The 271,482-nt window shown below is 52.2% G+C and overlaps 12 protein-coding genes, 1 long non-coding RNA gene, 2 other non-coding genes and 2 pseudogenes across 22 annotated transcripts; 7 read left to right on the top strand and 10 right to left on the bottom strand.

The window, feature by feature from the left end:
* Positions 1 to 11,955: 11,955 nt before the first annotated feature.
* On the bottom strand, positions 11,956 to 12,037 carry TRNAS-GCU (transfer RNA serine (anticodon GCU)). The gene has a single exon. It is a non-coding gene; the product is annotated as a tRNA-Ser (tRNA).
* Positions 12,038 to 12,383: 346 nt separating this feature from the next.
* On the top strand, positions 12,384 to 14,688 carry B4GAT1 (beta-1,4-glucuronyltransferase 1). The gene is made up of 2 exons (XM_012757486.2): positions 12,384 to 13,572; positions 13,816 to 14,688. Exons 1-2 carry the CDS (start codon positions 12,517 to 12,519, stop codon positions 14,005 to 14,007), a joined length of 1,248 nt encoding a protein of 415 aa, XP_012612940.1. The 5' UTR covers positions 12,384 to 12,516; the 3' UTR covers positions 14,008 to 14,688.
* A 225-nt stretch (positions 14,689 to 14,913) lies between these two features.
* Positions 14,914 to 22,025, top strand: BRMS1 (BRMS1 transcriptional repressor and anoikis regulator). 4 transcript variants are annotated; one of them, XM_012757492.3, is made up of 10 exons: positions 14,916 to 15,068; positions 17,555 to 17,700; positions 17,827 to 17,917; positions 18,107 to 18,234; positions 18,393 to 18,472; positions 18,563 to 18,659; positions 19,162 to 19,254; positions 20,366 to 20,430; positions 21,130 to 21,169; positions 21,513 to 21,649. In XM_012757492.3, the coding sequence occupies exons 2-10, from the start codon at positions 17,562 to 17,564 to the stop codon at positions 21,518 to 21,520; spliced, it is 741 nt and encodes a 246-aa protein (XP_012612946.1). In that variant the 5' UTR covers positions 14,916 to 15,068; positions 17,555 to 17,561; the 3' UTR covers positions 21,521 to 21,649. The 4 variants fall into 4 exon arrangements, with proteins under 4 accessions (XP_075857760.1, XP_075857759.1, XP_075857761.1 ...); XM_076001644.1 differs by lacking the exon at positions 21,130 to 21,169 and having other exon boundaries at positions 14,915 to 15,068; positions 21,513 to 22,025; XM_076001646.1 differs by lacking the exon at positions 19,162 to 19,254 and having other exon boundaries at positions 14,915 to 15,068.
* Positions 22,026 to 22,087: 62 nt separating this feature from the next.
* Positions 22,088 to 29,148, top strand: RIN1 (Ras and Rab interactor 1). Its single transcript, XM_012757485.3, has 10 exons — positions 22,088 to 23,020; positions 23,150 to 23,330; positions 23,433 to 23,547; positions 23,633 to 23,705; positions 23,818 to 23,909; positions 24,064 to 24,801; positions 25,094 to 25,399; positions 25,709 to 25,840; positions 25,995 to 26,146; positions 27,005 to 29,148. Exons 1-10 carry the CDS (start codon positions 22,935 to 22,937, stop codon positions 27,476 to 27,478), a joined length of 2,349 nt encoding a protein of 782 aa, XP_012612939.1. The 5' UTR covers positions 22,088 to 22,934; the 3' UTR covers positions 27,479 to 29,148.
* Positions 29,149 to 38,060: 8,912 nt separating this feature from the next.
* CD248 (CD248 molecule) lies at positions 38,061 to 40,635 on the top strand. Its single transcript, XM_012757484.2, has one exon. It carries the CDS (start codon positions 38,076 to 38,078, stop codon positions 40,365 to 40,367), a length of 2,292 nt encoding a protein of 763 aa, XP_012612938.1. The 5' UTR covers positions 38,061 to 38,075; the 3' UTR covers positions 40,368 to 40,635.
* Positions 40,636 to 51,642: 11,007 nt separating this feature from the next.
* TMEM151A (transmembrane protein 151A) lies at positions 51,643 to 56,339 on the bottom strand. 3 transcript variants are annotated; one of them, XR_002223594.2, is made up of 4 exons: positions 55,558 to 55,942; positions 54,509 to 54,622; positions 54,179 to 54,290; positions 53,942 to 54,028 (listed from the first exon to the last, which is right to left on the bottom strand). XR_002223594.2 is itself a non-coding variant. In XM_012757482.3 (2 exons), the coding sequence occupies exons 1-2, from the start codon at positions 56,219 to 56,221 to the stop codon at positions 52,697 to 52,699; spliced, it is 1,404 nt and encodes a 467-aa protein (XP_012612936.1). In that variant the 5' UTR covers positions 56,222 to 56,339; the 3' UTR covers positions 51,643 to 52,696. The 3 variants fall into 3 exon arrangements, 1 of the variants encoding a protein (XP_012612936.1); XR_001152307.2 differs by having other exon boundaries at positions 55,582 to 55,942; XM_012757482.3 differs by lacking the exons at positions 54,179 to 54,290; positions 54,509 to 54,622; positions 55,558 to 55,942 and adding an exon at positions 56,150 to 56,339 and having other exon boundaries at positions 51,643 to 54,028.
* Positions 56,340 to 58,609: 2,270 nt separating this feature from the next.
* Positions 58,610 to 62,912, top strand: YIF1A (Yip1 interacting factor homolog A, membrane trafficking protein). The gene is made up of 8 exons (XM_012757480.2): positions 58,610 to 58,830; positions 59,542 to 59,753; positions 59,907 to 60,011; positions 60,139 to 60,217; positions 61,722 to 61,779; positions 61,938 to 62,093; positions 62,521 to 62,614; positions 62,710 to 62,912. Exons 1-8 carry the CDS (start codon positions 58,800 to 58,802, stop codon positions 62,854 to 62,856), a joined length of 882 nt encoding a protein of 293 aa, XP_012612934.1. The 5' UTR covers positions 58,610 to 58,799; the 3' UTR covers positions 62,857 to 62,912.
* A 124-nt stretch (positions 62,913 to 63,036) lies between these two features.
* CNIH2 (cornichon family AMPA receptor auxiliary protein 2) lies at positions 63,037 to 69,081 on the bottom strand. Its single transcript, XM_012757481.3, has 6 exons — positions 68,719 to 69,081; positions 65,079 to 65,147; positions 64,649 to 64,696; positions 64,305 to 64,417; positions 64,065 to 64,208; positions 63,037 to 63,887 (listed from the first exon to the last, which is right to left on the bottom strand). Exons 1-6 carry the CDS (start codon positions 68,797 to 68,799, stop codon positions 63,860 to 63,862), a joined length of 483 nt encoding a protein of 160 aa, XP_012612935.3. The 5' UTR covers positions 68,800 to 69,081; the 3' UTR covers positions 63,037 to 63,859.
* A 679-nt stretch (positions 69,082 to 69,760) lies between these two features.
* On the bottom strand, positions 69,761 to 77,172 carry RAB1B (RAB1B, member RAS oncogene family). The gene is made up of 6 exons (XM_012757478.2): positions 77,033 to 77,172; positions 75,025 to 75,097; positions 74,641 to 74,736; positions 74,433 to 74,528; positions 71,294 to 71,425; positions 69,761 to 71,202 (listed from the first exon to the last, which is right to left on the bottom strand). The coding sequence occupies exons 1-6, from the start codon at positions 77,044 to 77,046 to the stop codon at positions 71,008 to 71,010; spliced, it is 606 nt and encodes a 201-aa protein (XP_012612932.1). The 5' UTR covers positions 77,047 to 77,172; the 3' UTR covers positions 69,761 to 71,007.
* A 604-nt stretch (positions 77,173 to 77,776) lies between these two features.
* On the bottom strand, positions 77,777 to 87,673 carry KLC2 (kinesin light chain 2). Of its 2 annotated transcripts, none has more exons than XM_012757475.3 (16): positions 87,520 to 87,673; positions 86,718 to 86,992; positions 83,285 to 83,515; positions 83,128 to 83,197; positions 82,273 to 82,495; positions 81,543 to 81,630; positions 81,333 to 81,434; positions 81,064 to 81,237; positions 80,874 to 80,973; positions 80,280 to 80,329; positions 80,125 to 80,192; positions 79,664 to 79,772; positions 79,415 to 79,573; positions 79,215 to 79,339; positions 78,945 to 79,002; positions 77,777 to 78,613 (listed from the first exon to the last, which is right to left on the bottom strand). In XM_012757475.3, the coding sequence occupies exons 2-16, from the start codon at positions 86,943 to 86,945 to the stop codon at positions 78,530 to 78,532; spliced, it is 1,869 nt and encodes a 622-aa protein (XP_012612929.1). In that variant the 5' UTR covers positions 86,946 to 86,992; positions 87,520 to 87,673; the 3' UTR covers positions 77,777 to 78,529. The 2 variants fall into 2 exon arrangements, with proteins under 2 accessions (XP_012612929.1, XP_012612927.1); XM_012757473.3 differs by having other exon boundaries at positions 86,718 to 86,956.
* Positions 87,674 to 93,325: 5,652 nt separating this feature from the next.
* Positions 93,326 to 93,389, bottom strand: LOC142870788 (U7 small nuclear RNA). The gene has a single exon (XR_012919122.1). It is a non-coding gene; the product is annotated as a U7 small nuclear RNA (small nuclear RNA).
* Positions 93,390 to 94,803: 1,414 nt separating this feature from the next.
* On the bottom strand, positions 94,804 to 223,608 carry PACS1 (phosphofurin acidic cluster sorting protein 1). The gene is made up of 24 exons (XM_012757471.2): positions 223,129 to 223,608; positions 134,411 to 134,498; positions 124,038 to 124,127; positions 123,085 to 123,210; positions 119,126 to 119,270; positions 118,818 to 118,909; positions 118,659 to 118,739; positions 115,998 to 116,057; positions 115,084 to 115,244; positions 114,665 to 114,758; positions 109,565 to 109,645; positions 107,346 to 107,461; positions 107,077 to 107,212; positions 105,821 to 105,925; positions 105,152 to 105,258; positions 104,339 to 104,493; positions 104,090 to 104,200; positions 103,260 to 103,362; positions 102,782 to 102,824; positions 100,634 to 100,676; positions 100,264 to 100,399; positions 98,144 to 98,370; positions 96,221 to 96,340; positions 94,804 to 96,109 (listed from the first exon to the last, which is right to left on the bottom strand). Exons 1-24 carry the CDS (start codon positions 223,473 to 223,475, stop codon positions 95,994 to 95,996), a joined length of 2,883 nt encoding a protein of 960 aa, XP_012612925.1. The 5' UTR covers positions 223,476 to 223,608; the 3' UTR covers positions 94,804 to 95,993.
* Positions 138,233 to 140,543, bottom strand: LOC142870567 (large ribosomal subunit protein eL31-like; annotated as a pseudogene).
* LOC142870568 (uncharacterized) lies at positions 177,606 to 187,762 on the bottom strand. The gene is made up of 2 exons (XR_012918893.1): positions 187,696 to 187,762; positions 177,606 to 187,233 (listed from the first exon to the last, which is right to left on the bottom strand). It is a non-coding gene; the product is annotated as an uncharacterized LOC142870568 (long non-coding RNA).
* A 1,599-nt stretch (positions 223,609 to 225,207) lies between the features above and the next one.
* SF3B2 (splicing factor 3b subunit 2) lies at positions 225,208 to 240,310 on the bottom strand. 2 transcript variants are annotated; one of them, XM_012757682.3, is made up of 22 exons: positions 240,116 to 240,310; positions 239,912 to 239,958; positions 239,545 to 239,622; positions 238,542 to 238,781; positions 238,257 to 238,307; positions 237,018 to 237,135; positions 236,272 to 236,381; positions 235,823 to 235,919; positions 235,539 to 235,630; positions 234,686 to 234,901; positions 234,452 to 234,589; positions 234,194 to 234,274; positions 233,748 to 233,975; positions 232,911 to 233,060; positions 232,181 to 232,270; positions 231,961 to 232,068; positions 230,721 to 230,828; positions 230,294 to 230,436; positions 230,107 to 230,208; positions 226,047 to 226,146; positions 225,758 to 225,943; positions 225,208 to 225,436 (listed from the first exon to the last, which is right to left on the bottom strand). In XM_012757682.3, the coding sequence occupies exons 1-22, from the start codon at positions 240,246 to 240,248 to the stop codon at positions 225,365 to 225,367; spliced, it is 2,688 nt and encodes an 895-aa protein (XP_012613136.1). In that variant the 5' UTR covers positions 240,249 to 240,310; the 3' UTR covers positions 225,208 to 225,364. The 2 variants fall into 2 exon arrangements, with proteins under 2 accessions (XP_012613136.1, XP_012613138.1); XM_012757684.3 differs by lacking the exon at positions 238,257 to 238,307.
* Positions 240,311 to 243,443: 3,133 nt separating this feature from the next.
* On the top strand, positions 243,444 to 250,864 carry GAL3ST3 (galactose-3-O-sulfotransferase 3). Its single transcript, XM_012757726.2, has 3 exons — positions 243,444 to 243,673; positions 247,073 to 247,308; positions 249,119 to 250,864. Exons 2-3 carry the CDS (start codon positions 247,184 to 247,186, stop codon positions 250,287 to 250,289), a joined length of 1,296 nt encoding a protein of 431 aa, XP_012613180.1. The 5' UTR covers positions 243,444 to 243,673; positions 247,073 to 247,183; the 3' UTR covers positions 250,290 to 250,864.
* Positions 250,865 to 253,762: 2,898 nt separating this feature from the next.
* Positions 253,763 to 257,383, top strand: LOC105867393 (eukaryotic initiation factor 4A-I-like; annotated as a pseudogene).
* The last annotated feature ends 14,099 nt before the right edge of the window (positions 257,384 to 271,482 follow it).

Raw genomic sequence — 271,482 nt, 5'->3', positions numbered from 1 at the left:
ACATGGTATGGTTTCTATTTTTTTTAATTTCTTGAGATTTACTTTGTGTCCTAGGATATGGTCAATCTTAGAGAATGTCCCGTGAACTGATGAGAAGAACGTATATTCAGTGGATTTTGGGTAGAATGTTCTGTAAATGTCAGTGTTCTTATGATCCACATACGAAATTCCTCTTCTGTCATATTGGTTGCCTGGTTTTGGTTGGTGTCCGTTTCTAGGGGGCTGGTGCTCCTCTTTGGGGGTGTTTTTTCCATTTGGTTCTTCATATTTCCTGAGTTCTTTCGCTGATTTCTTCCCATGTCAATCAGTTGTTGTTTCTTTCCTTTAGGTTATTGTTTGGGTATTCACACACCTTGTTTAGTTTCTGAGGCGTTAGGTGGTGTCTGTGGGTGAGATTGGACCACTCCCTGTCAGTCAGACCCAATTGTTCTAGAGTTTTGTTTAAGTCCATTATTTCTTTATTAATTTTCTGTTTGGAGGATCTGTCTCGTGCCGTCAGTGGGGTGTTGAAATCTCCGGTGATTATGGAGTTGCTATTAATCCATTTGCTTAGCTCCAGTAAGGTTTGCTTTATGAATCTGGGTGCACCTAAGTTGGGTGCATATATATTTAAAATTGTTATCTCTTCTTGTTGAACTGTGCCCTTCACCATTATATAATGACCCTCTTTGTCTTTCACTACTTTTGTTGGTTTAAAAACTAAATCGTCTGAAATTAGAACTGCCACACCAGCCTTCTTTTGGCTTCTATTTGCTTGGAATATTGATCTCCACCCTTTTATTTTTAGTCTATATGCATCCTTGCAGGTTAGATGTGTTTCCTGAAGACAGCATATACTTGGCCTGTATTTTCTTATCCATTCAGCCAGCCTATGTTTCTTGAGTGGAGAGTTTAAGCCATTCACATTTATTGAGAGAACTGATAGGTAAGGTAGATTACTGATCATTCTGTTGGGTTGGATGTTGTTGCTATGATTTCTGTCTTGAGCCATTGTAATATCTGGCCTTTAATATCTTTGGGTTTTGGTTGTTTTTATATTCGTGGGTTATTATTATGATGCTCCGTGTGTAACGCTGTTTTAAGTACTTCTTGTAGGGCTGGTCTTGTCTTGGTGAATTCTCTGAGCCTTTGCTTGTCTGAGAATGTTTTTATTTCTCCTTCATATACGAAGCTTAGTTTTGCAGGGAATAATATTCTAGGCTGGGCATTGTTTTGTTTCAAAAGAGTGAGAATGGGGCCCCAGTCTCTCCTTGCTTGTAAAGTCTCATTAGAGAAGTCTGATGTTATTCGAATTGGCTTTCCCTTGTATGTTACTTGCTTCTTTTGTCTTACAGCTCTTAGAAGGGCCTCTTTAGTTGATACTTTGGTCAGTCTGATGACTGCATGTCGTGACGTCTTCCTGTTTGCATTGAATCTCCCAGGGGTCCTCTGAGCTTCTTGGACTTGTATATCAAGATTTTGAGCAAGGCCTGGGAAATTTTCCTCTATTATATCTTCAAACAGCTTGTCCAACCCTTGAGTGTTGTCTTATTCCCCTTCTGGTAACCCTATGACCCTCACATTAGGTTTCTTCACATAATCCCACAGCTCTTGTAGGCTTTGCTCTTTTCTCTTGTTTCTCTGCTCTATTTCTGTGACTGATTTATTTAATTGGAGGGTGTTATCTTCAAGCTCTGAGATCCTTTCTTCTGTTTGATCTACCCTGTTCTTGAGACTTTCCACTGTATTTTGTATTTCCTTGAATTGATTCTTCATTTCCAGGAGTTCGGTTAAACTTTTCTTCATTGTGTCTATTTCTTTTTCCATATCCTGGAGGCTTTTTGTGGTTTCTTTGTGTTGGTTATTGAGTTGTTGTTGCAGCTCCGTGAGTGTTCTTATGATCCACATACGAAATTCCTCTTCTGTCATATTGGTTGCCTGATTTTGGTTGGTGTCCGTTTCTAGGGGGCTGGTGCTCCTCTTTGGGGGTGTGTTTTCCGTTTGGTTCTTCATATTTCCTGAGTTCTTTCGCTGATTTCTTCCCATGTCAATCAGTTGTTGTTTCTTTCCTTTAGGTTATTGTTTGGGTATTCACACACCTTGTTTAGTTTCTGAGGCGTTAGGTGGTGTCTGTGGGTGAGATTGGACCACTCCTTGTCTATTGAGTCAGTGGGTGCCGTGGAAAGGCTGTGCAAGATGCCGTCCCTGTCAGTAGGTGGCGTTTGCTTGGAGGAACAAGCTATGCTGTTGATTTTGTGTCCTGTTATCAGCTCTTGTTCTGGGCGGAGCTGGGTTGGGTAAGCCTGCCCTCAGGCAGTTAGCAGGGGTCAAAGTTCTGTTCTCTGCTTCCAGGAAAAGCTGTCAGGGCGGGGCTGGAATGGTCCCGCTCAGCCAGAAAGTCTGGGTGTGGGTGTGGGGCTGTCTGAGACCCGCAGTCTGCAGCAGGCCTCGCTTCTTTCCACCCTCCCTACCTCCGCAGCTACTCCTGGGCCTCTGCCAGCAGGCCAAACCACAAGCCACCAGGCCTCCCCAGACTGTGATGCCGGCGGGGAGGTTCCCTGCACAGGAACGCCACCTGGGTTGGGCGCACGGCCTCCTCCTGGGAGGAGGGTTGCCCTCTAGGACGCCGATCCGCCCCTGGAGGCACACACACCTCAGTAGGCTGTTCACGTATAACCCTTCTGTGCCCCGGGCAATGCTAGACCTCGGTGCACGGGATCTGGTCTGCAGGTCCGACCTCTGGGTCCCAGAGTTCAAACTGTATCCCCACCAGGGAGAGGAGTTCGGGTCCCAATTCACCCACAGGGAGCCCAAGCTGGGTCTATGTCTCTCAGCTTCTGAGTCGGCACCGTTCTCCTGGGAACACCGTGCCAGCAGCACCTGGGAGAGCTGGCGGGTAGGGAGCTCACAGTCTGAGTTCCCCTGAGTCAGCTGTAGGGTCCCAAAAGGGAAGGTCCCGTTCCCTGGAGGTGCCTCTGGCTGGCGGCTGTATTGTCTCTCTGGGCAGCCGCGGGTAGGGTCGGCGGAGGGGAGGAGGAGGCAATATGGCGCCTGCCGCGCGGCTTGGGTCTGTGCACACGGAGGTGCCCGGAGGAAGTTGTGAACCTGGTGCCACGTCTGCTACAGGCTCACTGCTGGCTGGCGGCGACCGTCTCTGGACTGGTGTCCGCAGGTCTTTCCACCCGCTGGGGAGCCCACCAGCAGTCCCAAATGCAGGGGAGGGGAAACAGCAAATCCACCTACCCTTGCCGCTGGTCTCCGGGCTGCTCCGGTGGTCTCCGCCTCCAGTTCTCCTCCGCAGCCTCCTCCCGTGGAGTCTCCCGGGGTCTCAGGTACCCCTCCTTCTGGCCCTCGTCCGCTGTATGCTCGTCTTCTTGCTTCTTTGTTCTAATTTCTGCTAGAATCTGTCTTTTCTGCAGAGACACTCTGTCTGGCGGTGTTTCTCGTCCGCCATCTTGCTCCACCCTCCTCAACCAGTGTTTTCATTGCCGACATTGACTACCCCCACCCGCCCCGCCAAAGCCCAGCTGGGCCTGGGTCCCAGAGCTGCAGTCAGCCCGCATGTGTGCACTGCACTTTACAGTTTGCAAAGCTCTTCCACACCCACCCTCTCCCTGAAGCCTCAGTGAGGCCCTCGGTGGAAGGAACAGGGAGGGTGCTTCCCCCATCATACAGGTGAGGAAACCAAGGCCGGGGAGTGACTGAGTGACTGGTGCTGTTCCTGCCGCTTGCTTCCTTCTCCTTGAGGGCTCAGGGCAGGAGCCCGAAGCACTTACTCCGCCTTTTTTGCTCAGTTTGTCCTTCTGGCCCTGCTGCTGGGTCTCATGTCAACTCTATCCATTTGTACGACATGCTCACGGAGTCGGTTTCCAGAATGCTGTTGGCTCTGTTGGCCTCAGTGAGCTGGCTAGGCTGGAGTGGCGATGATTGTACCCATATGACAGATGTGATGACTAAGGCCCTGAGAGGGACAGGGATTGATGCCATCTCTGTGTGGGGCCCTCTGGGACACATAGTAGCTGGGAGGTGGGAGGAGGGGTACGGATTTGCAAGGAGCCCTGTGCCCCAGGGCAGAGCACTCGGCTGGCTGCACAACTACTGCTGTCCCCTCCGTCCGCCCCTGGACTCTCACCGGCATCCTCTGCCCCCCAAGGGCTGCTCCTCAGAAACCTGGCCTCAGAGAGGCTGTGGGCCGGGCAGGGCTTTGGCAACCCAGCCAATCCTACCGACCGACAGGGGAAGGGCCTGCCCCAGCACGTGCCCGTGCTACCCAGCCCAGCCTGGAGGGAAGCCAGGGTTCCCAGCCCACCTGCCTTCCTGCCTTCTGCAAACGTCCACTGAGCACCCGCTATCTCCTCGGTGCTGAGCCAGCACGGGCAGCTGCCCAGAAGCCAGAGGCTCTTTTGATATCAAAGAGAAAGAGGAGGCCTGCCGGCCTGCATTAGCTCCTAACGAGAGAGTCAGCCTGTCCATTAAAGCTTCGAAGCCAGGAGAGATTTCTCCTCTCTAGCTATGAAACTCCTAGATGGCATCTTCTTCTTCCAATATAAGGCTGTTTTGTGTCCATTGAAAATCTGTTGTTAGCCAGGCATGGTGGCTCACGCCTGTAATCCTCATACTTTGAGAGGCCAAGGCGGGAGGATCACTTGAGGCCAGGAGTTTGAGACCAGCCTGGGTAACAGAGTGAGAACTTGGCTTTACAAAAAATAAAATTAGCTGGGTGTGGGGGTGCACATCTGTACTACTACCTACTTGGGAGGCTGAGGTACGAGGATTGCTTGAGCCCAGGAGTTGGAGGCTGGGGTGAGGTATGATTGTGCATTTCACTCCAGCCTGGGCAGTGGAGAAAGATTCTGTTTAAAAAAAAAAAAAAAAATCTGTTGTTAGTGTAGCCACCTTCATCAATTACCTTAGCGAGATCTTCCGGATAACTTGCTGCAGCTTCTACATCAGCACTTGCTGCTGCACCATGCACTTTCATGTTATGGAGATGGCTTCTTTCCTTAGATCTCATGAACCAACCTCTGTTAGCTTCAGACTTTTCTTCTGCAGCTTCCTCACCTGTCTCAGCCCTCACAGAATTGAACAGAGTTAGGGCCTTGCTCTGGATTCGGCTTTGGCTTAAGGGAATGTCGTGGGTGGTTTGATTTTCTGTCCAGACCACTCAAACTTTCACCATATCAGCAATAAGTCTGCTTTGCTCTCTTGTCATTTGTGTGTTCGTTGGAGTAGCACTTTTAATTTCCTTCAGGAATTTTTCCTTTGCATTCACAACCTGGCTAACTTTTTGGCACAAGAGGCTGAGCTTTTGGCCTGTCTTGATTTTTGACATGCCTTCCTCACTAAGCTTAATCATTTCTAGCTTTTGATTTACAGTGAGAGATGTGTGAGTCTTCCTTTCACTCGAACACTGCGAAGCCACTGGAGGGTTATTACTTGGCCTAATTTCAACATCGCTGTGTCTCAGGGAATAGGGAGGTGTGAAAAGAGGGAAAACGATGGGAGAATGGCCAGTGGGTGGAGCAGTCAGAACACACACATTTATTGATTTAGTTTGCCGTCTTGCATGGGTATGGTTCATGGTGCCCCAGTTATTAATATAATAGTAACATTGAAGGTCACTGATCACAGATCACTGTAACAGATATAATAATAATGAAAAAGTTTGAAATACGGTGAGAATTACCAAAATGTGACACAGAGATTAAGTGAGCACGTGCCGTTGGAAACACGGCACCGACTGACCTGCTTCATGCAGGGTTGCCACAGACCTTCCATCTGTATAAAGTGCAATACCATGAGCTATGCCCATGTGCAGAAATGAAAAGGACCATAAGAGAATACTATGAACAACTACGCCAGCAAATTAGACGACATAGACAAACTCCTAGAAACGCACAGACTGACTCTAAACAGGAAATCTGAACATACTTATAACAAGTAATGAGGCCGGGCGCGGTGGCTCACGCCTGTAATCCTAGCTCTCTGGGAGGCCGAGGCGGGCGGATTGCTCTAGGTCAGGAGTTCGAAACCAGCCTGAGCAAGAGCGAGACCCCCGTCTCTACTATAAATAGAAAGAAATTAATTGGCCAACTGATATATATAAAAAATTAGCCGGGCATGGTGGCGCATGCCTGTAGTCCCAGCCACTTGGGAGGCTGAGGCAGCAGGATTGCTTGAGCCCAGGAGTTTGAGGTTGCTGTGAGCTAGGCTGACGCCACGGCACTCACTCTAGCCTGGACAACAAAGTGAGACTCTGTCTCAAAAAAAAAAAAAAAAAAAAAACAAACAAGTAATGAGATTAAATCAGTAATTAAAAGCCTCCCAACAAAGAGAAACTCAGGACCAGATGGCTTCACAGATCAATTCGGCCAATCATTTAAAGAAGAATTAACACTAATCCTTTTCAAACTCTTCCAAAAAACACAAGAGAAGGGAACACTTCCTAACTCATTCTATGTGATCTGATGCCAAAGGCGTCACAAGAAAACTACAGATCATATCCCTTATGAACACAGATGCAAAAATCCTCAGTAAAATGCTAGCAAACAGAACCCAGCAGCATATTAAAAGAATTATACACCATGACAAAGTGGGATTTACTCCAAAAATGCAACGTGGTGCAACACATGAAAATCAATGTAATATACCATATTTTTTTATTTCAGCATATTATGGGGGTATAAATGTTAAGGTTACGTATGTTGCCCATGCCCCCCTCGCCCCTTGAGTCAGAGCTTCAGTAACATACCATATTAACAGCATGAAGGGAAAGACACGTGATCATCTCAACATGCAAAAAGCATGTGACAAAGTCTAACATGCTTTCAAGATAAAATCACTGAACAAACAAGGAGTAGATGGGAAACTTCCTCAATCTGATAAAGGACACTTATGAAAAATCCACAAGTAATATTATACTCAATGGTGAAAGACTGAAAGCCTTTTCCTTAAGATTAGGAGCAAGACAAGGATGCTGCTCTCTCCACTTCATCTATTCAACATTGTGCTGGGAGTTATAGCCAGTGCAATTTGGCAAGAAAAAGAAATAAAAGGTAATCCAAGTTGGAATGGAAGAATAAAGCTATCCATATTCACAGATGTACAATATATACATATATAGAAAATCCTAAAGAATACACACAAGCACACAGAGACACACACAAAACCATTAAAGTTAATGAATTCAGCAAAGTTGCAGGATTCAAGGTTAACATGAAAAATTTTAATTGTATTTCTATACATTAGCAATGTACAACCTGAAAAGGAAATTAAGAAAACAACTCCATTTACAATGGGATCCAAATGAATACAATACCTAGGAACAAATTAACACAGTAAAAAAATTTGTACACTTAAAATTATGAGGCCGGGCGCGATGGCTCACGCCTGTCATCCTAGCACTCTTCTGGGAGGCTGAGGCAGGAGGATTGCTCGAGGTCAGGAGTTAGAAACCAGCCTGAGCAAGAGCTAGACCCCGTCTCTACTAGATAGAAAGAAAGTAATTGGCCAACTGATATATATAGAAAAAATTAGCCGGGCATGGTGGCGCATGCCTGTAGTCCCAGCTACTCGGGAGGCTGAGGCAGCAGGATCGCTTGAGCCCAGGAGTTTGAGGTTGCTGTGAGCTAGGCTGATGCCACGGCACTCACTCTAGCCTGGGCAACAAAGTGAGACTCTGTCTCAAAAAACAAAATTATAAAACACTGCTGAAATAAATTAAGGAAGACCTAAATAAACGAAAGGATATTCCACGTGCATGGATCGGAAGAAGTACATTGTTACGATGGTAATGCTACCAAAGTGATACACAGATTTAATGCAATCTCTATCAAACTTCCAAGGGCCTTTTTTGCAGAAATGGAAACTTCTATCCTCCAATTTATATGGAATTGCAAGCAACCCTAAATAGCCAAAACAATATTGAAAAAGAACATAGTTGGAGGACTCACACTTATCAACGTCAAAACTTACCTCACAGCTACAGTAATCAGGCCAGGGGTGGCTCACACCTGTAATCCCAGCAGTCTGGGAGACCGAGGCAGGAGGACCGCCGGAACTCAGGAGTTTGAGACCAGCCTGGGCAAGAGCAAGACCCTGTCTCTACTATAGCAGAATCCCAGCTACTCCAGAGCCTGGGGCAGGAGGATTTGTTGGGTTCAGACAGTAATTCAGTCCTTCCAATACTCGGAGGCAGGGGACTCCTTCCAGCTTGGAGGCTGCTCTGGGGGTTGGGAGCTACCAAAGCCAGGCCACAAAAGCCACATAGCATGGGGTAGCCGGGGAGAGTGACAGTACTCTGGGATGAGGGAGAAGGACATGAGGACTATGGACAGACCTCCTTTGAACAGCTGTTTGGAGAATTCAGGGTGGACAGTATTTGGCCTGGGTGGACATATGACAAGAGCTCAGGAAACTGTAGCCACTGGCCTTCGCCTTGGGACAAGTGAACGGTTAATAATAAATTGTCTTCAGCCTGGCCGGCTCACACCTGTAATCCTAGCACTCTGGGAGGCTGAGGTGGGCAGATATTTTGAGTTCAGGGGTTTGAGACCAGCCTGAGCAAGAGCAAGACCCCGTCTCTACCAAAAATTAGCCGGGCATGGTGATGCAGGCCTGTAGTCCCAGCTACTCGGGAGGCTGAGGCAGGAGGATCGCTTGAGCCCAGGAGTTTGAGGTTGCTGTGAGCTAGGCTGACGCCACAGCACTCTAGCCCGGGAAACAGAGTGAGACTCAGTCTCAATAAACATACAAACAAACAAACAAACTGTCTTCAGGCCTCAATCAAGCCTTCATCTGACTTGAGGCAGAAATCCACTGAGACTATAGCTGGGAGATACCACTTGTGAATGGCCCAGTCTGGGACCGAACCAATTCCGTCCTCGAGAGGTGGGTGGTGGTGGTCTAGACAGCAGAAACCAGCCCAGAAAGGGGGATGGGGTGGGATCTGCAGGGCCTGTGAGTCTGGGGTCCGGCTGGAGCTGTGGGAGGGAAGAGAGAAGAGCCCAGGGCCCTGAGTCAAAGAGCAGAGTCTTGTGGTTAATTTTAGCTAGGCCATAGTACTCAGATATTTGCTCGAACACCATTCTAGATGTCAACAAAGGTATTTTTTTTTTTTTGAGACAGAGTCTCACTCTGTTGCCCAGGCTAGAGTGAGTGCCATGGCGTCAGCCTAGCTCACAGCAACCTCAAACTCCTGGGCTCAAGCGATCCTCCTGCCTCAGCCTCCCGAGTAGCTGGGACAACAGGCATGCACCACCATGCCTGGCTAATTTTTTTCTATATATATTAGTTAGCCAATTAATTTCTTTCTATTTATAGTACAGACGGGGTCTCGCTCTTGCTCAGGCTGGTTTTGAACTCCTGACCTTGAGCGATCCTCCCGCCTCGGCCTCCCAGAGTGCCAGGATTACAGGCGTGAGCCCCCCGCGCCCAGCCAACAAAGGTATTTTTTAAATGAGATTGACATTGAAATCAGTAGACTTTGAGTAAAACAGATTTCCTTCCCTGAAAGAAAAAAACCAAAGTGTTATTTTCTCTCTACTCTCACACTCAATACACCACCTGGCAGTGCCCTGCCGTCTGGCCTGTAGTAAGGGCACTGGCAGATCCCTTGTTAGGGGCCGGGCGCGGTGGCTCACGCCTGTAATCCTAGCACTCTGGGAGGCCGAGGCGGGCGGATTGCTCAAGGTCAGGAGTTCAAAACCAGCCTGAGCGAGACCCCGTCTCTACCATAAAAATAGAAAGAAATTAATTGGCCAACTAATATATATATATAAAAATCAGCCGGGCATGGTGGCTTGTGCCTGTAGTCCCAGCTACTCGGGAGGCTGAGGCATGAGGATCGCTTGAGCCCAGGAGTTTGAGGTTGCTGTGAGCTAGGCTGACGCCACGGCACTCACTCTAGCCTAGGCAAGAAAGCGAGACTCTGTCTCAAAAAAAAAAAAAAAAAAGATCCCTTGTTAGTGGTTATGAACACTGGTCTTTGAGTCTCCCACGCCCCCTGTGTACAGCCAGGCCCCCTCCCTCCAGCCAGGTACCTCTGCCCACAGGAGCAGGCTTTTGGCCACCTTCTGGGCCTTCCATGTGGCTTTCCTTGATCTTCATATATCACCAAGGCCTGGTCATCACTTTACAATGTCCCTTTAGACCAGGGGCGCAGGGGGCATTTCATAAGCATCTTATCTATTCATTCAATAAACATGTATGTATTGACACCGATGTGTCATTGTGTGTGTGTGTGGGTTGGGGGAATTACAGGAAGTGACTGGGTGAATCTTATCCATCGAGGTGGTAAATGGGTATCTGGGTATCGTGTGAGCTCGGCAGATGAAACTCAAGCACTCAGAGGATGGGAGTGGCTAGTGAGAGGGTAAGGTTAGGACACTGGCAAAGAGAAGACTCTGCAAAGGGGGGCCACTCTGATGCTCTGGCCAATTGTCACCTTGTGAGAATGCAGGCCTGGTGCCACATCTTCCAGAATTTAAAACAGAAACTGGTCCTAGCACTCTGGGAGGCCAAGGGGGGAGTTCTCAAGGTCAGGAGTTCCAGACCAGCCTGAACAAGAGCAAGACTGAGGCCAGGCGCGGTGGCTCACGCCTGTAATCCTAGCAGTTTGGGAGGCCGAGGTGGGCAGATTGCTTGAGGTCAGGAGTTCGAAACCAGCCTGAGCAAGAGCGAGAGGCGTCTCTACTATAAATAGGAAGAAATTAATTGGCCAACTAAAATGATATATAGAAAAAATTAGCCAGGCATGGTGGCACATGTCTGTAGTCCCAGCTACTCGGGAGGCTGAGGCAGGAGGCTCGCCTGAGCCCAGGAGTTTGAGGTTGCTGTGAGCTAGGCTGACGCCACGGCACTCTGGCCTGGGCAACACAGTGAAACTCTGTCTCAAAAAAAAAAAAAAAAAAACCCAGAAACTGGAAATGTGGATTTCATATGAAATCTCCAGATTCACCAAAGTTAACTACTAATGTATTTAAATCGTTATTTTTAAACACTGAGCAGGTCAAAGAAAACCCACATGGTGGCAAATGTGGCTTCTGAGCCTCCAGTTTGCAAGGCATGTGCTCAAAGGATCTGCACTTGCCTTTCTCCTCTCTCTGGCAAAGGTCGCGGGTGAAAGCCGTCAAGGCCCCACCCCTGGAGCCTAACACAGCCCCTGGCAGGGAGCAGGTGCTCCACAGGGGCTACTGCACTGGCCGCCAAATAAAGGCTTTCTGGTCACTCTCCAACGCACCGACCTCGGCACCCTACTGCTTGTGGGACAACTGGGCAAACGCCTTATCCTGGCATCTGAGGCCCTCCCAGTCTGTCCCAAGGCGCCTTCCCGAGACTCAGAGCACTCTGCCCTATGGGGGCCTCCCTGACTCAGCTGGAAAGGTCGAATATATATTACATATACAGTAACTGACGGATAAACCGGCTCTAAGTGCCTTCCGTGGATGGTGGCCGGGGCTGGAATGTGGGAGGTTTATCTGTGTAAGGGTGCGTGTGTGCTGGGAGAACGCGCGTGGATACAAGGGCCTCGTCCTGGGAGAAGAGCTGGGGGCTGGGGGCATGATCAGTGGGCTGAATAGAGTGATAATTTAAATGATCGAACACCACTACCACTCCCCCCAAGTTCCACCGCTTCAGATAGGGACACGGACACCTCCAGTGGGGGCTTCTTTAATTCCTGCAGAAAATATACCGACCCCACCTTGGCACTGGCCAGCATCGCGGTTCCAGTATTTCAGGTGTCACTGACCCCAGGGCCCTCCCTCTTTCCAGGGAGAAAGAAAAGCAGACCTTGGGCCTCTGCCCAGAGGTTCAGATATACCTGGAGGATGAGCACGCGGGAGACGCAGGTTGGACAAACAGGAGCGAGCGCGCCCCGACTTGGACTGAATTCCATTTACACCCCAACTCCGCTGCTCCAGACAGGCAGAATGTGGAAAATTAAGAAGCCTTTCTTCCCTCCCTGTAAAACAGGACCGACGAGGATGGGATTCGAACCCACGCGTGCAAAGCACAATGGATTAGCAGTCCATCGCCTTAACCACTCGGCCACCTCGTCCCACGTTCAGCGGCTCTTTCCGCATTCCCCTATCTCTCATCCCCTCCGCACCTTCCGGGCCCCCGACCCGGCCCCAACGCCGACCTCCCGGGACTCAGCCGAGGGGGAACGGCGGGGAGAGGGCCGCTCTTTGAGTTCCTTTCGGCCCGCCTCGGCCGGAACCCGCGCCACGCTGCACCGAGCTGCCGCCGAGCCCCGCCACGGCTTCCCCTCCCTGCGCCGGGGCGCGCGCCGGCCCGCGGGACGCGCGTGTCCGGGGGTCGCGCGCCGGCCGGGAGGGCGGGGCGGCGTCCGCGGGGCGGGGCGGGCCGGTAGCTCCGCCCCTCGCGCGGCGCGGGCGGCGGGCGGGGCTGCGCGCGCTCGGCTCGCCTCGGCTGGCGTCGGCTGCGCTCGGAAGGCTGCGGTAAATCCGGGCTTGCGGCCGCCGGCGGAGGCTGTGGCCGGGCGGTCCCTGCCGCGCGCCCCGAGCCCCGAGAGCCATGCAGATGTCCTACGCCATCCGGTGCGCCTTCTACCAGCTGCTGCTGGCCGCGCTCATGCTGGTGGCGATGCTGCAGCTGCTCTACCTGTCGCTGCTGTCGGGACTGCACGGGCAGGAGGAGCAAGACCAGTATTTTGAGTTCTTCCCCCCGTCCCCGCGGTCCGTGGACCAGGTCAAAGCGCAGCTCCGCGCCGCGCTGGCCTCCGGAGGCGTCCTGGACGCCAGCGGCGATTACCGCGTCTACAGGGGCCTACTGAAGACCACCCTGGACCCCAACGATGTGATCCTGGCCACGCACGCCAGCGTGGACAACCTGCTGCATCTGTCGGGCCTGCTAGAGCGCTGGGAGGGCCCGCTGTCCGTGTCGGTGTTCGCGGCCACCAAGGAGGAGGCGCAGCTGGCCACGGTGCTGGCCTACGCGCTGAGCAGCCACTGCCCCGACATGCGCGCCAGGGTCGCCATGCATCTCGTGTGCCCCTCGCGTTATGAGGCCGCCGTGCCCGACCCCCGGGAGCCGGGGGAGTTTGCTCTGCTGCGGTCCTGCCAGGAAGTTTTTGACAAGCTAGCCAAGGTGGCCCAGCCCGGGATCAATTATGCGCTGGGCACCAATGTCTCCTACCCCAATAACTTGCTGAGGAATCTGGCTCGCGAGGGGGCCAACTATGCCCTGGTAATCGACGTGGACATGGTGCCCAGCGAGGGACTGTGGAGAGGCCTGCGGGAAATGCTGGATCAGAGCAACCAGTGGGGGGGGACGGCGCTGGTGGTGCCTGCCTTCGAGATCCGCCGAGCCCGCCGCATGCCCATGAGCAAGACGGAGTTGCTGCAGCTCTACCAGGTGGGCGAAGTGCGGCCCTTCTATTATGGGCTGTGCACGCCCTGCCAGGCACCCACCAACTATTCCCGCTGGGTCAACCTGCCAGAAGAAAGCCTGCTGAGGCCTGCCTACGTGGTGCCTTGGCAGGACCCCTGGGAGCCATTCTACGTGGCTGGAGGCAAGGTGCCCACCTTCGACGAGCGCTTTCGGCAGTACGGCTTCAATCGAATCAGCCAGGTGCCTATAAGGGAGAGGGCAAGGGGAAATGGGGAAGGAGGGGTGGTGGGGTCAGGGAGCTATGAGGAGCAGCCCCAGATGGAAAGGAGGCAGTGAAGCAGCAGGGATCATAGTTCAGGAGCTGGTTGGATGGTGTGCAAGATCCAGGATGCCTCCCGAGAGGTGAGGAGTGTGGCTTTAGGAAAGTCAGTCTCGGCCCTGCGAATGTCATCAAACTTTGCTGACCTGTCTTTCCCCCTACAGGCCTGTGAGCTGCATGTGGCAGGGTTTGATTTCGAGGTGCTGAATGAAGGTTTCCTGGTTCATAAGGGCTTCAAAGAAGCCTTGAAGTTCCATCCCCAGAAGGAGGCTGAAAATCAACACAATAAGATCCTTTACCGCCAGTTCAAACAGGAGTTGAAGGCCAAGTACCCCAAGTCTCCCCGACGCTGCTGAGCCCTTCCCTCCCCTAGTCTGAGAAGTCTCAGCCTCCTGGCTCCTCAGGCCGCCCCTCAGGCCTGACTGGGGTAAGAAATGTCACTCCACTTTACAGAGGTAGCTGTGGTGTTGAAACACTGGACTTGAATATGGGGTGCTGGGATCAAGTCCTAGCTTTACCACTAACTAGCTGTGTGGCCTTGAGCAAATCCCGTTACCTCTCTGAGCCTCGACTGCCGCCTGTAAAAAGAGAGGTGAGAATACCTACCTCACGGAACTGTTGGGAGGCTCAGATGAGATGCTGTATGTGAAAACATTCTGTAAGCTTCGTACAAATGTGAAGTATTATTAATATTACAGTATTATTATTGTTGTTATAATTGTTATTATTAACAATGCTTTGTGGGTGGGTAGGGGTTGTAGGAGAGCAAAATGTATGAATGGGATGGAGCTGAGAAGTCTGAGTACTTAAGGAAATGGGCTTTTTTGGAAAGAAATCCGATGAAGGCCTAGAATTTAGTTCTTAGCTCCTGGGCAGGAGCCTAAACTTCCTGGTTCTCTCGGGCCTCCCCCCTGGAGGGGCTGCGGAGGCGGGAAGGGTCTGCAGGCTCTGTGGGCCTGATTGCTGTACCTTCGCGCAGGCGGGGCTGGGCATTGCCTGCCGATGACGACGTGTAAATAAATGAGTGTTCACACCCACAGCTGGCTCCGTTACTCTCCTGAGCTGGGGGTGGGGAGGACGGGAGGGAGGTGGCCGCGGACCAAGGGGCGCAGGCTGCAAAGCAAGGAAAAAGCAACACTGGCCTTCCCCGCAGACAGAAGGCCTGTGTGCACGTCGGCCGGTTGCTATGGAGACCGGGCGCGGCATCCCAGCATGCCTCGGCCCCCAGCTGTCCAATTGTGAGCTCCCCGACGGGTGCCTCCTGATGACGCACACGGAAGCGCCGGCAGGCCCCGCCTCCCGCAGCAGAGGGACCTGCGCAGCTCTTCCGGGAGGCCGGCGGCGGCGGCCAGTACCGGGAGCCTCGGCCACCTCTCAGGGAGTGTCGGTGGGGAGGCCGGAGGCCCCACTGCCCGCGGTGCGTATCGCCAAGCCCGGCGCCTGGTTCGGCCTCTCCCGTCAGTTGCTCAGAGCTGGCACAATCCCCTCCTCTGGGGCCGAAGCGGAGACTTAACCGGCCTGACGCGTGCGGGGCCGCGGGGCCAGGGGCCCGAGGCCGGCCGCGGAGGAGCCCGCGATTCTCTGGCTCGCGCCGGTGCATTTGGGGGTGGAGCGGGGCGGAAGCTCCCGGAGCGGCTGGGTTGGCCTCTGCGAGAGTGGGGAGGGGTCTGCTCTCCCTGGGGGCCTGCCCGGGAGAAACCTACAGTCTGAAAAGATAAATCGCCTCTGTACAGCGCTTTACCGTGTGCTTTTCTATCTCTTACCCCTTGCGATCTTGACTACACTCGGAGCAAGAGTGATTATCCTTTTGCACCCAGGGTAAGGAGGAGAGGTCGTGACTGAATTTAACTCGCTCATAATGAGTCAGCTGCAGGGGAGAAAGGATTCTGCAAGAGATAGGACTTACACTGCGTCTGACGAAGTAAATATACATAACAGTGAAGAGGAATTGCAGATGTTGGGAACTGAAGCTTCAGAATGGGAAAGATGAAGCTGGTTTGGAGAACCCAGGTTTTCAGGTCAGGTTGAGATCATTGGTGAAATCACTGAGGAATGTGTCTAAACTCTCCCCTTGGCCATGCATTACACACAGCTTGGATGGGTGTCAGGAAAGTTTGCTACTACTTCAGGGACCTGGGGCTACCAAAAAATAAAAGCTATTTCCTGCCCTGCAGAAGTTTATTTTGTTAAATTTGTATTCACAAATCCTCCAGTCATCACCTGAGCCAGTACTGCGCTGGGTGAATAAGGTGGGTGTGCAGCCCCTGGCCTGGTGAGGCTCACAGACTGATTGGGGACAAACATGAGAATGAGCAAGTAGGAAATGTAAACAGAGAAGGCTTTCTGGAGAAAATGGCATCTGCATTGTTCTAAAGGACTACAAGGCAGTGGACAGAGAAGTTGGAAGAACATCACAGTGAAATAGAAGCCCCGGTAGGCAGAGAAATTATCTGCCTAGAGGATTGTTTAATCTTCCTCTTAGGTGAGCTCTTGGCAGCAGTTGGCACTATCACCAGTTTCCTTGAAATTCTTTCTTCATGACTGGGTTTTTCCTCCTCCTGTGCTGGGATCTCTTCATCTGCCACCTTTGGTGACCTTGGAAGTTGCATCATGGGCTTCTCACTGCACACATTCTGCCTTGCTGGTCACATGTCCTCTCCTATGGCATGAAGAACTTGCTATATGCTAATGATCAAATCTCTGCAGCCCAGATTTCTCTCTGAGGCTTAGACCCATATATCCCCAACCCTGTTCCTTCTCTGATTTCTGGATTTTTGCACATGCTACTCACTTTACCTGGAATGTTGCCTCTGTCACTCAGCTCACCCACCTGATCCATCTTCCTCTAGAAGCTGTCACTTCTGCAGCAAGCTCCAGGTCCCAGGTAGATAGATACCCCTGCCTTATCCCCTGGGTCTTCACTCTCCTCACACCAGAGTAACAGTCTGCTTCTTTGCTCTTTGAGGTCAAAGACTGTGTCTGTCTGTCACAGTTGTGCCCTGGAACCTACTGTAGTGTCTGACAGTACTTAGCCTATATTAGATGTTCAATAAATGCTAGATGAGTGAATGAAAAAAGGAATGCTTAACAGTGTTCAATGTTCAGTTCAATGTTGCTGAGAAGTCAATTGACAAGCACTGAAAAGTGTTGGCATTAGCCACAGGCAGTCATTGGTGAACTCTACAGGATCAGTTTCAGCTGAGATTGATGGGTACAGAAACAGATGGAACAAATGGGAGGTGAAAGTAGGACTAGCATGTGTGCATAAGGCCCTGAAAAGTGTAACTCTGAATTGGAAAACAGGGAGCAGTTAAGTGGAATGGGTGAGGCTTTGTGTTTCTGCTTCTTCTTAATAGTAGAAAATACCTGAGCACATCTAAAGTTTCATGGAAGGAGACTGCCAAGAGGGAGAAGTTGAAGACACAGAAAAGAGGGGAGCATTGATGACATGAGGTTGCAGAGGCAGCAGGAGGAGATGGGATTTAACCCAGAGCACAGTGAAAGAGGATTGCAGAGTGTTATCAGGAAGAGAAGCCAAGGGCGTTGTAGGCAGAAGGAACAGCACGAGCGGAGGGAGGGAGGTGAAAGGGCAAGAACCAGACATTAGATGGTGGGGGCAGGGAGCTGGACCAGAAGTTCAAGTCCAGTCTGCAAAGGACCTTGCAAGCCCCCATCAGAAATTTGGGCTAGGAATCTAAGCCTCGGCCAGTATTCCCAGGATTGGGACCACCACCAACGTCCAAGGGCAGGAGCATTTGCATAGCTTCCAGCCCAGGGTGTGGTGAGGCCAGTCACCTCCCTGGCTGTGTCCATCTGGGGTTGGGTTTGGTTCAACTCCCCACTTGGCCTCTTTCCCACTGAGCTGTGCGCAGTGGTGAGTGATGGCTCCACTCCTTCTCCCAGAGCCGAAATGCCCATCCAGCCTCCAAGCAAAGACACGGAAGAGATGGAAGCAGAGGGTGATTCAGCCACCGAGATGAATGGGGAGGAGGAAGAGAGTGAGGAGGAACGGAGCGGCAGCCAGACTGAGTCAGAGGAGGAGAGCTCAGGTGAGTCCCCGTGGACACACAAGCATGCACGCACACACACACACACACACACACACACACACGCACGCACGCAAGCACGCACTCCACTCCTCTCCAGAGCCAGCCCTGACTGGCCTCTTGTCCCAGAGATGGACGATGAGGACTATGAGCGGCGCCGCAGCGAGTGTGTCAGTGAGATGTTGGACCTGGAGAAGCAGTTCTCGGAGCTGAAGGAGAAGTGAGCATGGGGACACCTCGGACTGGGTCTTCGGGCACCTGGGGTGGGGAGGCAGCAGGCCTGATGCCCAGTGAGCAGGTGCCTAGTGCGGGGCCTGCTGTGGAGCAGGCGCTCTGTACGTGCTTGCCCAAGAGCGACAGATGAGCAAGTGGATGAGCACACGGTGCACGGCTACCTTTTACCTCCCAGGTTGTTCAGGGAACGACTGAGTCAGCTGCGGCTGCGGCTGGAGGAAGTGGGGGCTGAGAGAGCCCCCGAATATACAGAGCCTCTTGGGGGACTGCAGCGGAGCCTCAAGATTCGCATTCAGGTGGCAGGTCTGTGGGCTGGCCTGTGCCCTGTGCCCCTCCCAGAAGCCATGGCTTCCTGTCCCCTTCCTCTCTTGTCCCTGCCCTGCCTCACCCTGTTCTCCCAGAGCTCCTTTGTGGGCCCCCGAGGTCCCCAGCCAAGCAGGCCCTTCCCCCCTGCCCTGCAGGGATCTACAAGGGCTTCTGTCTGGATGTGATCAGGAATAAGTACGAGTGTGAGCTGCAGGGGGCCAAGCAGCACCTGGAGGTGAGCCCAGCTGGCTGGCAGCCTGGGGTGGGGCGAGGCCTGACGGCCCCACCCTGGCCTGCCTGGCTGAGCCACTGCCATGCCTTCCAGAGTGAGAAGCTGCTCCTCTATGACACACTGCAGGGGGAACTGCAGGAGCGGATCCAGAGACTGGAGGAGGACCGGCAGAGCCTGGACCTCAGCTCTGGTGAGCGCAAGCGCCCGGCCCTGCCAACGCCCACCCCTCTCTGGACCTCAGCTTCCCTCGCCACACAAGGGGAGAGTCCGGGGGCTGCTTCTTGGGGTCCCTGTGAAGACTGAGTGAGGCCTGGCACACGGTGGGGACTCAGGCAGGGTGGGTGCCCTTGCCCTCCTCTGCCCCGGCTCTCTTTCCAAAACGGTCAGCTTGGCATGCCCACGTCCCTTAGCCACAGTGCGCAGTACCTGTGTGAGGAGGCAGGGATTGTCATCATGCCACTGTCCACAGACAAATGAAGAAGCTGAGGCTCGCGGAAGTGCAGCGGCCTGTTTCCCAGGGTCGCACCGCTGTGCAGTCAGGACCTGAACGGCCCCAGCCCAGGGCTCTGTCCACTACCCTGCATGACAGGGCAGGGAGAGGAGGCCAGGCTGGCCCACGTAGGGGCAGAGGCTCCAGGGGAGGGAGCGTCCTGTGGGCCAGGCCCCGATCCTGACTGTGGGTCTGGACACAGAGTGGTGGGATGACAAACTGCACGCCAGAGGCAGCTCAAAGTCCTGGGACTCCCTGCCACCCAGCAAGAGGAAGAAGGCGCCTCTTGTTTCTGGTATCCTTTCACCCCAGGTGGCCTGAAACTGGGCAGGACATCAGGGTCAGCTCCAGACCTGGGGGAGGGTGTTGGAGGGATACACGAAGAACAGTCAGACTGGACTCATGGTGGTTTGGTGTCACGTGACCATGTCTGGGCAGATCCAGCTGTCAGCAATTTCCTGTAGGGTCCTGGGTCTCCCCTGGGCCAAATGGACCCTAGAGAAACAGAAATGTCACTTCAGTAACTCCCATAACTTCTTGGGTAAAGTTTGGCCTTTGAGCCGTTCTGTTTCCTGGCATTGCCCCAGCAGGTTCCAGGCACCCCCACCCCAGCGCCTTTGCTCACTTCCCCTCCTCCTGGGGGGGGGGGGATCCTGCCTGTCCCCACCTGGTCGGGGCCCATCTCCGTGAAGCCCCTCCCAGTCTCGCCCAGTGCCTGTGGCTTCACTCCCCAGGGCACCTGTGCCTTACCTGGGCCTGCCCAGTCCCAGCGGGGACTCCCTGCCTCTGCCCGCCTCAGGCAGGGGCCCCTTAGTCCAGGGCCTGCTGTGCCTGCATCGCTGGCTAGCCCAGCAGAGTTGAGTTCTATGTCCCCCGAGGGGACTCCCGCTGAGCCCGCATCAGTCACTATAGCTGTCTGGTGCCAGAGGGCGGGCCCAGGCAGGGAGGGACAAATCTGGAAGGCAGTGATTAGAGGAGCGAAAGGGACATGGGGACATGTAGACATCAGGTCGAGAGCTCAATTGGGAACGGGAGGGTCGTCTCAGGATGGAAAGGACCTGAATCTGCCATCAGATGGAGGAATGCGGGGACAGTTAATGATACAGGGGGACAGAATAGGGAAGGAGCAGGTTCCTGAGGGTGAGGATGGGCCCCAGCAGCCGACCTGAGGGAGGGAGGTGAGGTGGGGGCCCACTGTGGATGGGTGAAATGGGCCACGAGGGCCCCCCCAGACCAGGGGCCAAGAGGTAGGAGGTGGAACCCGAGTTGAAACCCGGTCCTCACTGTCCACTGCATCACCTCTCCCGAGGGTTGGTTGGGTAGCCCAGCCAGCCTTGGGCTCCCAGGCCATACCCTCGTCACCTGCCCCCTCCACCGGGCTTCCTGCTTCCTTGACCCTGTCACAGGCCCTTACATCGTGTACATGCTGCAGGAGATCGACATCCTGGAGGACTGGACAGCTATCAAAAAGGTAGGTCCGGCCAGGTACGGTGGCTCACGCCTGTAATCCTAGCCCTCTGGGAGGCCGAGGCGGGAGGATCACTTGAGCTCAGGAGTTCGAGACCAGCCTGAGCAAGAGCGAGAGCCCATCTCTACTAAAAAAAAAAAAAAAAAAAAAAGTAGAAAAATTAGCTGGGCGTGGTGGTGAGTGACTGTAGTCCCAGCTACTTGGGAGGCTGAGGCAAGAGGATCGCTTGAGCCCTGGAGTTTGAGGCTTCTGTGAGCTGTGATGACACCACAGCACTAGACCCAGGACGACAGAGCGAGACTCTGAAAATAAAAACAAAAAGGTGGTTCCACTGCTGCCATGTCCCCCCAACCCTACCTCAGGGTCCCCACCCAGATGGCAGGTCTAGTCCCTGCAGGCCTGGGCTTCCTGAGGACATGGGTACTTCTCCGCTCACCCCTTGCCCCCCACGTCTTCAGCCCGGGTTCCCTGGATTGCGGCAGCTCACGAGACCTCCTGCACGGGAAGCTGCCCTGGGGGGGGGGGTTGCTTTCAGCCCCTTGCTCCAGGGCAGGTTTTGATGGTTTGAGGGGGGGGGCAGGAAAGCAGCGTGGCGGCAGGGCACACGGGCGCTCTGCCTCGGGAGGGCGTGTGCTCCCCCGCCCCACAGAGGCTGGCATGGAGGAGGCAGCTCTCAGGGGGGCTTTCTTCTTGCCCACCCAGGCTAGGGCAGCTGTGTCCCCTCAGAAGAGAAAATCAGATGGTAAGAACCATGGCAGTCGTGCTGCCTCCCTCCCCCCCGCCCGGCCTCCAGGGAAGGAGCCCCGAGAGAGGCAGTGGCCATGCCGGAATCGGTGGCCCCACAAAGTTAGGACGTTCTAGGTTGGAGGGGGTTGAGGGAGTTTGGGGAGCAGGAACCAGGTGGGGATGGGAGGCTCCGGGGTGCCGAAGCCCATCGCCAGGACCCACGGGTGAGGCTGGGGAGCTGCCAGGAACCCTTTCGGGAGGCCGAGGCCACTCCCCTATGTCCCCACAAGAAGTGGCTGCCACCCTCCTGGTTCAGCTTCCTCTCACAGGTGACGGTTTCCCTTCCCACACACCCCCAGGACCATGACCCCACTGTTCACAGCCAGGGGGTCCCTCAGAGCAGCTGGCCCCAAACCCAGGATTCACATTTTCCTGCTGCGGAGAGGCCGACGGACACGCCCTCTGGTCTGCCTCGCCGGCCCTCCCCTGCCAGCCGGTGCTGGCATGCCTCCTGGAGGCCCGCACAGCTGTGGCCTGGAGCTGACCTGGCCAGGCGAGACCGTCACCCCACCTCCATCCCTGAGCAGCCCGCTACCTCCCCTCTGAAGATCACCCTCCTCAGTGCTCCCTGGCAAAGAAGATGTCCTATGCCACAGCAGCATCCGTCCCGCTGACCTTGGACCCTGGCTCCCCCACCACTGGGAGCTGGGCTCGCTGTGTGGAAACTCTGGGCCAGAAATATCTAGGGGGGGCCTGTGCATTCTGGCTGGCTGAGGTGAGCAGCCGGGCCCCCCGGTTTTCCCAGGGCAGTTCTCGGTATCTGCCTCCCAGATTTTGAGACTGCAATTAAAGCCTTTCCTGGGACTCTGGCATGCCCGTGTGTGTCTGATCTACCTTGCAAGGGATTCAGGCTCCTGGGGACTGCCTGACACGGGCAGACTCCGTTCTGGGGTCCTGCAGTCTGATGCCTCTTCTCCCTACCCAGCGGGGGGCCGGGTGCTCTGACTCGGTGTCAGGCTGGGGAAGGAGAGTCTGGGCGCTGGACTGCCTGGTGCTGGTGAGCGGAGTCTGCAGTGACATGTGGCGGGGAGGTGGTGCATGGTGCCTGGAGCCCGGGTCGTGTCTGCACCTGCCCCAGTTGCTCGGCAGACCGGAGAGGCAGCCTGGCAGTGCCTGTGCGTGGGAGGCAGCCGGCAGCAGCGCCATGTGCTGCCGACCTCGCAGCCAGACTCCCCCTGCCTAGCGCTGTCAGAACCACCCCCAGAACCTCAGTTAAGCAAAGGGGTTGGTTTCCATGGAGACATGGCATCTTTTCTCCATGGCAACGTGAAATCCCAAAACCCAGGTTAGGCTCAGGAATGAGTCATCTGTGACCAATAGGGGGTGCTCTCTCACAAGGCTGACCCCCGAGGCGTGGACAGATGAGCAACTGACCATAGACCCAGGGGTGAGGCTGGGGCCTGTGGGGATGGAGTCCAGCCCTGCTTAACCCCTTCCCGCCCACCAGTGTGACTTGAGGCCAGCAAGGCCCTGTGCGGAGGTAGCACCCCCACAGCTGGGGCCCTCAGAGTGGAGCCAGCAGGGAGGGGGTCCCTGCCCCTGAGGCCGGGCACGGAGCAGAGGCGGTACTGGCCAGGCAAGGTGGACACCCAAGAGTTAACTGGCGGGTGTGACAGGCGCACCGCCCTCAGGAAGTGTTACTCACCGGGAATGTGTGTGCCTGTGCCTTGGGGCTGGATTCTCTTCCTGAGTCCCAGCAGAAGCCGAAAGAGCTCCCAGCCATGGAAATCCCTGGGGAGCCCGGAGCTGGCCCTCGTGGAGCCCTGAGCAGGTCCAGCGTGGCTCCTGAGCACCTGGAGAGAGAAAAGTTAGTGAAGTTGGGAGGGCGGCAGGAGCTGCTCGGAGGGTCTATCCCCGCTCGGAGTGGGCAGCCCGGGACGGGGAGGAGTGGGCAGGGGTCCCAGCCCACTGCTCAGCGCCGGGTGTCCACACCCAGGCCAGCCCAGGACCCGCTGTACGACGTGCCCGATGCCAGCAGGGGGCAGGCAGACGGGCCCCAGCGGCCAGGGCGCGCCGTGAGCCTGCGGGAGCGCCTGCTGCTCACCCGGCCGGTGTGGCTGCAGCTGCGGGCCAACGCGGCGGCCGCACTGCACGTGCTGAGGACGGAGCCCCCGGGGGTGAGTCTGCCCCCTCCCCCGGGGACTGGCCAGCCAAGGGTGGGAGGGAGAGGGGTTGGACACAGAGGTCCTGAGCCTCCCGACCCGTCCGGCCCCTTGCAGACATTCCTGGTGAGGAAGTCGAACACCCGCCAGTGCCAGGCCCTGTGCGTGCGTCTGCCCGAGGCCAGCGGCCCCTCCTTCGTCTCCAGCCACTACATCCTGGAGAGCCCTGGCGGTGAGAGGGGCTGGCCTGGCGGGAAGGGGCTGGAAGCAGGGGGGAGTCCCCAGAGAGCCGCTACCTCACTTCCCACCTCTCAAAGGCGTCTCCTTGGAGGGCTCCGAGCTCGTGTTCCCGGACCTTGTCCAGCTCATCTGTGCCTATTGCCACACCCGGTGAGTCTGCCCACAGGCACCCGCTGTCCACAGGGCCTCGCTGCCTGTCCTCCCTGCCTCTGGGGCCCCAATGCCCCTCACTCCTGACTTTCTGCTCCCCCTCTGGCCTCAGGGACATCCTCCTCCTCCCACTCCAGCTCCCCTGCGCCATCCACCGGGCGGCCACCCACAAGGAGCTGGAGGCCATCTCCCATCTGGGCGTTGGTAAGGGCTCTCCCGCCACCCGCTGCTCAGACAGACAGGCTGAGGCCAAGAGAGGACGGGAAGGTGCAGGGCACCCAGCCCGAAGCCTGTGCCTGTCCTGGGTTGAGCCCCTACCCTGACCAGTCCCTGAGGCCGGCTGTTTTCTCTTCCCCAGAGTTCTGGAGCTCCTCCCTCAACACCAAGGCTCAGCAGGGCCCGTCCGAAGGCCCACTGCTGCCCCGGCTGAAGGCCCGGTCCCCTCAAGAGCTGGACCAGGGCACTGGAGCTGCCCTGTGCTTCTTCAACCCCCTGTTCCCAGGGGACCTGGGCCCCACCAAGCGGGAGAAATTCAAGAGGAGCCTCAAAGTGCGTGTGTCCACAGAGACCTCCAGCCCGCTGTCCCCACCCGCCGTGCCGCCTCCCCCGGTCCCAGTGCTGCCAGGGGCAGCCCCCAGCCAGACAGAAAGGCCACCCCCTCGCCAGCTGCTGCGGAGGGAGAGCTCGGTGGGGTACCGCGTGCCAGGGGGTGGTGGCCCGGGGCTCCCACCCCTGCCCTCCCTCCAGGAGGTGGACTGTGGCTCCCCCAGCAGCTCTGAGGAGGAGGGGGCGTCAGGGTCCTGGGGGAGCCCTGTAACCTCACCCCGCCTGAGCCGCCGGCGGCCACTGCTTCGGTCCATGAGCGCTGCCTTCTGCTCCCTGCTGGCGCCGGAGCGGCAGGTGGGCCGGGCAGCCGGGGCGCTGCTGCGGGACCGTCGCACGGCCGTGGGCCAGCTGGTGCAGGACCTACTGACCCAGGTGCGGGCGGGGCCCGAGTCCTGGGAGCTGCAGGGCATCCGCCAGGTGCTGAGCCGGGCCCGGGCCATGCTGAGTGCGGAGCTGGGCCCTGAGAAGCTGCTGCCGCCCGAGAGGCTGGGTGAGGCCCCAGCCGGCTCAGCCCCTGCCTCCAACCTAACCTCTTCTCCCCTTCCCTCCCATCCCCTCCACCGGTCCGGCCTCTCTGATTGTGTCACTGTTACAAACCCGCCCTATCTCACCTCCGTTGGAGTGAATTCCACGCCCTGCCTCTGTTCCCCGTGCTCCTGTCTCACCCAGCCTCCCCTGCCTCTCGGCCTCTCCTCCTGGCTCTGCCCCTTCTCCCTTCTCCCCTGGGCTCTGTCCCCCACCCCCACCCTGCACCCTGACCCCTGCCTGCCGCTCCTCTACAGAACACGTGCTGGAGAAGTCGCTGCACCGCTCTGTGCTCAAGCCCCTCCGGCCCATCCTGGCAGCGCGTCTGCAGCGCCGGCTTTCCTCGGACGGCTCCCTGGGCCGCCTGACCAAGGGCCTCTGCCTGGCCCGGGCCCAGGGCCCGGGAGCCTTCGGATCCCACCTGAGCCTGCCCTCCCCTGCGGAGACAGAGCAGGTGCGCCAGAAGCTGCTGCAGCTGCTCCGCGCCTACTCCCCCAGCGCCCAGGTCAAGCGGCTCCTGCAGGCCTGCAAGCTGCTCTACTCCGCCCTGAGGGCCCAGGAGGGTATGCCGTCCCCTCCAGCCCCTCCCCCTGCCCCGCCCCCGCTGAGCCAGCACCAGGCCCCCAGGGAGGGGTTCCCAGAGCCCTGAACAGCACAGCCTGGGAGGACAAGCCCACCCTCCCATCGCACAAATGGTAAACAGAGGCCCAGAGAGCAGAGCACAGGCCCCTCCACGAGTTTACTGTAGAGATCACATTGCCCGGGGCCCGGCGGGCAGAGGGGACAGGTCGCTGAGACAAGGATTGAGGATTGCACCCTGGCCCTGGGGCTCCAGAGGAGCCTGAAGCTTCCGCCTCACCATGTCCCCACAGGGGAGGGCGCAGGGGCTGACGAGTTCCTGCCGCTGCTGAGCCTTGTCTTGGCCCAGTGTGACCTTCCCGAGCTGCTGCTGGAGGCCGAGTACATGTCAGAGCTGCTGGAGCCGGCCCTGCTCACTGGAGAGGGTGAGGGACCCCCACACACCACCTCCCTGTCTGGGTGGGGGCTGGGGGGCTTGGCCGCTTGGCATCGGGCCCTGATAAGCATGGAAGGGGAGGGGGAGTGGGTCCCCAAGCTGCCAAGAAGAAGCCCAAGCTGCCTTCTGCCCTTGTGTCCCAGGCGGCTACTACCTGACCAGCCTCTCCGCCAGCCTGGCCCTGCTGAGCAGCCTGGCCCAGGCCCACGCGCTGCCCCTGAGCCCCTCGCAGGAGCTGCAGCGCTCCCTCAGCCTCTGGGAGCAGCGCCACCTGCCCGCCACCCACAGCTTCCAGGTAACAGGCCCTCCGCAGCGCCCTCCCCAGACTGGCCGGGCCCAGAGGGGCACTGGCAGCCTGCAGCACGGTCCCCTCCTTTGCCCAGTGAGGCCCAGCAAGGGGAAAGGGCTAGTCCTGCGTCACCCTGCGAGAGAAGCAGCCCCCCATCCTAAAGTCAGAGCCAGCCTTTCTGTGCCCAGTGCTGTAGGGGAGCAAATTGTCACAGGAGCTCAGAACAGGGACCTTAGAAGCCCCATTTTACAGACGAGGAAGCTGGGACATGACATGGGGAGGGGAAGGGCCAAATCCTGGCCTCTGGCCCCAGGCCAGGGCTCTGCCTCCCCGGGCTCTGGCTGCAGCCGAGCTCCCCTGCCCTCCCATCCGGGCTCTGCCTGGTTGTCCTCAGAGCCAGGCACCACTGCTGCCCTTCACCTTCCCAGCTACACTTGGCTAAGAGTCCACGCTCTGTAGCCAGATCCTGGGTTCCAGTCCTGGCACTACCACTGCTTGGTTGTGGGAGCTTGGGCCAGTTACTTAATGTCTTCGTGCCTTGATTTTCTCATCTGTAAAATGGGGCAATAGTACCTACCTCCTAGAGTTGGCGTGAGGATTAAATGCGTTAATGTAGGACGAGTGCTTAGGGCACAGAGTAAGCTCCATCTCAGCTTCGTCTTGGGCTCATGAGAGGCCTGCTGGGCCGTCCTTGCACCTGCAGCACCCACAAGCCCACCCCCTGGAGCTCACGAAGCTTTTGCCAGTTGGTTCCACCGCTTGGTCTACACCCTGCACCCTTGTCCCTGCACAGCATGCACTGGCCCCTTGGCTCTGGAGCCAGAGCATAGCAGGCTGAGTGTCTCTGTCTCTGCTCCGGCACAGCACCTCCTCCGAGTAGCCCACCAGGACCCCAGCACTGGCTGCACCTCCAAGACCCTGGCTGTTCCCCCAGGGGCCTCGATCGCCACCCTGAACCAGCTCTGTGCCACCAAGTTCCGAGTGACCCAGCCCGACACTTTCGGCCTCTTCCTATACAAGGAGCAGGGCTACCACCGCCTGCCCCCGGGAGCCCTGGCCCACAGGCTGCCCGCCACCGGCTACCTCGTCTACCGCCCGGCAGAGTGGCCTGACACCCAGGGGACTGCACCAGAGGAGGGCAGTGGGCAGCCAGAGGCAGGGGGCAGGGAGGAGGAGAAAGGGGGCTTGGAAGTCGGGGACGTTGGGGTCAAAGCCAGCCCCAGGGGCAGGGTGGGAGCGTCTGAGACAACTGCTGAGGGCCACGAGGACCAGGCCAGGGGAAGCCCTGCTCAGCCAGGGCAGCCAGAGGCTGAGGGAAGCCAGGCAGCCGCGGAGTAGCTAGCAGTAGCCGGAAGGGTCCTTTGGGTCAGGAGACTCTGAGCCTGCTGGGAAGGCCTCTCAGAGCCATCAGCCCAGCCCAGGTGTCCTTGGTCAGCAGCACGCCAGGCCCTCTCCTGTGTCTGCCTCCACCTCTGTCTGCTGCTCATCTCATGAGCCCACCTGCTGGGGGAGCGGCCACAGCGGAGGGGTTGGAATCATATTGGGATTGGGGGACCCCTGGATTATGTGCCCAAGGCCCCTTGCCTCTTTCTTCTCCCCCAGCTAGAGGCTAGCCAGCCGCAGCGGTGGGTGTGCCCAACTGGGGACAGATCCGGCTAATGACAGCCTCTGGTCATCCCGGCTCCTTTTGCACCTTCCCCATGGGCACAGCCCAGGCAGGGCTATGTCAAGCAGCTCCTAATGGGTTTGGCGCTTCCAGGCCCTGAAGGAGGATCCAGGGAGGCAGCAGGATGGCGGCAAAGGCTCAGGGCCAGCCCTGCCCTGGGCTCCCTGGAGCACCCTCAGCTGCAGGCCTCAGTGCTCTCACCTGTCCGGCGGGGCTACCACAGCTGCCCTGCCCCTCTCCTGGAAGTGGTCCGGGAGTCAAAGTGGATGATTTTGCTACAAAGCAGAGCCCAGACCAGGGGAGGAAGTGGGGCAGCTCCCTTCCAGGGATTTATTCCCCGCCACGCAGGGCTCTCACCTGGTGTTCTGCCAGTCAGTCCCAGGAAGGTTATTCCCTGGAGATCTGGTTCCGGGGAGAAAGCACCCGACTTCCAGTCTCTCCCTGAGAGCAGAAGTCCCCCCAGGCGCTCCGACATCCCAGGGGAGTTGGACAGGGGAGATGATGCCCCCAACAGGCAGATAAGCTTCCAAAGCGCAGAGTGGGGCTCAGAAACCCTTTCCTCTGCACTAAATGGCCCTGACAAAAGCTCTGCGGGGGACGGGGCATGGCTTGTTAGCTCCACTGAAGTTCAGGAAAGTGACTCCTGAGACATCACACAAGTCATGAGGGGTTACCCCAGCCAACCAGGGTGCCAGCTTCCAACTACACCCTCTATTCTCAGCCTGGACAAGTTAACCCTCAAGGCCAGGGCAACCCCAAGGGGCACCCAGGCCAGGCAGAAAATCTGAGCAAAGAAAATTGCTCCCCCACCAACCACGAGGGGGCGTGCGTGGCCCAGGAAGCTGCTAGCAGGGTGACCACTGAGGGACGAGGACAGTCCAAACGCCCAGCAGCACAGGTGGTCACTAGCCTTGCACTCCTGCAGCCATCAGGTAACCTGGGGACAGCACAGGGGCCGAGGCTGCTGGTCACCAGGTGTCCTGGAGCTGAGGGTTTGGGCGAGGCCAGCCTCTAAGGGACCACACCCCAGGAAGGAATCATTCCTGACAGAGGACCCGGCCAGTTTCAGAGACTGTCCCCTTGGGCGTTGAGTACAAAGGGACAGCAACCCACATGTCATACATGACAGTTGGGAGGTAGAGATTGCGGACACTGGCTTTCAGGTGATCCAGATACAGCCTGGGTGCGGGGTAGGCAGCCGGCACCCACTTCCACGCCCCTCCCCGCAGCCTCTCGCTGTGGGCCACTCTCCTGTCGTCCTCCCTCCCTGTGCCACCCGCCCCAGTGCCTTGTACAGTGCAGTGCTGAGCACCCCACAGGCGCTCAATAAATGTTGTCCACGGATTGGAGTTTGGTAACTAGGATGAGGGGCAGTGGGGCAGGAACCTGGGGAGGGACGGGAGGGCTGGGTTCTGGGAACCGAAAGCAGGATGTGTCAAGTTCAGTCCCAGAGAAAGGACCTGGAGCATCTGCAACCGGTGCTTCGAGAACCCCAGGGGCTGGATGTGGAGGTGAGAGAGGCTGGGGTCCCTGGCTCAGGCCTCTGCAAGCCCTGCCCTCCCTCCCTGCTCAGCCCCAAGCCCCAGCTCACTGGAGCCCTGCCGGCCCTGCCCACTGCCTGGGGCACTCGCTTTCTCTCCGCCAGAGATTTGGGCAGGTCAGGTCAGGGGGCTGCCAGGCCAAATCAGCAGGGCGGGCAAGGAGAGGCAGCCGAAGGCTGGTCTCATTATCCCCATATTACAGAAGAGGAAACTCAGGCTTGTTCAGGGAAAGTGGCTTGTAACGGGGCAGAGGGCTTGCACAGCCTCCAAAACAGGACTCACCTGTTAGTTCACTCAGCAGCAATCTATCGAGTGTCCCTTACGGACCAAGCACCCACAGCCACAGGGAAGCAGGTGGAATCCCACCGGCCTCACAGGTGATCTGGGCAGCAGCCAGAGCCCCCTGCGTCCTTACGGGAGAGGCAGCCAAGGCTCCTGGAGCTGATGTGCATTGCCCACCTTCGCCCAGCATCCACTGCCGCAGGGCAGGACCAACCCCTGACGTTTGGATGTGCTGAGTAGTGGCCAAGTCATTTCCTCGCTTGCAAAGCTTGCACTCAGCACGCCTAAGGTCACCGTGGTTTTGCGTGACATTATTTACTGTCCATCTCCCTCACCAGAATGCCAGAGCCAACTCTGCCTTGTTCCCAACTAAGTCTCGGGGCCTAGAACAAGGCCTGTGCCGGAACTGGCGCTCGGGGAAGATGTGTGCACAGATTGATTCCCGAGATCCAGCCTGTTCCTCCGCCTTCCCCGGGCACGGGCGGCGCGTTCTCCAGCGCTGCCACTAGGGGGCGAGCGCGCCCCATCCCCAGCCGCGCGCCCGTGCCCGCGCTAAGGCCGCCCGGAGGACCCACGGGACTCTGGCCACCCGGAGGACCCGCGGGCGTGGTGCTAGGAGGAAAGCAGTCCCGCAGCGGGGCCCTGGGACACCCTGCGAACGGGGGTCCCGCGAATGGGCGAGTGGGAGGGGCTGCCCATCCCTGGTTTAGCAGCGGGTGGCCAGGAGCCAGGGGCCTACGGATGGGATGGCCCAAGCTGGCGGGTGGAAGACAGTGACTGAGACTCACGCTCCAGCCTGACCCGCCTTCCACACAGCGTTAACACCCTGCCACGGCCTTGCGACCCATGCCCACACCCACAGCTTAACACCCAGTAACACTCTGACCCACATTCCCACACAGCGGGTGACACCCTGCCAGCCCCAGGCATGTACAACACCACCCCGGCAACCAGCGTTGGCATGCACAGCCTGACACCGTTAGCTGTTCACGCCCTGCAGGATGGGACACAGGGACACACAGGCACCCGTCCTCCAAGCCACACCCCAACACAGAGCAAACACCCACTCAGACATCCCTAGATCTGCAAACCCAGAAATGTTTCCTCAACACCCTCGCTCTCAGGTTCAGAGTGTGACTCCCTGACACGCATGTGGTGACAGGCTGGCATGACACACAGACACGTGTCACAAGGACCCCATGACACACTTAGACCTCCCTATGCAGAACTGCCACTGCCACCCCCAAATCCCCAGCAGGCACAGCACACGGTGTCCCCTCGCCCCCTGCGTGAGCACAGGAGGTTTGAACACACATGCACAGGCACGCGTGTGCGGCACGCCCGGACACAGACACACCTTGTGTGCTTTCAAATGAGCACGCAGCAGAGGTCTAAGACCCGCTCCCGACCGATCTCACTCCCAGCCCTGGCCTATCCCCGCACCCACCCCAGCCGGTGGGGGCCGTGAGCTGCTGAGAAGACCCCCAGGAGGGGTGTGGCGACCCCACTGGCCAGGCAGGAGGCAGAGGCAGGCAGGGTGGGCGGGGACGCTGAGCTCATCAGATTCCAGCCCTAGTGATTCACGGGGGAGCCGGGGAGGCTCCGGGAGGGGCGCTGGCCCAGAGGCTGGGGCATCAGGAGCCTGGGTGGGCTTTGACCAGGGGGCCTCGGGTCTGGGTCCAGAGCAAGCCTGAGTCTGGGGAGGGGGATTCTGAGGGGGTGGCCCAGCCTGAAGGTAGCTGCTGGGCAAGGCTCCCAGGAGGGCCCAGGACATGGAGCAGCAGGATGAGACAATCGCCTTCCTGACCGCCCCGCCCAGGGCCTGGGCCACTGACCCCACGCCTTCCCTCTCCCAGCTGCCGGCTGTCTTCAGCAGGGGTTAGGCCAAGGGTGAGGGCAGGGGTGGGGTGACCCTCATGGCCCATCTTGGCCCCTCAGGCCCTCGGGCAGACAGCCCAAGTGGACTCCAGAGGCCCCAGAGGGCTGGCCCGCCCGGCCCCTCAGAGCCGACAGGGTTACAGACTCGCACTGCCCTGCCAGGCGCGGCCTCTGCCAGAGCCCAGGACGCACGGGCTGTCCCCGAGCCAGAGATGTTTTCCTGCTGAGATCCAGCCCTCTGCTCCTGGCACCCCAGAGCCCCCGCCTCCCAGGCCAGGCGATGCTCGGAGGAGGTGGAGGCCACAGGCACCCAGTCCCAGCTGCGGGGTGACAGGAAGAAAGGATGAGGCTGGGGGCAGGGCCGGGGCACAGGAAGTGCCTTTCTTGGAACTCTGCACCAAAATAGCCCATTCTGTTCCTACTCTGGGTCTCAGTGTCCCATGGGGGAGGTCTATGTCACCAAGGAGACCCTCACCAGGGAGGGGCCTGAGCTGGCCTCCGTCTGGCTTTTTCTCGCAGCCCCTCCCACCCCCTCCACTCCCACCGCAGCCTCCGCTCCACTTTGAAGTCCTAACATAAATATCATGTCTGCTTGGGTTCCCTCCCCGGCCTGGTCGCAGCCCCCAGACCTGGCTCCCAACCCAGCCAGCCCTGGGGGCGCGGTGCTGGGGGGGGGGGAGGAGGTTGGCCTGGACCACCCAGGGGAGGTGGCAAGTCAGAGACCCCAAGACAGGGACAGGGGGACTCCGGAGACAGAGAAGAAGTGGGCAGAAACGGAGAGACAGACACCAGAAACCAATAAAGGGACAGTCCTGGGGCCATGAGAAGAGACACTACACGGGGAAGAGAGAGGAAGAGGGAGAGAGACCCTGCGGTGAGAGAGAGTGAGACAGAGAGATCCAGGCGCAAGGAGGCGGGAGGAGGGCGCTAGACAGGAAGAGAAGGTTCCAGAGCTGGGCTGGGGGAGGCTGAGACAGGGGTAGCAGGGACAAGGATGTGGTGGAAAGAGAAACCGCCCTGCCAACAGTGTGACCGACCGTCTGTCTTGCCTAGGACTGAAGGGGTCCCAGGACATGGGACCCAGTGTGGAGACCAAGGAAGTGCTCGGCACACTGGGATGGGGGCCCCAGAGTGCACCCCCACAGGCACCCCCTGCACAGATGAGGAGATTGTGTCGCTGAGAAGGGCTGTTTGTGCATGGAGGGGGGGACTTGGGCCCTTCTAGCTCTGACATGTGCTCCAGGACTCCCTTTCTTATGGGCAGATGTGGCCAGATGTTCAGGTCAGGTGTCTGCCAGGAGAGGGAACTGGGGTCCCAGCTGGGCCCAGGTTGGCCATCCGGGGGCGGCCGTATGCTTCTCCCTGCAGCTGTGGGCACAGGTGTGGAGTCGCAAGGACACCCCTCACCCAGCTGTGCACCCCCACAGCACTGCCAGGCCCGTGCAAGCACACGGCCGTGCACCCACAAACACACACCCGTCTCTCTCCGCGGCCAAGACACCGCCCACCCTCAGCACCCTCCAGCTGCCAGGACTCTTTACTCCCCGGGACCGGCCTGGTCTGCACAACAGCCCTTCTCCCTGGGGCCCCGTCCCCAAGCTTCTCTCTCCCACCCGTCCAGGCCCGGCACCACCGCCTCCCACTCCTGTAGGGCCGGCCCATCCGAAGCACACAGGGTGCGGCACCAACACGTGGGGCGGGGAGGAGGCTGGGATTGCTCCCCTCCCACTCCTGCCGGCGGTGGGACCTCTCCCACCTCCCCTCCGCTGGCTCCCACCCAAGACTAGGCGCCTCCCGCCCACCCGTTAGCCCTTCCTCCTGACAGCCCGAAGAAGGCTCGGGTAGTTTGGGAAGAATTTAGACATGGAGGGAGGTGGGGGGATGGGGACAGAGGGAAAAGGAGGAAAGGAGGTGATTTGTACACAAAGCAATGTGCTGGCTCAGCGGCCTGGCGTGCCAAGGCTCTCCAGGACGCCTGCCCGGGGGGCACCCCCCAATCGCACCGACCTCCCCACCCTGGCTGGTTCCACTAGGCCCTCTCAGGACCAGCCCTCTGCAGCTCACCCTCGCCCTCACCCCCACATGCTCACACCCTGCATCCCAAACCACCATCTGCCTCTCGCTTGTCCCAGTGGCTGCAAGACAAGGCTCCCTCGGGAGGAGTGCGCTTCTGTTCCCATGCTCCTCTGGAGGTGAGCTCGCCCACATGGGCCAGAATCAGAGCAGGGAACCCCAGCTTCCTGAGCCTCGATGTTGGCCTTGGGACCAGCAAAGAACACAGGCCGTGTGGTACCAGGAGAAGCATCACACTTGACCCCTGCCAGTGGCAGCCTGAGTTGTCCCTCCTGGGTTGTGCTCAGCCAGAACTGTGGAGTTCCATCCCGAGCCATTCATCATGGTGGCTGCCACCTGTGGGGGCCTCCCACTGAGTCCTGAGTCCCTGTGTCCAACTGGGCATCTCAGCATCTTCTCATCCACACACCCACCCACTTAGCCATCTATCCATCCATCCACTTATTTCTACATCCTTCCATCTATCCACCTGTCTATCCATCTACCCATCCTTCCACCTATCCACAAATCCATGCATCCATCCACACATCCCTCTATCTATCCATCCACACACCCATCCACTCATCTACTCATCCATCCACACATCATCCATCCACACATCTACACATCCTTCCATGCATCCATCCATCCACACACACATCCATCCACCCATCCATCCATCTACACATCCATTCATCCATCCATTCACACATCCATCCATCCATCCATCCATCCATCCATCCATCCATCCATCCACACATCCATGCATCCATCCATACATTCATCCATCCCCATATCCACTCACCTATCCTCCAAGCATTTATTGGATCAATTAGCATCTTCTTTGTGCTAGGCTCAAACAGACCAGCAGGATGAGTAAGACCCCAACCAGCCCCCTCTACAGCTCCACACGTGGATCCCTGATGCTGTGCCCACTGCATCCCCTATTCCACTTAGGGCAGAAGGTTCTTAGCCAGCCTCAATCCTACCCCCCCTAACCTGCAGGTGGCTGGTCAGTGCTAGGCACCCTCCCAAACTGGGCACCCAGGTGCATCTCCAAGCCACATTCTCTGTCCACCAAACCTTGCTGGAGACAGAGGTGCCCTCCTTCCCTCTCCATCCCCTAGTGTGGCCTGGGCGTCCCTCAGCTTGCAAGTAGCCCCAGCCAGTACCTCTGGAATTTAGCCTCTGACCCTCCTCCTCCTGCTTCACCTGCCTGTCCCCTCACCCCTCACCCCCACTGAGGGTCCTAACCTCTGATCTGACCCACCCACTTGCCAGACGGCCTGCAGCCGTCCCCTTAGACGCCCCCGCACTGGCCGTTGCCCGAGTCATGACTGGGCTCGCCACACCCTTGGACCAGGCTCAGGACCGCCCCTAAGGAGCCTCCAGAGGCTGCCTCCCCCAGCCCGGCCCGCCCTGCCGCCCCGGTGCTCCCGCCAGCTCCCTCCCCTTTCCCAGACTATTGCGACAGCCTCCTAACTGGTCCCTGGTCTCCGGTCCCCTCCACCCACCACACACCAGCAGTGGAGACCTCTCATCATGCCTCTCTTCCCTGTGGCCTCCACGATGGAGGCCCAGCCTTCTGGGGCAGCCTCAGCACCCTGCACTCCCTTCTGCTATGTTCTCCCCACTCCTCACTGTCCGCTCCATGTCCACCATGCCGGGCCCAGAGGGGTCCTCCGTGTTCTCCAAACACATCTTGAGCTCTGCCTAGACACATTTTGTCCAGGCTGTGCCTTCTCCAGGGTGTCTTCCTCCTATCTTTGTTTTTTGACACCAGGCCTAACCCTCAGACTCTGCTCAAATTCTGCCTCAGGGCGCTACAGCCAAAAGAGAACTGGTTAGGCTTGGAGGCATCTTTTGAAAAAAGCCAAACCAAACAAAGAGAGAACTGGGGTAAGAATCAGGAGACCCCGCCCTGCCACTGAGACTCCCTGTGCCTCAGTTTCCCTATCTGTAAAAAGGCTTGCTGATTGCCAGGGATCTTCCAGCTCTAGCACGGCAGCTCCCTCGGCAGGTTCTTCACTTATCTGAGCCTCATTCATTGAGCAAACCCTACTGAGCAGCATCCTTGGCCCGGGAGCTGTCTAGGCTCTGGGGATGGTTGCAGTAGGAACAAGACAGCAGCCTGGCCCTCCTGGGGCTCACAGTCTCCCAGGGCAGAAGTTCCCCACTGGGGCATTATTGCCCCCAGGAAACACGGCATTTGGCCATGTGTGGAGACAATTTTGATGGTCCCAACTGGAGGGGTGCTACTTACTGGCATCCAGGTAGAAGCCGGGAATGCTGCTAAACATCTCCCAGCCCAGTCCTTGCACGCCATCCTGCAGCCCTGCACAGCAAACACGCCACATTGAGCAGCCCTGGCCAGGGGCACTCAGGGCATAAGCAAATCCCCAAGTTATTATAGCAAGGACCAGGCTGGGGTGGATGGGACAGAGGGCGTTGAGGGGAAGAGGGTGAGTGAGTAGTTTGGGTCCAATAGACTTGGAGGCCGCGCCCAGGACTTTGGCCTCTCCCCTGCGTGAGCTGGGGGCCTTGGAGTGACTGGATCTGACTTAGGAAAGGATCCCTCTGGCTGGACGGAGAGGGCGACAGGGCCCAGGGCAGAGGCTGTCGGGGGAACCAGACAGGGCAGTGGCATGGGCCGGGTGGGCGGCAAAGGAGGTGTGGGGAAGGGGTCAGATTCTGGACCTGTTTGAAAGTGAAGCCAGCGGGGGGTTTGCGGGGAGACCGTGGGGTGTGGGCGAGAGAGGGGGCTCAGGCGTGAGCGAACAGCCCTGGGCCTGGGCCAGGGGAGGAATGAGCTGCCCCATGCTGGCTTTTCTTTCCTGAGAGGGGGATAATTCTGTGCTTCACAGGCACAGACCTTGTAAGAGGGAACTTCTGAGCATACAACAAACGCTTTGCAAGCCCTGGTCCTCAGGGGCACTGGCGGGGTGTACGGCCGCCCAGGCACTGAGGTGGCTGGCAAAACCTGCTCTGGTCTCCACCCCCACCCAGATTTGCTGAGAAGCTAGGGAACATCTGCCTTGGGTTTGGCAGCTGACAAAGCACATTTGCAAACACTGAGAGCTATGATACAATAGCCCTGCTGAGCTAAAAGGCCTGACTCATTACCCCATATTGCAGATAAGAAGAATGGAGGCCCAGAGAAGGCCAGTGACTTTCCTGCAGTCACACAGCAGATCAGTGGCAGAGTGAGAAGCTGGACCAGGACACTGACAGGCAGAACCCCTCCTCCACCTCCCTGTCCAGGCTCAAACTTCTGCTAAGAGTGCAGTGGGTGTGCACGGGTTAATCCACCAACCAGCTCCTCAGGGGCCAGCCTGGGTGAGAGGCTCAGTGCACCGGTCTCCAGAGGCCTCCAGGAGGGGCAGGAGGGAGACCCAAGCCAGGCCCACACAGCAGGCCCTGGGGGCAGGGAGGGCTCAACACATGTGAGGCCTATGTCCCATACACGTGTGTGTCACTGAGTGCCCCATGCCCATACATGGCTTTGCATCCTCCCCCACTCACCCTGAGTGCAGCCCAGCCCCCACCGGGCCCCTAACCCACGCACTCTGCCCTCCGCAGCAGGAGCCCAGAGAGGCATTTCCTGTTTGGGGTCCGCCCCTCCCCCTCTAAGCCCAGGTTCCCAGGGCCCCAGGCTGAGCGGGGTGAAGGGAGGGCAGCCCCCTGGCCCCCTCAGTCCCCAGCCCCCACATGACAGCTAGCCCAGCTGGAGCCAGACAGCTGGGGGCTGGGGAGGTCGAGGCAGGGGCTTAGGAAACAAATGAGAGGCTGAGCATGTCGGGCGGGTGATCTAGGTGGTCCCCATCGAGCCCTGCACGCAAAGGCGAGGGGAGTTCCTGGGCTAGGCCGTGTGCAGGGCCACGCCATCTTTGTACGTGCGCCCGAGGGGTTGGCATGTCAAACGTGTGTCCATGGGGCAGGGAGGGGTGTGCAGGCCCGCGTGGGTCTGCAGTGAGGCGAATGCAGGGACAGGGTGCCCAGGAGCGTGCTCTCCCACGGGGCGCGGGGAGAGGCGTGTGCGCACACGTGTGACGAGAAGGGACCCGGCCAGAGTACTTTCCTCACGTATGGCAAGCAGTTGGGCTGAGACAGCTCACGGGTGTGACGAGGTTGGTGTGTCCGGATTTGGGGCCGTGCGAGTCCCTGGGAAGCAACCTCGCCCCACAGCCCCAGCCCCACATGCACAGGGGTGTCGCCAGGGTGGGCTGGCCTGTGCAGGCCGGCGGTCTCCCTCCACGACTCCCAGCCCTGCGGGGCCTGGGGCGGCCCTTCGCTGCGCCCGCTCCCCTCCCCCACCCCCAGCGCCCCCCACCCCGCTGCTTCCTGCTCTGGTGGCCCCGGGGGAGCGGGAGCAGGGAGCTGGCAGCCGCCCCAGCCCACTCCTTACAAGGCCTGAGCCCGCCCGAGGCCCGCCTCCGGCCCGCCCGCCAGGGGCCCCGGTCCCTCCCCCTGTCAAGAGCAGCCGCTGGCCCAGGCCAGGCCAGTCGGGGGCGTCGCGATGCTGCTGCGCCTGCTGCTGGCCTGGGCGGCCACGGTGCCCACGCTGGGCCAGGACCCCCGGGCTGCAGAGCCCCGCGCTGCCTGCGGCCCGGACAGCTGCTACGCGCTTTTCCCTCGGCGCCGCACCTTCCTGGAGGCCTGGCGGGCCTGCCGGGAGCTGGGGGGCAACCTGGCCACTCCTCGGACCCCAGAGGAGGCCCGGCGCGTGGACAGCCTGCTGGGCGCCAGCCCGGCCAGCCAGCTGCTGTGGATCGGGCTGCAGCGGCAGCCCCGGCAATGCCAGCCGCAGCGCCCGCTGCGCGGCTTCACGTGGACCACGGGGGACCAGGACACAGCCTTCACCAACTGGGCCCAGCCTGCCACCGCAGGGCCCTGCCCGGCCCAGCGCTGTGTGGCCCTCGAGGCAGGTGGCGAGCACCGCTGGCTCGAGGGCTCGTGCACGCTGGTCGTCGACGGCTACCTGTGCCAGTTTGGCTTCGAGGGCGCCTGCCCGGCTCTGCCAGACGAGGCGGGCCAGGCCGGGCCGGCCGTGTACACCACGCCTTTCCACCTGGTGTCCACAGAGTTTGAGTGGCTGCCCTTCGGCTCGGTGGCCGCTGTGCAGTGCCAGGCCGGCAGGGGAGCCTCTCTGCTCTGCGTGGAGAAGCCTGAGGGCGGCGTGGGCTGGTCACGGGCCGGGCCCTTGTGCCCAGGGTCTGGCTGCAGCCCGGACAACGGGGGCTGCGAACACGAGTGTGTGGAGGAGGTGGATGGTCATGTGTCCTGCCGCTGCACCGAGGGCTTCCGGCTGGCGGCAGACGGGCGCAGTTGCGAGGACCCCTGCGCCCAGGCCCTGTGCGAGCAGCAGTGTGAGCCCGGCGGGCCACAAGGCTACACCTGCCACTGTCGCCTGGGTTTCCGGCCGGCTGAGGATGAGCCACACCGCTGTGTGGACACGGACGAGTGCCAGATCGCTGGGGTGTGCCAGCAGATGTGTGTCAACTATGTCGGTGGCTTCGAGTGCTACTGCAGCGAGGGGCACGAGCTGGAGGCTGATGGCATCAGCTGCAGCCCAGCAGGGGCCATGGGCGCCCGGGCTTCCCAGGACCTTAGAGACGAGCTGCTGGACGACGACGAGCTGCTGGATGACGGGGAGGAAGAGGAGGATGAAGATGGGGCCTGGGGGGCCTTCGATGGCGGCTGGACAGAAATGCCTGGGATCCTGTGGATGGAGCCTACGCGGCCACCTGACCTTGCCCTGGCCTACAGGCCCAGCTTCCCAGAGCGCGGGGGGCCGAAGATACCCTACCCCGGGCCCACCTGGCTGCCCCCACTCAGTGCCCCCAGGGTCCCCTACCACTCCTCAGTGCTCTCTGCCACCCGGCCCGTGGTGGTCTCTGCCACGCGCCCCACACCGCCCCCTGCCCACCAGCCTCCTATGGTCCCTGCCACGCACCCAGCCCTGCCCCCTGCCCGCCAGATCCCCACGATTGCAGCCAACTATCCAGATCTGCCCTCTGCCCGCCAGCCCCGAATTACCTCTGTCACTCGGCCAGCAAGGCCCCCTGCCCGCCAGCCTCCCGTTATCTCAACCAAACACCCTAAACTGTCCCCTGCCCAGCAGCCCTCCGTGTTCCCAGACACCCAGGCTGCTGGTGCCCAGACCACCACCCATTTGCCTCGAATCCCAGCCAACCGTACCCCCCTGGCCACCACCCCCAGTGCCCATGAACCCCCTCTGGCCCCAGACGACCCTGTTCTGAGAACCCAGGCCACCCAGCTTCCCATTTTCCCAACTGTCCAGCCCTCTCTGGCCAACTCCATGTCCCCAGTGTCCCCTGCCCATCATCAAGTCCCTGTGCCTACTGCCACGCAGCCTCCTGCCCTCCCCACTCCCCTGCCCTCTCAGAGCCCCACTAACCAGACCTCACCCATCAGCCCTACACATCCCCATTCCAAAGCCCCCCAAATCCCAAGGGAAGGTGGCCCCAGTCCCAAGTTGGCCCCGTGGCTGCCCTCAGTGGCCCCCACGGCAGCCCCAACGGCCCTGGGGGAGGCCAATGTGGGAGGCCGCAGCCGGAGGGATGACCGGTGGCTGCTGGTGGCACTCCTGGTGCCAACGTGCGTCTTCTTGGTGGTCCTGCTTGCACTGGGCATCGTGTACTGCACTCGCTGTGGCCCCCATGCGCCCAACAAGCGCGTCACTGACTGCTATCGCTGGGTCACCCACGCTGGGAGCAAGGGCCCAACGGAACCCATGCCCCCCAGGGGCAGCCTCACAGGAGTGCAGACCTGCAGAACCAGTGTGTGACGGGGCGCAGACCCCCCTGCGGGGTAGGGGGTAGGGGTGTGCGCTGGACACTTGGCCGAGGCTGCACGAGGGACCCACGGGGACGGCCCAGCTGGACAGAGGGCTTCCTGTCCCCAGGGCCCAGCCAGGCTTCTAAGTCAACCGCTAGTCTCGGCTCTTGGGAACTCTGTCCCTGGCCCAGCACTCCAGACAGAGGATACATCAAGGCCCCCAGGACCTCAGGGGGTGGGTGCCGGGGTCTTCTCCAATAAAGGAAGTGCCAACCTCACCCAAAGCTTCTGACCCCCACTGGTGCCTGAGGGGAGTCTGGGCGGACTCAGTGAAAGGAGGGGATCTTCCTTCAGTTTGTCTGGGCCCCCAAAGAGGTAAGGTAAGACCCCTTCAGGGAGGGCATGCTTCAGAGATGCTCAGGGAAGCAGCCCAGAGACTGTAGAGCCGTGCCCAAGGTGGCTCAGCAACCCCAGGAGTGGGAGGTTTGGCATGGGGAGAATTTTGTATTTGTTCCTCTTTTTACCAAAACTCCAAGAAGGTGGGGCTGAGTCTGGGGGAGGGTTGTGAAGTGAGGACTTTTACTGAACTGGAGCCAAGCAGGCACGTAGGGGTCAAGGTGGGCTCTGGGGCTGGTCGTTCTGGGTAGTGAAGGGGGCGGCGGGTGGGTTTCTCCTGACTTTGTTCTGGTATCTCCCTGCCCAGCCTCGCCGGCTGCACTGCAGTTGGGGGCTGGGCTCAGGGTCACTCAAGGGTGCTGCCACCCCTCTGGGTTGTATGTGCTCTTGGGGGTGATCCTCTTGCTCTGGGGAGGAGATAGGACTTAGAGCCTAGGAGGCTGGGACCGGGAGAGGCCGGGACCCAGGAGAGAAGTCACCACTCTCTGGGCAGCCTCAGGAGCAAGGCCTTCCCGTTTGGGGCCACGCTCTGCTCCTCCCGGGTGAGCGTTAGTGGGAGCAGGGCAGACGGCGCTGTGCAGACCCCAGCTATAGGGAGGGCTCGGCTGCTCAGGACCGAGGTGTCCGGGGAACTAGAGGTGGGGCTGGTCAAAGACCACAGCCCGGTGGGGGTGACCTCCCTCATCCAAGGCTCTCAGCCTCAGGGGGAGGGGCGGGCTTTGGGTGGGGGAGGCGCCAGTTCCCACCGCCTCTGTAATTTTTCAGTTGCAGCCTCTCTGGGGCCTCTAATTAGGACAGGGCATTGCGGCCGCGACCACCCGGGCAGGCGAGGAGGAGTGGCCGAGCGCCCCCTCCCCTCCCCGGAGCCCTATGCCACCCTCCGGCCCAGAGCGTGGGCACGGGTTGGAAGGTCCGGCTGCGCCCCAGGGAACCAGGAGAGGAGGGAGGGGGCTGGGGGCGAACCAGGGGGTCCCGGAGGAGGGACCGCTACGCACCGCCCCGTCCCCCGCTCTCACGTTCCCCTAACTCAAACCAGACGTCCCCGCCAGAGCCTGCCCAACTCTTAACCTCGAGGACGCCGTCGGGGAGGTTTGCTGGATGGGAGTGAGGGTCGCGGGACGGCCCAGACGCCTGGGTCTGGGAAGGAGGTGCGGGCGCCGCGAGGGGAGCCACGGGGCCGGCCCGGAGGGGAAGGTGTGGCCCGGCCCCAAGACCCCGAGCAGGGGATCCAGAGCGCGCCGAGGGCAGGAAGGAGTTAAATGCTGTGCAGTCGGAGGGGATGGGCGTGGGGAAGGGGGCCCAGAGCCGGCTCTTTGTCATCTGGTAATGAGCACCAGATGCGGAGCTGCGTGCGGGCCTAAACAGACGGCCTCCCAGGGCAGAGCCCCCGCCCGCGCCCGGCCCGGGCCCGCCCAGGCCGGAGCCGCGTCCCGGGCCCCGCCCCCGAGCCTCAGGCCCCGCCCCGCCCCGCCCCGCCCAGGCGCGGCGGAGGACGGTAGAGACCGGCCCCCTCGTCCCGGGCCCCGCCCCCGAGCCTCAGGCCCCGCCCCGCCCCGCCCAGGCGCGGCGGAGGACTGTAGAGACCGGCCCCCTCGACCCGGGCCCCGCCCCCGAGCCTCAGGCCCCGCCCCGCCCCGCCCAGGCGCGGCGGAGGACGGTAGAGAACGGCCCCCTCGTCCCGGGCCCCGCCCCCGAGCCTCAGGCCCCGCCCCCCCAGGCGCAGCGGAGGACGGTAGAGACCGGCCCCCGGCGTCCAAGGCCCCGCCCCCGAGCCTCAGGCCCCGCCCCTCCCAGGCGCGGCGGAGGACGGTAGAGAACGGCCCCCGCGTCCCGGGCCCCGCCCCCGAGCCTCAGGCCCCGCCCCTCCCAGGCGCGGCGGAGGACGGTAGAGACCGGCCCCCGCGTCCCGGGCCCCGCCCCCGAGCCTCAGGCCCCGCCCCTCCCAGGCGCGGCGGAGGACGGTAGAGAACCGCCCCGGCGGCCCGGTCCCCGCGGCCTAAGCCACGCCCACCACTGCCGCCAGATCCCCAGGAGCCCTTCTGAGGCCCCGCCCCAAAGCCACAGCCTCGCCCCTGCCAGCTCAGAGACTCCGCAGAGCCTCTGCCCGGGCCCCGCCCACCGATGCCATAAGCCCCGCCTCCGCCGCCTGGCTCGCGCGGACACTGGCCGCGCCGTCTGTCCCGCATCCCGGAGGCTTGAACTCCGCCCAGAGTTAACAAGTCCTCCTCGTGACATCACGGGCCCCGCCCAATGGAACCTCAAGCCGCGCCCCTCGCAGAGCTCGGACACACGCAGAGAGGTTAACTCGGTCTGGGCACCTACGAGCTCCTTCGTGGGGTGTGGAAAGTTCTTCTCGGCGCCCTGCAGGCCCCGCCCCCGGCCGCAAGCCCCGCCCAGTCCCCGCCCCTCAGCCCACGCACGGCTTCCGCGCCTCACCGGAGGCCAGGGCTCCCCTACCCCGAGCCCCTGCCGGGCCCCCAGCTAAAGACGCCCACAGGCCCCGCCCACGCACGAGTACAGCGCTAGCGGGGAACAAAATTCCAACTCTTCCCTCAGGCTCCGCCTTCTGCTCTATGTATAGCCCCGCCCACATTTAGGCTCCACCTCCCTGAGACGCAAGCCCCGCCCGCCCTGGCCTGCGTCCCCTACGGCCTTCAGGGTAGTCCCCCGAGCCCCACACCCCTGACCGGTGCCCCTGAACCTGGCCCCGCGCCCTCTCCTTCCCTACCTGCGGTTTCCGTCCCTCCGGGCTCCGGGCGGCGGGACCGCCCCGAGGCGGGGTGTCAGCGGGCCTTTGGCGCCACCTGGCTCCGGCACCGCGGACTCACAGCCACCGGGCGCCTTAGTGGGGCTCTTCCCCCAGAGCACACTAACCGCTCAGAAGATGGCAGATGTTTGTGTTCTTAAACATCTGCCGGCTCCCTCCCCCCGCTGGCAGGACAGCCCCGCAGGTGACCTGGGTCATGTTTGGAAGTCCGTCCCCAGGGGGGCTTCACACGGGCCCTCAAGCCAAGCCACCCTAGAGCCGAGGCGGCCCTGAAGCTCTCTGAGGGGGCTGGTCCGCCTCCCGCTGCCCGCCTCACGAATCCTGGTCTCAGGGACCAAGGCACAGCCTCCCGCCTAGGGGCCCAGAATTCCTAGGCCGGGCTCCCCTGTGGGGGCTCCACAGCGTGGACATCTCCCTAGGGTGTGTCTGCGGTGGGGCTGGGCTTGGTCTCCAAAGCCCCGTGTGGGGCCTGAAGGTCATGGTGTCTCGCAGGAGACCTCTCTCAGTGCTCTCGGCTACATCTGCAAATACTCGGCTCCTCACTGCCCCCCAGGAGCCTAGGAGACTCGCTAGGGGCTCGACAAAATGGATTTGAACGTTATTGGGACAGCCTGGCAGCTGCCCTTGAGGAGGCAGGGAACTAGCACCTACTAAGCGCCAGCCGGGCCCCTTCACTTCCTGCATCAGGGAGCCAGGGTCAACCTCCGGGCAATTCAGGCCCGGGCGGGTGGGGGCTCTGGTGCTCTAGCAGCTACAAATGGGGGTGGGGGTTGGCGCCACATCTAGTGAAAATAGTGGTGAATGCTTGAAGCGCTTAGTTGTCTTTACTTTACTTAGCTTTACTTGTCTTCACGCATTTAAGATTCATAACAACCCCCACGAAGGGCGTGCCATTCATATCCAATTTACAGAAGAGGAAGCCGAAGGCACTTGCCTGAGCCTGTTAGGCCACCTGTCTTAGTTGACCCAGTCAGTAGGTGGAGGTTTGAAGCCAGGCAGATCCTGTGCTCTTCACCCCTGCAGTGAATCCGGTCCACACGTGGCAGCCATGTCTCTGATCCCAAAATGCCCACATCCTGGGAAACTCACTTTTAGTGGTGAGGCTGCAAGACGTGGACTCTAAGAGAGGCTGGTGGCACTGGGATTGAGCAGGGAGGAGTGAAGCCTTCCTCCCCAGGGAGAGTTAGTTGTCCGTGGTTTTGGAGGGTGATGCTGATAATTAAGGCTTTTCCTGTGACCATGGGATCTGGACCGTGTTCCCAGGCCAGGTGCAGTTGTGGGCAGCTGCAGCCCGTGCTTCAGTGTGGTTTCAGTGGGTTCAGTGGGTTCTTTCTGGGAGGCCACCAGCACAGCGGTAAGAGCTGGCACTGCACTGACAGCCTCGTTTGGGTTCCAGCTCCACTGCTCACTGGCTGGGATCTGAGGCAGCTACCGTACCTGTTCTACCAACAAGAATCTGTCAGAGGCCGGGTGTGGTGGCTCACGCCTGTAATCCTAGCTCTCTGGGAGGCCGAGGCAGGTGGATTGCTCGAGGTCAGGAGTTCGAAACCAGCCTGAGCAAGAGCAAGACCCCGTCTCTACTATAAATAGAAAGAAATTAATTGGCCAACTAATATATACAAAAAATTAGCCGGGCATGGTGGCGAATGCCTGTAGTCCCAGCTACTTGGGAGGCTGAGGCAGGAAGATTGCTTGAGCCAGGAGTTTGAGGTTGCTGTGAGCTAGGCTGACGCCACGGCACTCACTCTAGCCTGGGCAACAAAGCGAGACTCTGTCTCAAAAAAAAAAAAAGAATCTGTCAGAGATGAGGAAGGACTCCATAGGAGGAGAGGCAAGGTTTCCTGCTGGAGGCCAACGGGGACCCACAGGGTGGCGCAGGCGGACGTGCTGCAAGGCATACTGTGTCAGCTGGCTCCGGGGAGCCTTGAAGACAGAGTCCAGAATCCGACCCTGGGAGAGCTGAACTGGCAGACACTGACTCCCAAGCCCACCTCATCCCTACCGCAGAGGTTCTGAACATTGTCCTTCACCTGTCCTGCGCAGGCAGTAATTTTTTTGTGACACCTGTAGGCCAAAAAATACCTAACAGTTCTAGCCTGTAATTCCAGCACTGTGGGAGGGTGAGGTGGAAGGATTCCTTGAGCCCAGAGGTTCCGGACCAGCCTGGGCAACATAGCAAGACCCTATCTCTAAAACAAATTTTTTTTTTTTTAAATTAGCCAGGCATGGTGGTGTGTACCTGTAGTCCTGGCTGCTCTGGAGGCTGAGGCAGGAGGATCGGTTGAGTTGGAGGCTGCAGTGAGCTATGATTGCACCACTGCACTCCAGCTTGGGTGACAGAGTGAGACCTTGTCTCCAAAAATAAATAAATAAATAGTTAGGTCCAAACAACATAAGTACATGTGTCCTAATACCAGCTGGGTATAAAGGAGCAGGCAACTTTTAAGTGGTAGTTTCTCCCACTGATAGGCAAATAATAAAAAACCAATTTCATTTTCTGCCCTCCTAGGTGCTCTACTGCAGGACTTGCTCACAGAGCACCTGCCTGGCACTATTTCCTGGTTCTTAACTTAGGACACTAAGTAGTCCTAAGTTATATGTATATGTGCATATACATATAGTATAGTATACGTGCTGCCGAAGCGAGCACACTTGGGACACTTTTGCACACACAGAGTTCCCACCTTGGTTCCTGACCAAAGTGTCATTACAAGTGGAGGACACCGGACCCCTCTGCACACTAAAATAATAAACGGTTCATTCATTTATCCAATATTTATTGAGACCCTACTATGCATCCAAAACTGCACTTTAGGGATCAAGGATTCAAAACTAACTAGATAGGAGAACAGCAAAAATACCCACGGTGAGACCACTTAGGGCACTGTCCAGGCAAGAGGAGAGGGTGACCTGAACTTAGGCAGAGACGGAGTTGGGATGGAGAAGATAGCCAAGTTGAGAAGTGGCTGGCAGGTAGATTTGCAAAAGACCCAGTAACCGGCTGAATGGAAAGAGAGGAAAGGACTGACGATGGCCTTGGGGTTTTGCTCATTTCCTGGGTGCCGCCACTCAGACTGGAGATGTGGGGGAACAGGCACTTTGGGGAGACAGATGATACTGTCGGTTTGGCATCTGTTGAGTTGGAGGTGTTTGGAGTCATCCAATGGACTGCTCAAGAAGGCACCTGTATCTGGAGCCTGCAACCGAGGTCAGGTGGGAGACCTGTCCCCTGCCGCTGGGACAGTCCCAGAAACCACCAGCGCCCCCACCTTAAGCATGGTGAGTCCTAACACCCCTCACCTGAGGTTTTCCGGTGTAGCTGGGGAAACAGCTATGGGTAGAGAGGGGGACTCTCTACCCATAACCACATCCACATCCACAGCGACTTCCCAAATGATCATGTATTCATTTCAGAAATTTTTCTTAGAGGTTTGAACTTGACCTTTATTAAGATAATTCAGTCTTTATATTTTTGCAGTCTCTTATCGCACATTGTTATTGTCTTTTACAACATATTTGCTTTTATAACACATAAATTGAAACCGTTCTCCTGAAAAAAGTCAGTATTTTTATTTTGGTCAGTTTCATTGTATAAGTGTTTTTTAAAAAGCAGTCAGAGAGAAAAAAATACATCTGGCTTTTGGAGTGTGACCAGGGGTTCCTGAGAACAAGCTGATTTTGGTCTCAGCTGATACTCTGGACAGAAACTCCTCCGTGGAGCAGACGCGGCGTAGCTGCGTGTGTCATGCGGCTATCCGTCTAGCCCATCGTTTTCCTTGGTTCCTGCTGAGTCTGATTTGTCAGAGCCCTTGCTGGCAGCCCACAGGGGCAGCAGCGCACCCTCTTGTCCTCACTCGGCGCCTGTCCGGCGCCTTTCGGCTCGAGGCCCTGTCCCCCTTGCCCCTTCCAGATACATCCCAGGCCACTTCAGCAGTGACTTCATGCTGACACGGGCCCGAGAGAACAGGTACGTCAGCTGCAGGTATGACATAAGAGGGAAGATGAAACTCGCAAAACATTCACAGGCCTGTCAGCTCGGGGAAGCTCTTGAGGCCTAGTGGTCAGATCCCAGATCAAAGGAGGAAATGGGAAACTTCATAGTTGGCTGGCTTGGGGGTGCAGCCTACACTCCTCTGGGTGCCCTGAGTTCTCAGGCCCACCCACCAAAGATCAGAAAAGCTCCATGTCGGCCAGGGCGCGGTGGCTCACGCTTGTAATCCTAGCACTCTGGGAGGCCGAGGCAGGCGGATTGCTCGAGGTCAGGAGTTCGAAACCAGCCTGAGCAAGAGCGAGACCCAGTCTCTACTAAAAATAGAAAGAAATGAATTGGACAACTAAAAATATATAGAAAAAATTAGCCGGGTGTGGTGGCGCATGCCTGTAGTCCCAGCTACTCTGGAGGCTGAGGCAGGAGGATCGCTTGAGCCCAGGAGTCTGAGGTTGCTGTGCTCTAGGCTGACGCCACGGCACTCTAGCCCAGGTGACATAGTGAGACTCTGTCTCAAAAAAAGAAAAGAAAAGAAAAGAAAAGCTCCATGTCAAGCACAGCTGAGCTTCCTTTGGCTGGTCAAGGCCACGGTGTGAGCAGTGCTGCTACTCGGCCCTGAGGATCTGCTAACCCCACGGAGGCAGAGGTGTCTGTAGGAGCTCAGGAACCATTCACTGAACACATATCGACGGGACATCTAGCGTGTCCCAGGCACTGTGCCGGGCGCTGGCTGCCGGTGAAGTGTGTGTGTGTGTGTGTGTAATATGGTGTGCCCATTTGTCGTGTGTGCTCATGATGTTGATAGCTACATTTATGGAGCACTTCCTGTGTCTGAGACTAAGCGTGGCCGCATGGTGCCTTATTTAACCCTTATGACAGCCCTCTTTGGTAAGGAGGTTCTATGGTCATCTCCCATTTTGCAGATGAGAAGACTGTGGCAGAGAGAGAGAGACTAAATGACTCGCCCAGGGCCACTAAGGTCGTAGTGGCGGAGCCAGGACACTGTCTGACTCAAGAGTCTGCACCGGTGGCCATCTGCCTCCCGTGGCTTTAATTCTAATAGAAGAAACAGGTAACAAAGAAACTCATGCATACAGAAGTTTAAAAATCGCAACCTCTAGCCTGAAGTTGGAATACGGCGGAATACAGAGGGAGCTGAGTTTAGACGGGGACGGATGGCATTTGGTTTGTCTGCCGGGCTGGCCTCACCTGCGGTCGCTCCTGAGGTTACGGGCACCTGTGGCTTGACTGCAGCTGGAGTGTCTAAGGGTGGCCTCCGTGCCACATCTGGAAGCCGAGGCCTCGGCTCTCCCTCACTTGGCCTCAAATCTGTCAGGCGTCTTCGTACCTGGCAGTCTCAGGGTTCCAAGAGGGCAAAGGTAGAAGCCAACGTCACTTCCCTCACAACAAGTCACAAAGCCAGCCCAGACTTAAAGAGCAGGGAAACGGAGTCCGCCTCTCGAGGAGAGGAGCTGCGAAGACTTGGTGGCTGTATTTAATCCACCCCAGGCCTGAGGGCCCCAGTGAATGACCCGAGCAGGTCTCTGCCTCCGGTAGGCCCACGCCTGACACGTCACCACCCTCCTCCCTTAAAGCAGCCTCGTAAGTAGGGTGGCGTTCGTTTCTGCAGACCACCCTAGAGGCATAGGTCAGACGGGTTAGGCATCGTGTTTGGCTCAGTGGTTGACTGCATTTTTGAAGACGGGCACCAATAAACATCTCCCATCCCACGTGCTATTCCTACAATGTGATGTTGACAAGCCTCCACGGAGCGGTGACCTCTTATGCTCCCTCCCCTTGAAGCTGGGTGGGCCCTCATAATAGCCTTGACCCATGGAAAGGGCACAAGCAGTGCTGTGTGGCTTTTGAGGCTAGATCAGAAAGGGCAATACAGCTTCCACCCTCTCGGTGCACTTGTCCTGGGAACCTAGCCACCACGCTATGAGGAAGCCCAAGCCCTGTGGAGACGCTCTGTGTGGCGTTCCCGCCAAAAGCGCCAGGTAGGCGCCCTGCCATCAGCCAGCATCCCCCGCCAGACACGGGCGTGAACACGCCTCCAGATGATTCCAGCCCCAGCTTTTGAGGCTTCCAGCAGAGGCCCTAGATGCCACAGAGCAGAGATAAGCCATTCTCATTGTGGCCTGTCTGAATTCTTGACCCACAGAAGCCAGGAGAGAGCATAACTTTTTATTGCTGTTTTAAGCCACTAAGGTTAGGATAATTTGTTATGCAGCAGTAGATAATTAATAAAGGTTGCTGGTAACAAAGACCAAAAAAGTGGCTTAAACAAACCATTAATAAAAGTTTCTGGCTGGGTGTGGTGGCTCACACCTGTAATCCTAGCACTCTGGGAGGCCGAGGTGGGAGGATCACTCAAGGTCAGGAGTTCAAGACCAGCCTGAGCAAAAGCAAGACTCCGTCTCTACTAAAAATAGGAAGAAATTAGCTGGACAACTAAAAAATATATACATAAAAAAATTAGCCGGGCATGGTGGCGAATACCTGTAGTCCCAGCTACTGGGGAGGCTGAGGCAGGAGGATCCCTTGAGCCCAGGAGTTTGAGGTTGCTGTGAGCTAGGCTGTTGGCACTCTAGCTGGGGCAACAGAGTGAGACTCTGTCTCAAAAAGAAAAAAAGTTTCTTTCTTTTGTCATTGGAGGCTGGAGTAGGCAACCCAGGGAGGATACGGAAGCTCATGTGGTGTCATCAGGAGCCCAGGATCTTTTACCTTGTTGCTCTGCCATTCTCTGCACATGGCTACAATTTTCCAGGTCTCCTCCTGATCCAAGATTGCTGCTGGAGTTCTAGCTGTCACACATGCTGAATGTAGGATGTAGCAGAGAGGACAAAAATGGCCTTCACCAATATGTTTCTATTTCATGGAACATTGTTGGAAATTCCTTCCAACACCTTCTGTTTATATCTCATATCCTAGAATTAAGAAATATAGTCACACCATATATGCAAGGAAGACTGGAAATGTTGCTCTTTAGGCTGGGCTCATTGCCATCTGCTGTAAAACTAGGATTCTGTTATTGAGAAAGGGAGGAAAATGGATGGTGGCCAGTGGGCAGTTGGTGGCTCGGGATTTAGGGCAGAATGATAGATAAGGGAAACTTCCCCACGGGGAGGAGCTAGAACCAGCACATTGGCCCCCTGCCCACTGTGGCCTTCTTGAATGTTTGGGCACCACGGGGCTTTCCACCTAAGTTGTTTCTGAAAAATGAATTGACTTCACTCCCAAAGAGGTGAGGTAGTGGGCAGGTGCACAGGGCAAGTTCTGGTCTCTGATGCCACCCTCCCCATGTGGCCAGCAAGCAGCTGGACTTGGCTGAATGGCCAGAAGGGGGCCCTGACCCTATCACTTCCCTGCTCGGGCACCTTCCATGCGCCAGTTTGCTCCATTTAATGACGGATTCTGGGGTTTGGCATGAATGGCTTCGCCTACTCTCCCCTGGCTCTTTGCTTCTGCCCCTCCCCATGTCTTGCTTCCCGCACTGCTGCCAGGCCCTTGTTCAGACAGCACCTGCTGCCTCAACACCCTCTGCCCTGGCTTTGCTTGGGAGATCCACCCGTTCTCAGCACAATTCTAGGGCCACCACTGGCCCTCATGGTGCCTTTGTGTGGATTAGAAAAAGGTGCCCTTTCTTCAGGTGGATGCAGCACAGCCGCACACGTGAAGATGCCACTTCCAGGAACCTTTCTGAGATTCTTCAGGGAGTGGGGCCTTGCTTTGCCCCTGTTGTTCCATCTTCAGACCCCACGCCAGCCTGCCCCGACTTGGGTCTGACTGTTTCTGATTTCGTGTCCTCCAGCTTGCTCAGTGCCCAGTCCTGCACAGACTGAAGTCAACAGCCACCAGGGGACCAACCGCCATCCCTTGGTCCTTTGCATGCCCAGAAGCAGAAAACAGAACCCCTGCTGAGCTGCGAGAGGGGCCACAGCGGACATGGCCTCCATTCGGGCTGCTCAGAGCAGTTCAAGCCTGAGGCTCAGAGGCCCCAGGCTGGGCAGGGAGGTCCCTTCTTCTCGGCTTACCCTGTTCCTGGGAACACTGGAGCGCAACTCCGGTCCCCTCCCAGAACCCATCATTGTGCCCCAGGCCAGTGCCACACTCAGGAATGCACTGAGAAGAGCCTCCACGTCACACCTTTATTTAACTTGTGTCCTCTTTGCCTCTCCCTCCCCCACCGGCCCCTCTCAGGGCCGCTCAGTTGGAAGGGAAGGGACTCCTGTCTCCTCCCTGGGGAGGGAGCAGCATTCCCTGGGCAGGGGCCTCCATGGGGGAGCAAGGGCATCGTCCAAGAGGCTGCGAACGAGGCTGAGCCCTCAGATACCCTGTGGCCCTGGGCCCCTATGACCATCGGGAAGGTGAGGAGCTGGGAAGTCTGTGCCGTGATGAGGGGACAAGCCCAGGGTGTGTGTGTGCCTGACAGGCAGACACGGACTTCGGAAGGCAGGAGCAGAGACGGGGGAAGTGGGGGCCATGGTGGGGTCTTAAGAAGGCACCCCAGGTTGCAGGGAAGTGGGACTCGGGGGTGCAGCAGGCACCGGGAGTTACAGTGGGCATGGGCGTGGGGCAGAGCCAGGCTCCCAGGGCGGGGCCAGATCGGGTGCTGGCCCTGAGCAGAGGTGGAGGGTGGGCAGGAAGGGCTCTGTCTGGGGAGCAGGATGGAAACTTTGGGTGGTAGTGGGGCCAAGGCCGCGGTGCCACCATAGCCAGCTCTCAGACTCAGGGAGGCCAGCCCAGCTGGGCGTGGCCCAAACCACCAATTTGTGCTTCTAGGTTGCTTGAGGGCTCCAATGCCGCCTCAGCCTGGGCAGGGAAGAGGCTGTGGGCAGCCCTCTGCTGCAGGCAGCAGCTGTCTCCAGGACTCCTCCCCATTCCAGGCTTTCTGGAAGCTTCCTTCCCTGCCCAGTGTGAGAGGCCCCCAAGCTAGATCACCTGCCATCACAGGGGGTGGAACGTGTTGGGGGGGAAGCCATGCTGGGGACGGTTCAGAGATTCAACTTGGGTGGTGTCCATTCCCCCCAAAATGACCACAGGTCACTGCATTTTAGTCTATTTAGGGCCCCCGCCCGCACCCTCTGTGTGGCTGGTCTGTTTTCCCTCCTGTTTTGGGCAATTGCTCAGGCATCTAACCTTGTGCTGGCGTGGCCAGGAGGGGCCACTCCGGGGCGGCAGGCTCTCAGAGCACACCCTGCCCATCCCCCTGACAGCCGCTGTCCCCATGGACAATGAGCACCGGGAAGTAAAGGGCGTCCTCGTAGCAGGGCGGGCTCTCCAGGGGCTCCGTGTCCTCCCCGCGGCGCCCCAGCGGCCCCCCGCTCAGGCTGCGGAAGACCCCCGGCGTGGCGCGGCCGCCGGCTCCGAGCGAGAGGCGGCTGCGGCTGAAGGGCAGGCGGGGCCCGCTGGGCCGGGCGGGCGGCAGCGAGTTGCTGCTGACGGAGCGGCGGCAGCGCTGGCAGCCGCGGAGGTAGGCGCCCGCGCCCGCGCCCATGACCACGGCCTCCGAGTAGCTGGGCACCAGCTGCCGGTTGGAGCAGATGTGCCACTCGAGCTCGGTGAAGTCCACCGTGGCCACGCGGGAGAGCGGGGGCCCGCTGGGCGCGGCGCCCGGAGGGGGCGAGCTGGCGCCGAAGAGCTTCTCCACCTGGTAGTGCACGTGCGCGGTGCCGTAGGCGGCCACCACGCGCAGCGGCCAGGACAGCGTGGCGGCCGACACGAGCCAGAAGACCCAGGCGCGGGCGTACCAGGGCGGGCTGCGGGGGTCGGCGAAGACCATGAGCGACTCGCGGAAGTCCACGTCCTTCAGGTGCATGCCCTCGCGGGCCTCCAGGTAGTCGTCCAGGCCCTCGTTGGCGCCGAAGAAGCGCGCCCTCTGCGTGAGGTACGAGGCCTCGGCCTCGGCGCTGCCGAAGCTGAAGCACTTGGTGAAGCGCAGCCGCGTGGCCGCGTGCTCGGCCAGGCCCACGAGCTCCTTGGAGACGTCGCGGACGCCGTGCGCCGAGTAGTCGAACTCGCCGCGCGCCGTGCGGCTGTCGGCCCTCTCGTGGTAGACCTGCGTGGTGGTGTAGGCGTCGCCGTTGCGGTAGCGCGTGATCTGGCGCGTCCGCCGCACGTAGTGGTAGCTGGTGGCCTTCCACCAGACGCAGGGCGGCGCCTGCTGCAGCCGGCGGATCAGGGCGAGCACGGTGTTGGCGTCAGTGCGCGGCGCCTGGCAGGACCGCACGTGACAGTGCCAGCACTCAGCCAGGTAGAGGAGGTAGAGGAGGGAGACGAAGGCCAGCGGGATGTATAGGTAGCCATCGGAGCAGGGGCTGGCCGGGTAGGTGGGTGGCGGGCCCCCGGCCCCGCGGGCCAAGGCTGCCTCTGGCCCCAGGACCAGCCGAGGCACGGTGGCCAGGCGACACCAGGCCACCACAGCCCCACAGGCGTGGATGAGCAGCGTGAGGAGCAGGCACTTCCAGTGCGACTCGCGGCACAGGGAGCTTCCCAGGGACTGTTTCAGGGGCCGCTGCTGCAGGTGGGCAGAGAGAAGGGAGGCGTGTGTCAGGACGGGCCCATCAGTCATGCCTGCCACTTGGTTTAACCCCAGTGAAGAAGGTGATGCCATGAGCCCCACTTTGCAGAAGAGGAAACTGAGGCTCTGAGCGACGGAGCCACTTACCCAGGCCTCACGTGTCTGGTTAAGTCACAGTGGCACTGCACCATTCGAACCCAGGCCTCTCCGCCCTAAGCCTGTCCTCCACTGTGCTCTGCTAGTGGTCAGCCAAGGGCACCTAGGACACAACAGACTCACCTCTGCCAGGAGAGGAAAGGACCCCCCCCATCCCCCCACTGGCTGTTGAGAAAACCAAGTTCTGGTCCTGGCTCTGCCCTCATTTGCTGTGTGACCTTGGCCACACCCCTACCCTCTCTGGGCCTTGATCCCTGGTCCTGGTGGTCTGGGAGGCTAGCGTGGCAGGGGTCTGAGGGGGGAACTGGTTCCATCACTCACTGTGTGGCTTGGGCAGGTCCCTCATCCTCTCTGGACCTCAGTTTCCTCATCTGCAAACTGGGGGTGCTGTGAGGACTCAACGAGATAACGTGTGTGAAGATCTCAGCACAGGGTCTGGCCGTGGGAATAAATATTGCTACGGTTACCCCGAGACTCCCTCTGGTCCCTTGTTCCAGTAGAGATGGCAAGAGACTTTCGGGAGAGGCTTTTAAGTCAGCAAGGCAGAGGGAGCGCTAGGAACGGGGGAGGTGTGAGTCTCAGGGTGGGGAGCACATGGAGGGCCGTCCTCCACTCCCCATCTGCGCGGGGGAAGGACACAGCTGCCGGGCAGCAGGGGCCACTCCCTGGCCCTGAGGGCTTGGCACACCCTCCCTGGCGGGGCTGCCAGCCTGGCCTCCTCGCCCCCAGGTGCCTATGGAGAGGGAAGAGGTGGGCAGGAAGTGGAGACAGCAGAGGTGGGTTAAGGAGCCATATCTCCCACCCCAGCCCCACCAGGCCTCAGAGGCCCAAGAGGACAGGGCCCGCCCCAGCTCAGCCCAGGGCAGCCTGCACCCCTGTCACCCACCACAGGTGCACACCACCACCCTGACCCTCGGGCCAGTCGGATGCACCCTCCCACTCGCCCACACCCAACACGTGTTCTTCACAGCCTGTTCATCCAGGAAGCACCAGTCTCTCACCTGTCCCCAGAGTACAAACCCCCACAGCCACAGCACCATAGACAAGGACAGACAGACAGACACACGCACATACACGTCACACACTGAAGCCCAGAGACACAGCAGACCTTCACACGACCATGGAGCACATCTCCTCACCCCCCACTGCAACCTGACACCCCCCCAATCCACGCGGGAGAGCCCCACCCGCGACAGGACGCACTCACACGCACACCTCTGGGTAACACCCAAGCCCAGGCGCCCGCCAGACCCTCATCTGACTACAGGGCACAGAGCTCCCACCGGAGGTGTAGGGACCGCACACACCCGATTCACACACCCACACCACACATACGCCAGCAGGCTGCCTGCACCCAAACACACACAGACCCACTCTCGCCGGCCTCCAGGTACCGTCCAGGCCCTGTCGCCCCAACACAGCACACGGGGCCCCACAGCGCTGCGGATCTTCCTGGCGGGGCTGAGGAGGGGCCGTCCGGGAGGTCCCAGCAGCAGAGTGGGCCCTCACTTGAGGGGAAGGCGCCTCCTCCCTCGTGCCGCCCTCCCCCAGGCCCTGCTACAGCTGCTGCATTGCAGGCACCACTCGGGCAGCGCGTGAGCCGCTGGGGCGGGCTGGGGGCCTGACCCCGTGGCCCTGAGGGTGGGGGCAGCATCCCCGCAGCGCTGCGGAATGGGAACGCCCGGGGGCCGGGCGCTGACGTCATAGGGCGGGCGAGGCCGGATAAGGGGGCGCCGGGGGGCGGAAGTCGCCCCCCACGTTCCTGCCCAGACGCCCGACCCCTAACCCCACGCGGGCCCCTAGGCCCCGGGACCCCCGGCGGGACGCAGGGCACCCGATGACGTCATTGGCCGCAGGGGCTCCGGGACTGCCCCCCTCAGCCCCTCTCCCGGGAGTCTCTCCTCCCTAGTCCCCCTCACGCCGCCCAGGCCCGCGTCCGGCCCCACCGCACAGCGCCGGTACCTCTTCCCGCAGCTCGCTGTCCGGGACGAGCGCGGGCACTTCTCCGCCGTCGCCGCCGCCGCCCTCGGGCATGGTGTCCTGGCTGCTTGGGCGGCCCCGGCCCGGGCCCGGGGCATGATAGGGGGAGCGCGCAGGGCTGCGGCGCGGCCCCGGGGGCGTCCGCTCGGCTCGGCGGCCACGGAGGGAGTGCGCGGAGCTCGAGCCCGAGCGCGGCGGCGGCGGCGGCGGCCGCGGTGCCCGGCGCCCCGCCCCCCGCTGACCCCGCCCCCACAGCGCCGGCGGCGCCGCCGGCAGCGCCTGGCACCGCGGCCCCCCCACCCCCGCCGCGAGAACAGGAGCCCCGACTGGGCGCCCGGACTCCCGGGCTCTCCGGCCGCGGCGCTCGCGACCTTGGGCTGGTCTTGCTCCCTGGTGAAGCAAGGAGGGTGAATCTGCAAGGTGGGTGGGCGCCCGCGGGGCCCCATGTCTAAGCGGTAGGCCCAGAGCTGAGCCCGCCCAGACCTCACCCCTAAAGCCCCGCTAGCTGGGGAAGAGGGCAATTACAGCACAGAAAGGCGTCATGAGTCGCATTGGCTGGGCAGAGGTGCTGGGCTCCTCGTAGGGCAGGCAGGCTGGAGGCCGGACACTGGGGCTCTCCCCTGCCCGCCCCCGCCCCGCCCCGGGCTGCGTGACCTTCGGCTGGCACGCTCCTCTCCCAACCTGTTTTCCCATCTGAGGAATGGGATAGAAGGAATGGGATAGAAAGGTTTTGGATCCAATTCACAAGCATTCACCATGCCGTGCAGGGGACGGACGGGGCTCTGTCCTGCATGGGATGACCCTTCCCAGGTACACAAGGCCCCAGTGTTGCTCCCTGGCTCGCAGGGCCCCTCGGATCTCACACTTGGGACGGAGGCTGGGCCTTGCCCCAAGCTGGACAGTCAGTGGGTGGCACATCAGGGGCTGCAGTGCTGGGTGGGTTCATTCGTGTTGTGTGTGTGTCTGCGCAAAGGGCAACTCAAACGCCATTCAGTTAAGCACATTTACCCATTTGAAGGAGAGGAACCGAGAGGTAGAGAAAGGAACTGACCGGTCCAAGGTTCAATCTGTTTGTTTATCATTTATTTGTTGGACTCGGATGTTCCATGCAAGTACTGTGCTTGGCACCGGGAGGACAGGGTAGGAGCAGAGAATGATACAGGCCCTCTCCTCATGGAACTTACATCCAGGGAAAATTGGGATAGAACCCAGCGTGTGGCCTCCCCACCCCACCCCGACACTACCCGCAAGGTCAGGCTTCTGTTCCTTTTGTCCCTCTGAGAAGCAGAGATAAACTGACTCTCAAAGGATAACTAGGCTTTGGACAAGTGGATATGAGGGCAAAGGGCTTCCCAGGGGTTGGGGGCCACTGGGCAAAGGCACTGCGATTGGACCACGTGGGCTGAGTTTGGAAAGCAGGAAGGTCACCTGGTGTAACTGGACACTAGGTAATTAGAGGCAGGTCGCAGAGGACCTGATTGTGCTCTCTGGAAAGTGGTGGCTGAAGGTCTGTAAGAGCGAGGCCCCTGAAGATTGTCCCCAGGGAGGGTGGGAGTGACCAGAACCTGGGTGGAGAGAAATGGATCCCCGGAACTGCGAGTGAGGCTTGGGAGCCTCATTTCGAGAAGACCACAGGACCCGCGATGACTCAGGGGTTTCGGCTGCAGCCTCAGAAAACGGATCAGCACACCTCCGCTCCCAAATCGGCAGGACCGTGGGAAAGCCGATGGGACAGGCCCTGCCCACCTATGCCACCCGATCTCTGGGCCTTCGGATCTTCTGGGGCCTTCGAACCTTAGATTTTCAGTGTGCACGCGCGCTCGCGGAGGAGCGTGCGGATCGAGACCCCAGGCCCTCGCAGCAGCAAGCCCCCGGGGGTCTCCAGGACGGAGACAGAGGCCAGAGCGCGTTTTCAGCACCGGCCGACGGACAGCACCGCGCGGAGAGGAGGAGCGGGAGGCGGGAGGAGGAGGAGTCAGCATCCTGGGGCGTGCCCGGCCGCGCCGCCGCCGCCCCGCCGGGCCTCCCGCCGGGACCGGGCTGCCGGGCTCCGCTCCAGGATTGGGAGGAGTGTGGGGCGCTGGGGAGGAAAGCGAGCGCAGACAGGGGGCGGCAGGGCCCCGAGGGCAGGGCCTGGTCCGAGCCCGGCCGCCCCATTCGCTCCCGGACGCCCGCCGCGGGCCGCCCCGCGCGTCTCCCGCTGTAGTCGTGGCAGGGTGCGCCAAGTGCCCCACCGCGCAGGCGCGGGAATAGTCCTCAACACCCGCCAGCCTTACCCCATCTATTGGCTGCTCCCACCGCGAACTAACAAGTCCCTTGTCCAATCCGAGAGTGCCTCGAGTCGCTCCGCCCATCCCTCGCCCGGATGTTGACTGCAGCCGAATCCGCTTTGGCGAGGGCGCGTCAGTAACCAATGGGGAGAGGAGAGGGGCGAGCCCGGGCCGCCGGAGAGCCAATGGCAGGCGGCGGGGGATGACGCTGCGGACATGGCGGCTGCAGTCCACCGGCCGGGGGACGTGTCGGGCCGCCGAGTAACTTCAGTGGGTGCCGCGGGAGCGGAGCAGCTTCCTTATTAGTGCTCGCACCCACCAGGCGGCGCAGCGGGCCCGCGGGGAGAGCGAGCGTCGCGGCCATGGCTTACCACTCGGGCTACGGCGCCCACGGTGCGTGGGGTGCGGGGCGGGCGGAGCGCGGCGGGGCCCTCCCGAGAGTCGGCGGCGCGGCCCGCTCGCTCTGAGGGACAGTGGCGCCGAGGGAGCGACCGCTGCCCGGGGCGGGGCGTCGCTCGGCCCCTGCCCGGGAGACTCTGCAGCGCGGCCCGGACTTCGCTCTCTCGGCCCAGTCCGGAGGTCGGGCGGTGGCGGCACAGCTGGGATCCCCGTGCGGGAGCCGGGCAGGAACGGGGTCCACCTCCAGAACTTCCTTTCTCCGCTAGACCCTGGTGGGGTCCCTGACCACTGTCCCGGGCCTCCGGGTAGCCAGCTGTTGCCTTTCTCATCTTTGCTTATGCAAGGGTGCCCCCTCAATTATCTTGGCAAACTTGCACTTGGCAAACTTGCACTCGCTCTCCTCTGCTCAATTCAGAGATCACTTCCCTTGATAACCCCCAGGAACCCCAGGTGGGCAATCAATTCTAGGCGCTGCCTTAGCTCTTCCTTTGCCTACACTTACCAAAGGATGTCTCGCAAAGATCCCTCATCAAAGTTCTTTCTGAATTAGCTACCCTTCACCCAGCCTGGGTTTCCCTCACTGATTGCTTGATGTCCCCAGGACATCAAGCAGGGCTGCCCAGCTAGGGTAAGGGCTGTGGTTTGGTATTCCTGTATGGTATGCTTGGTATCCTGTCACCTACTCTGATACTTCCAAACCCGCAGGCTCCAAGCACAGGGCCCGGGCAGCTCCGGACCCCCCTCCCCTCTTCGATGACACAAGCGGTGGTTATTCCAGCCAGCCCGGGGGATACCCAGCCCCAGGAGCAGATGTGGCCTTCAATGTCAACCACTTGCTTGGGGACCCAATGGCCAATGTGGCTATGGCCTATGGCAGCTCCATCGCATCCCATGGGAAGGACATGGTGCACAAGGAGGTGTGGCTTGCCCCCAGGGCAAGGGTGGCAGAATTCTTGGCTAGGGCTGGGGCATCATGGGACTCCGCCCAATTCCTCAGGGAAGGAGCACACAGAGGAGCACCCTGAGGCTCCGCTTTCGGCTTGCCCACAGCCTCCTCTCTCCCCTCCTAGCTGCACCGTTTTGTGTCTGTGAACAAACTCAAGTATTTTTTTGCTGTGGACACAGCCTATGTGGCCAAGAAGCTAGGGCTCCTGGTCTTCCCCTACACACACCAGGTGAGCTTCCTACCAGGTGAGCTGGGGGGCCTCCCTCATCCTGCTTCAGAGTCTGCTTCCAGACATCAAACCCCTTCTCTCCTGTTTTTTCATCTGCTCCTGACCTGGCTGCTGCTGCCACTGCCAGAACTGGGAAGTGCAGTACAGCCGTGATGTGCCTCTGCCTCCTCGGCAAGACCTCAACGCCCCCGACCTCTATATCCCCAGTGAGTCTCTGACTTGGGCTGGAGGACGTGGCGGGACTTGTGCCTTGAGGGATGAATGGGAAGGGAGAGGCTCAATTATTCAGCATCTGCTCTGGGTGCTTTTCAGGTGTGGCAGTTAGTTGCTAGACACCAGTTAGATGGTGCGGGGTGACCAATAAGGATCTTACTGAATGTGCCTTTGCTGTCCCCAGGACACCCGTTTGAGACCATCCTGCCTCTTGACTTGGACCATATCCTTCCCCAGCCAGGAGCCCTGGGTTTAGACTTGACTCTGTAACTTCCAGCTGTGGGACATTATGCTGGTTACTTGCACTCTTTAGTAAAGCAGGAATAATAACTGTCCCTATCTCAAAGGGTTGTCGTAGAGATGTAGTGAGGTGATGTTTGCTTAGCATAGCACCCGGCACATGGCAAGCATGTAGGAAACATTAGCTGTCATCATTATTATCACTCGTCTTCCAAGGCCTGCTCCGTCATCCCCTCCTCCAGGAAGCCTTTCCTGAGCCCCTGAGCAAGTGTTGGCTGCTTTCTGGGTTCCTGCACTGCCTGTCCATGTGGGCTGTGGCTGGCCCGCTCTGCAGCTGACTCCTCTGTCCTGTCGGCTATGCAGGCCCACAGTGGGTACTTAGGAGGGGCTTAGCGTGTCAAGGACAGGCCCTCCGAGGAGCTCCAGTGAAGGCAGCTGTCCCAGACATCCTGGCAGGATGAAGGTTCTTCAGTCCTTCATTCCACTTGTCCCTTGTAGCCACTGTGTAAGGCTGGTATTGGCATCCCCATTTTACATGTTGAAGCCAAGGCTCAGAGGGGACTTGCAGATCTTTGAGGCCACACAGCTTATAGGTGGTAGAGGTGTTCCTAACTCTGGACACTTTGGCCTCTGTGGTCACAGGTCACATCAGTTCTAGTGCGTCAAGGCAGGAAGAGGACAGGACTGGTGAGTTAAAACTGCTGTGAAAGCCTGGCTCCCACTGGCCCTGGGTTTTCGTGAAAACAGCTCAAAGTTAGACTTGGAGTTCTCTGCACCATCTAGGCAGCCAGAGTTGTAGCCAGTGCCAATGGCCAGACTTAGAATTGCTGGGTGAGGTGAGGTCATCTCCATGGCCCTGGTCACTAGGCACAGCCTGGGTTGTCCACTGAACCTGCATTTTGGTCCTGCAGTCTTACCAGGATCAGTTTAGTCCCTCAGTGAGATGAGCAGTGTCCTTGGCCTGTGATGTAGTTTCTGAGACACAGCAGAAAACTGGTGAGCTTCCTAGCACAGGGGTAGGGAAGGAGGTGGCTTGTGGTCCTGGGAGAATGATCAGGTGATGTTTCACAGGGGAGGGGCTGATCAGAGAAAGGCACCCAGGCAGGGTGCTGGGGAGCCGAATGTGGGGGTCAGGCTGTGTTGGGACATGCAGGGGAGGTGTATGGGGAGAAGGTGGGGGTGGTAGTGGCCTTGGATGCCCAGAGAAGGCTCTGGATGAGGAAGTCACTCTGATGGCGTCTCTCTGGCTCTTGGCAGCGATGGCCTTCATCACCTATGTGCTGCTGGCCGGGATGGCACTGGGCATTCAGAAAAGGTTGGTGCCAACCCCCGCTACTTCCCTACCCCCCCCCCCCCCCGCTCTTCTCCCTACCTCCCCAGGGGGCCTGTGCCAGGTCCCCTGCTGCCCCCAGTCTCCCACCCTCACCCCTGCCACAGGATGGCCGGCTCTGAACTGCGCTCGCCCTGGCACAGGTTCTCCCCCGAGGTGCTGGGCCTGTGTGCGAGCACAGCGCTGGTGTGGGTGGTGATGGAAGTGCTGGCCCTGCTCCTGGGCCTCTACCTGGCCACCGTGCGCAGTGACCTGAGTACCTTCCACCTGCTGGCCTACAGCGGCTACAAATATGTGGGGTGAGCACCTGTGGACTGGGGAGAGGTGGCCTGGGGAGGAGCCTGTGGCCTTGGGTCTAGACCTGCATAGCTCTAGCCTCGAGCTGTGACCCTCTTGAACCATGACCCTGGACGTGTCTCAGCACCCCGCGGCCTCTAGCCCTGCTCTGTTAGAGGAACCAGAAGTCTCCTGCAGACCTGGGTGCCATGCAGGAGGTTAGGGCTATGTTGAGACCCACCCTGGGAACATGGGGGAGAGATCTGGGTCTCAGATACAGGTCCTGGGGCTTAGGCCTGGGCCTTCCAGATCCTTTTTAGGTCTGGGTCCCTGTGGGGACAGATTGGGAGTGGGGTCTGGCTGGGTTGGGTCCTGGTGGGCAGGGCCAATCTCAGGCTTGGACCCTGAGGGGTCACTAACCCCCTCCTCCCCATGCCCCCCTGCCTCCAGAATGATCCTCAGCGTGCTCACGGGGCTGCTGTTCGGCAGCAATGGCTACTACGTGGTGCTGGCCTGGACTTCTTCTGCGCTCATGTACTTCATTGTGAGTCTGGGCTGCCCCTCCCGTCCCTGCACCTGGAGGCAGAGCTGGGACCAGTCTTCCTCTCCTGGCCCAGCTTCAGCTCTCCTTTCTTCCAGGTGCGCTCTCTGCGGACAGCAGCCCTGGGCTCTGACAGCATGGGCGGCTCAGGGCCCCGGCAGCGTCTCCAGCTCTACCTGACTCTGGGGGCTGCAGCCTTCCAGCCTCTCATCATATACTGGCTGACCTTCCACCTGGTCCGGTGACCCCTGGCCCCAGATGGCACCGATTTTTCCATACATTGAAGATTTGATTTCCTTGACTTTGTTTGACCCTTGTTCCTGGGGCCTGCGGGGAGGTGCAGACACCTCTGAGGCTTTGCGCTGCCCAGGGGACAGGCTTGGGGCTGTCTGGGAAGAGTGTGGATGCATGGACACCTTCCTGAGTTGGTCACCTTGACACTGCCTTGGAAGGCAGATGGAAGGCCATCAGCAGGCACAGCCAGGAAAGAGGATGGGCAGGCAGCAGCCTCTGGTCAGTCTGGCAGGGGCCTCTGGCTAGTGGGGTCGGATTCACTGTGCTAAGGCCTTTGTCCAGGCCTGTGCCCTGTACGGCCCCCTTGCTCCCATATCTTCGTCAACCTTTTCAGGAGCAGAACTGGGGCCCATGTGTTTGCAGTAGTTTATTCATATTTTGTCACAAATGGCTGGGGAGGGGGTGCCGGACTCCTCCAGGCAACATAGAAAATAGGTTCAAGAGACAGGGTGGGGTGAGGCTGGGGTGAGTGGAGATGGGGGCTGGAGAAAGAGCCTGGGGGAGGGAGGAGGGCAGACTAGGGGTGGGGTGGCCCCTGCTGAGCCTGCTCATTCTGGGTGTGGGTGCCCCCCACCTGCAGCGGGGGCCTCAGGGTGGGGGTGGAGGGAGCTGGCCCAGAATTTCCAGGGTCAAGCTCTGGCCCACGGCAGGGCCCAAGCTTCCCCCGAAATGGACAAGGCCAGAGGTCCCGCCCTTCCAGGACTGACTGCCATGCCGGTGGGCTGGCAGAGGAGCCCCTGCCCCTATTTAGAGCTCTGCTCAGCCCTGGTCCAAGGGGGAGGGCCCTGAAGGCGGGGGTGGGGGGTCCCCGCAGCAGCAGTTTGGGGGTTGGAGAGGCTGGGGGCACCAGTGCCCCCTCCTTCCCCAGGACTGAGGCCTCTGCGGCCAAGGGGCAGGGCTGGGGTGCACAGGCGTCCGGTCCGTTCTGGGCTCGCTCCCTGGCCGGCTTCCCCTTTAGAAACTCACCAACGTATAAACCATACTGTGGGAAAATGACACTGTGAGCCAAGTCCCAAGCAAACCCAGCCGGTGGCCGCCCACCCAGTCACAGCCTGGGTTGCCCTCAGTCCTCAAGGGCAAAGGGCAGGGACAAGGGCTTGGAAACATGACTCCTATAAGGTCCCTTCCCTGAGTTCTGACGCAGTGGGTGGGGCCTCACCTGTACAGGTAATAGAAGAAGGAGAGCAGGTAGAAGGCGAGTTTGCACCAGGACTCCTTCTGGCAGTAGTTGAGGATGTCAGCATTCATGATGGAGACCGCATCATACATGACCTCAGAGCCATCCGCAGGACGGTGGAAGTACCTGGGCAGACAGGGCTCTGAGCGCCCACTGCCGGGGCTCCCACCCCAGCCTGCCCCTGCTCCCCGCCGCAGCCTCCCAGGAAGCTGCTGGCCTCACCTCCAGAGGTGGTAGAAGAGGAGGGGGATGTTGAGGCCCAGGGTCACCCACTCTGCTGCACACAGAAACATCAGACAGAAGAGGCCGTGGATGGAGTATTCTGGGACCACCAGCTGGGGAAGTGAGGGCGAGAGGTCAGTGGCCTGGTGCCAAGGCAGACCCAAGCTTCAAGGGCACAGAGGGGCACTGGGCTTTGCAAGGTGCCTGCCCACCATGACCTCTGGGGACTAAAAGGCCTCCCTCCAAATGGCTGAGTGGATCAAACAGGCCCAGAGAGGAGGAAGGCCTGGCTCTGGGCCACAGGGAGTGGGGGCAGCGCGCCCGTCCCCAGCTCGGACACTGACCTTCCGCAGGAGGCAGCAGATGCGTTCGATGTTTTTTAAACGCTCGCGCTGTAGGGGAAGGAAAAGGCCGGGATGGGGGAGGCACAGGAGCTGGCACGGGGCGCCCCCCTCCGCCCTGCATGTGGCCGCCAGGGGGCACCAGAGGAGTCTCTGCGGCAGGGAAGCAGTCGCGCCGTCCCCATGGCGACCGTCACCATGGAGGGGCCTTCACCCGCGTCTCCACGACAACGGCCCAGAGCCTGGCAACCACTGCCCCGCGAGGAGGAACTGAAGCCCTGAGCCCGCGCCAGGTGTTTGCTGGGGGCGGGGACAGAGAGGAAGGGGCACGGTCACCACCCCCCGCCCCCCCTCCCCTTCCCGTGCGCCCCCGCCCCCCAGATGGAAAGACAGACAGACGAACACACCTCGGCACAGCACATGTATCACTTACTGCCCGCGCTGGGTTCCCCTGGTCAATGGGGTTCTTGAAGTCGGTCCGCAGCTCGTCAAAGGCTATGATCTGGGGGAAGGGCGTGTGCCCGTCAGGGTTGGGGTAGCAGCAGGAATTTATACAAGGGGACCAAGCTAGATGGGGCATGTTGCAAAGGTGGAGAAACTGAGGCCCAAGGAGGGGCAGGGCCTGGTCACACAACAGACTAGAATAGAACCCTAGTCCTGATCCTAAAGCAGGCCCATGTCCAGTGCTCACCCTTCCACAACATCCAGAGACCCGGCCGCCTCGGCCCTGTGCAGAGCACTGGATGCAGCCAGCCCCGGCCTGGGAGGAACCTGGGCTAGAGGGGAGGAGAACTCCAAGCTACATTCCAGGCGATCAGGACTGGGAGTACAGGGGGGACCCAGGGTGGGCGCCAGGCCCTGTGTGCAGGGTGATGGGGCTCAGGCTGGATTCCGAGTAGGCGTTTGTCTGGTGAACAATGGAGAAGAGCAGTCCAAGCAGCAGAAACAGCAGCTACAGAGGCACGGGGGGTTGAAAGAACAAGGAACATTCAGGAAGCTGTGGGGTTCCTGGGCTAGAGTGAGTGAGGACTGCAGGAAGAAAGGAGGGAATGGTGAGAGATGGTGGAGCGGTCAGCAGAGCCAGACACCGGTGCCCTGTGAGGCCAGCCCAGGAATTTGAACTTCAACACAAAAATAATGGGGAGCCATTGAGGGCAGAAAGCAGCAGAGTGGGGCGGCCAGGCTGATGTCTTAGGACTGGCAGGGCAGGAGGTAGGAGCCAGCTAACGGTCCTGGCTAAGACATCCACAGTGCTTCCGCTCCGCCTGCAGGCTTTCTGCTTATTAACTCCTTTAATGCTTGAGACAACCTAATGACATAGGCACTAGTACTATTTTCATTTCTGCTTTGCAGATGAGGAAGCTGAGACAGAGAGGTTAAGTGATTTGCCCAAGGCCACACAGCTAGTTAGTGGTTAGCCAAGATTCTCACCCAGTCTGACTCCAGGTTAAAATTTCTAACCACTCTGTCCTAGACCAGCGGGGCCTGCTGGAGTGTTGGGGGGGGTGCCGGTGGTCTGAGCGGGAAGAATGGCAGTGGAGATGAGGAGGCGAAGCTGGATCCTAGAGCTCTTTAGGAGCCGGACTCCAGAGGGCTCCAACGGAGGTGAGGTGAAGGCAGAGGGGCCCAAGGTGCCTTCGGGTGTTGGGATGTCTGGCGATGGCAGTGTCCTCACAGGTGGGGAACTGTCGAGGGGAGCAGGTGTTTGAGAGGATGATGGGACGAATCTAGGGGAGCTAGCAGGTGACTTGGGGGAGGTAGGCTGGCAGACGGGCCTGCTAGGGTCCCCCCTCAGCTCCAGCCCTAGCATGAGGCAGCAGGCCCACCACCCCCAAGCATCCCAGACCCCAGACAGCTCAGAGGGAAAGAACATGGGCTTCCTGGAGGGGGCTGGGACCATCTGGAACCCCCCAGCTCGCCACTGACTCTGGGCAGCCGCCCGCCTGACAGGCACTGCAACAGGGTCCAGCAGGGAGAGGAAGGGTGCCGTCTGTCTGCCCCAGAGCTGGCACCGCCAGCAGGTGGCGGGTGTCGCGCCTCCCACCCCCCAGGCTGCCTGGCGCTGAGTCAGCCCCCTGGAACAAACAATCCCCCACGGTGACAGCTGACACGCGTCACTCACCACCAGGGTTGCCTAGCAACCACTGGGGCCTGGGCTCAGGGTCTGGAGTGGGATCTGAGGTCCTGCCCTGGAAGATTCTAGTTCTTATCAGCTTTGGATTGAGGGCCACACCTCCTATCCCCTAGGAGGCCTCAATCTGGGCACTTTACCAATGAGGAGACAAGACTGAGGACAAATGACTTGCTAAGATCACCCAGCTAAGCGGCTGTGCAAACATAGGGCCTCACACAGTAGGTGCCGATGAATATCTGTTGAATGGACAGAGGCCTTACTCAAAGCTTGGGCCTTTCCCCCAGCCTGGGCGCTCCACAAGGGCAAAGTCTGAGTCTTACTCATCCTTGACTCCCTCAAAGCCACCCAGCGCCTGGTCCTCAAGAAGCATCAGTGCAGCGCGCTGGGTGGAAAACTGCTCTGAGAACCCCGAGGCCAAGGACCCCCACAGGGGATGTGGGAGGCCCCTGGCTGGGGAGGGACCAAAAAGGGGCTTCTTGAATTCCAGGATCCTTTCTCCTTTGAGCCTGTTAGCTGTTTCCCAGCCTGTGGCCCCCAATTCCCTCTAGTCCTTAGGACCCTAGCCCTCCTGTCCCTAGCCCCCATGATTGTCCAAGGCCCTGGGGACGGGACAGGAGGCTCAGAGAGATTAAGATGGGCCCAGGGCATGGAGGGAGGGTAAGAGAAACAGAGTGGGGGGAAGGGAGGAAGAAAAGCAACTGAGAGGCCCAGAGAGGAAGACAGAGAGAGGAGCAAGGCCAGGGTGCGACAGGGCTGGAGCTGTGGGGTGCCTGTGGGGCGCACTCCTCACATAGTAGGGGTGCAGTGAGGGTATATGACTCCTGATGTCCAAGGGACAGGCAGCAGGGGCGGCAAAGGGAGTGAGGGAGAACCATGGAGCCGGCAGCAGGTCCCAGGAAGAGAAAGAGGAAATGGGGAGACCAGGAAAGAGGCAGGTGAGGCCCTGGGAGGAAGGGGGGACTGGAATGCGAGAGAAACTAGAGAGGGTAAGAGGACCCCCCAAAGGGGGCGACGGCCAGGGAGGTGTGAGCCAGCAGGGGCTGAGCCGGGCAGGCTGCTACAGACAGAGACCTGGAGGGCAGCGAGCGAGCGGGTGGCGGGAGGAGAGAGGGCAGTAAAGGGAGGCCAGGGCCCCCAGTAATGAGCTGGAGGCTGGTTGACAGCTCTGTAGTGAGGGGAAGGGAGCCAGGCAGAGGAGGCCCTTGAGAAACGGAAGCCTCTGGGGAAGTGATATGATCCGATATGGAGAGAAATGGACATTTGAAGAGGCAGGTGTGAGGCTGGGCCAGGTTGGGGGACACACCAAGGGGGATGCCAGACAAAGGGGAAAGTGCAGCCAGAATAGGAGGGATGCTGGAAAGTCAGGAGCAAACCTGGGGGGCTGGAAGCCTGGGCAAGAGGAGCAGGGAGACAGAGCCAGTGGTGGGGGCCAGGTAGGTCTCTGGGGGCTGCTTGATCAGGGAGGGGGCTGGGAAGAGAAAGGGTTAATGGGCTCTGAGATACGTGGGTCCTGTAAACAGATGCAGTTGCCATAGCAACCGGCTCCATCTCAAGGCTGGAAAAACCCACAAAGGTGGGGGGGGGCAGCAGACAGACAAACTGCCCCACAGACAAACGGGGGCGGCTGGATGGGAGGGCACTTAGAAGGTAAAGGAACAAAAATTCCAGATTTTGCCCCCACCCCAGGCTGGATGGGGCAGAGGAGGGGGGTCAGGGGCCGACTGACACACACACAAGCAGGCGGGGGCGGCGGAGGAAGGGGGGCCGGGAAGGAAGCCGACCATGGGGGGTGCTAATGGGGGCGAACAGAAGCCGAGCATGGAGGATAACGGAGCGGAGGCTCCAAGTTTCCCTAGAGCGCTGAGCCCACCGCCCCAGCCCCTCCCGCTCCGTGCGCCCCCTACCCCCGCCCCCAGCCCCAGCCCCAGCCCGGCCTTACGTGCCAGATGACAAAGAAGATGAGGGAGGCGCACAGCACCAGGGTGAGCATGTAGCAGAACGCGGCGAAGGTGAACGCCATGGCCCCGGCGCCGGGCGGCGGCCCGGGGGGCGCCAGCGCGGGGCCCGGGCGCAAGGGGACGCCCCCCGGCCCGCGCTTAGGGCCGGCCGGGCATGGCCCGCGGGGCTCCGGGGACGCGGGCGGCGCGGCCGGGACCGGGGCCGCGGGGCCGTGGGGGACGCGGGGCGCGGGCCGGTGGGCTCGGGGGGCGCGTCCGCTGCCGGCTGCCCGGGCCGCGATCGCTCATCCTGCGATCCCTCGCCCGCGGCTCCCTCGCTCTCCAGCCCGCGAAGCCGGCGGGGCGGAGCCGGGGGCGGGGCCGCCGTGCGAGCGGCCTCGGGCGGGGCCAGGTCTCCGCGCGCCCCTCCGCCCGCGCGCCCGGCCGCCGCCCCCCGCCCGGCGAGCCCGTGGCCACGCACCCTCGGGGACACGCTGACACGGCCCCGCAGCCCCGCCCCCACTCCGCTCCACACAACCCACCGCAGTCACACTCGGCCACGCGGACGGGCACACGCCCCCACCCTCACACACCGCGTCGCCCTCCCCACAACGGCCCGCACTGCACTACGAGGCCTTCAGTGGGAGCACTTGTCACTGTCCCAGAGGGCAGAAACTCGTGGCAGGAAGCCGGAGCGAAGCAGGGACAGGAGGCTGAACCGGGGGTTTGGAGGGTGCGGGCCAGGTGCGCCCGGCTCCGGCTCCTGCCCGACTCCACATCTTGGCCGTGTGCCTGCGTGGGTGTTGGCAGCGGCTCACCAGGTACTCGCTGATGGCCGCCTGCGACGCTCCCTGACAGAACGGTGCTGGGCCCTTGGGGACAGACCACAAAAGCACAAGCAGGCAGCTCTCCTAGCCCCAGGAAATGGGTCAAGGGCTCTCACCAGCGACCCCAGGACCCAAGGCATCCCACCAAGGCCTGGGGCCTAGTTCCATCCTGCACCCCAAGGCTGGGCTCAGCCCACAGACCACGCTCAGCCACAACTTCCTTGCAAAAACCCTCGGCTCACCCGAGGGCCAGTGGAAATTTATTGATTTTTATTTTGTCCTTTTCCATCTTTTCCCCAAGTGGCTTTTCCTTGCAAAATGCCTGACATGACACCAGAGGGGAACCTGGGAATGAAGGATGCCCCAAGGGGCAGCCCAGGGACTTAAATACAAGTTGGAGGGCAGGTGGGACAGGCAAGAGACAGCACAAGGGACATGGCTTCTTAGGTAGAGACCAAAAATGTGTTTTTCTGCAGGAAGCAGCTGTGCCAGAGGGCAGGGGGCTAGGATCCTGGGTGGGAAGGGGGTAAGCAGAGGTCCCCCAACCCTGGGTTGAACCCACATTCCCCAGAGAAGTAGCGGCAGGGGCTGAGGATCTGCCCTACTAGGCTCCAAGGGCTGGGAGGGGGAATAAGCCAGATGTGCTGCCTCGGGGAGGGAGAGGTGCTGGCAGAGTGAGGGTTAAGGCTGGTGCCTGGCCTCGGCACGGTGGGCCTTCCGCATGGTGGGCCTTCCGCCTCTGCCTGCCGTGGGGACAAAGGGGCACGGTGGGCAGGCAGTACACAGGCCTGGCTCTGGCAGGGCAGGGGGCGGCAGGAGCAGGCTCCCTCTGGGCTCAAGACACAGGCCCAGCAAGGCTGCCCGCCCACCTGCCCTCGATGTGCTCAGATCCCACCGCAGCTGGACGGCTCGAGCTGGGAGTGTAGGAGGGGTGGGAGGGGAGGCAGTGGGAGGGGGAAAGGGTGGGCTGCTGAGCCCCTGTGACCCCCACACCCATCCTGAGGTCCGGCCCAGAACCCTGGATCCCAGGTCCTGGCCCCAGCCCCTGACTGCAGCCAGGGGCGGCAGAGGGCAGGAAGGCTCTCAGCTTTAGGGAAGTAGGGAGGGAAGGGAGAAGGGAAGGAGAGAAACCCAGTGCAGCATACATGGGGGCTGGGGGAGACAGACGGAGGAGCCCTCGTTCCAAAGAAAAGTATGTGGTGGGGAGTCTTTAAAGTTACCTAGAGGCAGCAGCAGAGCAAGCCCCACCCTAGCCACAGGTCCTGGGTGTCTTCCCTGGGGGGCCCTGACAGAATCAGGGCTCAGGGCAGCAGGCAGATGGGCCAGAGGGAGATGGGGAGCCCAGGACACCCCAAAGCCACAGACTCAAATGCCCCAGGAGAGGGAGTGGGAGGCACCTCCTGCCCCCTCCAGGGGCATCATCTGGAGAAGATGCCCCCTCCTGTCCCACTCCACATGCCCCTTCTAGCAACAGCCACCACCAGCGGGCTTTACAGGGGTGCTGTCGATCTTGAGGTTGGGCCGTTCACCCCCTGAGGCTGCCCCAGGCCCCATCCGCTTTTTGATCTCGGCAGCCATAGTCATGAACGCCTGCTCGACATTGGTAGCGTTCTTGGCACTTGTCTCCAGGAAGGGGATGCCCAGAGAGTCTGCGAACTCCTGACAAGGGGAGAGGAGAGAAGAAGAGGGGAGACGGTGAGGGGCAGCAGGCCCCAGGCCCCCTAGGCAGCCTGGCCCAGGCCCCGCTCACCTTGGCCGTGGTGTTGTCCACCACCTTCTTGGTGGTGAGGTCACTCTTGTTGCCCACCAAGAGTTTGTTGACATTCTCGCTGGCGTAGCGGTCAATCTCCTGCAGCCACTGCTTCACGTTGGCGTAGGACTCCTAGAGCGGACCAGGGTCAAAAGTTATTTTCTTCCTAACTCCCACCTCCACCCAAGGCCTGGAGAACAGGGGCTTCTTTGAGGGGAAGTGAGCTGCCTGGGGCCCCTGAGAGAGGCAGGGTTCAGGGGTGTGGAGGAAACCGTCTCCTCCAGGACTAGCGTTCCTTCCTCACCTCCTCCGTCTGGACCTCAAAAGCCAGGCCCAGCACAGCCCCAGCTGCCTGCCAGCAGCCCTGACACTTCCACAGCAGCTCAGGCCTAAGGGCCAGCCAGCTCTGCTCCCTGCAGCTGTCTCTCCCTGAGCCACCTACAGGCTTAACCGCATGTGGGGCTGGCATCAGAAGGGCCAGAGGGGAGACAGGAACAGAGTAATGGGTCCACGAGAATCTCAAAGTTCCCACAAGCGCCTTAAAATCCCTCTAAGGTCTGAAGCCTTGGAACCCAGTGGGAGGTGGAGAGCCCTTTCACAGGCCTTGGCCTACGAGGGAGACAGGTCTCCTGAGAGCAGAGCCTACCTTCACCCTACTTTCGGCACCAACAGTCTAATCACTCGGCCCCACTTCCTCCCACCCCCAGACAAGTGACAGAACTTTTAGGAAAGTACTGAAGCTAGAGCCACTTTTCATTCTTAGCAGCCAGATGATACCATACTAGGCTCAAACTTACACCTCTTGCCCTGTCCCAAGCTAGGCCCCCTGCTGGGTGCTGGGGACAAAGAAGGGAATCATGGCTGGGCCCTGCCCTAAGGCATTCAGGGGACACTGGAGGAACCAAGCAGGGCACATACGGCAAGACAGGATAGAAGGCGGAGGCTGGGGAGCCCCAGGACCATCTCTGTCTCAAGGGGCTGACCTGCAAGCTGACCTAAGCCTGCAGGTAGGAACTGGCCTTGTGCAGGACAGGTGCCAGCTGAGGGGACAGTGCATGCCAGGTCACAGGAAGGGAGTGGCACGTTGCTGGGCTGCAGACCCTCAGGGAAGGCAAGGGAGCAGGTGGGCCAGAGCACACAGGGCCTTAGCCTGGCAGGAAGCAGCTATGCCAGAGGCCAGGGTGCTAGGATCCTGGGTGGGACAGAGGTTTTCTTAGGGAGGATCACACCTATGGTCTGGAAAGACAGTCCCAGCAGGAATGTGGAGACCAGGTCAGACCAGCAAGATGGAGGCCAAGTGGGAGGTAATAGGAATAATCAGGGAAACAGAGGATGTGCCCTGAGCCAGGGAAGCACACGGGACCTAGCGTCAGACCATCCTCAGCTAAGCCCTTGCTCAGCCATTTACTGTGTCACCTTAGGCATGTCACTTGACCTCTCCGAGCCTCAGTTTCCTCATTTCTATAAAGCAGTACCTCCTGGCAGGGCTGCTGTGAGCACGAGAGAATGAATATAGGCCTGTCTCATAACAAGTGCTTAATTAGCAAGAGCTGCTATTATCCTCATCACTGCTATTATCATGAGGGGACAGATTCAAGAGATGATGGGGAGAGAAAGAACCTTGAGACTGACTGGATGGGGGAGGAAGAGTTTTCTGGTCAGGCTGACAGGGACCCTGCTACAAAGATGGGGGTGCAGGCACCAGTTTGGGGAGAGACAGTGAGGCCAGCGCTGGATAACTGAGAACTGCAGATGGTCCAGAGCTCGGGAGAGGCTGCCTGAGGACAGGAAAGGGCCAGGAGCCCTGGGTCCCAATGCTGGCTTTGCCCTTCCTGAGATGAGGGGCAAGTTACTGAACAGCTTCCTCATCCGGAGAACACGAGCCTACCGTTTAGTTCGCCAGGTAAGACTGTGAGGATGAGAATTAACACAGACACAATGTAGCAGCACAGACAGGGACATAGGGAGTGAGTCCACAGTGACAGCTGTTTGGATGCTGGAATCACAGAATGTAAGATAGAAGCCAAAGCATGAAAGTGACCAGAACCGTGCAAGGGGTGTAAGGAAGACACTTGGGGCAGAGTCAGCAGGCACAAAATAAGGGGCTGTGAGGGGCAGTACAGGATGAACCGGTGAAAGGACATTGCGAAGACAGAATCGAAGGCAGCAGGAGGTTGGGAGCTGGGGATAGTAAACTTTTCATGGAGAGAAAAGAGAATGGAGTTAAAAGCCACAAGAGGTCACTCAGGGCAAGGGCTGAAATGAGGTCACTGGATTGGCAGTCAGGAGAGCCCTGTTGACCTCTGTCTGGGTGGCACACAGCTCATCCACAGCCTGTGCAGAGCTGGGGGGTGGCGGCATGGTGAGCTGGAGCCAGCCGCCCCTCAGACAGGGACTCCTCCCGGCCCAGGGCTGATGTAAGGTTCTCCACGTCCCCAGAGCCTGGCCCCTGTTAAGCAACAAGGTTTGGGAGAAAAAGCAAAGCAGGTGGAACCCGCAGACTAGGCTTTCTGCCTCCACCACCGAACTAGCTAGGGGACCCTCAGCAAGTCACCTCACCGTCCTGAACCCAATTCCTCATCCGTAAGAGAGAGAGGTAACACAGGCCTCTTAGGAGCATCAAAAGGCAACTTGAAGGCTGTGACAGGTTCTATAAACTATAAGGTTTGAGGGGAGCATTTCTGGATGTTGCTGTCACTTGCTGCCAGTGACATGTGACTAAAGCTGCTGCAGGAGACACAGGGCTGCTAGACCTCTGCTCATGTTGGGCGCAGCGCTCAGGGCTCCCTCCCTTCCTGTCTAAGGCCCTCTAATTGTCGCCCCAGTGTCTTCACACAGGAAGCCACGGCCTAGCACAGCAGCCAAACAGCTGACTAAACCCCCACAACACACAGGTGCCTGGAAGGTTGACAATAAGGTGACAAGACTGGCGGGGAGGTGTGAGGCCTGGTTCTGCCAAGATCCTTAGCAGATCTAATGGACCTCCAAGGATCCAGTTCTGTGCGTTTCTATCCCTGCGAGATAAGGCCAAAGCCTCCTTTCCAGGAAGCTCAGGAAAGACAGGGCCCGACATGGCCGGCAGCAGGAGTCAAAGGCCTCAGGCTGAGTAGGCAAAGCTGAGGACAGCGTCCACGAGTACCTGGTCAGTGACGTCATACACCACGATGATGCCATGAGCCCCCCGGTAGTAGCTGGAAGTGATGGTCCGGAACCGCTCCTGACCAGCCGTGTCCCACTGTAAGACAGCAGGCAGACGGGCAGGTCAGTCCTGGGCTCCACGTCCAGAGCCCCTTCCCTCTCAAGGCAGATGCCTTTCTAACAGGGGTTTTGGGAAGAGTGACACTCACAATCTGAAGTTTGATGGTTTTGCCATCCAGCTCAATGGTTCGGATCTTGAAGTCCACCCCGATGGTGCTAATGTAGCTCTCTGTGTACGTGTCATCCTGGAAGGTCACGGGCCAGTGAAATGGCCTGAGTGAATGAGCCCAAGGCCCATTATGACAGCCTCCCTCCAGCTCCCTGTCCCAGCCGGGCTCCTCACTGCCAAGCCCCAGTTCTCAGTAGCCCACTTGCCAGCCCTACACCTCTGTTCAGTCAGATGTGTTGCTGGCAGGTCCTGCAACTTCATCCTTGGTTCCCAGGCCTTGCAACTACCGTGCTCTGTGTTGCCCCTTTCCCCCCAGCTGCCAGCCAGGACCCCGGACGGATGGTATGGGAGGCTTCTTACTCACAGCAAACCGCAGGAGCAGGCATGACTTGCCCACGCCCGAGTCACCAATCAAAAGCAGCTTAAACAGGTAGTCACTGGAGAAAGAGGAGCAGAAGGCATGAAGGCAGGAGCCCACTAGCATCATCCTGGGGTCACAATTACAGCGTCCCCCCACACCATGAGGCATGCCTCAGTTTGGAGCACCATGGTGCTCACCAGATCCTCACCCAGGTCCTGGGTCGGGGAGGGCTGACCCCTCACCCATAGCACAGCTGGCTCAAAGGGCTTTCAGCTTGCCAAATCTGAAGTCCCACTTTATGAAGAAAGAAACCAAGGCACAGAGACATGACCTGCCACGTGATGAAGCTGGGAATCCTACCCTGACTCCTGATAGATTCCATGGGTCTGTCCGGGATGGGCTATTTAGACAACCCCCACTGCACACCCTCTGGTGTGCCTGGCACGGCAGGGGAGGCCCCAGGAGTGGAAAGCAGGGCCCAGTCCCGGACCTATTAAGTGAAAAAGCTACATAAAGAGGCTCCTAGGAAGCCACCCAGAAGATGTGGTCAACAAGTGGCAGTGATAATCACATTTAATATTTACTGTGTTCCAGCCGGGCGTGGCAGCTCACGCCTGTAATCCTAGCTCTCTGGGAGGCTGAGGCGGGAAGATTGCTCAAGGTCAGGAGTTCAAAACCAGCCTGAGCAAGAGCGAGACCCCGTCTCCACTAAAAGTAGAAAGAAATTAATTTGCTAACTAAAAATATATAGAAAAAATTAGCAGGGCATAGTGGTGCATGCCTGTAGTCCCAGCTACTCGGGAGGCTGAGGCAGAAGGATTGCTTGAGCCCAGTAGTTTGAGGTTGCTGTGAGCTAGGCTGACGCCATGGGACTCTAGCCTGGGCAACAGAGTGAGACACTCTGTCTCAAAAAAAAAAAAAAATCTACTGAGTTCCTACTTGTGACGAAGTACTCCCAATGCATTTCATTTAATCCTTACAACAGTCCTATGAAGTGAGGGTTGTTATTCCCAACTAATGGGGAAACCACAGGTCAGGGAAGAGAAGTGACTTGCCCAGAGACAACTTTAAGACCAAGCCTGTCAGACTCCAAAGACTCTGTGAGAGCCTGCTGACTCCCTCCTTTGTCCCCTTCTGATCCAGCTCAGACCTTCCCCTTCCCCAAGGAAACCTGAGGCCTGGATCTGGAGGAGAAAAAGGAAGTGGCTGAAGAGGAAGAAGCTAACTGATACTTGGGGAAAACTGCAAGCCCAGGGCACGAGATGTGGGCCACCTACCCGCAGGGGGAGTAACCAAGAAGTGAGGAAAGTTTGAGGACCAAAGAATCCCACTGGAAGGCGGAAAGCAAATTCCACGTTCACGTGAACTTCATCGGCAGTGTGACAGCGAAGGTTAGTGTGTGTGACGCTGGCACTGGGGCCTGAGCAAAGGTGAGAGCGGGAAAGGACAGAACGCCAGGGTGACAGGACGGCGAGACCCAGGCAAGGGGCAGGAGGCAGCCCTGGAGGGGAGGACCTGCAGGAGATGTGACCCAAGCGTTGCTTCAGCTCAACCCCAAAAACCAGGCTCCTGGAGGAAGGTAAGGGCAGATGGACTCACGGACCCACCTAAAGGGCCCAAGTCTGAACCCAAGAACAGAAACTATCCTGACAGGCTCCAAAACGCCGGACCGTGGTCAAACAGCAGGTGGGGAAACTGAGGCCCGGGGTGACTGGAGCTGCAGGGTCACCTAACCGACAAGGCCTTGTGGGGCCAGTGCCTTGGGGTCCAAATGCTATCCCTCGGGGTCGCAGTGTCCGAGCCTCGGGTGCGAGGAGTCGGGGTGTCTAGCCAGGGTCCTAGAGACCCCGGGGGGAGGGGCAGGACCCGGATGTGAGGGGGGGCAGCGGAAGAGGGACCCGGATGTGGGGGCGCCGCGCAGCCCTGATCCGGGCCAAACAACCCCGGTAAGAGTACAGCCCCGTACTCGGGATCGAGGCTGCGCCGCACGGCGCGGGCGGGGCTCACTCACTATTCGGGGTTCATGGCGGCGGCGGCGGCCCGCTCGGTCGCTCCCAGTCGGCTCTGCTCCGCCTCCCGTTCCAAGATGGTGGCCGCTCCGCCCCAGAGGCCCCGCCCGCGGCGCGCAGGCGCAAACGACTTGGACTGGTGCCTCGTCGCACTGCTTCTCGGGACTTGTAGTCTCTCCCTCGCCGCCCAACTCACCCCGCTGCGCAGGCGCACCCCGGAGGTACGCCTCGCCCCTCACCGCCAGCGCAGTGCCTTCTGGGGCTTGTAGTTTGCTCCCCAGACGGCCCAGGCTCCAGGACCGCGCTGGGGCGGGCGGCGCTTCAGTGTGACGGAGGCGATCATCTTTCCCCGCCCAGCTTGCGAGCATTAAACCAGAGGTGGGTGCCAGTAACAGGCTAGCAAAAGTCCTTATCAAGGGTTCTTCGTGTGCTGGGCACTCTTAACTCATCCGAGCAGGATGTTATCACCCACGTTCTGAAGATGAAAACATGGAGTCTCGGGAAACTCGCTGGAGGCACCGCACTGGGCAAGGAGCAGACACGCCCGCGCTCTCTAGCACCCGGGAGCGAAGGTTTGGGGAGAAATCCTGAGCCTGTGGAGCCCCGAACAACTGCGGGGCAGGGGCCGTGTCCGGGCTCCGGCTGCACGGGACAGGGCGCGAGCGACACGCACGCACACCCCACTCCCGCTCCCCCCATCCAGACACGCCGGGGGTCCCCGACCTCCGCCTCAAAACGAGCCCGGCTCAGATTCAAACCGTCTTTATTTCTACAGCAACATCTGAAAATAAAGAGTGACCGCCTCGGCCCTGTCCGGGGGCAGCCCCCCTGCCGCGGGCGGCCCCTCGAGGAAGCGGGGAGGCAGCTCGGCCCGGGCCGGCGGGAGAGGCCCTTGGTTCTGCGGCCGTGGTGGAGTGGGGCTCGTCCCTCAGAGGCCAGGAAGAGCGCGAAAAGGCCCAGGGAACCCTTTGGGGAAGCGTCGCTGCGGGGACGCGGAGACTATGGGATACCACCGCGTGGAATGGGGTGATTAAGGCCTGGGCGGTACCGCAGAGAAGGGGTGAGGGAGCCCGGGCAGTACGTGGACTGGAGGGAGGGGCGCGGCCAATAACTTATTTCTCTATATACAGAAGCAACGGCCGGGTGGGGTGGGGAGAGGGCAGGACGCTGAAGGGGCAGCAGGTGCTTAGTGTTCTTGGCTCTGGGGTCTGGGCTGGTGGGCCACTGAATATCTTGGAGACTCTGGCCAGCTCCTCCTGCCGGCCAGGACCTAGGGGAGAGGGGGCCCGGCTGGAAGGAATAAATAAGGGACAGAGCTAAGCAGGCTGACCCAGCCTCCGTGGTTCAGGCTGAGATGACAAGGGAGGAGGTTACCCTGAGATTGAACAGAAAAGACAGGGGCCTTGGGGAAGACAGGCAGGACAAGCAGTGGGCCCATGCGGAGGGCTGGGGTGGGGGCACGCCGGGCGGAGGCTCTGGCAACTGGCTTTCCCTTCGGATTAGCCCACGAGGGAGCTTCGTCGGGAGAGGTCCATGGAGCTGGAGCTGAGAGTGCGGCTGTCAGAGAGACCTGGGCCTCCAGGCTGCGGGCAGAGGGGGCAGGTGGCTCAGCCTCGTGCTGGCGCTAGTCTGTGCTTCCCAAGCCCTCAGGGCAGAAGCAGGTCTGACCCCAGGCCACAGCCTGGTGCTCTGGCACTCCTGCCAACCTCCACGCTATTGTTGGCACTGGCTGCTTTCATGTCCACCCAGGGCAGGGGATGGGTTCCCCCCAGCTGTCTCCCTGCTGTTCAGCCCAAACTAGGCCTGGATGGAGACAGGAACTGTTGCTGGATGAACACATGCTTGGGAAGCTCGGCGGGAACACACGTGGGCCTGGCCTCAGCTGCCCAGTGCCCAGAGCCTGCCCACCCCTACCTGGACCGGCTCTTCCACACTCTTGTTCAGGAAGTTGAGAGAACTGGCCCGCTTCATCCTGAGGGAAAAGGATGGCCAGGATTTGCCCAAGGTGGAACAGGGGGAGGACGGGGGAAGGGGTCAGGCTGGGGTGGGAGTGGATGTGGTGGGTGGTGGAGCCTGAGAGGGATGGGAGGTCACCCTGGATCTGGGGCAGGGGCTCATCTGGGGTTGCTGGATGGTTCTTGAGAGGCTAACCCTGGTGAGGGCCTCAGTGGGGCAGGGGCTTACCTGGGGTTGGGGGGCTCTTGGGGGCCACCCCCCTGCAGCTTCTTCACCAGCATCTCACTGCTGCGCCTCAGGGCGTCCCGGAGCTTCCCAAAGGAACCGCTGCGCCGCAACAAGCCGCTGCCATCCTGGGGGTGGACAGGCTTGTCTCTAGGCCACATTGGCCACACAGCCTCCCAGCCCACCCTAGCCCCTAGACTCACCCCGCTCCACTCGGCTGCAGGCCCTGCCTCCTCCAGGTCAGACTCAGCCCGAGGCCCGGCACCCCCAGCCATGTCCCGGCTGCCATGGCGGTCGCCCCGCCCGCCACTGCCGTCTTTCAGCAGCTCCACCACCTTTGTCTGGCTTGCAGGGTCCAGGCCCTGAGAGAGGGGCAGGGGCATCAGGCCCTGACTGCAACACACGTGAGCCACACAAGGTCCCTGCCACCTGCCTCCTGCCTGGAGTCCTACCTGCTTCCGGTTGCGACTAGCACAGTCTTCCAGCGTGTGCGCAGCTTCCAGCTTGCCCTGGCGCCGGTACAAGGCCCCCAAGCTGCGCAGGGTGGTGTTGACTGTAGGGCTGCAGACAGGACAGTCTCACACTCCATGCTCCCCCAGACCTGGGGCCCACCCTGGCCCCGACTAGGCCGTGAGGAACCATCCCGCCAACCAGAACCTAGCCCCTCCAATGTGTCAAGTCCTGTGCTAGGCCCGCCTGTCCTGGGGAAAATCATCCCAGGGCCACCAGGACTAAAATCTAGGAGACCCAGGAGCAAGAGAATTAGGCTGTCCCAGTGCAGGGAGCCTTCTTGGGGCAGGTGGCTTGTGACCCAGGCCTTGAGAGATAAGCTGGCAGAGGAGAGATGTGTCTGCAGAGAGAGTGGAGTGTGGAGCCTGGGAGGTGCCCGGCCACCTGCTCTTGCCGCCCTCACCTGTCTACTTTACAGGCCTTGTACCAGCTGCCGTATTCCCCATAGGGGGCACTGTCCCGACGCTTGTCCTGGGGAAAGAATGGTGGGATGTGGGAGGAGGCCCTTTGCTCTGTGCGTGCCCCTCCCCCATCAGGACACCGGCCCCACGGAGCTACCTTGCTCTCCTCCCGTTCCTCTGCATGCATCCAGATGGGCTTGTTGTCCCCTGGCAGAAGAAAGGGGATGGTCACCAGGCTGCCAAATAGGCCTCCTGACTGGGCTGCACATAGGACTGGGGAGGGGGACCAGGGTTGCACTTCTTTGAATGAATAAGAAACAGACCCAAAACATTGCTGACCTCCCCTGGACACAGGTGAGCACCGCACAGGCTGCAGTGCGGGACTTGTGACTGAGGCGGGGGGCGGGGAAGGACAGACCCTTCCACACCTCAGGCCACAGCGAGGCATGCATGCTAGGCCTGAGTGATGGGCCAGTCTCCGGGGATCCAGGGGGAGACGTGGCCAGGCCCTCCAGGCGAGCAGGAGTTCCCAGTAGCAAAGGGGGAAGCCCTTGGGCCCAGAGCATGGGGTAGATAAAAGTATGTGTGGCACAGGCAGGCCAGGGAGGCTGTGTGGGTCGGTGTGTGCTCACGTGTGCCATCGTGAGCACAAGCCTGGCCAGAGGGCCCGCCCAGCTGCATTGGTCCTGGGTGCTGACAGCAGAGTGGCCCCTGCTGCATGCCCCGCGACATGTGGCCGCCATGGACTCACCATTGACAGAGCCAAATTCCTTCTCGTGAGCTCGGGTGAGGATCTCCTTGTACAGGGTCTCTGCATCCTGGTACTTGCCCTGCTTCAGGTAGCACGAAGCCTGGAGAGGCAGGTCCCAGAGGGTGAGCCGGAGGTGGGGAGGTGAGCCTCTTCCTCTCCCACCCCCTTCCCATCTTCCAGCCCCAGGCACCAGGTTGTTCTTGGTCTTGGCCACGTTGGGGTCATCAGGCCCGAGGCGCGTGGCGTAGATCTCCAGTGCGCGCCGGTAGTAGTGCTCCACCTCCTCCGCTTTGCCCTGGTTCTGGCACAGCAAGGCCAGGTTGCTGAGCTGCTTGGCCACATCTGGGTGAAACCTGCCTAGGACCTGGGATGAAAGAGGGAGCCAGAGGCTGGGTTCAGGGCTGTCTGGGGCCCCCACCTGCCCAGCGTCCCTGCCTGCCCAGCGCCCCAGGCTCCCACCTTCTCCCGGATCTCCAGCGCCCGCTTGCACAGCGGCTCGGCCTCCTTGTACTTGCCGCGCTTGCCGTACAGGACCGCCAGGTTGTTCAGTGTCGCGGCCACCTGAGGGGCAGAGGATGGAAGGTCCTGACCCAGGCCCCGCTGGGCAGGGAGCTCTGGGCCCTGAGAGCTGCAGGGGGTAGAAGGTAGCCCCCACCCACCCGCACTCACGGCCGGGTGGTCTTTCCCCAGTGTCTTCTCCCGGATGGCCAGGGCATCATTGAGCAGGTGGGCAGCCTCCTTGTACTTGTTCTGGTCCCTGTGAGCAGGTGGGAGCATGGTCAAGGTTATCCTCCAGCCTGGCGCCCTACCCCAGTGGCCTTCAATCCCCGTGGTCACTCCTGTATTCACTGGGGAGTGGGCATGATGGAGTGTGAGCCAGAGTACGGGGAGACCTGCTCAGCCCCTGGCCTCCAGGGGCTCACCGCTGGCTGGGACATGTGGTGCTGGGGTCCCATCTACCACCCACACCTAGTGCTCCTGGGCCCCATACAACTTTCCTGCCACATGCCTTGCCCTCTAGTCCCCCGGCCTTTGCTCATGCTGGCTTTCTGCCACAGGAATCTTTCCAACCCCTTTGTGTTCTGGGCAGACTCACTTTTCACCAAAGCACGGACTCAAGCTTGGTGGCTGGAGAAACCACACCGACTCCCCAGGACCCCTGGAGTTCGCACCTGCGGCCCCCTCCCTGCTTCCATCCCAGCCTCTCTCCTGCACTCGACTCAGGTTTATTCCCATCTGTGGCCCAGTTCCACGCAGGCCCTTCTCTCCCTGCCACCCAACTGCCTGGTGCAGCCCAAGTCCTGGCCCACAGCAGACCCTGAGTCAGTGATCCAGGGCTGCGGCCTTCAAGAACGCAGGAGCTGCGCCCAGGGATGACGGTGGCCAGAGGAGCCCTCACCGATAGACCAGCGCCAGGATGTTGAGCATGGTGGCCACGTCAGGGTGGTCATGGCCCGATGTTTTCTCTAGATCCTCGAGTGCCTGCTTGCAGAGTGGCACGGCCACCTCATAGCGGCCCTGCGAGGCGTACTGAATCACCAGGTTGTGCAGGGTGCGGAGTCGTGCTGGGATTTCGTAGCCTCCGTGCTGAGCAGCCACGTCCCCTCCTCCAGGGCTGGGGGCTGCAGGCCAAGGGCAGGAGGTCAGATGTACCATGTGCCCGCTGGGCTGGGCTGCCACATGCCAGCTGTGCCTTTGACCCACCTGACATGTGGCCCTGGGCAAGTCACTAACCACTCTGCCTCAGTTCCCTCATTTATAGAGTGGGTCCAGTCACCCCATAGAAAGAGTGGGTGAGTCCCAGCGCAATGCTTCACGCTGTGTGTCACAGAGCACGTCCCTAACCTTGGAGCCTGCTTCCTCCTCTGCGGTGTGGAGGCCCGACGTGCTCAACCCTACGGGCTGGGAGCACCAGCCCCTGCTTGGCACGGTCCATGCATGCAGTTCCTGTCTCCCTAGGGGAGGCCCAGGGAGGAAGAGAAACTCCCAGGGCTCGCAGAGAAGCAGGACTGGAAGCCAGGCCTGGCAGCCCCAAAGCTCTCAACTGTGAAGTCTGCTCCTCACAGAGCTCACGGGGTGTGAGGAGCAGCACTTGAGACACGCCTGGAAGTTCCGACACGCGGGGAGGTTATGGTCACAACTGGGGCAGGAGGGAACATGGCAGCCACTGGGACGGTGGGGTCTCTGAGTCCCAAGGACCAAGAGTTCACACAAGCTTTCTTCCCCCCATTCCAGAACCGCTGTCCATCCGCACCTGGGCTCTGCTCATCGTCGTTGGGGAACAGGTCGTCCAGGGAGTCTTTGGGGACGTCCCCCTTCTCCTCCTGGTAAGGAAGACAAGATAAGCATGAGGGAAGGAGCTGCGGGTGTCAGTGGGCTGGGCGGCAGCGGCGGCCGAGGTGGGGGCTCACGCTGGGGGAGGCGCCGTCGTCCAGCTTGCGGATCTGGCTCATGAACAGCAGGTGCTGCTTCTCCTCCTCCAGCTGGGCCACGGCCTGCTCGCTGCGCTGCAGCTTCTGCTGCGTCCCCGCCAGCTCCTCACGCAGCCACTGGTTCTCCTGCACCAGGCGCCGCACCTGCGCCCGCAGCTTCTGCTTCTCTGACTCCACGGCCCCCAGGTGGCTCGACAGCGCCAGGATCACCTGTGCAGCCAGCCAGGGTAAGGCCCGAGCCCTGTCCACCCGCTAGCCTGCGACTCTGGCCTGGGCCTCTGGGGCCCCGTGAAGAGCCAGGCCTGGCCCTTCCTGGGAAGAGCTGCAGGCCTCGGGCCTTGACGTGCTCTCCTCCTCAAGGGAGACTCCCTCCAAGGCCACAAACAGACCACACAGTCCAAGGCCCAAACCCAGGAGGCTTGGAGGTCCCCGAGTCCTTCCTTCTGGGATCAGGAGGCCCCCAGAAGAGGGCTAGCAAGGGTGCTGTGCCTTCTCTGAGCTTCCAACTCTTCCTTTGTCTCTCCCTGGGGTTGCACTCAAGCTCCTGTTACCACAGCCACGAGACCATTGCTCCCTGCCCCCAGGCTAGCGCCTGACCAAAAAACCCTGATAGATGGCCGAAGGGCCACCAAAAGACCCCAATCCTACTTCTAATGAGGATCCATGGCACCCCCTGCCTTTCTGCAGCTCCAAGATAGAGAAGGGGCATGTGTCCCAAACCCCCAGACAATCTGGGGGACCACTGGACCAGGAAAGGGGCCTCAGCCTCAGCCCCTCACCAACCTATAGGACTCCAGGCTCTTCTTGCCTGGCGGCCTTGGCAGAGACCCCACCGTCCTTTCTCCATCCTTCATGGTCTAGGGTCATTTCTGCAGTGGTGCCTCCCCCAGAAGGGCAGCCGTACTCCACTGGGAGGGGCCCCTGCGTGGTCTTCCCTGCTACGGAGCAGCAACCGGCAGAGGACGCACCGCTCTTCCAGAGTCCAGGCCGTCTGGAGCCTGTGCTTTCTAGCTGGTTAGCAACACCTAAGGGACGGGTGTTTTCATAACCACTAACTTTAAAAAAATTCCCTAAACAGCGTGGCAGTATATATAGCAGATGGCATGATCCCTATTTTAAAGACTAGGAAACCAAGATCATACAACATGCCCAGGATTCACGGTGCCAGGCAGGAGCTCAGCCAAGATCCGAGGGGAACAAAACCTTTTCCTGTAGCGTCTCAACTCCTTGTACATCCAGCACCTCCTGGACATCTCCATCTGCACGTGGTCCTGGCGGCCCCAATTTCAGAGGCAGAGCCAGAACTCCTGTTCCACCCAGGCTCTCTCACCCCTTACCTTGCTTAAACCCCAAGCTGGGAGGGATGCACCCTCCTCTCTCCTCACTTCCCCAGGTCCTGCTGGCTCTACCTCCAGAACTGGTTCCTTCTCGTCACCCCAACAGCCACCCCTCAGTCCAAGTACCACCTCTCTTTTGAGTTCCAGCAATGGCTTCCTAACCAAGTGCTACCCGCTTCAATCCTTGACCCACTAAGGTTTATTCTCCATTTTATTTATTTATATATTTTTTTGAGACAGAGTCTCGCTTTGTTGCCCAGGCTAGAGTGAGTGCCGTGACGTCAGCCTAGCTCACAGCAACCTCAAACTCCTGGGCTCAAGCAATCCTCCTGCCTCAGCCTCCCGAGTAGCTGGGACTACAGGCATGCGCCACCATGCCCGGCTAATTTTTTCTATATATATATATTAGTTGGCCAATTAATTTCTTTTTATTTATAGTAGAGACGAGGTCTTGCTCTTGCTCAGGCTGGTTTCAAACTCCTGACGTCGAGCAATCCGCCCGCCTCGGCCTCCCAGAGTGCTAGGATTACAGGCGTGCGCCTGGCCTTATTCTCCATTTTAAAACTCAACCACAGGGAGTTTTAAAAACCTAAGTCAGGCTGGGGGCATGGCTCATGCCTGTGATCCTAGCACTCTGGGAGGCTGAGGCGGGCGGATTGTTTGAACTCAGGAGTTTGAGACCAGCCTGAGCAAGAGTGAGACTCCGTCTCTAGTAAAAATAGAAAGAAATTAGCTGGACAACTAAAAATATATAGAAAAAATTAGCCGGGCATGGTGGTGCATGCCTGTAGTCTTAGCTACTCGGGAGGCTGAGGCAGGAGGATCACTTGACCCCAGGAGTCTGAGGTTGCTGTGAGCTAGGCTGACGCCTTGGCACTCTAGCCCGGGCAACAGAGTGAGACTGTCTCAAAAAAAGAACACAACGAGCCGGGCGCAGTGGCTCACGCCTGTAATCCTAGCTCTCTGGGAGGCTGAGGCGGGGGGATTGCTCGAGGTCGGGAGTTCGAAACCAGCCTGAGCAAGAGCGAGACCCCGTCTCTACTATAAATAGAAAGAAACTAATTGGCCAACTAATATATATAAAAAAAAAAATTAGCCGGGCATGGTGGCTCATGCCTGTAGTCCCAGCTACTTGGGAGGCTGAGACAGAAGGATCGCTTGAGCCCAGGAGTTTGAGGTTGCTGTGAGCTAGGCTGACGCCATGGCACTCACTCTAGCCTAGGCAACAAAGCAAGACTCTGTCTCAAAAAAAAAAAAAAAAAAAAAGAACACAACAAAACCTAAGTCAGACTGTGTCCCCTGCCTGCTTAAAGCCCTCCAAAGGCTTTCTGATTTCCTGAGAATAAAACCCAAAGTGACAAGGCCACAGTCTGGCTCCTGGCTTCTCCACAAGCCTCTTCTGTCCCTCTCTCCTTCCCCATCAAGCTCCAGTCACACAGTTCTCTGAATTCCCCCACCACGAGCTCTTTCCTACCTCAGGACCTTTGCACATGCAGTGTCTTCCCCACTTCCCTTTCCTAGAGGCTGGTTCACTTTTCCCTTCAGGTTTTGGTTTGTCATTTCCTCAGAAAAGTCTTGCCTGCCCAACAGACAAGACTCCCTGCTATAAGCTATCACAAAATCTCCTTCTTTTCTTTGGCGAACTTATTATAATTTGTAACAATTATTTGCGTATGGGTGTTTCTGTCTCTTTTCCTACAGACTAGGGCAGGGATCTTATCTGTCTTGTTGGATGCTGTATCCCTCGCACCTAACATATTGCCTTGATAGCTTATCTGTTGATGAATGAATTGTGGGGGGACTGTAAAGGGGTCTCCCTAAGGATTTCCTTTCTGCTCTAAGCCACTCAGTCTCTGCTAGGTAGAGGGAGCCGGGAACAGTGTTCTGTGTGGGCGTGAGGGTGGTCAGGGTCTCCTGGGGCAGGGCCGGGTCTCCAAAGCGCATTCATCTCTTGCAAAGATATTTGCTGGGAACAGATGGTTCCCTGCTCAGATTCTGTTCCTACGCTCCGGGCTTCCTCTGGAAGGCTCCCTCCCTCCCGTGACCTCCCTCCCACAGCAGTGTCCCAGACCTACCTGGGCCTCCCCCAGCCCCAGCTCAATGGCCTCCAGGGAGCGGCGCAGGAGGACACAGCGCTCCTGCGAGCCAGGCTCTGCCTCGCCAGCCTCGTGCGTGACCAGAGGCGCCAGCAGGGCACGATGCTCCCCGCGCAGGGTCTCCAGGCCCTGGATGACGGCCTTGGTGCCCAGCACGATCTCGTCCTGGCTCAGCTTCTCCTCCCGCGGAAGCACCATCATGGCCATGGTCGTGCCGCCTGCGAAGGCGAGGGGGCGAGCAGCGGGCGCCGGGCCTGGGGCCGCACCGCCGCCCGCCCGGAGTAGGTAAACACGGCGGTCCCCGGGTGCCCGGTCCCCCGGGCGCAGCCCGCACCATGCCCGCACGCTCGGCCTGCAGGGGGCGCGCCCGGCTCGCCTCGGCCGGGGAGACGCAATGCGGTGCGGCCGGCGGGGCCGGACCCTGACTCGGCCGCAGCCACCAGCGCGGACCGGCTCGGCGGCCCAGTCTCGGGGCGTCCCCGGGCCCCCTAACGAGGGCCGGTGCGGGTCCCGGGCTCACTCCCGCGCCGCAGACCGCGGCGCCCCGGCAGCCCCTCCCCAACCGGCAGGCCGACGCGCGGCCCCTCCCCCGCGGCCGGCCGGCGCGGACCCTCGCCCCGAGGCCGGACCCGCGTCCGGGGCGTGCGGCCGTGCCCTCGCGCCCCCCCCGCGGGCGCCCGGTGCCCCCGCAGGCCGCGCCTCGACGCCCCTCCCCGGCCGGCCCGCAGCCCCACTCCCTCTCCGGCCCGACCCCTGCCCGGCCCGACCGGCCCGCGCCGACCTGCGCCCACGGCTCGGGCCCGGCTCCCGCTCCGGCTCCGGCTGCCGCCCGCCTCACCCGGACCCGCAGCCGAGAGCCGGTCCCGCCGCCTCCATCCCGCCGGCCTTCCCAGCAGCCCCCGCGCCGCCTTAAAGGTGAAGCCGCTACCGTGGCCGCGTCGGAGGGGGCGAAGCGCACGCTCGCGGCCCGCGGGCTGCCTTAAAGGAGCGCGCCCGCCGGCCGGCTCCGGGGGCGGGACCGGGCACGGGGCGGGGCGGGGCCGCGGGGCGCGTTCCCTGCCGCCGCCGCCTCCCACGCGCCTCCCGCCGGGATTGCCTCCGCCCGAGCAGCCCCGAGGCTGCGAGCCGAACGCACCGCGGGTGGCGGTCCCCCGAGCCCGGCAGGGGAAACTGAGGCGCAGGAGAGGCCCGGCCCGCTCTGAGTCCCAGCGAGGCAGTCCACACTGATCCGGGCAGTGGCCGCGTACCGAGGCTCGCTGTGTGCGGGCGCTTGGGCGCTACGTGCAACGACCTGGCGCTCACGGACACCGCGGAAGTGGGTGCATCGCAGGTCTGCCCCATCTGTCGTTAGAGGCGTGTCGCGCACTCCCTTCTGAGCGGCCCCGTCTGTCCCTGTGGGGGACTCACGGCACTCCTGGCTGCAAGGGAGAAAGCGGTGGCCGGGGGGCAGGCTGGCCTCTCCGAGACAGCGACTGGCGCCCTAAGGGTGCCCGCCACAGCAAATGCGGGTCACCAGAGGATCGAGACAAGCTGGGCCCCTTTGGTCTGCAGTCATGTCGTTCGGGTCAGATGGATGTCACCCCCTCAGGGAGGCCTTCCTTGATTCCTGGGCTTCCATCTATTGCAGCCCTGCAGTCCCTCCCCCGCACCCATGGCATTCTCTCCACTGCATTGGCCCTTGTAACATTTGTCTTGTTGGCTTGCTTTCTCTGCCCTGCAGTGCTGGCCAGCGCCTGCCTGTCTCCTCTCCCAGAGTAGCTTCTGGTGGGGTACACAGCAGCACCCAGGAAATGTTAGGGTTTTTTTGTTTTTAGAGACAGGGTCTCATGCTATCTCACAGGTCAGAGTGAGTGCTGTCATCATAGCTCAGTGCGGCCTCCAACACCTGGGCTTGAGCGATCCTCCTTGCCTCAGCCTCCCCAGTGGCTGGGACTACAGGCGTGTGCTAATTTTTTGATCTTTTGTAGAGACGGGGGGTCTCACCATGTTGCCCAGGCTGGTCTTGAACTCCTGGTCTCAAGTGATCCTCCCATGTTGGCCTCCTAAAATGCTGGGATTACAAACGTGAGCCACCACGCCTGGCCAGTAAATGTTAGTTTTTAAATTTATTTTTATTTATATTTATTTTTTTTTTTTGAGACAGAGTCTGTTGCCTGGGCTAAAGTGCCATGGCGTCAGCCTAGCTCACAGCAACCTCAAACTCCTGGGCTCAAGTGATCCTCCTGCTTCAGGCTCCCAAGGAGCTGGGACTACAGGCATGTACCACCATGGCCGGCTAATTTTTTTTCTATATATTTTTAGTCGGCCAATTAATTTCTTTCTATTTTTAGTAGAGGCGGAGTCTGGCTCTTGCTCAGGCTGGTCTCGAACTCCAGAACTTGAGCGATCCTCCCGCCTCGGCCTCCCAGAGTGCTAGGATTACAGCCGTGACCCACTGCGCCCGGCCAAATGTTACTTTTTTTAAAAAAGCAGAACACACCTGTTGGCCCTGCCAAGTCCCTCCAAAGCCCAGGTTAGGTCTGGCTCTCCGCAGCCCTGGCTTGGTGGCCACCGGGCACTGTTGCCACCATTTCTGGGTTGATGGCACTAGGTGGTCACCAGCAGATGACCGCCCCAGGGACAAAAGCTGCACTGCAAGGTCTGGTGCTGGCACCTCAAGGATCTCGGGCACTCCTCCTGGCTCAGGGTGGGTTCGGGCTAAGAAGTCGCCAGTTCAGCATGCTGGCGGGGGCCAGGGTCTCCTCAGCACTGTCTCTGACGGAGACACAGTCCAGCACCCTCAGCTCAAGCGCATCTGAGACAGGGAGCTTACTGCATTCCGATGGGAGACAACCTGGAGGTTGGAAAGTTTTCCCTTGTCCCCCAGAGCACCTCCCTACAGAGCTCACCCATAGCTGCGGCTCTGCCTTCAGGAAGAAGTCTGCTCGCCGTGCCAGCGAAGATGGCTGGAGACAGCAGTGGGCCCGCCCTGTCCTCCCTCTGCCTAGCCCTGCTGCGGTTTCCTGACCCTTCCCAAGCCCGACTTCTCCCTCCTGGGTGTAGTCTAGTGTGTCAGTACGGACCCTGCTCACAAGGCAGTGCTCAGCCCAGTGGCCTGGACAAGGAGTGAACTGCACAGATCACAGAGGGCCAGTGCTCCTAACGAGCATGCCACCTGTCCACCCATAAGGCCGAAAGTCGGGCTGCCACTGCAGTGCAGCTTGTGGGCAGCTAAGACCCTAGATCGTGTACATCTCAGTTACCTCTGGCTGGCTTCTTCTCAATCCTGTTTCTGCCAGTGACTTTTTCCCAGGTAGCTAATATTTTCATGTGGTGCAACATTTAAGAGGCCTGCAAACAAGTTTAAATGAAATGTACTTCTCCCCAACCGCTGTCCTTGGCTGTCCGGCTCGCTCCCCAGAGGCACCTGCTGTTCCCAGCGTCATTGCCGAGCTGTGTTGATCCCTGTCAACGTCAGCTCATCAGCTTTTCTCCAGGGCCCTGAAGGTTGGGGTCTTCCGCATTTGGGGTCTGTTGTCCTTCAGTCCTCCCATTGGCCCTACCTGCAGAGAGAAGCGCTGGCCGCAGTTTGGCGGGCCTGCCCCGGTGCACAGAGCCCGCTGGCCCACACTCCACGCCAATTTGCTAGCATGTGCTGGTCAAGGAATGGAAACGGCAGCGGGAGCCCGGGGCAGCTTTGTTCTCGATGGGGCTGGGTCCCAGACTCTCTCCGGGAAGAACTTCGTCAGAAGGCCGTCCCCTGGGAGACTGGGATTTGGTGGCGCCAGGGTGTGTCCTGGGTACCTTTTATGATTAGAAATCTCCAGCGGTGCCTGCAATGTGCAGCCTGGGTTTAAAGCCGCCGTTCTGACGTCTGTGTTTTACAGGAAAGAACCTGAGAGGTGGTGGGGGGCAGCTGGGCCCGGTGAGAGAGCAGGCTGCTAGTGACCACTGTGTCCTTGAACCTGAGGCCAGGTCATCGTGTCACAGTGCAAGGGAGATGGACTGATCACAGCAGTCAAGGCCGAGTTGCTTGTTCACACCCACTCGAAGCACAGTCCACGCAGCCTCCATGTATAGCCCGAGACAGGGTCTCCCAGAGGCCGGGAACCTGGTGCCCCACCCACCTCCATGTGTGTGCATGCATGTGCATGCATGTGTGTACTCATGTATGTGCATGTGCGCACATGTATGTGTGCATGTGTGCATGCACGTGTGTGTGTGCATGTGCATAAGTGTGTGCACGTGTGTGTGTGCAGGCCCACGTGCTGTGCAGGGATGAGCACATGTCCACTGCTCTGCTTTCTCTCCGTCTAATTAAGGAGCACATTTCTTTTACCACCTTTCCCCGGGTAAACAGAACATTTCTCAACTTCCCTTTATGACTCCTGCAGCTTCCGGCTTTGGCGGCTTCTGTGGTCTCTCTAGGCGGCTGCTGGCTCCTCCCTGAGTGCGGTGGAGGGACGCGTCCCCCGCAGGGCCTCGTGCTCTTATCTTGCTTTCAGCGCTTAACCTTGCGTGTGTTCAGCTTTTTCAGCCACTTGGCTTTTTATCTTGTCTCTGAGGCTCGTCCTTTGTGTCTCCCAAGGAAAGGGACAGTCACTTCTTCCTGCACTCCCCCCACGGCTGCTGGCCACGTGCCAGGCTGCTGAAGGCTTCTCAGTCACTGGAGAATAAAGGGACGGATCCGTGCCCAGCGGTGATTCACATCCTTATGGCAGTGGTCCCCAGTCTTTTTCGCACCAGGGACCGCTTCCATGGAAGACAGTTTTTCCACAGACGGGGGTGGGCGGTGGGCTCGATGGGGAGCGGCTGTAAATGCAGATGAAGAGTCACTCGCCTCACCTGCCGCTCACCTATGGCTGTGTCCCCACCCCATTCCTGAGCTCCATGGAAGACAATTTTGGCACGGATTGGGGGAGGGAAGCATGGTGGCAGAGCTCTGTGGCAGGTCCCTAACAGGCTACAGCCAGGGGTTGGGGACCACAGCCTTACCCCATTTTCTGCAGAGCTCAGCAGTGCCCCCACCCCCATCCCATGCCTGGGAAGTTGTTCTTGCTACTTCTAATGTTACTGTTTTCTCCTGAAAATCCCTCCCACTGTGGGCCTACCCCACCCCTTCGGATCCTCGGAAGCAGTCATCCCACTGAAATCTGCCGTCTTAAATTCTTCCTTTCCTTCGGCTGGCGTCCCTCCTGTTCTTTGAAGTGGTTGGGGGCACTTCCACCGAGGACGACATCCCACTCAAAATGTCAGCAGATTCTCCTGGAAGCACTCAAGATCGGAGGCTCCACAGAGACCACGTCCCCCTTCCCCTCCTGTCCCAAGGAGCCGGTTTGTTTCACCTTGGATGCCGATGGCGGTTGTTCTTTCTGCCACCGAGCTGCTGGAAGCTCCGGGGAGGCTCCTGTCCTGTCCTGGCGGCACATAGGACACCATACTTTTCTGCTGGCCTCATAGCCACGCCAGAGGGGCCCTGCCCTGCTCAGCGGCCAGGACGAGGGTCATACCCAGCTAGGTTCAGAGCCCAGTGTCTGCATTTGCCTGTGGTTTAGGTGAGGTCTGTTATTTCATCTGCTGGCTTCCTAGTAGCCACTTCGCTGGGTCATCCAGAGAACGGAATAAAACGGCGTGAAGTCTTAACGCTCTGCTGTGGACGTCGCAGACGCCCTTCCTCATCGCCCTCACCACCGAGCTCGGGGCTGCGCTGGGAGTGGAAGGTGGGGGACAGGGCGCGACACAGGGGCAGCCCTGCTTGCAGGTGGCTGGAGAGAAGACACGTCCAGAAGGAAAGCAGCCACAGCGAGGGAGCAAACAAAAACGTGTCTGAACACGACCAAGTGCTGTCCGGCGCGGACAGGAGGTGCCCACGTGGCCAGCACGAAGGGAGATCAGCCCCCTCACTTTGACCCAGGGTCAGCTCCACTGCCCGAGAAGGAGGCCCCAGTCCCATCTCCAGCCAGGTCACTCCCCCGAGTTCTAATTCAACCTCCTTACACTAAATCCATCCCACCCCCTCCTGTCCACATCTCCTGTGGGGGTGTCCTGACGCCTGCCTGTTCATGCCGGTCAGACTGCCTTGGTGTTTGACTTTTTAGTTTTTTGACACAGGGTCTCACTCTGTCGCCCAGGCTGGAGTGCAGTGGTGTCATCATAGCTCAGTGCAGCCTCCTACTCCTGGGCTCAAGCCATCCTCCTGCCTCGGCCTCCCGAGGAGCTGGGACTACCATGCCCGGCTTTTTTTTTTTTTTTTTTTTTTTTGAGACAGCATCTCACTTTATTGCCTGGGCTAGAGTGCAGTGGCATCAGCCTAGCTCACAGCAACCTCAAACTCCTGGGCTCAAGCGATCCTCCTGCCTCAGCCTCCCGAGTAGCTGGGACTACAGGCATGTGCCACCATGCCTGGCTAATTTTTTGTATATATTTTTAGTTGGCCAATTAATTTCTTTCTATTTTTAGTAGAGGTGGGGTCTCGCTCTTGCTCAGGCTGGTCTTGCACTCCTGAGCTTAAATGATCCTCCCGCCTCGGTCTCCCAGAGTGCTAGGATTACAGGTGTGAGCCACCTCGCCCAGCCTCAACCCCGTTTTCTTTTTTTTTTTTTCATGGGGGGGGCGTCTTCGGGTGAGGACAGGCAAACCTGCTAGACAAATTCTAAAGGAGCTGTAACACTTCTCAACCCCATCTTCTAAGCAGCCACCAAAACCTGTTAATTGGGCTCACTCATTCCTCTCCCACCCTTCTACCGCCCTTGGGCTGTGTCCTCATCACATCTTTTCCAAAGCGCTGCAACAGCTTTCAAACCCATCTGGTTTGCCAACCGGGTCTTGTTGCCTCCTGTCTGTTGTAGCAAAATGATCTTTCTAAATTCCACGGTCTCGCTTCCCTGCCTGAGACCCGTTGTCAGCGCCCCATTATCTCAGGATGCAGCCGCTGCCCTTGCTCTGGCAGAGCAGTGACAACAGGTGCCAGGTTTCTCCCGTCCCTCCCCTCCCGCCCTGCCCCACCCGTCAGCTGCGCCGAGGCCTGTGTGGTTTATGGTCCAGGCCGCGCTCTTGTATCCCTGGTTTTGACACATGCTGTTTCCTGTGCTCGGCACACCCATCCTGTCAGATGTCTCTAAGATGCTGCTCAGGTGTCATTTCCTTGGGGACATCTTCTTGGACACCTTTTCCCCCAGGCTGGAGTAGATGCCCCTTCTGCGTGCGCCCGTGCAGCCTGGCCTGCCGTGCGGCAGCGGCCTGTTTTCCTGTCTCCCAGGCCAGCCGTGTAGGTGAGGAGGACCCACCGCCTGTTCGTCCTGGCATCAGCACACCCAGGACAGGAACTCACTGTAGTAGGAACTTACTAGATCCCCAACGTAGGGGTGGTTGGGCGGGTGGGTCCTCCCAAGTGGGCCCTTGAGAGATGGCCCAAGTCAGCTGAGGTGGTTAGAAACCTAGAGTCTCCACAGCCCAGCTGTGTGCCGGGACAAGTGCCTAAACCCCACACTCATCTGTTCGCCCTGACCGAGGGTCTGCCGCGGGCGGAGTGCGGTGCTAGGGCTGCAGCTAGGAGCACGTCAGCCCAGCCTCCTGCGGCCTCCTGCGAATGTGCCGCACAGACGTTTGCTGGGCGACAGTGAACTCCGCGGGGGAGGGCTGAGATAGAGACCGGCGACGGGGCCCAGCCTGTGCGTCCCACCCCTCCCCTGGGACTCCGGGCTCCGCTGCCCTGCTTGACCACCCAGCTCCCGGGGGGCCTCAGGCCACTTCCCCTCTGCCCCGTGGCGACACTCACACCCTCTCGAGCGCACAGAGGTTCTGCTGGCCTCCCTGCTTGGGCTTTCTGGCCGCAGGGCCCCCCATCCCCCAGCAAGCCCTCAACCGGTCACTGCCCAGGAGCCGGGGCCTGAAGACGGCAGGTCCTGGGCACATGGGATTTCGGTGTGGGGATGGCGTCTGTTTCTGACCTCTGCCAGCCTCCTGCTGGGCGAGACCCCTCACGCCTGTGCCCCTCACTGAGAACGCGGGGCCTCCCCGGGGCGAGGCCGCGTCTGTTTGGGCACGGACGGCTCCGGGCGCAGTGAGGGCGCAGAAGCCCAAGGCGTCGGTAAGAAACCACCGGTTTATTGAATGAAAAACCCAACATCACCTCGGTCCCTCCTGCCCCGTCTCCTCTCCCTGGCCCAGGGGTGCTCTGGACAGCAGGGCTGGGCCCGGGGAGGGCTGAGGGCAGTCTGGGGAGGAGTGGAGAACAAGAAAAACACTTTCGAAATGAAGTTCTGTGCAAAAACTTCCGGGAAGGAGTGGGAGGGCGAGAGAAGCTCTGGCGGTGCTGGCGGCACGAGGACAGCCGCGCCCTCAGCCTCCCCTGCGCGGCAGTTGAGGCCAAGGTGGCTCAACCGAGGCAGGAGGGACAGGGAGGGGGAAGAACAGCAGGAGAGGCACACGGACGACAGGACTCGATGTGAAGAGGGAGAAGACGGGACAGGGCTGGGCCACGCAGTGTGCTGGTGGGGCTGGGGTCCGGGCTGGGGTGGGCAGGGGCGGCGGGGAGCGTCAGCCACGAGGGAGGAAGCCACAAAGACAGGGAGCGTCGCACAGAACCACCAAGAGACTGGCCGTGCAGAGAACTAAAATAACACTCAGGACACACGGACACCTGCCGGGGACCTGGAGGGTGGCAAGAGGTCGTGCACGGGGAAGACTGGGCGGCCTCTCCATCCCAGAAACACACGTGTCGCCACAGTAACAGGGTCCTGGGCTGAGGGCGCAGCCTCCCACCCGTGTGCAGTGGGGAGGGTCCCACAGGCTTGGGGTGTCCCCAGTGGAAGCCGTGGGGCAGGCGGGGAAGCCCGCAGGAGTGGGAAGTGGCCTGGGCCCCGCGTCAGGTGGCGGAGTGGGTGGCATCTGGCAGCGGCCGGAGGGCTGTGGGAGGACGGCTCTCCTGCCAAGGCCCAGGCTGCCAGGTCTCCTGTCCGCAGGAGGGAACTGGTGCCGCGAGGAAGAGGCTGGAACGGGGTGAGGAAGGCCTGGAGGACTCAGCTCCAGGGGCTATGGGCACCAGAAGGCAAAACCAAGACGCCCTCGGCATGGCGCAGGAGGGAGCGGGAGAGGCGGGTGGGGGCCGCACAGGGTGGCCTGGGCAGTGGCAGTGTCCTTCAGGCCTGGCCAGCAGAGAGGCAGGGCCCAGTGCCAGGGAAGGGGGTGCTTGACCTGGGCCTGCTGGCCTCCCCCTGCCCGCAGGCGGTGAGGCTGGTGGCAGTGCCAGGAGGGAGAGTGGCCAGGGCACAGGCCTCAGGTGGCCTTGCTGCCACTGAAGAGGCCCACTGGAAAGTGCTTGACGTGCGTGGGCCACTGGGCTGCCAGCTGGAAGAACTTGATGTCACTCCACTCGACCCCATCGATGGACACTAGGTGGCAGGGAGAGGAGAGTGACCAGGGCTGCTCGGCAATCTCCCAGGGCCCCTTGGGGAGGGCCACCGCCTCCCTGCCCGGGCCCCCTTCTCCCGCTCTCCCCGCACCTCTCAGCATGGTCTGCTGCTGCTTGGCAGAGCAGATGAGGCGGCTGATGCCCTCGATGACCTGGCTCTTGGAGTCCACCTCCTTTTCTCGGGGTTTCTTGCTCAGGAAGATGGTGGGGACTGGAAAGCAAGCGGGACCCGCCTGTCACAGCCCCTGGAGAAGCAGCCACCTTCTCCTCTCGTCCCGTGGCGGGGGTAACTGGCCAGAAGCCGTCTCTCCCCTGCACGGCCTGATTCCAGGTCGCGGGTCAGGAGCTTCTAGTTGCTGACCCAGTCCAGGCACTGGGCTGGACTGTGGCCTCGCTGCCTTCCTCTGTGCAGTGAGGACCTGGGGCCAGGTGGTCCCTCAGGTCCCTGCTGGCTGGAATGTCCCAGCAGCCTGCGGGGCAGGGGCTGGCCGCCCTGTCCCAGGTGTGCTCTGAGAGGGAGGGCAATGCAGCAGAGCTCGTGCTGACCCGGCCTGGGGGAGCTGGGGTGCTCCCCTCTCCACCCTGCTCAGCTGGTGGCAACCCCCTGCAAGTCTCCGTGCTCCGGTCCCTGGGTTTTGGCTGCGGGCCTCGCATGGACCCTGCCCGACTCTGGGGGCTCTGCAGAAATGGGCACAGCTGCTTCGGGAGCGCCTGCAGGAGGCGGATCTGGGGCCACGCCTGCGCCGCAGGTCCCCAGCTGGCACAACAGTGGCAGGTGCTGCCTCAGCGCTGGCCTTGCTACAGGATCCCTGCCTCGCTCTCCCAGAGCACAGGGTGCAGGGCCACCCTCTCGCCCAGAGACCGTACGCCCCTCGACTCTTAAAAGTAACTATGTGTGGCCGGGCGGGGTGGCTCATGCCTGTAATCCCAGCACTCTGGGAGGCTGAGGCAGGAGGATCGCTTGAACTCAGGAGTTCAAAACCAGCCTGAGCAAGAGGGAGAGCCCATCTCTACTATAAATAGAAACAAATTAGCCAAACAACTAAAAAAATAGAAAAAATTAGCTGGGCAAGGGGGCGCGTGCCTGTAGTTCCAGCTACTCGGGAGGCTGAGGCAGGAGGATTGCTTGAGCCCAGGAGTTTGAGGTTGCTGTGAGCTAGGCTGATGCCACGGCACTCTAGCCCGGCTAACACAGTGAGACTCTGTCTCAAAAAATAAAAAATAAAAAAAAATAGGCCAGGCGCAGTGGCTCACGCCTGTAATCCTAGCACTCTGGGAGGCCGAGGCAGGCGGATTGCTCAAGGTCAGGAGTTCGAAACCACCCTGAGCGAGACCCTGTCTCTACTAAAAATAGAAAGAAATTAATTGGCCAACTAAAAATATATATACAAAAAATGAACCGGGCATGGTGATGCATGCCTGTAGTCCCAGCTACTCGGGAGGCTGAGGCAGGAGGATTGCTTGAGCCCAGGAGCTTGAGGTTGCTGTGAGCTAGGCTGACGCCATGGCACTCACTCTAGCCTGGGCAACAAAGCGAGACTCTGTCTCCAAAATAAACAAATAAATAAAATAAAATAACAATAAAAAATAAATAAAAGTATGTGCTTTTGCTCGTGCAGCCTCTTTGGAGCGGTCCCCAAGGCTGGGGCAGATGCTCTGCTCCCCAGTGTCGGCGGGGGTGGGGGTGGTGGGGGTGGCATGGAGACGTCCCTGTCATATAATCCACCTTGGAGGGCAGTGGCCAGTGAGGCTCCTTTCACCACATGGCAGTAACTGCCTCGGCCCTGAGGCGCAGGTGCTCGGCACAGTGACCAATGGCCCACCGAGGCCTCAGTTCCCCGCATCACAGAGGGAATGGCCTTGTCCCCCCAGTGGGGGGTGGGACTGCCCCCTCCAGGCCCTCGGCTGCATCCCCATCCAGTGTCTCCCAGGAGCAGGGTCTGTCCCAGACCCTGAGAGAGGAGACAGGAGCCCTGCTGGCCCTGGACTTCCCTGGCCTCGGGGATGCGCTTACCTTTTTTGTTCTTCTCTTTGGTGACCACAGTCATGGCCATGGTGCCGGAAAGCTGAGCCTCCCCGCCATGGGGCAGGCGGGAGACCTGCACCGAGCGGAAGACACTCTTGAGGGTGTTCTTGGAGCTGGCGTCCCTCTTGTCACCTTCTCTCCTCCGCTCCCCGGGGTGGCCCAGCCAGTAGTCCACCTGGAGGCCGATCACGTCCCCGTACGGGCTGCTGGGGCTTCTGGGGCAGGGAGACAAAAGCGAGAGCTTGGCTCTGCCCCGGCTCCGAGTACTCAGCCCGACGGGGCAGGACGAAGGCCAGCCTCGGCCCTTGTAGGACGGAGAATCAGGCTGGCCTGAGGACAGAGCCACGAGGATGAGGGCACAGGACACGGAAAGGGAACCAAACAGAAACATCACAGGAGAATGAGGAACGCAGAGAAGGGAGAACATACTCTCGCACATGTATGTACATGCGTGCACACACATGTGCCCCACAAGCAAGGCCTGGCGAACGCCAAGTGGAGGGTCGGGGAGCAAGTGGGGCCGGCCTGCAGCTTCCCATATTTATGGCACTTTTAGCTCAGCCATGGTCTGACTCCCGGGCAGAAGGCTGCTGTGTCCTGAAAGGAGTATCAGACACAACAGGACACGGCAGGGAGCATCTCATTCTTCTCTTTCTGCCCCATTTCTGCGTTCTGCTAAGGAATGGCTTCAATCGGGAGGCAAAGGAGGTGGAGGTACCCGCGACCCCAAGGCCTCCCAGTCGCCGCGGGACGGAGACCTCCGGGTCCTGGGCATGGCACGGCCCTGTGGGGATCCCGCCTCCTCCCGCACTGTCCCTCCCAGCAAAGCAGCAGGCGCCATGGAGCGGGCCAAGAGGGCGGGTGGACGAGCGCCGAGGTCCAGCCTAGGCTGCCCTTGGCACTTCTGGAAAATTCCCTGGCCAGGGCCTCCCTCTCTGCTGCTATAGGAGAGAAAGAGGTGAAGGCAGAAGAAAGGGAAGTGGGAGTGAGCACAGCGGCTGTTCCTGCGGAAGGTTCTGGCCCTGCCCAGCTCTCCTCTGCGCAGGGCTCGTCCTGGGAGAGCACCCTCCCGCTCCCGGGCCTGGGCGCAATGTCACTCCCTGAACAGTGGACGTTTAGCTTCATCTAAGCTTTAGAGAGGCGGGATCCTGAAGACACGCCCCACCATCACAGCTCGCTCAGCAGTCTGAGTCTGGCTCACTGCACAGTCGCTGGGCACCGCCTGGCTTGGTGGCTGCTCAGGTCCCAGCTCCCGGCACGGGCAGGATACCCTGAGTGTCTAGCACTAACACATGTGTTCTTTTGTTTTTGTTTTTTGAAACAGAGTCTCGCTTTGTTGCCCAGGCTAGAGTGAGTGCCTTGGCGTCAGCCTTGCTCACAGCAACCTCAAACTCCTGGGCTCAAGCGATCCTCCTGCCTCAGCCTCCCGAGTAGCTGGGACTACAGGCATGCGCCACCATGCCCGGCTAATTTTTCCTCTATATTTGTAGTTGGCCAATGAATTTCTTTCTATGTTTAGTAGAGATGGGGTCTCGCTCTTGCTCAGGCTGGTCTTAAACTCCTGCACTACAAGTGATCCGCCCGCCTCAGCCTCCCAGAGTGCGAGGATTACAAGTGTGAGCCACCGCGCCCGGCACACGTGTGTTCTTACTTAAGCCACACGACAGTGCTGTGAGGTGGTCGTTTCACCTCTACTACACAGAAGAGAGAACTAAGTTGAGCAACTCGTCCAGGGACACGGCAGGCAGAAGACAGAGCCTCTGGAACCCAGCTGCGTCTTGTCCCCAGGCCCACACTCTTCCCTCCGCACAGGAAGTCCCACAGCCAGACCCCTGCATGGCGCTTCGCAGTTAAAAAGGGCCTCTCTGCCGACACTGTCTCATCTGAGCCTGCCGCTCCGCGAGACGGGGGACAGCGTCCTCTGCTTCGCTGTGCTGTTCATGGCTGGGCCGCTGGACCTCGTCCCTGAATTCTAGCTCCAGTGACCTCGCCCTGCTGCCACCTGCCACGCCCATATACTGTCCCTGGAATCAGTGGGGATGCCGGGCACTGACGGGGGGGCAGGGTGGAGGGGGCATGCAGGACAGGCAGGCGCGGCGGGGGCTTACCCCACTATGGCGAGGGCGCTGCTCATGGACGGGGAGGAGGGTGGGGTGGCCATGGCATCTCGGCTCAGCCCCGAGCTGGAGGGTGGCGACGTGGAGGGCACAGTAAGGCTGACCACAGGTGAATCGTCCCCGTCGCCTGGCCGGGGGACAAACACAGATAGCTGGAGGAAGCCATCCTGGCCTCCCTCCTTGGGCCTTGGCCCCTCCCCCAGCCACCACTTCAAGTGGGGCGAGGGTGCCCACGTCCTTCCTGCTCACATGCTGGTTTCCCCTAGGACATCCAGAGCCTCCAACTTCAGGCCCCCTGGACAGGAGAGAGGAGGGGGCAGGTACCGCCCCCACCCCAGGGAAGACACAGAGCCCAGCTCACCTGCGGTGGAGGGAGAGTCCTCAACCAGCCCCACCTTCACCACCTACACGGGGAGAGACACTCATTAAAGCCCCCAGAAGCAGGTGGCCAGAACCGCACCAATCACTACATATTGTTTTATTGCAGTCTTTAAAATCTTTGCAAGTCCAGAGCAGCCCGATCTCTAAGAGACGTGGGGAAAACAGAGCGAGACAAAAACGCAGTTCCAAACACGATGGGGGGCCTGAGCAGCTCTTCTCTGGGCTGAAGGTCCAGGGCCGGAGCCGTGTCAGTGCCCTGGGGACACCATGTGGGGAGGGGCCCGGGACCCCAGCTCCACCTGTGGGGACAGGAGCTCTCGTGGCAGGGGCTGTGCTACGTGCTAAGGGGTGACGCCAGCACTCCCCTCTCTGGCCTTCCTGGAATCATCCTACCGAATTGGGGTGGGGGTGGTCCTCAGGGATTTTCAAGTATCCGTAGAGAATTCTGGAAAGGACAGAGGGCGCCCTCCAGTGGCCAGAAAAGGACACAGCCAGAGAAAGATGATGTGACCATCCAGGCTGTGTCTGAAGTGCCTGGTGACATCTTGTGCCCTATCACCTGGCCCAGCCCCAGGCACAGGGGCAGCGGAGCCGAGCCGGGAGGCCAGAGGCCGGACTCGGAGGAGCTGGGACAGGTGCTGCCCGCAGGTGGTGCCCAGAGCTGCTGGGAGCACAAGGCCGCACTCCCGAGGTCTGCCCCAGTTCTCCACGCGACCTTACTTTGGTTTCCAGAGAAGAACAAATCAACACCCTGGGCCTCCTGGATACAATTCCCCTCTCCCTGCGCTTCCTCTGGCTCTGTGAGGCTGCCAGCTCCTTTGGTTTTCAAAGAATTTTTCTCTCTCTCAGCTGTGAGGCCAGCTTGAGCAGCAACCCACAGCAAAGTGAGAAGCACCAAACCGCCGGCCCAGCCTGTGGGCCGTGGTCCTGGGGGGGTAACGCAGCCATGGGGGCGGCCCCTGGACCCAGTGTCCCCGGCTCAGGCATCTCCCAAGACCACTGCAGACCGGCAGCACCTTGGCTGCGCAGAGACAGGGACGGCAAGGAGCTGGGCCCCTCACCTGCACACACACCTTCCCTCTAGAAGCTCTGACTGATCCTCAAAGAAGGACAGAAAAGACACAAGCTGGTTTGGAAGGGAAATTAGAAGGTCTTATGAATGGAAATCCGAGTTTTCAGTCCTGCTTCCACGGCATACTAACCCCAAGAGGTTCTTCCTTTCGCTTCCCCTTCCCTTTTTATTTTCAGAGACAGGGTGTGTTGCCCAGGCTGGAGTTCAGTGGTGTGATTGTAGCTCACTGCAGCCTGGAACTCCTGGGCCCAAGTGATCCTCCTGCCTCAGCCTCCTGAGTAGCTGGGACTGCAGGTACGTGCTACCATGCCCAGCTAATTTTTTCCCCACAGGGATAGGGTCTCTCCATGTTGTCCAGGCTGATCTTGAACTCCTGGCCTCAAGTGATCTTCCAGCCTCGGCCTCCTAAAGTGCTGGGATTATAGGCATGAGCCACCATGCCTGGTATTTTCCTTTATTTTCAAAATTAACTAGTATAGAGATTTTCCCCAACTAACCAGAAGGACGAGAAACCCTTCCTCTCAGTGGTCTATCTGACCCTGAAGACAGCAGTATCTATTTCTCAGACTTCTCTTCAAAATATCATCTTTCATTATTTCAAGGCAGTGCCCCCTTCCCTGGAGCCTGTGGAAGCTGAACTCGGACATCATGCCCTGGGCCAAGGCACCAAGTCCAGGGCCTGGTGCAACAAACAGGAGACACCAGGGATGACTCTGGGGATAGTCTGTGATCCAGAAAGGGAGGACAGACACCAAGAGGGGCAGCCCAGTACATGCCCCAGCCCAGGGCCCCTCCGCCTTGGCACTGCTGCCGTGTGGGGCCAGGTCATTCCCTGCACTGGGGACCATCCCGTGCACTGCAGGTGTATAGCAGCATCCCAGGCCCCGCCCTCAGCTGTGATAATCAGAAATGTCTCCAGACACTGCCAGGTAGCCCCTGGGGGGACTCCCACAACTGCTGTTCTAGATGAATCTTTTATTTTTGTGTGGGTGTCAGGGAGGATGGGAAGGCCGGGAGAATGGGTGGGGCACGGAGCAGAGGGCAATCAGTACTCACGCCAATGAAGGGAATGAACTTCTGGTAGGAGTCTTCATCAGGGCTGTTGGGAGACAGGAAAGCTCTGCAGTGAGCAGGTCGGACTGAGTGGGGTGCAGGGATGTAAGCACTTCCTGTTTTACTGCGGCTTCTAAGGAGCCCAGAACACTATACTTCGTCCCATCACATCTTGGGGTGGCATGAGGGTCTATTACTTGTGGTACACATGGAGCACACAAAATGGGGCAAAAGAGCTGACTGTGCAAACTACGCTTGCTGCTCCCGCATCTGAGCTCAGCCACCAGACAGGTGCTCTGCACTTGGTGCCTGCCCCTGCAGTGGGAGGCCGGGCAAGGAAGGAGTGCCAATGGGGGGTGGTAAAATCCCTCTCACCCTCTTGGGTTCCTATGAAGGGACATGGGGTAGGGTATGGAGAGGGAAAGTATGCAAATGCAGGGAAGACTCAATATTCCTGTGACCCCCCCAAAGCCAAGCTTACAACTTGTGCCTGCAGGTCAGCATGGCTTCAGCCACGGGGAGCTGGTGCGTCGCCGCCGCCCCGTTGACGTACTGCATCACCCGCCCCACCACGTCCAGTTGCTCTGCAGGAAAGCCAAGCAACAGCTGCCGTCGGTTTCAGCAGGCGACCCTGCAGACCCCCGGGGAGCGCCTCCTGAGACTCCACAGGACCCGGGGGGAAGGGGCTTGAGCTAAGGAAGGGCTGAGAGCCCTTTGGTTTTGAACCGAGGAGGCATGAACCCAAGGATGGGCCTCTCCCTCCGACCTCCACGTTTGCACTCCTCAAAGTCCTGCTCTTTCCTGGGCTAACCACGCCCTTCCTGTCATGCCCACTTGCTCCTGCCTGTGTTCATGGCCATCTGTCAACCCACAGGAGCCTTGCCCCACCGATCTCTGCCCAGCCCTTCGTCACAGCCTCGCCAGGCTGTCACTCCCCCTGCCTGGAGGAACTCGGCCTCATTCTGATCCTGCCACCTCTACCCGGCACTCAGGGAAACCCTGGCTGGGACAGTGCCTGTCATTTCTTAAGAGATTACTCGATAACTATGCTCTGCTTCTTGGATTTCATCCCTACAACTAGAGGTGTCCACTGCCCGCCCTGCACGTGGCCCTCCTCACTCCAGACGTGCAGAGGCTCAAAATGTCCAGAGCAGAAGGGCAGCGTTTAACAAGCCTCCGCTAACGGACACTTACCGGAAAAGCGAGTGCCTGGGAGGTGACAGTGCGGGAGAGCAGCACGACCCCCGGCTCCTCCCCCGCCGAGGCTGGCTCTGTGAACCTGGGGACAGCTGCCTGCCAAGGGGCCCCTACCTGACACTGGGGGCTCCGAGCGACTGAACAGATCTCTCCAGCCAGAGTCGAGGAAGGAGCTGCTGTATCTGCTGTCGACGGAGCCCAGGTATTTGGCCACTGGGTGAGAACCTGGTCAGTGGAAAACCAGAGACGGCGAATTGGTCCGGGGGTGAAGTAGGGTGCGGCCCACCCACCCCGTGCCCCGGGAGCAGGACCGGCTGGTGGGAGTGAGCCCCAACTAGGGCTCCCAGTGGCGGCGGGCCTTACCGAGGGGGATGATGAGGAAGCGCATGTAGCCCAGCCAGTCGGAGGTCTTGCTGGCCAGCGACTTGACGAAGAACCGGAGAATGGAGCTCAGGTAGCTCTGGCCCCCCACTGCGGCCACCTTCACCGGCCGGGGCATGGAAGAGTTGCAGTTGCAGCTGGGGAGGAATGGGAGCGTCACAGAACTTGGGGTCGCCAGGATCCTGCTCAGGGGGACCCCAAGGGCCGACTCTCCATGATCTCAACAACCCGCAGGGGAAGCAAAACAATACGCAAAATAAAACAGAATGACGTGGACAATAAGCCACAGTGCTTTTGCAATTAAGAGGAAATCCAGGATCACAGCCCAGCTGGTTGCCCAGGAAGGAGATGGAATAGCTAAGGCTGACGTGAATGCGGCAGCGCTACGCCCCGCCTAGGTGTGCGCCCTGTGACTCTGGAATTTGTAGCGGCCACGCGGGCAGGGGCCTCTGGCCCCTCTGAGAAGGCCCTAGGGGAACCCCAGCTCTAGACTGTCTAGCAGCACGTTGCACTTGGAAGGAAGGAAGGAAGGAGTAAAAGGTCCGTTTAAAACCCCAGGGTTCTCTCCTCCCTGTTGCAGGTTAAGAAGAAGATGAAGCAAGTCGAGGTCGAGGCAGAGAGCCGGGGGCAGGAGCTGCTGGGGCCGCCAGGGGCTCTCGAGTGCTACAGCCCATGCTGCGCCCCAACCACACACCCCACTGTGCTTTCTCAGTCTGATAAGGCCAGGGGGTCCTGTCCTCGCTTGGAAATCAGCAGGGTAGGGGGGAGGGCAGGAGAGGGGAGCGGTGCCCTTACTAGCGCTGGATCCGGGTGAGCAGGGCGGACAGCACGGCCTGGACCTCCACAGTGGAGCAGGTGCACACGACGGGCTTCCGCTGGTCCTGGAGCAGCTCAGCCACATACTGGGGTGGGGAGGGGAAGGGGAAGGGACGCAGGTGAGGGCACATTAGATCCCCCACGAGGACAAGCAAGGCCCAGGCTGAGCTGCAGGGCCCTTGTCCTCTGTAGCTCGGACTGAAGGTGGGCAAAGGTGGCCAGGTTTCCTGCTGCCACTCAGAGAGTAGGAGAGGTGACAGCTGACTGTCACAGGCGGGAAGGCTGAGGGGGTTTCTGACACTAGTGCTCTGGGGGTCCTGGCGCCAGCGTCTAACGGGTGGGAGCAGGCAGGGCTGCTTTGGTCCCACTGAGTCACCTCTGTGGGAACCCAGACCAACCCGGGCATGTTCCAGCACATGGAGCTTCTCAAAGTGCTCGGTCCCACTGTGCTGCCGTGGCCTGTGGCGCGCTGATGGCGCCAGGTGGGACTGCTCCTGCTCTCCCACATACAGGGATGCTGAAGTGTGGGAAAGTTAGTGGCTTCAGATCCCACAGGTTGCACAGTGACAGAAGTAGGACTGGAACCCGGGGCTCTGGGCTCAGTTTGGGGTGAAGGGGCCGAGGGGGGGTTGCGCTTCCTGCCCTCACCTGGCCCTGCCAGTCGGTGGTGTTCACCAGGATGACGTTTTCGGGGAGGGCTGCATCTGACACGAGGATCTGATTCAGCTGGTCATACACCACCTTTCTTGGAATCTGCAGGGACAAGTGTCTCCTGTCAGGCAGCCCCGGAAGCCCGGGGCTGGGGCTGGGGCCGGGCGTGTGGAGAAGCCCCGGAGCAGGGATGCTCGGAGAGAACCAGGGACGCGGACTCTGGAGGCGGCGCAGCCTCCCGCTGGCCGGACCGCGGCGGGGAGGGGAGGAGGAAGAAGGAGCGGACAGAGTCCTCAGAGGACATGCGAACACATGAGAACAAAGCCACGTGGTCATCCTGCCGGCCCAGGCGGCGGGAGGCGAGGCTGGTGGAGGAAGGAGGCGGCGGCAAGAGAGGCGGCCGGTGGCGCTGAGAGAGACAGAACCAGGGCAGCGGGGAGAGAAATAATGAGAGTGGCAGCAGCGCTGTGTGGGGACCTGCTGTCTGCGGGAACAAAAGGTATTTCAGGAATAGTGATTAACAGGAAGGACAATGCCTCACCCCAGGCACTAGGCTATTCTAGGCTCGGGCTCATTTTCAGCTGGGTAATAGCATCAAACTCGGGAGGCCACGCTGACACGCGCTTTCTCTTGACAATGTTTATCAGGGAAATGAACAGACTTCCTGCCTCAGTCCAGAACCGCAGCAGCCCAGGGAAGCCCCTGCCCCGAAGCTCTGTCGCCCCCGGCCTCCAAAGAGAACACGACTGCTGAGGCCCTGTTTCTTTTGACTTCTTTTCCAGCCACTCTCAGGAACTTCAATGGAAATACTTTAGTGCCATTAACTCATCAGCTTGAAATCACAGTCACTGCCCACAGATGCACTAACGAAAGGACTGGCACTCATGTTGGGGACATCCCCAGAGACCTGGTGGCTGCCTTCCTCCGGGACAACTGACTAACCACATGACCCCCAGACTGTCTGGTGGAGGCCGAGGAGGCACAGCCAACGAGAGAGACGGCAGGTGGGACAATGACAACGCCAGCACTCCCGGTTCCCTGCCCGCTCCCACAGGTCAGCTCGTTCCCCTGGCAGAAAATAGTAAACACAGGGCAGCTCTCTAATGCTGGTCTTTCTTCAAGACTTTTTATTTGGAGCATTTGGAAGTGACTCTCCTTTCCTCTCAACTAAGTGTCCAAAGAAGATGAGAAAGCAGAGCCTGCAGTCCGGGGAATCTCAGGGGGCCCTGGCCGTGCCGGGGGCCCAGAAGTACCTGCGTGCTGTGGCCCAGGTCCGGGGAGCGCTCGCTGTCAGAGCTGTTGGTCCTCTCACTCAGAGGCTTGGAGAGCTGCCGCTCCTTCAGGGGCGTGCTCCGCTTCTGCCGCGGCGTGTGCACCCCTTCCACCTTGCTGCCGGGGACGTGGAAAGGGTGGTCAAACAGCCCTCCGCCCCCAAGGCTGCTGCGGCCTTGCTCTCCCCAGGCCCAGAGCCACGCTAAGGACGGCCTCGGCTCGTCCCCTGCCTCCTTCCCAGCCACAGTACCTGGGGGAGGCCGAGCCCTGGAGATCCGTCTTGCTGGACTTCATGGGAGTTTTGACCTTCTCTGGCACAACCAGACTGGTGCTCACATCTCCGAACGTGTCCTGGTCAGTGGTTTCCTGCCACGGAGGATGGGGAGGAGCAGTGAGGTCACCGCTCACACAGCGACCTCCAGGAGCCTCCTTGGAGCCCCACCAGGCCCCTCACCACCGTGAGCACGCGGTTCATTCTTTCTCTGCACACCTGGGGTTCCAAACCTTCCTCAACCAGTGGGGGCTGCTACTGTTCAGTTTGAATGAGTGTGCCCTGCGTGCTGCCGGCCCGCCCTGCCCTCCACGTGCACGAGTGATCTGTCTACACACGTGCAGGAGCCGCCTCCAGGAGGGAAGGGGCCCACACCTGTGCATCTCCCCAGCTCCCGGCCTGGCCTCGTCAGGGTTGTGATCTGGGGACCAGGGAGGTCTGCAGCCACGCTCCTCACCTCAGCCAAAGCCACCCTGTGTTGACCTTGGAATCCTCCCTTCCTTCCTCACCCTCATGCTGACTCTCGGCTGCACCTCCCTGGCTCACTCACACCCACCCCCTCGTCCCATCTTTTGGGTTCAGGCCTTTGCCGTCCTCAGGTAACGTCTGACAATCTCCACAAGCCTCGCTGCCCGCTTCATGCCACCTGCCTGCTCAGGCCAGCTTGGCCTTCCTGGCACACAATGGCCACCAAGGGCCAGCACTATTCAAATGGCGTGAACAGCTCTGCACTGCTCGGAACAAGTCTCAGCTCCTCAGTGGGGCCTTGAGGCCCTCCAGGGCCTGGCCCCGGGCCACCTTCCTGTACTGCTGTCCCCCACATCTTCCCCAGGACCACCCTGCCCCAGTGCTCCCGCCTGCGTGCCTGCTCACCTGCCTCTCTGCCTCTGCCCTTGCTCTGCATTTTCACAGTGTTCCCTGAGGCTTAACACCCGCAAAGTAAGGGGCACAGATCTAAAGCAGGGAACTGGAGTTTGTGCACAAGTGTAGCCCTGGGTGACTGTTAACCTGTCAAGATGGAATATTCCAGCACTACCGAAGGGTCCCACAGGCCCTGTTCCACCCCCACAGGCACCGAGTGTTCTCACGCTGCCATCATGGTTAGTTTTGCCTGTTTGCGAATTTCACATAGATGGAATCCTACGGCACGAATTTTTGTGTGTGTTTGGCTTCTTCTGCTCAACATCAAGTCCCTGAGATTTGATCAATCACTGAAAGGTTTAATCAGAAAATGACACAACTGGAATTTCATTTTGGAAAGACCACGATAGTTGCCACATGTGGTGTGGACCACAGTGGGGCCTGAGTGGAATCTGGATTATTCAGACTGCCGTGACCTGTAAAAGGTAAGTCAGCACGGCAAATCCCAGACTCATCTTGAATCAAGCCTAACGTTCTGTTATACAAGAGACCTTTAAGGAGGAACCATTTACTACAGGAAACAAGCCTAGAATCATTCTCCTGGATCCCATTCAACCCTCAGCAGGTCTTACCGTGAGGCTCAACCCAGGTGGCATTCTAGAAAGTTCCCTGCTCCCTCCTGCCCAGTGCCCAGCTTCTGGTTCTAGGGATGTTCTGCGAGACCCGGCTCAGACGTGCCCTCCCCCAATACCTGCCCAGGCCAGGCCACCCGGTCTCACGCTGGGTGTGCACAGGGGCTTCCCTGGGCAGCTGCTGTGCTGCAGCTGCAGACGGCGCACTCGCCTTTGCCTCTCCGTGCCCAGCACGAGCGGGCACACAGGGAACGCTCGAGAGTCAACGTGTAATTAAACCGCGCATCCCGCCACGCGCCCTGGCAGCTCCAATGCCTCTTAGCGGAAGGAGTTGACCAGCAACCCCTTGGAGACTCAATGTGGCTGCCTGGCAACCGCAAGGACAACATGCGAGGAGGAGAGGATGGCTTTCCAGGGGAGACACTGGTCATCACCGCTTGGGAGCAAATGGGGGTGACAGTGAGAAATTATCCAAACTAGCATCGGACCCCTCTAAGTAAAGGGCAGAATGGGGACATTTCTGGTTTGCTAATATGGGGAAGGACCTGGTGTCCAGGGAGGTCACATTCCACGGGAAAGGTTTCAGGAGAAAGAGCCCAGGATGCACAGTTGCCCCCAGGCAGTTTGGAGGGTCACCCCCCCCTTATCTCTAAAGGGACAGATGCTGTTGGAAGCGGCAGAAACAGGAAACTGTGCCGTACATACCAGAGTGTCTGTCTCAGTCAAGCTGTCATCTTGGTTTTTAATCCAAGTAGACTTGACTTTTTCTAGAGCAGCCATTTCCATCTGCAAAAATGGTAATGATTAGTTATAACTGACACAAATAGCTACCACTGTGACTTGTTTTACCAGTTCCCCATGAAGCTTAACACACTTTCACTGAATCTTCAACCTCATAAAATCTTGAGGGCTTTTATTTTTTAAGGGGCATATTTTTTCGAAAATGAAGCTTGGGAGGGATCAGTTATTTTTGTAATCAGACTACACGGTGGGATGCAGAATCCAGAACTTCTACCTCCCATGAGACGTCATGGGAGGAGAAGCTCAAAGGTCGGATGGCTTTGCTGTTGGACCACAAAGCTCTGACCGTGAGCACAGTACACACCCTTGCCCAGGGGCACACGGGGCCGCCTCTGCTTGTCAGAGAGAAGGTTATGGTTTAGGGGTTTGATTTTGAGGCTAAGGACACTGACCACAGCCAATGCTTTTTGCTCGGTAGAAACATCCAGAAAACCCTCTGACAGGATATATTATGCAGAAAGACACCTGATGTTAAGCCATTTAGGTGTGAACTAATTCTCCATTTGTCCCCAACACTTCTTAGCATTTCTCATAAATATTAAAAATTCACTTTGCAGCCGGGCGTGGTGGCTCACGCCTGTAATCCTAGCACTTTGGGAGGCCGAGGCGGGCGGATTGCTTAAGGTCAGGAGTTCGAAACCAGCCTGAGTGAGACCCCGTCTCTACCAAAAATAGAAATAAATTAATTGACCAACTAAAATATATATATACAAAAAATTAGCCGGGCATGGTGGCGCATGCCTGTAGTCCCAGCTACTCGGGAGGCTGAGGCAGTAGGATCGCTGAGCCCCGGAGATTGAGGTTGCTGTGAGCTAGGCTGACGCCACGGCACTCACTCTAGCCTGGGCAACAAAGTGAGACTCTGTCTCAAAAAAAAAAAAAATTCACTTTGCAAATACAGACACATAATCAGATTTTCAAATTTGCTAACATTGCTTCTGGCTGTGCAGACACCAAGTCAAAGTCTCGAGCAGTGACTTGCTGCGGGGTTGTAGGTCTCGGATGTAGGGAAGGCACTGGCCTTGTACGTCTCTTGTTTCTTACAGGGAACCTCAGAAACCAGGAAACATGAAGGATGTCCCACTCGCCCCCAGTCACTCCAAGTCCCTTCTCTGAGTAAATCACATAATACTGAGAAACATCAGGCTGATGAGAGCAGAGGTCACTCGACAAACTAATGAGCAAAGATCACAAAAGCAGGCTCCCTGTGTCGCACCCTAGACCAGGATTTCTCCGCTCGGGCACTGCTGACGTTTCGGGCTGGATTATTCTGTGCTCTGCAGGATGCTTGGCAGCATCCCTGACCTCCTGAGCTCCTGACCTCTACGCACCGGGTACCAGGAGCAGACCGCCCATTTGTGACGACCAAGAACGTCTCCAGTCACTGCCAAACATCTCCTGGGAGGCGAAATCACCTAGTTGAGAACCACTGTGCTCAGCTGTCTGCAAGACGGACTCAACACGCTTCAGCCACACCCTACGATCCTCAGGTCTGCCGACCATCAGCTTGGCGTCGGCTCACCACCACACACAATGGGCTGCCTCCAGACCACAGCACGCGCTCATTTACACGTGTCTGCACAATTAGCCAACGTAAACAGAGTCTAGAATGATGAAAAAGCCCTGGCCAGACCTAAAAGTAAAGACAATTTCACTCAGTTTTGGATCTCAGTATTACAAACGAACTGAACATGTTTAGAAAGAATGAATTGGGGTGATGACACAGTTCTGCCAGGTTGTAAGGTGGCATGCCTTGTCGTCAAGCCCTGTGACAGCCACAGCATCAATTCTGTGGCAAAGCTGCACCATTTAATAAGATTTTACTCCCTCCAGCTTTATTAAGGCGTAACTGACAAATGGAAATCGTGTATATTGATGGTGTGAGACACGTTTTGCTACACGCGTGAAATGAACGGATGGCAGTCATTAACAATCTCCTGACGTATGTGTAACTGGATTGGGTCAGGGGGTGCCTGCTGGCCGTTTACCGACACTTTCACCTGTCCTGGGCGCTCATTCCTCCCAGAGACAACGTCCCGACTGCTCCGAGCGTCTGACCTGCTCTCACACACACCCTGGAACACCAGCAGTGCTCCGGCTTGCCTGCCTGCTTGGCAGCGGGGGCGGACGAGGCATCTCGAGGTTCCAGCAGCCTACAATGTGCCCACGGGCGATGCCAGCTGCTGAGCAGCGTGTGCACGTGCATGGGGGGAGGGCAAGAGTGGGCATTATTTAGGCTGTTATTGTTAGGAAGGACGGTCCCCAACACCATTATCACAACGCTACGGAAGCAGCGACCTTTAGCAGTCGCAGTCTTGGCTGAAAGTCTGCCTCTCGTGGCCACCCCACCCAAGCATCGTCAGGGCCTACTGCTAACAGCTAAGAAACAAATTATGTCGCTCCTGTGTGCTCCATTCTTGTGAAAACTCAACAACTGCAATAATTTGCATCAGCAGAAATTCCTTCTGGTTCTAGTGATAAACTGAATCTTCTAAAAATTTGAGGAACAAAAAGGAAGATTAAGAAAAATAACTAACAACGTTACGACATTAGGAAAGAAAGGACACCAACTGGCAGCAGTGTGTACACGTCTGCCCACGTATGTACGATCTCATGTTTTCTCCTAATCCATTCAGAAGTTCTCTGTTTAAGAGCAAGCCTCGTCCTGCTGCTCCCAAAGTGCCTTCATAGCAAAGGAGTCCAAAGTTTCACACCCACATCAAGACATATGGGCTCTTCAAAAAATAGCAGTATCAGCAGAAAACCAGTAAAGTGAGTCTGAAATCTGGCCAATGGAACCAGAATTTGAAGGAGTCACTAAAAAGACATCTAAGTCCTACCAATTTTAGGAGTCCAAAACTGAAATGGCATTAAGGAATTATAATAATAAAAGCAACAGCATTTATGGAGCGATGAGCAATGTTCCTCATGCAGTCAGTCAGTCAGTCAGTCAGTCAGTCAAGTACACATGTTGGAGGTTTGGAGGTTGGAGGTTTGACCTCCCATTGCATCTCCACGCTACCTAGTGAGGTGAGAGTTTTTTTTTTTTTTTTTTTTTAATTAGACACAGGGTCTTGTTCTGTCACCCAGGCTAGAGAGCAGTGGCATTATGACAGCTCACTGCAGCTTGGAACTCTTGGGCTCAAGCCATCCTCCTGCCTCAGCTTCCTAAGCAGCTAGGACTACAGGTGCATGTGCCACCATGCCCGGCTAATTTTTTATTTTTAGTAGAGGTGGGTCTCACTCTTGCTCAGGCTGGTCTTGCACTGCTGGGCTCAAGTAATTCTTGGCCTCCCAGAGTGCTGGGATTGCAGGCCCCATGCCCAGGCGAGCACGTGATTTGTACAAGTGCTTTGTGCATGAGGAAACCAAGGCTTGGTAACTTGCCTAAGAGCACACTCAGTGGAGTGATGGAGTCAAGATTCAAACTCAGAAACTCCACCCTGCCCCAGTGTGGGTTTTATCTACACAGGGGCCCTCAAGCCATCATATCCTAAAGACTGGCACTCCACCCGTTTCACCGCCACCTGGCCCCATGCCAACTCACTGCCTCACAGACAAGGCGCCTGAGGCTCAGAGCATCAAAGGGATTTTTTTCTCTAAACTTTGTAAACCACGTAACTGAGACTAAAGTAGAACCTACAGCCAAATTCCGTTAACCCAGAAATACCTTCACTAGTACAAAACAGTTCCTCTTACTGAATTCAGAGCAACGATCGCTAGTGTTTGTTGAACATAATATATTTTGTTACAGTGTTCTACTGTAGAACACCTGTTCTGTATCCTAGAACTCTGTGAAACGGCCCTCCCTCAGTCAGGTCCCAGGTTTCTTTCTAGAAGAGTTATCCCTTATGTTTAAAAGGGAATCTGGCTCTAGCAGCCAATGGTCTGCCCATGGGGACAGTGACGATGCAGCAGGCCACCTGAGGAAACGCAGCTCCAAGGCACACCCTAAGCATCAGCCCTGAAGTGAGGCCCCCTCGGTGGCAGGTCACCAGGAAGCAGGGCTGGACAAGCGCTGAGGGTCAGGATCTGCGGGAGGACACGGTGTGGGCCGCCGCCGCGTCCACCCACACATCCTCGCTGGCGAGGGAGGAGAGCCCCACCTGGCGGCTGCAGGCCGAAAGGCAGCCTGGACACCCCGGGAGAGTTTCTGGTTTCCAGCCCTTAGGACAGTGGGCACGCGCCCTTCCAGCCTCCTCACAGTCGCACCTGCAGCAGGGCGAGCTGTGTGTCCCACCAGTGAATACACAACTGTGGCTTCATCTGCTAGTGACGCAGGAAGCACGGGAGGACTCAAAGGATTCAGTGTCTCTGATCTTCAGACAGACACAGGGCTTTCAACGGCAAACCTTAAACTCTGCCCTGAAATCGCGCAAAACGCCCACTTGCCCTTAGTTGTCAGCGAAGGGAAAGCCTATGGTAAGTTCGGCGCCACCCTGGGAGCCGCTGCTGGGGAAAGGGACTTCCTACGGAGGGCAGAGTGTGGCCCAGGGAGCTACTGGGCTCTTGGCTGCGACAGCAAACAGCGCCTGTCTCCTCTTGCTCATCAGGCAAAACGGAAAGCTCTTGACGAAATTCTAAATTCTCTCAGGGCACCGCTCCCCTGTGAATCCTCTACCCTACGGAGCCTGCGCACTGTCTCCCAAACACATCTTGAAGGCTTCTCTGTGCCTTTGGAATTGCACGCCACTGGCCAAATACCACGGACTCCCAGCTACCACGCAGTAGACACGGAGGGAGGGACTATAATGTGCTGTGTTCTGGAAGAGGAGGTTCCATGCCACGGCGAGGACAGACCAAAAAGAACCCCCGACCAGACACAACGATGCCCTTAGAGAACTGAGCTCCTGGGTAGGACTGAGACGAAGAAACTGAGGTTGAAACAAGATGAGACCAGTTTTCTAAGGTCACAAAACAGGCCTTGGTCAGAGAGGCAGAGGGCCCAGGGTGCGAAGCCCCACCGGCAACGGCCCCCCGCCCACGGCCAGCGGCCTTGCTCACAGGGCTGGTGGTGTCCTTCCCGAGGCTGCCCTTGCTGTTGAGGCTGCCAATCTCTGTCTGGGAGCTGGACTGCGACATCCCCTCAAAGAAGGGCCTGTGGCGGAGAAGCACAGCCCGGTCAGTGGCCGCCATGGCGCAGCACAGCCGATCACGCAGGGAGAGCTGGGCGGAGCGGGTGCGCGGGAAGGATCGGCAGCCCGCGCTTTGGGAGCCCAGAAGAAGGACACGGTGGATGGAGGGTAGAGGAGCAGGGCATGGGCACAGGGACTTCCAGAGTCCCGCTGGGCTTCCGTCAGTGAGGGGAAGAAACAGTGATCTTTGCCCAGGGTCAGGAAGGATGGGGGCCAAGACTCCCCGGGGACAGAGGGCGAGTGAGGGAGGAGCTCGGGAAGGAGAGTGTCCGGGAAGCCCGGCCTCACTTGAGCTTGGGCTTGGGTGTGCTGAGGATGCTTTCCGTCTCCTCCATCTCAGGGCCACTGTCGCTGGGGTTGTACATCTCCAGGCTGTCGTACAGTTCGTCCAGGTCCTCCTCCACCTCTCGGATCTGCTCCCGGGACACGTGCTCCAGGCCGAAGCCCACCTGTAAGGGGGAAACAAAACCTCCGAATTTGGGTTGTCCCTATTAACAATTTTGGTAGCCGAGCAACTCTTTTCTCCTGGGCCAGACGGCAACCCACCTCCTTCACGATCCCCTGCAGGGACATGCTCATGGAGCAGTCCTAACGTGGCCCAGCCCTGAGGGCAGGGTGTGGGGAGGACCCCAGTCTCCCCTGACAGTCACACTACAGAGCCACACCAGGAAGGAGAGCTGAGTGCTCGTGGACCGCTCCAGGGAATGGCGTGTGGGCTGCTCTACCTCCCCCAGAGTCCACAGAAAGACAGCCTCTCTCAACTATTTCCGCCTTCACCCTTCTAGTCCACCGAGAAGCTGTGCAAACCGGTGCCGGGACTGCCAGAGCCCAGGGAGGAAAACGCTTCTCTGTCAACAGCCAATTCCTGGTTACTCGAGGGCGGACCAATGAGAACATTCTACTTCACAGGCTGTTGCTCACTGACGGTCCTCTTGGGACAGGAGAGAAAATTAAACAACTGGATTCGTTCCTGACACCCATGCCGGAGGCTTGGGTCTGACCATGGCTGGGTGTGACGCCGTCTCCAAATGCCTTCGCGCAAAGCCCTTTTCTCGCTCCCCTCACCCCCGGGGCTCTACCAGGCATGCAAGGGGGGCTGGGACACATAATCCCAGAATCGTGACTCCCAGTGGTACCCCAGGGACGATATGTGAAACTCAGGAGTTCTACTCACCATTAACCTTGGGAGTAAGGGGTCGTACCTCGTCTGAAACTTTAAACCGCTTCAGGAGGGCCACAAACTTCTGTTTGATGTTAGGTTGCTGTAGGGACAAATTGCACAATTGCTCTCAAACAACCTCTGCTTGTGGTCAATTCAAGTCAACAAATACTGCCGAGAGCGCACTCCTATGGACCGCGGGAGGACACAAAGAGGGGAAGACACGGTGTCTGCCCTTGGCACGTCAAGCCCACATGGGGAGACAGGCACGTGCCGACTAATCCCTGTGCAGTCCCAGAGCTCCAGACACTGCTGCGAGGAGGAGGCCCCTCTGCCCCCGGCCCTTGCCCCTCAGGAGTCCCTCCAGCCCACCCCCTTCTCTCGACCTCTAGCCCCGCAGCACCAACTGGGCATTCGCACGTGTGTGCACAGCACAGGCGTCTCAAACTGCACACCTCCAAGGTACTGACGTCCCCAACGCACACAAACACCCACGTCTCACCTGGGGGTTCCTCTCCCTCCCGTTCTCCCTACAGCCCCTGCTGGAGAACTCCTGCCCTTTCCCACCTGGAACCTGCTGCTCCATCCAGGCCCTTCTCCTCCCATCTCTGGGATCATGACAATGGCCTTCGACCGACACCCACCCCTGCCGGGCCCTTTCCAGTCTTGCTCCCTCCAGAGCTCACAGCAGTTGTTCAAAGGCAAATCTGATCATGCTACCTTCCGTCCCACTCAGAAGGCTACCGGACCCCGCTGCCTGGAGAACCAAGCTCGAAGGTCAGGCCAGTTTAAATGGCCTAGGCCCCACCATTTGCTGCTCAGGCTGCTCATAGTTCGTGGGAAAATGCCTGTCATTGTAATGGGCCATTATACATGGCAGCTTCTGCCTTGAATAAAAATCTTCCCCAAATCCACTTGGTGAAATTCTATCTTTGAAAAACAATCTTTGGGCATTTCCTCTGTGAAGCTGCCCTGGCAACTCCCCATCAGAGGCAGCGACCTTCTCCTGTGTCATTTATGTCCCTTATGCAAAGTGCCGTCTCATGGCACCTGTCCTACTGGACTGCGGCCCCTTGTTGAGATGTGTCAGTGTCACGAGACATTGTGTGCTCCTTGACTGCAAGGACCGGGCCTTACTTATCTCTGTCCCCAACTTCAGGCACAATGTTTAGCTTGTCGCCATATGTATTTCCAGCCTGAATGACAGACTCACCCTCTGGGAATGGAAACAACTAACCTGCAGGTGAAACTGCGGGGTCCCCACAGAAGGAGAAAGGGCGTGTGCAGTGGAGGAGAAAACTCGAGCTCACAGAGACAGAGAAGCACAAGACACACTTGGAGAAGAGCCAGGAGACCCTCGTGTCCAGACAACGTGCTCTCGGTGGCAGAGAAGAAGGCATGCGCACAGAAGAGGACTGAAGGGCGGTACTACGTCTCTGGAGATACAACTGGAAAGTGCTTGCAGCTTACAAAAGGCCTCTAGGGAGTGGGTATGAACAGGGGCACGGAACTCCAGCATACAGGGTGAGGCCTGGAGCAGACCTGTACAGAAGAGGTGACTTATAAAGCTCCCGGGGCACAGCGTGGGAAGCCAATTAGGCCACTTTCCGGTTACCGAGCAGGAAAAAGCACAACCTAGCAGAAGCGGCGGAGTACAGAGATCCTACAGTGGCTCCGTTGCCAGAGTGCAACGGAGGCAAAGTGTTTGGGGCTGGTGATGTGCCACAGCCCGGCTATTCCAGAGCACCAATTGAGGGTTAGAAACCCAAGGACAAGGAAACAGTCTTCAAGCCCTCTCCTCATTGATTTGATGGAGACATCACAGTCACAGTCTGGAGAATTTACCCTGAAGCCCAGTGACACACACCTCAGGGTGGCTGGAGTGAGGCCAGTGTGCGGCCACATTTCACCCTGGAAGGGTGGGGACCTGCTCTCAGGGGTGGGCCCCTGGGCCAGCTCTGTGCTGCAGGGGACGTGGAGCTACGAACCTTGCTTCTGAAAAGCTCCCAGCGCTTTGACCCTCCTATACTTGGGCCCAGGACTCCAGAATCAGTCCAAGTTCAGCTAGGAATTCACCTTTTTAGCTTTTCAGTCCAGGACCCTAATTTCACCAAAAGTAGCCAACTGCTGAGGAAATCTTATGGAGATAAAATCAAAGGCATTCGGTCTCCAAGGTTATGGGTCCATTAAGGCAGGAACTGTAGCTGACGGAACCAAACCCTATTGGGCCCAAGGTCACAGGAGCACCGAGTACCAGCCGGTTCTTTCTGGGTAAGTTTGACACATGATAAAAAAGGAGCAGTGACACCCCAGAGAGGAACGGCTTGACCTCTCTGCAGTGGACAGCGTGTAACTTGGAACGATGCCTTGGTTGGCTGGGAGGATGTCTGGGGTGTTCTGTGTCCTGAAGAACCAATTATCTGTCCCAAAACCTAAAACAAGGGGTCTCAACCTTTGTCCTGCCCTAGGATAACCTGAAGAACATACTGCGCTCCCGTCGGTAACTGTGGGTCCCTGGGACAGTGATTTCTAGCTTGGGGGGGGGCAGGAAGGGGGGGAACAGAAGGGTGCATCGGGATCCTGAAGCAGGGGGGCCACGAGCTGATGGATTCTCTAAGGCTCCATGCAGTTTGAACTTCTGCTCCCATCCTACCATCAAATTAAAAATCAGAGGTGACCTATGCCCGCGACCTTCGAGGCTCACCCTGGTGATGGCAGAGGTTGAGGTCAGTTTCCTCCTGGTCTTCTTTACCTTCCGCAGGTCCTCATCTTCGTAGAACAGGTCCTGAGTGGGAGGGGAGAGTGAGGAGGCCGGGAACCCAGGGGACGGACCCGACGCGCCACGCGGGGCTGTGGGAGTTACCTGTCCGTGCAGCGGGTCATCGCTGCCTTCCTGCTCTGAGGAGAAGCTCTCCTCCTCCTCCTCGGAGTAATTGTCGATGTCGGGAGAACGATCTGGAACAGACACCTCAGTGAGGTGACCTTGCCAGGGTCAGGGGGAGATCTGCTGGGCTGGGGCAGAGGGAGGAGGGCTGGCCACCTCCGTCTTTGGGGACCTCTAAGCTTCTCCTGCCTGAGGATGTCCCAGGCCCCGTCTCGCTCAGCTTTCCCAGGGCGGGGCTGGGGCTGGGGCTGGGGCTGGGCTGGTCCCGGACGCTGCACACGTCTTACCCGAGAGCTTGGATTTGATTCCCTCGTGGTCGATGGGCTGGCTGGACAGCGAGTAGATCTTTATTTCTGCCACGGGCACCGACACGTCCTTCACATTGCTGTGTAGGCCGAGCACCAGGGCGCCCTCGTTGGGGTGCTGCATCACCTGCGACCAGATGTCCTACTGTGGGGACGCCCACGCAGGAGCTGCCATTTTCTTTCTTTCTTTTTTTTTTTAATTAAGAAATGGGGTCTTGCTCTGTCACCCAGGCCAGAGTGAATGCTGTGACCATAGCTCACTGCAGCCTCAAACTCCTGGCTCAAGTGATCCTCCTTCTTCAGCCTCCTAGGAAGCTGGGACTACAGGGGCACCACCACATATAGCTAATTTAAAAAAATTTTTTTGTAGAGACAGAGCTGGTCTTACTGACAGAGCTGCCCAGGCTGCTCTCAAATTCCTGGCCTCAAGTGATACTCCCGCCTTGGCCTCCCCCGAAGTGCTTGGATCACAGGCGTGAGCCACCACATCCAGCCATGGCTGTTATTTTCATAAATTCAAGCGAACATGCAAGGCAATGGCGTTCTGTTAATACATTTTCTTTCTCCCTTCCAAATCCATGCCTATTGTCTTCCTGTTGACCTCAAGGTCTTATTGTGAAAGTATCTCTAGAAGCACCAGGTGCTGGCCAGGGCCATGTGCTTAAAGATGACAATCATGAGCAGAGATTGACACGATTGCTAATCTCTAGGACTACATGTTAGTTCAAGTCCTTCATGGAGAAACTAATTACTGAGGCCAGTGAGGCCAGCCCTACAGGTGGTGGTCACCTGTTTCTGTAATAAGCAAACAGAGCGCAGTCCACGGGGAACGGCAGAGCCGGACACAGCGGGGACGTGGGACGCAGGTGTGAACTCACTCCCCACCAGTCCCTCACTTGGATCCTGACCAGGACACGAGGAGGGGTTGGGACTAGCTCTCATTTCCTATTATGGGCACAACATTTTTCCTATTTAATTTTCCAAAGCGTGGAAACAATTTTTTCAAACTGATTTGTAGCTCCTTTCTTCTCCCCTTTGTCAGGGCTGGGAGGACCTGCCCAGCACATGGGAGAGCTGCGCAAATGAGCGAACGCATTGAGAGTGACGGGAGCCCCACTTCTGACTGCTCAAGGGTATTAGAAGTACGAAGGAGCAAAGCTGGAAAAGCCTTTGGTGTTGGATGGGGCTGGTCATCAGTGTGTGCTCACGGTCAGACGGACTAGATCTGGGAGCAGACGAGACGTGTGTGCACACGCGCACGCACAGACGCACTGCTTAGCTCTGCCTGCTGGGGGGACTGAGTGCTCCTGGGACCCAGATCTTGGTTTCTAAGTGCCATCCTCCACTAAAACGGACCAGGGCTCTCTGGAGAATCAGCTCATTCAGGGCTGGGTCAGGGGAAGTACAAGTGGAGCCTGGAATATTTTGTACCAGAAAGTAAAGAATTATGGAAGGAACAACGAGACTTATCAAAAAGGATGCAGAAGCCAGCTGGCAGGGACTGCCGCTGGCCAAACCCGAGACAATGCGAGCACAAAAATAAGAAATGGTGGCAGCAGATTAAACCCTGTCAGATCAAACAGGAATCCAAATGCCCACAACTGACGAGAATAAAAAAATGAACCAGTCCGTACATGGAGGGGACCAGAAAGCACTAACAGAAGCCAACCCATAAATGCAGAAGACATGGCAGGATCAGAAATTCACTGTTGGTTCAACATCAAAGTACAGTGGTAACCAATCCAGGCAGGAATCATTAACAGATGCTAAAACTATCGGGTAAAAATGTGAGAAGGAAAAAGACAGTTACCTAGTCACAAAACATCTCCCCATAAAATATTTTTTCATTAATAAGTACATAATGCTATGAATTAACTTTATAGTGGAAAACCTGGCAGATCCCATCTTAACCAAGTAATCAAAGTCAGTATCATCAGTAAAGGAACAAACTGACATCAAGTGCAGCCCAGGCTGCCCGGAGCACACAGCACACCTGCGGCAACGTGCCCAAAAAACGCAGGATGAATCTAATCTTCAAGCGACAACAGCAAAACCCAAACTGAGGAACTTTCAGTACAGTAACCAGGCTGGGCTCTTATTTTTTTTTTTTTTTTTTTTCTTTTTTTTTTTTGAGACAGAGTCTCACTCTGTTGCCCAGGCTAGAGTGAGTGCCCTGGCGTCAGCCTGGCTCACAGCAACCTCAATCTCCGGGGCTCAGCGATCCTACTGCCTCAGCCTCTCGAGTAGCTGGGACTACAGGCATGCACCACCATGCCCGGCTAATTTTTTGTATATATATTTTTAGTTGGTCAATTAATTTATTTCTATTTTTGGTAGAGACGGGGTCTCGCTCAGGCTGGTTTTGAACTCCTGACCTTGAGCAATCCGCCCGCCTCGGCCTCCCAAAGTGCTAGGATTACAGGCGTGAGCCACCACGCCCGGCACAAAGCCATTTCTCACTAGTCAGTCACTCCCTTTCTTATTCTAACTAGTGAATTAGTAAATTAATTAGTGAAGTCTTAACTGAGCACTGAGTAGGGGAAATACAGAGTTTAAAAGACTTAGTCTTTCTTTTTTTTTTTTTTTTGAGACAGAGTCTCACTCGGTTGCCCAGGTTGCCCAGCCTAAAGTGCTGTGGCGTCAGCCTAGCTCACAGCAACCTCAGACTCCTTGGCTCAAGCGATCCTCCTGACTCAGCCTCTCGAGTGGCTGGGAATATAGGCATGAGCCAACATGCCCGGCTAATTTTTTCTATATAGTTTTAGTTGGCCAATTAATTTCTTTCTATTATTAGTAGAGACAAAGTCTCACTCTAGCTCAGGCTGGTTTCGAACTCCCGACCTTGAAAGATCCTCCCGCCTCGGCCTCCCAGAGTGCTAGGATTATAGGCGTGAGCCACTGCGCCTGGCCAAAACTTAGTCTCTTTTTTTTTTTTTTTTTTTTTTTTTTTGAGACAGAGTCTCGCTTTGTTGTCCAGGCTAGAGTGAGTGCCTTGGCGTCAGCCTAGCTCACAGCAACCTCAAACTCCTGGGCTCGAGCGATCCTTCTGCCTCAGCCTCCTGAGTAGCTGGGACTACAGGCATGCCCAGGCTGGGCTCTTAAAAAAAAATGTCGAGGTCATGCAAGGGAAGGAAAACCCAGGCACTGTCGCAGATCAAAGAGGGCTAAACACACGTGACAGCTAAATGCAACATACAATCCCACATGAGAACGTGGGCCTATAAAGGGCATGACCCAGACGCTCGGCACATCTAGATGAGGACCGTGGGGCAGGTGGTCATCTTATGTCAGTGCTAATGTCCTGATCTTTGTGGCAGCATGGTGCTTAGATAGGACAGTGTTCTCATTTATTTAAAAAAGTTTTTGTTTTTTTTTAATTAGAGACAAGGTCTTGTTCTGTCACCCAGGCCAGAGGGCAGTGGCATGATCATAGCTCACTGCAGCGTTGGGGCTCAAACAAGCCTCTCGTCTCAGCCTCTCACACAGGTGGGACCACAGGTAAGTGCCACCATGCCCAGCCAAGAGTATTCTCATTTTAAGGAAATTAACATGGTGCGGTATTAATGTGTAATGGGCATCAGGCTTGCAACTTCTTCTCAGATGGGTCAGAAAAGGGAATAACGTGCATCAGCATCTACATACTGAAAGAGTAAGGCAAATATGGTAACAAGTTAACAACCGAAGAATTTGGGCAAATCTGGTATATGGGAATTCTTTATATTAGTCTTTTAACTTTTCCAAAAGTTTGAAATTCTATTTTTTTTAAAATTAAAGAAATCTTTCTCTGAGGGAGAGAGTACTTGATAAAAAGAGGTATATCCTGAATGTCTAATAAAATAATTAACTCGCAAAACAAACTTAAGCACCTGGCCGGCAGGCTGGGCTTACACGGCTGACCCAGTGTCTCACGGGCCAGCAGTTGGTGGCCACGCTCCGCTCACCTCTGCCATGTTGATGAGCCCCACAGCCAAGGTCTTGTAGCCCAAGATGGTCCGGTTCTTGTAGCGCTTTCTCCTTTGCAGCATGATCTGTAGCTTGTTGGCATCTCGCTTCAGGAAATGAGGGTACTGTGGGGAACAAAACAGAGTCAAGCATGGTCAGTAAGCAACCAGGTCCCTGGTGGGTTCTGGTCCTTCTAGAGCAGCGGTCCCCAACCTTTTTGGCACCAGGGACTGGTTTCATGGAAGACGGTTTTTCCACGGACCAGGGTGGGTGTGTGTGTCACGGGGAGGGGGAGGGGGAGGGTGGTGTTGAGCTCAGGAGGTGATGCGTGGCCTATTTCCTAACAGGCCACAGACTGGAACTGGGCCATGGCTTGGGGTTGGGGACTACAGTCCTAGAGGACAGTCTTTCTGTGCTTCCAGTTTTCCTGCCTATAAAAGGGGGAGTCGGGGTGTGAAGTTGGAGAAGCTGACTCTGCGTGCTTCCTGGCTTGCGTTCTATGGTTCTGGGGTACACATGTGTTCAGAAAACTGCCTCTTTCCTTGCTATTTGACCATGTGTTTTCTCCGCGTGTTTCAGTTGGGCTACTGGATTATGATGAAAGAGAGATGCTAGCAGGGCTAATAAGGGAAAGACAGAGATCACAACGTAGGGGTGAAATGAGACTGCAGACAGCGCACGCCACCAGGGTGCTGGGATTACTAAGGACAGGTGACAGCACAGCAGATGGCCAACAGCGTTACTAAGGCAGGGCAAGGATGAGCCCAACTGTGGCTGGTAGGGACTGTCTTGTCCTTCCTGGCCAGCCATCAACCTCTAGGTGACTTCTGTCTACTCCTGCCCAAGTTGGGCAATGGCTGCTCTGGGATAGGACAGTCTCTGGATTAGAGGGCTGCTTGGGGGCTATACTGGACGTGGCGTATTAGGGACCTGAGATTCAGCACAGTCTCACCTGGAGGGAGAAGGTTAACTGGAGCTCTGTTTCCACCAGTCCACTAGCTGGAAGGATGATCTCATTGGAACGAAGAATCCTTTTTGAACCCTGGAACCAAGAAAAAAAATCTGTCAAAGTTATGTCACCAAAAATCAGACCAAAAGAAGCACTATGTTTGCAAACTATTTCTAAACCTACACACGTTCTCCCACGTCCAAATATTTCGTCAGCCTTTGCTGTACTTATCTGAACCAAGCCACCAGCACAGGTGTGATTTGACTGCATTACGCTGTAGGGTTCAGAAAGGGTTTTCACAGAAAAATGATCTGTGTTTACAAGTGTTTCCCAGCCCTCCTGGGCGGGAGGCAGGCAGCGTCACCCCCAGGCGCATGTGACCTCCCCGCCTGCGTGACCTCCCTTTCTTGCTCTGACCCCAGCCGCGCGGCCTTACCCCTGGCCCTTTGCACGTGCTTTCCCTCTCCTCTTGGACGCAACTTGCCTTGCAGGTCTCAGCTTGCATGAGATTTTTCTCCCAGGAACCTTCCCTTTCCGCTCCCACTCTTCCAACCTGACACACGGGTCAGACACCCAGTTCCTGCCAGCTACTTCTCTCACTCACCAGGAGCTTTGAGAGACAGATGTGTCTTGTTTGCCAAGAATGCTGGTGCATCAGAGATGGTAAATAAATACTGTGGAATGAATTTGTCTAAAAAGCCACATAACTCATGCCCTACTTCCTTAAATTTCTTTAAAAGAAAAAAGTTTCTGCATGTGAATTAAAGTCAGAGATGCACATGGTTGGTGTGTCTGTTTTCCAAGGGAACACGTCCTGTGCCATTAAGCGGGAGCTGGAAGAAAGGACTTGCTCAGCCTCTCGGAGAGCGCGTCCGCTCCTCGCTGCCACGCGAGGCAGCAGCTTCCGAGGGCTCTGCCGGTCAGGCTGTTCCCATAACAGCATTGGGACAACCTCTCTCTCTCTCTCTCTCAGTGGAGTTTTCCAGAGGCTACCTTACGTGGGACTCACAAAACACTGAGTGCTGAAGCAGCTGGGGGAATCCAGCAGACACTAAAGAGAATTGCAAAAATATAAAATGATCCACTCTTTTGTTATTTTTGAAAATTCAGTTATTTTTTGTAAAGATTTGTGATTCTGTTAATATATAATAGGTTTATTATTATAACAATTGCTAGATATAATGCACATAAACAAAAGCTCCTTGGGGTCCATAGTAATTTTTGTGAGGGGATCCTAGGGCCAAAAGTTCGAGAACAGCTATTGTATTTAATTATCTCAACAACATGGTTTCTCAGAATGCTTCAGTCTCACAGGCAAACAGCTGGGCCGAGGCACACGGTCAGCCCTTCTGAATCCAGGGCTCCATCCTGCAAACCCCTGAGGCTCCGTGGCTTCGTGCTATAGACCCCCACTTGCAGACCCTCCGACCCGCGCTGAAACACGTAGGCTGCACGTGCGTGTGGCTCTGGTGTTACTGGAAACAGTGGCGGAAAAGAGCCGCACAACTGATATCTGTGAATAGACATTACAAGTACTCGGAAGGCTACTGGTTGATGATCAGGGCACATACATGCACGTACTTCTGAGAGCAAGTTATACCTGTATGCAGCACATCCGTGTAGAAAGAGTGTGCTTGACGTGAGTGTGGTATGTGCTGTGAGTTGTTTGGGATGGGAGTAGGTCACACAGGAGTAAATCTAGGGCCAAAACGGATCCGGGTAAGCGCGAATGGTAGTGCTCGCTGCTAATCATGGGTTGCATTATTAAACTCAGAAAACCGTAAGGGATAGATTGTTTTCTACAGAAGAAATCACAATATAATGAACACAAATAAATCTAGCTCTAAAAAATAAAGTTGGGCTAAACTATTCCTAAGCTGCAAAAAGAGAACAGCAGGAGGGTCTGAGGAATGTCAGTAAATATGTAAACAGCACTTTTTAAAAATTGAGGTTTGAATACAGTGCAGTGTCCAGATCTGAGGTCCCCGTGACGGGATGAGCACGAGCTGACAAACGCACACGTGGGACCCACGTCTATGTCGAGACACAGAGCCCTGGCGGTCCTCCCGGGCTCACGGCACCACTCTCGCAGGGGCAGGCCCTGTTCTCCTCTCTTTCCCTGCAGATGATTAGTTCTGCCTGCTCTAGAATGTCACATAAATGGAATCACGCAGTGTGTGCCACTCTGGTCGGGCTTCTTTTGCCAACAAGAGGTGTCTGAGGTTCAGACAGGTTGCTGTGTTTATCAGCAGTTCACTCCTTACTGCCGAGTCGAATTCTATCCTATGAATGTATGGGCTGAGCCTTCCTAATCTGAAAATCCGAAACACTCCAAAATTTGAAACTGATTGCACATGTGACACTGTAAGTGGAAAATTTCACACCTGACTTCATGTGACGGGCTGCAGTCAAAACTGTTTCATGAGCAAAATTATTAAAAACATTGTATAAAATTACCTTCAGGCTATGTATACAAGGTATATATGAAGCATAAATGAATTTCATGACTAGACTTGGGTCATACCCCCAAGATATCTCATTATATATATGCAAATATTCCAAAATCTAAAAATCTAAAACACTTCTGGTCCTAAGCATTTCAGATAAGGGACCCTCAACCTGCACCATACTTTTTTTTTTGAGACAGGGTCTCAATCTGTCATCTGGACTACAGTGCAGTGGCGTCATCATAGCGCCTGGGCTCAGGTGATCTTCCCGCCTCAGCCTTCCAAGTAGCTGGGACTACAGGTGCAGCACTAGCGTGCTTGGCTAAGTGTTATATTTTTAGTAGAGATGGAGTCTTGCTAAGGCTGGTCTTGAACTCCTGGCCTCAAGTGACCCTCCTGCCTCAGCCTGCCAAAGTGCTGGGATTACAGGCATGCGCCACACACCAGGCCTCGTTCCTGATTTTAGCTCGACTGCCTCGCTGTTCCTTAGCACCACTCTGGGCGTAAGTCTTCGTGGTTTTAACATCTGCTCCTTCTAACACCCTGGCCTCTAGGACCTCTCACTCCTCTCGTCCTCACACTCATCCCAGCCACTCACACACATTCATTCTCTCGACCTCCCCGCCGGCAACAATTACAGCCACTGCGTAACCTCGGTTTCGCGCACCCACTCTCCTGGCGACCACCTTTCCCCTTCCAGCTCATTCTCTCCAGTTCACAGCTGTGAGGATCCTTCCCAGCGCCGGGGCCTGCCGTCCACGGCCCCCACTGCTCCTCACGCCCCTGCAGCCCCTCTTCGCTCTCACCCGGCTTCAGTGCCCTGCCCTGCTTTCTGGTGCCCATTTGATAGATTACAACCTGACTATTTTTTTTTTTTTTTTTTTTTGAGACAGTCTCGCTTTGTTGCCCAGGCTAGAGTGAGTGCCGTGGCGTCAGCCCAGCTCACAGCAACCTCAAACTCCTGGGCTCAAGCAATCCTCCTGCCTCAGCCTCCCGAGTAGCTGGGACTACAGGCGTGCGCCACCATGCCCGGCTAATTTTTTCTATATATATTAGTTGGCCAGTTAATTTCTTTCTATTTATAGTAGAGACGGGTCTTGCTCTTGCTCAGGCTGGTTTCGAACTCCCGACCTCAAGCAATCCGCCCGCTTCAGCCTCCCAGAGTGCTAGGATTACAGGCGTACAACCTGACTGAACTCCTGCCGCACCAGCTGACCATGCCGAGAGAGAAACACAATCAGGCTACTGGTCTGCCGCTAAATTTATGACCCAAATTTTAAGTGGCCCCGAGCGCCAAGTGGTAACCAGGCTAGATGTTCCCACGTCTCTCACTTTCCCACTCTACTACCAGATGACAGTTTCATGCCTGCACCTTTCCCTGACATCTCCAACACCTCACCCCTTCTCTCACCTGTGCCAACAGCCAATTCCTGCCCCATGAGCAAACCGAACAGCTCCCAGGTCAACCCGATGGCTGGCCCCTCTCCCGGCCATGCCCCCGCGTCACGCTCGTGAGTGCCCCTGCTCCTAGCCAGAGTCAAGCACGCTACTTGGCGCTATCCCAGCCTTTCTCACCTACTCAAGACACTGCTCCAACCATTCTTTCCTCTTACAGAATCCACTTTCCTCCCCAATCTGGATCACTCTCATTAGCAAAATGCTATCACTTCTGTCATCTTCAAAAAACAAAACCGTCTCCTGGCTGGGCGGAGTGGCTCGCGCCTGGAACCCCAGTGCGTGGGGAGGCCCCGTCCTCGTCTGTGCACACACTCACCCTGCAGTCTTGGTCTGCAGCGTCCTGACGATTCCCCAAGCACGCCTCCACCCCAGACCTTTACCTGCACGCCAAACATCTCCTCTTGGAGGTTTAATAGGCATTTCAGACAGAACACGAGGAACCGAATTTTGGATCTTTCCTCCAAATCTGCTTCACCCACAGTCTTCCTATCCCACCAAACGGCAATTCGCCCTACCAGTTGCTCGAGACGACACTGGCGCCGCCCTCGTCTCTTGCCGATCGTTACCATGGCCTGTTAACTGTCTTCCCCATCCCTCCCTTTCCTACTCAGCAGCCAAAGTATCTTCTCATTCTCTTCTCCGAACCCTCCAATCCACACAGCACGAGAACCACAGACCTCGCCATTCTCTGCACACCCCCTGCCCTTCCCATCCCTCTCACGCCTGTCCACCCTCCTCTCTTCTTGATTCTGCCAGAGAAGCCAGACGTTCGTCTGCCAGGCTTCAAACCGCTCTGGCCTCTGCCTGGCAGGCTCTTCTTCCAGATACGAGCCCCGCTGGCCCCTCCACTTCCTCAGAGGCTTCGCATAAATCCAGCAGACCTGCCCTGTGCTGCAGATGCTCCATACCCTCCTCCACCCGGCACCCTCCGGCCTGTCACCGCGTCTGGCATCGATTTTCCCCACGAGGCACACCACCTCCAGCGGTAGCAGCCTCGCTGCCTGAGCTCTCACCACCCAAATATGTGCTAAAAATACTCGGAAACATTTCTATCCCAAATTCACTATCTGAATCACAAACTTGTTAAAAGGAACCTGCACGTGCAGGTAACAGGAAGTAAAGTGCTCTGCATCGGAGGGTCCTAGCTAGTTCCAGCTAGTTCCAATTCTTTCCAAACGTGCTACATCACTGTTGTTATTTCTCCTGCCCTGCCCCAAAGATCTGGCCATCGTGGGTCCCAGCATTTGCTTCTTCCAGGTGCCTGGGGCACCACCAACGGGGGGCCAATTTCAGAATCATGTCGGCACACTTCTGTACCGTTTGTCTGTAACAGTGTATCTTCACTTGCAGTGTAGAAGCAAAACAATTTATATCTAACACCATAGCATCACAGCACTATCCATTAGTGAGTACTGAAGTATTAAAATTTAGGTTACTAGTGTTTTAAATGCTTTTTATTTAAATTACAAATTCTTGGTGTAAAGAGAAAAAAATTCTTGGTGGATTGTCACATAAATATTTAAGAGTACTGTAGTGATGTTTGAGGAAATTGGTTGAAGTTTCTTTAATGTCTAAAAACACGCTGTAATTTTCCCCATTTAACTAGTGGAAGACAGGCCACTGCCATTCAACATATTTTCAAGAATGGACTAGATTTCAAGGAATGCCTGTGTATAACTTTCTTATTTATTTTGTTTGCTGTTTCTACGACAATAATTCTCAAATTTTTGGTCTCAGGACCCTTTTACATTCTTAAAAAATTATTAAGGATCCAAAATACTTTTTGTCTATATAGATAGATCTATCAATATTTACCATATTAATAATTAAAATAGATACTTAAAAATATTAATTCATTTAAAATTAACAATAAAAAAACCTATTATGTATTTACATACAAACATGTTTTTTATGAAAGACACATTTTCCAAAACAAAAATAGTTAAGAAGATTGTATAGTTTTTTTTTTTTTTTTTTTTTTGAGATAGAGTCTCACTCTGTTGCCTGGGCTAGAGTGCTGTGGTGTCAGCCTAGCTCACAGCAACCTCAAACTCCTAGGCTCAAGCAATCCTCCTGCCTCAGCCTCCCGAGTAGCTAAGACTACAGGCATGGACCACCATGCCTGGCTAATTTTTTTTTTCTATATATATTTTTAGTTGGTCAATTAATTTCTTTCTATTTTTAGTAGAGATGGGGTCTCGCTCAGGCTGGTCTCGAACTCCTGACCTTGAGCAATCCGCCCGCCTCAGCCTCCCAGAGTGCTAGGATTACAGGCTCGAACCACCGCGCCTAGCTGTATAGTTGTTTTTATAACAGCTTTACTGAGATGCCACACAATTCACTCATTTAAGGTGTCCGAGTAGATGGCTTTTAGTACATTCAGAGCTGGGCAACCGTCACCACAGCCGGTGTCGTAACATTCTCGTCACCTGTTTGTTTGGCTGTCCCCCTCCCTGGTCTGCCCATCGTCCACCCTGGCCCCTCACAATGCCAACTACTTTCTGGCTCCAGGCACCTGCCTGTTCTGGACATTGTACAGAAATGGAATCAGACGGCACATGGTCTTTTGGGTTTGGCTTCTTTGACTTGGCAGTGTGTATTCAAGGCTCACCCATGCTGTGGTGTGGATGTACTTCCTCCTTTTTTATTGCAAATAATAAGCCACTGTATGAATATACGTATTTTATTTATCCACTCATCAGTTATGACTTGGGTTGTTTTTCCTTTTTAGCTATTGTGAATAATGCTGCTATAAACTATATTTATGTGCTAGGTTTTGTGTGTTTTCATTTCTCTTGGGTATAATCTCAGGAGAATTGCTTGATCATATGGCATTAATAATTCTGCATTTAACCATTTAAGGGACTGCCAGACTGTCTTCTTATCTTTTATAGAGACAAGGTCTTGCTCTATTGCTCAGGCTGGAGTGTAGTGGCAAGATCAGAGCTCACTGCAGCCTCAAACTCCTGGGCTCACGTGATCCTCCCACCTCAGCCTCCTGAATAGCTGGAACTACCACACCTGGCTAATTTTTAATTTTTTTGTAGAGATAGGGTCTTGCTATGTTGCCCAGGCTAGTCTCAAATTCTTGGCCTCAAGCCATCCTTCCCCTCAGCCTCCTAAAGTGCTGGGATTACAGGTGTAAACCACACTGCCCAGCCTCTGCATCTCTTCTCTCTGTTTAAAATTATCTCAAAATAAAAAGTTAAAAGTAAAATCTAGGGCCGGGCACGGTGGCTCACGCCTGTAATCCTAGCACTCTGGGAGGCCGAGGCGGGCGGATTGCTTGAGGTCAGGAGTTCGAAACCAGCCTGAGCAAGAGTGAGACTCCATCTCTACTATAAATAGAAAGAAATTCATTGGCCAACTAATATATATAGAAAAATTAGCTGGCATGGTGGTGCATGCCTGTAGTCCCAGCTACTCGGGAGGCTGAAGCAGGAGGATCGCTTGAGCCCAGGAGTTTGAGGTTGCTGTGAACTAGGCTGATGCCACAGCCCTCACTCTAGCCTGGGCAACAAAGTGAGACTCTGTCTCAAAAAAAAATTAAATAAAAAAATAAAAATAAAAACGTAAAATCTAATCCATTGGTCTACTTTGTCCTTTGAATGGACCTTTTACCCAACATAATTTTGTAATCTCATGCACTGGTCATTTGGAAAATATTGGTTCATTTGGTTATATAAATTTTCAAATGTTACACATTTCATAATACAACATGAAAAACTCAAAATCATCAATATCGTTTCTGATCTCTTCAGAAGTCTTTAAGAACTGGGAAGCTGTTAAGCTTACAGTGACAGTATCAAGTTTTCCAAAATTCTAGTTTCCACTTAAAAGCTCAAATTTTATTTATCATTGGCAACAAATACCAAGTTGTTTTCCTTGATGTGACAGGCTCGCTTTGTTCATTTTCAAGAAGACACCTTGCACATACCGGAGACTGAGTAACCAGGTTGTCTGTAAGTCCTCCTTCCCAGTAAAAACAGTCAGCATCCCATGAGCACAGCAGTTGCTTCAGTTCACAGTCAGCTGCACAAGCGCTCGTCCTCGAGACCCTTGTCGCACCTGCTACGGTGCAGCCGTGCTTTGCGCACCCGTCCCATTTCGTCACACGCGATACTGAAAAGACGTGTACCCAACGGTTGAGATGTGATCACTCAACAGGTCTTACTGCTTCTTCGGGGACATTCTTGAGCGCAACTGGCTTGTTCTCTCTCACTTCATGCGTGTGGCAGCCGACACTACGGTGCCCACGGGTACGTGCCGGTAGCTGTGTGCTCAGGCGCTGTCAGCTTTAGCCCTGTTGCTCTTGTATCTTCCGTGCAAATGCCAACGCAGTGGAAAAGGCACATAATGCTGCGGTGTTATTATGAAAACAGTCGTGACTCCTGTGCCCCTGAAAGGGTCTGCGGGACTCGGGTCTGCGGACCTTACTTTGAACTGCTGCTCCACGAGAACGCAGGGCTCCAGAAAGGCTTGGTTCCCCTGCTTTGTTCACGGCTGTATCCCTGTGCCTAGAACGCTTGGCACCAAATGGAGCCAGTAAGTATTTATCATATGAATGAATAAATAAGTGACTGAATAAATGAATGTGATAACATCTGTAATTAGTTTCAGCTGCTTGGAAGTAGAGCAATAAAAAATTCAGGATATTTGTAGTTTTTTGGTATAATTAAAAAGTTCACGGAATGTTAAATATTTAATCAGGAAATAGAAGAAATTATTTCTCTTGGCAAAAGCATTTAACTGTAGGGCTGGCAAACGCAGCAGGGAACTTTCAAAACCACACCGACAGCGTCTGCACAGGCAAGCCACAGCCGTTAGCAAAGGCAACAATTCCTGAAAACACTGCCTATGACCTAGAAATGGGGGCAAAATCAGGAAAGGAGGACAACATACCAACAGCTGCCACTTCGTGTCACTGTCATTGTCCCACACTTGTTTCTTGTTTTTCCAACCCACAGTGTCCAGGGACAGTTCACATTTGGGAGGAATTATGTGCAAAAGGGAACAGGGAATTAGAAAGCAAGGTGGGACACACAGGAATTGATGAAGGGTAATTAAAACCGTTTAAGTTTTGAGGACTAAATTAAGATAATGTATTTATCCCAGAAAGAGACCTGAGGACCACGATGTATGATTCACACGGTGTGAGAGCTACCGATTCGGATTTTAATGGAGCCAGGATCAGTACAGTAACCTGCTGCATAGTAGGTGATCGAGGTCGTAAAACATACTGGTTGGCAGGGAGGTACCACAGAGCTCGCTACTTCTCAGGAAGTAAGAATTCGATGCATACACCACCCTTTAGCTGAAGCATCAGTCCTATTTAGCAACTGCAGAGGCACCTCCGAACCTCCCTCTGCTCCAGGAGTCAGCGCTAGGAAGGGTCTATCAGCCATGGAAGGTCTGGTAATGAGTTTATTAAACACACACATCACCTGCTCTATAGTTTCTGGTCCCAGTTCTGCCACTTGGCAATTAGCTGGCAAAAGGAAAATTCCTGAACGCTTTTATAGTTCAGTTTCTCCCTCCTCCTTTCCCCAGATCCATAAATACTTAGAGTACAAATGTTTGTAAAATATTTTGGGTCCCTTGAAAACACTGAGTTAGGTGGAAGGAGTTGTATGTGGGATTTACCCAGAAGATAAAGCATCCCAGTAAACTTTATTTATTTATTTTTTGAGACAGAGTCTCGCTTTCATTGCCCACACTAGAGTGAGTGCCGTGGCGTCAGCCTAGCTCACAGCAACCTCAAACTCCTGGGCTCAAGCGATCCTCCTGCCTCAGCCTCCCGAGTAGCTGGGACTACAGGCATGCACCACCATGCCCGGCTAGTTTTTTCTATATATGTCAGTTGGCCAATGAATTTCTTTCTATTTATAGTAGAGACGTGGTCTTGCTCTTGCTCAGGCTGGTTTCGAACTCCTGACCTTGAGTAATCCGCCCGCCTTGGCCTCCCAGAGTGCTAGGATTACAGGCATGAGCCACGGCCCCTGGCCCCAGTAAACTTAAAATTGCTGACTCTAAGATAACAATCTGTAAGTTTCTTCCGCCTGCTAGAAAACCTTCAAAATGCTTCCCAACGTCGGCATCCACATGGACCTAGAAGTCCTGAGAATGAGACGGAAACCAACACTAAACGCTGTGGTAACTGCTGAGTAGTTGACAAAACCCTCTGGCATCTGTACCACTCCATCCTCGTCCTCAGCCTGTCAGACAGGCAGGGCAGGAAGAACCATTTCTGTTCTTCACACGAGGAAGTAAGGTTTAAAAAAACTGAGTGTCTGAACTTAGAGGCAGAGCTGGGACTCAGTAGGTCCCATGAGCTCAACTGTCCTTCCACTGCTGCCCCTGGCCCTGCTGAGCGAAGGAAGACAGAGGTCCACAGAGGTTTGGACCCCGCTGACAGCAGGCAAATGTCACCAGCATCCTTGGACCCCGAACAAACAATCCTGTTCCACTCACCTGCAGCTTCACCGCAATGACCACCGAGTTCAGGTCTTTGTCCATTTCTTTCAGCATGACGAGCTTCTTCAGGGTCAAGCTGAACAGCCTAGAAAACCGTGGAGAAAGAACATTCTGTCAAATACGAGGCACTTACAGGTGCATTACTCCATGAACGTCCATGGATGCCCACGCATCTCAAGCTAAAAGCAACATGCTCTCACCCATGATAGGTGGGAGCAGTTTCTGAGCGGAGGAAGAGGAGCCCAAGGGAGGGGAATCGTCCTGTCCCTCGTCACACACCCAGCTGCACCTGACACACCTACACATGTCGATTTGTAGCAACCAGGGGAAATAGATGTTATTTGGCAGGAAATGGTTTAAATGATCACAAATTCGATTTCAGCTGAATTTTGCTCCAAGTATGCAGAAAATTTTCAGTGCCACAAATCAGGAAATTCCCCTTAAAGGAAAGTGACAGGATTGTCCCTCACTCTGGAGTCTCAGCAACTCTATCTGACTTGGGCTTCCCCTTCCAAGGTCAAGGCACTCAGGCAGGGCTACCCGGGACTTTCAGCAGGTACTGGGAAGGGAGACTCTAGGTGCCGCCTTTCTGCGCTGGCTCGAAGGGTCAAAATCTGGTTTTGTTTGTTTGTTTGTTTTCAACTCTGCACTGGGCAGAGTGCCGTAGCATCAGCCTAGCTTACAGCAACCTCAAATTCCTGGGCTCAAGTAATCCCGCCTCAGCCTCCCGAGTAGCTGGGACCACAGGCATGCGCCACCATGCCCGGCTAATTTTTTCTATATATTTTTAATTGGCCAATTAATTTCTTTCTATTTTTAGTAGAGACAGGGTCTCACTCTTGCTCAGGCTGGTCTCTAACTCATGAGCTCAAGTGATCCTCCTGCCTCGGCCTTCCAGAGTGCTGGGATTACAGGTGTGTGGCACTGCGCCCGACTGGTCAAAGTCTTTAAAAGGTTCTGTTCCTTGGAAAGTTCTGGAGAACCAGAAACACAAAGTTCTGGAGAACCAGAGACACACGAGGGATGTCGCTGACTGGAGTCAGGACAAGCCCTGAGAATCTGCGTGGAATTTATGCCTCTTCCCTCCTGGCGTCGCAGCCCTTGAGGACTTGCTTCCGGCCAGTCCTTCCCCTCATCGGAGCTCCAGCCACGATGACTTTATTCTAGGGCCTCGAGGAGCCATGCCGTCCCCCGTCCCTCTTCAGGCTACTGTTTCAGGCTGCAAGGCTCCCAGGGTCGCGTCCCTGGCTCGTAGCTAAGGCCTCCTCGCCTCCCAGTCCTGGATTACGTGCTTTTGCCAGGAGGGCTTCCCCCAGCCCTCGCCAAGCCTGTGATGCCCCCAGTTTCCTGCAAGCCCTCTGCAGTGTAACTTCCCGAGGACGGGCCACGCCCGCCCATCTCCCCAGTGCCCAGGCACTGGGCACAGTGGAGTCGCTCAGCAAATAGTTGTTAGGTGAAGCTTAACGATTTCCTAAAATGGCCTCTAGCTAAGACCAGATGAACAAAAATACATGAAGAAATTAATGTAATTCATTAAAAAAAGGAGGGCAAATCCAGATAACTGAATTCTGGCTTTGAATTCACCTTGGCCTCAGCACTTTCTAAGATCTGCGAACACAAATTTCTCTTTCCCTTTCCCTTCTCTAAGTCATAACCTAAGTCTACTAAAGCATATGAAAGCCCATCAGGTCTTTCCACATACGTTATTAATACTCCATCTAGACTCAAAAACGGGGCTCCGCATGTGTGTTGGCGGCCTCGGTTCTACCCGTACAGCCGAAGGCGGGTTGCAAGCAGAGCACCGACCCACCTAAAGCTGGTAAGTGACAGAACTGGATTCCAACTGTAGCCTCTTGTAGCAGAACAAATACCCCTCCCCAAAAGATGCCCACGTCCTAATCCCTAGAACCTGTAAATGTGTGTTAACTTTGGCAAAAGTCCCATGGCAAAAGGGTCTTTGCAGACGGGATTGAGTTCAGGGTCCCAGAGGGGGCGAGTGTCCTGCATTGCGTGGGTGGCCCCATGTAATCACAAGAGTGTAAGGGGGAGGCAGGGCGGCCAGGAACCCATTTTGGACTTGTGACCTGCAGAACTGCAAGATGATAACTGTATGTTGCTTTTAGTCTTTAGTTTGCCGCCACTTGCGGCGGCGGCAGTCAGATGCGGGTGCACTTCTCACCCAGGGCCGGGCTCTCTAAGGAAGTCAGATAAATTTCTCCCTGAACCCACGTTCACGCACAACGGATGGCAAGACTCCCAGACACAGTCCTGAGGCTGACATGGGCCAAGTCTGACGAGACGTTGTGACTGGAGGTGGCCCAATGATTAAAAAGCTGAGTTAGAGTTGGGGGCCCACCCTGGGTTTCTGCTACCCTGTGCTTCACGGCTGGGCACTTCCCAAGCGGTGAAAACGGAAGATCTCAGGCCTGAAGGGAAGGGTCCTTCTCTGATGACACTCCTGCTTTAACACACTGACTGTCACACTAGAAAAAATAAATTTGTCTTGGGGCCATGGTGTTTTATTATGAAAATAGAATAAAAACTTGAAAACAAAATGATTCTAATTTAATGAAAAACAAAATTTATTGACTTCTATAGGGTTTTGCCCAGGTTTTGCTTCATGAGGCCCTGGGCTTAAAACTAATGTGAATTAAATATAACTCACATGGCAGCTAATGTGTTAATCAGCTTTCCTACAGAGAATATAACTTTACACCGAAATCATAACGGCTGATCACTGCGAGTGCTGGTGAACATGTGTAGTGACCAGAACTCCCGCGTGTGCCTGGTGAGATGGGAAATGGCATAATTCCTCAAGAAAACTATTTGACAGTTTAGTAGAAGATGCTGTACGTGCATCTGCTCTTACACCCAGCTCCCAAGAGAAGCCCAGAGAAATGAAGGCCCAGACCACACAAAGACAGGCACAGGTATGTTCAAAGCTGCTCTGCTCATCATGGTCCTTTACTGCGAACAACTAAATGTCTACCGACAGGAGAGTGGACAAGATGTGGTACACAAGAGAGATCGCACTGCTGATGCACGTGAGTACACGGACGAATTCCAGAGACACTGTGGTGAGCCCGACAGCCAGACACAAAAGACTTCTCCCTGTACCACTCACGAGAAGTCCAAGAACAGACAAGACCCACCCACGGTGACAGGAGCCAGCACGGGAACCGGGGCAGGGGGAGACACTGATTGGGAAGGGACTGAGGGGAACCCTTTGGGGTAACCGGTGACACCCACGGTGGCCACATGGATGCACACACATGCAAAGTCCACAAAACTTTATATCCAAAACCCACGCACTGCCCAGTATGCAAACTACACATCAGTAAAAAGCACAAACCAGAATGAAGGCTGCAGAGCCGCGTTACTCTGTCACTTGTTTGTCAGCCCTATGACAAGCCAGGTGCTGCGCTGGTCACCTGTGATGCACAGCAAACACAGAAGACGACAACTCTTGTTCTGGAGTTCACACGCTAGCGAAAGGACACCGTCAGTAAGGGACAGACATAACAACTGAGTACAGTGCGCAGCAGGTTCGACCGTGTGCCGACAGGGCCAGGTGCCGCGGTGTGAGGTGCGGGAGGGGGGAGGGTGGTAACCTTAGGGGGGACGGCCAGGGCAGGCCTCCTTGAGAAGTTCCAGACAGAGGGAAGGAAGCGCAAAGACTTGGAGTGGCAGCACACCCGGAACATCGGGACAGCAAGGCCAGGGGAGCCGGGCGGACGCCCACGCCGGCCTTTGTAAACCAGAGGAAGGGTCTGGCTTTTGCTTTGACAAAAACAGGGAGGCACTGCCGTAACTGGGAGATACCTGATGGGCTTCACTTTTTACCAGGATTGATCTGTCCATTCTCTGGCTGTGCTACTGGAATAGGATGAAGGGACGCAGAGTGGGACGGGGAGAAGTGGAGGTTAGCAGGGGACTGCAGCGATTCGAGCACTGGACTGGGTGCTGGGAGGGCAGTGACAGTGAAGGTGGCAGAAATGGCTCGATTCTGGAAAGAGGGGGTTATCATTAACTGAGATGCTGAAAACTCTAGGCGGAGCAGCTGTGGGGAGTTCAAGATCAAGAGTTTAGTAACAGACAATTTAAATTTGAGATGCCCGTTAGACTTCTGCGCAGAGATGATGAGTTAGACACATGAGTCTGCCTCTGGGCTGAGACGTCAACGCAAAGTGTGGCGGAAAGGGGAAGTGAAAGCCGCGAGGCTGGACGAGATCACCCAGAGGGTGCGCACCCAGAGAGGGGCAGCAAGAACTGAGCGTAGGTACACACAGGCTTTAAAGACACAAAGGGGACAAGAGAGAACCAGCAAAGGGGGAGGAGCAGGGGAGCACACTGGGTGTGATATCCTGGAAGCCAAGGAAACAGCCGGCCGTGTCAAAGGCGTTGCCAGCTCCCGGTGCAGACTGAGAACCGATCAGTGTAGTGAGCAGCACGGAGTCACTGTGGCCCCGCACAAGAACGGCTTCCCTGGAGCAGCGAGAACGAAAGCCTAGATGGAACCGAGAGAGCATGGAGGGAAGGAACAGGAGGCAGCAAATACAGATAAATCTGTTCAATCCTGGATTTATTCCGATATCCTAAGGAGTAAAGTTCCTGTTCAAAAGAAATATAGCACAAGCTATATGTGTAATTTAAATGTTTCCTAGTAGCCATATTTTAAAAAAGAAAGGTAAAATTAATTTTAATAATGTATTTCATGTAACTCAGTATGTCCAAAGGATTATAAATAATATTTAAAAAATATATGTCAAAAGAATAATATACTTTGACCAAGTAGAGTTTTTTTTTTTTGGTTTTTTTTAGAGACAGAAAGAGTCTTGCTCTGTTGCCCAGCTGGAGTGCAGTGGTGTCATCACAGCTCACTATAACCTCAAACTCCTGGACTCAAGCGATCCTCCTGCCTCAGCCTCTCAAGTAGCTGGGACTGCCAACATGCGCTACCATGCTTGGCTAATTTTTCTATTTTCGGTAGAGACAGGGTCTCGCTCTTGCTCAGGCTGGTCTTGAACTCTTGAACTCCTGAACTCCAAGCGATCCTCCCATCTTGGCCTCTGTGAGTGTTGGGATTACTGGTGTGAGCCCCCTTGCCTGGCCCCAAGTGGGTTTTATCCCTGGAATGCAAGGTTGGTGTAACATTAGAAAAATGAATTAATTTACTACGTTAACATACTAAAAAAGAAAAAAATATGATCATTGCAATGGGTACAGAAAAATTGTTTGAAAAATCTCAATCCACTCCTGATAAAAACTCTTAGCAAACTAGGATAGAAAGAACTTGCTCAACCTGATAAAGGGCACTTATGAAAAACCTACAGCTTCCACCATCCTTAATGGTGAAAGACTGAATGCATTCCCTCCAAGATGGGGAAGCAAGGATGTCCACTCTCACCTCTATCATTCAATATTGTGATGAAAGGTCTAATTGGTGCAAGAAAAATAAATGGTATTCAGATTTTCTTTTTTGTTGTTGTTGTTGTTTTTAACTTTATTTGATATATTTGACAATCGGTGGTTAGATCTCATCCACATTGACTGTCTGTAGATTTTTGAAAGTGGTAACAGGTACATAGGTAACCAAAGTGAATCTTCATCCTCATTACGTTTTCTGGAAAACCGCACGCAGATCTGGTATGGGACATTCCTTATTCCTTTGGCCCAGACAGCTTTGTTGAGCCTGGTATCGATGCACACATCTGGAGTTCCCATCTCCTTCATAGCAAATTTCCGGATCTCTTCGCGTGCCCAAGGGGCACGCTTCTTGAAGCCCACTCCATGGATGCGCTTGCGAATGTTGATGGTGTATTCTCGGGTCACCACTTCGTTGATGGCAGAACGGCCCTCCTTCTTCTCGCCACCCTTCTCTGCGGGACCCATTCTGCCGGGCCCAAGTCGGACAGGAGGAGCGAGAGGGATTGTCCATATTTGTCTTTATTTTCAGACGACATGATCATCTATGCAGAAAATCTGAGGGAGGCTGGGCATGGTGGCTCAGGCCTGTAATCCTAGTACTCTGGGAGGCTGAGTTGGGAGGATCACTTGTAGTGCAGGAGTTTAAGACCAGCCTGAGTAAGAGTGAGACCCCATCATCTTTTAAAACTCTACTTGGGGCCGGGCGTGGTGGCTCACGCCTGTAGTAATCCTAACACTCTGGGAGGCCTAGGTGGACGGATTGCTCGAGGTCAGGAGTTTGAAACCAGCCTGAGCAAGAGCAAGACCCCGTCTCTACTATAAATAGAAAGAAATTAATTGGCCAACTAATATATATATATAGAAAAAATTAGCTGGGCATGGTGGCGCATGCCTGTAGTCCCAGCTACTCGGGAGGCTGAGGCAGTAGGATTGCTTGAGCCCAGGAGTTTGAGGTTGCTGTGAGCTAGGCTGATGCCACGGCACTCACTGTAGCCTGGGCAACAAAGCGAGACTCTGTCTCAAAAAAAAAAAAAAAAAAAAACTACTTGGAAATCTTAAACAAGCCCATCATAAAAAAACAAGAAAACACCAAATCATGGTCCCTTGATCTGATTTTACCCCTTCCATCTCTTGTTGGTAATCTTCAGCAACTCTGTCTTAGGTTTTTCATAAAGATACCAGTTCCTACTTAATCGCACTGTGACATGCAGTAACTGAGAGAATGTACAGCAGCACAGGCCGGCGTAGGGCAAGATGCAGCGGATGCTGCCTTGGAACCACAATCACCTTTCTCCGCTCACCGTCGCAGCCTGCCCACACTCTCCTTTCTTTGGGAGCAGATTCTTTTCAGTAAGAGCAGCGAGGCGATGGCAACTCTATTACTAACTAGGCAGGGAGCCCCTGGCTCGTACCTTCATTACGTGCACCCTGAGCCATTTTTTCTTGCACTTGATGGGCACACAAGCCCTTGCAGAGAAGAGCCTTGCTGCCACCAACAGGAAGAACAGAGAGTGACACTGTGGGGGTGTTCCCAGCCAGACTCCCATCCGCCTTTTATTGGACATCATCTCTGTACACAACTCTATGCTAGGAGCTGTGAGATGCAGGGAAAATGAGGTATAATCTTGCTTTTGAGCAATTCATAACCTAGTTGAGAGGATAAGAGTTAAGTATATCAAATAATTAGCTAACAAATGTGACAGTGCATAATTAAGTTCTAAATTATATAGAAGGAGATCATCGAATAACTGGGCTAAGGCTTCAGTGAGGATATATCTTTTGAGCACAAATTCTCTCAAGAAATTGCTTCATTTAGATCTCATTAGACTGAGTCTGAAAGAGTCAAGCGGTCTACCTAAAGAACTGGGTAGAAAACTGAACAAAAATATAATGACAAAAATCTTTTGAAATCTTTTAAATTATTCTAATTTGTACTTGACTGTAAGAAGAAGGAGAAACAGCCTTTAATGATATCTATTTTAGGTCATTAGATATGAAATGTCCAATTTCGAATCAAAGGGTAGTTTATTATATCTCAAACAGGAAGCAGTACAATTAATCAAAGTATGTGCCTAAACTATGGGCACAGTTTTGTCATTTGAATGGCAATTTGTTTACGCCAGCAGCAAAGAAGCCTGGAGAGAAAGTGGCAATGAAACTGCAAAAGGTATTTTCCACAGCTTGTTGAGAACTGAATATTTTTCTTTGTAAGAAGTGGTGCAAAGCCTGGAAGAAGTGGGAGTCAGTTGGTGCAAGGTCTAGACAGTGAATACGGTAGATAACAGAGAGTTTCCAAGCCCAGCTTCTGTGGTTTGAGCAGCGCTGTTTGTGTGGCATGTGGTGGAGCACTGTCTTGCAAGAGGATTGGCCTGTGTCTGTTAACTAATCTTGGCTGCTGAATCACAAGCATCATGTCCAGCTGGTTGCAGTAGCATCCTCTGTAATGGACTGATCAGGTTTCATGAAGCTGTAGTGGATAATACCAGCGCTGGACCACTCACTAGACACCATTAGCTTTTTTTGATGAATATTCGGTTTTAGACTCTGTTTTGGCACTTCATCTTTATCTACCCATTGTGCTGAATGCTTGCGATTGTCAAGAATATCCATTTTTCATCACATGTAACAATACAGTATAGAAATGGTTTGCCTTTATATCATGACAGCAAAGAAAGGCAAGCTTCGAGACAATTTCTCTTAATTCATGCAGAACCCATCTATCCAGCTTCTTTACCACGCTGGTTTCAAATGGCCCAGTATTATTGGGATAGTTACATCAAACCTTGCTGCTAACTCACATGTAGGTCAAGATGGATTTGCTTCTACTACAGCTTTCACCTCATCAACATCCACATTGGTCTCAGGTTGCCAACTTGGCTCATTTTCAAGATTAAACTCACCAGAACGGAACTTCTCAAACTATCAAAGTACTGTACATTAATTAGCCACGTCCTTCCCAAAAACTTTGTTGATGTTTTGAGCTGTCTACACTGCATTGGTTCCATGAGGGAACTCATATTTGAAAATAACATACATTTTTGACTTACCCATGGTTTCACAAAAATTGCTCTTAAAAATTTGAAAGATAATCACAAGCCACAATGTGCGTGTGAAAGACTGAGGATGTACCTTCACAATAAAAATAAAACAAGAGTGTCAAAGTGAAATGTCAGAGATATCAACTGTCAAACTTAGCACTTAAAGAAATCTGACATTTCCCAGTTAATAACCTAATACAATTGATCTTCAACCTGCATTTCACCGTTGTTTCAAATTTATTCCTATGCAAATCACAACTGGAAAGGCTCACCAAGAAAGAAGTGGTGAGGTTTGTATTTCCAGCCCCCTAACATCTCCTTTCTAATAGGATATCAACAAACAGTGAAGTGGCCACAATTTAGATAGAGAAAAGAGGAAGAAAGGAGAAACAAAGATCTGGATGAAATAAAAACTGAATAGTCAGATCCTGAATCAAAATGATAGTCCTTCTGTGACCAGAGTGGATAAATGCAGGAATAGAAGACACGTAACCTGGGTTATTCCTTTTTTTTTTTTTTTTTTTTGAGACACAGTCTCACTTTGTTGCCCAGGCTAGAGTGAGTGCAGTGGTGTCAGCCTAGCTCACAGCAACCTCAAACTCCTGGGCTCAAGCAATCCTCCTGCCTCAGCCTCCCAAGTAGCAGGGACTACAGGCATGCGCCACCATGCCCGGCTCATTTTTTTATTTTTGGATATATATTTTTAGTTGGCCAGTTCATTTCTATTTTTTAGTAGAGACGGGGCCTCGCTCAGGCTAGTTTTGAACTCCCAACCTTGAGCAATCTGCCCACCTCGGCCTCCCAGAGTGCTAGGATTGCAGTGGGTTATTCCTTTGTCCTACCAAGAAATGGCTGTGTCACATGAGCAAGTCACTTTTCTCTTTGTTCTTTAATCATAAGAAGGGAAGAATAAGCTCTTCCTCCTCCCTAAACAGCGTGTATCGGCACAAAGAGCAAACCAGTAAAAGGTTTGCTTTTTTTTATGTGAAAGGTTTTCTTTTGTGAGAGTAACTCTCCGTTTTGAAAACTGTTTCTATTTTACTAGGCACCTGTGGAAGTCTAGAGATTCAGTAACAATGATACGAACAGGTAAATTTCTGAGCAGTGTACTTTTGCCTGAATACATGTAGATAGGACACTTATTCATGAAATACATAATTTTGACTATCAAACAGTGAACTAAGACATTATTTTAAAATCAGTGACGCTGAAATTGTTCAAATGGGGGGACACCAGAGAATGAGAAAAAACTCAGACCCAAACAAAAACCAGAACCCAGGAACATGCTCAGGGATTTCTGGATACACTAGAGATATCCAGGAGCCATAGGATGTGACTTTCTGCGAAGCAGAGGGACATAAGGTTATAAGTAAACCCCTAATTTTTGGCTACTCAGCATGTTTATCTTTAGGGTATGAATGCCAATTAATACATGTTATCATATTAAGTTCAAAAGAAAAAAATAAATAATAGGAATGAAAGGAACAGGCTGGACAGAATTTAGAGGACCACAATTAATTGTTAAAGAAAATTATCCATGATTCAAATTAATTCCAAGCCAACTGAAGAGAGGGGTAAAGATTAAAGTCAATTAGAATCCCAGAATCCTGGAGCCTAAAGTACCACTTCCAGTTTACAGATGGAAACTGTAGCCCAAAGAGGTGAGATTCAACACACTTACTGCCACACTAGAAAAAAAATGTATTGCCTTGGGGCCATGGTGTTTTATTACAAAAATAGAATAAAAACTTCAAAAACAAAATGATCCTTTCTAATTTAATGAAAAATTTAATGGAAAACAAAATTTATTGACTTTTATTCATTTAATCCATATTTTTAGAATTAATTTGTCAATATTAATTATAACAATAAGAACATCAACAAATAAGATTTTCATGAACCAACTGCAGGGTTTTGCACAGGTTTTGCTTCACGAGGCCCCAGGCTCAAAACTAGCATGAGTTAAATACAACTCACATGACAGCTAATGTGTTAAATAAATAAAAACCACTTACATCAAGCAAGATACACTCCATCTGATTAGAATGGGTATATAGGCTACGCTGAACGTTATTTGAACCAAACAGAACACAAGTTTCCCCTGGCAAAAGCACTACTTAAGGGCTCCTAAAGAAATCTAAGAAAAGCAAACATTTAAATATTGTTTAAAAAAACCCAAAATATTGTTTAAAAGCAAACAAAATATTGTTAAAAAACAATATTTTAAATCGCAAACATTTCCCCCACATGTTAAATTACTGCTCAACCAGGCATGGTGGCATGTGCCTGCCATTCCAGATATTTGGAAGGCTGAGGTAGGAAGATCGTTTGAGCTCAGGAGTTTGAATCTGGCTTGGGCAACATAGTGAGACTCCGTATCTTAAAAAAAATTATTTCTCTAATAAAAATTAGGTAATGAGAATGGTTGATTTAACACTATAATGAGTACTTTAACAAAAAACATTTTATATGACTTCATGAGGTAGAACAAAACTTGAGTTATGGCCAAAAAATACTGGTTAGGTACTTAGAAAAGGAGAGCAAATGGCCAATAAAAATATAAAAGATGCTCAAACCCATTAGTACAAAGAAAATGCGAGTCCAGACCACTTTCACCAGACTGGCAACAATTATAGTCTGACACACCCAAGTGATGTGATCCAGTGATTATAGTAACTGTACACGGCTGATGGAAGGGTCCGGCCCCACTCGGTGAAGTGGGAGAACACACAGGGCAGGGGGTGTTCTCATTCTCTCCCAGGGGCTTCTCGCTATTGTCAACACTGTAACTGACTGAATGTCCAAGCAGGTAGGAGAATTCAGCTGTTTTCCATTAAGCTAGGACAGTAAAAAGATTTGGAAGAAACATACAACAGTGTTACATTTCCATTTTTCTGTTTTGCTTTGGCAAATGTTTTTTCATAAAAATGTTAATTTTTAATTATTTTTATTTTTATGGAATTAAGTAAACATTTAAAACATCTATTTTAATTTTAACACAGTAAATATTGACAAATATAATCCACCAGAAAACATACACAAGAATTTTTAGTACTACTCTTCGTAGAAAGCAAAAAACCAGGCCGGGCATGGTGGCTCACACCTGTAATCCCAGCACTCTGGGAGGCCGAGGCGGGCGGATTGCTCGAGGTCAGGAGTTCGAAATCAGCATGAGTGAGGCCCTGTCTCTACTAAAAATACAAAGAAATTAATTGACCAACTAAAAATATATATACAAAATATTAGCCGGGCATGGTGGCGCATGCCTTTAGTCCCAGCTACTCGGAAGGCTGAGGCAGGAGGATCACTTGAGCCCAGGAGATTGAGGTTGCTGTGAGCTAGACTGATGCCACGGCACTTACTCTAGCCTGGGTAACAAAGTGAGACTCTGTCTCAAAAAAAAAAAAAAAAAAAAATCAAAACTAAACAATGGTTTACACTGCGAACGTCTACCAGCACACACAGTAATGTAACGGAACACTACATGTGAGTGAAGAGGAATGAATTACAGCCATACGCAACAGTAAGAAAACAGAATACATTCAACATGGTTCCAGGTACTCAAAGTTCAACACACGCAACACTAACAATATGTTGTTTAGGAAGACGAACAAGAGAGCGATAAAAACAGAATTTAGGATAACAATTACCTCTAAGAAGAGAAAAGGATTAAAAAAAAAAGGTCACACAAGGAACTCCTAAAAATTAAATTATTTTTCTTAAATTGGGTGGTGGGTTCTTGAATGTTTGTTGTAATATGATTCTTTATGTCATTTATATACTATATATTCCTAGGTATCTACTCAATATTCAGTAAAACACTTGACATTTAATCACAACAAGTAGAGATGGTATTGGATCAGCTCTCTGGAGAAGACAGAGCAGCTCTAAATCCTAGAAACAGGGCCAGGGTTCCCGGACACACTAATCCACTACATGCTTCTTAAGCACCCACTATGGACTACTGCGCTAATTGTCGAGGGGCTACACAATACACAAAATTGTCCCTCTTAAAAAGCTTCTAAGGCCAGGCGCGGTGGCTCACGCCTGTAATCCTAGCACTCTGGGAGGCCGAGGCGGGCGGATTGCTCAAGGTCAGGAGTTCAAAACCAGCCTGAGCGAGACCCCGTCTCTACCATAAAAATAGAAAGAAATTAATTGGCCAACTAACATATATATAATATAAAAAAATCAGCCGGGCATGGTGGCTCGTGCCTGTAGTCCCAGCTACTCGGGAGGCTGAGGCAGCAGGATCGCTTGAGCCCAGGAGTTTGAGGTTGCTGTGAGCTAGGCTGACGCCACGGCACTCACTCTAGCCTAGGCAAGAAAGCGAGACTCTGTCTCAAAAAAAAAAAAAAAGCTTCTAGGAAGGAAGGTGGACTTCCGCTTAGTAGGACAGCGCAGCCGTGGCAGACCAGCACTCCCGCCAAGAGCTAGCGAAAATGCAGCTGAAACACAGGCATCGTCTATTTTAAGGCAGTAGAGAGCTTCCAGGCAACGAGAGCTGGAGGCGGCAAGAAACAGAATCTGGAAAAGGAAGCCGACTTCTGCAGCAAATCACAGATCCCACGGACGGGCAGGGGGCTGTGAATCTGTGATTTTTGTCCCTGGAGGGAAGGACACCAGCGGACGAGAGGCTCAAGCGCACTTCTAGTTTCTTATGAGGACACGAGGTGAGTCCTGAGGGTGCGAGAGACGGCAGATGCAAACCTAAGCAAAAGTCTTCTGAAGGGAAGTTTTGCTAGACAAAGGTTTTGGGGTCTGCCAGGGAGGGGGCCTATTAAAATAAGGAAATTCTGTTGGTCAGGAGACGCCGTGGCATCTCCACGTTCACAAGTCATGAACGTGGAGAATGCATCTGAAACTCACAGCGCTGACAAAGGGCCCAGGATTGAAAGAACTTCGATTGAGTAAGAAAAAGGCTGACAAAAGTGGGCAAAAGACATGAACAGACGTTTCCTGTTTCCAGAAGAGGAAACACTAATAGCTAATAAATATACAGAAATATGCTCAACCTCATTAGGAATCAGGGAAAATGCAAATTGAAATCAAAATACCATTTTACACCCACAGAACTGGCAAAGCTCAGTGCGAGGGAAGGCGCGGCGCGACGGGGACGCGCATGCTGCGGGTGGGAGGATCGGCTGGCACAGCCGCCCTGGGACACCGGGAGGCAGCACTTGGGAAGCGGGACATGTGTGGAGTCCACGGTCCAGCGACTCACTCACCAGCCCGGTGATGCTGGGCCAGCTACTCCATCCTCCCAAGCCTCCATGTCCTCAGCTGCAAAACGAGCACTGGAGTAACACCAACGCACAGGCTTGTTGTGAGGACTCGTATCTATACAAGTACACAAGCCCTGAGAACACCGCCTGGCCCCTAATAAGCTCCTCATGTACTAGATATTATTTCGTACTGTGCTCATCAGAACCCAAACGAACACCGTCAGACAGGCGGGTAAATAATCTTCAGTATATTCACACAATCAAATGCCGTCCAGCCGTGAAAATGAACAAACTAAGCTTATACTTCATTACGAATTAATCTCAAAATATAATATTGAGTGAAAAAAAACCCCAAGTTGCAGAAGACTACATACAGCATTTACTGTATCAAACTCAAAACCAAGCAAAGATAAACCATAATTTTGTAGGGACGTACAACAAGGTAGAACTATAAAGAGGAGGAGGAAACAACACACAGGTCTGAAGGACACAGAGGCAGGGATGGCCGTGGTGATGAGGGAGGTGTCAGGTGTGGGGTCGGAGGTGCAAGCGCAGGCTGGACTCTGTAGTGGAGACCTTTACCCCTTTGCCTTGCTTATGATGGAAAACCACCTAAGAATTGTAAACAGGGGAGGATATACTAACAAAACGATTTGTACAAGGTCGCTCAGCTGCTCGGTGAATGATGGACTGCAGAAGGGGAGGGTGGAAACGGGAAGACCAGTCAGGGGCCGTGGCCGAGGTCCTGGCGGGCAAGACAGGACGGTTTGGTCTGGAGCAGCAGCAGTGGAGACGGACAGGGTGCGGAGTCCAGGAACGCTGAGGTACACCTGACAGGTCTTGCTGGTGACAGACTAAACGCAGGGTCTGGGGAAATCAGAAGACTCAAAGATGTTTCTGGGCTTTCGGCTTGAGCAACAGGGTGGATGGGTGGTGGTACTGTTTAATGAGATGAAGGAGACTGCGGCAAGTTTTGGAGTGGACAGGGCAGAAATCTCAGGGATCTAAAGTTTGAGATCTCGTCGATATCCAAGAAGAGAATTAAAAGTGGGCAGCTGGCTCTGTAAGTCTGAGCTCGAGGGGAAGAGCAGACGAGAGATGCCGATTTAGGAGTCAAGGCACAAAGACATTTAAAGCAATGGGGCTGGCTGAGATCTTCCAGAGGAGAGTTCAAATAAAAAACAGAAAAGGCAACAGATGGAAGCTGGCCATCCCATGCACGGAAGTCTGGCAGAGGAGACCAGCAAAGGAGACCGAGGAGCTGCCAGGGAGGGAGGAAAACCAAAGGGCACGCCTTCACAAACGTAGAGAAGAAGAGCTTAAGGAGCTGTGTCAGATGCTTCCGGGAAGTGAGTGAGCCAAGGACAGGAAACTGATCCTTTGGGTGCTGGGTACACGTATAGCCGCAACTCAAACATTACAAAAGCGAGCCATGTAACCAAAAACGCTTGTACTCCTTAATATTTTGAAATTAAAAAGAGAGAATGAATAGACCCCAAAATAATCTTAAAAAACCTGATCCTGAAGTTGGCAAAACAGAGAATAAAGGTGACCACTTTTTTCAGTGGAGTACAAAAACCAAAAACTCAACTGAAGGCTCTTTCCTCCTTGGCAATATACACAGTTGCGGGTGAAGGTGAGGATGGAGAACAAGATTTCAAGCTGAAAAAAGAGCACCGCGGTATAGCAGAAGGAAGGTGACTTTGCACTTTAGCCTCTGTCCTGGTCAGTAACGAGTCTAACGGTTCACATTTCCAGCGTTTGGCTGCTCGCTAAGATATTGGGACCAAACAGTTTCGTCTAAGATCCCTCGTGGTTATCAGGGTCCCCTGTTAGGAGAGAAGTGAAGTTTTATCTGAGAATGTACAGAAGAGAGGTGACTGGGGACCTGAATGTAATAAGGCAAAAATACACAAGTTAAAAGATTTTTTAAAAAGGAACTCTAGTGTCACTCTAGAACTACATACGAGAAAAATGAAACAGCACCCAAGTACTGAGAATGGGTCAATTATAACCTACCATATCTTCATTCTAAGATCACTGTGTTCTTTTCGAAATCGCATAGTTGAGGTGATCTGTATCTCCTCAAAGGAGAGCAGGGTGACAAACTGGAAAACACGCATGGAAGAAATACATGGAGAAGATATTTTATTTATTTATTTTTTGAGACAGTCTCGCTTTGTTGCCCAGGCTAGAGTGAGTGCCATGGTGTCAGCCTAGCTCACAGCAACCTCAAACTCCTGGGCTCAAGCAATCCTCCTGCCTCAGCCTCCCGAGTAGCTGGGACTACAGGCATGCGCCACCACGCCCGGCTAATTTTTTCTATATATATTAGTTGGCCAATTAATTTCTTTCTATTTATAGTAGAGATGGAGTCTCACTCTTGCTCAGGCTGGTTTCGAACTCCTGACCTCGAGCAATCTGCCTGCCTCAGCCTCCCAGAGTGCTAGGATTATAGGCGCGAGCCACCGCGACCGGCCTTTGGAGGAAATCTTTAGCTCTGTGAAGTTCAAAAGAAGCGCAGTAACAGCAAGAGGTGAAAATATGAAGATCTCTGCTCTTTTCCCCAAATATGGAGCCATCGCTGCCATCTGGATACCACCACTTCCTGTGAACTGAAGAGCCCAGAAAGGAAACACCGAGTTGTCACTTCAGCTCCCTTCCCTTCTTACTCACGTTCACGCCGCCCTCTGGCCCTCCCCCGAACATTCAGCTTCAGACAGATTCCTAAGACGTTTAAACAAACAAAACAAGAAAACCGCACAATTTGGTTTCAAGATGTCATTCTCTACAAAGATAATTAACATTTAGAAAAGTAGGTCATATTGGGGGCTGGAACAACTTGCCATTTTACCTTTAAATGGTACATTGTACAGTATGTGTAACCACATGCTTTTCTTTTTTGTCCAGATATAATTCCATCTTTTCCTGCTCCTACCCATCCCACCCCACGGTAAGACTGTATTTGGCTCCAGAAACAAATAGCTGTACTCGGAAGGAAACAGAATAATCCTCAGGCATTCCTGATAATGGACTTCACAAAGAGGAAATACCATTGTCTTACTTTTGAAACCACAGCACTTCAATACAAATAAAATTTGATTCACGTCCTTTGATACGAATTCCTTTGATTCAGTCACAGACCTTCCACCTTGAAAAGAAGAACTCTGGGATACGAATGAGCACCTTTAAGTCCACTACGAGGACCCTAACACACCAAGTACAAATTTTAGACCTAAGATCTGAATAATCATCTAGCTTTGCTATATGAAAATAAACTAAGCATGGTCTCCAAGTAATTATAAATGATCAGATACTGGGAAAAGAAGAGCATCGGGTCAGACTCTACCACTAACTATTTTTAAGGAGAAACTGCAATCCACTTTTTTGATATTACTATGAAATAAAACTTATTGTATCATTTTTAGTTTTGTAGTTATTCATTCTCTAGTGGCCAATTTAATAGATATGCTTGTAAGTTTGCCCAATACACACACACACGCATGTGCACACTCTCACAGTCTTCGACTTTTCTGAGGGCTCCGAATAAAAAGGGTCATCATATTATACCCGGCAGGATTGTTTATACCTAAAATGGTATCTTTGACTTCCACTACCCCAGATTTGCTCCCTACAAAATCTGAAGATTCCTTACTTGGTTTTATACAATAGATACGCAAGTCTTACCAAATATATTTTTGGGTATGTGCATAAAATAATTTTCCCATTAACAACTTCAAATATGCCTTATTTTCACCTCCTAGGGCTACAATAAATCAGCACAAACTTGGTGATTTAAAACAACAGAAATTTATTCTTGGTTCTAGAGGCCAGAAGACCACAAGCAAGGTGTTGGCAGGGCTGCGTCCCCCTCTGAATGCTCTAAGGGGGATCCTGCCCTGCCTCTCTCAGCTCCCGGTGGCTGCTCACAACCCTGGCATGCTTGGCTTGGGTCAGTCTGTCTTCACACAGCCTTCTCCCTTGTTTCTGTCTGTCTCAGAACTCCCTCTAATTGTTAGATATAGGGTCTACCCCAAATCCAGGATGATCTCATCTACAAGGACCCTAGTTGCAAATAAGGTCGCATTCATAAGTATGAGGGGTTAGGAACAGAACATATCTTCTTGGGGACCACTATTCAACCCCGCAGGTCGATTAACACCCATCTGGCCGGGCTCCTAAAGTAATGTGTCTGCCTCTCATGGCACTCATCATACGCTTCCTAAAATCCAACTTGACGTGGGAAAAGCTGTTACTTACAGGGGGTCAATAATGAATCTCTTAATGCTACGAATGCTCACTCCCTTTTTTATTTTGCAGCCCAGAATAAGAGTTTTTCCATAGGAAAAGAATGTAGCCAATTGAATCTCTACTTTCTTATCTGGCTGAGATTTCAAATGGGAATTTATTCTTTGTCCCAATGGAATTAGATTAATAAGACCATTTTATTATTATTACCCACAACATAAATATTTCTATTCTCTCTCTTGTTCTCTTTTTTTTTTTTTCCTTTTTGGAGACAGAGTCTCACTCTGTTGCCCGGGCTAGAGTGCTGTGCCATCAGCCTAGCTCACAGCAACCTCAAACTCCTGGGCTCAAGCAATCCTCCTGCCTCAGCCTCCTGAGTAGCTGGGACTACAGGCATGCGCCACCATGCCTGGCTAATTTTTTTTTTCCATATTTTTAGTTGGCCAATTAATTTCTTTCTATTTTTAGCAGAGACAGGATCTCGCTCTTGATCAGGCTGGTTTCGAACTCCTGACCTTGAGTGATCCGCCGGCCTCGGCCTCCCAGAGTGCTAGGATTACAGGCGTGAGTCACCATGCCCAGCCACTCTCTCTCTCTCTTTTTTTTTGAGACAGAGTGAGATCTCACTCTGTTGCCCTGGCTGGAGTGCAGTGGTGTCATCATAGCTCACTGTAGCCTCAAACTCCTGGGCTTAAGTGATGATCCTCCTGCCTTAGCCTCCCAAGTAGCTGGGACTACAGGTGCACGCAACCACACCCAGCTAATTTTTCTTAGCTTTTTGTAGCAATGGGGTCTTGCTATGTTGCCCAGGCTGGTTTTGAACTTCCGGCCTCAAGCAATCCTCCCTCCTCATCCTCTCAAAGTGCTAGGATTACAGGTGTGAGCCATCACACCTGGCCAAAATTTCTTTAAATCCTGGCCATATGCACAGAGAGGAGAATAACAGCAGCAGCACACACATACAAGATTTAACCCTGTGTTGCACTATTCTAGTTGCTTTATCTCTATTAACTTACTTTATCATCACTCTGCGAGGGATACGATTACCTGCACCCTATAGATAAGCAAACCGAGAGAGATCAAGAGAGCTTAGTACACAGTGGGACTAGAGTATGAACCCTGGAGGGCAGGCTTCAGAGTCCGTGTTCTCAACCACCGTGCGAGCAAGACTGCCTCCGCAGTAATATGTCAAAAAGCTAATACTGTTTTATTAGTGGCGATTTTTGAAAAAGCTTTTCTAAGCTAGGTGCAGTGGCATGCTCCTGTAATCCCAGTTACTCGGGAGGCTGAGATAGGGGGATTGCTTGAGGCCAGGAGTTCAAGACCAGCCTGGGCAACATAGGGAGACCCTGACTCAAAAAAAATTTTTTTAATATGTGTTTTATTTTTTTTTTTTTTTGAGACAGAGTCTCGCTTTGTTGCCCAGGCTAGAGTGAGTGCCATGGCGTCAGCCTAGCTCACAGCAACCTCAAACTCCTGGGCTCAAGCAATCCTACTGCCTCAGCCTCCCGAGTAGCTGGGACTACAGGCATGCACCACCATGCCCGGCTAATTTTTTCTATATATATTAGTTGGCCAATTAATTTCTTTCTATTTATAGTAGAGACGGGGTCTCGCTCTTGCTCAGGCTGCTTTCGAACTCCTGACCTCGAGCAATCCGCCCACCTCGGCCTCCCAGAGAGCTAGGATTACAGGCGTGAGCCACCGCGCCCGGCCTAATATGTGTTTTATATTCCACATTTCCTACAATGATCGTGCATCAATTTTTTAATCAGAAAAATATTCTTTTAAATAGAAAAAAGTATCAATTTGTAGGGGTGTAACAATAATAATGGCAGGCCGGGCGCGGTGGCTCATACCTGTAATCCTAGCACTCTGGGAGGCTGAGACAGGTGGATTGCTTGAGGTCAGGAGTTTGAAACCAGCCTGAGCAAGAGTGAGACCCTGTCTCTACTATAAATAGAAAAAAATTAATTGGCCAACTAATATATATATAGAAAAAATTATCTGGGCATGGTGGCGCATGCCTGTAGTCCCAGCTACTCAGGAGGCTGAGGCAGGAGGATCGCTTGAGCCCAGGAGATTGAGGTTGCTGTGAGCTGGGCTGACGCCACTGGCACTCACTCTAGCCTGGGCAACAAAGTGAGACTCTGTCTCAAAAAACAAACAAACAATAATAATGGCAAGCATGTAACACTAATGAGCTAGACATTGTGTTGCTATATGCGATTTAAATACACTAATTTAATCCTCCAAGCAATTACAACTTTATTTTATAGATGAGGACTGACGTTCAGTGCTCAGTGTGTGCAGTAGCTTGCCAGAGGTCACACGGCTAGTGATGTCCTTAGCTAGGTCAGGCTGCTTAAATCAGACATGAAACTTCTGTGTCAAACTCCAGTCTGACGCTCTGCTAGGGTGTGCTAATGCCAAGAAAATACAGTGTATGTTTCACATCCCACAGCTCTAACCAGGTGAAAAGACCTTCCCTACCCGCTAACTCCCTGTGCCAATGTACTCATTATTTCCGGTCACCCCGAATCCCACGTCCTCCCCGATTCCTCACCACCAGGTAGGCCGCCTCCCCACTCTGAGGCCCACACTGCTTCTCTCCTTAAAGCACGCGCCCTCTTCTCCAGTCGCAGTCACCCCACACTACACGTGCTGACGCATCGGGACTGTGTCTCTCTCTTACTTGAATCCCTCCAACTCCCAGCAGTGGCTTCAAAGAAAATAGAAAATGTGTAGTTTATTTAATTAAACTGTAACCTTTACCATTCAACGTAAATATACTAACGGAAGAAAAAAAAACTGCTTCCCTACATTAAGCATAAAGAAATCTAAGTGTTTTCATCCTAACATACTTCTTAATTGGACAACACCAGCCCAGATTAGAGGGCATTTAAATTACCCCTTTCTAAACAGTGTCACAAATGCTGAATATTTTCTCCCTTTGGCACGGGATGAGCTGGGCATTTTGCCAAATCTTTTTCTAATTAGGTCCTGTGGTTAATTTCTAATCTGTTAGCATTTCCTTGAAACTGGTTAAATGTAAAGAGTTGGACTTTTCCCACTATTTAGTGAAAAGTGGGGTAATCTTCCATCCACATCATTCTCATAAGGCTGGACTCGTCAACATTAAACAACTGCCATCCTTCACTACCAGATTAGCACATACGACCCGCTAAACCGATGGGCGCTATTCCCTAAACTGAAAACTCTGCGGCAATCTTTTGGCAAGGCTACGTGGAAAGCAGGTACTCATGGCTCGCAAGTGGGAACGTGAGCTGGAGCACTCAGTTACGTGGGGCAATCTGGTAATGTCTATCCACCTTGAATGTGCATATGCTCTATTTTACAGATGTATGTTGTTTGTAATAGCATTAGATTGAAAAACCTAAAATATCCATCAATGATGGACAACCATGCAGCCGTAAAAAGAAACGAGGAAGATCTCTGTACTGATGTGAGAAGATCGCTAAGTGAAAACAGGTACGGAACAGTGTTTAGAATGGGGCACTTCTGTAAAAGCAGGAGGAAAAGGAGAGTATGTATTTACATTTGCCAGTATATGCACAGAGCAACTCTGGAGGATTGACAAACTAACAGTGATCACCAGAACAGGTGGGATGAGAGCTGGGAAAGCGCAGGACGGAGGTTGCGGGGACCCCATGGTGACAGTTGTGGGTGACAACTGTCTGAACCACACCCCAAGCGGTTCAGATTAGGAGGAAGAAAGACTCTAAGAAAGAAATTTCTGGAAGGGGAATTCTGTGTAATAAAAAGTCTAAATGAGAAGTTTAAAAAAACTTGAGGCTATCACAAAGGCATATTATTCTTCTGCCAACAAGAAAAAAATCCTGGTAGGAAAAAAAAAGCCATAAAAGAAATGATCAAAATCTGAGGCAAAGTAAAAAATGACATGATTTTAAGTAACTGATGAAATTTAGGGGAAAAAAAGCCATTTGATGATTATGCTAGGAACACTCTCCTTTTAATGACAAGATATAATGTCAGTATAGTTGGCCCTCCATATCCACAGTTCTGCATGTATAAATTCAACCCACCATGGATTGAAAATACTAAAAAATAAAAAAAAAAAAAACCTCCAGCCTGAGCAACAGCAAGACCCTGTCTCTACTAGAAAAATTAGAAAAAATTAGCCAGGGTGTGGTGGCGCACACCTGTAGTCCCAGCTACTCGGGAGGCTTGGAGGACTGCTGGAACCCAGGAGTTTGAGGCTATAGGGTGTGATGATCTCACTTGTGAACAGCCACCGTACTCCAGCCTAGGGCAACACAGTGAGACCTTGTCTCAAAAACAAAAACAACACAACACATGGGCGAGGTGTGGTGGCTTGTGCTTATAATCCCAGAAATCTGGGAGCCTGAGGCAGGGGTATTGCTTGAGGCCATGAGTTCAAGACCTGCCTGGGCAACAAAGCAAGACCCCATCTCTACACAAAAAATAAAAAACAAAATAGCCAGGCGTGGTGGCGTGCACCTGTAGTCCCAGGTGCTCAGGAAGCTAAAGCAGGTTCCTTGAGTGCAGGAATTGAGGTCGAAGTGAGCTACGATGGTGACACTGCACTCCAGCCTGGGTGACAGAGTGAGACCCTGCCTTTCTGAGTATGAGATACATTTTTCCTCTTTCTTTACATGTCTAGTAACTGTACAAAGAAAACTGGACATTGTAGGTAAGATGTTATAGCAACTCTGGATTCTACTGTGTTCTTCTGAGGATTTATTTTATTTTAGTAGGCAGTTAATTCGCCTACATTCAAACTGCAAATTGTCTCCCCTATTGTATGCAGCAACTGCTCTCTCTGATCAGTTCTTACAGCTTCCAGACGCTGCTTTTTAGCCTGGCTCCCTGGGGTCTTCCCATCCATGCGTAATGTGGCAGACAGCCAAGGACTTGGACAGAATATACTCAGATTTAGGTGCTCACACTCTATGGTTTTTATGATTTCCTCCTAATTTTCCAGTTGCTCCACAAATCTCAGAGTCTGTCCTCTGATACCTCAAACCACTGACTCTTCAGCTTTCTACTGCCTGAACCGTGCACAGTTTAGGATTGTACTCAGTGTCAAAAAGCATCAGACTCACAGATTTCATCTAGCATTGGTTGTGTATTAAGGGTAGATTCCTTTCTGGCCTCTGCCTGCTTTTTTTGTTTCTTTGGTTGGTTGGTTGGTTTTTATTTTTGTTTTTCTTTTGCTGGGCTCCCTGGGGTCTCCCCTATACATCTGGAGTGAGTTTAACAATCAACTAGGGATTTGGGCAGAGTTCTAACTCAGATGTTGGGCCTCACCCTTTCTGTAGTCCTCTCTTGCTTCCAGGATTTCCCCCCTGAAATTTCCAGCTGTTCTCACATCCCTGACCTCCTTTCTCTGGCACCTGTCACCTATAAGCCTGCAGTTTTCCACCGTCATTTCAGTCTACTGAGGCCATCATGGATTGGAGCATACCTTCTGGGGAAAAAAGCCACAAACTTGCAATTCTTGCTCCTTCCAATTACAGTTTATCAGCAGTCAACTCTCCCCCAGGTTTAATGGAGAGCTTTCAGATGCTTTTAGCTGTTTCTTATGCTTTGTCCAGATCTTCTAATTGTTACCTATGGGAAGGGTTTGAGCAATCACTTTGCTCTACCTCCCTTACTAGAAATTTCCTCTAAGTAAATTGATTTTTTGGATTTAAAAAATTAACAGTTTATTTTTAAAAGCATAGTGCTATATACAGGACATTTTAAAAAGCAATAAAAGTTTTAAAATCATGGACAAAAACACCTCAAGGGCAAATCCTAATTGTTTTAGAAATTTATTAGGCCAAACACTCAGAATGTTGCATGAAATAAAGTAATGCAGGTAGAAAGACTTGGGGTTGTTTTTTCTATTTGAATGAAAAGGAAACATAAAACATAGAACAAAAGAAAGAGTGGCTCAGTTAAAAACAGGAATTCTTTTCCTAGAAGCTTAATCCTTTTCCTGCCTAGAAGTCAGTAGAATTCAGTCTGTTCTACATTTAGTATCTGGAGGAGACAGGAGAAGCAGGGCTCTCTGTTTTGGTTTTATTTTGCTTTGTTTTGATAGTCTCATATCATTGCTTTGTTTTGATAGTCTCAATGGTTATTTTTTTTTGGGGGGGGGAGAAAAAAAGAACATATGTCAGTGGATCAAATAACTGTACTACAAATTACTATATTTGATTCCAATTGCTGTGTGAATTACTACTTTATATGTCTCTAGTAAAGTATAAATATTTACAGATGGTCTGCTATGTGCAAAGCACTATATGATAGAAAGAGATGGGATGTGGGAAAGAAACTGAACAGATATTAACAAGATCAGGTTTCCCCCCCCCCAAAGATTTTATAATGTATAATACTAAACAGACATGCAAAATGTGCACACACACATGCAAGCATGAATGCATACATGCACTAAAAAGGAATGCAGGAGGTGAACCAGATGTAGAAAGTTAAGTGCTGAGGCTGAGCGTGGTGGCTCACACCTGTAATACTAGCACTCTGGGAGGCTGAGGCAGGCAGATCACTCAAGGTCAGAAGTTTGAGACCAGCTTGAGTGAGATCCCGTCTCTACTAAAAATAGAAAACTAAAAATATATAGAAAAAAATCAGCCAGGCGTGGTGGCGCATGCCTACTTGGGAGGCTGAGGCAGGAAGATCACTTGAGCCCAGGAGTTTGAGGTTGCTGTGAGCTAAGCTGATACCAAGGCACTCTAGCCCAGGCAACAGAGTGAGACTCTGTCTCAAAAAAAAAAACCAAAAAAAAGTCTGAAGAAAAAATGTATATATGTGTGTGTACAAACCTTTGAGCATATACTTCTGTCATTCTCAATCTCTCCCTTTTTAACTAGATATTTAGCAACTTACATTAAGTGGACATCTTTCCATGTTAGAACATACAGACTGACTTTACTCTTTTTACTGATTATAGTATTTAGCTGAAATAAATATGACTACTAATCAGTCCCTTTCTGATGGACATTTGACTGGTTTATAATTTTTAGCAATTACAAACAGCTGTTGTGTTTCCATTATATAAATTCTTAGAACTAGAAGTGCTAAGTCAAAAGGATGAAATATTTAAATTTTTAATGGCTACTGCTCAACTAGCTTTCAAAAGAGTTATGTCAATCACACTCAACAAACTATAAGAGAGCCTCAGGTATTTTTTTTCTTTGCATCTTTTTGCATTTTGTGTCCATATATTTTATTTCTACATGTTTTAACTCCATAATACCTTGCTATTATTTTTGCTTTATACCATCAATTACCATTTAGAAAAATTAAAACATTAGATTTTATGTTTACCTACATGCTATTTTTAGCATTCTTTACTTCAAGTACATCCAAGTTTCTATCGTTATACCATTTTTCTTTTGCCAGAAGAATGCTCTTTACTACTTTGAGCTTCAGCTATTTGTATATATTGTCTTACATTTACTCACATATGTGGCAATTTTGGTGTTCATTTCTTCCTGTGGATTTAAACTAGTGTCCACTGGAAGAATTTTCTTTTCAGTCAAAAAGGACTTCTTTTAGTATTTCTTATAAGGTAGGTCTGCTAGCAACACATTCTCTCAGTCTTTCTTTATCTAAGAGTGTCTTTATTTTGCCTTCCTTCTTGAAAGATAGTTTTGCTAGATATAAAAATTTTGGTTGAGTTTTTCTTTCAGCACTTTGAATGTCATTCCATTGCCTTCTTCTCTACACTGTTTCTGCTGAGAAGTCAATCAAAATTCATATTGTTATCATAAAAAACTTGATGAGTTATCTTTGTCTTGCTGCTTTCAAGATATTCTAGACTAGGATATGCCTAGGTGCGGATCCCTTAGCATTTATCCTATTTAAGTTTCTCTTCTTAGCTCTGTAATGATTTTAATAAAATTTAGGAAGTTTTGGCCATCATTTCTTCATATTTCTTTTCTGTCTTTTCCTCTCCTCTCTTTCTAGGATTCCTATTGCATCTACATTGGTATATCTGATATTATCTCACAGATCTTTGAGGCTCTGTTCATTTTTTTCTTCCATTTTTTTTTCTCTCTGTTCTTCTGATTGGATTTTTTCTACTGATCTATTTTTAAGTTCACGATTCTTCTATATCTCAAATCTGCTGTTGAATTCTTATAGTGAATTTTTCATTTTAGTTACTGTATTTTTCATCTCCTGAATTTGCATTTGGTTCTGCTTACAGTTTCTATGTTTTATTGAGATTATTTATTGAGTCATTGTCATCATACTTTTCTTTAAATATTTAAACATAGTTTCCTTTATTCTTTGAACATATTTGCAATAGCTATGTTCAAGTCTTTGTTTGCTAAATCCAACATCTGGGCTCAATCAGAGAGAGATTCTATTGACTATTTCCTCTAAATATGATTCACTCTTTCCTGTTTCTTTGTCTCAAAATTTTTTGTTAAAAACTAGATGTCTCAGAGAATATATTGTAGCAACTCTGGATTATAATTTTTGCATGAGAGGAGCTCCAGTTGCACAATCAACATGCAAAATTTATTTAATTTTGCATGAGGGTTGTGGTTGTGCTTTTTATTTCTTTAGTAATCTGCCTTGACTAAATCTACAAAATTTGTCTTCTCTGTAGCATGTGGTCACTTGATATGTTTCTTTCTTTCTTTCTTTTTTTTTTTTTTTCCAATTTCTTCTCTTTTCAAGTTCTTTTTATTTTTAAGCCAGACTTGCTAGGAACTGTCCCTGTGTCTATACAGCTTAGTGATCAGCCAATAACTGGTTAAAGTGCTCATTCATCTTGAGCCTATGAGGCTTCCAACCTCTGCCCATGGAGGTCGAGGGTTAGGGAGCACAAAGTTCATGCAGTTTTCAGGTCTACCCCAACTTCTACTTTACGACGAGCCTCTTTCATATTCTGTACACATTCACGCAGCTTCCCAGCCAACCATAGATACATGGGGAGCCTGAGATCTCTCCAGTCTTACCTGCGTGTGTGCACAGACTTCTAAGTCAGCCAAGAATTTGTAAATAGTTCTTTAAATCCTTCCATGGCTGTCTCAATTCCAGTTAAGTTTTTGGCTAGTCTGCAGGTCTGTTGCTTGGCCCACCTGGGATAGCTCTCTCAGGCCACCAGAACTTCTGGTCTTATTCACTTGCCACTGAGATCATTACTTTTACTGTAAATACCACTGAACAAGGGCTTTTCACATTCTGCTCATCAAGTGAGCTTCCTCTTGCAGCCCAGCTGCTGGCTTTCACGGCCTGCCCTACCAGGTAGAACTATCTCACCAACAGAGGGGAGGGCATGGGAGTAACTCCAGGCAAGAATGTCAAAGACTCCCATGTTCTTACCTGAAATTCAGCAGTCTTCGTGGATAAAGGCTTCTCAATTTGTTGCTTGCATTATTTCTATTTCCAGTTCCCTGAAGTGGTTGTTTCTGACAATTTTGTCCAGTCTTACTGTTTTTTGGGGAAAGATTTGCTGATTTCCTCACTCTAACTACTAAAGTCCTGATTCTGTCCTTGGCTACTTTCAAATCCTCTCTTCCATTTGCAAGCACATCACCCTGTCACATGACATGAAACTACACCATAAGTCACATGTGTGATCATAAAGAAAAATGGACCTCCTTCGCGTCTGGTGTCTTCCCAAGCCATTACACGATGTACTTCTTGGTTTTCAGAGAGCAAAATATAACTTTTTAAAGATGGCTGTATAACTTCACCTGGTCTAAAAATAAACCAAACAAATACCTGTGTTTGCCTCAAGTCTTATCTAAGTATCAAGAGCAGGTTTTACTTTGATTCTTATAGAACAGAAAACTATTTGGCTATTTCTTGCTTTCCTTTCCTGAAGTCATGCGTTCTCTCTAAGCTGGCACCTAAAGTCACTGACAAGCTGCTGAAAGCTAGGTACCCAATCCCTAGTGAAGGCCCTGATACCCTTCTATGTTCATTTGTACAAATAACAAACTCAAGATTTATTTTCCTCTGTTTTAAACCACCTTTTTCACTCCCTTGACATGAGATAGTTTCCTTCTATTACAGAAATGGCCCATACTGCTGTACCGCACCCTACTAAAATTGCAAAATACTACCTGATAAGCTCTTACCACTCAGCAAACAGGTATTATTGTTACCATTAGGTAGTCTTTTCATTCCTTGATAAGGCCCCAACCCCAGAAAAAAGCTAAATGCAGCCAGTTATCAATAGCAGGCAAACAGGAATCAAAGTTCAAGAATGTCTGACTCTCAGCTCTACGAATGTGCACTTGACAAAATTAAAAGCATTTTTCAATATAGTTGCTATGGTGACACTGTAAGTTTGTGACAAAGCATTTATTCCACACAACCCACCCTAAATTAATTGCGATATCATTTATGAAACCTCTTGCAATGCTTTTTTCCCCTCACCAAAGTCTGCAACAGCAAACAGCTTCCCAAACTAAGTATTATATAATAAATCAGGCAAACATCATCCCATTCATTTTTTCCCTTGGGTTAGTGGTTCAACATGGTGGGCACGTGTGAAAGGGAGGAGCAATAGCTACACTAACAAGGACTCAGAAGCAACCAGATCCAGTGTAGCTGAGAACACATGGTGCATCGGCCAAAACCAGCCAAACGCAACCCCCTGCTCTGTATGCCCCACGCCTGCTCCAGAGCACCTTTCCAGCAAAAGCAAAGCTCACTACACTGCAGCCTCCAGCATGCTCGAAGAGGGAATGCTCCACCTGAGGAAGGTCAAAGTGCCACTGATGATGTCTTCCAAACAGCAAGAAGTTTTAAATAATCCAGACAAAGTCTCTTGACACCAGCCAGCAGTCCATTACAAGTAGAGTTACCTGATAAGGTGGGATTGATTACAAGAAGGTAATTCAATTGCAAGACTCTTGACAACACTATAATCTAATACCTCACAGCAGGGAAATCACTCTTTTTGTTTGGCATTTTCATTAACAGCATCACCTCACTGAAGTTTAAAAAGTAGCATCAGGAAAAATAGCCTCTTTCACAGTCCTTCCCGACAGACTGATCTGACCTATCTGTAAATAATGGAATTTCTATTCGAGCTATACAGCTAGAGTCAACCGAGGCTAAACTTCAGTTTGCGATTCATTTTGTTTTCCCAGCAATGGCATGCCAGATACAAATATCATTCATGGATTTGAGGTTTTTCAGTGAAGGTGGCTAAAATGTAAGGGGGCGGAATGTAAAAACCCGGACATCATCCAGAACGACCCAAGGCTCACAGGACTGCTCTCCTGGAAGAACGGGGTCAGAGGCAGCCTGTTCGAGCCCCCCCCCCCCCCTCTTTTTTCATAAGCCCCACTCCTGTTTGGCTTAATCAAGTTTACATCTGACAGCAATCATCTCTTTCCTCTTTTCTTATAAGATGCTGATTCTTAAGAAATGAACACATTTTACCTGTGTTATAGAAAAAAATATATTTTTAATCTGTTCAGTGTTAACATTATTAGGAATGAGAAAACACTTTCTAAACTCACCAAAGGAGAACTTAAAGATATAAAAATATTTAATTAAGCATATAAAAAGTTCAAGATAAATAAAATTTTGAGAGCTTATAAAATGTTCTTTATATATTCAGGCTATTAGCCCTTTATCAATGTGTAGCATGCAAATATTTTCTCTCATTCTGTAGGTTGTCTGTTTGCTCCATTGATTGTTTCCTTGGCTATGCAGAAACTTTTTAATTTGATTAGGTTCCATCTATTCATTTTTGTTATTGTTGTGATTATCATTAGGGTCTTCTTCGTAAATTCATAAATCCTAGGCTGGTATCTATGAGTTTTTCCATTTTCCCCAGGGTATGTTTTTGTGTGCTTTGTCAAAGATCAGGTGGCAATACGAGGATGGTTTTATATCTGGGTTCTCTGTTCTGATCCATTGGTTTATGTCTCTGTTCTTGGACCAGTACCACGCTGTTTTGGTTACTATAGCCTTATAATATAAATTGATGCCTTTCAATTTGTTCTTTTTGCTTAAGGTTGCTTTGGCTATACGAGGTCTTTTCTGGTTCCATATGGAGTGCAGAATTATTTCTTCTAGATCTGTGAAAAATGATGTTGGTATTTTAATGGGAATTGCACTAAATCTGTAAATCAATTTAGGTAGTATAGACATTTTAACAATGTTGATTCTGCTGATCCATGAGTACGTTTTTCCATTTGTTTACATCCTCTGCGATTCCTTCCTTAGTAATTCGTAGTTCTCCCTGTAGAGGTCTTTTATCTCCTTGGTTAAATAGTATATTCCTAGGTATTTTATTTTCTTTATTGCTGTCATGAAAGGTACCAAGTCTTTGATTTGATTCTCAGCTTGACTGTTGTTGGTGTATAGGAATGCTACTGATTTGTGTACAATGATTTTATAACCTAAGACTTTGTTGAATTTATTTATCAGTTTCAGGAGTCTCTTGGTAGAATCTTTGGGGTTTTCTAGATATAAGACCATATCATCAGCAAAGAGCAATAGTTTGACCTCTTCTTTCCCCGTCTGGATACCCTTGATTTCCTTCTCTTGCCTGGTTGCTCTGGCTAGGACTTCCAGTACTTTGTTGAACAGAAGTGGTGACAATAGGCACCCTTGTCTTACTCCAGTTCTAAGTGGGAGTGCTTTCCATTTTTCCTGTTCAGTATGATGTTGGCTGTGGGTTTGTTGTATTTTTATAATATTGAGGTATGTTTCATCTATGCCTATCTTGTTAAGTGTTCTTAAGGGTGCTGGATTTTGTCAAATGCTTTTTCTGTGTCTGTTGAGAATATCATATGGTCATTGTTTTTGCTTCTATTTATGTGGTGAATCACATTTATAGATTTGCTTATGGAGACCATTCTAAGTTAAGTATTGCAAGAATGTAAAAACAAATGTCACATGTACTCACTATTAAACTGGAACTAATATATCAACACTTATGTGCACATATAGAAAAACTCAACAGAAATCAAGCAGGAGTGGTTGGGTAAATTCACACCTGACGAGGACAATGCACACTATCTGGGTAATGGGCACACTTAACATTGACTCAAAGTGTACAAAAGCAATACATGTAACCAAAATGTTTGGACCCCCGTAATATTCTGGGGGAAAAATGGAATACTACTATTGAATAAAAGATAACAAAATGTGTAATGTACATAAAATATATGAATGTGAACTTATTCTTTGCAGCATTTTAATAGTAAGAGATTGGAAATAATCTAAAGTCCATCAGTTTATAAGTTTCTAGTTAAATTATGGTGGATCCATCCAATAAGTTACTATGAAGCTGTTGAAAGAAAACAGAAACCTCTTTATACAGAAATGTAGAAAGATTTCCAAGACTAATTGATGAATGAAAAAAAATCATCAAGCTACAGAATAATGTCCATAGTATATAAACATTCATATTTTTAAAAAGGTGAGGTAGAGATAATATATGCAGTTACATACAAATATATTCGCATTTGCTTATATATGCAAATTTAAAATATTTGGAATGATACACAAGAAGCTAAGAAAGTGCTTTACTGATTGTCAGGGTTGGGGGTGAGAGGGAAACTGGGAACTAAGGTGAGGACACTACTCACTGTGTATCTATTTGTATCTTTTGAGTTTTCTACCATGTAAATATATTGCTTACTCACAAGTTTCTTAAAATAAAAAGCATTCTACCTGGCAAGCATTCCTCTCTCAGTCATCCGTTGCAGCTACACAGTACAAGCAGTGTCTGAGTCTGGCTGTCTATGGTTCAGAATCTCCCATCAACTTTTTTCAGTAAGGTGGGCCATGCGAATACCCAGAATCTTTCCCTATGTGCTCAAGTAAAATCCACCAAGAACTTCTGCAAACATTCCTAACCAAAATGCTCTCATACTTTAGGAAAAAGTTCTTAACTGGAACTCAAATCTCCTTGTTTTTGTGGTCTGTAACTGTAGGCCCAAGGCCCCAGCATTACCTGAGAGCCTGGTAGAAATGTGGAATCCTGGATTCGCTGCAGACCTACTGAATCAGAATCTGCATTTTAACAAGATCCCCAGGAGATTTGTAGGCACATTAGAGTTTGAGAAGCACTTTCCTAGGGCACACTTTCAATTAAGGTTTTGACTACATAAAAGAGTAGGATTTTGGGCAAAAACAAGAGTCAGTACATGAGGGGAGAAGGTTGGTTCTGTCAAATTAAAGCAGGCTTTTCACCTATGGTCTGGTACCATTTGAGTAACCACTGGCAATATTTGGGGCTCAGCCTTTACTATCTCATGTGACTCATAAAAACTAAATGTAAATAGTGCCATGATGTTTTCAAGTTGTAAACATTGGTTTCACAAAACACTTTATTTAAGAAATTAATCTGGCCGGGCGCGGTGGCTCACGCCTGTAATCCTAGCACTCTGGGAGGCCGAGGCGGGTGGATTGCTCGAGGTCAAGAGTTCGAAACCAGCCTGAGCAAGAGTGAGACCCCGTCTCTACTATAAATAGAAAGAAATTAATTGGACAACTAATATATATATATATATATATAAATTAGCCGGGCATGGTGGCACATGCCTGTAGTCCCAGCTACTCGGGAGGCTGAGGCAGAAGGATCGCTTGAGCCCAGGAGTTTGAGGTTGCTGTGAGCTAGGCTGACGCCACGGCACTCACTATAGCCTGGGCAACAAGCGAGACTCTGTCTCAAAAAAAAAAAAAGGAAGCAATTAATCCTAAAGTCACAAGTTCTCTTTTTCACTGCTTCTCAAGCTTTGGTGTGCCCAATGATCACCTAGGAACTTGTTTAAAAATGTAGATAGCAAGACCTCACCTCTCAAGAGTAGGTCCATCAGTAGTGATCCTAACAATCCTAAGAAACAGGATATGAGGGCCAGGATTAGGATGAGGCAAGCAAGACACCCAGGGCACAAGATTTAAGGACGTGCCAACCCTGCATGAGCCTAAGAGTAAGTGCCTCCTTAAATGCTGCATCCAGGGAATCCCACTTGACTCGCCCTAGCCTTGGGCCCACAGACCAGCAGTAACAACAGGGTCTGGGACTTATTAGAAATGCAGAATCTGAGCCCAACCCCAGATCTACTGAATCAGAATTTGCATTTTAACAAGAGACTCAGATTATTACTACTCACATTAAAGTAGCAGAAACAATGAATAGAAAGGATGCCCAACCTTAGTGTTGCAACTGATACTAAAATGCTGAGTGTTTTCTAACACATGCTGCACTTCCAGTACAGGAAAGAGAGTGATGGCTCTCCAATGGAGTCCAAGGGACAGTGCTACACTGGCCAACGTCACCTTCACCCCTTTAGTCAATGGCCTGCAGGTGGCATAAAGGAGGGGCTGCTAACTCGAGAAGTAACAGGGACCATCCTGACAAGCTAGATGACAGGCTGAGCATTCAACATGGGATGTATATAAAAAGTTTTAAATTTAGGCTAAAAATTTCAATAATGAAGGTATAAGACGTATAGCAGTTTGCTTGGCAGCAAAACACATGAAAAATTCTAGGAATAGATCCAAAAGCATGTCATGAATTTAATATAATGGCATTTCAAATTGGTAGGAGAAAACAAATAATTCAATTAACAGTGTTGGCCTAACTGGGTAGCTAGCTGGAAAAAAATAAATTTGAATCCTTACCTCACATCTTATATCAAAATAAGTTCTAGATGGATCAAAGATTTAAACATACACAAAAACAAATCTATGTAAGTACTAAAATAAAATATGAGAATATTTTTTAAACAGCCTCAAGGAGGCAAGGCCTTTCTAAGTATGAATAAAATACAAAAGCATGAAGAAAATCCAGAGAGGCCAATAAAAAAAAAAGATTGATAAATTTTACTATGTTAAAGAAAATATTCTGCATGACAAATACCACTGTAAACAAAGCTTGAAGTCAAATGACAAACAGAGGAGAAATCTGCAAGTCACAGCCAACACATGGGGCTATTTTCAAAAACTCCCAAAATCAAGAGGGAAAAAAGCCCAACAGGCCGAGAGGAAAGTGGGCAAAGCCCAGCCTGCAGAGCTGGAGAAGCCAGAGCTGTCCCCCAACAGCTGATGGACACTCCCGTGAGACCGTCAAACCACAGACTCGTCATCTGTTGCTACACATGCTTGAATCAGGACTGGTGGTGGAAAGTCCCATGAGTTAAATTTCAGAACATGCAGACCTTTCTAACCATCAGGGCAGTCCCTAAAGGGGACGGGCCTCCTTAACAAGCGCCGAATTCTCGCTCAGTGGAAGCACGCGGGCAAGGCTAGATGACTGCCAACTCTTAGAGCGTGCCTGGGAGGGAAGACCAACAGACCGGAAGCTAAGCTGCGCGACTGCCGAGGGTGCTTGAACCTCGACAATCATGCAAGTCTATCCAGAGACTGCGCTGTTAGGAGGATGGAATTAACGATGTGCTCTCATAACTCCAAAGGACTGGAAACCATGGTGCTCACCACTCTGCACTTTTCAGTACAAGTGTGGTGATCTCTGGAGGGGGAAAGTGATATGAATGATATGCTGAATTATGACTCCTGTCACTCAGGTATATTTGGGGGTTCTTTGTGGTCATGGGGCTGGGCAGTCCTGTCCCTTCGCACTCCTCTCCTAGGCTCCCCAGACACTAAAAGCAAAGGCACAGTTTTGAAAGTGCGAACCGGGGCTGGAGGGCTGAGATGAGTTCCCAGTGGCGCGGCCCTTTGTTGTGAAGCGTGATCTGTGGGAGATACTTCCATATCCTACATAACTTATACTGCAGTGCAATTATGAGTTAAAAAGCACAGACGAATAAATAGCACGGGAATTCAACTTACAAACAGACTGTATTCCAGAAGCTACCCTGGAAGTCCCTGGCTACAGTTTGAAACAGCATTAACAGGAAAGCAGAAAGGAGGGGCTGGCGGCGGGCCCCCTCCTTTCACTAGATAAAAAAAGAAAAGGCTCACGAGACCAGGACCACCAAGGACAAAACTGCCAGGCCCGCTGAGAGGAACCACACCCAGATGTCCACCCAGATAAGAACGTTTGGGCTCCTGGATTCCGCAAATACCGCCAGCCCCTCCAATTTCTCAATGACCACCAAAGGCCGCCCAGCTCTTCCCGCCAAAAGTCCCCAGCTCGGCCCAAACAGTATAAAAGCCCACACCTCCTTCAAATGAAGGTGACTTCTGAGGCCCCCCTCCCTTGGGGCCCCAGAACCTCGCCCAGGAATGTATAATAAACCCATGTGGTTTGGCCCCCACTCTTTCTCTCTCTGTCTTTTCTTTTCGCCACCACCGAAAAACCTTACCGTTTCCAACAGTTTCCAAGTAGAAATACTGTTGGAACGGCAATAATTTATTAAGTAGAGTAAGGTGAAGAACTGTTTTATTTATCTTGAATTCTAAAGCTTAAGACAAAGCAAATGTAGATGGAGGGGGCAGAGGAGGCTCACACAAACCTGTGACGACTCTGAAGCGAACGCCTTGGCCTCAGGTGTCCCAAAGCTCTGAGTTAGCAACTAGTCTATTGCTGCATCTAATCTCTCTTCGGAACCTCTGGTGTCCTTTCTCCTTGGTATGGGCGTGCCACTAAATGCTTTTTAGCCATGACCGGGGAAAGCTTTTAGTTTAAAAGTATAATGAAAAGAATGAGTAGGGAGAAGAAAGAAGATATTTTTGAGGTAAGAGAGCAATCAATAAGAGAGGAAATTAGAAACCCAAAGAGAATATAAGAAGGATTATATCAAGCATAATTACCTAAAATTCAAGATAAAATAAAACTGAGCAAAGGCTGGGGAGGGAAGTAAATTCCCCATGAAGGTGGGGAGCAGAGGAAGAGGACACTGTGGCCAAGTCTCCACACAGGCCATTGGGGGGCACCATCGCTCAGGACAACGGCTGGTGCTGAGGCGCGGGGAGAGGGACCCAACGGACGGACGTCAGAGGCACAGGCTGCTCCCAAGTTGGGAGCACTGCACTAAACTACAGACCACTGGGGATGTGCTCCCACAGCCGGGTTCACAGAGAAACATACACCACACACACACACACACACACACACACACACACACACACACACACACACACAGTAGTGTTATCTGCCATCTACCCTGCCCTGGTGTCTCCAAATCAGCAATGGCAATGACACACAGTGTGTTTGGAATCCGGCAGGCCGGCAGGCCAGGAGAGGCCGAGGGGTGCCCCCACGGAGCTCCTACTGCTTCTGAAACCCAGCAGGCCTCCAGAAGGCTGAGGGTGACCACGCACGACGGGCTGGGGACCCAACGCCAGGTGTGGCGTGAGGGAAGTACGCAGATGGGGATTCAGGCTAGGGCAGAGAGAAACCTGGAACAGTGACAATTTGATATACACCTCAGGAACAAATATTTTTTAGGTATGTTAAGGCTAGTGTTTCCTATATCTGAAAGAGAATAAACATGGGGTGCATTACCACAGGCAACTGGAAAAGAAGAAAAGTTAGATGGCTTGTTCAGTGTGAAAAAGTGTGAACTTAACCAGGCCGAGCACCCATTTGTCTCGGTCCAGTTTTTTTCCATTAGACACTGATTTGCAATGAAGAAGAATGCATTGTTTTAAGGCACATTTATTATTGTTTAGAGACAGGGTCTCAATCTGTCGCCCAAGCTGGGCTCAACTGATGGCCCCACCTCAGCCTCCCAAGCAGCTGGGACTGCAGGTGAAATACTGCTGGCACAGCAGTGACTTATTAAGTAGGGTAAGGTGAAGAGCGCCACCAGGACCAGCTAATTTCTTTTAGAGATGGGGTCTCGCTTGTTGCCAGGCTTGTCTCAAACCCCGGGGCTTCAACGATCCTCCTACCTTGGCCTCCCAAAGTGCTGAGGCCTGAGCCACTGCACCTGGCCTTAAGGTATATTAACAGAAAGATCTGCCAAATCTCTCCTGAGCCTAGAGAGACAATACGTACAAGCAAATCTGTTCCTTCAGAAGCTATTTAGTGTGGCCTGCAGACTCAGCCCTGCAGGCAGGCAACACCCCCCCTACGACAACTCCTGCCCTGCATCACGTAGGAAACCATGGGCATTACTGGCTGTTCCAAGGACCCACAATGGGGTTAGCGAGATCCTTATCCCTGAGCATCAGTCCCCAGTGATGCCTCCAGCAGCCACGAGTGGGGCAGAAATGCGGAGAGCACACAAAAGGACAAGCAAAGGCAAAGCTGGGCTAGAGGGTCCAGGGCCCCACAGCGTGCTCCAGCAGCAGGGAGTGGCATCCTGGCTGTCACTTTCACCTGCTCCACCCCCAGAGCGAGAACAGACATTTATCTGCGCAGGTTCGAAAATACCAGCTTCCTATTTACATGACACTGCCGCACCAATAAACATAACCGGTGCCAGCAACCCTGACTGCACTTCAGACACGTGGCGCCCAGGAGTCGGCCTGCATTCTGCTGGCATCTGCTGCATTCTGGGAGGCGTTTTCATAAGTTATCTCGTCTATTGCTCACAAAACACCAAAATGGTATGTGTTGTCACCTCCCTTCTATAAAGGGAAAAAATTCACCTAGGGAAGACAGGTCTAAAAACCGGTCAGCGACAAAGCCAGATTCAAACCTAAAACCCTCTGAAATGACAGCTGCCTTCCTCGCACTGAGGAACAAGGAGCAGATCCTCTGTGTGGCAGCATATGGGCCACCGAGGACTCCCTCACCGCAGGGACGCAGCCTCTGCCACGGGCAGGGTGGGGCAGTGCTAACTGCCACCGTGCGTGCGCTAGAGCACTGCTGCAAACGCTAACGTGACTGCGCAGGAGACAGACCCGGTACTCCTGTCGCGAAGCTCGCTGTGAGGCTGGGGTGAGGCGGCGACGCAGGGAACAAATATTAATACAACAAACAAACCACATACCATCAGAGTAACAGTGACTCAGCTGAAATGAGACCTGGGCCCACAGGAAAGTGGGGCAAGGGTCCCTCTTCACACCATGTGACTATGGACAGCTACGCTGGGGTCAACCAGTGTTGAGAAATGAAGACAGGAATCAGCCAAGCGAATAGCCAGGGGAGAACGTTCCAGGTCAGGGAACTGCAAGCAAGTGCCCTGAGGAACAAACAGGCTCGAGACTACGCGGAGGACAGGCCTCTCTGGCTGCAGCGGAATAAGGGAGAGAATGAGAGAGGAGGCTGGACAGCTGCGCAGAGCCAGGCCGTGCTGGCCTTGAGGCACAGGCCGAGTGTCCGTTCTATTCTGGGGGCAACCGGGAACGTTCAGAGGTTTCTTTGCGAGCAGGAAAGTGACACTTGAGTTTGTACTGGGTTATTCTGGCTGCTCATGCGCTGGAGGAAGCCTGGAGGAAGCTTGGAGGGAGGCTGGTGGAAAGCCACTGCCACGGCCCAGAGGACAGATGACAGCGACTCGTCAAGGGAGTGGCTGGTGGGCGCAAAGGCCAAGGACAGACTCGAGGCATTTTCTCGCGTCAGAATGTACAGAACTTGCGATAACCGCATACAGAAGCATGAAAAAGAAAGCAGCAGAGATGACTCTTTTTGGGCTGAGCCATAGGGTGGACGGTGGTGCCACTCACAGTCGGCTCTATGTTTCTGTGGCTTCCCCATCCCTGGGTTCAACCAACCGCAGTGGAAAATATTCAGGGGGAAAGAAGGCTGGTTTATATGATGATCACGTGCAGACTGTTTTTCTTGTCATTACTCCCTAAACAACACAGCGTAACAGCTGTTTACACGGCACTGACACTGCATTAGGTGTTACACTAGAAGTCATCTGGAGATGATGTGAAGTACATGGGATTGCCTGTGTAGGTCATGTGCAGATACGACACCATTTTACGTCACGGATGTGAGCATCTGTGGATGTGGCTGTCCGTGGGTGGGGGGTGTCCTGGAACCAACCCCCCATGGATACTGAAGGATGACTTGACTTAGATGACTAAAACTGGAAGAGGAATAGGTTTTTTGGTTTTTTTTTTAAACGGGGAAGGGATAAATCAAAGAGACTTTTGAGCAGCGCTAAGTTTGAGTCGGCTCTCAGATATTCAGGGGGTGCTGTCGGGAGGCAGTGGGTACATAAAACCTAATCAGAAGAAAGATAATTTCTTAGTGCCTCGAGGATGGGAAAAGAGTTCTTAAGACAGACATCAAAAAGTGCAAATCTTTATAATACATGAAGAAAACAAAGGAAAAGTCTATATCGATACGAAGGATTTCTACTGGATAAAGGAAACAAATGAGCAGGTGGGGGCAGGAGAAGACACCTGCCATGTTTGTGACTCGTTCAGAAAACCTGCTGAGTCAGGTGTTTCTGCTTTCACGCCTCCTCCTTCCCTTCGGGGAGATACGGGAGTCCACACGCTATGATTCTGAGAGAAAGGGCCACACACTCTGCTCAGACGGGGAACCAGAGGGCCCGGTAGAGTGGCCTTCCTGTTCTCTTTGGCAGGACAAGTCCCTGCTTGACAAAAGCTGAGTAATTACCGAGTGAACAAGAATCAGTTAAATTAAAGAGACATAACCCCTTGACATTTAGGATGGGGAAGGAAAGAGCAGTAGTCACATCCTAACCTCCCCGGCACGCCACCTCGGAGATGCAGGGAAGGCAGAGTCGTTAGCTTGGCATCGGCCTCTCCTCCTCCCACCTGTGGGAAATGCTGGTCCCCTGCAGCCCAGCGGGCCCGGCTGGCTCCTCACTGCCCCAGAAATAGAAGTTAGAGTATGATACTGATGAGTTCAATAATCGCTCAGTGACAGACAAACATAGGCTCCAGAAGCACAGGCCTCTGCTTACAGACAACACAACCTCCAATGCAAAAGGATATGGTTTCTCCCTCATCCCTGCTCCCACCCAGGACAGCCACATATTAAATTAAGAATTCTCAAAATTCCCAATGGTGTCAAAAGCATTTAAAGTTGCTGGGTCAAAGATTCATTTTTGCAGCAGACAACCACAAAGGATTTCAGTGTTACATACAGTGTAAATGATTGCAAGAAATTCTAAATATGGATAGACCAGTAATTTAAATTCTTTTTCTAATGGCTAATGCTTTCTTTTCAGTTCAATATCTGATTGTAAGTCAGGTTCCAATTAAGGAAAGCAAGACCCAGTTTTCTGGTTCCACTGGGGTTTGCTCCTTCGGGGATTACCTGTCTTTCATGACTCTGCCATGACTAATACAAACGTGTTTCAAGACAAGGAAACACCTAGGAACTCTCACTCCTGGTTTGGTGTGTCCCTTGGCTGGCCACTGCTTCTGTCTCTAACAAAGATTACCATACACAGCTATGAAACCAATGCCGACAGAAACCAGAAAGAGAGCACAAGAAACAAAATCCCAGTGGTAGCTTTGAACACTCACACACACAGTGGACAACTGAAGCTAATACCTGAAAAGCACGCATTAAAGTTACCTGGATATTTCACGCAGGACTAATTTTCTTCAATTACTCAGATATCTAAACTATCCCAGTTTTCTACTTCATTTTGCCCACAGGCAAAGTTAGATATGAGGTAGAGTAAGACCCGAGGCAAAAGATACACATGGTAACTCTATTTGAATTTGTGACTAATGTATCCTTTCATTCACTTTGAATTTAATGTGACTTAGCTCTCTGACCCAGGAAAATCACTCTGAATCCAGAGCATCTTCATTAGAGGATGAAATAAAATTATTTCTAAGATCCCTTTAACTTACTTGGTTTATATATATTTTACCATAGGATCAAATTCCATTAAACATCATCAAACCAGTGGCTCAAAATACTTCAAATATTAGAATTTTATTACAGCAAATTATGTTAAAAACATAAATTTAATTGCAACAAGATTTGGTCTATGTATTAATGAAAAGATGCTGTATTGTAAAAAATAATTTGCTGTACACTAATGTTTATAAGCAGCATTATTCACAATAGACAAATGGTGGAAACCACCCGATGATCCTGGGGAGAGAGAGACACGGAAAGACACTGTTTCTCTTCCTCATCTGGATTTCCAGTGTCTGCCTAGGGCTCCGGGAGTGGCACAGAGTGCATGAGCCCACGGGGAGCCAGTGAGGAGGAGCCTGTGTGAAGATGTCCAATGCACGAGGAAATGAACTTGGGTCCTTGACGACTCTGGCCAGCTGCTCAGCTAACCGGCATCAGTCACCCTGCCCTGACTTCTGGTTGTCTGAAACAGCAAACGCCTGTGTGTTCAAGTCACTGAGTTGGCTTTTCTACTTCTCCAAGGAGAAAGTATTCTAACAGTAACATTTACTGACCTGAGAAGTTTCACACACCGTGAGACTTATGCAGCCAAGAAAGGCAGAGTTTGATCTTAGTCATTAAAATAGGCAAACTGAAGACAAGAATAATAAAAAAAGAAAAAAAAAAAAACGAAAAAAAAAAAAATAGGCAAACTGAAAGGCAAAACAAGATACACTATTCTTGTCATTAAAACACGGGAAAGGCTTTAGGGCAGATTAAAAAACAAGGTTACATGAAAAGTACCGTAAGTAGATCCACACATTTAGCAATTCAGTAAACAAACCTGGACCCAGAAGCTCTCCTGAATCAACCGATTATGCTTCATTTCAGAAATATTAATTAAAAGATGAGCCGGGCGCGGTGGCTCACGCCTGTAATCCTAGCACTCTGGGAGGCTGAGGTGGGTGGATTGCTCGAGGTCAGGAGTTCGAAACCAGCCTGAGCAAGAGCGAGACCCCGTCTCTACTATAAATAGAAAGAAATTAATTGGACAACTAATATATATAGAAAAAAATTAGCCGGGCATGGTGGCACATGCCTGTAGTCCCAGCTACTCGGGAGGCTGAGGCAGGAGGATCATTTGAGCCCAGGAGTTTGAGGTTGCTGTGAGCTAGGCTGACGCCACGGCACTCACTCTAGCCTGGGCAACAAAGCGAGACTCTGTCTCAAAAAAAAAAAAAAAAAAAAAAAAAAAGATGATGACTTGAAATATGGTTTTTATGTTCATAATGACTGTAACCACAGAAATGGTTATACCATCCCCATTTTATGAATGAAGAAACTGAAGCACAGAGAAGCTGAGTAACTTGCCCAAAGCGACTGTGTCCATGCAGTTTTCCGTACCCAGAACTCTTGCCTCTCTCTCTTCACGTAGCAAACTCCTACACATCCTTCAGGTTTCGGCTTAAACAAACATCAGTCACTTCCTTAGAAAAGGCTTCTTTAATGTGCTCAGACAAGGCCCAAAGCCCTTGCCACGCCCCACTGCCCTTCTGCTCCACAGCAGCACTTGGCACACTTGGGACTATTTAAATATTTGTCTTCCCCGCTAGAATGCACATCCCCGTCTTGTCTGCCACTAGATGGTGTTTCCAAAGCTGAGCAGACGACTGCCCTTAAGAGTCTCTCAGTCTGACAGACAGCAAGCATTTCTCAGAGAGACTGCAGGTTTTGTTCCAGACCACCACAATAAAGTGAGTCACATGAGCTTTTGGGTTTCCCAGCGCATATGGAAGTTACATTTACACTACACTGTAGTCTATTAGGTGTGCAATGGAATTATGTCTAAAGGAACAATGTACATACCTTAATTTTAAAATACTTTATGGCTAGAAAATGCTAACCATCTGAGCCTTTTGCAAGTCCTAATCTTTTTGCTGGTGGATAGTCTTGCCTCAATGTCGATGGCTACTGACTGATCACTGATCACAGACCACCAGAACAGATATAATAATAACGAAGGAGTTTGAAATATTGTGAGAATTACCAAAACGTGACACAGAGACATTTAGTGAGACATTGTGCCCTTGGAACAATGGTGCCGACAGACTTGCTCGATGCAGGGTTGCCACAAACCCCCATTCGTAAAAAAGGCAGTATCTGCAAAGCACAACAAAGTGAAGTGCAGCAAAATGGGGAGGTCTGCACATGGTGGGAAGCAGGGAGGGTCTGCATGGGGCCATGTGCAAACTCGGGGCCGCGGCGAGGGAGGACTGCACAGTATGCTCTTTGAACTGGGCTCTGAAGGGTAAGTTAGGAGAAAAGGTGAGGTGTTCTAGGCAGACAGCATAGGTATGTATACAGAGACGAAAGAGGCCATGAAAATTTAGGGGGCTACTACTACTTTAGAGGAGTTGGAGTTTGATATTGGGTAGCACAAAATGAAGCTTAAGAGATAGGACGATGCGGTTCTGTATCCAAAGAAAGCAATATGCTGCACAGACCTCTAAAATAATCTACCAACAGTGGAAATGATGGAAGAATTGACTGTATGTCGGGCACCAAGCTAAGCACTTCCCACAGATAATTTCATTTCATCTTCACAACAACCCTGAGTATTATTATTCCCACGAGGAACTAGAAGGTCAAGATCATAGACAGCCAGTAAGTAAATGGCAAAGACAGGCTTTGAACTGCAGCTGTTACATGACTCCAAAGCCTATGCTTTTAACCATAATCTAATCTAAATCTAGTTTACTATGATATGATCTTATATAGTTGCATACAATTCAAATAATTATGCTGATTCTACTAGAAAAGCTGGCTATTTAAAGGAACTCTGTATCTTTTCATTAAACAAATCATAAACACAGATATTTCATAAATTAAGTTGGCTTAAAATGAAGTATATAATTACTATTCAGTAGATGTTTATAAATGAGTATCAAAGGAGTATTATTCCAAGACAAAAAATGCAGTGTCCTGACTGATAGTTTAACATTGTCTCTAGAATGATGCTACCTCTAAACTATTAAAAATTATGCTAAGCAAACATAAGCAACTTCTCCATAGAAGTCTCATCAACACTAACCTTCCATAAGTCATCACAGTGTCTGCAGGGTGAGAGGGAACCTTCCTATGGAGAGCTGAAATTATTCATTAAATAACTCAGTTATTGAGAATGGGTAGAAAACAAAGAAGGTAGTTAATACAGAGGAAACACAGGACACATGAAATCTTTTTTCCACATTATCGTCTGCCTAAGTATAGTAAAATGAAGGCCTCTAGAAACTCAATTTGAGTTAAAACAAGAGCTAGAATTTACCTGTTAGAGAAGATCTTGGTTTAAAGTACTATTTAGGAATCCAGTTATCAGCAAAAATGCAAATGGTACTAAATCACAGTTGATGTGACTATTTTTGCCACTCATTAAAACAGACTACTGGGAGATTTTCTTCTTTCTCTCTCTCTCTCTCTCTCTCTCTCTCTCTCTCTCTCTCTCTCTCTCTCTCTCTCTCTCTCTTTTAAGAAATGGGGTCTCACTCTGTTGTCCTGGCTAGAGTGCAGTGGCACAATCATAGTCACCGCAGCCTAGAACTCCTGGGCTCAAGCGATCCTCCTGCCTCAGCCTCTGGAGTTGCTGGGACTACAGGCATGTGCTACCATGGTTGGCTAGTGCCAGGAGTTTTAAGAACATGATCTCATTTCATTCTTGCTCAAGGGACCCTCCTGCCTCAGTCTCCTGAGTAGCTGAGATGACAGGCATGTGCTACCACACCCAGCTATTTTTTTTTTTTTTTTTTCATAGAGATAGGGTCTCACTGTTGCCCAGGCTGGTCTCAAACTTCTCCCGCCTCAGCCTCCCAAAGTGCTGGGATTACAGGCATGAGCCACCACTCCCAGCCTCGTTTCATTCTTATAGCCACATTTTCACATGAGCTAACAAAGGCACAAAGCATTTAGATAAGTTTCTCACGGTCACCTGGGTAGGCAGTGAAAGAGCCGGGATTCACACCCAGTGCTCCTTCCACCATGTAGCGATGTCTCTACTGAGCTGAAAGGTGCCCAGAGATGACCTAGTGCACCCACCAATCAATCTCACAATCCAGGGAGACCTGCAGGGAGGCGAAAGGACGATTTTGATGTCCTTCAGATGGTTTACAGCCCACCAGGGAGTGGATCCCTCACTTCCTACTCTCTAGGCAAGCATATTCGGTAATTACTTTGACTCATACCAGATACCTTCTTTTTGAGAAATAGTAAATGTTCCCCATAACTAAATTCAAAGCAGATAAAACAGGAACAAGGCAAATACCTGTTTCTGTGCATTGAGGTGTGCATGCATTGCGCTTCAGTGGGAGATAGGAAAAGAGAAGTCTCAAACACTTCCTGTGTGCTGCTTGCAGCCAGCTAACAGGAGAAAACAGGGTTTCACGCATTCCTCCTGACAGCCATCGGTTTCCAGCCTGTCCTCCTGGTGTTTCAGGAGGGCATTCAAAGCACGAAAACAGGAGCCAGCAAACCTTTCCTGTAAGGGGCGATAAGGTCTCTGATGCAACTATTCAGCTCTACTGCGGGAGAGAGAAAGCAGCCACAGACCACACACAAATGCATGAACATGGCTGTGTTCCACTAAGGTTATGGACACAGAGATTTGAATTTCATATAATTTTCACATTATATGAAACTCTTTTGATCTTTTTCAACTACAGTACTTAGCAAGGTATGTTTTACAGGCTACACAAAAACAGGCAGTGGGCCAGAGAGACTGGTGAACCTGTATTAACCCTATTAGTGTGGCGGGCCGAAATTATCTTTTGCGTCTAGGGCGAAAAGCGCGGCTGGCTGATACATCTCATCTATGTAGGAGCCGATATATCGGCCTGCCACACTAAGAGGGTTAAACCAAGAAGGACCTCTCGGTCAAAAGAAAGGCAAGGAAAAGCAGTGAGCAGGTGGCTCTTTCCTTGACCTGTTCTGGTGCCACAGACCCAGGGAGGCTTCTTGGACCACCCTGCTCAGCTTAGGCGCCCTTCTTTAGCGTTCTCACTCGGTCCCATCTCTATCTTAGCACGTACCATAATATACTGTGATGAATAAGATACACAACTATTATGCACCCATAATAATTAAAAATTTTAAAAAATTAAAAAATACCATGCTGGATTATTCACTCGTCTGTCTCTCCCCAGTCATGAGGGCGAGCAATGCTTTTGTTGTTTCGTCTCCATATCCCTAGCTGACATGGATGCTCAAAAAAATATTTGGGAAAGGAGGGAAGGAAAATAAAAGAGGAATAAATTCAGAAATTCTTATCCTTATTCTGAAACTATGTATCAGCTCAAGGTCTTGACAGTGGTTCAATAATACACTCCTAGAAAGTTAAATCAGTGGTTCACTCACTTCTGGCATCTGTTATCAATTGTGTGCTCTTTATAGGCCATAAACACGCACCAACCCCGCAGTCTATATACTCTCAGTACTGACACCTTCCTCAAAGCCAGGCATCTGACCAACCTGTTCAGACTAACATAGATAATAATAATCTGGCCGGGCGTATCGTTCAAGGTCAGGAGTTCAAGACCAGCCTGAGCAAGAGCGAGACTCGTCTCTACTATGAATAGAAAGAAGGGCCAGGCGTGGTGGCTCACTCCTATTAATTGGCCAACTAATATATATAGAAAAAATCAGCCGGGCATGGTGGCGAATGCCTATAGTCCCAGCTACTCGGGAGGCTGAGGCAGAAGAATTGCTTGAGCCCAGGAGTTTGAGGTTGCTGTGAGCTAGGCTGACGCCACAGCACTCACTCTAGCCTGGGCAACAAAGCGAGACTCTGTCTCAAAAAAAAAGAAGTTAATTGGCCAACTAGAAAACATAGAAAAATTAGCCAGGCATGGTGGTGAGTAGTCCCAGCTATTCCTGAGTAGTCCCAGCTACTCGGGAGGCTGAGGCAGGAGGATCGCTTGAGCCCAGGAGTTTGAGGTTGCTGTGAGCTAGGCTGACGCCATGGCACTCTAGCCTGGGCAACAGAGTGAGACTCTGTCTCATAAAAAAAAAAAAAGAAAAAAGAATAATCCAAACATAAATTTAAAATGACCACAGAGTCTCCAAAAAGGCTTCGAGGTACCCTGGGATTCTGCAGAACACACATGGTAAAACTCTCCTACAACACTAACCTGTGAATGATAGTGAGACTTAAGAATTTTCTCTTTAAAAAAAAAGTGAATGTTGGCTTCGAATAATTTAAAGCCACAATTATCAGACATAATATGAAAATCTATGTGGAAAGTCTACCACACCATTATCACATAAAGCATAAAGGAGGCAAATCAGTATCTATTAATCCCACGTGGAGGGCTGGAGGGATGACCCTCCAATGCAGGGTCCCTTTGGCAGCCTGCAGAAGCCAGGCGACCCTTCACAGAACAATGCTTTTGAATGCATAAAGTTATGCATGGTTTTAAAAAGGAAACCAGCTGCAGTAATAATGAAGCCACATTACTACCCCTGAAACTTCCTGTCTTCTTTCCTTGCTTATTTTTTCTGCTCAGCATTTGTCACTAACACTTGCTGCATACCATCCTTCATATGTGTTATTTATATAGTATGTCTCCTCAGCCAGAATCTAAGTTCCATGAAGGCAGAGATGTTCATCTATTTTGTTTATTACTCTATTTCCCAAACTTAGAAAATGCTTGGTATATCACAGGTAAGTTATTGAGCAGATAAGCTCAATAAGTATTTGTTGAAGTATTAAATTAACTTTCTGTCTCCTAAGAGCTGTTCTCTAAGATGAATCAAAGGCAGTTCTACTGGGTTCTGTTATCCTTAAGATATTAAAAATATGCAATACTTCATATTTATAAACACCTTCTTGGTGGACACTGGAACCCTTTTGTAAACAGTCTCATTCATCCATAGTAAATTTAATATTGAATGACTGAGGGCAAAGAAATGATATGAGATAGAGCAGTCAAATGCCTCAACGTTAGTCAGTGAACAAAATCAATGAGGCAGGCCCTTGGATATTAACACTGCTCCTACATTTTATGCTTTGTACTGCCTTAAAGTACAGTCTCTCCCTCTTGAAGATATCTAATTGCACGATGACAATGAGACAGACGTATTCATAACAAATAGCTACACATTCCTTTGTGACAAGGTTCTAGGATTTCCAACTCTTTGTCAGGGCAATTCTTAAATAGAGGAAATGGTTTTCTTTTAAAATTCATCTTAATCACAATAAATTAAAAGGCTAACAAGAATTTAAACCCTCAGACTTGACAGGCTGCCCATATTGTTTGTCTAAGCGGAAGGAAGCTTAAAGCCAGGACAACTAAAACCACCAGAGAACATAGTAATTTCTGCCATCTGCACGCCTTCACACTTTGGTGTACTAACAAATTGAGAAGGGAAACCAGAAGCCAAAAAAGAGAAAGGGGAGGAGGGAAGGGGAGGCTGATACTAAGGTCAGTTAATATGAAAGAAAACAGGGTCTCAGGCTGTTTCCTAACTAAGCACGCAGTCAGCACCTAACAGGAAGGCATCGCTGGTCCTTCCTGGGTGGCTGAGACAGAGTCAGCCTGCTCCCTACTGCCACTGTTTGTCGAAAAACAGAGCTAAAGAAATGCACTTACGTCACGCACAGGTTTTTGAGAGATTCAAACATATCTTCCTGAAATATAACTTTCTAATTCTGCTTAAACATCAAAATTTTCCATATTTCTGCATCTGCATATAAACAGGGCAAGGAGATGTGAAGAAACAGGTTTTTGATTTTTAATATTTTGAGTGCTAATAAACCACCAGCAGCCTGGTAGAAAGACTCAATACAGGCTGGTAGAAAGTTCCACAGCAATGAACGTATTAACAGGATTTAAAGTTGAAAAACGAAGAGAGAAAAAACATTTTCACATATGTTTGGCTCCAGCTCCAACGGAAAATATTAACGTACAGCAACCACTATTAAGAAGGTAAAAACTGCCGGGCTTGGTGGTGTACGCCTGTAATCCTAGCACTCTGGGAGGCTGAGGCAGGCGGATTGCTCAAGGTCAGGAGTTCGAAACCAGCCTGAGCAAGAGCGAGACCCCATCTCTACTAAAAATAGAAAGAAATTAATTGGCCAACTAAAAATATATATACAAAAAATTAGCCAGGCATGGTGGTGCATGCCTGTAGGCCCAGCTACTCAGGAGGCTGAGGCAGCAGGATCACTTGAGCCCAGGAGTTTGAGGTTGCTGTGAGCTAGGCTGATGCCACGGCACTCACTCTAACCTGGGCAACAAAGTGAGACTCCATCTTAAAATAAATGAATGAATGAATAAATAAATGTAAAAACTGTTATAATTTTGTAACTACTTATAGTGCTGTTGGTTTATAATCACATCTAAAGAGAAACCCCACAAAAACAGAATTTATATTCTACTCTTTCTTCTAAAAAAATGTTTTCAAACAGTGTTGTTTCAACATTACAATATCAGTGAGGTACTTCCCACCCCAGTAAGTTGTATTAGGTTATTAAGTATGAAATGTCTGATGTCCTTAAGTACTAAGTTTGACAGTTGATATCGCTGACATTTCACTTTGACACTTCTTATTTTATTTTTACTGTGATGGTACATCCTCAGTCTTGCCAATGTACATTGTGGCTTGTGATTATCTGTTAAATTTTTTTTAGAGCAATTTTTGTGAAACCACAGATAAGTCAAAAACTTGTGTTATTTTTGAATATGAGTTCCCTCATGGAACCAATGCAGTACAGACAGCTCAAAACATCAACAAAGAGTTTGGGAAGGATGTGGCTAATGAACACACAGTATATCGATGGTTTGAGAAGTTCCATTATGGTGATTTTAATCTTGAAAATGAGCCACATGGGCAACCTGAGACCAAGTGGATAATGATGAGCTGAAAGCTGTAGTGGAAGTGAATCCATCTCAACCTACGTATGAATTAGCAGCAAGGTTTGATGTTACTATTCCAACAATATTGGACCATTTGAAACAAATCACCAAGGTAAAGAAGCTGGATAGGTAGCTGACGCATAAATTAGACAAGCCTCAGAAAAGAAGTCATCTCGAAGCTTGCCTTTCCTTGCTGTGACGACATGATGCCAAACCATTTCTATACTTGTGTTGCTACATGTGATGAAAAATGGATTCTTTCTGACAACCACAAGCATGAAGCACTATGGTTGGATAAAGATGAAGTGCCAAAACACAGTCCAAAACTGAATGTTCATCAAAAAAAGCTAATGGTGTCTGTTTGGTGGTTCAACACTGGTATTATCCACTACAGCTTCATAAAACCTGTCAAGAGATTACACCGGATGTCTACTGCAACCAATCGGATGAAATGATGAGGATGCTTATGATTAAGCAGTCAAAATTGGTTAACAGAGACAGGCCAATCCTCTTGCAAGACAACACTGGCCCACCTGTCCTACAAACAACGCTGCTCAAACTACAGAAGCTGGACTTGGAAACTCTCTGTCATCCACCACATTCTCCAGACCTCGCATCAACTGACTACCACTTCTTCCAGGCTTTGGACCACTTCTTGGGCGGAAAAATATTCAGTTCTCAACAAGCTATGGAAAACGCCTTTCGTGGTTTCATCGCCACTCATTCTCAGGCTGCTTTGCTGCTGGCATGAACGAGCTACCATTAAGACGACAAAACTGTGTCAACAATTTAGGCGCACACTTTGATTAATTGTACTGTTTCTAGTTTGAGATACAATAAACTACACTTTTGATTCGAAATCGGACATTTCATATTTAATGACCTATAAAAAGGTAGTATAAATAATTATATAACTGAATAAATAAGAAATGAAAAACTCTTAAAACACAAATTATTTATATTCGTCTAAATTCACTTTTTGACTATTGCAGTGAAAATTATGACTAAAAGTCCATTTAGTAGGATTAGTTAAATAAACTGTGTTTTCTACATTTTATGGAATACGTAATAAAACATTAAAAAGTACAAGATAGACCTATAAATACAGAAATGGAAAAATCCCCAAGACACACTGGTCTGTGAAAAGAGCAAGCTGAGGAACTCATAGAGGTTCTGTTTATGTAAAATGTGTGCATCTGCACATGGATTGTAAGTGAATGCTCAGGAAAAGATCTGGAAGGATCCCCGCCAAACTCCTAATAGGGTTTTTGTCTGGGGAGGGGGAGAAAAGCGAGGGAGCTTCAGGGGAATGGGCAAGTCATACCCTATATGTACGCCTTGAGTATTTTATGAGGGTGTATTCACATACCGCTGGTAAAATCAAGTATTGATAAAGGAAGAAAGGACTGGGTGATTCTGTGAACTAAAGAGAGGAAAAACAAAAGGTGGAAACTCGGCCTGACACTAAGTACATTAAGGTCAAAGCAAGAGTTTGATTATGAGACAACCTACCATCCACCACATCTCAACGCAATTTTGAGTTTGGCTACCACATTATCAAGAACAAGATAAATTGACATAAAGGATAAGATTTCCAAAGTGGTAAGTATGATCAAAGCACATAACTCATCTATCTGAAAGAACCGCGAGTTTAAAATGCACATTTCTTACATCTTCCTATCAAGCTAAACGTGCTGCAAACATTCTTTTTCTTACTCTATTATAAAATTGCCATACTTCTGCTGCAAGTACTTACTTTTTGATTCTGAAAACCAACTACCCTTGATGGCACGTTCCAATGGCGTGTCTGAAGGTAACCAACTACACGGCAATTAGAAAGATGCTTTGCCAACCAGAGACAGGGACGAGACACCCAAAGGATGCTGGCACCGATTCAGAAAAAGGAATGCAAGTGCATCTGTGATGAGCCAGAGGTAGCTAGGAGATTTTGAAATTAAAAGAAAAGTCACATGCTCAAGAAGTGGGTAGGTAAACAATTTAAAAGAAATCCAAACTGGACTGATTTTAACTGTACGTTTTGTTAAGCTTTGACAAACGTATACACCCTGTGTAATCACTACCATGTCTAAGATACAGAACGTTTCCATACCCTAAAAGTTTTCTAGTGTGCCACTCCAGTCAATCCCTCTCCCATTCGGGCTCCACTGAACCTCTGTTCTGTCACTATGGATTTTTTTTTTTTAAAGTTTAAAATAGCCTAACTAGTTGAAATGGGTGTCACTATGGATTAAATTTGTCTTTTTTAGAATTTCATATAAATGGAATCATAAGCATGTGCACTTTTGTGTAAGGCTTCCCTTCACTCAGCATAACGTTTTCAAGGGCCATCCACGCAGCCCCATGTACCGATACTTCATTCCTTTTTATGGCCAATTAATAGTGCATTGTACAGGCCACAATCTGTATATTCATTTATGTCCATTGACATTCGGGTTGTTTCCAGTTTTTGGTTATTATGGTTATTTTGGTTATTATAACAAATCTGCTATGAACATGCCAGGCACCAGAAGCCTTGATAATTTTCATTTCGTAAATCAGCACTGTCCGCATGCTCTCAGTCCACCACGCTAACCCTGACGCTGGCCCGTGCAGAATGGGAAAAGCAATCATTCAGCCAACAAATACAGCGTAAAGAGCTACTGGAGGCCCACTGTTCAGGCACCGGGGACACAGCAAAGAACAAGACAGACATGACCCCTCTCCTTGTCAAACTCACATTCTTTTGGGGGGGGGGGTCAGAAGCGGGGACAAACAAAAATAAATGAACAAGATCATTTCAGATAGTGTATGTAACAGGAAAAAAGGTAAAGGTGAAAAATACAAAAGTGACTAGAGGCGTGTGTCTAATTCGGCGTTCAGGGAAGGCCTATCTGAGCTGAGTGAAACCGGAATGACACAAAGGGGACAGCTTGGTAACCTTCTGAGATCAAAGTGTTCCAAGCAAAGCACTACAAGTGCAAAGGCCCCAAGGAGAGACCGGGCTTCTCCAATCCAAGCCGCAGGGAGGAGGCCGAGTGACAGAAACGGAGTGAGCAGGTGACGAGGCAGGCAGAGGCCCAGCCGAAGAGAATCTTGCAGCCACGGTGAGAAGTCTGGGTTTTATTGGAGGGTATTAAGTAGGAGAGTAAAACAATCGGATCTGCATTTCAAAGAATCCCTCTGCCAGCTGTGCAGAGAACTGACCGGGAGAGTGGACCAGGTCAGCGAGGCGGCTACTGCGCGGGGAGGAGAGCGGGGGTCCCTGGGCTGCAGGAAGAGCAGAGGAAACTCGGGAGGTGGGCAGCGTTTGGATTCCACAGTTCTTGCTGGCGGACCAGATGTGCTAGGTAGAAAAAAGAAGAATCTGGGATAATTCTTATGTTTTTGGTTTAGGTCCCCAGGTGGATAATGGTACCATTTACCAAGATAAGAAAAATCAGAGGCAAAATAGGTTTGGAGCTGTGGGGAGAACCAAGAGTACTGCCCTAGTCCAAACGCAGATGTCAAACAGGCACTTGAACATATGAGTTTGGAGTTACGAGGAAAAGTTAGTGCCAGTCATAAAATATTAGGTAATAACATCTGAAGCTAAGACGGGGATTATATAGACAATTTTGCTGCTAATTGTAGTAAAGTTGTGCGCCACATACAGATGTTTTGGTGAACAATGCAATGCCAACACCACAGTGGTCCCATAAGATTCTAATGGAGCTGCCCTACACAGGCGCACCTTTTTTATCCTTTATACCATATTTTTACTGTACCTTTCCTATGTTTAGATAGGTTTAGACACACACATACTCACTGCTGTGTTACCACTGCCTCCAGCATGCGGCATAGCGACTTGCTGTACAGGTTTGCAGCCCAGGAGCAGCAGGCCTGGCTGAGTAGCAGGCTGTGCCGTCTCCGACAGGTCTGTGCGAGTACACTCGATGACGTTCACAAGACAACACTGCGGAGCATCGCGTTTCTCAGAACATATTCCTGTGGTTCAGTGACGCGTGACTGTACGTAGCACACACCCCTATGGCAGTGCGCCAGGGTTACAGCACACAAACAGGTCCTTGACGCCAAGATCAATTTTACTTAGAGTTGGGAGGGAGTTGGTATGAAGGGGTGAAATTTATATTTGAACACACACAAAGAGTAAAATGCTGAATTTACACAATGTTTTAAGATTAAACAAGATTTCAAAGAAATTTTGTGTTGGTAGCACACAGTCTTTGGACTATACAAGACCCCAGTGATACATCTTCATCCATCTCTTGGAGCATTTCAGCAAAAGCGCTGCAGAGGCATCTGAACACACAACAATCAATGAGCAAATGTTTAATGTACAGCACCCTGCCAACAGCCACGGCGACTACAGAAAGATGGAGTTGTACAACGGTTAAGGACATGGACTAGCATACAGATTTCAGAGTCAAAAAGACTCAGGTTCAAACCCTACCTCTGCTGCGTATCAGCTGTGTTGGCAAAGACCCTCCCAGCTTCCTGCAGAGATTAAACATGAGAATGTACGTAATGCACTTGAGCACAGTCCCTGATTAAACACTAACCCGCAACATCTCTGTCTAGACTCTCACTATCTAATAAGATCTACGAGACATACATTTATAAAAGGATAATAAAGGCTGCATATTAAAAACGCTGAACACGGTTGGCGGGATTGGTCAGTGAAGCATTGACATTTGGGCTGAAGAAGACTAACCACATAGAAACAGGAAGGCTTTTAGCTTTTCTCTCTTTTTATTTTTATTTGAGGGGAAATAGTTTAAAAAAAGGAAGAAGATAAACCAATGTAGAGAAGAAGAGAATGTTTACTGAGAATTCTTGTCTGTCAGTTCTTTTTTTCAAAACAACTTCATTTAAATATCATTTACATGCCGTACAATTCATCCACTTGCAGTGTTCAAGTCGATCACCTTTAGCACGTTCCCCGAGTTGCACAACCGTCACCATGATCCATTTCAGAACATTTTTATCATCCCAAAGAGGAACGTCACACCCCTTAGCAGTCATTCTCCATTTCCCTTCAACCTCACCTGCCCCTGGCAACCGCCCACCCGCTTCCTGTCTCCATGGACTTGCTTATTCTGGACATTTCGTGCAAACAGATCACACACACGTGTCTGGCTGCTTTCACTCAAAGTAATGCTGCCACATGGTAGCACATCTCATCCTTTGCTCACTATGTGGATAGACGACGTTTTGTTTATCTGTCCATCAGACGGGGGACACTGGGGTTGCTTCCACTTTTTAGCTATCATGAATAATGCTGCCAGGAACATCCCCACACAAGTTTTTGTGTAGACACAGGCTTTCATTTCCCTTGGTATATACCTAGGAGTGGAATTGCTGGGTCCTACCTAGGGTAAACTCTGTTAAATCTTTTGAGGAACTGCCAGTTTGTTTCCCAAAGCAGCTGCCCACTTTACATTGCCCTCAGACGCTTGTTTTTGTCTGACTTTTTGATTAGCGTCAGCCTAGTGGGTGTGAAGTGGCATCTCACTGTGGTCTAGATTTGCATTTTCCTGAGGGCTAATGCCCTGGAGCAGCTTCTCCATGCCTGCTGGCCACCTGTGTGCAACTTCTACTCCTATCTCCCGGTTCACAAAAGCATGGGCCCTTGATCGCCTCACCAGATCCCCACAGGCAGCTCATCTGCACCTCAGCACGGCACCGTGAGGTTGGATTACCATCTCCATGCTACAGGTAAGGAAACATAGAAGTCACACGCCTCCATCAAGACGCACAGCGTCCGCCCGGTCTGGGCACCTCGACTGCACACGCGCCTCACGCCAGGCCCTGCAGAGCGTGACGGTGGCAGAGACGCCTCAAGGTCAGTGTGGGAAACAGCTGGGACGCCGCAGACAGCCGGGAAAGAGTGCTTTGAACTGAATCCCGAAGGCAGCTGGAGGCCACAGCTCTCAAGGTCCGCTCGCTTTAGTCAAATGATTTTTAAAGTTTAGAGAAACCAATTTCCCATTCAAGTTAATGGGAACTGTTCTGACACCAGTCTGTGAGCCAAATGCCCTAAACACGCTCAACAGTTAGTTACTGACTGACTGAACAGGGAAGGCACCCACAGATCACGCAGCGGTCCCCGACCTTATTGGCACCAGGGACCGGTTTCATGTAATACAATTTTTCCACAGAGGGGGTGGGAGGGCAGAGATGGGGGATGTGGCGGCAGGTTCCTAACAGGCCAGTGTCCTCTGCCTGGGGGTTGGGGACTGCAGACCTAGAGAACGTCTTATCAGTTAAATCAGCAGGGACTAACAAAGATGTCAGCAGTAGAAACTGCTAAAAACTGTAACAACAGAGCCAGGAGGTTTCAGATTATCATCTTTGTTTGCTTTAGATGAGGATCTTAATGTTGGAATGGATCCAGTTAACTCCAAGTATTCTGCCTCTAACATCTCTGGGCAACTGAAGTTACCAGCCCTTCTCACACTTTCAAATTGTTTAAGGATTTTTAAGTTTGCAATGAAGCATCTGGGAGAGAAGGTAACCGTGCAGAGGACAGACAGCAGATCAGAAGGGCAGAAAAAGAGGACACCAACCCTTTGTGTGCTCCTTGAAAGCACCGAATAGCTTCACGGGACAAACAGATACCAAAGCAAAATTAGAGTATTTACGTGGAATGACAGAAAGAAGTACTTAACGTCAATTAAGCTCATGCAGGTGTGGAGAGCGCGTGTATCTGTGGGAAAGCTAGTATTTACGTAGAATGAGAGAAGGAAGTGCTCAACATCAATTAAGTGTCCCGCAGGCACGGAGGGCTATGCATGTGTGGGAAAGTTCAAAGACTGAGGGCAGTTTCTGCCACCCCCTCCACCCAAGGAACTCTGGATAGATGTCTTTTCCACACCTTCTGTCCTCTCACTGTCCAATGCAAAAGAAACCACACTTGTTTCTTAACTGGTCAACCAAAGAATTTTGATGCATGTTCCAGAAGAGCCTTATCACCAGTCAGAAAAGTTGCGTTTCAATAAACAGTACAGGCGGGCATGGTGGCTCACGCCTGTAATCCTAGCACTCTGGAAGGATGAGGTGGGAGGAACGCTCAAGGTCAGGAGTCCGAAACCAGCCTGAGCAAGAGCGAGACCCCGTCTCTACTATAAATAGAAAGAAATTAATTGGCTAACTAAAAATATATAGAAAAAATTAGCCAGGCATGGTGGCGCATGCCTGTAGTCCCAGCTACTCAGGAGGCTGAGGCAGGAGGATTGCTTGAGGCCAGGAGTTTGAGGTTGCTGTGAGCTAGGCTGATGCCACAGCACTCTAGCTCGGGCAACAGAGCCAGACTCTGTCTAAAAAAATAAATAAATAATAAATAAACACTACAATTGCCTGAAGCAGGATTATCTTGCAACAGCTCCATGGTCTAATAAAGCAACCAGCAACAACACGTGGTTCCTGAGCACTAAAGATGAGGCTGGTGCGACCAAGGAACTATATTTGTAACTTTTCACTTAATTTTAATGAATTTAAATTTAAAAACTAACATGGTGGAAAATTCTAACATGTTGATTACATTTTTTTTTTTTTGAGACAGAGTCTCGCTTTGTTGCCCAGGCTAGAGTGAGTGGCGTGGCGTCAGCCTAGCTCACAGCAACCTCAAACTCCTGGGCTCAAGCAATCCTCCTGCCTCAGCCTCCCGAGTAGCTGGGACTATAGGCATGTGCCACCATGCCCGGCTAATTTTTTCTATATATATTAGTTGGCCAATTAATTTCTTTCTATTTATAGTAGAGACGGGGTCTCACTCTTGCTCAGGCTGGTTTCCAACTCCGGACCTTGAGCAATCCACCCGCCGCAGCCTCCCAGAGTGCTAGGATTACAGGCGTGAGCCACCACACCCGGCCTGTTGATTACATTTTGAAACAACAGTATTTAAGATATATTGAGTTAGATAAAATTATTCAAATTAATTTCAGCTGTTTCTTTTTCTTTTTTTAAATATGACCATTAGAAAATTTATTTGCCTCCACAAATATACTAAAATGCATGGAACTGCACGCTTCAAATGGGTAAACCGCATGGTATTCAAATTACATCTCAGTGAAGCTGTTTTTAAAAAGTGCACTGTAGCTCGCACTGTGTTTTTATTTGACAGCACTCTTCTAGGCTTTCCCCGTTTCTGAAGTCACAGTGAGTCAGTTACAGTAATAACAATGAGAAAGGAAGGAAAAAGGGAAAAGTCACATTTGCCTCCCGTCTGTACAATGGCCTTTCTGACAGACCCACCTACAGAGCAGAGCAGGTGCAACTGTACAGCTCCTGTACCTGTCACGCAGCTGTCGGAGTACTGGAAAGTAGTCCACGTGAGTAGGGAGACAGTGGGATGAGGAGATAAAAAATACACGTTAGCCCCGGGGGCTGTGTTCATGAGGACCAGGAAGCTTATGCGACAGCTACGTGAACACTCAGTAAGTGTCGATGGAAGGACAGATGAACAGACGGATGAATGAACAAGAAAACCTGGGACAGGCCGGGCGCTGTGGCTCACGCCTGTAATCCTAGCTCTTGGGAGGCCGAGGCGGGCGGATTGCTCAAGGTCAGGAGTTCAAAACCAGCCTGAGCAAGAGCGAGACCCCGTCTCTACTATAAATAGAAAGAAATCAATTGGCCAACTGATATATATATAAAAAAAAAAAAAGTTAGCCGGGCATGGTGGCACATGCCTGTAGTCCCAGCTACCAGGGAGGCTGAGGCAGAAGGATCGCTCGAGCCCAGGAGTTTGAGGTTGCTGTGAGCAAGGCTAACGCCACGGCACTCACTCTAGCCTGGGCAACAAAGCGAGACTCTGTCTCAAAAAAAAAAAAAAAAAAAAAAAAGAAAGAAAACCTGGGACAGAAAGACAAAAGGGAGGATAACGGGAAAAAAAAAACAAACAGATTTTTAAACTTTTTATAAAGCCTCCACTCCAGAATAATGAAAGCTACTGAAAATACATTGCATTTACACACCAGTAGGTCGCCTGTCTGGGAAGTTTACAACCCGAGGACAAGAGACATCGCAGACAAATGCCTGGGAAGGAACCTACAGAAAAAAGGAGGGTCACAGAGTACGTGTCAGACCTGCGTGTCTGTGCAGCGTGTGACGAAGTAACTGACATACTGATCAAGCTAGGTGGGCCCTGGAAGGGTGCTGGTGGTTTATCGAAGGGTCATGGGACAATAAGGCCTATAACAAGCGCTTTTGGATCATTTCAAAACCGCGCAGCGTCAGGGAGCCTGCGGCAGGAGGGCTGCTCCTCTACTGCCACGCCGGGAGAGAAATCGACTCTCATATCTGAGCACAGGCAGGAAACCAGATCAGTGCAGAGTGAACGGCCACTAAGACAACTTAATTTAACACTACATGTATCCCCCAGAGAAGAAAACAAAATGCTGCTTACTGTGTAAGGAATTCCCTGGAGCCGTAACTTATGGATCGCGTGACCGTTCACAAAGCCAGAGCGCCACAGGTGCCGCGGCGGTGGCGGCTCTCAGAGTGCTGCGCCCGCGGACAGGCCCCCTCATCACTTATGAATGCAAACAGCTTTCACATCGCACCAGGACTGCCTTTGCAGAAAGCGAGGAGATGAGCAGAGAGAACTCAAGGCTCGATTCAACCCAAGGAAGAGAAATGAGAAAATAGAATCAATTTTCTCTTCGTAATCAATAGAGTATTACTGCCGCCCAAGAGGAAGCCGCGGCGCTGGGTCGGCGGGGTTTACAGGGCAGGGAAGGCTCTTCATCCCGGCAGAGCGCCAAGCGGGAAGACGGGACGAATTACTCAAATCCATCTCAATCCTGAGAAGTTGGGAGACAGGATTTATAAGGGTAGTTTGACAGGCAAGCGATGAGGCAATTGGGTTTGTTAAGTGGGGCAAAATTCTAGGCGTGCAGAATCATCCTGTGCTGTTTCAGTCCCTGGCGTCGCAGTTCCAGTTGAGTTTCTTGGTCCAGGCCGCTGGTCCACTGGGTGGTTGGCCAGTCCACTGGAATGTGGGGCCTGGAAGGTACCTTAAAACTGCCCTCAGCTTTCAAAATGGGGGTATTATCTACGGAGAAAGTTAAGAACCTTTATGACCACCAGCTGCAGTCCGGAGTGGCACCAAGGCAAGCAAGCGGGGCCAGTTACTAATTATCACCGTGGCTTTCTGCTCGGCCTTCACCACAGTCCTCGTGGTGCACTGTTACTGACTTGTGAAAAAGGCAGGGGTCTCAATGTGACGAGAAAAGTCCTCAGTACCAAAACAACACAGCAGAATATGTGGAAGGCATAGGCTGGGGAGGGGCAGGAGCAGCCGCAGCTGAGGGACCAGAGCCAGGCGAAGACGAAGGAAGCGGGGCCAGGTGAGAGCGTGAGGAGACTGCCTCCTGGTCACCGTGTGCGTGGATGATGATGATCTGACTCACACTGTTGTTAAATTATGGGGACATTTACTGACATCCTCGACCTGCTCAAGGAAGCCTCCCTGACACACGCCTACATCCCCACGGTTCTCTTTCCCCGGTCGGCTGGTTTCCTCCGCTGCTGGTGGGCATGGGACACCCCCTGCACCTGGCACGGGGCTGGGCACACAGTTGGTTTTCAACAAATTTGAGTTATCAAACTGAATGAGGCCAAGCGCAGTGGCTCACACCTGTAATCCTAGCACTCTGGGAAGCCAAGGCAGGAGGACTGTTTGAGCCGAGGAGCCAGAAACCAGCCCGGGCAAGAGCGAGACACGTCTCTACTAAAAATTGTTTAAAATAATTAGCCAGGCATGGTGGCATATGCCAATAGTCCCAGCTACTTGGGAAGCCAAGGCAGGAGGACAACTTGAGCACAGGAGTTTGAGGTTGCAGTGAGCTATGATGATGCCACTGCACTCCAGCGTGGGCAACAGAATAAGACCCTGTCTCTTAAAAAAAAAAAAAAAAGTGAATGAAGGCCACACCACCTGTGTGAGATACCTCACCTGAAGCAAAGGTTATTTGTTCTAGTTGAAGAGATAACACTTGTTATGGACTCAACTGTGCCCCCATCCCATTCCTACCTCCAGTGAAGCCCTAATCCCCAGTGCAACTGCATTTGGAGATTGTGCCCATCTCAGGATCTCAGGCCCAGCGGATCCACCCCCAGTGCTCATCCGCCTTCCCGGGGCTGAGATTCAGTAGAACCTCCCATTTCTGATCAGTGTATTATTTGTGATCCACCAGAAGGTTACATTTCTGGACGTGGTGCAGAGGGGTAGAGAAGCAGGGAAAATTTATATACATTTAAAATCACTATTGAAAAGATGAGTAAGCAATAGTATTAAAGACTATTTTGGAGAGAAAACCCACCAAAAACTCACTGTCTTAAAACAATGATTTCATTTTCACATTATCTTCCAGGCTTTGTTCGTATTCATATGTATTCAGAAATGCAGAACATTTTGACCCATCATAAACATTTCCCCACACTTCTACAGTTCTCATAATTACTAGTTTTAAATGTTGCTTAATACTCCATTGTATGGGTGAGATAATTTTCTAAACTTTATTACGGGAAAATTATAATAACATTTATGTAATGGCATCATTGCCACCTACAAATATGTCACCTGTGTTCCCCCAAGCAGCTCCAAATGTGTATAACGCATAAAAGGAGCAAAAAGACCAAAGTATTTGCTTATTCAACAATTACTTACTGGATGCCTACAAAATGTCTAGCACTGATGTAGGCCATAGGGAGGGAAGTGAACAAAAGACACAAAACCCCTGACTTCAGGGAGCTCACACTCTAGTGGGGGAGAGAGACAATACACAAGATAAAACCAAGAAACAACCAAACAGACAGAAAAATTCTTGGACTTACTTTCTCAAGCTATAGAGTGAATGATAAAGACAGAGCAAAACAAAATCCAATGCTTTTGACTCCTAAATATCACAAAACCATGTCTGTTTCTAATGAATACATTCTACACAGTTCCCCCGACAGCACTAACCCAAGGCTTGGTTTCTTGCAGGTCAGGAGTTGGCATACTTTTTCTGTAAAAGACCAGACGGTAAATATTCTAGGCTTTACAGGTAACAGGGTCTCTGTTGCAACTACTCAGCCCTACCACTGCAGGGTGGAAGCAGGCACACACACGTCAATGAGGAAGTGTGCCTGTGTTCCAATAAAACTTTATTTACAAACACTGGCCGGGAGCAGATTTGGCCTGCAAGCCATAGTCTGTCAACCCTGTTCTGCATGGTTCAAAATACCCACTTAAACACCTTCACCTAGAAATAGAAGGAAGATACATGCTAACCTCAACTGGAAAATTCCACTAAGTTTACCTCCGCCATGACTCACATTAATATTTGTAATTTCCTTTCCATGCCCACAGCCCTAAGTCAGACTGTTACAACCTTTCACTTATACGCTTTCCCTGATTTTGCACATGCTGTTCCCTCAACTGACATTCCCTTTTTCCCATTTACTACCTACTAAAATTTTCTCTTCCTACAGTCTAGCTGAACTGACTATAAATCAGATAAAATTGAGGACTTATTGTTAATTATTTGAGGAACAATAATGGTATTGCAGTTATGTATTTTTAATAGTGCCCCTATCTTTTGTAGATACATGTTGAAATTGTTACAGAAGGAATGCTACAATTCCTCTCATCATCATCTTAAAAAAAAAAAATGCTATGATGTCCAGGACTGGCGTCAAAATAACTCCATGGTGGCAGTGGGGGCAGAGAATGGGGACACAGACAAAATAACACTGACCTGGAGCTCTTAATAAAGCTGGGTGATGAGTTCATATTTTTCTCTATTTTTATATAGTTTAAAATTTTTCCACAACAAAAAGGTGAAAACAAAAATTTCAGTTCAAATGCCAGATTCTACAGAGGAATTAATGCCCTCTCTTCCTGTCTCAACTCGGCAGGTACCCCTACTTATTGGTTATTTAGATCTGCTCTGTGTTGCAGTGAGCTCTCTTAAGGACAGGCCTGCCTCACACATCCTGGTGGCTTTCTCAGAGAACTTTATGCGTAATTGAGATCTGATGTTCCGACGAAGTTATTTGAAAAAAGACCAAACCAAACAGACGGGAGGGAAAAGGGATAACAGGAACACCTTCCACCCAGCTCCCCCTCTGATCAAGATTAAATGCTAAGGATGTATATCACTGCAACTGCACCATTTATAGAAAGCTCATGGGCCATCTTTAGCTGAGCTTCAATAATCCAACCTAAAAGTAGAAAAATAATAACCATTTCTCTCAATTTTCCTGAGCTGGTAGGCCATGGAGAGAATGAGATTTTTGTTCCTAAAAAGATGACATTATTCTCCACTACTGATTTCAAGGCCACCAGTATTTTTAAGGATAATAATAAACCCAATGGAAGCAGAGTGGTTTTCAGGGCTGGCCTAGTTCAAGAGTTCCAGTTGGAATCGCGTGTCCATCCTACTCATTCCTTATGCACCCATCACTTGGCTGTGCTACAAGTCTCCTCTCTCACATGAAAGAGCAAGGGAAAAAAATCCTTCAGCCAGTCAATGGTGCTAACTACCACACATAGCCTGGGTTAATTTGATTTGGAGAAGAGATCAAGAAATTTTAAATGTCTTAAGTGCCTCAGACAGACTAGCAAACTCACAGTGCCATATTTAGCAAAAGGTTCCCTTGGCCCACATTATATAAAATAAAAATAAAAACTCTGCTTCAGCCGGGCGCGGTGGCTCACGCCTGTAATCCTAGCACTTTGGGAGGCCGAGGCGGGCGGATCGCTCAAGGTCAGGAGTTCGAAACCAGCCTGAGCGAGACCCCGTCTCTACCAAAAATAGAAAGAAACTAATTGACCAACTAAAAATATATATACAAAAAATTAGCCGGGCATGGTGGCGCATGCCTGTAGTCCCAGCTACTCGGGAGGCTGAGGCAGTAGGATCGCTGAGCCCAGGAGATTGAGGTTGCTGTGAGCCAGGCTGACGCCACGGCACTCACTCTAGCCTGGGCAACAAAGTGAGACTCTGTCTCAAAAAAAAAAAAAAAAAAAAAAAAAAAAACTCTGCTTCTGAAAAACGGACAGCTTTTTAAAGAACAGAAGCTAATGCATTATGCGTAAATACACGACCCTGGTCTGGAATGAAGATGTCTCAGGCATTTTCTGGGTTTACTGCTAACGGCACATAGTGCTGAGCAAGACACAGGCCTCCCCCATGGGGCCACCTCTCTCGTAGCCTTGTCTGCCAGCTCCAGTCCTATCCTTGGACTCAAGCCCTGGTCCTGTGTCTTTAGTTGCTTGGTAATTTTAATACAGGCAAAAAAACACTCATTTCCCACTAAGACCAACCAGCACACCTCTCCACCACCGTATTTCCAATCCCCTCACTCTTCTGATGGCACATTGGCAGGTCTAAGACCCCAGGAATATCTAGTACTCCTCTCCCTCATGCCTGACTCTCACCCCTTCAAATCCTGTCCCTCTCTCTACTCCTACTCCGAGAGTCCAGTCTCTTATCCCTTCATGATCAAATAGCCAAATCAGAAAATAGAGTATGTGTGGCCAATAAAAAGAACAAAACCTCTTGACTTACAGGGATTTCTACAAGGTGTTCAGAAAGGTAAGATGAAAAAATCGTTTTAATAGGATTCCATTTTTTTTTTTTTTTTTTTGAGACAGAGTCTCACTTTGTTGCCTAGGCTAGAGTGAGTGCCGTGGCGTCAGCCTAGCTCACAGCAACCTCAAACTCCTGGGCTTGAGTGATCCTTCTGCCTCAGCCTCCCGAGTAGCTGGGACTACAGGCATGCACCACCATGCCCGGCTAATTTTATATATATATATCAGTTGGCCAATTAATTTCTTTCTATTTTATAGTAGAGACGGGGTCTCGCTCTTGTTCAGGCTGGTTTTGAACTCCTGACCTTGAGCAATCCGCCCGCCTCGGCCTCCCAAGAGCTAGGATTACAGGCGTCAGCCACAGCGCCCGGCCTAGGATTCCATTTTTTAAAACAATATCCCCAACACACTGTATGTATATGTATTTACATGTCCATACTATGGAGAAAAATATGGAAGGATGTAGGCACAAAAAGTGAAGAGAAAAGGGGGAAACCTAAAGAGCAAAACAATAGACTCTACTAAAATAAATATATACACGATCCCTTTTAGGCATCTATAGAAGCAGATATAGATCTACTTTAAAACTTTCAAACAAAAAGTTTTAAACTTTTGTTTAAAGGCTTTAAAACTTTTAAGCAAAATGAATTAAAAGTATTGAACAAGTCCAATGGTACCAATGAATCTTCCATCATTCAGAAAACAAAACGTTTTAAATTCTGTGCCAGTTTTAAAACATGTATACAAATTCTTTGACAGTTCTCTCATGAAAAGCTAAAAATAAATTATGCTCCCCCTGAATATGGCTGGCCTTAGTGACTGGCTTCTAACCGGCGGAATGCACTAGAAATGACACCATGTGATTTCCCAGGCTGGGTGAGAAAAAGTGATACGGCTTCCACCGGCTGCTCTTTCTTGTACAGCCCGCCTTTGGAACCCAGCCACCATGCTGTGAGGAAGCCAAACAGCCACATGCAAAGAAGCCACCTACGCGTGTTCCAGCCACAGCCCTCTCAGAAGTCCCAGCCAACAGCTGGCATCAGCTGGGGCCAGCCTGCAGATGATTCCAGCCCTCAGCCCCATCTTTGAGCCACCCCACCTAACTTTGAGGGGAGCAGAGAGAATATTGACCATCCTTGCTGAGCTCTGCCCAAAATGCAGTTTGTATGCAAAATATTGTTGTCCGTATCTTAAGCAAATAACTTTCCGAGTGGCTTTTATACACAACAGTAGATAATGGAACAAATACGACTTTAGGTTTTGCAGAGTAAACTGGATTGTTTCTCACTTCCCAACGCTGTTGTCTTAGGAGTCATTGCTAAGAAGTTTACCTAGTGCCCAGGGACATAGGGTGCTAGGGTGGAATCTGGGCAGTGCGTAGATACGGCAGAGAGAAGTCTGGGTAGTTAGAAGACCAGTTACAAAGAGCTTATAATGACAGTGTTATCAGGTTAAAAAAAAAAAAAAAAAGAGCAAGTAAGTAGGCATGCCAAGGACAGCGAAAGCCAGATGCCTCACTCTCGGAAAAGGTACTCACAAACTCGGAGAGGGGTAAGGCTGAGAGAACCCAGAGGTGTTAAACTGGAATTGAAGATGTCAGTTTGAATTCATGATTTTTTTAAAGATATATACAGAAATAGATATAGAGAGACATGCGTGCGTGTGTGTGTGTGGGGGGGTAAGTACAGTATATGCACTTATATTTTCTAGCTCTGTCTACACAGAGCACCAAGAAGCAATAACATCCCCGTAAGAATGAGTGCAACAAACTCTCAGATGTTGGGTTCTAAACACCACCCTCCTTGGAAAGGCCCAGGACTCCTTAGAGGAAGAGTCGATTCCAGAGCCAGGACAGAGAAAATCTAAGACGAACCTGGTACTCTTATTGTTCTAAAAACTCAGGAAGTGTTTAAAGAAGGATAAGGACATGTGAGGGAGCAGCAGCTTGAAGGACTCCCACTTTGGCGAGATCCAGAGTAATTTGAGTATCAGAATGAATAACAACGCTCAGAAATTACAGCCCATGGAACAGAACGTAAATCCATGAGTCCATGTGGGAAGGATGGAGAATGTCAAGTTTATCCCTATAATGGAAGGATTTACCCATTTACAAATGTAGAAGGAATAATGACAACAAAAAACCATCACCTGGCACCCACACAGTGGTGGCTGAGGGATGTCTGGTGAGGACAGCGTTCTGTCACGATCTCAAACTGTCTCCACACGAAACACTCATCAGTTACGAAGGGAAACACAATGACGTTACAGTGGAGAACCAACGCCTGGCCGACCGACGCAACCATGTGGTCTGGGTCAGTTAACACAGCCACCCCTTGACGCGATGTGCTGTGATTATTACAGCTTCACTTCCGTGACGTTTTGACCTGAGTCTGGTCATGAGGGAATGTCAAGGGCTCCCTCTTGCAGATCACCCTCCAGAACAGGAACTGGTGGAGAACGAGGATGACAAGAAAAGACCAAGGGATCATCCCCAGTTTGTAGGACAAGAAGAGACGTGACAACTACGTGCAACGCACGCTCCTCAGTGGGATCCTGGAAAAGAACAGGAGAGAGACCCGGCTGGGGCGGCCAGTGAGATGTGAGTGTGTCTACGGGTTGGACAGAGGAGTTTTATCTCTGCACGTCGCCCGACTTGGACATACAGTGGCTACTTGGCTATTTGCCTGTGACTGGTGGAAATGATCACTGAAATATTTAAGGACGACAGGGCATCACGTGCATAACCTGGCTTCAGATGGCTCAGAGAAAACTAATTTGGAGAGAGAACGAGCACGATCGAGTCAATGTATTATAGTAAAGCGGGAACAGCATGGGAAGTGGGGGAGGTGAGAGCGACGCGGAGGTGCCTCCGGCCACAGACGGAAGAAAACGATGTGCAGCACACACACCTCACGCCGCGCACCCACGCGGGTGTATCTGATAAACGACTCCATCCGCAATACATAAAGAGCTCCTATAAATATATTATAAAAAGACAAACAGGCCGGGCGCGCTGGCTCACGCCTGTAATCCCAGCACTCTGGGAGGCCGAGGTGGGCGGATTGCTCGAGGTCAGGAGTTTGAAACCAGCCTGAGCAAGAGCAAGACCCCGTCTCTAAAAAAATAAATAAATAAATAAAATAAAAAGACAAACATACTAATGTTTTAAATAGAAAAAAGACTTGAACAGATACTTCACAAAAGAAGATATCCAAATGGCCAAGCAGCAGGTACTCAACGTCATTAGTCATTAGGGAACCGGAAATTAAAGCCTCAAGGAATTATAATTGTATACCCATTAATGTGGCTAAACTTAAAAAGACTGATAAAACTAAATGTTGGTGGAGATATAGAGCAACGGGAACTTTTGTATATTGCTAGTATGAGTTATCTATTGTTGCATAACAACATCAGCACAAACTTAATAGAAGCTTAAAACAATGCATTATCATCTCGGTTTCTGCAGGTCCTCCGCACGGTTGCAAGCACGGTGTAGGCTGGACCACGGTCTTTGAAGCTTGAGTGGGATGGGATCTGCTTCCGAGCTCACGTGATGTTGGCCACATTCAGTTCCTTGTGGGCTGGTGGCCTGAGGGCCACGCCTGCTCGCTGGCTGTGGGTGTGCGCTGCCCTCTCCACAGGCAGCGCACAACGTGGCAAGCTGCTTCTCCAGAGCCAGCCAGGGAGACAGTCTACTCACAAGACAGGCATCACAGTCTGATGTAACATAACCATGTATGTCCTGTCACCTTTGCCATATTCTATTAGTAAGAAGCAAGTCACAGGTGCCATCCACACCCAAGGGGACGAGATTATACTAGGGCATAAATAATACCAGGAGACAGGAATCACAGGGCCACTTAGAATCTGTCTGCCACAGTTAGTGGGAATGTCAGCTGATACAACCACTTTTTAAAAACTGGCAGTTTCTTACAAAGTTAAAACTATAGGTTTATGTCTTACCTATAGTCAGGTTAACCATATACCTATGTAAATATATACCTAGGTATACCGGCTTACACTCTAAGACCCACAATTCCACACCATTCCACTCCTACATATTTGCCCACAAAGAAATGAAAATAGAAGTCCATAAAAGGACTAGTATAAGCTGGTCATGGTGGCTCAGCCTATAGTCCCAGCCACTCGGGAGGCTGAGGCAGGAGGATCGCTTGACCTGAGAAGTTTGAGGCTGCAGTGAGCTACAGTTGTCCCTTTGTACTCCAGCCTGGGTGACAACGTGAGACCCCGTCTTAAGAAAGATTTGTACAAGAATGCTTGTACAAACTCTATTCATAAAAGCCAAAAACTGTAAAAAACAACAACAACAACAAAAACCCTATGTCTATCAACAGGAGAACGGATAAGTTGTGGTATTTGTTTCAATGAAATACTACTAGGCAATAACAAAATATGAGCTACTAACACACACACCCCGACATGATGAATCTAGCGAACGAAAGGCAAAGAATCTAGCTAAAGAATGTATGCTGTACGGTTCCGTTTATGTGAAGTTTAAGGACAAAATGAACCCGAGGGGCTGGAAACCAGAACAGTAACTATGAGCAGTGGGGACTGACTGGAAGTGATAAATCAAGTATCTTGATTGGGGTATTGATTACATGAATGTATGTTTGTCAAAACTCATCAAACTATAAACCTAAGATCTGTGATTTTCACTGCATTTAAATTTCCCTCAATAAAAAAATGTTTATTTACGAACAGAAAACTAAGTGCAGCACAGAGTCAAGAGCACAGGTCACGGAGCTGGACTCCCAGGAGGCCAGCTCTGCTGTGCTTTCCTGGGCAAGTTACCTAACCTCTCTGTGCCTCCGCACCTACCTGACAAAGGAGTTAACAGACAGCAATTATGACAGGACCTGGAAAATATCATGTATTCCATTAATGTTATCTATTATTAAACCAAACTAAAAAGACAATTATTAATGCTAGGAAAAATAAAAAGTGGGCCAGGAAAGGAAACATCATAGTTTACTACATGGCTCAACAATGACTTGCCTTTCTATGGTGATAATACTAAAAGCTCTGAACAATAATCTAACCAAAATCATAATATTATTGGGGAAATGGGGGTGACGATGAAAAAGCCAACACTCTTCCACAGCTAGGATGCACCAGATGATGTCCAAAGATGGTCTTCTAAATAAGCCTTGTAGAACTACTCAACTTTCTAAAATGTAAGTATAACTTTGATTAAAAATAAAAATAACAATGAGAAAAAAATTATTGGAGTAAGTGGACTATCAAAAAATAAAACTCAGAGAGGAAAATAATCAAATGCTCAAACTTCAAATGAAACCAAAATGCAATTAGGAAGAGCATTTGTGTATAAGAAGCTGCATTCTAGATGTAACACTAATTATGGAGACTAAGGTTTATTGGGAGGAAAATCACAGTGAAATTCAGTATCTTATTAAGTATATTCCATATCGAAATTGCAAAACCAGTATCTTCTCCCTCACAACTTACCTTCCACAGTCTCGTCACCTTTTCTACTCACAAACAGGCCAAGAATTTCCCAATCCACTGGCTAAAAGGCCAAGATTATAGTGAATTAATATGAAAGAGAATTTAATTATAAAAATGTATCACCTACATTCATATGATACCTTTCACTGAGGAACATAAAACTGTTTAATGATTTTATCTTAATCCTCAAAGCATTTCTAAGCAGTGAGATACTTAAGGAAATGGAAAGTGAGTGGTTTGCCAACTTTTATTTACAAAACCAGAATTAAGACATATGAATCCCAACAGACTAGCACTCTGCTGCCTTCCTTTACATACACACACACTTTTAGAAAACAGATGCCACTTCCTATGGATAAGTTATAGCTATAGTGACCATGCACAAAAAACCCCCAAAGTGGGCAGATCCAAACTATTTAGAAGGTTTCATCTTGATAATTATGCCTAACGTCCCGGCAAAAAAGAAGTCAGCAAATTTGTGAATTTACACCAATGGCATTGCTTTTTCTTTCTTTTTTTTCTTTGAGACATTGTCTCACTCTGTCGCCTGGGCTGGAGTGCAGTGGCATCATCACAGCTCACAGCAACCTCAAACTCCTGGGCTTAGCCAATCCTTCTGCCTCAGCCTCCCGAGTAGCTGGGACTACAGGCGTGAGCCACCACGCCTGGCTAATTTCTTTTTACTTTTTATACAGCCACCGTGCCCAGCCACCACTGGCATTTCTACAGTACTGTAAGACTTACAAGCATTTATAAATTGTTTCATCTGTTCTTCCTAACAGCTCTGAGTAGTCAGCCAGACAGTTATTTTTATTTCTTTCCATTTTGATGAGAAGACTGAAGCTCAAAAGGTAACTGAGGCCAGGCGCAGTGGCTCATGCCTGTAATCCCAGCACTTTGGGGGCCAAAGTGGGAAGACTGTTTAAGGCCAGGAGTTCAAGACCAGCTTGAACAATGACAGTGACACCCCATCTCTATAAAAAATATAAAAATTAGCTGAGTGTGGTGGTGCATGCCTATAGTCCTGGCTACTCAGCAGGTTGAGGCAGGAGGATCACTTGAGCCCAGGAGTTCGAGGCTGCAGTGAGTTATGATTGCACCATTGCACTCTAGCCTAGGTGACAGAGCAAAACCCTGTCTTTAAAATGAAAAAAAAAAAAGAAGGTTACTGACCCCAAATTATGTAGTTTTTAATTGTTAAAGGAAAGATTTAATTTTTCTGGCTCCAAGACCAGAAGTCCATTCTCTGCGAAGGCCCATAAACAGGAGTCTATGAAGATTAACCATTTGCTAACTTTCAAAGTTACAGACGGTAACACTTGAAACTGCTGGCTTTTTTCAGGTCTTTTCCTAAAACAAACAAGCAAGCTAAATGTCATACATACTTGAGGACACTCAAGCACACTTACAATTATGGATGATAATAACTGTAATAAGGGCAAAATGTCTTTAATGCGTGAGTCTCAAGAGAGCGATGGCTGTGACAATGCCTCTAGGGTGCTTTCTGCATTGTCATAATGATTGAGAACTTCACTGACTTTCAGTGGCAGCAAAACCAAGAATGCCAGACATCCCACAACCCACAGCCATGGGAATCTTCAAGTCCTGCACAATGAAGAAATGACTAGCATCCCACCTAAGTGAAGCTGAAAACATTCTGCCCGGGGACAGAACCCCAAATTAATCTATAGATCTGATGCAATCCTAAATAAAATCTCTCCCCACAAAGAGTTTTTTTTTTTTTTTGAGACACAGTCTTGCTCTGTTGCCCGGGCTAGAGTGCCGTGGCGTTAGCCTAGCTCACAGGAACCTCAAACTCCTGGGCTCAAGCGATCCTTCTGCCTCAGCCTCCCAAGTAGCTGGACTACAGGCATGCGCCACCATGCCCAGCTAATTTTTTCTATATATTTTTAGTTGTCCAGCCAATTTCTTTCTATTTTTAGTAGAGATGGGATCTTGTAATTCCTCAAGCTGGTCTCCAACTGCTGACCTTGAGTGATCCTCCCACCTTGGCCTCCCTGGGTGCTGGGATTATAGGCATGAGCTACCGCGCCCAGCCCCCCCCCCACAAAGGGTTTTTAAGGAAACTAAAAAGTTATTTCTAAAGTTCTAAGGATATGCTAAGGACAAAAAGGTTATTTAAGCCAATTATGAAGAGGCACAGAACTGGAGGACGCATTCTACAAGAACAGGCCTGTTAGAAAGACACAGTAACTGAGATGGCAACGTCAGTGCAAGTATGTACGAACTGACCAACACACAGGAGAGAAAGTCTATCAAATGTACCATTGATGGGATTGATGACTGAGTGACAGTGCAGTAGAAAAGGATGACCTTGTAAATAAACAGCTCAGGGTTAACTGAATACCCACACGGAGGAAACACCTTAACTCACCTCGCATCCACACATAAGGACAGCAAACAGTAAAGCTTTCAGAAGACGGCACTAGAGGACATCTTCATGATCTTAAAGTAGGCAAGGGTTCTTAAAAGGGACATAAAAAGGCACCAAACATAAAGGTAAAAATTGATAAAATGAACTATATTAAGAATTTAAGAATTTCTGTTCATCAAGATACCATTAAACAGAGTAAAAAGGCAACCCACAGAGTATGAGAAGATATTGGGGAGAAAAAGAAAAGTAAATAAGAAACAGAGGGCCGGGCACGGTGGCTCACGCCTGTAATCCTAGCACTCTGGGAGGCCGAGGCGGGCAGATTGCTTGAGGTCAGGAGTTCGAAACCACCCTGAGCAAGAACGAGACCCCGTCTCTACTATAAATAGAAATAAAATTAATTGGCCAACTAATATATGTAGAAAAAAAAATTAGCCAGGCATGGTGGCACATGCCTATAGTCCCAGCTACTTGGGAGGCTGAGGCAGGAGGATTGCTTGAGCCCAGGAGTTTGAGGTTGCTGTGAGCTAGGCTGACGCCACGGCACTCACTCTAGCCTGGGCAACAAAGCGAGACTCTGTCTCAAAAAAAAAAAAAAAAAGAAAAGAAACAGAGATAACTCAATGTAAAATGGGCAACTGACCTTAACAGAGAACACACAATTCACAAAAGAGGATGCCAGAATGCCCAGCAATCATATGAAAAGGCACTCAATGTCATCAGGGAAATGCAAATTAAAACCGCAGGAGACCCCATTTTACCCCCACCCTTGTACTTTGCAAAGATTACTGTTGGCGGGTGTGTAGCACCAGGAGCTTTCCACTCTGTCCATATACCCCATGGTTACATACTCAACACTCCAGACTGCTGGTTATATACTCAAGACAAAGGAGTGCTTAGGTCTGCAACAGACATGTGTAGGAATGTTCACAGCAGCACTGCTCCTAAGAGCCCCAAACTGGAAATCTCCCACATGGCCATCATTGCAGAATGGTTACAGAAACTGCAATGCATTCCCATAACACAATACAGTACTGCACAGCAACAAGAATACATGAGCATGCAACATGTGGGTGAATCACATTAATATAATGTTGAGAAAAGTAGTTGGATACAAATGTACAAAATTAATGCAAAACTAATTTATGCTGTTAAGAGTCAGGATACCAGTTGTCTTTGGTAGAGAGGGAGGGGTGGTATGTAGGAGGGGCGTGGTAATCCTCTGGGTATTATTAATGCTGTTTTTTTGATGTGGGTGCTAGTCATGTATGTTCAGTTTGTAAAAATTCACTAAGCTGTACTTATTACACATGTACTCTTCTGAATGTACAAGACATTTCAGTAAAAAGGTTATTTTATTAAAATCGGGGACAAGGCCATGAAGTAGCCTGTGCACGTGAAGGGCCCTGACGTGTAAGCTTCATCGGTTTCTTACCAAATCTGCCTTTGGCCCTGCCAGACATATGTGTAAGTAAGAAGCAGTTTATCAGTATCTCAGATTTTACAGAAAAACAAAAGTATCTTTTTTTTTACCATTTAACATACACTGCATTTTCCAGGAACATAACAACTATATAGAGGAAAGACTGTACTTTGTTTTGTGTAGGAACCTCATTAAGATTTATTCATTTTATATATTTTTTACATTTTTGTAGAGACGGAGTCTCGTTTTTGTCGCCTAGGCTGGTCTTGAACTTTGGGCCTCAAGCAATCCTCCCACGTTGGCCTCCCAAAATGCTGGGATTACAGGCGTGAGCCACTGCACCTCACCTTTATTTCACCATTCCAGAAAATCATATCACTGATGGCATCACATCTTGTCTGAGTCACCCACACGACACACCTGTATCAGTCTCTATTTATAGGTGTCATATTCACAAAGATAAAGCCATGTTTACCTGCAAGCTCCTGGCGGCTATGGTTTCTAACATGCTGTGAGCATTTACATTTGTCTCCTGAGAATTTACATACAGAAGTACATATTTTATTACAAATAATGTTCCTTTTATTCTTCCTTTACATTAGTTAAGACACTGCAGAAATATCAGACAGAAAAGGGGCTATGGGGTTCGGAGAAGGTTGAGACTAGTTGTAAACTCAGTCCACTGTAAGAACTATAAAGAGAATTCTGATTGTGACCTTGGTAACTGTTCTTTTATGTTACTCACCTCATCCAAATCACATGTAACACACTTATCTAAAATGAAAGAAAAAAAGAGAGAGAGAGAGAGAGAAAGAAAGAAAAAGAAAAGAAAAAGGCAGCTGCCATTTTCAAGAGGCATTGCCCAAGTCCAGCCATCACTGACGTGGTCTAGACGTGGAGCACAGAACAGGGAAATGGGATTTCAAACTACAAGATCTAACTGAGTCCTTTTCCCTTTAAATCAGCAAGATCCAGTTTGGCATTTTTGAGCAAAGGGTTCCATTATTTTTCTGTTCTCTTTCAAAAATAGCTCCACCTTCAAGACTACACAAATTAGATCACTCTGTAGGACTCCTCCCCGCAGAGCAGCTCCCAGGAAGCCCAGACCGCTGTCTGCTGCAGCAAACCAATCATTTAAAAAAGAAAAAACCCGATATTTTCTACTTTTCAGTCTCACTGGGTGAGTGACAAAGAATATGGGCTACAGCTATTAATGGCTTCTGCAACAGATCTCCCTCTTCGAAACTGTCAAATAAACAGGGATCAGAGGCGACACCAGACCGCAAGTGACCAGGGACACCGAGGCTCAGCTGCTCCGATGCCGTCATCCCGGCCGAAGCGAAGAAAGGACTCACCTAGGTGTTTAACGCAATCAGCTGCCGGCCTCTGGATTATTCTCTCACCCAGCAAATTCCCAAGGAAATTTATTTCCAAGTAATTACTAATGACAAAAGTGGAAACAAGCTCCTTCAAGAGCTCTGTTACACAGATGCTGTTCTCACGGAGTCACTAAGATAAAGAGATGACAATAGCAATGATTTTAAAAGAAAAATAGAAAACTGACACGGAAGTTAAATGAAACGTTGGAGTCACCCTTGAATCCTTCTGTTCCGTGATACCTCAAATCCAATCCATAAGCAAATCCTTCAGGCTTGAAAATATGCCCAGAATCCACTTTCTCATCTCCACCACCCCACACTGGCCCAAGCGAACACCAGCTCCCGCCCCTCAAAGCCCCACAGCAGCCTGCAGACTGGACGCCCTGCTTCCAGCCGCCCTCCTCACAGACAACGCACAGGGGCCCACGGTTCTTTTGTGGTGGTGGGCGCCGTCACCAGCCTCTTCCCTGGCTCAAACCCCCAGTGGCTTCCTATCTCCCTCAAGGTCAAAGCCGCAGTGCTGCACAGGCCTGTAAGGTCTGCCCACTTTGCTTTTCTGCTTTTGTCTATTACTTTCTGCCTCATTCACGTGGCTCCAGCCACACTGGCCTCCCGGATGTTCCTGAACCTACCAGTACTTCTATTCCCTCCACTGGGGAGGCTCTTCCCGTACAATCCAGGGGGCTTTGCCTCCCGTGTGCTCCCCACAGCGTGCTCACCATCTCAGGTCCTCCTAGACATTCTCCTCCCTCCAACCACTCGTCCCCCTTTCCCACTGTACTCCTCCTGCCACCGGTCACCGACGCTGCATTTGCCCACTTGCTGGCGCACTGTCTGCTGCCCGCCCAGCCCCCAGCAGGCGGCTGCACCAGGCTGGGGTTTCTGTCCGCTTGTTCCCTGCCCTCCCTCGCACCTGCAGCAGCCACTGGCCTCTAATGTTTGCCCAGTGACGTTGGACTGAATGAGGAAGCTGAGCAAAGGGATGTAGGAGAAGGTACAGAGACTCACTGAACCCGCAAGGTGAGGTAAAGCCAAGAAATCAAATATTAACATCAAAGCATTTTTGGCATATGGTTTCAGAGAGCAATTTGCTGACTTTTCCCCTCCAGATATATTATAATATAGGAAGAAATACCTACATGACAAACAAAAAACAAATAGCCATAATCCTAAACGGTCGTTCTTCTATAGATGTTCTCTTCAACGGATTTAAACGAAAAGAGACGAAGCCTCGCCACACCTACACCCAGCATTTATTTATTGGTGAGGCCACCTTAGAACCAGACCCTTCTGGAACTTAATATATCACCTGGCCCCAGCCCAGAGCACACCAATCAAACCCCACGCCAAATCCTGGATGTAGGAGACCAGGGCCCACTTCCAGCCAAGTTTCCTTCCCCAGTGAGATGATACTTTCCCTTTTAGCCATGAAGAGAAAAATCAACCAGAGGGATTAATGGGCAATGTGTTATAATTACAGCCATCCCTTTTTATAAGTTTTTTTTTTTTTTAAAGGCAAGATAGAGGACTATCTACAATAAAAACAAAGTGATAATGATATTATGTGCATTTAATGAACAATTCTCCCCATTAAAGGCAAGGGCATAAACAATTCATTGCACATTTTGGTGGCAGAGAGGAAACACAATTAAATCCATTAATAGCCACAAGAGTTTTTTATGTTCCCAGAGGACCTTGGTTTCCAGAGCTGCTTATTCATTTTCATCCACAGCAAAATGAGGCATGTCATGTCTGCATGGGAGAGATGACAGAATGCTATGGAGGACTCTCCACACATTTAAATTTTGAGGAGACAGTTTTATTAAACAAGAGACTTAAGGTATATTACACTGCCACATCCCATTGTCTATGAGCTAGAAGTACCAAACAAAACTCTAATTGTGAAGGGTAAACGATGACTAATATAAATCAGGTCTACCACAGTACAAACATTACACCATCCTAGTCATAGTTTCACTGGCATTTTCCAAAGATGTGGTGGCAATGACATCCACGAATACAGATGCTCAAACATGTTACATACGTTTTGTTTTTCTTCATAACAAATCAATGAGGTGAACAACAACAACAAAAAAGGAATACCCATTTTAAAATACCAGGAAACGAAAGTAAGTTGACCAGACATCATCAGAACAAGTGTAACCAAGCCAATAGTGCTTTATTTGCTAATCTATAACACTCCGATCCAAATGCAAAAGTTGAGTTGCATCTCTAAACACATCTTCAAGAGGGTGTTTGGTTTCCTAAGATTTTAGAAGGTTAAATATCTCCCCTAAAATGCTAGCATCCCCCTTTCTCTGAAGCACAACCTAGACTAGGAGTTGAGCAAAAATGTTTCTTCCTGACCCCTAAACACCAGCTTTGAATTTCACTGGAACACTGCTGACTGCCCTTAGCCTGGTATTCAGAGCCACTCTCCCTCACCCCTTTCAGTTACCTGGTGCTTCAGCCTGTGACTCACTAGAAGCAACAAAGGAGAAAGAGGGCCTACTGACAGCAGAAAGGAAAAACAAAAACTAAACTAAAAAAACAAACACACACGCCGAAAAGCAGCTGTGCGTACACTGGTCTACATTCTGCATTAGGCTCTGAGGGTCTGGTTCATCATCACACTCCAGACTCAGGTAAAGGTTAATCTGTGTTCTAGACGTTCCCAAGGAAGAACCAGAAACAAATACATAAATTATAGATTTCCATACAAAATTGAAAAATAAAATCTTGGTGCTTATTAAAGGTAGAAATTAACATGCAAAGATCCAAAAGTTTCAGAAGAGGCCATTCTCCTATAAAAGTAGAATAAAGTTTTTCTACAGTATGAACATAAAAAGGAAAACTTTAGGAGAAAAATATCCACTACATTTAAATCCTCATTGTCCTCGGAGTTGCTTGGTTTTTACTGGTGATGAACGGCTAGCTGCAAACCGGTTTAGTTGCTCTTCTGGCTGCCAAACCAGAGCTAAAGGAGTCAGCAGGTAGAAAGGGGAAGCTGTCAAGTCAGGCTGGCTCTAAACAAAGTTGTGGTTTGCAGGCGGGGCCTGCACCGTCCCTTCCGTTCATGTAAGCGGGCAGGATGTAGAAACAGGATCCTGACCCAGCCACTGCTTAAGAACCAAAATATTTTGCTTTGACTTTCTAGCCTAAGAAGCTTGGGGTTTGGCAGGATCTTTGCCTAAGGTGAGTCTAAGACCTTGTGATGGTCTCGATGAGGAAATACGAACATCGCCCTAATTCTAGAAAGGAAGCACGTTTGTTTTGTTTTGCTTTGTTTTGAGAAGGGAAAGGGGAGACAGAGAAAGTAGGTTGTCAAGAAAGACAGCAACAGTAATAGCTAACATTTATTAAGTGCTTTCTGTGTGCCACATATGCAATTAACCTGTATTAATCGCATTTAATTTTCATGATAACCCTGTGAGGGGATAATTATTATGCCCATTTTACAGATGAGAAAATGGAAGCATTACAGAGGTTACATAACCTGCCCAAGGTAATTTAAATAGTAAATAGTAGAGTCAGGATTCAATCTGGGCAAACTGGCTCCAGAACCCAAGCTCGCAGCCACTGTGCTGTGCAGCCTCTCACCGCCTATGACCGCGACAGAGCCACGCTCTGTAACCCCCACAACAGAGAATAAGGCGGTAAGTATTACTTGTCAGCTATGAGAACCAGACAGGGCCTGGGGGACCAGGTTTAAACAGAGAAATAGCTCTTGTGTCAGACAATCACCAATCATCAGACAAATCCCAGCTCCACCCACCTGGGAACTGTGCAGTCTCACAAAAATGCCTTCCCCTGGCTGAGCCTCAGTTTCCCCTTCTGGGGATGGGGATCTCGGATCTCAGCACCGGCCTCCAATGGGAACACAGTAACTGCTCAGTTCCTCCGATTCCTTCATCCAGGATCAGCTCAACTGTCACCTCACCAGAACCCTCCCCTGCCCAAGACAGCCCTGCCCCAACACTCTATTTCAGTCCTGACAATGCTATCTGACCACTTATCACAGATCTAATTATGCATTCAGTTGTTCCTTACCTGTCTGCCCCACTAGAAAGTACTTCTAGGACAGAAGGAACTTCGTCAGTCTGTTGGCACACAGGACCACTCGGTAAATATCTATTGAATGGATGAGTTGTATATAACAGATATTCATTCAATAAACATTATAAACAAAGACACTATAGGAAAATCAGTGCAATTAACCTGACAAAGGTATTCACTGAGCACCTATAACTAAATAAATGAACAAGATTATTTCAGATGATGATCATAGCTGTGAAGCAGCTTTAAAAACTCCCGGACTGGACTGGGCAGGTGAGGACAGGCTTCCAAGGTGGCAAGTCAGCTGAGACATGAAGGATAGCAGCCAGGAGCCAGTCACAGTGATCCTGTGATCCCGGGAAAGAGACTCCCAGGTAGAGGGAACAGCAAGTGCAAAAGCCCTAAGGCAGGGCTGGGCCCAGCTTACCCAAGCCAAGCGAGCAAGGTGGAGAATGGCAGAAGGTGAAACCAAAGACTCGGGAAGGGGCCACATGGTAAAGTGTCTCCTAAGCCATGAAAAGGGGTTCTATTAAAAGTATGACGGAAAGCCATTTGCTAGTGTCTCTTATCACTGCCCGCTAGAATGTACACTTCCGGAGATCGAGGATTTTGTTTGTGGCACATAGAAGCTGGTCTGTAAGCATTAGCTGAATGCACAAATTGGAAGATTATGGAGAGGGGAGTGACGTGATCTGATTTTCATTTTGAAAACATCACTCTGGACTGCTGTTAGTGGTTTCCTTCTGGCAGAGACTGGGGTAGCAGGGAATGGGAAGAATTACCAACAGTTTACATGCAACGTGTTTGGGAGGCGCCACAAAACAGAGAAATGGGAGGGAAAAGCTGCTCCCTAAACCCTGAAGCCATTTGGTGGTTTCCAACTAGAGACAGGAAAAGGTTAGTGAGGAGGGATCAAATAAATGAGCACTGATGTCCTAAGCCTTTTGTGTGTTCAAAACTATTAAAAACAAACAAACAAACAAACAAACAAAAACTGCTACAAAGAATGTCTCACCTGTGAAAAGAGGAACAAAAGGAAACTCAGAGACAGGCAGACACGCACACATGCACACACACAGGTGCTGAAGAACAAATGCTGCCTGTGTCTAAGCACAATAACCAGTCTAAAGTGCCCCAGAGACAGCTGAGATGCCGCTTGTACCCAAGACGTGACCTGGCGGAAATCCTGCTCACAGTACGGTTTTGAGAGGCAGACTGTCATCTGGAGGAGTTACACAGCCCACCGAGAGAGGAACAGCTATTGCAGTAGGAAACAAGTTTTCAAACACCACTCCTGTCTACCTAGAACAGATCACTAAAACATATACAGAGTAAATCACCCACAGCGCAATGTCTAAGATGCGCACAGTGCTAAAAAATGTTTTTGCCAAAAGAACCTGTGAGTTCCACCTAGCGTAGGTCTATGTTTACAGAACTAGAAGTACTGGAAGTCCTGAGAGGATGAATGAAACCCAGGAGCTGACAAAGATCATTACTCACAAAGAGAAAAAAGGAAGAACAATATTCGAGGTTCAGAAAAACTGGTGAAGCTACAGCTACACTCAATTATTCTAACCTTTGGTGTATCTTTAAAATTTTACAGTCTGAACAAATCTGCACAAACATTAAATAAATAAACCTGTCATCATCGACATTCTTACCATCTATGCCTCACCACCTACCCCATCAGAAGAGAAGTAACGGTCTAGAACATTCTCCATTCACCATTTTTGCTACCAACAAAAATGAACACGCAACTCTAGAACCAAGAAAAGAAGGTGACGAGTGGAGTGAAACCTAAGTGTCCCACTTCCTCAGCCATTCATGTTCACGCACGTGTACTTTTTTACAGCTTTATTGCAAATAGAAAATTCATAAAGTTCACCCTTCTGAAGTGTACAATTCAGTAGCCTTTTGTATATTCATAGAATATGTTTTTTAAAACAACATTTATTAGTCTCTTCTGTACCACATGTTTATTATAGAAATTTTAGAAATCACTACAACAATTAACATCACACACAATTCTACCCATTTAAAAGCCATTTTAGAGTCAATGACTCTAGCCAGTTTTCCCAATAGATGCTGACTCACAGCTAAAACTATGGGAAACAAATGGCTGGGAGGCCCCGGGAGCGAACACCGACAGGAGGAAGAGGAGCAACCAGAGGTTACAATGTTTAAAGAGAAAATGACAGAAGAAAACTAATGGGCCCTTGAAATATCATGGAAAAAGGGCATTTTAAAATAATTTGGAAGAGGACAAAAGTATTCCATTTAATTAAATGCGTAAAGAGAAACCATAAATATTAACACTAGAAATGCCATACTTAGACAATTTTCTCTCTAAAACTGTGTTATCTAATAGAACTTTCTTTGGTCCTGGAAATGTTCTAAATCTGTCCTGTCCAATATGGAAGCCACCAGCCACATGTGACCAGTGTGACATGAGATGGGGCTAGTGCAACTGAGGAAATGAATTTAAATTTTACTTAACAAGGCCGGGCGCAGTGGCTCACACCTGTAATCCTAGCACTCTGGGAAGCCGAGGCAGGTGAATCGCTCAAGGTCGGGAGTTCAAAACCAGCCTGAGCAACAGCAAGACCCCGTCTCTACTAAAAATAGACAGACATTAATTGGCCAGCTAAAAATGTAGAGAAAAAATTAGCCGGGCATGGTGGCGCATGCCTGTAGTCCCAAGCTACTCGGGAGGCTGAGGCAGGAGGATTGCTTGAGCCCAGGAGTTTGAGGTTGCTGTGAGCTAGGCTGACGCCATGGATGGCACTCTAGCCCGGGCAATAGAGTGAGACTCTGTCTCAAAAATTTTTTTTTAATTAATTTAAATTTTTTTTTTATTTTTATTTTTTTTTTCCTGCCTCAGCCTCCCAAGTAGCTGGGACTACAGGCATGTGCCACCATGCCCGGCTAATTTTTTCTATATATATTAGTTGGCCAATTAATTTCTTTCTATTTTATAGTAGAGACGGGGTCTTGCTCTTGCTCAGGCTGGTTTCGAACTCCTGACCTTGAGCGATCCACCTGCCTCAGCCTCCCAGAGTGCTAGGATTACAGGCGTGAGCCGTGCCTGGCCTAATTTAAATTTAAGTAGCCACATGTGGCTAGCAGCTGCTGTATCAGACAGCTCGTGATAAAGCTGTCTCGTCATCTTAAGACATAATTGACTATCAATGAAATGTTTGACGAGACCATTTTCTGTAAGTTATGCAAGCTAAGTAACGTGTCATCATTTCATTCTCTTTTCCACGGTGCTTCCCAAGGTCAAGAGACCAGGCACAGGTCTCTCTACGTGGTGATCCCTGAGCTGTGACCAAAGCCATTCTCTGGTTTTTAATGAGGTAAAAGGGAACACAGGTCCAGTCGGTTTTCTCACCAATCACCCTTCGAATGTCCCTAGAGGAAACACTCCTACTGGTAGGGTTGGTGCCAAGGCCAACTCTAGAATCTTCAGAAGCTGTGCCATGTATTCTTCCAGCTAGGCCTACAGAAGGGAGGGTCCTGCCGGTGCTGGTCCATCTAGAACCGAACTGCCTAGCTCCACAGCCCTCTTCTTTCAGAGGTTCTACGGCCAACTCCAAACTGACTTTTCTCAAGAGCCCTCAACGCCACTTCAAGCCCCGCAATGGAAAGAAACCAACACCTGCAAATCATTCCCGCAGCACCTTAGATCCCCAAAGTGCTTCCAGAAAGAGACAACACCGATGAGAGCGGGGCCAACTCAAAATCTCACAGGACCCACCGAGCATGCCCCAATCTGCACCAACACCGGCAGGCCCAGGCCAGAACCGGACAAGCCTCCTGGACCAGGCGGGAACAGACGCCGCCGTCACACGAGCTCTGACAGAAACAAGGGCGACTTACTGGCTTGGCTAAGAAATTGGAAAACTAGTTTAAAAAGAAATCACATAACCGCTAATGTGTCCAAAAGATCTGTAAATCGATACATGTAAAATGGACTCTGTGAAAGTCATTCTCTTTCTAACTTAAGGAATCTGAGCTTCCACAGGGACGACAGATAATATTACCCTGATAGAGAGGTTATTCTATTACAACACAACGTGAAATTCGAATCTCCTAAGGTACAAACATGCTTTTAAGACTTTTAATGCTAGGGAAATAACAGAAATTTCAGTAGGTCTTTCTTCTTTGATCAATTACATTTACTTTATACCTATCATTTAAGAAGTACTTTCTCCTGTGGCTATGTAAGTCCTATTTTACATCTATTTCATGTATATCTCAGAATGCACAGTAAGTAAAAGTATTCCCAATCAACGGATGAAAAAAATAAGGCGTGAAAGTGTTTGTCCCAGTATACCATAAGAACACACAACGCTACATCCCGGCTTGCCCAGTGCTTTTGTGGTTACAGGGCAACTGCCCCCAAATGCTTTCATGAAAGCAACACTTCTGCCAGTTATGCCAGCTCAGCTAGGACCACCTCCTTTGGCTCCAACCCTTTTGTCCAATAAGGCTTAATCTCAGTACTCACTTAAAAAAAATGGTCGAAGGAGAAATGTGACTGATAACTGCTGAACTCCTTCCCTAAGTGCACATACAAAGATATGCAAACATACTTTGTAGTGAGAGACAAATGTGAACTGTGATAAGTTCGTGAGCAATATAGCACAGCACATTTCAGCTCTTAATAATCACTTTTAAACCACTAAGGAAATTTTGCATGCTTTTAAAATTTAATAATTTTTTCTGCCTCTCTTACAAAAAGAGAAAAGAATATCAGGGAAAACCACACCATACAAAGACTGTAGGGGAGGGATCAAGAGTGAGACTCTAAAACCCTTCCTTTTACACCAAGCAACATGCACCTGGTCCCTACCACCCCACACCACTGTCCACGTCGTATCGGACCACCGCAGAGGAAGTGCTACTCAGTGTAGCAGGAAAACAATGCCAACTTCTAAAGCTTGAATTTCATAAAGGGACCATAGAACTGCCTTCTTGTAACAGAATGCTAAAAGCCAACTGTATTTCACAGTGATTACTTCTGAGGGGCACAGGGATGGGCCTGGGGTACTTTTCCTCTACACTTTCCATCTTTCCATACTGCTCAAATTTCTAATCCTGGACATGTATTTTGTTTGAACAATTTAGTTACTTCATTTCATTTTTTTTTTTTTTCTTTTTTAGAGATGGGGTTTAGCTCAGTCACCCAGGTGGCAGTACAGTGGCACTGTCATAACTCACTGCAGCCTCAAACTCCTGGACTCCTGATCCTCCCACCTCAGTCTCCCAAGTAGCTGGGACTACAGGCATCTGCCACCATGCCTGCCTAATTTAAAAACTGTTTTTTACAGAGACAGTGTCTTGCTATATTTTCCAGCCTGGTCTCAAACTCTTGGCCTCAAGCAATTCTCCCACCTCAGTTTTCCAATAGCTGGGATACCAGCTTAATTTAGTCATTTTAAAACCAATTGTAGGCCGGGCGCTGTGGCTCACGCCTGTAATCCTAGCTCTTGGGAGGCCGAGGCGGGCGGATTGCTCAAGGTCAGGAGTTCAAAACCAGCCTGAGCAAGAGCGAGACCCCATCTCTACTATAAAATAGAAAGAAATTAATTGGCCAACTGATATATATAAAAAATTAGCCGGGCATGGTGGCGCATGCCTGTAGTCCCAGCTACTCGGGAGGCTGAGGCAGGAGGATCGCTTGAGCCCAGGAGTTTGAGGTTGCTGTGAGCTAGGCTGACGCCACGGCACTCACTCTAGCCTGGACAACAAAGTGAGACTCTGTCTCAAAAAAAAAAAAAAATAAAAAAAATAAAAAAAAAAAATAAAACCAATTGTAGGTATGCTATTAATCTATAAAAAGTTAAAAAAACTTATTATGGATTCTGAGAGAATTTAATAGATGTTAAATAAGAGCAGAGACATACCTGAGAAACAACTACAACGCTCATCTTTATTTAAATATTTAGGTCATTACATATGCAATGTCCAATCTTGAATCAAAAGTGCAGTTTATTATCTCTCAAACAAGATGAAGTACAATTAATCAAAGTATGCACCTAAACTATCAACAAAGTTTTGTCATCTTAACAGTAGCTTGTTTATGCCAGCAGGGAAGAAGCCTGGAGAGTAAGTGGTGATGAAGTCATGAAAGGTTTCCACAGCTTTTTGAGAACTGAATATTTTTCCTTGCAAGAAGTGGTCCAAAGCCTGGAAGAAGTGGCAGTCAGTTGGTGCAAGGTCTGGAGAATATGGTGGACGACAGAAAGTTTCCAAGTCCAGCTTCTGTAGTTTGAGAAGCGTTGTTTGTGCGATTTATTTGTGCCACTTGAGGTCAACCATTGTCTTGCAAGAGGATTGGCCTGTCTCCATTGACCAATCTCAGCTGCTTAATTGCAGGCAACCTCATCATTTCATCCAATTGGTTGCAGCAGACATCCGCTGCAATGGACTGACGAGGTTTCATGAAACTGTAGTGGATAATACCAATGCTGGACCACCAAACAGACACTATTAGCTTCTTTTGATGAATATTGGGTTTTGGACTGTGTTTTGCCACTTCATCTGCATCCAACCATTGTGTTGAATGCTTGCCACTGTCAAGAATAATCCCTTTTCCATCACACGTAACAATACAGTGTAGAAATGGTTGGCCTTTACGTCGTGACAGCAAAGAAAGGCAAGCTTCGAGATGACTTCTCTGATGCTCGTTTAATTCATGCAGAAACCATCTATTCAGCTTCTTTACCTTGCCGATTTGTTTCAAATGGTCCAATTTGTTGGAATAGTAACATCAAACCTTACTGCTAAGTCACACTTAGGTTGAGATGGATTCGCTTCCACCATAGCTCTCAGCTCATCATTATCCACCTTGGTCTCAGGTCACTCACGTGGCTCATTTTAAAGATTAAAATCACCAGAATGGAACTTCTCAAACCATCAATATATTGTGTGTTTATTAGCCACATCCTTCCCAAACACTTCGTTGATATTTTGAGCTGTCTGTATTGCACTGGTTCCACAAGGGAACTCATATTTGAAAATAACAAGAATGTTTTACTTATCCATGGTTTCACAAAATTTGCTCTAAAAAAAATTTGAAAGATAATCACAAGCCAAAATGTGTGTTTGAAAGACTGAGGATGTATCTTCGCAATAAAAATAAAACAAGAAGTATCAAAGTGAAATGTCAGAGATATCAACTGTCAAGCTTAGTACTTAAGGAAATCGGACGTTTTATACGTAATAACTTTGGCTAGCTAGTAAAGGAAACAGTATTTGTTTCAAAAGCAAATTATATTTCTATAGGCATCACAAAAAGATGCATGATGTTCCTAACACTCTACTGTTCAACCCCTTCCTCCCTGCACTAGGGAGAGACTGAATCCCATGACATTCTCACGCACACCAACTGTAGAGCCACAATCATGTTTATGCTTAAGTGCATTTATCTCATATGTCTGTGTTTCATTTGAAACAAGACAAGAATTTTACGCCTACACTCTACACAGAGTGCTGCACGTTGTCGATATATGTGAAACAACATGAACAAGTTCCCCCGGGAGACCTCAAATTAACGAGATGACTCTAATAACTGGAAGGGCCAAGAGCGGGTCACTTTCTCCCCACAGGGTATTATTTTCCATCCCACAGCATGCTCTAAAGAGCACAAGTGTTCCACGAGGAGATGGGAGGTACAAGGGTGATGGCTAGAAAACAAAGTCGGAGCAGGACAGCAGTCAGGCTCAAGGACTGGTCAGTAAACATGACACAACTGCACGCTCTCTGCACACGAAAACAAGCCAGCCTAAGCTTCTCACACCAAGTTACTGTAATAATTATTCATTTGATCAGGATGCCTGGCTGTTTCTTGGGCTAATAATTTATAACGTGGACTTTTCAGTGACCAAGAGATCTAGGGGAAGACCAAAAATTAACATCAATCAGTGATTTTATTTAACCCCTTCTGTTGTGGCTTCTTGCCAGTCTGCTCATGCTTTTTCAATCTAACAAGCTAGAAGGCAGCTTTCCAAACGTCACCAGTGAAACACAGGGACGGATGTGAAGGAATACGGTCAAGCAGGTATTACTAACACTGGACCCACACAGGAAGGCACACAATGCTTCTACGTTTGAAAGTGGATTCGAATACTTCAGCGATGGATGGGCCTCTATAGAAAAGAAAGAGAGGCCTGCTTAGGACTGAGAGAGCAACACCATCACGCACGGACTCTCACCTGAGTCTGGTGTGCCAGGGCTCAGGCCAAAGCAAACTAAATTAACACGGCTCCTGATTTCCCTAAAGGAAGGATAGAGGAAAAAGAAAGTGTAAATCAGCGAAGTGAATGCTGAATCACAAAGAGCATGAAGAGCAGAGGCAAGGGAAAAGCAACGCGGCACCACACAGTGGAATCCCAGGTCTGCACCCTGCTAGCGCAATCCCACCCCTACACACAAACACACCCTCAAGAAACTTTTGCACAAGAGCATGAGGAATCCTGGGAAAAAATACTTAAGCATTACTGTTGGTGTCAACAAACAGGAAACCACCTAAATGTTCATCAAGAGGAGAATTAGGATATATTCACCCACACAACAGAATACTATCCATTAGTGAAAGTACATAAACTAGAGCTACAACACTGATGGTTCTCACAAACTGAATGTTGAGTTTAAAAAAAAAACAAGTCACAGAACATATACCGTATGATAGGCATTTACAAAAACTTCAAGCGCATTGAGAACTACAAAGAATATTGTTTAGAGATGCACGTACTTAGTAAAACTACAATATTTTTTAAAAGACAAGGGAAATGATAAACACAAATTAAGAAGAGTATTTACCTGTGTATGGGGAGGAGGGGAGGCCCCGAGGGCTTCAGCAGAATTGGTAATACTGTTTATTAAGCTGAGTGAGATATAAAGATGTGCTTGTCATCATTTTTCATATCCTATCTAGGAGAAACATATATGAACTAACTAACATTTAGGGGGGGGAAAGGAACATAGAGTTGAGGGTGGAAGGCAGCAATACTCCCTGACTCACACATCCATCTGCCTGGCTGGGCTAACACAGAAAGGAGGGAGCCCAAGACTTCGAGGCAACACAATCAATTCAGTCTTGCAGTGACAAAAAGAACACCTCCAGGCACTTCTCTGGGCCTACTGGGTGAAACCAGCTCCAGAGGCTGTCTATTCAAGGGGCAAACTGTGGGACCCTGTGCACTGTGTCCAAACAGCTGGAGACAGACTGCCCTGCCAACACAGAAACAGGAAATATTCCCCAAACTCAGGCCTATTTTACCAATGGAAGAAAAGTCTCCAGATGGCTCCAACAGACAAGAGGAATGGATTGAATTTGGGAACAAGGCAGGAATTTCATAGAGTCCTGCAGGGCTGGGAGAATGTGTGACCAGTCTCCAGGCGGGGGAGGGGGTAAAAAATACACTTCGAGGGCACATTCAGTAGGGCTCAGAAACTATGGGCACAGAGTGAGTGCCGGACAGCTGTGGGCGACACGAAGTGGGAAAGGACATGTGTACGGAAAGCTAACTGGAAGCCCCGGGGTTACTGCCCGGTCTTTACCTGGAAGGGGTGACAATCCGAGTTTGGCACACGCCGAGTATATTGGGAAATAACGCCAAAACCATCTACACCACATCTGTGTGACATATGTGCAGCCCACGGGCGCCGGAGAGGCAGGAAGGAGAGTGACTTACTCGAGAAAACTGTGAGGAAGGCCAGGCTGGGCCAGACTCAGAGAGAGCCCCGGGCCCAGGCCAGAGGGACCCTCCCGCTCGGGCAGGGAAGGGGTGGTCCCGCCGGCCGAGGCGGGGCTGCGGGAGAGGCCCGGCGGGAGCCAGGCAGCCGCGGGGGGAGCCGGGCGGGGGCCGGCCCGGACGCGGGGGTGGGAGGCACCGCCCGCCGCTCACCTGGGCACGCAGCTGGACGAGCTCCGGTCCACCTCCCAGGTGGCGTACAGGTTCATCTGCACCGGGGCGGGGGTGCGGCCTGGCCCCGGGCCGCCGGGAGGCGCGGAGCCCGAGGCCACCGCTACGGCCACGGAGGTGGAGGTGGACGAGGACGAGGAGGAGGCGGCGGCCGCCGAGGTGGACGAGGACGACGAGGTGGCCTGGGCCAGCTTGGGGGGCGTCGGCTGCTGCGGCGGCTGTGGCGGCGGCGGCGGCTGCTGAGGGGACTGGGCGACCCCAGAGCCCCGCTGGCCGCTGCCGCCCCCGGCGCCTCCGGGGCCACCGCCCGCCCCTCCGCGCTCCGCCATGGCCCGGCCGGGAGTGGGGGGGCTTCGGCGACGGCGACGCCGGTCGGGCGCCCGGGCTTCCCGCGGCGGCGCGACTGCTCCCTCGGCCCGCCGCGCGAGGCCGGCTGCACGCACGCGCGGTCCGCGCCGCCGCCTGTTGCGGCCCCGCCGCGGCTGGGGGGCGTGTCCGGGGCGGGGCGGCCGGCGGGCGCGCGCGGCCCCACCCAGCGCCGGGGGGCGGGCCGGGCGCGCGCTCGCACGGGGTTGGGGGAACTGCGGCGCGCGCCCTCGCTCGCTCCCGCGGGGGGGGTCTGTGGCCGGCGCGCGCGCGGGCGCTGCCCTCGAGTCCCACGCCCCTCCCTCCCCCGCGACCCACGCGGCCGCCCCGCTGTTCCGGGGCGCGCCCGGCAGGGAGGGGGCTGCCGCGGGAGCGCGCCGCGGGCCCGCGCGGCACGGAGGGGGCCGGCCCGCTGCCCGCAGTGGGCGCCTGCGCCGAAGCCTGCTGACCCCGGCGGCTCCCGGGCGCTGGCGGCCAGACCCGGCGCCGACGCCACCGCGAAGCCTGCGATGCTGGGTTCCCGCCCGAGGGCCGGCTCAGGGACCTAGTCCAAAAGGCCCGCCCCGGGCGGGTTCTCAAGCTGAGCCCAGGCCGCCTGGAGCCAGGGCTTCTCCCTTTTCCGAGGCCCGCCTCCCCAAAACCTTCCTTACAGAGCCCCAAAGCGCTCCCTTGCTTCTGAATTCCTAAACTCTGTTCCTTCCCAGGCCTAGCCACGTCCTCCCGGGTCTCCCACGGAAACCACATTGAAGCCTCCAGCAGCACAAAAGCGGCACGTGACTTCTCTCCCCACTGTCAGCAAATGCCTATGGGATGCAGTGGCCAGTCTAGTCGGCAGGTCAGGGGGACTTCTCGGGACCAGGGGATTAGAAGCTGGAGAGAGGCTGGGCGCGGTGGCTCAGGCCTGTAATCCTAGCACTCTGGGAGGATTGCTTGAGGTCAGGAGTTCGAGACCAGCCTGAGCAAGAGCGAGACCCGGTCTCTACTAAAAATAGAAAGAAATTAGTCGGACATATAGAAAAAATTAGCTGGGCATGGTGGCGTATCCCTATAGTCCCAGCTACTTGGGAGGCTGAGGCAGTAGGATTGCTTGAGCCCAAGAGTTTGAGATTGCTGTGAGCTAGGCTGACGCCACAGCACTCTAGCCCGGGCAATAGACCGACTCTCAAAAAAAAAAAAAAAAACAAAACAAACAAAAAACCTGGAGAGAGTAAGTCCTCTCAACACCCCCATACACCGCAAAATCCTAGCGACTAGTGTTGCTGGAACCCACCACGGGTTCACATGTACTCAGACAACTTAGTTTTTGAGCTGTGCTCTCACAGGTAAGGCCTTGGACTTCTGGCCACAAGATCAATTAGGAAGGCCGACCTGGCCTACATCCCTAGCCCACTGCTACTTCCCCAGCCCAGCCGGGGCGCTAAGCTGGCTATTTTTACTCCCCAAGGACAAAGTCGTAAGGTCAAACCAAACCTAGAGATGCCTTCCCCAGAGCCTTCCTACCAAGGCGGGCAGGGGCAAACCACACACAATTTCAGCGTGGCTTTGGCTCCACCACCATTCCTGACTGCAGCATCTGATCCGGTACAGGCCTGTGGTCACTGGGGCAGCCCAGCGACTGCAGGAAGAGGCTATTTTAGTCCTTTTGCAGAAGAGGATAAAAGGAGATGAGGGAGGATCAGAAGTGCTACATATTCATCTCTTTCCTTGGAAACAGCTTTATTTACAAAACACATCTAAGATAACATGAAATGACAAGCTTTTGGGAAATGCAGGCGAGGTGGCTCTTGGGGACCCATGTGTGAAGCCCAGACATCCAAACGACCTAAAGGAGGGCCAGGTGTGTGACAGGGACCTAAAATTTGAACTCCTTGTATTTCTTGCTGCCCCCACGGCTGTCCTGGGGCTGAGCTTTCCGCTTCTTTTGCTAAAAGGGAGAAAGAGAAACAGGTTACAACAGGTTGAACAATCCCTTGAACCCCAAAACAAGAGTGGGCAGCCTGACATAGTCATAGAAGTATGTGGAGGAAGTGCTGAATCTGGATTTTCTACCTCCCTCTCCAACTGGGATGAGTACCTTCCCTCCCTGTGACTCAGTTTAACCATTCTTAAAGGCAGGGTTTCCAAGGCAGCAAGCACGGAGTCTACCGGCTCTCACCACCAGAGGGCACCACTCCGCTGGAAAGGCAGACCCTGCCCCAGGTACTCTCCAGGCCCAATCCCTGGAAGCACCCACAGAAGCACCCACCTTCTGTTTGGCAGCATGCTCCGCCACCATGTCGCTGAAGTCTTCCTTCTCCACTTGTGCCTGCTGCTCCCGCACGTGCTCCTCATACTTCTGGGTCATGGCCATGGGATCCAACTCCAACTCTTCAGGTGCCAGGGCCACTTCCACACCTTGCAGCTCAGGGGCCGGGCCCTTCCGGCTCATAACCTGGAAAGGAGGCCAGGGCCTTGTCAACTCCCAAGAGAGTCCCAGAAGCCCTAGCTTCTGCCCCCTTTCCTATCCCCCAAATCAGTGTCTTCCAAGTGCTCACCGTGGACATGTCATAAATGTGGGTTGATCCCATCATAGCTCCCCCAACGGTGGCTGTTCTCTTCTCTGGCAACACAGTGAACAGCTGAGGAGTCTCACTTCTGCAAAGGACAATGGGGTCAAGCCCAAAAAAGAAAGAGACAAAATGGTCTCCAGGAGGGGAAGCCAAAAACACAGGTGGAACCTCCACCCCGTTCCTTGGAGAGATTTAGTGATACCCAGGGGCACAGCCCCTGCAGTTCATGGAGGCCCATGAGAGAAAAGAATTGGGTCAGGGGGAGGAGGCACAGTGCTGATTCCAGGGGACAGAGGCTGGGAGGGATACAGACAGAGCTAAGGGGCCCCTTGAACCAAGTTAGGGGATCAGAGACCAGGACTGCTGCCTGCAACGAAAGGCTAATGGTCAGAGAGGCTGAAAATTTCCAAGAGAACTCTGGTACAGGAAGCTGGCAAGACAGAACAGGCTACAGCAGTTCCTGCCCAAAGCTGTGCCTGGAGTTCTAATGTATTAATACATGACCCAAACTCCAGCCCTTCCAATGGTGCAAGGGCCATCCCCTGCCAGTTTCACCAATTTCAGGGATTACACCGGGAACATGAGCAAATCTACCACTATATCCTCATCTCTACCTCTCCCACTGGAAGAGGTAACAATCTAGTCTCCCTACAGGAGCCACAGTGCATGCCTTAAAACAGCATTCAAATCTAGTCAGACCTTTGCTCAAAACCTTCTGAGAGGCCTGGCGCGGTGGCTCACGCCTGTAATCCTAGCACTCTGGGAGGCCGAGGCAGGCGGATTGCTTGAGGTCAGGAGTTTGAAACCAGCCTGAGCAAGAGCAAGACCCCGTCTCTACTATAAATAGAAAAAAATTAATTGGCCAACTAATAAATATATAGAAAAAATTAGCCAGGCAAGGTGGCACATGCCTGTAGTCCCAGCTACTCAGGAGGCTGAGGCAGCAAGATTGCTTGAGCCCAGGAGTTTGAGGTTGCTGTGAGCTAGGCTGACGCCATGGCATTCACTCTCTCTGTCTCAAAAAAAAAAAAAAAACCTTCTGAGGCTTCTGATTATCGTTTGAATAAAATCCAAGCTCCTTACCATGCAAGACCTAAAGAGTTCACAGTCTGGGCCTTTGCCCAGTCCCTCCTCACTATGTCCACAGTATGCTTCTTTTTCTTCCTTAAACATGCAAAGCTTGGCCGGGCGTGGTGGCTCACGCCTGTAATCCTAGCTCTCTGGGAGGCCGAGACGGGCGGATTGCTCAAGGTCAGGAGTTCGAAACCAGCCTGAGCAAGAGCGAGACCTCGTCTCTACTATAAATAGAAATAAATTAATTGGCCAACTAATATATATACAAAAAAATTAGCCGGGCATGGTGGCGCATGCCTGTAGTCCCAGCTACTCGGGAGGCTGAGGCAGGAGGATCGCTTGAGCCCAGGAGTTTGAGGTTGCTGTGAGCTAGGCTGACGCCACGGCACTCACTCTAGCCTGGGCAACAAGTGAGACTCTGTCTCAAAAAAAAAATAAAAAAAAAAATGCAAAGCTTGAGGCTTCTGAGAAGTCTCAACAGGAACCAAATTTATACCCTCCTGCCTGAAACAACCGAAAAAAGGGCAAAATATATGGAACAGTTGTTTTCAAGACATTAGACATAGGGCAACAAAAGACAGTGATTCCTGTAAGACAGGAAACACGTAAGGTGAGCCCTTCAGTTGCCCCAGCATCCTGCATTGAGAGTTTCTAAGCCACAGAACAAACACCACCCACCTAGAGCCCAGAGGACTCCAGAGTTAAGATGAAGCTGAAAGACCAGGGAGAGGAAGGCAGCTAAAATTTGTAGGACAGAATACTGGAGAATACAGCAGAGAGACAACTCAAGAGACCTACAGAGTGTCCTCCTCAAGTATTCAGGTGAGTACTGGGTAGCATATGCCTATGAGGAAACTACCAAGGCTGGGGAAAGAATCGCCCAAAAGGATTAGCAGTAACAGTACCTGCTACTCACTCAGCACTGGTAATAGTAATGATTCCCACTAGCCAGAATAAAAAACCTCATTCACAAGGCACTGGGTAGAGCTTACAGAAGAGCGTTGTGCCTATAACAAGGAGGACTAAGCATTGCTTCAGTCCCACCTGATGAACCCAAAAAGCAAGACTTGAAAGGATCAAATTATTTACAAATAACTGTCTCCCTGAACAAAGGTGAAGATGAACAGGAGTACAAAAATACCCTAGACCCATGAAAGTAAATTCCACAAAGCCTAGCATTCAATCAAAAATTATTGGGCATGGCCGGGCGCCATGGCACACGCCTATAATCCTAGCACTCTGGAAGGCTGAGAAGGATCACTTGAGGTCAGGAATATGAGACCAGCCTGAGCAAAAGGGAGACCCCGTCTCTACTAAAAATAGAAAAAATTAGCCCAGCGGGTTGGCATGCACCTGTAGTCTCAGCTACCCAGGAGGCTAAGGTAGGAGGATCGCTTGAGCCCAGTTTGAGATTGCAGTGAGCTATGATGGTGCCACTGCACTCCAGCCTGGGAAACAGAGTAAGACCGTCTCAAAAAAAAAAAGAAGAAGAAGAAGAGCTTCAGTGAGGAATATGACAACTTCAATCTACCCAACAGATGTGTAATTGGAGTTCCCAAAGGAGAGAAGAAAAAGAACAGACTAGAAAAAAATATTTGGAGAAATAATGGCCAAAAATTTTTAAAATGAATAAAACCTATAAAACCACAGATCCAAGATGCTCAACAAACCCCAATCAAAGAAACATTCAGAAAGCCACACCAAAGTACATCACAGTCAAATTGCTCAGAACCACCAATAAAGAGAAAATCTTAAAAACAGCCAGATAAAAATGACACATTATATACAAAGGAACAAAGGTAAGAATAACACATTTTTCATCAGAATCAATGCAAGAAACACACTAGAGCAACATCTTAAAAGTACTGAAAGGGAAAAATTAATTGTCAACCTGGAATCCTATACTCAGTAAAAATCTTTCAAAAATGAAGGTTAAATAAAGAACGTTTTAAGACTACAAAGGCTGAAAGAATTAAAAACCAGCAGACCCATACACCAAGAAATGTTAAAGGAAGCCCTTCAGGCAAAAGGAAAATGGTGCCAGATAGAAACCTGGATATACACAAAGAAATGAAGGAACTAAAAATGATAACTACATGGGTTCATATGTGATTGTTAGTTAACTCTCTCTAAAGATAACTGACCAGTTAAACAAAAATAACAACCATATAGTACAGGATTTATAACACATATAAAAGTAAAATACATGGCAATAGCACAAAGGTGGGAAGAAAGAAATGAAGTATACTGTTGTAGGACTCTTATTATTACCCAGAAGTGATTTTATTATCATGGGAAGTTAGATCACAATAAAAATGCATATATAAACCCAAAAGCAACCACTAAAATAACAAAACAAGGACTTACAGTTAATAAGCTGGCAAGGAAGATAAAATGGAATCATAAAGAAACATTCCATTAATTCAAAAGGTTAAAAAAAAAAAGCCAGGAAAAAGGGAACAAAGAACAGAATGGATAAAGAGGTCATTTCATGACAAAGGGATTAATTCATGAAGAAGACTTAACAATCCTGCATGTTAATGTACCTAAAAATAGAGCTTCAAAATGCATGAGTATAAGAAGCCGAGTGCCTCTGCCCCTGCTCAGGCTTACAGCTGCCCCTACCCCCAGGTCACCCCGTGGCCTGCTCTTCCCTAACATTCAGCTCTCAGCTGGAACACTACCTCCTCACTGAGGCCTTCCTGCCACTGCCTCCCTCTATGGCCCATTACCCAGTTGCCTCTGCTTCACGTCCTTATCCACACCTGAAATTACCTGGTTCTCTGATTACCTGTTTACCTCAACTGTCTTTTTCACTGTTGACTCCCCATTGCCTAGAGTAGTGTCTGGCAAAGAGTTGGTGTTTAATAATTGTTAAAGAAAGAGAAAAAAGGAGGGAAACTAAGCCAGCCAACCTAGAGGCTGAAGGGAAGTAAAAGTCCTCCCCTCTCGGCTGGTCTGGTTTTCTCACCCATCCATTGCCTCCTCAATCTTCTTCTTTCTCAGCTCAATGAGTTCAGGGGTCTCCATTCCAGCTGGGACTGATGAGAACCCTCCAGGAGTGATGAGGCCACTATAAAGAGATGAAAAAGTGCTGGAGTACAGAGAAAACCCCCCAAAATAGGCCATTTCAGAGAGGCAGACTCTGTTTCCCCCACCTGTCTGCAGGGGTAATAAAGCCTGTCTCATCTGGTTTGTCTTCATCGCTTTCCTCTTCTTCCTCTTCTTCTGAAGATTCTTCATCAGATGGCTCCAGTTCCCCCCAAGGGGTCCGATCAATCTCTTCTTCCTCAGTCTTGGTCTGAAAGAGATCACTCATTCATTCAACAAATGCTTATTAAGGACCTATCATGTGCAGACTTGTAAGCTGAAGGGATGTAAGAGTAAACACAGACAATAAGCCCTACTTACCTAGAGCTCACGCTCTAGTGGCGAGCTTGCACTAATATCTCAGGAGAATGTACGCCCATTTGCTGACTTTGAAATCTCAGAACACCCAGCTCCCTGATAATGAAGCTAGAAACCAACTACCTCTAACCTTCATGACATTAAGTAAAACCAAGCTTGCCAGTCCACATCCCATACCTGAAATTCAGCAGCATTGGTTCCAAACACGTCCCCATAGAGTGGTTTCCCAGTCTCATCTACTGGGGGTTTGCCCCAGCCACCAGCGTGGTACCCAAAGGAACAGCTCTGCAAGAGAAGGAACACGCATTGGTTCCACTCCTAGGCTCCAAAAGAAACATAGAAGCCCTAGAAAAAAGTCACACTCCAAAGTACAGAACACACACTTGGGAACTCTGGAAATTATGATTGCAGAATAGAATTAAATGTTAGAAAGCATTAGACAGCAAAATTAATAAGCAATTAAAATCTGGAGGCAACAGGATAGGGAGACAGGAAGCAGAAGTATGCTAATAACCTCATTTTTCATGGTAAAGTCTATGCTGTCTGAAACCAAAACATGTACTTTAAAAACATGACTCCAATTTCTTACTGATTTTTCCTAACTTTGGAAAGCTGGCTTGTGTAGAATCTATTTCTCTTAAAAGGCAGAAACTTTTATCTGAAGTTTAACAATACTACTTCTTCACTTTAATGATTTTATTATCTGTTAATTTAACTTAATGCTTTTTATCTAGAAATAAGAATAAATTTGATGCCATTGAGAGAAAATTATTTCTGTCTGTCCATGTATCTACCAGAGACATTTGGAAACAATATCTACCAAATGTTAAATTTCACTATTTCTGAGTGGTGAAACTGTGAGTGATTTGTTTTCCTCTTTGTACCTGTCAATTCTGATTGAATATCATGTCACTCTTTTAAAAAACAAGAACCATTACTGTTGACTGGGTGCAGTGGCTCATGCCTATAATCCTAGCATTCTGGGAGGCGGAGGCAGGAGGATCGCTCAAGGTCAGGAGTTTGAGCAAGAGCGAGACCCCGTCTTTACTAAAAAAAAATAAAATAAAAATAGAAAGAAATTATCTGGACAACTAAAAACATATAGAAAAAAAAAAATTAGCTGGGCATGGTGGCGCATGTCTGTAGTCCTCGGGAGGCTGAGGCAGAAGGATTGCCTGAGCCCAGGAGTTTGAGGTTGCTGTGAGCTAGGCTGACGCCATGGCACTCCAGCCCAGGCAACAGAGCCAGACTCTGTCTCAAAAAAAAAAAAGAAAAAAAAAAATAAAGAAAATACTATTTTTTTAAGAGAAATATAGTATACAAATATTATGTCAATAAAAATTTTGAAAAAGAAATAAGATCATCTTCCAGTTACACAGCAGAGGCAGCCAAGAATGAAGAGAAAGACAATGCTCACCTCAGGGATGGGCGAGTTCAGGCCGGGGATTTTCAGGTTGGGGTAGGACGGGGGTGGCCCATATCTCTGCATGGCAATCAGCCACGGGGGAGGGACCTTGTGGGCATTCTGCAGGAGAAAGGGAACAGGATACCGTCTGCCTAACCCTATCCCCGGCTCTCCCTTCCACCCCAATTGCCACCCTCTCCCCTGCTTCCCCAGCCAGCTGACTGCCACTCACTGGTCCTACTGGCATCCCCAAGGAAATCCTTAGCTCGTCAGACAAATCTCCTGGCTTCTTCTCCTTCAGTCGCGTCTCAAACTCCTTCCCCTGAGGAAAAGGCAGAGCGAGCTGTACTGTGGACACCAGGCACATGCTGGGAGCTCAATGGCAAAAGGACATGAGAACAAGGATGACAGTCCCTCTGCGCTGCCTGGCTCCCACTCCGCTGCTCACTGCTCTTTCCCAGGCCAACCCGGGGGCAGGAATAAAGGCCAGCGCTGAGGGGAAAGGCCAGACCCCCAGTGCTGTCACTGACGCAGCGTGAGAACATGGCCTGCTACGACTGGCTTTCTCACCTGTAAAATGAGGGCCTTTGGTAGGATGGTCTCCAGGATCCTTGCACCCCCAAAATCCCATGACATCATGGTGATTAATATTTCAACGATCAGAAAAAAATAAAAACTTTTCTCCCATACCCAATATTAAATGTTTCCTAAAAGCATCTGCCACTTGGCCCCTCATCCCTAATCCACTCACCACAAAGTATTATCAATTCAAAGACATGGTCTATATCACTCTTCCAAAAAAAGGACTTCACTTTAAAATCGCAAATTCCATCTCATCTGAGGGTAGTCATGGGCAATTCTAAGGCAGAGGAGCTGCTGTACCAGCTTCAAAAGCCCTTCTGACCAAGGGTTAGATTGTCATGCCCCACAGCCCAGCAGGCACCCCCAGACCCCTCCCGAACCTCATAGTATAGGTCCCCATGGATGGTCAGCTTTGGTTTGGTCTGCCACTTGAAGAAGGCATCATGCAGTTTCTGGTAGTCAATGTCAATCTTGCCCATCTTGGGCCGAACCTTCTCTCGCATTTTTGACTTCATGGTCTTCTGTTCTTCCTGTGGAGAATGGCAAGAGACATGCCTTAACAAGTTCTCACCAAGTTCACCTCATTAGAGAAATCTGGCTCCCAACTCCCAAAAGAGATCCAAGGAACCTCAATTCTCTCACTCTGAAAGTCATCAAAATCCTTCCTGCTCAAACTCCCCAAAATTACATAATCCATGCTGAACAGGATAGATTTTATAAAATCAGCCTCAGCTATGTATGTCAATAACTGTTTTTCAGGCCGGGCGCTGGAGACTCTGTCACAAAAAAAATAAAAATAAAAAAAAAAAACTATTTTTCAAACCATCTCATCAAGAGATGGATCTCATCAGTTGTCTCTGGAGAGGACTGGCTGACTAGAGTCTAACTGGAAGGCGGAGACTTCCCGGGTTCTTTTGTGACTGCCAAATTTTTGCACTACAGGCAAGTATTACTGTTCTAAGTACCTAATTAAAACCTTTACATTTAAGATGTTACACAACCACCATGAATCTCTAGCCACAAAGTACATCAGGGAAAGGAGTCACCAGGTGAGCTGGCAGAGGAAAGGCAGGGGAGGAAGAGAGGGGGAGGAAAACAAAAGGATAATGAGACAGTAAAAGTAGGTGGGTTTTGGGAACCAGGTTCCAATTCTGAAGGAGGCTGCTGTGAACAGCGGGGGTCCCCAAGGGCAGGTCTGAGCCCCAGCCAGACCCTACCTTTTCCTGCAGGGCCTCCCGCATCTCCTGGATGCCTGTACGTTTGATGAAGTCTGGCAGCTCGAACGGGGGCTTCTCAATACCCCGTTTACCCTGCAGGTACTTGCGCTTAAAACACCAGTGGCGTGGCACAGGCACGGAGTTCCGAGTGGCCTTGAGGTGAACCAAGAGCTTAGGGTCCTGTGCCGTCACATCATGCATCTCCACGACATCAGGCCGAGCCACCAGCTAGAAAACACAGAGCAACACGGCTCTAGAAAGCCCCAACTTCTCAGGTTTAAAGCTCTCCTTCTCTTCCTCAATAAACCCATGCCCGAATCACCCAAACCGCTCCAAGACCTCCTCGACACCTCCCAAAGCAAAGCCACTGTGGGGTTCCAGGGGCTCCTGATGGGGTCTCCCCGCCGGTCTCTATCCAGGGCCTGCCAGATGGTCTCGGGCCTCACCTGCTTGAGCTCAGCCACAGTGAAGCGATTCATCCGGCGCATCTTCTTCTTGGACAGCTTGGGGGCTTCTGGCTTCTTTTCCTAGAGCAGAACAGGCACCTCTTTTGAGCAAGACTGAGGCATGAATCAAACTACCCTGACCACCTCAAGACTAAGCCACCAAAGCCCCGCAAGACTTTGCCCCCACAGTCCCTCTCAGGATGAATCTTAGCCACCAGTGCCCAGAGCCCGTTCCCCACCACGAGGGCTGGGCCTGACCTGTTCATCATCACTGCTGTCATCGTCACTGTCCTTGTGCTCCTCCTCAAAGCCCTTCTTCTTGGGGGCTGCAGAATTCTCCAGTTTGTCAAGTTTCTCTGGCTCCTTCTCTTTCTCCTTCTTCACATCGTCAGTGAGCTGAGGAGGCAGACCACATGGGAACCCCAGCCCTGAAAGATGCCTCCTCTCTCACCCCGTCCCCGCCCCCTCCCTTCAGAGCGCCGTTCCTCGTACCTTGAAAGCCTCAAAGATCCTCTTGAAGAAGATGAAGTTGGGCTCGTAGATTTCAGGCTCTTCGGTCACATACTCGATCTCAACATCGGCAGCTGGGGAATCAGAGCCCCGGGACCGGGCTGAGTCTTTCTCTCGGTCCCCAGAGCTCTCAGATGACACCCCCCGCACCCGCTGGGGTTTTTTCTTCTTCTTTCGGTTCCGACGCTTCCGGTTTTTCTGTCGAGACAAGACACACCAGCTGGGTTGGAGAATCTAGGCGTCGTGCCTGCCTCCCAACCCCAAGCTCCTCACTCAATGTCCCCGACAGTCCAATGCCCGGACTCTTCCCCGTGAGGCAGTCTCGGGAAGGGGCCTCAGTCAGACTCCAAAGTTCTGTCCCTCTCAAGCTGTGTGCCTCTTAGAACCCCAGCTTTTTCAGGAGTAAAACGTAGGTGTGCACGGTACTCAGAATCCAAAGGGCAATTACATGAAAAACATCTCAAGATGTTTAGGACAGGAACTGGCACAAAACAGCAGCTGCTGCTCCCTAAACACTGACAGCTGGTGTTTAGCACCCAAGCCTTGTCTCCCGCATGCCTTCTAGAGACAGAGTGTCACTCTGTTGCCCAGGCTAGAGTGCCGTGACGTCAGCCTAGCTCACAGCAACCTCAAACTCCTGGGCTCAAGTGATCCTCCTGCCTCAGCTGGGACTACAGGCATGCGCCACCATGCCCGGCTAAATTTTTTTTTATATATTTTTAGTTGGCCAATTAATTTCTTTCTATTTTTAGTAGAGACGGGGTCTCGCTCTTGCTCAGGCTGGTTTCGAACTCCTGACCTCGAGCTATCCGCCTCGGCCTCCTAGAGTGCATACCTCTTTTTTGGATATGGACACTGTGTCCTCCTCAGTCTCTGATGCTGACTGGCCCAGGGATGAGCGAGTGTCTGTTTCCATTTCCTCTTCCTCTGTAAGGAAGGACGGTGGTGACCAGAGTCTCTTCTCGGTGCCACTGACCTGATACTCGGCCACATTAACCTACCTTTCCCGAAAGCCACTCTCTCTGTAAACCCTCCTCGGGGAAGGGGTGGAGGAGCGAGGACTCAGCCTCGGCCTGTCCAGGCTCTGCCGCGGCAGCCTCAGGACACCCCAGCACTCACCCTGCTGAGAGTTCATCTCCTCCTGGCGGCTCTCCTTCAGCTGCAGGATCTTCTCCAGGGCCTGGGGGATCTTGGGGCCCACAGAGGGGTCATCCATCTGCCAGAGACCGTCCAGTCAGAGGAGGGGAATCGCAGTGCCCTTTCCCTCTGATGTCCACCTCTCCTAGTAGAAAGGCTGCTGGCCAGGTGAGGAGCAGCACACAGTGGCTACGCCAGCTGGACTCAGGGAGGTCCGGCATCCCTCAGGGGGAACCCCAGAACTCTGCCCCAGAAATGTCTCCCCAGTCCCTCTGCCCTACCCTAAATATATTTTAACTAAGTAGGGCTTCTCCCTCCCCCCAAGAATTTAAGTCCCCCATCTTCACATAGAATCCTTCTCTAAAAATCCAGAAATAGCCCCAATCTGAACCACCAATCTCCTGTCCCTAGGAAGAAATCATCAGTCTCACCTCTCTGTTCTCCTCTCCAGGGGGTGGGGGGGGACCACGAGGCCGAGGAACAGGGGCTCCCATGGGCAAAACAGTGGGAGTGGGGCCCACTGGGCCCACTGGAGCAGCCACTGAGAGACGGGATAAAGACATACAACATCAGAAGAAGCAAAACAACTATCTAAAAAACCACCTCCCTTGCCGAAAGCCACCGTGATGGTTACTCTTCAGGGGAAGGGGTGAAGAGAAGGGAGCCTAGGAGGCTTTTGGGTTCCTGGTAATGTTTTGGGTCTTGGTCCAGGTACTGGTTACACATTGTGTTCCGTTTGTGAAAATTCACTGAACTGTACATTTACAACATGCACACTTTTTAAAATGTTATAGATAGTTAAAAAGGTTTTTAGGCTGGGTGCTATGGCTCAGGCCTGTAATCCCAGCACTTTGGAAAGCCAAGGTGGGAGGATCACTCGAGGCCAGGAGTTCAAGACCAGCTTGGGTAACACAGCCTCTACAAAAAAAATTAAAAACGAGCCAGGCATGGTGGCACCCGCCTGTATTCTCAGCTACTCGGGAGGTTGAGGCCAGATGATTGCTTGAGCCCAGGAATTTGAGGTTGGAGTAAGCTATGATGATGCCACTGTACTCCAGTCTGGGCAACAGAGAGAGACCATGTCTCAAAAAAAAAAAAAAAAAACCAGGCAGGGTTTTTTGTAAACTTTTAAGTCACCTTCCTTGCCCCTCCCCTTCCATTCCAGGGCCTCACTCACCTCGAGGACCCAAAGGAGTGCGCACACCCATCTGGCCCAAGTCTTGTGGGGGCCGAGGGACAGGGGTGCCCATCTTGGCAATCTCCTGCTGCCGTTCCTGCTCCAGTAACACGGCTGCCTGGGGGAGGGAAGTGGGAGTGAAAACAGCTTGAACACGCGTTTGGCAGGCAGCCCCTGGCAAATGCATTCTCTCGGCTGGGTTAATCGGCCCAAGGAGAATAATCAGAAACCACTCAGGTTCTGACGTTCCCTCCTTCCCCACACTCCCAAGCTGCAGATCCAAATGGAGCAGACCTCTCATCACAATGGAAAAGTCCTGGAACTAACGCCAAGGAAAACACTACCTTCTCTTTTCCAATGACAGCTTTCTTCCCCAGAAGATTAAATCATATAAAAGGACCTTTTGAGTTCTTTTCTTATACCTACCCCTCAACATCCAGCACATTCTGAGCACAGACAGCACTTCATACCTATTTCCATACTTGTTGCTTCTCATGCTTTCTTTCTAGTACTCCTGAGTAATCCACTGGGTAACAACTGATACAACACACCTCTGGGGCCAAACATCTCACATAACATCCCCAAACTTAAACTCATCATATTTTGTCTAACAACAATACAAATGACTAAATTAGCCCAGAGACTTCTTCAGGATACCTAGAATGATGTCGCGTAGGACTACCTGGCGTCAGCAAACATTCTGTGTGATGAGCCAGACAGTAAATATTTTAGGCTTTAGGGGTTGTTGTATGGATTGTCACATAGTCTTGGCTTGAGTTTTTTTTTTTTTTTCTTATAACCCTTTAAAAATATAAAAACCATTTTTAGTTCACAGGCCATACAAAAACGGGCCATAGGTCATAGTCCACCAATCAGGGGTGGGGAACCTGCAGCCTTAAGGCCACATGTGGCCTTCTAGATCTTTAAGTGCAGCCTTTTGACTGAATCCAAGTTTTACAGAACAAATCCTTTTATTAAAAGGGGTGCAGCAGAGAAAGATGAAGCTTTTCTTGCCTCCTTTGGTGCTTAAAAAAGAAATATCTTGAAATCAGAAGACTGTAGGTTTCCCACCCCTGCATGGGAGAAATAGAATTCTTTGAGAAACACTGAAACTTAGTGACGGATGAGTTAACCTATAAGAAAAACATGAATAGTGTACCTCATTTTGAGCACTAAGCATAATAAGTGATAGTCAATGAATTTGATGTTGAGGTCAAAGGTTACAGGGAGGGGCATTACCCGCTTCTGCTGCTCCAAAAGCTCATGTTCCTTCAGTGAATGATCTCCCTGCTAAGAAACAAAACAAAACCACAAAAAACAAGCTCAAACCAATGCCAATACCCCACTAGGCCATTCTGCCACAACTCTCGCTTCTTGAGATCCTCTTCTAGCCAAGGGCCTATGTTCTAGTCTCTAGTCCAGATCTTCCCAGAAGACTTGGCCCCAGGATCCAGCTCTCGCTGAGATTCCACTCCCCCTTTGGGGACCTAATGAGGCCCAGGCCCAGGTTTTTACCTGCCTTACCTGCTTGGCACGCTCCTCTTGCTGCATCAACAACGCCGCCTGCTGTTGTGCTAGCTTCAGCCGCTCCTCCTCTGACAGTCCCACAGGCTCACCCACACGGAGGGGAGGTGGGGGGCCCAAATTTGGGGGATGGGCCATAGGAAAGCCAAGGCCAAGGCCTGGTGGAGGTGGTGGAGGTGGCGGAGGAGGTTGCAGAGGGGGGAGTCCCATCGGTGGCGGTGGCATGGGAATGCCAGAAAGCTGTGGAGAGAATATGACCGTGAACTAGGAAGCATTTATCTATTCATTCCACAGACATTTGTTGGGGATCTACCATGAGCCAGGTGTTGGGATTCAAAGTCAAATGACACAAAGTCCTTGCTCCATATCAGAGAACACACTCCACAGCAGTATAAGAGAAGAGAATGTTAACTTTGGGGCACCAGCCAAATAAAGCTATTGACTGTCTCCCTAGAAAAATATGAACACATTTTGCATACAATCCCAGGAGACTGGAGGACACCTCTGAATGCCATCTAAGAACTCCCCAACCCACACACAGAGATCAATGAATCCCAGGTCATAGCCGCTGCTTTAGAAAAAAAGAATCAAATCCTGAATCAGAAAAAATATGGAAGTTGAGAGAACTTAAATAAATAGAAACCACTGTGCAGAGGAAATGCAAACCCCAAGGACTTATTAAATTAACGGAATATGAAATCAAATCAGGGAGCCCTCTATGTCTCCCTGAATGACACGGGAACTGTGACCTGGGAGGGCAAAGAAGAGAGTGATTGCTTTCGGGTGAGGGAGGATCAAATCAGGCTTCCAGATATTCAAGCTGAATCTTAAATGACAGGCAGAATTTGGGGAACAGACACTGAGAAGAAGACAAGTATCAGCACTGAAGAACCTCCAATTCTGTTCTTCCCTGTCCCATCTGCTAGTTATTACACATCCCAAGTACACTGCATGTGAGAGGAGGGGCTTGGAAGGGATCTTATAAAGCAGAACCACTCCCTACCTGTGCTGACATGGGAGGAGGGGCAGCTTTGTCCCCATCTTCCCCTCTCAAAATCGGCCGATTCAGCACGATGCCAGTCTGCAAAAGAGACAAGAGGACTCTAGGTCAGTCCCAAAGGAGCTCTTCCCCTAAGTTACATTCTCTCTCATTCATTCAACAAAATTTACCAGTGCATGTCTTGGACTGAGCGCTGGAGAAGCCCAAGATAGACAGAAATGATAACAATAAAGCTGGCAAGGGCAAGAACAAGAAAAAAATGGCAAGCCTCTGCTTGGTGTGCCGAGGGAAGAATGAAAATACAGGCGTGAGGGGTGCTGAAGGCCCACTAAAGAAGCCCGGTCTATCCTGACGTCCCGCCAACACTTACCTGGCGAGTGTAGCTCTGCAGCCGCTCCACCAGCTCCTCGCGACTCCCTGCGGAGCAAAGCTCAGGATCAGAGGGGCAAGCCGGACCAGCCAGGTCAGGGCCCAGCAGCCCGCCTCCGCCCCCTGCCCCCGGGTCTCCCGGGTAACCGGGCTCCGCTTCTCCCCAGGCCCACGCAGCCCCCTCCTGACGTCTCGTGCCCCTCACCCTGGATCGGAGCGCCGATCTCTGCCAACTTGGCCTGCAGCTCCTGGGCAGCCCAGGCGCCATAATGCCCAGGAGGTGGCGGCGGCGGCAGCTGCAATTCGGCTTTGGGAGGCTCGGGGATCTCGGTCGCCATCTTAGCCGCAGGAAGGCGCGCGCCCCGCCCGGAAGCCCCGGCCAGCCTCCGGGCCCACTTCCCGGAACTTCCGGCGGCGGCGTACGCCGCGTCGTCTCGATGGTTGGAAGGCGGTGCGCACCGAGGCCCGCCCCCAGCCGTCCGCGGGGAGACGGGATTCGCCACCGACGCGCTTTCTCTGACGGCCCCTCCGCGGCCCGGTCGCGTTCCCTTCCGGGAGCCCCTGCGGGTGCACCGCCGGGCTGCGGCACCCGGGCGCTGGCAGCCGGGCCGGGACAGCCGGTCCCGCCGGAGGGGGCGCTCTCGGCGGCTCACTGGCCGGCGCGCAGGCTCGGACTTCCGGCGCGACTCCCCGCCCGGCGAGGGAGGCCGGGGCCCGTGCGAGCCCCGAGGGACTCATCCCCCGGCGGCCGCGCGTTGCGGGCGCCAGGCGGGAGGTTGGAGCCGAAGCCTGTGGCAAAACAGTGTGCGATTGTCCTCCCGCGCACCCCGGCCCACGCATGGATGAATGGGCTGAAAGGGGATCGGAGCCGCGAGAGGAGCGGCCCGCCCGGGCTGAGCTCCAGCTGCCGACCGGGGGGAAGGGCGACACTAAAGCCCCTTTTTCCAAAGCCCAGGCCGGATCGAATGTGGTCTCCTTCGCTAAGCCTTCTCCCGCTTTCTTTTCCTTCCTTGCAGCTCCCATAATACATTCAAATCGCCATTCGTTGGGTCTTTCTTGCCCTTTCTCCCCTAGCTCCATCCGCAAAACGTGAGCAGGGACTTGATCTTTTTTGTCTCACAGCACCTGGCGCTCAAAAGGCGCCCAATAAATGATCACTGAAAAAAAGAAACTTTCTAGCGACAGGATTTGTGTCTCTCTCTTTTTTTTTTTTGTCTCAAAAATACGTCTGGACCTTTCTTTGCTCAGCCCCATCTGCTTACTGGCAGGGCCCACTCTGCCTCCCACTCCCCGATCCACTCCCTGTGGCCTTTGGGGCCAGAGGTGGCACTTACAGTTGATCCTTGCCTCCCCACCTCAGCCACTAGCCCTGCCCTCTGACTGACAGCCAAGCTCACTATGTGAGTTCCTGTGTGTGTGGGTGTTAGGGTGTTAGGGAGAGGGCACACTCAAGTGAAATTGTATCATTTCTTCCACACTCACACCCTTCAGATCTTTTCTCTAGCTAGCTTCTTGTCACCAACTGAAGTAGCTGGGAGCAAGGAAAAAAGAATGGGCCATCAGGCCAGGTGCAGTGGCTCACATTTGTAATACCAGCATTGTGGGAGGCCAAGGCTGGAGGATCACTTGAGACCAGCCCACATAACATATCGAGACCCCGTCTCTACAAAAAATGGGAAAATTAGCCAGGCATGGTGGCACATGCCCTAGTCCCAGCTACTCAGGAGGCTGAGGCAGGAGGTTCCTTTGAGCCCAGGAATTTGAGATTTGCTGTGAGCTATGATGACACCACTGCACTCTAGCCTGAGCTAGAATGAGACCTTGTCTCAAAAAAAAAAAAAAAAAGAATGGGGCAGAGAAGGGGAGGGGCAAAAACTTACCTGACAGGTACAATGAACACTATTTGGGTGATGGGCACACCTATAGCCATGACTCAAGCATTACAAAAGCAATCCATGTAACCAAAAATATTTGTACCCCCTTAATATTTTGGAAAAAAATAGGGCACCAGATCTAGGAAAGGTGAGGTATTTGAGCAGAAAGGACTGGGCCAGCAAAGGGTGGCTCACATCCTAGCACTGACTGGGAAGTTCTCTTCCTCCTACCGAAGCCTTGACCTTCCCCCCTTCCATCAACATCACTATCCCAGGCTCCTGCAGCTACTCTTGGAGGGGAAGCCAAACCCAGAAAGGACAGCACAGAAGAAAGAAGGGTGTTCTTCCCTCCTGCTTGTCAGCTGACTCAGGCAGACCCTTTCTAGCCCGAAGGAAGGCTCTTCTGCTTCCTGTACCTGGGACAGTGCAGAGCAGGTCACCTGAGGCTGGAGGCCCCAAGGTACAAGTAGGTGTGGGTTGGGGGGAGTGGGAGGGGTCTTTGAGGCAGAATAAACTAAGGGCTACGGGTGGGGCCTCATTTTATCACCACAGCCCTGGGAGACAGGCAGGGTACCCTCCTCCCCATTGCACAGAGGGGAAGATTGAGGGGCAAGGAGAAGATGACCTGCCTTAGGGGCCAAACTGGGGCCATGAGCATTTCCTTCTACTGAGAGTCCCATTCCCTTCCCTTCCTTAACAAGGACCCTTACAAAACACCTACCTATTGCCTGTGGGCCTAAAAAGCAGAGGCATCCGGCCCCTTCCAGTCCCAGCTTTGGGTGGCTGCCCCAGCTCTAGGATCCGTGACTTGTCAGGCCCAGAGTGAAGGAGAAAGCAGGGGTGCCACAGAACTAAATGTGGGGCTCTTGGTGTCTGGCAAGGCTTTGGGAGGTGCTTCCGCCCAGCTCCCAGGTGCTAGGGGCTAAGGACCAAGACAGGAGTTCACAAGGAGCCTTCAAGAGTATCACCTCTGCTGTCTGGGAACCGCTCCAAGAACAGCTTCCCATTTTAGAGCTGGAAGCAACAGGGCTCAGGGAGTTGACTCTTGACTCTGAGACTTAATAGCAGAACCAACATTGAACTTGGGTTCTCTTGCTTCCTGGTGCACGGTGCCTGGGCAAGGGTCCTTTCCAGTCTCACCAAAGCTCTGGTCACCAGTGAGTGGGTCTGGAGTCCTAGTGATGAGGAGTGGGTGAGCAGCAGGGGGTGGCCTTGGAGGATGTTGGGGACAGGCTGGAAGGGAATTGCATGCATGAGGGCAGATGGGACCAGACAAGGCTGGGGCTCCGCCCCTCTAGGGAGATGGACAGAGGAGGAGAGTTGGGAGGGAGGATGGGGGTGCCTGTAAGTGTACCCGTGTCTCTAATTCACCCAGGAAAAAGGCTCTACTAGCCGCAGGATGACCAGTGGGGCCCAGGAATACCCAGCAATGCCAGAATATCCAGACACCTTCCCGGCCTCAGTTTCCCCTTCTGTTGAGTGAGAGAAGGGAGCTGGCCACCTCAGCGTCAGACTCTGCAAGGCTGCCAGAGGAAGATGCTTGCTTCCGAAGCTACCACGGGGAGAGTGTTCACTGGCAGCAGCAAGCCAGGGAATCCCTCGCCCCTTCCCGCCTTCTTTCCCCTCCCTCTCCCCTGCTCCCCGCCTGGCCCCGCCCCTGCCCTGCCTCCAGTGTGCTACGGGGGGCAGGGGGCGGGCGGAGCGGGGAGAAGGGAGCCGAGAGAGCGGACGCCGCCACCTGATCCCATCCAGGCGCAGCGAGGAGCCGCCGGCACTTGGCGCGCAGGGCCTCCAGCGCCCTCGGACCAGGTGCAGATTCCGGGCGCTAGGGGCGAAGGGCAGCAGCGGCCACCCGCACCCGGGCTGGAGACAGAGCCCACGCGTGGGGAGTGAGTACTGCAGTGACCGGCCTGGGGCTGGGGGTGGACCACAGCGGGATGGGGGGCCGAGGGGGTGGGAGGGTGTCTTGGGGGCCTAGCGAGCACGAGGACGGGGGCGCGCTACCCCTGCGGAGCAGGAGAGGACCGGGTGGGAGGGCAAAGCCGGCCTATCCCCAAGGGTGACCAGATCCCGGTGGCTGGATCCCTGGGTGAGGTTGGGATGGAATCGAGGGAACGGGAGGTGGGGTGGGGGTGGGCAGTGGTGGGAGAGGAGGATGAAAGGAATTCGGAGGCAGGGATGATGCGGGGGTGGATGACAGGGAAGGGCTGGGGGTTGGGGGGACCTAGTGCTGGCTTGGAGGGGAGAGAGGAGGAAAAAGAGGGAGGTGGAAAGATATCTGCTCTCCCAGGCTTTTAATTTGCAGACCCCTCAGACCTGCATCCCTTCCTCTCAAGTGCCCTGGGTCAGCTGCCCTCCTCCCTGGGCTGTGGCACCCGGTGAGGTCGGAGTCTCTGGGTCATTGAGCGGCAGGTCTGAGCGGTCCAGGGCGCCCCTCCTCTGAGCACATCAGTGTCAGTCCAGAGCTCAGAGGGGACAGAAGAAAAAGGGCACATTTAGGAGAGGGTGGGCACCCCAGCCGTTTTCAAGGCTCCAGCCGGCTACACCATGTCTTCCTCATGTCTTTTTTGGTTCCCTGGAGAAAGGAGAGCAATTTGCAAAGCGGGGCAGCAGCCTGAGGTAGATTGTTCTGACTAAAATTAGCACTGACACTCCAATGAGGCTGGGCAGTCCGACCTGCCTGGGGGACCTGCGAGGGCTTCTCTCTGTGCAGAAGACATCGGGAAGAATGGGGAGCAGTTGGAAGCATCTGAGGGCAGGGGGCAGGGCCACTGCTCTAAAGCCTGGCCCCAGCAGCAAGGCCACTCACCCCACAGCAGCCTAAAGGTCACAGGGAAACCCAGCCCCAGGCAGCCCCTCCCCAGGTGCCACTGCCTTGACCCTGTCTCCAAAAGTGGCATCCCGGAGTGCACTTGCCAAGGGAAGGAAGGCCTCCTCCGGTGTCCAAGGTGTCCGAGCGGCACCTCTCTGAGGACCTGGAATGTTTAGCCTGGCCAGGCGCCCACCCAGAGCAGGCAGGGTTACTGCTTCCAAATACCTGAAGGTCTGTCATGGGGAAAAATGTGCATGCTCTAGGAGGGCAGCGTGAGCACAGTGCAGAGGGGAGGTGGAAAGGGCAGGCCGAGGAGGGCACGGAGGGTAGCAGGGTGCTCCTAGCTGTCCCAGAAAGAACTGGAACAGCTGAAGCTGCTTGGAAGTGGACCAGGCTGTGTATGGAGGTGATGAGCAGCCTGTTGTTGGTGCTAGACAAATAGAAACTGGAGCCCACCTCCAGGGGCTGGTGTCCCCAAGCAGGTCTTGGACTAGGGCCTGGCTGTCTCCCCAGAGCAAAGCCATGGAGGGGAGAGGGGAAAAGATCTGTAGTGGGGTACAGGGAAACCAGGCACCCCTGTCACTCTGTGTGGCCGGGGGAAGCTTCTCCCCAGGAGAGGTTGGCTGTAGTGACCCACAGGTTTGGCCTTCTTGGGTGACCCTGACTTCTCCAAGAAATTAGGTGGTTTCAGCAAGTTTAGCAGAGCTGGGAACTGACTCATCCCCTACTTTGTCCCCCTGGGAAACTTCCTTCTGGTCACCAAGTCCTCTAGGCAGGAGGAGTGACACAAAGGAAGAAGGTGTGTATCCTTAGAGAGCCAAGGGCTCTCACTCCCTCCCACAGGCTGCCCCAACCAGGCTGGGCCAGCGCTTCTGTCCCCAGCAATCCTTGAAAACACAGGAGGGCCCTAGGCTTCCTCCGCTATGCCCCTGGCTGCCCTCTGCGGCTGGACCCTTCACCCCTCGGCTCCAGGCGGATTAAGTCTGTCTGCAGGCTGGTGGAGGAAACCAGGCAGTACGGCCTAGAGAGAAGGGGAGGCACCACCAGGACATCTTTCCACCCAAACAGGTTTAAGTGTAATCCAGGATTAATGGGGGGGGGTCAAGAGGAGAGATTGGAAGCCAAGCCCAGGGCCCCAGGGGAAGGTAACAGTCAAAAGGGTTTTCACATTACCTCAACCCCCCTGGGACCCAGGTGTCCTAGTTCCAGTTCCATATACATGCACATGCCCGTAAGTGTCCGGTCCCCCCTCCCCGCCCTTTGGAGAGTGTGTGATATGTGATGGATGAAGTTGAACTTGAACCTGGAGACTGAGGCTCCTGAGACAGAGACCCCATCCTAGCCGAGGACAGACATCTCTGCTTAAGCGACTTCCCAGGGGCTGGGCCACCCTTAAGCCATGGCTGGAATCCAGCCTTTCTCCCGCCCTGGCTCCTGCTGCTCACCTGAGATGGAGGCTTACCTTATCCTGGAGATCCTCAGCGACAAGCAGGAGCCACTTCTTTACCCCTCCCCACCTGACCCAGTTCCTGTCCCAGGCTGCTGGCCCATTGCTTTGGCTGAGCACCTCAGCAGTCAGCTGACGGCCGCCTGGGTTTCAGGTGTCTGGGGATGGAATCCGGATAAAGTTCCAGGATTTCAATCCCCCTTTCCCTTGTGGATTTCTCACTCTTAGGCCCCCAGGGCAGGAGCCCACCTGCAAGGGTGTTAAGGCTAGAAGCATGCAAAACTGCCAGAGTCTAGGGCAGGGATGGGGAAATCAGTTCTCCATGGAAACAGCACACGTAGCATCTAAGGGCATGGACTCTGGAGCCAGAAAAAGCACGTATGAATCTTAGTTCTGCGCTACCAGCTGTGTAACCGGGAACAAGTGACATCATCTTTACGGGCTCAGATTCCTCATCTGTAAAGTGGGAACATGGGAATATGTAGTGAAGACCAAATGGGATTAAGTACGCGGCAGTGTAGCACTCAGAGTACGCCTGCAGTCCTGCTCTGGGACTGGAGGGGGTGAAGGCCTGGTCAGTGTTTCTGAGGAGCTCAGTCTCTCTGGGGTCAGGACAAACTCTTGGCCGAAGCAATCGGGCAGGGCGTCCTGGAGAGGGGGAAACCTCAAGCGGAGACTGCTGTGTTCTGAGCCAAGCCCTGGTGTCGAGGCCAATCTACTGGGGAAACAGATGACCACAAGACAACGAAGAGTTAGGGGCAGGCGGAGAGGCAGAGACAGGACTCAAGGGAGGGAGTGGCTACAAACCTGAAGGCCTGGCCACACCCCAGACCCTGTAATTCCACCCAAGACTCAGTTATCTGGAGCAGTGAGGAGATAGGTTCTTGGTAATGGGAGGGAGGAATCTGATCTGCCCTGGCCTCTCTGCTCACCCCTCCCGCTGGAGCTCGCCTGCGCAGCAGTCCTGCTGGGGCACGGAGCCCATCTCCTCTGCCCACTGCAAACCTGTCTGCCTCCTTCCCCTGCCAGGCTTCTCAGGAACACTGGCCCTGCTACCAGAGCCGCAGGAGCCCCCATGAGTGCCTGCAAAGGGAGTCCTGGATAGCGAGTCCCTGGCTTGTCCAGGGTGGACACTTCACCATGCCAGCCATCGTCCAGCGCCTGCAGCAGGCCACCAAGATGATTAGCCGAAGGAAAGTCCTGCTGCTGGTGCTGGGGTGCAGCACCGTGAGCCTCCTCGTCCACCAGGGGGCGCAGCTCAGCTGGTAAGGGGCGGGGCCTCGGCGAGGGGCGGGGCCCAGGGGAGGCGGTTCCTCCAGCAGCGATCCTTCCACCTGCCAGCAGAGCCTCCTACTGAGCTTTGCTCTTTCCTGCTACTCTGAAAGTGCTAGAGCCACACAGGGCAGGTCTTCACTGAAAGGCTGGGGTGACTTACTCAAAGTCGTAGTTAGGGTTAGCTGGGATTCAAATCCAGCCCGAATCCCACAGCACACAGCTGAGTGCCTCTCCAGTGGACTTCAAACAACTTCTCGCCACTTCTCTTGTGCTGGGTGAGGACACGGCCCCTCGCTTCTCTCAGACTCCCCATCTATAAGGTGGGACTGATGACATGTATGACCCAGCCAGTCACCTTGACACAGGAGACCACGTGGTATCTAACGGGAACCCTGACCCTGCTCCTGACTCACTGTGTGAACCCAACAAATCCTTGCACCTTTCAGGGCTTCCAAGTCCCCATTTTCCACACTGTCTGCCCCTGAGAATGGTGTGAATGGGCCCAGCCCCCCTCGCCAGATGATTTGCTGGTTTGAAATCCCAAACATCCTTGTTTCAAGAACAAGGAACAGAAACAAAAGCTTCGAGAGGGCTAAGATTTTTATCTGCTTTCATATACTATTGTATTTCTTGAGCCTAGAACAGTGGCTGGTACATAGTGGACAATCGAAATCTATTTATCAGATGAATGAATGAGGCTCCAGAGGCCTTAACAGAAACATAACAAATGGGTTGCCGCAAAGCCTGGTGCCACCCATCTACAAAGTGAGGAGCCAGTTAAAGAGTAAAAATGAGAAAGACAGAGAGCAAGAGGATTTGGTGACTGAGTTGTCTCCAGACTTCATGTAAGTGATTTTTCTCCTTCCAGTCCTCAGTTTCTACATTTGTAAAGCGGGATTCCTCAAGGATCTCCAGAGTCCTTTGTCCTTTTATTAAATAGTATCAATTTCTACATAAACAAACTTAGCAGCTGAAAACAACAAAACATTATGTCACAGTTTCTGTGGGTCAGGAATCCAGGTATGGTTTTACTGTGTCCCTCTGGATCAAGGCCTTTCATGGGGTTGCAACCAACGCGTCTGTTGGGGACGCAGTCTCATCTGAAGGCTTGATTGGAAGGGACCTGCTTCCAAGCTCAGTCATGTGGTTTTGGCAGGCTTCGGTTCTTCTAGCAGGCTGATGGACGGAGGGGCTAGTTCCTCCGGGGCTGTCGCCTCTGTGGTACCTCCCTATAGGGCTGCACACAATATGGCAGCTTGCTTCCCTCAGCGCGAGTTATCCTGGAGAGAGAGAGAGAGAGAGAGAGAGAGAGAGAGAGAGAGAGACAGAGACAGAGAGAGACAGAGAGAGACAGAGAGACAGAGAGAGAGAGAGACAGAGAGAGAGACAGAGAGAGAGAGAGACAGAGAGAGAGAGAGACAGAGAGAGAGAGACAGAGAGAGAGAGAGACAGAGAGAGAGAGACAGAGAGAGAGAGAGACAGAGAGAGAGAGAGACAGAGAGACAGAGACAGAGACACCAAGATAGAAGCCACAGTCTTTACGGTATAATCTCAGAAGTGACAGCCCATCATTCCTGTCCTCTTCTGTTCCAGTAAGCCCAGCTCATACTCAGGGGAGGGGAATACACAAGGGCATGACTACGAGGGGGCCAGCAGGGACCATGGGGTCGCCTGAGGCTCCCGACCACCGCCCTCTACTGTTCCAGGAGCAAAGCCCACGACGGGCGCTCCCGAGGAAGGGGCGGGGGGCGAGCAGCACCCGCCTCACCCGCTCCTCCCCGCACACCCCGGGCCCGGCAGGTACCCCAAGCTGTTCCCCCTGAGCTGCCCGCCTCTGCGGGACTCGCCGCTGCGCCCCAAGCACACGACCGTGGCCTTCCTGAAGACGCACAAGACGGCGGGCACGACGGTGCAGAACATCCTGTTCCGCTTCGCCGAGCGCCACAACCTGACGGTGGCCCTGCCGCACCCGAGCTGCGAGCACCAGTTCTGCTACCCGCGCAACTTCTCGGCGCACTTCGTGCACCCGGCCACGCGGCCGCCGCACGTGCTGGCCAGCCACCTGCGCTTCGACCGCGCCGAGCTCGCGCGCCTCATGCCGCCCGGCACGGTCTACGTCACCATCCTGCGCGAGCCGGCCGCCATGTTCGAGTCGCTCTTCAGCTACTACAACCAGTACTGCCCGGCCTTCCGGCGCGTGCCCAACGCGTCGCTCGCCGCCTTCCTGCGCGCGCCCGAGGCCTACTACCGCGCGGGCGAGCACTTCGCCATGTTCGCGCACAACACGCTGGCCTACGACCTGGGCGGCGACAACGAGCGCAGCCCGCGCGACGACGCCGCCTACCTGGCGCGCCTCATCCGCCAGGTGGAGGAGGTCTTCTCGCTCGTCATGATCGCCGAGTACTTCGACGAGTCGCTCGTGCTGCTGCGGCGCCTGCTGGCCTGGGACCTGGACGACGTGCTCTACGCCAAGCTCAACGCGCGCGCCGCCAGCTCGCGGCTGGCCGCCATCCCCGCGGCGCTGGCGCGGGCGGCGCGCGCCTGGAACGCGCTGGACGCCGGGCTCTACGACCACTTCAACGCCACCTTCTGGCGCCGCGTGGCGCGCGCCGGCCGCGCGTGCGTGGAGCGCGAGGCGCGCGAGCTGCGCGAGGCCCGCCAGCGCCTGCTGCGCCGCTGCTTCGGCGACGAGCCCGCGCTGCGGCCGGCCGCGCAGATCCGCACCAAGCAGCTGCAGCCCTGGCAGCCCAGCCGCAAGGTGGACATCATGGGCTACGACCTGCCCAGCGGCGCCGCCGGCCCGGCCACCGACGCCTGCCTCAAGCTGGCCATGCCCGAGGTGCAGTACTCCAACTACCTGCTGCGCAAGCAGAAGCGCCGCGGCGGCGCACGGGCCCGGCCCGAGCCGGTGCTGGACAACCCCCCGCCGCGGCCCATCCGAGCGCTGCCCCGCGGCCCCCAGGGCCCCTGAGCACCGCCGGCCTCCAGGAGCCCGGGGCCTGCCCCGCCCGCCCAGCAGTCGGCCTGGGGTTGCCTCCAGGCCCCGCCCCGCCAGGGCCCTATCTTTCCATGGGGCTTCAGCCACGTGCTGAACTTTGGGGTGCATCTCTCTATCTGAGCCCACCTCCCTATCGTGGGCCGAACCCCGTCTTCGGGGATGGCGCTGATAGGCTGGATCGAGCCCTGGGCCACCTTCGTCTTCCCAAGTGGTTGGTGACTTTGACAAAAGGCCTGAGGGCCGTCCAGAACCGCCCACCTTGCCTTCTTCTGAGGGCTGAGCCCCACACGTGTCTTTAGCAAGTGGGACAAGCCCAGGCCCCAGAGAGAGGCTGAGCCCTGAGGAGAGGCTGCTCTTCCTGTCCGCTGTGCCGGGCCCTTGCTCTCCTCCCAGGGCTGCAGAGGCCCCCGTACTTTGTCTTCCAGGTTCTACCCTCCCCACAGACCTAAGCTGCTCCCAGACTCCCAGAACCAAGAGTTCTTGGGTTGGGCTTTTTGTTTGGTTGGTTTTTCTTTTTCTTTTTTTTTTAATAAAACATCTTTAAAACATGCAAAGTTGTATGTCAGTCTTTGAAAGCCAGATTGCCCGTGTTTGCGGGTGAAGCAGCTGCCCAGGAGGAACTGTGGCTGTAGCCATGAGGATGGGACTTCCCTGCTGCCCCCCTTCCGCAAAGGCCTCGGGCCGTCCTCAACCCCTGGACTGACTGGCCTCCTCAGCACCGCTCACTTTCCAAGTCGTTCCTTTTCATTCATTCAGCAACATTTACTGACCGTCATGTCGATACCTTGGAGATACAAGTGAACAAGGCAGATGGGGCCTTTGTCTCATGGAGCTCATGGGGAGATGTTGCTAAACAAGGAAGGGCTGGAGGAGTCAGAACAAAACTGCACCTCCTTGGGCAGAGCAAGGCTGGTAGTCGGGTCATTTCAGGTAGGGAGGTGCTTAACTCAGAATTTTCCTCCCACTGTGAGTCATGACCACGGCTGCTGTCCTTCCTCTCAAGGAGGAGACAACTCTGACTCAGGTGAGGACCGGTCCCTCCCCCCAGTTTCCTTTAGTACAGCAAGATACCCAGCACTTTCAAATCGAACCTCCCTGAAGACCAGCAGAGGATAGGGACTTTTTCTGTCACTTTCTAAAGAGCTGCATTGACATACCTGGACAAGTAATAAAAGTAATAGCTATCATGGTCAACAATGTACCAGCCACTGTTTAAGGGCTTTACATATGTTAACTTATGAGATAGATGCCTTTTTCAGGGTGAAGAACTGAAGATTGAAGAGATTACGTAATGTCAGGGTCACACAGCCAGAAAGTGACCACCGGGCTTTGAACCCAGACAGTGTGGCTTCTGAGGCTGTGCTTGTAAGTCTGTGCATAGTGCCATCCAACTTAGAAAGATCACATGGCTGACTCCAGGGCCTTCTCCCAAAAAATGTAGAGACCCCCACAATGCTATCAGTTCCTGTTTTTCCTATTTTTCACAGAGACAACGTTGCTTGTTTGGACAGTGGAGATTGCAATGGGGACCTGCTTAGTTGGCAGATTGTGACACACACTCTGGCCTTGAAAGGGGGCTCTTTGCACAGCTCCCCACTTTTTACTAGAAGAGCTCTGGAAAAGGCGATAATTAGAATCACGCAAAGGCATAATTAGACTTCTGGCATTGAGCAGCAGTAAAGAACTGTACTAGGCTCAGATTCAGCTATCCAAAGCCAGGTGTCGTCTGGCTCCCAGGCCAAGAAGGTATCTACCACTCCCCTACCCCCAGCCCTAGCCTCTGACCCTACCTCTGCCAGGGACATCCTTCACTTTGCCCCGTGTCTGCCTGGAAAACTCAGACATGCCTTTATGATCTCCCTGGATAGGTGTCTTAGTCTTGTTTGTGTTGCTATAAAGGAAGACCAGAGGCTGGGTAATTAGAAAGAAAAAGGCTTATTTGGCTCACCATTCTGATGGCTAGAAAGTTCAAGACTGGGCATCTGCATCTGGCGAGGGCCTCGGGCTGCTTCCACTCATGGGGGAAGATGAAAGGCAGCCGGTGTGTGCAGAGATCACATGATGAGAGAGGACACAAACAAGGGACAGGCGGTGCCAGGCTCTTTTTAACATCCAGCTCTCAGGAGCTGAGTGAGAGCTCACTCACCCCGAAGGGAGGACATTAATCTATTCATGAGAGATCCATCCTTGTGACCCAGACACCTCCCATTAGCCCCCCCCCCAACACTTGGGATCAAATTTCAACATGAGGTTTGGAGGGACAAACATCCAAACCATAGCAACAGGCCTCTGCTGGCTTCCCGACCCTCAGGCAGGTGAGCCCCCCTTTATAAACCTCACCCCCCTTCAGCAGACATTACAACTGAGGACTTGGAAAAACCTGGATGCAGGGACTAACGGAATCACTGGGCACTAAGACAGGGTTTCTCTGTGTGCCGTGGGGGCAAGGGCAGGCCCTAAGGCCTAAGCAGGGGCTCTTTGGGCCAAACATCTCCATCCACAACCCAGGGGAACAAGCCCCAGCCCCCCTGGAACCCCATTCCCTGCAGAGAGGCTCCCCCCGCCAGCACACACGTGGTGCTGCCCGAGCTGTGCCTACTCTGCACCGTCCCAGAGCCTTGGCGGTGGCTGAAACATGGTCCCTGCCTCAAGGAGCTCACCCTAGGTCTTTCTCCACTCGTGGAGACTGACCTGTTCCACTTTCTCTGGAACATAATAGAAAAAAGAAAAAAAGGAGCTCACCCTAAGGTCTAGAGCAGCTGTGAGGCAGCAGCGTGGGCAACAACTCTCTGGGGACGACCTTGCCTAGTGATTAAGCACAGGAGCTCTGGAGTTCAAACTCTGGTTCTGCCGCCTACTGATTACATACTGTGAACTTAGCCTTTGAGCTCCACTTTCCTTAGCTGTGAAATAAACAGTTTCCTGGTGGCTTGGTGAACAATATTTCAGACAAGGCACCTCGCACAGTGCCTGGCCTATGGAAGTGCTCCCCAGGTGGCATCTCTGGTTTCCACAGAAGGGCTCCTCCTTCCTATTTTAGATGTTACAAGTTGGCACGTCTATTGCAAGAGTTTCCCAGCAGATGGAAGAAAGCATTTTGAGGAAGGAGCGGCTTTTCCCACTTTGCCCAAAGGGACAGTGTGGGCCACCAACACCCCCAGTTTTTATGAAAGTAGAAGGATGCAAAAAGTGTGGGGGGAGGGGACGGGAGGACGGAGTGTCAGGTCAGGAGAGACTCCCTGGAGGAGGGACAGCCCAGCTGGGAACGGGGATGGTGCTCCAGGCCGCGGGAGCAGCACATGCAGAGGTACGGAATGTGAGACAGTCGGGCTGCTTGTGAGACAGGGGGCGGGGCCATCTGGGTAAGGAGAAATACGCCCGTGTAGGGTTATCAAAGGCCTTGAATGTCATGCTTAGGGGTTCAGATTGGCTAGTTTCTAAGTGTCATGTCTGTGAGTCAAGATTCCAAATCCAGAGACAATGGCCCCCTGAGGGATGGAGCCCGAAGGCATCATCAAGCGTAACTGGAACGAGATTGTTGCCAGCTTTGATGACATGAACCTCTGGGGTCCCTCCTCCGTGGCATCTATGCCCGTGGTTTGAGACACCCCTTGCTATCCAACCGCGAGTGATTCGTCCTTGTATGGAGGGTGATGGTGTGACTGTTCAAGCACACTCTGGGACTGGGAAAACAGCCACGTTGGTGACATCCTTTCTGCGGCAGATTGAATTGGATCTTAAGGCCACCCGGGCCTTGGTTCTGGCACCCACTCCAGAGTTGGCTCAGTAGACGCAAAAGGCAGCCATGCCCCTAGGAGATTACACGTGGGTCTCCCGTCACGCCTGTGTTGGGGGCACCAATGTGCGTTCTGAGGTGCAGAAGCTGCAGGTGTGACATGCTTAACCAGAGACATCTGTCTCCCCGATACAGCAAGACATTTGCCTTGGGCGAAGCTGATGAAATGTGAAGCCATGCGTTGGATTCGAGGACTAGATCTGACATATTCCGAAAGCTTAACAGCAACACTTGGGTGGCTTTGCTGTCATCTACAATGCCATCTGCTGTGCTTGTGGTGACCAAGACGTTCATGAGGGACACTATTTGGACTTTTTTTTACCCAGAGACAAGTTCTCACTCTGTTGTCCTGCCTGGAATACAGTGGCGTCATCACAACTCACTGTAAACTCAAACTCCTGGGCTCAAGCGATCCTCCTGCCTCAGCCTCCCAAAGTGCTAGGACCATAGGCATGAGCCACCGTACCTGGCCAGATTCTTTTTTTTTTTTGAGACAGAGTCTCGCTTTGTTGCCCAGGCTAGAGTGAGTGCCGTGGCATCAGTCTAGCTCATAGCAACCTCAAACTCCTGGGCTCAAGCAATCCTGCTGCCTCAGCCTCCCGAGTAGCTGGGACTACAGGCATGTGCCACCATGCCTGGCTTATTTTTTCTATATATATTAGTTGGCCAATTAACTTATTTCTATATATAGTAGAGACGGGGTCTCGCTCTTGCTCAGGCTGGTTTCGAACTCCTGAGCTCAAGCAATCCACCCACCTCGGCCTCCCAGAGTGCTGGGATTACAGGCGTGAGCCACCGCGCCCAGCCTTGGCCAGATTCTTATCAAGAAGGAAGAGTTGACCCTGAAAGGTGTCTGCTAATTCTACATCGATGTGGAACGAGAGCAATGGAAGCTGGACACACTGTGTGACTCACGTGAAACCCTGACCATGGCCCAAGCAGTCATCTTCATCAGCACCTGCAGGAAGGCCGCCCGGCTCACTGAGAAGATGCTCACCTGAGACCGAACTGTCTCTGCCCTGCACGGAGGTGTGTGGACCAGAAGGAACAAGATGTGCTCGTGCGGGAGTCCTGTCCCGGCGCTAGCAGAGTCCGGATTGCCACCAGCCTGCTGGCCAGGGGCAGCGATGTGCAGCAGGTCTCTGTAGTCATCAGCTGCAACCTTGCCACCAACGGGGAAAGTGATGCCCACAGAATCGGTCGTGTGGACGTTCTGGTCGTGAGAGTATGGCTCTGAACCTGGTGACAGAAGAAGAGGACTCTTCACGACACTGAGACCTTCTTCAACGCCTCCCCCCACTGTGGAGATGCTCCTCGGTGTTGCGGAGCTCGTATGAGAGGGGCTGTCCTGCTCCCCGGCCCCAGCCCGGGTTCGATCCTGGGGTGTGAGAAGCAGCAGGAGGTGGGAGGGAAGGGAGCCAAAGGATGGATTCTTGCCACTGTTTTTCTTCTTTTCCTTGAGTGAACGTCTCTTTTTGAGACAAAGGAAGGAATCGTGAGCATTTAAGACATCCTTTTCTTTAGGGATAGGCTCTTGCCCCAGGTGCCATCTCTTCTCCCAGAAATCACTAATCCATTTCCCCAACCCAGTCACCTCCAGACCCCAAAGGCCCCCCCCAACCCCAGCCCAATTCCTCGGAAAGGAGCCAAGGGGCTACGATAGGTCACTCAACCTCATTTGCTGGACCAAACCTGGAGGGAGATCTGTCAGAATTGCTTTACAGTTCAGGTCATCTTGCACGGGACACTGGAGCAAGCGGAATGGGCCGAGATGAGCAGCAGGGGGCCGGGCTGTCCCCAGGGCAGCGGGGTCACTGCCTCAGCCCATCCGTAGCCCGTTCCTGGACAGCACTTTGCCGTGGCACTCCAGGTGGGGACCTCTGCTGTAGGTGATGGGAGTCACTGAGGTAGGCAGGAGAACGGCCTTTACGAGCAGCTGCAAGCGTGTGTAGGAGGCGGCCCATTAGTAAGAACAATGAGCTGCGCCTGGAGTCCCGGCTACTCGGGAGGCTGAGGCAGGAGGATCGCTTGAGCCCAGGAGTTGGAGGCTGCAGTGAGCTGGGATGATGCCACTGCGCTCTAGCCTGGGTGACAGAGTGAGACTCTGTCTGTAAATAAATAAAAGTGAAAAAATAAGAGCAATGATGCTAGCTAATATGTGTTGAGCACTTACCATATGCTAAGTGCTAGTCTCTCTGCTTCAGGTATTTTAACTTACTTGGTTGTCACAGCTGCCCTGTGAGGTGGGTGCCACTCTTGTCCGCCTCTTGTACAAGAGGAAACTGAGGCACAGGAAGCTGAAGTGCCCGGGAGAAGCCGGGCTAGGACAGAAGCGGGAGCACTCAGGCGCCGAAGCGCAATTCCTGCCATCGGAAGACGTGGCCTGGCACCCTCAAACACGCGTCCAGCAGCCCCTGCAGCCTCCTCATTAAGGAGCCCCCTGAGAGCGGGCCGGGCGGGAGGGAGGGCAGAGAGCCCAGCGCCGCAGGGCGGAGGCAAGGCAGGGCGCGGAGAGAGAAGCTGGCGGTCTGCCAGCACCACTGGGCAGCTTCCCAGGACGGCCGCGGGCGTGGACGGAAGCAAGGCAGGGGTGCCTGAGGACAGGGCAGACCCTCAGCCCCAGCCAGAGGAGGGCACGGGGAGGGAGGGGCAGGGAGCGTGGCAGCCCCTTTCTCAGCCTCATAGACCCTGGGTTACAGCCTCTGACCCAGCAGGGCTACGTGCATCTGAGGATCCCTCGGCCCGCCCTCTCCTCCCCAGGAGTCCTGCTGGCCCTGCTCCAGTGGGCGAAGGTCGGGACAGGAATGCCCCTCCACCCCCGCACCCTCCGCCCATCCCAAGCTCATGGCTTTTCACAACACCCAGGCAGCAGTGGGCGAAGGAGTCGGACTCTACTACCCCCTTACAAATGGGAAGACTGAGCCCTAGACAGGGGACGTGGCTTCCAGAGGTGGCCCAGGGCCACAGCAGGGCCCTGCAAGTGAGGACATCACGGTGAGCAGGGCCTGTGCGGACAGGATGCTGGGTCCTCTGACCCGACTTTGTCTCCAGCCCAGAGCTCCCGTCTGGGGCATCCCCCAGGTTCGCCAAAGCCGGTGTTCACAACCAAACATCCGATCCACCCACACCGGCTCCATCTCCAGTGCTCTCCGTTTCGGTGACGGTGCCCCCATTCAAGCAGACTGAACCACAAACCTTCGTGTCGCCTGATGGCTGCCTCACCTTCCCCCCGGCGCCACCTGTCATCACGCCTGTAGATCCTGACTCCTGAGTCATTCTGGCATCTACACACCTCTCTTTCCCTACATCTGCCTTAGTCTGACAGTTCTCCCTGGTTACATCAACAGCCCCTAATGGACCCGCCCGCCCCTCTGAGCTTGCAACAGCAGTTTCCACTCTGTATTCAGACGGAGCCTTCTTTAAGCAACCTGATCCCATCACCGCCCCGTTTGAAACCACCTGTCCCCGAGCCAGCCTTTTTACCAGGCCCACAAGGGCCGACCTCATCTGATCCCCCCAAACCTTCCCGCTGTACCATCGTCCCAGCCCATCACATCCCAGCCACCCTGGGTGGCACAGCATGCCCTGAATGCAGGCATGGCTCCTACTGGCTTTTTTTTTTTTTTTTTTTTGAGACAGAGTCTTACTCTGTTGTCCAGGCTAGAGTGCCGTGGCATCAGCCTCGCTCACAGCAACCTCAAACTCCTGGGCTCAGGCGATCCTCCTGCCTCAGCCTCCCAAGTAGCTGGGACTACGGGCATGCGCCACCATGCCCGGCTCATTTTTCCTATATATTTTTAGTTGGCCAATTAATTTCTTTCTATTTTTAGCAGATACGGGGATCTCACTCTTGCTCAGGCTGGTTTCGAACTCCTAAGCTCAAACGATCCTCCTGCCTTGGCCTCCCAGAGTGCTAGGATTACAGGCGTGAGCCACCACACCCAGCCTCCTACTGGTTTTCGAAAGCTGGATTTTGAAAGCCAGTTGTTGAACATAGCCATTATTAAAAATCAAATTAGGCCGGGCGCGGTGGCTCACGCCTATAATCCTAGCTCTCTGGGAGGCTGAGGCGGGAGGATTGCTCGAGGTCAGGAGTTCGAAACCAGCCTGAGCAAGAGCGAGACCCCGTCTCTACTATAAATGGAAAGAAATTAATTGGCCAACTAACATATATAGAAAAAATCAGCCGGGCATGGTGGCGCATGCCTGTAGTCCCAGCTACTTGGGAGGCGGAGGCAGGAGGATTGCTTGAGCCCAGGAGTTTGAGGTTGCTGTGAGCTAGGCTGACGCCACGGCACTCATTCTAGCCTGGGCAACAAATCGAGACTCTGTCTAAAAAAAAAAAAAAAAAAAAAAAAAAAAAAAAAAAAAAAATCAAATTATATAAAATTACAATTAAGTAGATTATATTGAGAATAAAGGCGATAAATACTTAAAATTCATCACTTCCTAATTAGTTTACGACATTTCTTTATCATTTATGCTCCTAAGGTTATCTGTGTCTACTGTGTGCGTCTGGTGGGACCCTAGACGACGGTTTTTGTGCTGTTTACCGCACACCTCTTCCCTCACAGTCATGTTACATCCATAGCCTGAAGTCAGCCAGGCTGGGACTGTCCACATGACAAATCAACAAACATTATGAATTAGAGGTTGGTTTACTGTTTTGTTGATTGTCTTGACCAGGGATCAGCGAACTATTAATATAAGCCAAAGCTGTCCGACCACCTGTTTTTGTAGATAAAGTTTTACTGGAGCACAGCGGCGTTCAGTCACTCCTCACTGCAGAAGAAGCGTTGAGTGGCTGCAAGGCAGACCTCGCGGCTCCCAAAGGCTAAAACATTGACCACTTCATGCACGAAGTTTGCGAACCCCTGCCCTGCACTTTAAGAAAACTACGGAGAAACTGTTAAGAATGCAGATTAAACTTAAAGTATGTCATGTCTGTAGCTGTTGCTTTGTGACTAGCACACAGAAAAGTAGGGGAAATAGTCTTCAATACTTGAAACTATTATCCTCGTCAACAAAGAAGTCATTCACATCACTGACAAATGAGTGAATTTTTTTTTTTTTTGAGACAGAGCTCGCTCTGTTGCCCAGGCTAGAGTGCCGTGGCATCATTGTAGCTCACAGCAACCTCTGACTCCTCGACTCTAGTGATCCTCCTGCCTCAGCCTCCCGAGTAGCTGGGACTCCAGACTTTTACAGTTTTATTATTCCTCATTAGATTATGGGTCATCTGGGTGGTTCTGCCAATGTCGACTGGGCTGTGCTCACGAAGGTGCGTGACCAGCTGGCCGCCCTGCCGCGGGCTGGCGAGGCCGGGAGGGCTCCGCTGAGATGGTTCAGCTGTGCTGTGTGTGGTCGCTCCGATCTTTAGCAGATGAGCCTGGGCTTGCCCTCATGGCCCAAGCAGGGGTCCAGAAGAGTTGGCTCTTTCCAAATGGGCAATCTCTCTTGAGACTTAGACTTGGAATTGGCACTTTGTCACTTCCGCCACATTTTATTTTTTTATTTTATTTTATTTTATTTTTTCTTGTTTAGGGCTGTAGATACAGATGAATACCGCCACATTTTAGTGGCCAGAGACGTTTACAAGGCCAGCTCAGATTCAAAGGGTGGGGATAGTTGTTGCAAAGTGACAGTGCAAGATGCGTGGTAGACAGAAGAAGGGAGGAAGAACCGGGGCTATGTTTATAGTCAATCTACCTATTGCCTCCCCTCTTTCCTTAAGCATGGGAACTACTCTTGACCCTGAGTTCACACAGTGCTGCTAAAAGCCAAAACAAAACCAAGCCTGCCATGAACACTTTGTGAAGATAAAGAATCTACCAAGGACTGGGCAAGGTGGCTCACGCCTGTAATCCTAGCACTCTGGGAGGCCGAGGCGGGAGAATCGCTCAAGGTCAGGAGTTCAAAACCAGCCTGAGCAAGAGTGAGACCCCCGTCTCTACTAAAAATAGAAAGAAATTAATTGGCCAACTAAAAATATATAGAAAAAATTAGCCAGGCATGGTGGCACATGTCTGTAGTCCCAGCTACTCAGGAGGCTGAGGCAGAAGATTGCTTGAGCCCAGGAGTTTGAGGTTGCCATGAGCTAGGCTGATGCCATGGCACTCACTTTAGCCTGGGCAACAAGCGAGACTCTGCCTCAAAAAAAAAAAAAGAAAAGAAAAGAAACTACCAAGGACATTGCTTTATTTACCTTTATGTGCAAAGGGACATGAAACATGGATGGAGCTCTAAGGTTCTCCTAGCAAAGAAAAATGACAGTTCACCTATCTTCTGACGTTACTGTATCAGCCAGGACTTGATGGGAGAAACAAAATTACTGGAGTATCAGCCAGGACTTGATGGGAGAAACAAAATTACTGGAGGTGATTATAAATGATAAAGAATGTATCATGGGGGATAATACAAAATTGTGAGAACTGGTTATTTAAAACTCCTGTATTAGGCTGGGAGTGGTGGCCCCCACCTATAATCCTACCACTTTGGGAGGCTAAGGCAAGAGGATCACTTCAGGCCAGGAGGTTGAGGTCCTAAAATAAAATTTAATAAATGAATAAAATAAAATAACATATAAAACCAAACAAAATACTGTTGTTCTCTTTATATGGTGCTGGAGCCTAAAGACAGCAGGCAGGCAGCTGGGATGGATGTGAGTTGGGACAGGCAAGAACAAACTAGAACCTGTGAGGATGAGCTAGAACCCACAGAATGGACCAGAGCCCACATCAGTCTCTCTTTAGAGACCCTACCTCTAAAACAAAACAAAACAAATGAAAAAAACCTCTTGAAGATGAAATAATGCTGCAAAATTGTTAACTTTATTAAAGAAAGACTAGCTTATTTGAAAGTGGTTTTATTTATTTATTTTTACTTTTTTAGAGACAGGGTCTTGCTCTGTTGCCCAGGCTGGAGTGCAGTGGTGTGATCATAGCTCACTGCAGCCTCGAACTCCTGGACTCAAGTGATCCTCCTGCCTTGGCTTCCCAAAGTGCTCCAACTGTGCAGGTTGAGACCACCAAAGCATTTCTGAAAACAGTGATGATGGCAGATACCTGTGTAGTTTTCTTCTTGATTTTAAGGAAAATGCCTCCAGCCACTTAAGATAGTTGGTATTGCTTATTTTAAAAATACTTAAAAAACGATATTGACTTTATTTCTATTCAGATATTTCTTAATAATTTTTTTTAACAATTTGTACCTGTCTGCTAAATTTTACTGCCCAACTTCCTGGAAATGAGTGAGTGATTCCAGCTTTTCTGACTTTCTGTGCTGCTGGGATGCTGAGTGCCCATACACTGGGAACCTCCATGGGGCCCTGGGACGCATCCTTCTTGGCCGTGCTGTGTCATTTCTCTACTGCCTGGCTGCTCTGGACCTGTGCGGATCACATTTAGAATTTTGCATGCATAGTCACATGAGAAAGGGGCTTCTAGCTGTTCCTCTCTGGCTCTGGCTTTCCTAGGCTTTAGCGCTGAGGCTAAGCACCTTATAAAATGACTTGGGAGCATCCCATGTGCACTGGTCTGTCAGCCCCAGGCGAGCCTATTTGACAAGACCACGTGGACCTCAGCTCTGATCAGCAGGGCCTGGCCCTCCCACGAGGGTGGTCTTTGGGTTGTCCTTTCTTTGTCTTCCATGTGGGCCAGTTTTGCCTGGTGTGAATTACAATAAAATTTTAAGGCTCACCCACGACTGGCTGACTAAATGGACCCCCTGGTGGCCAAAGGAATATTCTAAAACTAAATTGTCTGCCTGGAGGAGGGGGGGTCAGACAAGCCTCATCATGCCCCCCTCTCTTCTTGGGGACATCCTTTGTAACCATTAACAGGCCTAAGTGTATGCAAGACAAACCTGCAGATCCTCAATTTACACAACAAATCTATGTCAGGTGGCTCATCTCTGATAATCGCTCCTTATGTTACAACATTCCAAGCCTTTAGACAAAGCTTCAAGTCGTTAGGTAATTACAAGCCAAAGAATCTTTAAACTCACCTATAACCTGTAAGCCCCTGCCCTTCGGGATGGCCCACCTTTTCAGGCCAAACCAATGTATGCCTCCCGTGTATTGATTTATGACTTTACCTGTAACCCCTGTCTAAAACCCCTGTATAAAACCAAACTGTAGGCCGGGCGAGGTGGCTCACGCCTGTAATCCTAGCACTCTGGGAGGCTGAGGCGGGTGGATTGCTCAAGGTCAGGAGTTTGAAACCAGCCTGAGCAAGAGCGAGACCCCGTCTCTACTATAAATAGAAATAAATTAATTGGCCAACTAATATATATAGAAAAAATTAGCCGGGCATGGTGGCGCATGCCTGTAGTCCCAGCTACTCGGGAGGCTGAGGTAGCAGGATTGCTTAAGCCCAGGAGTTTGAGGTTGCTGTGAGCAAGGCTGATGCCACGGCACTCACTCTAGCCTGGGCAACAAAGCGAGACTCTGTCTCAAAAGAAAAAAACCAAAAAACCAAACTGTAACCTAACCACATCAAGTCCAAGCTCAAGGATTCTCAGGAGTTGCTCCGGGTCATGGTCCTCAAATTTGGCTCAGACTAAACTTCTTTCAAATATTTCAGAGTTTGGATTTTTCCGTCCACATCAGAAATCACCATTTTCTCAGTTTCCAAATGTAAGCAGCAGAAGCATTGGGGAGGGATTTCAGGGCTGGGGTCTAGAAGACATCGCTGCTGCCGGGCAGGACAGCCTGGGGGTCTCTGGCAGCCCAGGACATGGGACTGAGCAACCCCAAGCATGATGTCCCCTCAAGCTGGAGAGCTGGGCTCCTGGCAGGGCCTGGCCTGTGTGTCCTGCCTCCCGCCACGTGTGGAAGGACCGGACCTCACAGTTGCCAGGTTTCAGCGTTTGTCTTGTCATGCTCTAAGAGGAGAGACCACACTTCTCTAGAACCCGAGTTCCTTTATTATACTCATGACATCTACGGATAGAAGAATGCTCTGGTGAGACAAGCCTGGGGTGAGGATAGTAGTATAGTTATGGGATCCACTCACTCACTGGCCACTGTTCTCCCGACCCCATGAGTATTGTGGTCAGCTGCGGACACAGGAAACAGTTTCCCAGTCACAGGGGCTATGCAAAAAATTTCCAGTTCTTCCCGAGGCCGCCCAGCAGGGTCTCCTGGTTGTTGTGAATTGGCTGTCACTAATTCGTCCCCAGCTCCAGAGAGGGAGCCTCCAGGGATTTGTAGGGATGCCTAACCTCCAGAACGGACCCAAATAAAATATTTAATCCTTTCTGCCTGATAAGAAACCCAAAGTGCCAGTGAGGGCGTTCGATGGCTTTTCCACAGAAGGGTGATTCTCAAACACCAGAACAAGCCAGGAAGGAGCTCCCCCTGGAAGGGGAACGAAAAGCGCCGGGCGTTGTGTTGCCGGGGGGGAGGGACTTTGAAGACGGTAAACAAGAAGCACGACCCTCGCGGGTCTCGCGGCACTTCCGCTCCGCTCGGGCAGCGGCGGGTGGAGGACACCTGGGAACGTCCCCTCGCGAGCCCTCCCTCGCCCTCCCGGAGGCGGTCCGGGAACAACACGGAGGGGAGGCGCGAGGACACAAGAGGGCGCCACAACCCAGCGAACGATTACGGCGCCCACGTCAGGACGGAGACCGGAAGATAGCTTCCAACACAAAGTTCCGCCCCACGGTCCCTGATACTATGCTTCCAGACCGGCCCCCTATTCTCCGTCCAAGTGGGAGAAGCCTCCCCAAGACAAGACTCTCCTCTTTTTATTTATTTATTTTAAGAGGAAAGATAACCTAGACGCTCAAAAGGCCACAAAGCCTCCGGAGAGGCCGACGAATCCGGAGAAGGGAGCCCAAAATGCGCACCAGAGGCGTGTTTCTCAGTCCCAGGAACCGTTTCTCTGCTGCAAGCCAAGTTTCTAACAGCCATGGGTCGAAAACGTCCTGTCGACAGAGATGGCCCCAGAGGTGACCCCCTGTCTAAAAAGGACAAGGGGACACCCCTAAATCCGCCCCGCTGCTGAGAGGCTGACAAACCACAGGCTCAAGTGCCTAAAAAGGGCAATCCGAGATGAGCCCCCAGTTTTGTTACTGCTCAGTTGGGCCCTTTGCCCGCTGCCCAACAAAGCCCAATATACTGAGACAGCACGTGTTGGCGGAGAAAGAATTTTCATTCCACAAGGCACCAGGCGAGGACATGGAGTATTAATTATTTCTCAAATCCATCTCCTGAGAATTTGGGGGCTAAGATTTTTAAAGGTGGTTTGGCAAATAAAAAGCTAGGAACTTGGGTCTGCTGATTGGCTGGGGATGAACTTATAGAGTTGGGAAGCAGAAATTATCTTCTCACTTGGGAGATTTTCTGGGTAGGTGGGTCTCAAGGCTTGATGGATCCATTGCCCTGCGTGCCTACCGTCTAGTTGATGTCAGTGGGCCCTCCCCAGATGCAGAGTTTGAAAAATACCTCAAAGACCAGTCTTAGGCTTTATGATAGCAATGTTATCTACCAAAGCAGTTGGGGAAATCATAATTTTTTTGAGACAGTCTTGCTCGGTCACCTGGGCTAGAGTGCAGTGGTGTGATCATGATCACACCTGGGTTCAAGTGATCCTCCTGCCTCAGCCTCCCAAATAGCTCGGACTACAGGTGTGCACCACCATGCTCAGCTAATTTTTTCCACTTTTAGTAGAGATAGGGTCTCACTCTTGCTCAGGCTGGTCTGGAACTCCTGACCTCAAGAGATCCTCCCTCCTTGGCCTCCCAGAGTGCTAGGATTACAGGCATGAGCCACCATGCCCAGCTGGAAATCATAAATTTTGTACCTATTGGGGGATGTGTGCCATTAAGCAATAAGCAGTTACAGCAGTAAGGAAGTTAGGGGAAAATGGCTGGTTAACTTCTGGCTGTAACTATTGTGAGGGATCGAGACATTGCATACCTGCAAGGCCCACACCCCAGTAAAGCCGGGGTCGAGACACTGCACACCTGCAAGGCCCACACCCCAGTGAAGCCGGAACTAACATCCGGCTTCTGGAAACTGTTGCTTGCTTGCCATAAAAACCGTTGCTTGCTTGCTTGATTGCGCCAACTTTGCATTGTTCAGACCCCTATATAGTGGGGCTGCCAGCCAACCAATCATGTTAAAGGTCAATACATGATCCACGCGTGATCAGCCACTGCATAGCATATGCACCATAGGGATAAAAGACACGCTGCAACCCCGGTCGGGGTCCTTGCCTGCAAGAGTGACCACTGCGTTGGTGCTCTGGGGCTTAGACCCTGGCTAGCCAGAAAATAAACCTCCTCTTGTGTAATTACATCCTCGATGTCTCTGCTTTTCTGTCCGGTGGGGCTGTAAAAGGTCGGTCCCTAACACTATACTTTCGTAACAATCAGACTTTGATTATTATTTATACGTTATGGCTTTACATTATTTTAATATAGCCAGTTTCAGGACCAATATCTGGAGTTACTACATCTAATTTTCAACTAAAAATTATGAGACTTGCAAAGAAATAGGAAAGTATGATGCAACCCCCCCCAAAAAAAAAAAAAAAAGCAGGTGAGAGAAACAACGAAGGCAGCACTCACTCCAGGTCACTTTGTTGCACCCAGCCAGGTTCATTTACCTGCTGCCCAAGAGGAAGCCAATACCACAAGACAGCAGGGTTTACTGTAGAGATAGAGTTTTTAATTCCACATAGCGATAAGCAGGGAAACAGGTTGAATTTCTCAAATCCGCCTCCCCAAGGATTTGGGATACAAGGTTTTTAAAGACAGTTTGGTGTAGGCAATTGAATCTGCTAATTGGCTGGTTTGGGGGCAGAACCACAGAGTTGTAGAAATTGTCCTCTTTGCTGACCAGGTTCTTGGGTGGGGGTCTCAAGACCAGTTGAGTCAATTCCTCGCTATGGGCTATTGGTCTGGGTGGGTCAGCTGCCCCACTGCAATGCGGGACCTGGAAGATACCTCAGAAACTACCCCTAGGTTTCAAAAAGGTGATGCTTTCTACAGAGCAAGCTAAGAATCTTTATGACCACCAGCTGAGTGGCTCCAGAGTGGCGATTACAAGGAAGCAAACGGGGAAAGTGGCTAATTATTATTTTTAGCTAGGCCTGTGCCTTATTTTTAGCTTTTTAGCTACCACAGTTCTCACCTTGCACCCCTTTATCAATCTGTGAAGGCGATTTCACCTGAAGGTCATCAATTTACTGGACCCATCACTTGAGTTTTGGTAAGCGTTGGGGGGCTTGTCTCTGACGACACAGTCTTCTCCCTAGTCGGGTAGGGCAAAAACTAAGGAGACATCCATGGCTTTTTTTCTGCACTGGCTGCACTTTGCCAGTCTCAGACCTCTCCATCCTTGGAGGTTACCTCTGAGGCCCACGGGCCAGACTGGACCCTCTAGTGGCCCCCTGGCTGCTCCATAGCTCCCTCCAGTTCTAACCCCTTGCTGCAGCATGATCTTAAAATGCAAATCTGGTTGCCTTTCCTTTGCTTCAGCTCTCCATCTCCCTTCAGGCTGAAGCCAGACTCCAGTCTCTTCCCATCTTTCCTGGTCTGGTCTCTCCCAGCCTCTCCCAATTCCTCCTGAGCTGTGGTTAGTTCCCATGTGCAGATTCCTCATTTTCTTACAGCTTCTTTGTAAATATGCTGTTCTCTCAGATTAGGCCTCTCTTATCTTGTCTTCTGCTTGCTGACTCTTGCTAGCTACAGCTGAGTAACGTGGTACAAATCCTTTGGAGAACCAGTTTTGCCCTGTGTCTAAAGATCCTCAAAAATGCTCATATTCTAACGCGGCAGTTTGACTTCTACTAAGGAAACACTTCTTATCTGGAAGAGACATCATGCATAATGATGTTCACCCCAACAACTTGTATATCTGCACTTCTTATCAGTTAGACAACGATAGAAGTTAAAGTACAAATACGCATAAAGTAAATTCGGGCTGCACTGGGGTTGAGCATCTCTGCTGCATTCCTGCCCTGTTGGAGACTAAGACCCTCCACATTCCAACGACTTGTCCTGCGCACGGGCCTCGCCCCTGAAAATAGCCTAAAATGAAAATAGCACCCAGCCCTCCCGCCATAGTTCCCAGAAGAATGCATTCCATGACGTGCTTGCTCCAGGGCATGCTACCTGCAATTGTTCCCGACCCCCTGCCAGGTTGGGGTTGAGTGATCAATCACAAACAGCTTCTGATGCCATTGGGATGCTGATTGGGGCTGATTGGCCCACACACAAGCCTCATCATCCCCCCACTCTATTTTTCTGTTTCTACTTCCTTGTTTCTGTATATAAAACCTACTAAAAATCCAAGTAAAGTAGACCTTGACAACCCTTTGCTTGGTCTCGTTCCTTTCTCTCGCCCATCTCTTTCAGGCATGGTCCCCCTTGACCCCCACGAGTAACAGAAGGTCCCGCGGGCCGGGACACCTCCCCAGGACCCGACACTGCTGGCTCCCTGACCTTAGACCTCCAGAACTGTGAACAAACGCATTCCTGTTGTTTAAACCTCCTGATCTGGGGTGTTCTGTGAGGCAGCCTGAGCTGAGACACCTGCCCTGACATTTCCTCTGCTGGCAGCAAGGAGGGGCCGTCTGTGCAGAATCCTCGCACTTTTCCCATCCGAGCTTCGTCCTCCCACTCTGCTCAGTGACCCGGGAGATGGCACTCACGGCTCCCTTGTCCCCTGGCGTCGGCATGGGAGAACCTGGAGGGGTTTGGGGTGGAGGAAGAGAGGTCAGGGTGTCTGTTCCCCACCACCCTCCCTGCCTGGCCACAGCTGGCGATGGCTGTGTCCCACAACACAGTCCTGGCGTCCAGGAGCGGCTGTGGCCTCCCTGTCGGTGGCCTTGGGACGTGGCCATCTCTGTGCTTTCTGGGCTTCACCCATGGGCTCACAAATCGCCCCTCCATTAGTCTCCTCTGTTTTAATGGACCACGTATTTCCTGGCGGGACCCTGGTGGGGAAGTCTGCCTTCCCCGGTGCCATTCAGGTCCATTAGTCCAGTGGGTCTAGAAATCAGCTTGTCACTGTTTACCTCCGTCCTGCCAGCCTGCTTCACATCCATTTAGATAATGGGACGGAGAGGATTTTAAAAATAGCGAGGCCCGACTGCGTAGCTGCACCTCCACCCCCGTCGCTCCCGCCCGCGGTTCCCAAGCCTGGCTGCGATCACAGTCACCCAAGGAAAGAGCATTTCTCATGGGGAGCCCTCACCAGCCGCTGGTAGATATTTGAGGATAGTAAGGAATTTTCGATAATTTTCAGGTGTGATAATGAGTTTTTCTAAGAGTCCTTACTGTTTAGAGATGCATGCTGAACTACGTGTAAATTAACCCTTTGCACTCGCTTGCTTTTTTCTTGATTCCTTTATTCTACTCGGGATTTAATTTTTTAAATACCCCAGATTTTACAAAGCATGGCAGTAGAATAAAAAACTGGAGTTTCTTTTCATACAAATTTATTTATTTGGATTCTTTTTTTTTTTTTTTTTTTTTGAGACAGAGTCTCACTTTGTTGTCCAGGCTAGAGTGAGTGCCGTGGCGTCAGCCTAGCTCACAGCAACCTCACACTCCTGGGCTCAAGCGATCCTCCTGCCTCAGCCTCCCAAGTAGCTGGGACTACAGGCATGCGCCACCATGCCCGGCTAATTTTTTATATACATATCAGTTGGCCAATTAATTTCTTTCTATTTATAGTAGAGACGGGGTCTCGCTCTTGCTCAGGCTGGTTTTGAACTCCTGACCTTGAGCAATCCGCCCGCCTCGGCCTCCCAGAGAGCTAGGATTACAAGCGTGAGCCACCGCGCCCGGCCTATTTGGATTCTTTATATCTCAAATTATTGATACATTCAAAGAGCAATCTTAATCTCTAGAATTTTTCATGGTGTGATATTTTTTGAAACAATCACCCACATGAAGACCTGGTTTACATTCACGTGTTTCGCGAATATACATCGTCTCTTTTCTTCCTCCTTTGACTTTTCTGTTAGAACAAACAACACAATCTTTGTGTTTTTTGTCAGGGTGAGGTGTGATTGTATGGAGCTTTCCATCTAAACGTTGCTCTAAGTTAGTGGATAATAATCCACCCCTGGAACTTAGTGTACCATCTCTGCATTTACATTTTACTTGTCCTTTCATGCTAATGAAAACAAGAAAAGATACTAGAAAAATAGACAAAAATCCGCCCTCCCCCCCCCCCCCCGTGAAACTACCTGTTGAGTGTGGCTCGACATACGAGCTGCTACCGATGCTAACCGTGTCAAGTCACACTCGACATCCGAGTGCAAAGGGTTAAATTATATTCTACCCGGGAGTTGCTTTGAAGAAATGCTGCAGGGAGGGAGGGGCTGGGGTGCAGATGGAGCAAAACTGGCCATGGCTTAACGACCATCATCGGAGCGGGATGCTGAGCGTGTGGGTTCATCACAATGCTCTAGCTAGACTTGTGCACTTAAATTATTTTTCACAATACAAAGCTTTTAAAAAGGATGATTTTATTCAATTAAGCTTAGCTTTTATGGGGAAAAATATTATGTATACTACAAGAAAGAAAAAAAGATTCACTGGGCCCATGCCAGCTCTGACAAATCAAAATCTGTAGAGCAAGTTCTGGAGAGCTGATTCTTTTTAATTCATACATAATTCATTCATTTATTTTTTTTAAAAAATGTTTATCAAGACTTCCTCCTCTGGTCCTGATGAAAGAGCTTGTATCCAAGCAAGGAAAGCTGGAAACATTTACACAAATAGGCTGTCTGAAGCACTGGAGGGAAGCCCAGGTAGCCAGGACAGGAGGTGGCAGGTCCTGGGGAGAGGGGACATGCCAGGTGCCACCACACTCCTCTGCTCTCCCCTGGGGGGGGTGCCCACTTGGTAGGGGCAGAGGGAGCAAGAGGACAAGCAGAAAGCAGCTGCTCAGGTATTTCCGCAGTTCCTTGGGTGTGGAGAGGCAAAAATTAGACTTCGGGGTCACTAAAGCAGCCAGAGCTTGCAGGCAAAGATTGCAGGGGAAAGAGAACCTCGGAGAGAGCATGTCTTCCGTCTTTAAGTGTTGTTGATTAAACAGGACAAGCAGACAAACAAAAGGCATCAACTAAGAGCCTGAAAAGCCAGACCGAACTATGGCAGGTCTGCCACCTGCCCAGAAGATAAACACTTCGCTTTAGGATTATGAAGGAGGAGGGCGTTGGTAAAAACTCAAGCTTCCTACTGAGGCCCCTAGAGGGCTCTGTGCTAGGAGACAGTGCGGCCAGGGAGAGACCCCACTTCAGCCGTTTCACAGAAGAAAAACAAATCATCTCTGCAGGAAAATGGCATCACTAGAAACCTTCCTCAAATTTCTATACTCTACATCTGACATTCAGTCGAAAATTACTAGGTCATCTATACAAATATATTTATAACGTAACATGTAGTACTTTATAATTGTTAAGGCCTAGGGGCCATAGGTATTGAGGCCAAAGCTTCTGGTTGCTTGTGCCCTTCCGAGCGGTGGTGGGAAACCTAAATTGTTGTAAGAAGAAAGTAAAACAATCCACTTGTAACTGAATGCATATCCTGCCGGCCGCATGCCGTAAAATGTCACAGTACCCAGGCTGACTGACGCTGTCTGCTTCTGTAAATAGCTTGCTTTGAGATAAATCTCAGCACAGGGGCTCAAGGCTGGACCGGGGCTCCTACCATCTGAAAGGAACATGATAAAGTGTAAAATACAATATCTTCACTTGTGCGCCTCTGGTCACTAAGCCCCCCTGTGCTTGAACAATTAGATAATATTTTCAGAGTGTGTTTTTTGCCTTTAAAAGGGGCCGGTTTTCCCTAGCTCATTGCTACTTTCTGTGCCTGCTGCTCTGCAGGGGAGAAGCAGTCCTGGCCAGTAAATAAAGGCTCACGATTTGACTCAGTTCGGTTTCTAAGGTGGTCTTTTCTCACACTCCGGACCGTAACAATAACATATAAAAATCTCTTTAAAATATCAAACCAAACACAGGCAGAAGGAAGGAAATAAGAGAAGAGGAGAAATCAACGTAATAAAAAAAAGGAGAGAAAATTCTTCAAAAAGCACACACTGGAAATTGGGATAGCTCTATAATTATAGAAGAAATTGAATGTGTAGTTTTAAAACTCCGGGAAAAAACAAATCTGGAGTTTTAAATCTCCAGATGCAGAGAATTTTATCACATATTCAAAAAGAAGAGCTAACACCAATTCTACATAGTCTCCCCCAGAAACAGGGGGAGAAGGGGCACCTCCAGATCTGTTCTACGAGGCCAGGAGCACCCCGGCAGCAAAGCCAAAGACAGCCCAGAACAAGGCACCTGCTGACCGACCTCCCTTTTGCGAGTGGACGCAAGGCCTCGGCACACGGAGCAGCTG

Source organism: Microcebus murinus, chromosome 4, assembly GCF_040939455.1.
Source record: "Microcebus murinus isolate Inina chromosome 4, M.murinus_Inina_mat1.0, whole genome shotgun sequence".
Classification (NCBI taxonomy): domain Eukaryota; kingdom Metazoa; phylum Chordata; class Mammalia; order Primates; family Cheirogaleidae; genus Microcebus; species Microcebus murinus.
The sequence above is the reverse complement of the archived record's forward strand: the minus strand, read 5'-3'. Positions and strand labels throughout refer to the sequence as shown.

What these genes read in the sequence shown, in the direction of transcription:
- KLC2 (XM_012757475.3), bottom strand. Translation starts at nt 86,945, where the DNA reads ATGGCCATGATGGTGCTTCCGCGGGAGGAGAAGCTGAGCCAGGACGAG. An exon ending in ATCCTGGCGCTGGTCTATCG is followed by an intron (nt 81,631 to 82,272) that starts GTGAGGGCTCCT and finishes ACCTGCTCACAG; the next exon opens with GGACCAGAACAAGTACAAGG. An exon ending in CTAGTCGCAACCGGAAGCAG is followed by an intron (nt 79,574 to 79,663) that starts GTAGGACTCCAG and finishes CCCCTCTCTCAG; the next exon opens with GGCCTGGACCCTGCAAGCCA.
- SF3B2 (XM_012757682.3), bottom strand. Translation starts at nt 240,248, where the DNA reads ATGGCGACCGAGATCCCCGAGCCTCCCAAAGCCGAATTGCAGCTGCCG. An exon ending in TTTTGGAGCAGCAGAAGCGG is followed by an intron (nt 237,136 to 238,256) that starts GTAATGCCCCTC and finishes TCCCTCCCCCAG; the next exon opens with GCAGCCGTGTTACTGGAGCA. An exon ending in ATGGGGACCTATACTATGAG is followed by an intron (nt 232,271 to 232,910) that starts GTTCGGGAGGGG and finishes CCTTTTCCTCAG; the next exon opens with GGGAAGGAGTTTGAGACGCG.
- CNIH2 (XM_012757481.3), bottom strand. Translation starts at nt 68,799, where the DNA reads ATGGCGTTCACCTTCGCCGCGTTCTGCTACATGCTCACCCTGGTGCTG. An exon ending in TCTTCTTTGTCATCTGGCAC is followed by an intron (nt 65,148 to 68,718) that starts GTAAGGCCGGGC and finishes CCCTTCCCCCAG; the next exon opens with ATCATAGCCTTTGACGAGCT. An exon ending in AGGGGAACCCAGCGCGGGCA is followed by an intron (nt 64,697 to 65,078) that starts GTAAGTGATACA and finishes CTTCCCCTACAG; the next exon opens with CGCGAGCGTTTAAAAAACAT.
- BRMS1 (XM_076001644.1), top strand. Translation starts at nt 17,562, where the DNA reads ATGCCCATCCAGCCTCCAAGCAAAGACACGGAAGAGATGGAAGCAGAG. An exon ending in GTCAGAGGAGGAGAGCTCAG is followed by an intron (nt 17,701 to 17,826) that starts GTGAGTCCCCGT and finishes CTCTTGTCCCAG; the next exon opens with AGATGGACGATGAGGACTAT. An exon ending in GGGCCAAGCAGCACCTGGAG is followed by an intron (nt 18,473 to 18,562) that starts GTGAGCCCAGCT and finishes CATGCCTTCCAG; the next exon opens with AGTGAGAAGCTGCTCCTCTA.
- YIF1A (XM_012757480.2), top strand. Translation starts at nt 58,800, where the DNA reads ATGGCTTACCACTCGGGCTACGGCGCCCACG. An exon ending in CTCGGGCTACGGCGCCCACG is followed by an intron (nt 58,831 to 59,541) that starts GTGCGTGGGGTG and finishes CCAAACCCGCAG; the next exon opens with GCTCCAAGCACAGGGCCCGG. An exon ending in AGGACATGGTGCACAAGGAG is followed by an intron (nt 59,754 to 59,906) that starts GTGTGGCTTGCC and finishes CTCCCCTCCTAG; the next exon opens with CTGCACCGTTTTGTGTCTGT.
- RAB1B (XM_012757478.2), bottom strand. An exon ending in TGTATGACGTCACTGACCAG is followed by an intron (nt 71,426 to 74,432) that starts GTACTCGTGGAC and finishes GGTCCGCTCTAG; the next exon opens with GAGTCCTACGCCAACGTGAA. An exon ending in TGGACAACACCACGGCCAAG is followed by an intron (nt 71,203 to 71,293) that starts GTGAGCGGGGCC and finishes TCCCCTTGTCAG; the next exon opens with GAGTTCGCAGACTCTCTGGG.
- TMEM151A (XM_012757482.3), bottom strand. Translation starts at nt 56,221, where the DNA reads ATGCCCGAGGGCGGCGGCGGCGACGGCGGAGAAGTGCCCGCGCTCGTC. An exon ending in ACAGCGAGCTGCGGGAAGAG is followed by an intron (nt 54,029 to 56,149) that starts GTACCGGCGCTG and finishes GCCCACCTGCAG; the next exon opens with CAGCGGCCCCTGAAACAGTC.
- CD248 (XM_012757484.2), top strand. Translation starts at nt 38,076, where the DNA reads ATGCTGCTGCGCCTGCTGCTGGCCTGGGCGGCCACGGTGCCCACGCTG.
- GAL3ST3 (XM_012757726.2), top strand. Translation starts at nt 247,184, where the DNA reads ATGCCAGCCATCGTCCAGCGCCTGCAGCAGGCCACCAAGATGATTAGC. An exon ending in CAGGGGGCGCAGCTCAGCTG is followed by an intron (nt 247,309 to 249,118) that starts GTAAGGGGCGGG and finishes CGGGCCCGGCAG; the next exon opens with GTACCCCAAGCTGTTCCCCC.
- B4GAT1 (XM_012757486.2), top strand. Translation starts at nt 12,517, where the DNA reads ATGCAGATGTCCTACGCCATCCGGTGCGCCTTCTACCAGCTGCTGCTG. An exon ending in GCTTCAATCGAATCAGCCAG is followed by an intron (nt 13,573 to 13,815) that starts GTGCCTATAAGG and finishes TTCCCCCTACAG; the next exon opens with GCCTGTGAGCTGCATGTGGC.
- PACS1 (XM_012757471.2), bottom strand. Translation starts at nt 223,475, where the DNA reads ATGGCGGAGCGCGGAGGGGCGGGCGGTGGCCCCGGAGGCGCCGGGGGC. An exon ending in GGAAGGACACCACCAGCCCT is followed by an intron (nt 109,646 to 114,664) that starts GTGAGCAAGGCC and finishes CCATTTTTGCAG; the next exon opens with ATGGAAATGGCTGCTCTAGA. An exon ending in CTTCCTCATCATCCCCCTCG is followed by an intron (nt 104,201 to 104,338) that starts GTAAGGCCCGCC and finishes TCCACTGACCAG; the next exon opens with GTTCTCACCCAGTGGCCAAA.
- RIN1 (XM_012757485.3), top strand. Translation starts at nt 22,935, where the DNA reads ATGGAAATCCCTGGGGAGCCCGGAGCTGGCCCTCGTGGAGCCCTGAGC. An exon ending in GAGCACCTGGAGAGAGAAAA is followed by an intron (nt 23,021 to 23,149) that starts GTTAGTGAAGTT and finishes GTCCACACCCAG; the next exon opens with GCCAGCCCAGGACCCGCTGT. An exon ending in TGTGCCTATTGCCACACCCG is followed by an intron (nt 23,706 to 23,817) that starts GTGAGTCTGCCC and finishes CTCTGGCCTCAG; the next exon opens with GGACATCCTCCTCCTCCCAC.